We start from the raw sequence: 288,358 nt of genomic DNA, 5'->3' as shown, positions 1-288,358 counted from the left end.
GAACCAGTGGGTGGTTAGAAAATTTTACTACTAACGGAGATACAAAAGTGGGCGGTAGGTTTAAAAAGGTTGACTACCCCTGATTTATAGGATGTTACCAAGACTCAAAGTATGAAGATAGAATTCTACAGTAGCAACAATAACTGTAGTTGACATTTAGTTACGTTTACTGGACTCCATCAGGAAAGTACTATTCTGGTTTTTTTGTACTATTCTGTTATTATTCTAATTTTATAGTCAAGGACACTGAGGCCCAAGTTATACAGTCAATAACAGATAGAGTAGTTGACAGTAGTTCTAGAGCTGGACTTCTAAAACCCTGGAGAAAGGGTCTTTACAGAGGTAATTAAGTTAAAGGATGTCATTGGGCTTGGTCCTAATCCAATATGACTGGTGTCATTGTAAAAGGGGAAATTTGGCCTGATCTGTGGTGGCACAGCAGAAAAACTGTCAACCTGGAATGCTGAGGTTGCTGGTTCAAAACTCCAGGCTTGCCTGGTCAAGACACATATGAGAAGCAACTACTATGAATTGATGCTTCCTGTTCCACCCCTACCACCTTTCTCTCTCTCTTTCTCTCTAAAAATCAATAAGTAAAATCTTTTTAAAAAATCTAGTTTGGGTGCAAAAAGAAATTTGGAGACACACACACAAACACACACACACATGCACGCACAAGGAGAATGTAAGGAAAGTGTGAAGATGGCTATCTACAAGCCAAGGAGTCAGGCCTGAAACAAATCCTTCCCTCACAGCCCTCAGAAGGAACCAACCTTGACAACACCTCAAAATTCTTTGGTAGCCCAAATTGACTGAATCTATGTGGATGTAGTTTTGGTCTTAATTGATTAGCTGGAGTACTCATAAAGCAGAGACGTTACTATGCCTGATTTTGGGGGCTGTTCCAGAAGCTCATGGTGGGGTGATATATGTGTAAAGCTAAAATTCACAGTTTCTTATTAGGGAAAAACCCGGTTCTTCCGGAGTTGATGTGTTTCTCATGCGAGGCTCTTTTACCACCCACACAAAGCATTTTGTTTCTAACAATTCTGGATTACCAGATATGTCAACATTTTCCCCCACACCGACGAAAAATTCTTAGACACCAAGTGGGTGTCCAAGAATTCAACTAATCCTGTCACTATTTACCTGGTGATAGCATCAGATTAAGGGCTCGATCTGGTAAGACTGCTCCCCCTGCCTCACCTTCCTCAGAAGTCAGTTCAATTAATTTGCTGGAGCAGCTGACAGAACTCAGGAAAAACACTGACTTACACTTAACTAGTGTAGCAAAAGGTATGAGAAAGAGGCCCAATGAAGAGGTCTGGGAGGGTCCCGAGTGCCAGAGCTTCTGTTCTTCTGGAGTTGGGGAGCATTATCTTCCCTGTGTGGATGTGTTTGCCAACCTGGAATCTCTCCACATCCCTCACTATCAGTATTTATGGATAGTAAGGCTTCTTCACATAGGCATGATTAACACTTAACTTCGTTTCCGGCTCTCTCCCTCTCTGGAGGGTGGGGGTTGGAAACTGGAAACTCCCAGCTTCTAATGATGGCTTAGTCTTTCTGGTGACAACCCCATCCAGGAGCCACTCAGGAGCCCACCCAGAGATGTCTCATTAGACCAAATGATGCTTCTTGTGTCTTTGTTACTGAAGAATTTATGGGGATTTAGGAGCCTTGTGTCAGGAACCAGGGACAGAGATCAATAGGTATATTCTGTCTCACAACATGCTACATATATCATATTACTGATGTAGATTCTGGGCTCTAAAATATGTCTGGCTTCTAAGGTTTGGGATCAAGGATTGTAGAATTATATGAGGCATTGGGGTGTGAATCAAGACACAGCTTCCCATGGGAGTATGTGTATATTGGCAGCAGTCCAATGAAGAAGGAGTGGAGATAAGTCTTCCGAGGATGCTTTAAAAAAAATAGTGTTAAGAACTCTCAATGTGAGATTTACCTCAACAAAGATTTCAGTGTACAGTACACTATTGTTAATTATAGCTACAACGTTGTATAACAGATCTCTAGAACTTACTCATCTTGCCTAACTGACTGTACATTGAATAACTCTCCCAACTGTCTTTTCTCGGCCTTTGGCAACCACCATTCTAGTTTCTGTTCTGTGAACTTGGCACTTTAGAAAGCTCATGTAAGTGGGATCCTACAGTGTTTGTCCTTCTGTGACTGGCTTATTTCACTGAGCATAATGTCTTCAAGATTTGTCCGTGTTATTGGAGAGAAGGGAGAGGAACGGAGAAGGGAGAGAGAGAGAGAGACAGAGAGACAGACAGACAGACAGACAGACAGACAGACAGGCATCAACTTGTTCCATTTAGTTGTGCACTTACTGATTGCTTCTCCAAGGTGCCCTGACCAGGGATGGAACTTGCGACCTTGGTGTGCCAGGACAACTCTTTAACCATTGATCCTGAGCCACCAGCCAGGTCTGGTTTCCTTCTTTTTTAAAGCTGAATAAAATCATTTCCTTTATTTCTTTATCCATTCATCTGCTGATGGACATGTAAGTTATTTCCATATCTTGGCTATGGTGAATAATGCTTCAATGAACATGAAGTGCAAGTAACTTTTTGGGACCCTGATTTCAATGCTTTTGGATATATTCCCAGAAATGAAATTGTGGCTTATATAGAACAGGAATATTAGAGTCCCACAGGGCCGAGTTCCAACCCTGGTCCTGCCATTGCTAGCTAAGCTGTGCATTCTTGGGCAAGAGCCTTCACATCTCTGGGCTTAATGTCTTCAGTTGTAAAACTGAAACAAACTTTGTAGCTCATGAGCTTTTGGGAGTACTAAGTCAGCTAATGGTTTTAATAGCACAGTGATTCAATATATGGCACTTGATACAATATGTGAAAGATGTTATTATTTTTACATAAATTGGGTCATAGACAGATAGCATTTAAAGTCTGAATTGCATCAGGTAGGGAGAGGATTTGGGAAATGAGTTCCAGGTGTGGAAGGGTGCATGTACAGAGGGCCAGAGGTAGGAGAGTGGCTAGAGTAGGGAGATGGGGATGGGAGGGTCAGATCACTCAAGCTCGTGGATGGCAGCTCTAAGCTTTATTGTGAGGGGCCATAGAGTAAATAGTAAGAAGACAAATGGTCAGATTAGCTTGTTAGAACCATCTCTGGCAGGGGTGTAGCGTTTGCATGGGAGGCAGAATAGAGGTCCGTGGAATCACCCTAGTGAGAGACAGCAAAAGGTCTGGGATAGAGTACTGGCTTTGAAAATGGAGAGGCACTGAATGTGTACAAAAGATAAGTGATAAAAAGAGAAGGACTCTGCAAGGCCTTAAATATGGTTGAGGTGGAGAAGCCAAGACTGCCGGCTCATGCAACTAGACAGGTGGTGGAAGCATTTAAGGATTTGGGGAACCCTAAAGATCACAGGTCACTTTGGGATAGGTGGAGTTTCCATGTGCTTTTGAAGGGACCATGTGGGAATATCGAGTCAATTCTGTGGCTATGCAGAATGGAAATTTGAGAGTTGTTGGTTTGTTTATATAATGGGATATTTTGGGCAAGGATGAGGTCTCTTAGAAGAACAAGAACAGAGGCAGCAGAAAAGAGCATCTAAGGTCAAGCACTGAGGGGTTCCACTAAGTAATGGCTGGGTGAGAGGCTAGGTTGCCAAAAAGCCTGAGCAGGAGCAGCTGGACAGGAATGAGGGAACAGCATCTCAAGGAATCTGTTTCAGAAGAGAAGTGGTGGTCGATGATGTCCGACACTGCTGCGAGTTAAGATGAGAAGTGAAAATGTTTACTGGATGTTGAATCATCTAACTCAGGTAGTTTTATAAAGTACATATTCAGGGGTGTGAATGGATAGTCCCAACAGCATGACCTGAGAAATTAGTGACATTGTTTCTACAGACAGTTTCTTAAAAACAAGTTAGTATTGGGAAATAATTTCTAATTAAAAAAATTTACATGAAAGCCTGACCTGTGGTGGTGGAGTGAATAAAATGTTGACCTGGAACACTGAGGTCACTGGTTTGAAACCCCAGGCTTGCCCAGTCAAAGCACATATGGGAGTTGATGCTTCCTGCTCCCCATTCTCTCTTTCATCTCTCTCTCTCTCTCTTCTCTTTGAATTGAATAAAGTCTTAAAAAATTAAATTAAAAATGTTACATGAATAAGAAAAGTACCAAAACACTGTAATCTTTACCCAGATTCACTGATTGTTACCATTTTACCCAATTTGCTTCATTACTGCTCTCTCCCCCTTTTTCCTTCACCATGTTGTGAATATGTTAGAAGTATTTATTTGAGTCAGACAAGATCAGGATTATTGAGAAATAAAACCAGAGGAAACCGTGAACTCAAAGCTGGGGCAGTTTTAGGAAATTCCCAATGTAGTGTGTGTGGATTCAGAAAATGGGGGGACATTCTGGGGCATTTATCAAGGTGATTTATCAAGAAACATGGGAGCTGGTCAGGTTAAATTTACTCTATTTTCTGCCTCAAATATTAAGCAGATCCAATGGTATAATTTGTCCTGAGGTTAATCAGTAAATAGAAAATATCAAGTTGCCAGCAGACCTTTCTTGAGTCAAATGATAGCAAATAGAATGGGCAAAAGAGCTGGAACTTTCAAACTCAAAGATGAGCCGGCAACTAACAGTCACCAGGAATGTGACTAAAAATCTACACACTGAGAGAGACACAATAACTCCACAGCAGCAGAATAGAATCAACCCTTGAAGAAACAGAGTTAACAGAACAACTCAAGAACAAGTTTAAGTCCTCTTCCTAGGAAGATCTTATATTACATTAAACAATATTTAAATACATACAAATAAGTACATATAAAGTACAGTCAGGGCACGTAAAGGAGTCAACCAATGATGGCACGGATAAGGGGACAACAAATCGATGTCTCTCTCTCTCTCTCTCTTTCCCTTTCTCTTGTTCTCAAATCAATAAAAATTAATCAATTAATAAAAATAAAGTTGAGTGGAACCATTCAATATCAAACTTTGAGAGATATATGAAAATTTAAAGATTAAATATCATTGATCATTAGCATTCAAAGATGTGGAGGTGCAAAAGAATTGACTTACCAGGATGAGATTAGAGAATACGTACTTTTTAAATTCACTTATTTATTCAACAAAGAGTTTTTTTTTAAATTTTTTTTTAACAGAGACAGAGAGAGAGTCAGAGAGAGGGATAGATAGGGACAGACAGACAGGAATGGAGAGATGAGAAGCATCAATCATTAGTTTTTTGTTGCGCATTGCAACACATAGTTGTTCATTGATTGCTTTCTCATATGTGCCTTGACCATGGTCCTTCAGCAGACCGAGTAACCCCTTTCTTAAGCCAGCGACCTTGGGTCCAAGTTGGTGAGCTTTTGCTCAAACTAGATGAGCCCATGTTCAAGCTGGGGTCTCGAACCTGGGTCCTCGTCATCCCAGTTCAACGCTCTATCCACTGCACCACAGCCTGGTCAGGCTGAAGAGTTTTAATGTACCAGCACTTTTCCCCCTCCCTCCAACCTCCATCTCATCTATCAGAAGGAGGAAGAATTGCTTGCTGGCTATTGGAGGAAATGTTCTGGTCAGCATTGTCTACCTAGTAAATATTTTGATTCATAATATAATAAATATTTTCCTTTTTTTGGCTTTATTATTATTTTTTATTTTTTAATTACAGTTGACAGTCAATGTTATTTTATATTAGGTTAACCATAGTGGTTAGACTTTTATATAACTTAGGCAGTGATAACCCTGATAATTCTAGTACCCATCTGGCACCATACATAATTATCACAACATTATTGACTACATTCCTTAAGCTGTACTTTACATCCCTAATACTATTTTCTTTTTACATTTAAAAATTCTATTTATTTTTATTTATTGATTTTTGGAGAACAAAAGGAGGGAAGAACGAGAGAAAGAGAGAAACATTGACTTGTTGCTGCATCCACCCAGGCATTCATTAGTTGACTCTTTTTTGTGCCCTGCCCAGGGAACAAACCTGAAATGGCGGTATATGGAGACTATGTTCCAACCACCTGAGTCACTTGGACAAGGCCTTATGACTATTTTATGACTACCAATTTGTACTTCTTAATTCCTTCACTTATTTTTCATCCAGACCTCCAAACCCCCTCCTCCTGGCAACCATTGTCTGTTCTCTATATCAATGAATCTCTTTCTATTTTGTTTGTTTCTTTTGCTCTTTAAATTCCACATATAAGTGAAATCATGGTATCTGTCTTTCTCTGTCAGATTTATTTCACTTAGCATAGTACCTTCTAGGTCAGGGGTCGGGAACCTTTTTAGCTGAGAGAGCCATGAACACTACATATTTTAAAATGTAATTCCGTGAGAGCCATACAATATGTTTAACACTAAATACAAGTAAACGTGTGCATTTTATGTAAGACCAACACTTTTAAAGTACAATAAGTCTCTGAATTCTTTTTAATAATGTTGTTATGCTATTGCTAACCAATGTTAGCAATAAATTACTTCTTACCATTAATAAACAGTAAAGTACTTTTTACCATTAAAGTAACTTCTGAAAAAGTGAGAGAGTGACGTCACGGAAATGGCGCCGTGAGAAGCGAGTCCGACAGCTCTCCCCTAAATCACAACAAATTTATCAACTAGAAACAGAAAAATTTATCCTCGGAGCATTCCGGAGTTCCACACAAACTGAAAGCAAAAGGACTGTTATCACCTGAATCTGAGAGACGAGGGTGTGGAGGAAACTACCGCAGCGACGCTCATTCAAGCCGCCAGGGAGTGCGCCTGTGGTGAGTCAGCCCATATACTTGGGAACCGCAAGCCGCCGCGAGCCCCCCGTGAGCTGCCGCGAACCCCTGCGAACCGCCACCGCGAACCGCCACCGCGAACCGCCACCGCGAACCGCCACCGCGAACCGCCATCGTGAGCGGCCGCCACGAGCCGCCGCGCGCGCGCCCGGTCCGGTTGAGCACCGCTGACGTTCCCAGCGGCCCGCTCACTGCGAGTGGGGGTCGCCGGCCACCGGAGCCCGGAGCGCCCCATTCGCGCGCGTGCCTTGGGCATTCCACGCGCCCAGGGCACCCTACTGGCCCGCACACCCAGGGGGCTCCATTATCCTGCGCCTGGTGCGGTCCAGCCGCCAGCGGCGGGCGAGCGGGAGAGGCTTGGGAGATTCTCTCCGTGGGCGGGGCACCTCACCCAGCCATTCAAGCTAACAATCAAGCGTTGGGGGAGGGGCGCGCGCAGGCAGCCTAAAATTCCTTCAGAAACACAGCTGCGACCCAATCACTGAAATTAGCTTAACCCATAAAATCTGCGCACCCTCGGTTCTAATTGATAAGATCTCTCTCAGTTCAGCGATCCAAGACAAGAGGCGTGATATTTTTTAGTGCCTCTCGCTAAAGGGACGGGGGCAACTTCTGATTGATAGAGCCTCCATATTCAGGGATAAACGCTAACAAGAAGGACTTGGCAGATAATAAGGTCTATACTACACTAGTCATAAGCAGAGACTAATGCCTCTTCTTCCCTGCAAAAACAGGCTACAAAGTGTGGAAAGCCTGGGTTGAGAGGTCCAACTAAATGATAGGCGCTGAATAGTCACCTTGACAACAATTGACTCCCACCCCCGCCTGATTACACTGGAGGCCCTGACTGTCAGAGCCTTTCCCAAAGCCTTGCACTGAGTGGGGATAGAGTGGGGATTTCCCAGCTCTTTGAGCCTCTTACTCCCCAGACAGAAGCAGTTGCAGCCTTATAGCTGGATCACCAGGCTGCTAATTCAGAAAGGGGGGACTAGGAGAGAGAATCCAGGAAAGCAAACTCTCTCATCGTTGGACCCTGCAAACGCCAACAAGCCTTTACTTCCAGCAAGACTAAAGCCAATTATATGACATTGCCATAGAATCCCATCAACTGCAAATCCCTACCTAAGAGTGACACAGGGGCAGAGCCTGGGGTACAGAGTCACCGACTAGGAAGAGGGAGAGAAAAGAAAAAGGAAGAAGTTAACCTCTCAAAATCAAGAAAAACCCACAGACTTCACAACTTGATCCACTAATTTTTTTTTTTGTTGTTGTTGTTTGTTTCTTCTATCTTTTTGCCTTTATTTCCTCCACCTCGGTCCTTCTATTCTCTGCCCATCTTATGCTTCCCCTTTCTTGAACTACACTACCCATGAGTGTTGCATTTTATTTTTCTTCTTCATCCTCACCCTCCTTTAAGGTTATACTCCAAAACACTTAACTCTCACTCTCTCCTCTTTTGTTTTTTTTGTCTTGCTTTATTTTGTTTTTTTCTCCCCCTATTTTATTTCTTCCTTCGTTTTTCTCTTTTTCTTATTTTTTCCTTTCTATTCGTTTTTTCTTTTCTCATTTTACTTTCCTCCCATATAATCCTCAATCACGAACAAATTAGTTAATTTGGGACTCAAGGCTTTTTTTGGCTTTATTTCTCTTTTTTGCTTTTGTTTTTATTTTTTTTTCTCTTGTTTGTTTATTTTTGTGGCAATTTGGGTCCTCCCAACCCAAGGTCTCCATTGTATTTAGTCTTCGCTCCACTTAATACAACAGATTTTTACTTATTCTTTTTATTTTTTCTTCTTTATTATTCTTTTTTGGTCCTTTTTTCTGATTCCCTCTTATCCCTCTCATTATATCTCTTAGTTGACCATCACATACAAGCAAATCATCTTATGTTTGTCTAAGATTTTCTTCCTTTTTTTTTTTTTTTTTTTTTTTTTTTGCATTTAGTAGGTCCCTACTCCCTTTTTTTGCCCCTTGAACTCTTCACCCCAAATCAGGCCCTCCATTATAGGCACGATATTTCCCTGAGGAGGGGAGAGGAGGGAAAGAGAAGAGAGGAAAAAAGGGGGAAATAATAAATTATTACTGTTTTTTTTTGTGGGGTGTTTTACCCTTTTTTTTTTTTTTTTTCCTTTTACTCTTTATTAATTCTAATTAGTGCTATCAATAAGACCACCCTCAGATGCCGATAAGAAAGAGGAAATCGAATATTATGGATACAAAAGAAAGAAAGGTAACACAAATAGATGTGGAAAAATCTATGGAGAAAAGACTTAACATATTGGAAGCCTTGGAGCTAAATGACAGAGAATTTAAAATAGAAATCTTAAAAATACTCAGAGATATACAAGAAAACACAGAAAGGCAATATAGGGAGATCAGAAAACAACTCAATGAACACAAAGAATATATTACCAAGGAAATTGAAACTATAAAAACAAATCAAACAGAAATGAAAAACTCAATTCACGAGCTGAAAAACGAGGTAACAAGCTTAGCTAACAGAACAGCCCAGATTGAAGATAGGATTAGTGAAATAGAAGACAAACAACTTGAGGCACAACAGAGAGAAGAAGAAAGAGACTCAAAAATAATAAAAAATGAGAAAGCCCTACAGGAATTGTCTGACTCCATCAGAAAGAATAACATAAGAATAATAGGTATATCAGAGGGAGAAGAGAAAGAAAATGGAATGGAGAATATACTCAAACAAATAATAGACGAGAACTTCCCAAGCCTGTGCAAGGAACTAAAGCCTCAAATTCAAGAAGCAAACAGAACACCAAGTTTTCTTAACCCCAAGAAACCCACTCCAAGGCACATCATAATAAAGATGACACAAACCAATGACAAAGAAAAAATTCTCAAGGCAGCCAGGGAAAAGAAGAGTACAACATATAAAGGAAGGCCTATTAGATTATCATCAGATTTCTCAGCAGAAACTCTACAAGCTAGAAGAGAGTGGACCCCAATATTTAAAGCCCTGAAAGAGAGGAACTTTCAGCCAAGAATACTATACCCATCAAAGCTATCCTTCAAGTATGAAGGAGATATAAAAACATTCACAAATACAGAAAAGATGAGAGAATTTATCAACAGAAAGCCCCCACTCCAGGAAATACTAAGGGGGGTTTTCCAACCAGATTCAAAGAACAAAAGAAAACAACACCACAAGTAACAGCTCCACCAAGAACACAATAAAACCAAACTTAAACTGTGACAACAAAGGAAAAAAAGGGGGGAGAGGATGGAGATTAACAGTAGCAAAGGATGATGAAGTGAAAAATACTTATAAGATAGGGTACTACAATGAATATGGTAGGTACCCTTTTCATTACTTAATGGTAACCACCCTTAAAAAAACCACCACAAAAACACTTGACTTAAAAAAGGTAGCAACAGAGGAAAGAAGTATGGAACACAAACAAACAAAAACAAATGATAGAAAAACAAAAGAGAAGAATCAAACTAGATACAAAACTAACAGAAAGCAATTTATAAAATGGCAGTAGGGAACCCACAAGTGTCAATAATTACACTAAATGTAAATGGATTAAACTTACCAATAAAAAGACACAGAGTAGCAGAATGGATTAAAAAAGAAAATCCAACTATATGCTGCCTACAAGAAACACATCTAAGCAACAAGGATAAAAACAAATTCAAAGTGAAAGGCTGGAAAACAATACTCCAAGCAAACAACACCCAAAAAAAAGCAATACTCATATCTAATAATGCTGACTACAAGACAGAAAAAGTACTCAGAGACAAAAATGGTCATTTCATAATGATTAAGGGGAAGTTGAATCAAGAAGACATAACAATCCTTAATATATATGCACCAAACCAAGGAGCACCTAAATATATAAGACAGCTACTTATTGACCTTAAAACAAAAACTAACAAAAATACAATCATACTTGGAGACCTCAATACACCGCTGACGGCTCTAGATCGGTCATCCAAACAGAGAATCAATAAATATATAGTGGCCTTAAACGAAATACTAGAACACCTGGATATGATAGACATCTACAGGACACTTCATCCCAAAGCGACAGAGTATACATTTTTCTCTAGTGTACATGGAACATTCTCAAGAATTGACCATATGTTGGGCCACAAAGACAATATCAGCAAATTTAGAAAAATTGAAATTGTACCAAGCATATTTTCTGATCATAAAGCCTTGAAACTAGAATTCAACTGCAAAAAAGAGGGGGAAAACCCCACAAAAATGTGGAAACTAAACAACATACTTCTAAAAAATGAATGGGTCAAAGAAGAAATAAGTGCAGAAATCAAAAGATATATACAGACTAATGAAAATGAAAATACGACATATCAGAATCTCTGGGATGCAGCAAAAGCAGTAATAAGAGGAAAGTTCATATCACTTCAGGCCTATATGAACAAACAAGAGAGAGCCGAAGTAAACCACTTAACTTCACACCTTAAGGAACTAGAAAAAGAAGAACAAAGACAACCCAAAACCAGCCGAAGAAAGGAGATAATAAAAATCAGAGCAGAAATAAATGAAATAGAGAACAGAAAAACTATAGAAAAAATCAATAAAACAAGGAGCTGGTTCTTTGAAAAGATCAACAAAATTGACAAACCCTTGGCAAGACTCACCAAGGAAAAAAGGCACAGGACTCAAATAAATAAAATCCAAAATGAAAGAGGAGAGATCACCACAGACATCATAGAAATACAAAGAATTATTGTAGAATACTATGAAAAATTATATGCCACCAAATACAACAATCTAGAAGAAATGGATAAATTCCTAGAACAATACAACCTTCCTAGACTGAGTCATGAAGAAGCAGAAAGCCTAAACAGACCAATCAGCAGGGAGGAAATAGAAAAAACTATTAAAAATCTCCCCAAAAATAAAAGTCCAGGCCCAGACGGTTATACTAGTGAATTCTATCAAACATTCAAAGAAGACTTGGTTCCTATTCTACTCAAAGTCTTCCAAAAAATTGAAGAAGAAGCAATACTTCCAAACACATTTTATGAGGCCAACATAACCCTCATACCAAAACCTGGCAAGGATGGCACAAAGAAAGAAAACTACAGACCAATATCTCTAATGAATACAGATGCTAAAATACTAAACAAAATACTGGCAAACCGAATACAACAACATATTAAAAAAATAATACATCATGATCAAGTGGGATTCATCCCAGAATCTCAAGGATGGTTCAACATACGCAAAACGGTTAACGTAATACACCATATCAACAAAACAAAGAACAAAAACCACATGATCTTATCAATAGATGCAGAAAAGGCTTTTGATAAAATACAACACAATTTTATGTTTAAGACTCTCAACAAAATGGGTATAGAAGGAAAATATCTCAACATGATAAAGGCCATATATGATAAACCATCAGCCAACATCCTATTAAACGGCATAAAACTGAGGACTTTCTACCTTAAATCAGGAACAAGACAGGGTTGTCCACTCTCTCCACTCTTATTCAACGTGGTGCTAGAAGTTCTGGCCAGAGCAATCAGACAAGACAAAGAAATAAAAGGCATCCATATCGGAAAAGAAGAAGTAAAGCTATCACTTTTTGCTGATGATATGATCCTATACATCGAAAACCTGAAGGATTCCACAAAAAGATTATTAGAAATAATAAACCAATATAGTAAGGTCGCAGGATACAAAATTAACATACAAAAGTCCATAGCCTTTCTATATGCCAACAATGAAATATTAGAAAACGAACTCAAAAAAATAATCCCCTTCACGATTGCAACAAAAAAAATAAAATACCTAGGAATAAACATAACAAAGAACGTAAAGGACCTATATAATGAAAATTACAAAGCATTGTTAAGGGAAATCGAAAAAGATACAATGACATGGAAAAATATTCCTTGTTCTTGGATAGGAAGAATAAATATAATCAAAATGGCCATATTACCCAAAGCAATATACAAATTTAATGCAATTCCCATCAAAATCCCTATGAGATTTTTTAAAGAAATGGAACAAAAAATCATCAGATTTATATGGAACTATAAAAAACCCCGAATAGCCAAAACAATCCTAAGGAAAAAGAATGAAGCTGGGGGCATTACAATACCTGACTTTAAACTATATTATAGGGCCACGATAATCAAAACAGCATGGTATTGGCAAAAAAATAGACACTCAGACCAATGGAACAGAATAGAAAGCCCAGAAATAAAACCACATATATATGGTCAAATAATCTTTGATAAAGGGGCCAACAACACACAATGGAGAAAAGAAAGCCTCTTCAACAAATGGTGTTGGGAAAACTGGAAAGCCACATGCAAAAGAATGAAACTCGACTACAGCCTGTCCCCGTGTACTAAAATTAATTCAAAATGGATCAAAGACCTAAATATAAGACCTGAAACAATAAAGTACATAGAAGAAGACATAGGTACTAAAATCATGGACCTGGGTTTTAAAGAACATTTTATGAACTTGACTCCAATGGCAAGAGAAGTGAAGGCAAAGATAAATGAATGGGACTACATCAGAATTAAAAGTTTTTGCTCAGCAAGAGAAACTGATATCAAAATAAACAGACAGCCAACTATATGGGAACTGATATTTTCAAACGACAGCTCAGATAAGGGCCTAATATCCAAAATTTACAAAGAACTCATAAAACTCAACAACAAACAAACAAACAATCCAATAAAAAAATGGGAAGAGGACATGAACAGACACTTCTCCCAGTAAGAGATACAAATGGCCAACAGATATATGAAAAGATGCTCAGCTTCATTAGTTATTAGAGAAATGCAAATCAAAACTACAATGAGATACCACCTCACTCATGTTAGATTAGCTATTATCAACAAGACGGGTAATAGCAAATGTTGGAGAGGCTGTGGAGAAAAAGGAACCCTCATTCACTGTTGGTGGGACTGTAAAGTAGTACAACCATTATGGAGGAAAGTATGGTGGTTCCTCAAAAAACTGCAAATAGAACTACCTTATGACCCAGCAATCCCTCTACTGGGTATATACCCCAAAACCTCAGAAACATTGATACGTGAAGACACATGTAGCCCCATGTTCATTGCAGCACTGTTCACAGTGGCCAAGACATGGAAACAACCAAAAAGCCCTTCAATAGAAGACTGGATAAAGAAGATGTGGCACATATACACTATGGAATACTACTCAGCCATAAGAAATGATGACATCAGATCATTTACAGCAAAATGGTGGGATCTTGATAACATTATAAGGAGTGAAATAAGCAAATCAGAAAAAAACAAGAACTACATGATTCCATACATTGGTGGAACATAAAAATGAGACTAAGAGTCATGGACAAGAGTGTGGTGGTTACCAAGGGTGGGGGGGGAGGGAGGACATGGGAGGGAGGGAGGGAGAGAGTTAGGGGGAGGGGGAGGGGCACAGAGAACTAGATGTAGGGTGACGGAGGACAATCTGACTTTGGGCGAGGGGTTTGCAACATAATTTGATGACAAAATAACCTAGACATGTTTTCTTTGAATATATGTACCCTGATTTATTAATGTCATCCCATTACCATTAATAAAAATTTATTAAAAAAAAAAAAATAAAGTAACTTCTGGTGCTGCATGGTTTTGCTGATGGCTTTGTAGTCTGGTTGATAGGTGGTGAGGTTAAGCTTCATGCAGGTGTTGAGACTTTCACCCGTTAAACGTGATCGTAGGGTCTTAACATTCTTTAGATGTGAGAAGGACTGCTCACATGCATATGTAGAGCCACACATAGTCAGTACAGCAATACTCACATACTGCAGTGTGTGGTATGTGATGGGAAGGGCGTTCCAAGTTTTGACAATCAGCTGGTCTGCGGGTTGAAGTTTTAAAATTTCTCCCCACTTGTTTTGCTCGCCAACTCTGCTTGCTGTCATGCAAGTCTTTCCAAATCTTCATTCAGTGACTTGAACTTATTCACCCACATGTCTGAGGCCTTCAGGTCAGCAGCCTGTAGCTCAAAATCTCTGATGGAGACACCAGGGATGTTACTCAGGTCAGCGCTGTCTGCTGCATACTCGTGTGGATGGGTGATGAACTTAAAAAGACGAGTGCGCTCACGAAATTCTCCAAAGCGTGCTTTGAATGACTGCAGGAGATTAGATGTGAACCCTGCTAGCTGCTGGTGATCAAGATTTTGAGCAGGGTCATTTGCTGTGCATGCATCTTTAAACTCTCCCAGTTTTTCAAAGTGTAGTTAACGACCTGTTTCAATGTCGGTGATGAAGAGTTCCAGCTTGTTTTCAAAAGCAAACATTGTTTGTTGAAGGGATAAGACTGTATTTCCAACGCTTTGCATTTTCACATTGAGCTGGTTCAGATGTTCAGTCATGTCCACGAGATAGTAGAACTTCAGGAGCCACTCAGTGTTAACTAACTCAGGATGCTCAATATTTTTCATTTCAAGAAAAGTCTGGATTTTGCTCAGACAAGCCACAAAACAGCTGAGCACCTTCCCTCTTGACAACCAATGCACATTGCTGTGCGGAAGCAGACCAGGATGATTATTCCCAACTTCATCCAGCAGTGTTTTAAACTGGTGATCATTTAAAGCTCGGGCAACAATAAAGTTGACCACCTAAATGACCAGTGACATCACCTCACCAAGCTGCTTGCCACACATCTGAGCACAAAGCGCCTCCTGATGTAGGGTGCAGTGAAAACTTAGGATGGGTCTCTTTTCATGTTCACGAAGAAGTGCTACGAATCCTTTGTTTTTCCCCACTATGCATGGAGCACCATCATAGTGCTCCAGTGCATGAAATAAGTTTATCCATCGGTAGATTTTTTCTTTAGCAAACTCAGTGAAAGACTTGAATAAATACTCCCCTGTTGTTGTCTCTTTCATAGGCAAAACAGCAAGACTTCCCTCATGTAGTGTGTCACCGACAGCATACCTTGCAATCACACTGAACTGGGATAAATGGCTTACGTCTGTTGACTCATCCAAAGCAAGAGAAAGAATGGTGCTGCATTTATGTCCTTCACTTGTGTTGCCTCAATTTGATTTGCCATCATGATGGTATGATTGTGAACAGTTCTTGCCAATAGAGGCATGTCTTTTATTCATTTGATTATCTTGTCTTTATCCAAAAAAGTTGTCAAAAAGTTCATTGGCAACATCAAGCATGAATGTTTTGGCATACTCCCCATCTGTGAATGGCTTTCCATTTCTCACAATTGCTAAAGTACCAGCAAAGCTAGCCAAATTCCAGTCACCTTGTTGGGTCCAAACACAGAGTTGCTGCTGACTAGCTTGCACTCTGCACAGTAGCTCTTGACATGCTTTCTCCCTGCTGTCCCCTGCTGGATATTTCGATGCAAATGTAGTATGGCGTGTGTCAAAGTGCCGCTTTATATTTGACTGTGTCATCGATGCAATTTTATCATTGTATATTAGACACACTGCAGAACCTGCTTTCTCCACAAAGGTAAATTCCTCTGTCCATTCCTGCTGAAAACTATGATACTCCTCATCTTTTTTTCTTTTAGCCATCTTCTTCATCAAAAAGGTTTCTGCAATTAGCTAGCTGACTACTTGATTAAAAGGAGGGAAGTTTACTTCCTGACCTCACAATGACCCATGTACATTATGCATTATCCAATAAAAATTTGGTGTTATCCCGGAGGACAGCTGTGATTGGCTCCAGCCACCCGCAACCATGAACATGAGCGGTAGGAAATGAATGGATTGTAATACATGAGAATGTTTTATATTTTCAACGTTATTATTTTTTATTAAAGATTTGTCTGCGAGCCAGATGCAGCCATCAAAAGAGTCACATCTGGCTCGCGAGCCATAGGTTCCCAACCCCTGACTTATTGGATGATTCTTGTATGTCCCCTGACCAGGGATTGAACACACAACCTTGGCGTATGGGAACAACAGTCTCACCAACTGAGCTACCCAGCTAGGTAATATCTCATTGTGGTTTTTTTTTTTTTTTTTAAATGTTTTTTTTTTTATTTTTATTTATTTACAGGGACAGAGAGAGAGAGTCAGAGAGAGGGATAGATAGGGACAGACAGACAGGAATGGAGAGAGATGAGAAGGATCAATCATCAGTTTTTCGTTGCAACACCTTAATTTGTTCATTGATTGCTTTCTCATATGTGCCTTGACCGCGGGCCTTCAGCAGACCGAGTAACCCCTTGCTTGAGCCAGCAACCTTGGGTCTAAGTTGGTGAGCATTTTTTATTTGCTCAAGCCAGATGAGCCCGCGCTCAAGTTGGCGACCTCGGGGTCTCGAACCTGGGTCCTCGACATCCCAGTCCAACGCTCTATCCACTGCGCCACCGCCTGGTCAGGCTCATTGTGGTTTTAATTTGTATTTCTCTGATAATTAGTGACATCGAGCATCTTTTTATATTTATTGACCATCTGTATGCCATCTCTGGAGAAATGTCAGTTTATGTCCTCTGCCCATTTTTGACTTAGATTTTTTTTATGTGAAGTTGAATAAATTTTTAATAAATGTTGGCTATTAACTTCTTATTGGATGAATTGTTGGCAAATATAATCTCCCATTTAGTAGGTTGTCTTTATGTTTTGTTCATTATTTATTTTTCTGTGCAAAAAATTTTAGTTTGATGTAGTCCCATTTGATTATTTTACTTTTGTTTCCTTGCCTCAGGAGATATATCAGAAAAAAATATTACTAAGAGCAATGTAAGAGAGCTTACTGCTTTTTTTTTTCTTCTAGGAGTTTTATGGTTTCATGTCTTAGATTTAGGTCTTTAATTTTGAGTTTATTCTTGTATATGGTGTAAGAAAGTGGTCTATTTCATTTCCTGTATGTTTAATTTTTTTGAAAAAAATTGTTCAGATTTTTTTTTGAAAAAATCTGTTCAATTTTTTCAAAGTCATTTATGGAATAGACTCTCTTTACCCCATTGTATATTCTTGCCTCCTTGTCATATATTAATTGACCATATAGGTATAGGTTTAGTTCTGGGCTCTCTATTCTGTTCTATTGATCATGTGTCTGTTTTTATGCCAGTACCATGCTGTTTTTATTTATTTTATTATTATTATAATTATTATTTTTAGTGAGAGATAGACAGACAGACAGAGACAGGAAGGGAAAGAGATGAGAAGCATCAACTCATACTTCTGGCACTTTAGTTGTTCATTGATAGCTTCTCATAAATACCATGCTATTTTAATTACAATGGCCTTGTAGTATAGTTTGATATCAGGTAGCATGATTCTTCCAACTTTATTCTTTTTTCTCAAGATTGTTGTGGCTATTCAAGGTCTTCTGTGGTTCCACATAAATTTTAGATTTATTTGTTCTAGTTCTGTGAAAATGCCATTGGTATTTTTATAGCGATTGCATTGACTCTATAGATTGCCTTTTAGTATGGACATTTTAGAAATGTTTTCTTATTAAGATAAATTAATTTGCCTGACCAGATGGGGGCACAGTGGATAGAGCGTCAGACTGGGACATGGAGGACCCAGGTTCAAAACCTTGAGGTCTCCGGCTTGAGCACAGGCTCATCCCGCTTGAGTGGGGACTCACCAGCTTGAGCGCGGGTAATGGGATTATAGACATGACCCCATGGTCACTGGCTTGAGTCCAATGTTGCTGGCTTGAGCTTGGTGTCACTCACTCTGCTGTAGCCCCCTGGTCAAGGCACATATGAAAAAGCAATCAATGAACAACTAAGGAGACTAAGGAGCTGCAATGAAGAATTGATGCTTCTCATCTCTCTCCCTTTTTGCCTGTCTGTTCCTATCTGTCCTTCTCTTGGTCTCTCTCTCTCTGTCTCTGTCACCAAACAACAACAACAAAAAGATAATTTATTTTTTAAGATAAGCTTTCCCCTTTGTGATACTAAAAATACATATATCCAGGCTTGCTTTTTAAAAAAATCTTATTTATTGATTTATGAGAGAGAGGGATGGGGGAATGAGAAGCATCAATTCATAGCTGCTTCACTCTAGTTGTTCATTGCTTGATAGCTTGTCATATGTGCCTTGATTGGGCAAACCCAAGGTTTTGAACCAGTGACCTCAGCATTCCAGGTCAACACTCTATCCACTGCACCATCACAGGCCAGGTATCCAGGCTTGTTTTGGTGGGACAGACCTGGAAGATGTGTCCTGGCCCAGAAATAAGAGCAAGGTTGCTGCCATTCACCCTATTTGTTTAGATGGTGCCTTGAGAACCAATTCAAATCCTATTTTTTTCTTCAGAAGGGCAAGCAAAGTTATAAAAATGGGGGCTCAGTAGCAGCTAAATTGGCTTTTTCTTCCTGGTTCCTAGCTATTGCCCACTGCTGAGCCTACAGTCAGGAACTCTCATCCTTGGTCCCCTGAACCTCTTCTCTCTCTTAGCCAATTCCAACTCCTGTTCACCTTTAATGTTTGCCTTAAATATCACTTACTGGGGTACTGCTTTCATAACCCCTGCCCTAATTAAGCAAGACCTCTTTGTTCTATAATCTTGTAACTCCCTGAGCTGATGCTTTTTAAAATCTTATCACAATTACCTTTAAACCTGTTTATATTTGGTAATAATTTGTTTGCTGCCCTCCCAGAGTCTATCTAGCTATTCATCAAAACTGTTCCCTTTTTGTTTTGGACATGTATAGCTACTAGACTGTGTTTCCTGGCCACCTTTGCTGCAGGTTGACTGAGTTCTAATCAACTAACTCTGAGGGAAGTAATGTGCTCCACTTCATAGCTGGTCTATAAAAACTCCTTTAAAATTATTCTTTATTACCTTTCTTCTTCTGTAAGTGAGTCCACTGATATGTTGAACCATAGTGTGGAATAAGCCTGAATCCCTGAGTCACTGCTTGGAGCACAGCTTCCTGAGAAGCAGAAAACACCTGTTTTATACTTTATACAGGCAAGAAGAAAACTTCTATTGTGTTAAGTCACTGAACTTTGGGGTTTATTTGCTACAACAGCTAGAGTTATCTTAATACACTCTGTCTCTTAAGCTGGTGTTTGGCTCATTGAGTGTTCAGATATTTTGTTTATCTCTTCAGATGAACTGTCAACCCTTCTCCTTCTAAGAGGAAGATCTTTATTGATGGCATGAAGATCCTTTCACAACCCTGGCTTACAGATGGATTTAGCTCAGGGAAGATTCTAAAAAGGGATGTAGAATAGGAGATGATTGATGGCTGGATTTTTACTACCCAAGGTTCCTCGCTGTCAGGCCACCTGATACTAAGAAAAAATTATCTTTAACTTGAGAAGCAGCAGGAAGATGGCCTCATGTCCTTTCAGTATCATTGCTTAATATGTGTGTTACTTGGGTTGTCTAGGAGGAAGCTGATGCTGAGAAGTGTAAGAAAATCATTGAGAGAGAATGACTCACAATTGGAAATGGGAAAGAAGCAGGACTGGGCAGAAAGAACCTCAGGCTACAATCCAGCCAAGCCAACGTGGAAATTGACAGTAAAGCTGACTCATAAAAGAATCCCTCATGGGTCAGAAGCCTTAGTACCCTTGCTGTGATCATTATGGTTGAGCTGCTGGCGGAGAGCTAGATCTGTAGCAGAGCCTGAAGGCAGAGACAACTAGAAGTGCTCAGGGAACGGCATTTCTTATAGCAGAATAGTAGGTTCTTTCTTTAGCGATATCTGAGTGGTGCATCTCATCAGGCTTATTTAAAATTTATTTAATCATCTTGCCCTGACTGGGTAGCTCAGTTGGTTAGAGCATCATCCAGATCTGCCAAGGTTGAGGGTTTGGCCCCCAGTCAGGGCACATACAAAAATCAACCAATGAATGCATGGTTGGGTGAAACAGCAGATTGGTGTTTCTCTCCCTCTTTCTCTCAAATCAATAAAAAAAAGAGTGTCTGGCCAGTTGGCTCAGCTGTAGAGCATCAATCCAGTGTGTGGAAGTCCCAGGTTCAATTCCTGGTCAGGGCACACAGAGGAAGGGCCCATCTGCTTCTCCACCCTTCCCCCTCTCCTTCCTCTCTATCTCTCTCTTCCCCTCCTACAGCCAAGGCCAATCTATTGGAGCAAAGTTGGCCCCAGCACTGAGGATGGCTCTATGGCCTCCACCTTAGGTGTTAGAATGGCTCTAGTTGCAGTGGAGCAACACCCCAGATGAGCAGAGCATCACCCCCTGGTGAGCATGTCAGGTGGATCCCAATCGGTGCATGCGGGAGTCTGTCTAACTGCCTCCCGCTTCTAACTTCGGGGGGGGGGGAGAAATATATAAATAAATAAATAAAAGGAAAAAACCGTTAAACAAAATTTATTTAATTATCTTGAAGAATGTGTCTCTTTAAAAAGTCATGAATTGAGCTTTAATTTACATTCAATACAATTCAGGTATATTAGGTGTACAATTAAAAAAAAAAAACAATTTGGGACCGGAGATTGCCAAAATAGAGCTCAAGAGGTTGAACACGGAGACCTCTTCAAAGAATTTTGGGGAACCTGACCAAATGATCAGAGTCTGTCTTTAATACAAAGATGAGGAAGCTCCTCCCAAGTGACCTGGGCCAATCCCAAGGCTCACCTGTCCTATGTTCCCAAGCAAACCCTGGTGCTTCTGTTCTACAGGAGACCTTTTCTTTCCAGGGAGTCTTTGTGTGAATAAGATGAGCACAGACTCCATGTGGGCATTTTAAGGCTAGGAGTCAAAGCATTTTTCTTCCACAGCAATGGCTATGTGTCTCATGGCCCACCTCTAGTATATTCCTTACTGTGTGTTTGTAGACCTAGGACCACAGACCTTTGTTATGTCATTATCATCACATCTAATGTTCATCCTGATGTATGTTTCAGATTCTGTGCCTGGAAGTAGTGCCTGTATTTAATAATACCTACACATAAAACAACCCACTGTTATAACTGATGTGGTCACAAAACAATGATCTTTTGTAGACCAAGCAAATATTTGTCATGCATCAAATTCACAGCCATCCTGGCCTATGATGGTGCAGTGGATAGAGCATTTACCTGGAAAACAGAGGTGCTCGTTTGAAGCCCTGGGCTTGCCAGGTTAAAGCATATAAGACAAGCAACCAATGAAAAGCTAGAGTGAAGCAACTACTTCTCGTCACTCCATCCTCCTTTTTCTTTAAAATCAATAAATAAAATCTTTAAAAAAATTCCCAGGTAGAATCCCCAAGATAAAAAAAAAATTGTGCAAAAAATAAAAAAGAAAAAAAATTGCTCAAGACATATAATAACAACACACATACACATGCACACACTCACACGGCTTAAAAGAACTGTGCTTGGGAAAACACCACTGAGGGCACATTGTGTAAAGCTGCTGTCCCAGGTGGTTTGTTTAAAAAAATCTATCAAGCAGGGCACAGCTGGTTATTGGATGAGGAAAAAGAAAGACATGCTGTGTCAACCAGAGAGCATTAAGGTTTTTCAGGTTGTATAAATGTTACACTGCTGTAACATTTAAGTTTCATCCTATTCTCAGGATGAAAAGTCGGAGCTGAAATATGATATCAAACTAGATGCAAAAAGTATTCAGCAGCCATCTTGTGAGGTCAAACCTGGTACCCAGATACGCAAGAAAGCTTGTAGATCTTGTCCCATATGTGAATTTCACAAAATATTTCTATTTGCTCTGCTGTTTTGGTATTGATGATTTGCTGATATTCCTCCTGAGTTTTATCTCTACAGTCCTTTACTAGATGCTCATGTCCTCTCCCGACTTGTTGCAGAGTAGGTGAGACCTGGACAAAGGGGCTCTGTAAACGCCTAGGAGTGAGGCTGACTTTCCCAAGTACAATCTTCTTTCTGATTAAGAGCAACTTTTTAAAACATTAAACATATTTTTCAATTACAGTTGATACTCAATATTATATTAGTTTCAGGTGTACAGCATAGTGGTTAGATGTTTATATAATTTAGGAAGTTATCCTCCTAATAAATCTAATACCAACCTGGCATCATATATAAAACATCATATAAGTAGAAAATGTACCTGTGTTTGTATCAGCTATTTTCAATTTTATTAGCATTTAGACATTGTAAAATTATATGTGAACATGTAGAGTCTTTAGATTCCTTCCAGGAGAAAGGACAAAGGCTATGGGGTGGTCTTCTTTTTTAAAAAAAATTTTTTTAATGTGCACTGTATCTTTAAATTCCTTTTTTCTACTTATTGATTTTTAGAGAGAGGAAGAAAGAGAAAGAGAAACATTGATTTGTTGTTCCACTAATTTATACATTCATTGATTGATTCTTGTATGTGTCCTGACTGGGGATTGAACAAACAACCATGGCATAGCAGGACAGTGCTCTAACCAACTGAGCTACTTGGCCAGGGTTTTGGGGTGGTATTTCTTTAAACTAGTATTTTTTGGGGAACATAACAGTTTGAAATATGAGTCACATTCACAAGCCATTTATTTATTTTTTAAATGAATTTATTGGGGTGACACTGGTTAACATAATTATATAGGTTTAAGGTGCCCAATTCTACAACACATCCCTGTACAACATATTAGTTGTTCACCCCCCTCAAGACAAGTCTCTGTCCATCACCATTTATCTCTGTGTACCCTCCTCCACTCCCCCCCATCACTACACTGTGTCCATGAGTTTTTTCTTTTGTCCTTTTTTGCTCAATCCCTCCACTGCCTCTTACCCAGTCCCCCACCCCTGACAGATGAGTGAAATCATATGGTACTTGTATTTCTCTGATTGCTTATTTCACTTAGCATAATGCTTTCCAGGTCCATCCATGCTGTCATAAAAGGTAAGATACCTTCCTTTTTATGGCTATGTAGTATACCGTTGTGTGCATATACCACAGCTTTTGATCCACTGATCTACTGATAGACACTTGGGCTGCTTCCAAATCTTGGCTACTGTAAATAATATTGCATGAACATAGGGGTGCATGTATTCTTTTGAATTAGTGTTTTGAGTTCCTTGGGATAAATTTTCAGAAGTGGAAACACTGAGTTATAAGGCAGTTTCATTTTTAATTTTTGAGTTAACACCATACCACTTTCCACTGTGGCTGTACCAATTTGCACTCCCACCAACAATTCATGAGAGTTCCCTTTTCTCCACATTCTGGCTAACACTTGTTTGTTGATTTATTGATGATAGCCATTCTGACAGGTGTGAGATGATATCTCATTGTCATTTTAATTTGCATTTCTCCGATGATTAGTGACATTGAGCATCTTTTCATATGTCCTTTTTGGAGAAGTGTCTATTCAAAGTTCTTTGTCCATTTTTAAATTGGATTGTTTGGTATTTTTGAGGGTTTTTTTTGGTGTTGAGTTTATAAGTTCTTTTTAAATTTTGGATATTAACCTCTTATGAGATTTATCATTGGCTAATATTTCTGTAATTCAGTGGGTTGTCTTTTTATACCAGTTTTTTTTGGAGGGGGGTAACAGTTTGACTAAGCTATAATTCACATTCATAAGCCATTTAAAGTGTAAAACTCAGTGGCTTTTTTTGTACCCAGAGACTTGTCTTTCTGGATATCTCATTTAAATACAGTCGTACAATATACAGTCTTGTATGTCTAGCTTTTCTCACTGAGCATTGTGCTTTCAGGTTTGTCTGTGTTGTTTGCGCTTCCTTCCTTCTTATGCCTGAATAATATTCTATTGAATGAATATAGCACAGTTTCTTTCTCCATTCATCAGTTAATGGAGATTTGGGTTGCTTCCACTTTTATGAATAATACTGTTATAGATATTCACATGCAAGCAAAGATCAGTTTTGTATCTATTAGCAAATTTATTTTAGGGTTTTTTTGACTGAGTGCATAAATTGTGTCCCTTGAATTTAAACCTGTCTTACCACTTTACCGGTTCCTTCATTAATGAATGAATGAAATAAAATCTTTGACACCACCAGGCCAGGTGGTGGTGCAGTGGATAGAGCATTGAACTGGGACACAAATGACCTAGGTTCAAAACCCTGAGGTTGCCGGCTTGAGCGTGGGCTCATCTGGTTTGAGCAAGGCTCACCATCTTGACCCCAAGGTCCCTGGCTTGAGCAAGGGGTCACTCGGTCTGCTGTAGACCCTGGGTCAAGGCACATATGAGAAAGCAATCAATGAACAACTAAGGTGGTGCAACAAAGAATTGATGCTTCTCATCTCGCTCCTTTCCTGTCTGTCTGTCCCTATCTGTCCCTCTCTCTGTCTCTGTCACACACACACAGACATCTTTGACACGTGTTTATTTTATAATAGTATGACCATAGTGGTTTTCACTTTCAAAAATTGTACTTGAACACTTCACTGAAGGCCATAGGTCTCCTCTTGTAGCCCTCTGCTACCATAAGAGCAAAACACTGGGGTCTGGTAATTGCTTCCTCTCCTAGCCCACACAAGCAGTGGCTAGCCCTAGACCATTCCTGGCAGGCTCCCATAACCTGTCCACACTGTTGAACATGGTCCCTCATTTAAACACAGTGAAGGTGACATTTGTTTCCTGTCTGGATCTGACTGGCATTGACTGACACTACAGGTAACATCAGGGGGTATAGTTCACACAGTGTCTGCCCTAGCAGACACAGTAGTGCATAATAGCACGTTCTCACTAAATATTTGTAGAATGAATAAGCCAAAGGGCACGCAAAGGCATCAATTTGCAGGTTCTTGAAGGATTTTTTTTCTATCTGCTGCTATGAGTTTTCAAGGTTAAATGTACCTAAAGGTTAAGAAATTTCTTTATCGTTTGTGTTAATAGCAAAATGGTTACTGCAAGGAATCGTTCCTTCCATATGACATAGATATGACTCACAGATGTCCCTGTTTATCTGTGACATGGCCAGACTCATGCCCCTCAAATTCCCATTCTCTGCCTCATAACTGATGAGCTGAATTTATTGTCCCCACTGACCAATCAGAACCATAAATACAGAGAACTCTTAGAGACTTATGGTTAGAAGATTCATCTATTCTAATAGTCCCTATTTTTTCAATGTGGCCAAGACATATACTAACAGACCCCAAAATATTTAGTTCAAATAAGAAGCCAAAACAGGTAAACTGAGACTTATGTTTAGCAATTAAGGTTTCAGTATATTTCTTTATTTGGAAGTGATCTAAACAGTCAACATATATCTATTATTTAACTAAGTAAAACTTGAATGTTTCCAGTTACCAAAAGGATTTTAATACCATTTTGTTTTTGTTAGAGTTGATTATATTTTATTCTTTCTTATCACCCAACTCCTTTTGTATCTGGCAACCCTCAGTGTGTTCTCTATATTTATGGATCTGTTTTGTTTTTCATTTCTTTTTGTTTTGTTTTGTTTTTAGATTCCACATGTAAGTGAAATTATTTGGTATTTGTCTTTCTCTTATTTCATTTAGCATAATATCCTCTAGGTTCATCCATGTTATCACAAATGGCAACATTTCATTCATTTTTTATGGCTAAATATTCCATTGTATCTATGTACTACATCTTCTTTACCCAGTCTATTGATGAACATTGCTTTTGTATTTTGGCTAGTGTAAGTAATGCTACAGTGAACACAGGGGTACATGTTTGTTTTTCTTTTTGAACTAGTATTTTTAATTTTCTTCTGATAAAGAAACCAGAAATGGGATTGCTGGATTGTATGGAAGGTCTATTTTTAATTTGAAACCATTTTAAAGTAGATATCTGATAAAATATAATAGCTGTTGAAAAAGTCATTTGCAAACTTTATATCTATTTAATTCACTTGTGCTTAATAATTTTGTTCAGATTTCTTGTGAACATTTCATGTAAAAAATGAATAAGGAGCCCTGGCCGGTTGGCTCAGCGGTAGAGCGTCGGCCTAGTGTGCGGAGGACCCGGGTTCGATTCCCGGCCAGGGCACACAGGAGAAGCGCCCATTTGCTTCTCCACCCCTCCGCCGCGCTTTCCTCTCTGTCTCTCTCTTCCCCTCCCGCAGCCAAGGCTCCATTGGAGCAAAGATGGCCCGGGCGCTGGGGATGGCTCTGTGGCCTCTGCCTCAGGCGCTAGAGTGGCTCTGGTCGCAATATGGCGACGCCCAGGATGGGCAGAGCATCGCCCCTGGTGGGCGTGCCGGGTGGATCCCGGTCGGGTGCATGCGGGAGTCTGTCTGACTGTCTCTCCCTGTTTCCAGCTTCAGAAAAATGGAAAAAAAAAAAAAAATTAAAAAAAAAAAAATGAATAAGGAAACCTGAGTCCAAAGTGTAGTTGGGGAAGCCAGGAAGGGAGCACACTCTCACACATGTCCCACTCACCACAATTTGCATAGTTAGCAGGAAGAAAAAAGATTCCCACATGCATCCATACACCACCTGCAGCCAGTGAAAAGCTACCCCTCTCAACTCTTGTTTTCCTCCAATGACTTTTTGTTCTAAACAATTCTTCCCAATTTTCTCTCCAAACCCAATAAAAACTGACCTTGCCTTTGTCTCTTCAGACTTGCCTTGGGTTCATGATAGTCTGCTTGTCCTGAATTGCAATTCCTCTGCCGTTTCTGAATAAACACACTTTTTTTCTTTAAAAAATTGCTTTGTGATTAAGTTTAAGGTTAACATTACTTGTTGATCACAGGTGGGACCCAAGGAGACCCCCAACTTCTCTGAGCAAACTGGTGCTAGTACCCATAGAGGTAATCGAGCCCAACCAAATATCTCTATCAGTCCACGACAGCAGTGACTCCTTAGTTTGCCCTGTCAGTAATTGTACTGGAATTCCAAATGCCACTGCATTCCTAAACTATTCTACAGGTTCCTCTTATAAGATTAGAAAACGAAATTCTCATACAACTCTCTCTTGACTCAATTTAACCTAACACTAGAATGGGAAATTGAGACCCATCTCAAATATATAAAATGAGCAGCTAACACAAGCCAGTCCATTTGCAGGCTTGCTGTAGTCCTATGTATCTGGGTAGTCTTTCGATATTTAATAACACAGTAGTTGAGCCTTGGATTTATCATATTTCTTTTAATTTAATCTTGCATAATCATTAAAGCATTTTTATGCAAAAAAATGAGTATCTTATTTTGGCAGCACTAAAAGAAAAAAAACAAAACCACTGTATTTTTTTTTTTAAGATTTTATTTATTGATGTTAGAGAAAGGAAAGAGAAGGCGGAGGATGAACAGGAAGCATCCCTCACTAGTGGTTGCTTCTCGTATGTGCCTTGACTGGGCAAGCCCAGGGTTTCCTTTTGGAGACCTCAGCATTCCAGGTCAATGCTTTATCCACTGTGTCACCACAGGTCAGGCAAAACCCACTGTATTTCTACATTAATGTGGAAAGTGTGTTAAAATTTTCTTATCAATCAAATACATTTCAAAAGAAAGTATGTTCCATGAAGGTTCCAAAGCACAGGCAAATCTTAACACAGTAATACAAGAATCTGTAATAGTGAATTTGACTCTGTTCTGACCAGGTGTTTAATAAATATATCTTTTGAATTTTAAAACCAGTGAAGCAATCCATTTTTAGTAACTGTGTAGATAGAGACACTGGGCTTGTTCCATTAATACTCAACAATTTCATTATAATACTTTTTGCTGCTATGACACTTAAATAAACTTGGCTGTGGTTAAAATAAGTTCTAAGAGTGGAAAAGTATAAATGTTCCAGGTAAAAATATTATTAGATGCAATTTAAATAAAATTTCCCCTCTTCTTTTACAGTAATGATTGCCTTCAGCAATCATTTTACAAATACAAACTGAACTTTCAAAACCCAACTCCCAAAATGAAAACTTGTGTTTGAAAGCTTAATCAGGCATAAAAGGAAAAGATTACTATACTTGGGCACTTTTTACAAAAATTTTTTTTATTAAAGCAGAAATCAGTTCCTAAACTCCTTTATTCAATTGTCTGTCTTGTTCAGACAAATATAAAAAATAGAAGACTGTCATTTTCGTTTTTGTCATTGTGATTTTTCACTGCAGTCTTCTATAACTTTTACAGAGTTCATGGTCTTAAATATCTTCCTGCCTTCTGTCTTAAGTAGGTGGGGAAATGGCTGGCATAAACTTCTCACTGATAGAGTTTCTGGAAACATGTACTGTTTGTTACTATTTAAGAGTGGCTCGATTTGGGTAGTCTGAGTGATGGTCTACAGGTTTTCTTGTTGTTGCATACCATGGTCTCTAACATGAAAAATTCTAGGTCCCTGAGGAACCATCATTTCTCAGAATTTGGAAGACAAGATACAGTCAAATATTGAAGGGTCTAGCCCAGCGGTTCTCAACCTGTGGGTCGTGACCCCTGCGGGGTCGCCTAAAGCCATCGGAAAATACATAATGCATATCAGGTATTTACATTCCAAATCATAACTGTAGCAAAATTACAGTTATGAAGTAGCCACCAAAATTATTTTTTGGTTTGGGGTCACCGCAACATGAGGAACTGTATTGCGGGGTCACGGCATTAGTAAGGTTGAGAACCACTGGTCTAGCCCCAGTTATAATCATGTTAAGTACAGAAAGTGTCCGTGTAGTCAATTAGCTTCTAATAACTATCCTGGGTCAAGGCTAGACCCATAATGTGCTCTGTGGATTTCCAAGTTTTCATATCTACTTTGTCAGCAATGCCAGAGAAACTTTGGCAGTGTAGGTTCCCAGGGAGTGAATATCAAACCCAGGACATTCTTGCTGCTTTAATTTCTACATCTTTCTGAAGACCTAGTAAAAGCCTGAGGCTAAGTACTGATCCCCCTCTAGGAAAAGTATGAGGCCAGCATAGTCTCGAAGAACGTTGACCCCTTCCCATACAAAATGCAGCTTCCAGCACCAGTGGTGTTTTGTTTCAGAGAACTGGCTTCTCTATAATGTCCAAATGTATTCCATCTTTATTATTATTATTAATTTTTTTTACAGGGACAGAGAGAGAGTCAGAGAGAGGGATAGATAGGGACAGACAGACAGGAACGGAGAGAGATGAGAAGCATCAATCATCAGTTTTTTGTTGCGACACCTTAGTTGTTCATTGATTGCTTTCTCATATGTGCCTTGACCGCGGGCCCTCAGCAGACTGAGTAACCCCTTGCTGGAGCCAGTGACCTTGGGTCCAAGCTGGTGAGCTTTTTGCTCAAGCCAGATGAGCCTGTGCTCAAGCTGGCAACCTCAGGGTCTTGAACCTGGGTCCTCTGCATCCCAGTCCGATGCTCTATTCACTGCGCCACCGCCTGGTCAGGCTCCATCTTTATTTTTAAGTGCTTTTTTTTTTTTTTTTTTTTTTCTGAAGCTGGAAACAGGGAGAGACAGTCAGACAGACTCCCGCATGCACCCAACCAGGATCCACCCGGCACGCCCACCATGGGGCAACGCTCTGCCCACCAGGGGGCGATGCTCTGCCCATCCTGGGCGTCGCCATGTTGCGACCAGAGCCACTCTAGCGCCTGAGGCAGAGGCCACAGAGCCATCCCCAGCGCCCGGGCCATCTTTGCTCCAATGGAACCTTGGCTGCGGGAGGGGAAGAGAGAGACAGAGAGGAAAGCGCGGCGGAGGGGTGGAGAAGCAAATGGGCGCTTCTCCTGTGTGCCCTGGCCAGGAATCGAACCCGGGTCCTCCGCACGCTAGGCTGACGCTCTACCGCTGAGCCAACCGGCCAGGGCTTAAGTGCTAAATTTAAAAATAAAAATGGGGCCTCGCCTGTGGTGGTGCAGAGGATAACGCATTGACCTGGAATGCTGAGGTTGCAGGTTTGAAACCCTGGGCTCACCTGGTCAAGGTACATATAAGACAAGCAGCCAATGAACAACTAAAGTGAAGCAACTATGAGATGATATTTCTTAATATACCCACCTCTCTTCTCTCTCTGTAAAATTAATAAATAAAATCTTTAAAAATGAAGATGGGATACATTAATCATTTTAAAATTTTGTACTTGTTTCCTGTTGAGTCTCTGAAGACATGATACTAAAATAGAGCAATGATAGCTAATGCTTCAAGATGATTTCTAATGCTTACACGTAGACAAAATGGGATCTCAAAATGTCCAAGAACCCCTTCTTCTACCTTCCTTGTTGTTCGAAAGTGGCCTCTCTGGTTTCCAGTCACCCCTGCCCTCTTTTTTTATTTAAGCAAGAGAAGTGGGAATAGAGAGACAGATTCTCTCATGTACCCCAACCTGGACCCACCTGGTGATGCCTGTCTAGAGCCAATGCTCTGCCCATCTGGGACCATGCTTACAGCCAAGCTATTTTTAGCACCTGAGGTGGAGGCTACATAAAGTCATCCTCAGTGTTCAAGGCCAATGTGCTCAAATCAATAAATCCATGGCTGTGCGAAGAGAACAGAGAGAGAGAGAGAGAGAGAGAGAGAGAGAAAGAAAGAAGGAAGACAGGGAGGGGAAGAAAAGCAGATGGCTATTTCTTCTATGTGCCCTGACTGGGAATCAAACAAGGGACTTCTGCATGCCCAGTTGATGCTCTACCACTGAGTCAACAGGCCAGGGCCACGCCTGCCTTATTTTTGTGGGACATGACTCTCAGGAAAGATCCTTCTTGGCTCTGAGGGACACAGAGAAAGAAAGAAAGAAAGAAAGAAAGAAAGAAAGAAAGAAAGAAAGAAAGAAAGAAAGAAAAGAAAAGAAAAGAAAAACCAGTTGATAAATAAATAGCCAGACACTGATCAGTGATATTTTCAGAGAAATCTCTTGGTAAGAAGGGAGAAATGTGAAACTAACACTTTTCTCAGTTTCTATAGCAGGAAGAAAAATGATTCTCTCATAGCACATTAAAAAACAAAACAAAACTGACTGCCACCTAGTCAATGGAAAGCTGCCATTCTTGTTTTCCTTTAATAAACTTTTGTTCAAAACAACTCTCCCCAATTTCCTCCCAAAAATTGACCTTAGGCAGCCTGACCTGTGGTGGTGCAGTGGATAAAGCGTTGGCCTGGAACGCTGAGGTTGTCGGTTAGAAACCCTGGCTTCCCTGGTCAAAGCACATATAGGAGTTGATGCTTCTTGCTCTTTTTCCCTTCTCTCTCTCTCTTTTCTCTAAAATGAATAAATAAGATCTTAAATAGCACCTGCCCTGACCTCCTTAGGCATGATAAGACTGGGGTCCTCTTAGGGCCTTAGAAATATGTGCATGTGTGCATGGTGGCTGTGTGTGTGTGTGTGTGTGAGGAAGTGTGTGCACGTTTTTTTTTTATTAATAATTTTATTTTTTTAATGGGGCGACATCAATAAATCAGGATACATATATTCAAAGATAACATGTCCAGGTTATCTTATCGTTCAATTATGTTGCATACCCATCACCCAAAGTCAGATTGTCCTCCGTCACCTTCTATCTAGTTTTCTTTGTGCCCCTCTGCCTCCCCCTTTCCCTCTCCCTCTCCCCCCTCCCCCCATAACCACCACACTCTTATCAATGTCTCTTAGTCTCACTTTTATGTCCCACCTACGTATGGAATAATGCAGTTCCTGTTTTTTTCTGATTTACTTATTTCACTTCGTATAATGTTATCAAGATCCCACCATTTTGCTGTAAATGATCGGATGTCATCATTTCTTATGGCTGAGTAAGTGTGTGCACGTTTTGTGTGCCTGTCAGTCTACAGTTGAGCCTGAGAGTCCACGTGACATCTCAATCTAAAGAAAGCCCAGGCATGTCCGGGCTTGTCCTCTGACGGATGTTGCAACCTATTTTCACAATGATAATGAAGAAGCCTTACAGTATAGAGTTAATTCTAAGGAAAGAGCCATGCAACCAAATACATATATACATATTTATTAAAAAGCATATTTACTAGTGTTAAAAAAAATAGCGTTAAAAAACCTTAAAAACAGAAAAAAGAGAGAACAGTATCTCTCAAAAATCTGTGCAACATTTAGGTGTGCACCCACTGAACCCCAAAGAAAGTCTCATCAGCATTCTGGGATGGCAGCAGTGGGACAGTTAAGTTGGTGCAGAGAGTATCTCCGGCCGCCAGGTGTGAGAGACGCTGGGAAGTGACAGTGCAACCGAGTTGGAAGTTGAGACGCAGTAGGGTAATGGTGTGGGTGGCTGGGGAGCAGATGCCCACAGACAGGATGGCCCTGTGGGACGTGGTAGACTTCAGAGGGGAGGAGCAGTTGGCTAGGGTCACCTGGATGTGCAGCCGATAGATGCCGTCACGCTGGATACGCAGCTGCCCGTTGTCCAGCTGTGGTCCGTGCAGGAAGGAGCGACCCAGTGCGGGGCCTCCCTGCCAGTGCAGCCTGGGGTCCTGCTGCAGTCCTGGAGGCAGAGGGTTGGGGGGGGGTAGGAGAATGGAGGTTTAGGGAGATGGAGGGCTATAGATTGAATGTCCAAAATTTTTATGTTGGAATCTAACCCTCAAGGTGATGATTTTAGGAGGTAGGGCCTTTGAGAGGTGATTAGGTCATGAGAATGAAGCCCTCTTGAATGTGATTAGTGCCCTCATAAAAGGGACCCCATGTCTAGTGAGGGATGAGTGGATAAAAACATGGTATATATATGCAATGGAATATTATTCTGCCTTAAAAAGAAGGAAATCTTGCCATTTGTGGCAACATAGATGGAGCTTGAGGGCATTATGCTGAGTAAAATAAGTTAGACAGAGAAAGGCAAACACCCTGTGACCTCACTTATATATGAAGTCTAAAAACAAACAAACAAACAAACAAGCAAACAAACAAACACCTAATGAATTCACAGATACAGAGAACCAATTGGTGGTTGCCAGAGGTGGGGGTTGAGGGTGGAGGTACAAAATTAGTAAAGGTAGTTAAAAGGTACAAGCCTCCAGTTATAAAATAAAAAAGTCCTGGGAATGTAATTACAGCATGGCGACTATGTACATATAATTATATATTAATACTGTATTGCATATTTGAAAGTAGCTAGGAGAGTAGATCTTAAAAGTTCTCATCATAAGAACAACAATGTGTAACTATGTGAGGTGATGGATGTTAACTAGACTTACTGTGGTGATCCTATCACAGTAGATACAAATATTGAATCACTATGTTGTTCACCTGAAACTGATATATTTCATGTCAATTATATCCAATATAGATATGTAGAAAGACCCGAGTCCACCAGGTGAGGGAGGACGCAGTGAATAAAAGAAATGTTCTTCATATGCTGCCTAGCGTGTGGTATGCTGTTACAATAGCCTAAACAAAAAGGAACAGGGGTTCCCACACTACGAAATGGAATGAACATAGCCCCCAAAACTCTGGGGATGCGAGGAAGAGGGTTACAGAGAGGATGGGAGGGGACCATCCTATGACTTACTCCCTCACCTCCCTCACATCTTTGTTCTGATCCCACCTCTTTGGGGATGACCTCACTTTCAAAACCAAGCCTAACCCTGGCATGCTGATCCCCCCTCCACTCTCCACTTCATTTTTCTCTGAAACATGAAATGTGCTTTACTTGGCATGCTACATGATTTTCCTATTCTTTTACTTATTGTCCCTGCAGTAGAAGGAAAGTGCATGTTTGCTCTCATCCCTATTGTGGCACCCAGAACAGTGCCTTGCAAGCTGTAGTGTAGGTGCTCAAATAACATTTGTGGAACGGATGAAGGGAAGTTAGTGATTGCTATTAGTGAGTTTTAGTTGTTTTTGGCTCTCTCAAGGCAGATGGTAAAATGTGAAGGACTGAGGGAAAGAGTAAGGTAGCACTCGCCCAAGAACACACTTCCATTTCTCTCTTTCTCTCACTCTTTATCTTTCTCATATTCTCTTTCTCTAATTTCTCTTTCTTCCTCCCCCTTTCTCTTTCTCTATTTCTACCTCCCCTATTTTTCTATCTCCCTTTCTCTTAGTCTTTCTTTTTCCCTTCCTCCCTTCCTCCCTTCCTCCCTCCCTCCCTTCCTTCCTTCCTTCCTTCCTTCCTTCCTTCCTTCCTTCCTTCCTTCCTTCCTTCCTTCCTTCCTTCCTTCCTTCTTTCCTCCTTCCCTTCCTCCTTCCCTCCCTCTCTTTCTTTTCTTTTCCCTCTTTCTTTCTTTCTTTCTCTCTCTCTCTTTCTCCTCTTCTTTTTCTTTCTCTCTTTATTGCCCTTCCTTCCTTCCCTCCTTCCTTCCTTCCTTCCTTCCTCCCTCCCTCCCTCCCTCCCTCCCTCCCTCCTTCCTTCCTTCCTTCCTTCCTTCCTTCCTTCCTTCCTTCCTTTCTTTTTTTCTTTCTCTTTCTCATTCTCTCCCTTTCTCTCAGCTTCCTCTATTTCTCTTTCTCAAGCACATGTGAACATGCGTGCACACATACACACACGCGCGCGCACCCGCACTTTACCCATTTACCCATGTCACTCGTGTAATTCAGCTGGAGCTCAGCTATGTCATACTGGAAGAAAAGAGAAAACAGGACAATCAGAGCTCCCTTTCCACTGTCCACTCTGTTATGTACCCTTTAGTCCAAGGGGCTGATTTGTGAATTAAAAAGAAGAAAAAAAAAACCCTCTTAAAGATAATGTATGTTTGAATCATTCCTGGAGCATAAGAAAGAACCTTAAAAAACTTAGGACCCTTGCTGGTTGGCTTAGTAGTAGAGTGTCAGCAGGTGTGTGTGTGTGTGTGTGTGTGTGTGTGTGAGAGAGAGAGAGAGAGAGAGAGAGAGAGAGAGATGTCCGGGGTTCTATTCCCAGTCAGGACACAGAGGAGAAGCAATCATCTGCTTCTCCACCCCTCTCCTTCCCACTTCTCTCTCTTGCTTTCTTCCCCACTCCTCAGCTATGGCTCTATTGATTAGATGAGTTGGCCCCAGGCACTGAGGATGGCTTCTGCAGCTTGGAGGCCTCACTTCTGGTGCTAAAAATAGCTCAGATGCACAGAGCATCACCCTGTAGGGGGCTTGCTGGGTGGCTCCCAGTTTTGGTGCATGTGGGAGTCTGTCTCTCGGTCTCTCCTCCTCTCACTTAATAATAAAAAAAAATAACTTAGTTTCCTGGACAGAACGGAGAGGCGGTGAGGTGTGCACCTGCCTCTCTCTACTGCAAAGCCTTCTGCCCAGACCCCAGAGGTGACCCCTGTGGGGGTATTGGGCTCTCGGGTGAACAGGTGCAGTTCCTCTTGTCTTTGCCCTCACCAACCCTCCCTTCCCAGCTTTGTGAAGCCCCCAGCAGCCTCTGAGTCAGCCTGAGCTGGGGGAACACCAAAGCCAAGTCATTGTCTGCACCACGTCCAGTGCACCTTTTCTAGATGCAGCTGCTCACGCAGGGATCCCCACCCGGGATTCACCTTCAGACAGGGCTGTCCCCGAGCTCAGACATCAGGGCAGCCATGCCTCTGCCTTACGTCCCTGCTCTAGTCTCTATCTCTTGCTGTTTCTTCCCTTAAGTGATCTCTCTTCCCGACTGATTTTTAGTCACCATTTTGGTTTTGTCTTTTTGTTGTTGTTAACCTGTCTTTTCCTGTCGGTCTGTGCTCCAGCTGGTCCCCTTTCCTCCAATTCTCTTCCTAGTTGCTCACCTCGCCTCCACACCTACCAGGCCAGGGCCCTCCCAGAGGTCCCCAAGCTCCCCAGCAGGTGACCAGTGTGCGTTCCTTTCATTTTCCTCTTACCTCCGGTAACTCAAGGCCATGCAGCCTTGAGAGGAGCAGGTTGCAGAGGATGCAAACGAAGGCCGGAAACATCAACACAAGGATCAGAATGCGACCCCAGGACAGGCAGTGCCCAGTCCAGGTGGGGCCCTCCTCTGCCATCCTCCTTGTCCTAGGGCACCAACGTTCCATTACTGTATGCTGGCAATGCAGTGCACAAGGGTACACACAGCTTGCTCAGGAAGTGAATTCAGACCAAGATTAATGTACTGTGCCCGCCCCAAACTGCCACACCCACCGTGGGGGTGTCCCTGAGTTTTGACAGTGCAGGGAATTTCCCTCTCGCTTTAGAAGATCCCTTGGGCCAAGGAGTTGTTTGTCCTTCAGTTTTCTCATTTCACTCCCCATGCTCACCTTCTGGTACTCAGTCATTCATTTATTTAACAAACTTTCACTGAAGCATCTATGTACTATAGACCAGATTCTGTGCTGGGCACTGGGGTATAGCAAGCACCCAGGAATGGTAGGGGTTCGGGAGAGGCTTCTCAAACATCCAGATGCTCCTTTCCATCTTCCCAGCCTCCTTGGCACATAGTGGGGCCACACCTGGTAGGACCACATGGTTCACCTGCCCAATAAGAATAGAGTAGAAGCAGACAAACGGTCCCTTCCTGTCCTGATCTTAGAAACATCACACATTGCCCTGCAGTTCTCTCTTCCCCTTGGCCCTTGGAGTCCACCTGTTTTTGATGACTGTAGTGGGTTGTGTCTACCCAGAATTTCGGTGTGTGACCTCATTTGACAATAGGATCTTTGAAGTGTAATTAGGTCAAGATGAGGTCATACTAGATTAGAGTGGGCCCTAAATTCAATGACTGGTGTCTTTATAGGAAAAACGGACACATTGAGACAGAGAAAGGTGGTCATGTGACATCAGAGGAAGAGATTGGAAAGATGAATCTACAAGCTAGGGAATGCCAAGGATTGCATCTGCTAACAGAAACTAAAAGAAAAAAAAAAGCCACTGCCTGCCAAGACTGATTTCCTTAGATATAAATAAATTTGTAGTTAAGCCATTACGAAGTGAAAATACTCTCTAGAAAATAAAATGAATATGGACAGCCAGATTATAAACTGCAATGCAAACACATTGTGACACAGTCTCATTCACATCCAGAGAATTAGAAATAGAATTGGAGACTGGGATTTGAAATGCATCCGAACATTTGGAAGTACAGTTTGGGGAAATCAATCAAGCTGCCAAAATACACATCCCCATCCATCCAGCAGTTTTGCTTTAGAGAGTTTTTTGCATGAGTCAGATGCACTTGCATGTTTCACAAACACAGATGCACACACACATAATTCACAGTGGCATAATCTGTAACAACAAAGAGGGGGGAAAACCCCAAAACTATTTATTAGTGAGGGCTTAGCCTCTAGCTGAAAATCTAGCAGGTGCAGCCTTTTGGGCATATTTGCATTGGCAGAGCCTGGGTTTTCCACTGCTTTGGATTACAGGGTTGGTGTCACTGTGGTGGGGTCTGCGGACTACAGTGATCGATCGTTCTCTAGACTGTGTGGTTGTGTGCAGGGCGGAGGCTATGAAAGCAGAGCTGGCTGTGTCTTCATGCAAGATGCTGAGGAGAAGGGACAGGGCAGGCCTTCCTCCCCCTGCCAGCTAAGTTGTTTCACTACTTCTGAAAAGTCAGTGGAGTCCAGGCACAGTGCAGAGTAGGAAACTGAGAGGACAAGCCCCCTGAAAAGTCAGTGGAGTCCAGGCACAGTGCAGAGTAGGAAACTGAGAGGACAAGCTCCCTGAAAAGTCAGTGGAGTCCAGGCACAGTGCAGAGTAGGAAACTGAGAGGAGAAGCCCCCTGAAAAGTCAGTGGAGTCCAGGCACAGTGCAGAGTAGGAAACTGAGAGGAGAAGCCCCCTGAAAAGTCAGTGGAGTCCAGGCACAGTGCAGAGTAGGAAACTGAGAGGAGAAGCCCCCTGAAAAGTCAGTGGAGTCCAGGCACAGTGCAGAGTAGGAAACTGAGAGGACAAGCCCCCTGAAAAGTCAGTGGAGTCCAGGCACAGTGCAGAGTAGGAAACTGAGAGGAGAAGCCCCCTGAAAAGTCAGTGGAGTCCAGGCACAGTGCAGAGTAGGAAACTGAGAGGAGAAGCCCCCTGAAAAGTCAGTGGAGTCCAGGCACAGTGCAGAGTAGGAAACTGAGAGGAGAAGCCCCCTGAAAAGTCAGTGGAGTCCAGGCACAGTGCAGAGTAGGAAACTGAGAGGAGAAGCCCCCTGAAAAGTCAGTGGAGTCCAGGCACAGTGCAGAGTAGGAAACTGAGAGGAGAAGCCCCCTGAAAAGTCAGTGGAGTCCAGGCACAGTGCAGAGTAGGAAACTGAGAGGAGAAGTCCCCAGAGAGCAATCTAGAAGGGAAATCACCTGTTTAAGGGCAACCTCTAGACACCTGAGGCTTGTTCTTGGCTGCCTTCTGCTTCTTTGCCCAGACAGCACTCAAAAGCAGCCACACCTATTTATGCCCCTGAGCAGTGAGAACAGCTTGAACGTGCGAATTCAGGCATCCTAGTTTTCTAACCTGGCTGCCCCTTTACTGTCCCTTTGCTGTGATGTTCCCAAGTTGCCAGAGGACTATGCCTTGTGGTGTTCTCCTTTGCAGAGTTGTGAACAAGGAGACAAAAACCCCTTGACTACATCCCCTCTCCCTTAACTAATACCATGCTTCCCACTTCTCGGATTTCAACTAGGAGAGGGTGCGTCCAGACACCCCGTCCTAGCAACGATTCCCCCTACTCCATCCCCATCTCCTCTCTAGGACTGGAAGAGTTGGGATTTTCCCATTTCTCCATCCTAAGGGCTTGTATGCCTCAAAGGCTAAAAGATTAGATTCTAAAGCCAGCCAGCCTAGCAGGATGAAGTGAATGAGACACTCAGGTGCAAAAGCAAAGAGGCACCTCAAACTCAGTGATCAAGTTAAATAATATTCTAGTGTCATATTTTTATTTTTGTTTCTTTTTTATTTTTATTTACTTTTTTAGATTTTATTTATTAATTTTTATTAGAGAGATAGGGGAGGGAGAGAGAGAGGGAGAGATAGAGAGAGAACAGGGGGAGGAGCAGGAAGCATCAACTCCCATATGTGTCTTGACCAGGCAAGCCCAGGGTTTTGAACCGGCGACCTCAGCATTTCAGGTCGACGCTTTATCCACTGCGCCACCACAGGTCAGGTTCTAGTGTCATATTTTTAAAAGCCAAATATATTGCCAAAAAATGTGCAGGATAGGTTTCTTTTTCTTTTTTAACAATTGTTTTTCTAGTGAGAGCACATTTAAGATCTGCTCTCCTAGCAACTTTCAAATATACATACAATACAGTGTTATGAACTATAGTCACGATGCTGTACATGACATCCCTTGGTTGATTGATTTTATAGCAGGAAGTTTGTACCTTTTGACCACCTTCATCCCAAATGTTTGAAATAAAGATTGGATCTGACTCTATGCTTCAATGACTCACATCACTTCCCTTACCCTAATCCAGAACCTGGAGCCTAAATTTGATTTCTGTCTCCATCACTTACCAGATGTGTGACTGTGGCAAGTTACTTAACCTCTCTGTGCCTCAGTTCCCTGGAGGTAATAATGTTATCTCATAGACTTGCTATAAAAAGAGTTAATATTCATCAAGTATGTAGCACAGGGTTAGCATTTAATAAGAAATTGGTGGAAGCGCCCTGGCCCATTGGCTCAGTGGTAGAGCATTGGCCCAGTGTGTGGATGTGCCGGATTTGATTCCTGGTCAGGGCACACAATAGAAGAGCCCATCTTCTTCTTCACCCTCCCCCTCTGTTTCTCTCTCTCTCTCTCTCTCTCTCTCTCTCTCTCTCTCTTCCCCTCCTGCAGCCATGACTCAATTAGAGAGAGCTGGCCCTGGATTCTGAGCATGGCTCCATGACCCCTACTTCAGGATTTAAGAGCTCAGTTGCTGAGCAACAGAGCAACGCCCCAGATAGGGAGAGCATCGCCTCCAGTGGCTTGCCAGGTGGATCCCTGGTGGGGCGCATGCAGGCATCTGTCTCTCTGCCTCTCCTCCTCTAATGAATAATAAAAAAAAAAATTGGTGGTAGCTATTATTATTATTATTATTTTACTACTACTACTATTGTTATTATCATTATCATAACCTCAGCTCTCTGACATATACAGTGTGTCTGTAAAGTCATGGTGCACTTTCGACCGGTCACAGGAAAGCAACAAAAGACGATAGAAATGTGAAATCTGCACCAAATAAAAGGAAAACCCTCCCAGTTTCTGTAGGATGATGTGGCAGCATGTGCACATGCGCAGATGATGACATAACACTGTGTATACAGCAGAACAGCCCACAGCCATGCCAGTCGAGATGTGGACGGTACAGGGGAAAGTTCAGCGTGTTCTGTGGCTCGCTAAATTCGAATCCATGACCAAAGTGCAACGTGAATATTGGCATGTTTATAACGAAGTGCCACCACATAGGAATAACATTACTTGGTAGGATAAGCAGTTGAAGGAAACCGGCAGTTTGGTGGAGAAACCCCGTTCTGGTAGGACATCAGTCAGTGACGAGTCTGTAGAGGCTATACAGGATAGCTACCTAAGGAGCCCTAAAAAATCTGTGCATGAGCCCACATTGAACTGCACTGAATAGGTATGAAACTGGGAGAGTTTTCCTTTTATTTGGTGCAGATTTCACATTTCTATCGTCTTTTGTTGCTTTCCTGTGACCGGTCAAAAGTGCACCATGACTTTATGGACACACTCCCTTTTTATTTTATTTTATTTTATTTTATTTTATTTTATTTTATTTTATTTTATTTTATTTTATTTTATTTTATTTTATTTTATTTTATTTTATTTTCTGAAGTGAGAAATGGGGAGACAGAGAGACAGACTCCCACGTGTGTCCGACCGGGATTCACCTGGCATGCCCACTAGGGGGCGATGCTCTGACCATCTGGGCCATTGCTCCATTGCAACTGGAGCCATTCTAGTGCCTGAGGCAGAGGCCATGGAGCCATCCTCAGTGCCCGGGCCAACTTTGCTCCAATGGAGCCTTGGCTGTGGGAGAGGAAGAGAGAGATAGAGAGAAAGGAGAGAAGGAAGGGTGGAGAAGCAGATGGGTGCTCCTCCTGTGTGCCCTGGCCGGGAATTGAACCAGGGACTTCCACACATCAGGCCGTTACTCTACCACTGAGCCAACCTGCCAGGGCTATTTTCTTTTTTTTATATATACTTATTTTTGTTGTGTTGACAGGGTTTCAAGTGCCCCATTCAATATAACACTCTTTACATACTGCATGGTGCTCCCTATGCCCCATGCATAGTCTCTTTCCACACTCCTTTCCCCCTATACTACCTCCCCTTACTTTCATCCTCCCTTTTGCTACCCTATTGTCTGTATGTATGTGTTATGTATATGTGATTTTGGCTATTCTCTTTACCTTCTTGGACCCCATCCCCTCTTCCTCCTTCCCTCTGACAGCTGTCCATCTGTTTCCTGTGACCCTCCCTCTGTTTCTCTTTTGTTTCGCAGTTTATTGTGTTCATTAGATTCCACATATAAGTGAGATCATACGGTATTTGTCTTTCTCTGCTTGGCTTATCTCATTTAGTATAATAACCTCCAGGTCCATCCATGTTATTGCAAAAGGTAAGATTTCCTTCTTTTGTATGGCTGTTTAGTATTCCATTGTGTAAATGTATCACAGCTTTTTAATTCACTTTTCATTGATGGAAACTTGGGCCATTTCCAGATCTTGGCTATTGCAAACAATGCTACTGTGAACATGGGGGTGCATACCTTCTTTTGAATTAATGTTTTGGGATTCTTGGGATATATTTCTAGAAGTGGGATAGCTGGGTTATAAGGCAGTTCCATTTTAAATTTTCTGAGGAAATGCTATACTGTTTTTGACAGTGGCTGTACCAGTCTGCACTCCCACCAGCAGCACAGGAGGGTTCCCTTTTCTCCACACCCTCACCAGCACTTGTTGTTGATTTGTTAATGAAAGCCATTCTAACAGGTGTAAAGTGATATTTCATTTCAGTTTTATTTTGCATTTCTCTGATGAGTAATGTTGAGCCATTTTTTCATATGCCTATTGGCCATCAGTATGTCTTTTTTGGGTAAGTGTCTATTCAGATCCTTTGCTCATTTTAAAACTGAATTGTTAACTTTCTTGGTGTTGAGTTTTATAAGTTCCTTATAAATTTTGGTTGTTAACCCCTTATCAGACATATCAGCAAATATGTTCTCCCATAGAGTGGGTTTTCTTTTTATTTTGTTAATGGTGTCTTTTGCTGTGGAAAAACTTTTAGTTTGATATAGTTTCATTTGTTTATTTTGTTCTTTATTTCATTTGCCTAAGGAGATATATTGGCAAAAATATTGCTTCAAGAGATGTGTGCGAGTCTACTTCCTTTCTTCTAGGACGTTTTTTTTTAAAAAACAGGGATGCACCCAGCAACCTTTGTCTGGGGCTGATGCTCAAATCAACCAAGCTATCTTCAGTGCCTGAGGCCGATTCTCAGACCAACTGAGCCACTGGCTGCAAGAGGGGAAGAGAGAGAGTAGGGGGAGAGGGAAAGGAAGAGAAGCAGATGGTCACCTCCTATGTGTACCCTGACCAGGGATCAAACCCAGGACTTTCACACTCCAGGCCGAAAAACTTTCCAGTTTTTTCTAAGCAGGTGTGGCCTGTAAATGACATCTATGACTCTTCTTCCTGTTCCAATCTGAAGATCACTTCAGGCTTGGTCATGCGACACCCCACAAAATTGAGGTGGCAATAGCTTTTCAACATCATACCTATGTATAGAATCTTCTGAGCAGGATCCAGGTGCTGCCATTCCTCCCATGTGAAGGCCACAGTCCCATCTTTGAATGACACTGATTGATGAACCATGGTTTTGAGACTTGCAAGGGATGACCAGTCTTCCTTTGGGATCCTCTTTGCAAAAGGAGAGGCTCTTGATCTCTAGATGAGGAACCCACGGATGCAGCCTGCCTGGGCTGTCTTGGATCCTTCTGTCCGAGAGGGCTGACTGGAGAGACAACCAGATGCACCAGACCAGATGGACCACTGCATATCCAGAGGAAGTACTGGGGAGGCAGCTGGAGAAGTGGCTGTGCCCGTGAGAAGAAAAGTGTATCTCAGACTACTCTATTTTTTTATTTTTCAATTCAGTTGGCATTCAATATTATATTAGTTTCAAGTGTACAGCATAATGGTTAGACATTTATAAACTCACAAAGTGATTGCCCCAATAAATCTAGTACCCACCCAACACCATACATAGTTATCACAGTATTATTGGCTATGTTCTCTGTGCTATACTCTAAATCCTCATGACTATTTTGTAACTGCCAATTTATACTTCTTAATCCCTTCATCTCCCCAATCCCCAGCTTCCTAACCCCTTTCCTCTCACAACCATCAGTTTGTTCTCTCTGCCTATAAGTTTGTTTGTTTTTATTGTTTATTATGTTCTTTAGATTCCACATATAAGTGATATCGTATGTATTTGTCTTTATTTCACTTAGCATGATACCCTCTAGGTCCATCCATGTTGTTGCAAATGATAGGATTTCATTCTTTTTTATAGACAAGTAATGTTCCTGTGTATGTGTGTGTGTGTGCATATGTGTGTGTACAGGGGGTCCTCGGGTTACGACAGTCTCAACATACAATGTCGAATATACAACATTCACTCCCATAACAAATTGAGATGTGAGTGCTTCGAATATGCCATTAGCATCATATCTATGGACTAGTTTGGCTGAGCGCAGCAGAAGAATATGCAGTAATGTGGCAAATGAATGAGGGAGTTGGCATACCCAGTATGCTTACTTATGCCATTCCGGATTGTTAAAAGCATGAGTGTTCCATTTGTGTTAGGTTAGGTTGTATTTTGACTTATGCCAAAATTCGGATTATGTCACTGTTGTAGGAACAGAACTGTGTCATAACCCAAGGACCCCGTGTGTGTGTGTGTGTGTGTGTGTGTGTATCTTCTTTATCCAATTGTTTATCAGTGAACACTTAAGTTGTTTCCGTATTTTGGCTATTGTATATGAAATGTCCTTCTTTGTGTCTTATTATAGGCTTTTTTTTTTTTAGGTGAAAGGAAGGGTGATAGTGATGCAGACTCCCACATGTGCCCAGATCAGGATCATCCAGCAACCCCCGTCTGGGGCTGATGCTTGAATCAACTGAGCTATCCTCAGCACCTGAGGCCCTTGCTTGGACCAATTGAGCCACTGGCTGTGGGAGGGGAAGAGAGAAAGGGGAGAGGGAGGGTAAGAGAAACAGATGGTTGCTTTTCATGTGTACCCCGACTGGGAATCAAACCTGGGACATCTATATGCTGGGCTGACACTCTGTCCACTGAGCCACAGGCCCAGGGCCTATAGGCTTTGTTTTAAAGTCTATTTTGTCTGATATAAGTTTTGCTAACCCAATTTTTTCTTTCATTTCCATTTGCATGAAATATTTTTTCCTGTCCCTTTACTTTCAATCTATGCATGTCATTTGACCTGAAATGGGTCTCTTGTAGACAGTATATGTATAAAGGTCTTATTTCCTTCTCTGTTCAGTCACATATGTCTTTTAATTGGAGCATTTATCCATTTATATTTGTTTTATATTTTTTAAAGATTTTATTTATTTATTGTATTTTATTTATTTTTTTAATAAGTTTATTTATTTATTTATTCATTCACTTTTTTAGAGAGGAAAGAGGGAGAGGAGGAGTAGGAAGCATCAACTCCCATATGTGCCTTGACCAGGCAAGCCTAGGGTTTCAAACCAGTAACTTCAGTGTTCTAGGTCAATGCTTTATCCACTGCGCCACCACAGGTCAGACCTATCCATTTACATTTAAAGTAATTATTGATAGCCATGTAATTATTGCCATTTTATTACTCATAGTTTTGATATTTTTTCTTTCTTCTTCTTAAAGAAGTCTTTTTAACATTTCTTGTGGTAATCAACTCCTTTAGCCTTTTCTTGTCTGGGATGACAAATAGTGACCATAGAAGTCTTTCATATATGAACGTCAACACATAATTAGAGTTTAAAGAATTTATAAAATACTTTTTTTGTTGTTGTCAAACTTAGGTTTTCAGGACTGTTGCTTTTATAGGAGCTAAAAAATCTCAAATTTCATTGTCAAAGCTGATATTTCATCTGTCAACGTAAAAAAACCAACAAAAAACAAACAAACTTCCAAACCTGTAAGAGTTTTTATAAGTTTATTTGAACCAAACTGTCAATAATTGCCAGGAAGCAAAGTCTCAATGAATTGAGAAAGTGGTCCAGAAAATAGAAGTTTCACCACTTATTTTATACATCAGAATCAAAAGGGAAAGCATAAGGGGGTCACATGAAATTGATTGGTGACAGATTAGGGAGGCAGGAGAAGGCAAAGCTGTTAAATCTCTGGATTGGGTAAAAAGCAAAAGTGTATATGCTGAAACTTCTTTACATAGGTGGGAACAAGACAGTTAGTTAGCCGTTAATGGTTCACATAACAATGACAGTGAGGGGTGTATTGGCTTTGGGCTCGGGTGGGATGTCTGACCTCCTTACATTCCAAAGGCATGTTATCAGGTGCATGATCGTAGATGCAAAAGACAGCAGACAGGTTTGAGTAAAAGCAAGCATTACCTTTGTTTAAAGAAAGTTCTTCTCTAGGACATGACTACCCACCATGAACTGCTTTTAGGTAGAAAGGTTTGATTTAGACCATCCTGTGTTTACCTTAGTTCCCTGAGTTGGCAAGGCCATTGTGTAGGCTTTCCCTGAGTTTGTCAGATTAAGTTAGTGGACACATCTTGATTTATTTAAACAAACAAACATTTTTTCATCCACACCTCCTTCCCCTGAAGCTTGTGTATTGGTCAGGGTAGGTTAGGGTAGGTTATACTGTAATAACAAACATTTCTTTTTTTTTTTTTTAATCTGAAGCTGGAAACGGGGAGAGACAGTCAGACAGACTCCCGCATGCGTCCGACCGGGATCCACCCGGCACGCCCACCAGGGGCTACGCTCTGCCCACCAGGGGGCGATGCTCTGCCCCTCCAGGGCGTTGCTCTGCCGCAACCAGAGCCACTCTAGCGCCTGGGGCAGAGGCCAAGGAGCCATCCCCAGCTCCGGGGCCATCTTTGCTCCGGTGGAGCCTCAGCTGCGGGAGGGGAAGAGAGAGACAGAGAGGAAGGAGGGGGTGGGTGGAGAAGCAATTGGGCACTTCTCCTGTGTGCCCTGGCTGGGAATCGAACCCGGGTCCCCCGCACGCCAGGCCGACATTCTACCGCTGAGCCAACCAGCCAGGGCCAATAACAAACATTTCTTAAAAGGTTTATGCAATAAACCTTTATTACTTGCTCCTGCTATATACAGATCAGTGAGGGGTTCAAACCTGCTTATGGTAGCAGAAATGTCATGAGCCTGAAATAAGAAAAGCTGAAATTATTAGGTGCAAAACACCATTCACTATCAGAATCCAGTCATTAAGTCACCAAAAACTCAGCTCATTCTCCTTCCTATGTGCAAAATACAGTCCCCAGTCCCTGAGAGAGATGGCCTCAAAGTCCTACCTGTTTCAGCATCAAGTCAGTAGACTAGAATGATGTGGAATAGTCTCTGCATCAGGGGGTAAGGAGTGGATCTCAGTAGCAAGCCTCAAATTGCCCCCTTCCTTGCCCAATCTAGTGTGGCTCATCAGGAACTCACAGCACATACTTCCATCTCGGAAGGTAAAGACTAGCAATTCTAATATCCCGCTGGACAGGTATCACCAGGACTCTACCTGGGAATGAGGGTGGACTCTAATTCCAGTGCCTATAACCATGCCTGGCACACAGTCGGTGCTTAATAAATAGTTATTGACTATTGTTATTGGCCAAATGTCCACAAGATGAGATCCATCAGCCATGCTCTGACTCATAGGGACTCTTAACTAGCTGGCTCCGGACTTACCACCATGTACCTTTTTATTCAGATATAAGCTCCTTTGTTTTATCTTAAATATATCTGCAAAGACCCTGTGGGGCAGCTGTGTTAGGCTTGCTCGTGGGGTTACCAGCTGCAAGCACTTTGCCTGGTTGGTGTGTGGGTGCATAGCAGTGCCACGCTTGTATGGCCTATATAAGTCTATGGGTGCTTGCAACTCAAGAGAGATGGGGGACTGCAAATGCATGCAGATTGCCTTCCCGCCACTGTGAGGGGCCATTTTGCCGTTTGTTTGCCTGAGAGGTGGTTTTCCCTGCTGTTGTGAAGTTTTATTAAACGGAAAGGTCCAACGCTTTCCAGCTCCGCAGTTTTTCTACCATCTGCCTGAACCCAGTGTGAACCTGCCTGGCCTTCGCCACCGGCATTGCATCTGGCGCAGTGGGCAGGATTCAAAGCAGATGGGTATGGAGTTGCAGCCACCCTTGAGGAGTGGGTTAGAGGACTGGTCATTGTTATGGCTCCCTGTGGCTGTCCTTTTGAGGACCATGGGCTCTCTGCTTTTACAGGCCTGTGACAGGCGGCCCGAGGTTGGGAGCTCCAGAATGAGCTGCAAACCCAATAGCAGCAATGACTTGAACTGGAGCGAGCTCTGGAGAAGGAAGTCAAACGGGTTTGTGAGTTGCAGTTTGCCCTGGAAGTTGAACATTGGCAGTGGCAGTTGTTGGAGGAACAACTGCAGGTTCAGCTTCAGGCTGAGACCCGGCAGCCGCAGGAGCTGAGGATGGAGCTGTGCCAGTGGAGTGACTCTGAGCCGGCGGGAGCAGTCATTTCCAGCTTCTCTTCTCAGGATGAGGAGTCTCGGGCTGAAGCTGCCTTCCGCACACTCAGAGCTGGGCCAGTGGTTGTCCAGAAATAAAAAACCCAGCAGCAAAGAGTACCTACTAAGCGCCTGGTAGGCTTGCTGCGATTGTGGGACATAGGGGTGGATGGCATCATGCTCTCCGGAGCAGAGATGGAGAGGTTGGCCACTGTTGCCATGTGCTCCTTCTTGGGGCAGCGTCTTCAGAGTTGCTATGATCACAGGGATGAGGGGGAGGCCTGAGGCTCTATGTGAACCTAGTAGCCTGTAATGGACCTTTACCTTGGTGATTTGCACAGACAGCTGGGCTATCATGGACTGACTCTTGGGACTGCAATCAGAGAGGGGGGCACCGGCTCCCTTGTTGGATGGACATGCCGCCTTTGGACAGTATGAGACCCTGATGGGGGGCAGCTCCAGTGGACATCCTCCTGCACCAGGAAGCTGCTCTCACCCAGTTGCAGAGATGCACCAAGGACATTTTTGGTTTCAGTGGACATGGTCCTAGACTGTTCAGGCTCCCCAGCTAAGATGGGTGCTCTTGTTGGCACTGTGGGGTGTGGAGTTGGAGGTGGGTCTCCAGTTAACTCCCTGGGCAGAGTGCTCAGGGAGACATTGTGAAGGGCACTTTTGTAATTGTTATTTTTGGAATGTATGTAGGGTACCTATTGTGAGGCAAGCAACCCTAAAAGGGGTGGAATGTGGGGCAGCTGTGTCAGGCTTGCTCGTGGGGTTACCAGCTGCAAGCACTTTGCTTGATGGGTGTGTGACTGCATAGCAGCGCCACCGCGTGTGTATGGCCTCTATAAGGCTATGGGTGCTTGCGCTTGAGAGAGATGAGGGATTGCAGATGCACGCAGATTGCCTGCCCACCATTGTGAGGGGCCATTTTGCTCTTTGCCTGAGAGGCAGTTTCCCCTGCCTGTGTGCTTGTTCGCTGTTGTGAGACTTGATTAAATAGAATGGCCCAATCCTTTCCAGCTCTGCAGTTTTTCTACCGTCTGCCCGAATCCACTGTGAGCCTGCCTGGCCCTGGTCACGGGCATTACAGCCCTATTTCCAAACAAGGACATATGCACAGGTTTTGTTCTGGTCTCTCCCATCTGCAAGTTTCTGGCCTTCTGTCTACAGAGAATATCAGAGGCCTCTCTGATATTGTGATATAATAAGAAATAACATATTCGGTCTTCATCCCTGGTTCTTGGCACAAGAGCTTCTAAAACCCTTGGAATTTCCTGAATGATGAGGTTAAGAGGAGCATCTTTTATTATTCATAACAATGCCCTTTCAAACATACCTGAGTTTATGCATTGAGGTGACTCTTGGTGGGCACTAAATAGCTTCAGGGTAGGGGCTGGATCCCAGAAAAAACATGTAGTTACAGAGTTGGAACTTTTAGCATTCCCCCTCCACCCTCTAACCTTCAAGAAGGGGAGAGGGGGATGAAGATTAAGTTAATCATCACTGGTCAATAACTTAAATTAATTATACCTATGTCAACCTAAAAATAAAAGGTCTTTCAGAGTGAGAGGCAAACAAGTGTTTATTTGAGATAACAAGAACAGCTATTGGGTGAGCACTGATTCTGGCAGAAGCCCAGTGTTTCAATTAGGAGACAAAGACAAGGGGTATTTATAGGAAGGGAATGGAAACAGTTACATCACTAGAAGGAAGGCATTTCTATTGGTGTAAGCTGACATAATATAGTGATACTAATTCTAAAGAATGTTTTTAATTTTCGGTCTGGTAGTCATCATATCTGCTTTCTTGTTATCATTGCAAACAGTTGTTTGAGACACAAGGTTGCTTTAGTTTCAGTCCAAAGGCTATTTTGCCTAGTTAAACATTCCAAAGATTTGAAGCATAAGATGTGCAAAGCCTCTGGGATGGCAGCTCCAGCTCCATTTGAAAGTGGCTTCATATATATTACTCTGATGAAATAAAACCTTAATAAATACTCCCATCCCCAGATCCTGACAGCCACTGACTTATTCTGTCTCTGTGGGTTTACCTATTCTAGACATTTTATACAAATAGAATTATGCAATATGTGGCGTTTGGTGTCTGGCTTATTTCAGTGAACATCATGTTTTCAAGGCTCATCACATTATAGTGAGTGTCAGTGATTTCCCCATTTTCATATATATAGGTCAGGAGTCATTATCAGGCCTCTTTATGAAAAGGCCTCCAGCCTGACCAGGTGGTGGCACAGTGGATAGAGCGTCGGACTGGAGGACCCAGGTTCAAAACCCTGAGGTTGCCGGCATGAGCGCAGGCTCATCTGGTTTGAACAAGGCTCACCAGCTTGAGCCCAAGTACCTGGCTTGAGCAAAGGGTCACCCAGTCTGCTGAAGCCCCCAGGTCAAAGCACATATAAGAAAGCAATCAGTGAACAACTAAAGTTTCACAACAAAGAATTGATGCTTCTCATCTCTCTCCTTCCTATCTGTCTGTCCCTATCTGTCTCTCTCTCTGTCTCTGTCACAAAAAAGAAAAAAAAAAGAAAAAAAGAAAAGGCCTTCAACCTGAGGTATGAATGCAGCGAGGCACAAAAGCATGGCCAGTCAGAAGCGTCTCCACTGCAACACCTTTGAACACCTGCAGTGCATGCATCAACTGTGCATCGAGTGTCCTGTGAAGAAGGCAACTTTCCCCCATTAAGCTACTTATGCTCAGTTGTTTCTTTGACATCTATTCAATGGTGTGGATGGTTAGCTTGACTCCTTTGCATGCCGTGTAGGTCAAGATTACTTCATTTCCCTGTAGCTTCAGTTTCCTTCCAAATTTACTATAAGCCAAAAATAACCAAACCACAGCATCTTAGACACAGATAACCTCCCTAAATAGCTAGTTGTTGGGCAAACAAGTGTGTTAGTCTTGCTGGCTTATATTTTGCCTGATTGGTGCATGAGCACGGGGCACACCATGTGTGTATAGTTTATGTAAGGTTGCAGGTGCTTGCCCTCAGGGTGGCAGATTGTAGATTGAGGATTGCCTGCCAACATTGGGAGGGGCCATTTTTTGCTATTGTTTGTGGGAGAAGGGGTTTTTTCCCCCTGGCCTGTTTGCTTATCAGCCTTGTGAGAGAGGAGCGGTTTTCCCTACCTTCTTGCTAGTCCGCTGTTGAGAGACTCTAACAAACAAAATGGCCCACCATTTTCCGGCTTTACAGTTTCTCTACCATCTGCTTGAACCAGTGTGAGCCTGCATGGCCATGACCACTGGCATTATTACACTAGTTCAATGAGAATTTAGAAAGAATTTTCTAAAACTTTAATTGCCCTGGTCCAGTTGCTGAGTTGGTTAGTTAAAGCATTGTCCCGATACACCAAGGTTGTGGGTTTGATCCCCAATCAGGGCACATACAAGAATCAACCAATGAATACATAAATAAATGAAACAACAAATTGACGGTTTTCTCTCTCTCTCTCAAGTTAATAAATTTTTAAAAATTTAACTTATTTTAAAAAACCAGTTCGCCTGTTATTTCCACCCCCACACCCCTGCTTCTTGCAACTACCAATCTCTTTTCTGTATCTATAAACTTGCTGTTTTTAGATTTCACATATAGGAGAGATCAGATGGTTTTTGTCTTTCTCTTTCTACCTTATCTCATTTAGCATGAGAATGTAAAGTTTTGAATTTTGTCAAGAGCTCTTTCTGAACCAGGGGTCCCCAAACTTTTTATACAGAGGGCCAGTTCACTATCCCTTAGACTGTTGGAGGGCCGGACTATAAAAAAACAAACAAACTATGACACACTGCACATATCTTATTTTAAAGTAAAAAAAAAAAAAGAGAACAAATACAATATTTAAAATAAAGAACAAGTAAATTTAAATCAACAAACTGACCAGTATTTCAATGGGAACTATGGACCTGCTTTTGGCTAATGAGATGGTCAATGTGCTCCTCTCACTGACCACCAATGAAAGAGGTGCCCCTTCCAGAAGTGAGGCGGGGGCAGATTAATGGCGTCAGGGGGTCGCATGTGGCCCGCTGGGCCGTAGTTTGGGGACCCCTGTTCTGAACCAATTGGAATGATAATGTGTTTTATCTCTTCATTTTCTTAATGTGGTGTATTACATTGATTGACTTTTGTGTTATGAATCATCTTTGCATTCTGGAAATAAGTCCCACGTGGTGTATGTCTCTTTTAACATGCTGCCGGACTGGATTTCCTAGTATTTTGTTGGCAGATTTCTGCGTCTATATTCATAGGGGATGTTGATCTGTAATTTTCTTTTCTTGTAATGCCATTGTCTTGCTTTGGTGACAAAGTAATGCTGTCCTCAGAATGAGTTAGAAGTGTTCCTTCATCTTTAGTATTTTTTGGCAGTGGGGGGCGGGGGAGTTTGAGAGAGATTGATGTTAATTCTTCATTAAATGTTTGGTGGAATTTACCACTGAGGCCATTTGTTCTTTTTTTATTTTTCTTGGGAGATTTTTGATTAGTGATTGTTTACTCTTCTTCCTTGTACTAGGTCCATTCAGATTTTTTATTTCATCTCGAGTTAGTATTAGTAGATATTGTATTTTTAAAAATCTGTCCCTTTTAGCTAGGTTATCTAAATTGTTGGCATAAAACAATATCTTGCCCTGGCCGGTTGGCTCAGCGGTAGAGCGTCGGCCTAGCGTGCGGAGGACCCGGGTTCGATTCCCGGCCAGGGCACACAGGAGAAGCGCCCATTTGCTTCTCCACCCCTCCGCCGCGCTTTCCTCTCTGTCTCTCTCTTCCCCTCCCGCAGCCAAGGCTCCATTGGAGCAAAGATGGCCCGGGCGCTGGGGATGGCTCTGTGGCCTCTACCTCAGGCGCTAGAGTGGCTCTGGTCGCAACATGGCGACGCCCAGGATGGGCAGAGCATCGCCCCCTGGGGGGCAGAGCACCGCCCCTGGTGGGCGTGCCGGGTGGATCCCGGTCGGGCGCATGCGGGAGTCTGTCTGACTGTCTCTCCCCGTTTCCAGCTTCAGAAAAATGAAAAAAAAAAAAAAAAAAACGAAAAAAAAAACCCAATATCTTATTTATATTATATAAAGGGTACTTAATAGTATTCTCTATTATATTATAATCCTTTTTTATTTTTGAAAATCAGTAATGTACTAATTTTCATTTCTGATTATGATAATTTGAGTTCTCTCTCTCTTTATTAGATAATATCAGGTTTCCATAGCAGTTGGCATTATCTCTTGGTGTGGTTAGTCTTAAATTTAGCTGTTCTATGATGAGATCCTTATGTGACTATTTATTCATTTTAAGTGAGAGGAGGGAAAATAGACAGACTTGTCTGGGATCCACTTGCAACCCTCCTCTGGGAACGATGCTTGAATTAGCTGAGCTATCTTCAGTGCCTGGGGCTGACGCTTGAACCAATCAATTGAGCTGCTGGCTGTGAGAGGGGAAGAGAGACAGAAGGTGGGGAGATAGTTGCTTCTCATGTGTGCCCTTAATGTTTATTGAAGCATTATTTACAAAAGCAAAGATATCGTAGCAATCTACATGTCCATTAACAAATGAATAAATAAACAAAAGTGATATATCCAGACACTGGAATATTTTTTAGCTGTACATAGGAAAGAAATTCTGACACACTGCATCGTGGATGAACCTTGAGGATGTTACACTGAGTGAAGTAAGCCAGACACAAAAGGACAAACACTGTGTGGTTCCACCTATATGAGGTCCCTAGAGGAGTCAGATCCATAGGGACAGAAAGCTGGTGGTGGGAGCCAGGGCCTGGGGGAGGGGTATGGGTGATTTAGTGTTTAATGGGGACAGAGTTTCATTTTGGGAAAAGAAATGAGTTCTAGAGATCTAGTAAACAGTTGAATGCATACAGTTAACAAAACTGTATTGTGCACTTAAATTTTTAGAATAGGGCTGACCTTAGGTTAAATGTTATCACACAAAAAAAGGAACGAAGAAAATTTTAGAGGTAATGGTTAAACTTATAGCATTGATTACGGTGACAGCTTTATAGGTGTTTGTCTTCAAACTCACTGAGCTATATCCATTAAGTTTGTTCAGTTTTTAAAGAATTTAAAATTATAGTTGACAATCAATCTTAGTTTTATTGATTATAGATGTACAGCATAGTGATTAGACACATAATTTACAAAGGGATCCCCCAATAATCCTTGTATTCCCTTGGCACCAAATACGGCTATTACAACATTATTGACTATATTCCTTATGCTGTCATGAAAAGCTTTTTTTTTTTTTGTATATCAGTCACATACCTCAATATAATAAGAAATGTAAGATATTTCAACCACTAAAAATAAAAAATGAATTTACAGTCCTTTCAAACTTTTTGCTTTTCATGATACTTGAGTTGTTTTTGTTCCTTTATACGAGTAATTCTCATTTCATTTCAAAGACTGTGAAAAGATATTTTAGTCTAACGTTTTCTGCTCGTTGGTGGGTGCCTTCTTCGGGGAGGGGCGAACAGTTCCCCTTGCCGGGCCCGCGGGGAACACGAGGTGCCAGCCCACTCCTCACTGTCTCGGGTCGGAAGACCTGGAAAAGGGCAGAGACAGGTTGCCAAGGGGTTTTTCGCGGGTTTAAGGGCGGACGGCGTCTTTATTGTCTGGAACAGAGGTCCCCGGCAGAGTCACCTCTACGGGCCTTCGGGACGTGCGGACCTGTCGCCCGCGGGACGCGAGGTAGGGGCGGCGTCGGCGGGGTCCGGCGGGCGGGAGGGCTGGACGCGCGCGGCTGGCGAGCCCCGCAGCGCCCACCGCCCCTGGGCCGCCGATTCGGGCCGATAGACTCCCCCTGGGCTGACAGTGCCGACCCGCGTGTGGCTGACTGATGATCAAGGTCTTGTAAAATTAAAAAAACAAACAAACACGTTTTCTTTGGTCAAACATATATCTGCGTAAGATTATGTATGATTTAAAATAAATAGGACGTTAAAAAAAATGTGTAACCGAAATCTTGCTTTGATCATTGTGCGGAGAACGGCCTGTAGGGGGCGACAGTAGATGCAAGAAGACCGGCCCGGGGGCTTTGGAAACGAAAAAGACTGAATAACGTTAGGCTTTGAGAGATAAAATGGATAAATTCAAGGGTCTCCAGAAGTGTCTGAAAGGATAGGAATAAAGCGAAGTCATTTCTGAACTAAGTCAACAAAGAAACTGTAATAATAATAATTTAAAAAAATCTGAAACAAGGCAAGGCAGGAGAGGAAAAGCAATATGAAAAAGAGAAACAATCAGAAAGCACAAAATAAATCCATACATATCAGTAATTGGAATTAATGTAGAAGTTCCACGCAGTGGCCCCAAAGCCTGTGTTGCCACAGTGTATCTGAAATTGAATGGTCTGAATCAAAACATGCTGTTAATGTGAAATGCAACCCAGAATTTGAAGACCTGAAATAAAAAAGAAAGTAAAATACCTTTTTTCATTTTTAATTGAGAGAAAGGAAAGGAGAGCATCACTTGTGGTGGAGCAGTGGATAAAGAGTCGACCTAGAATGTTGAGATCACTGGTTCACATCTCAGGGCTTGCCTGAGGCATACAGGAGAAGCAACTACAAGTTGATGCTTTCGTCTCCTCCTCTCCCTCCTTTCTCTCAATCTCTCCTCTCTCTAAAATCCAATAAGTAAAATATTTTAAAGAAAGGAAGGGAGAGAGACAGGGCAAGAGAGGAAGAGAGAGTGAGAAGCATCAACTAGTTGCTCCTCCTAGCTGTGCATTGATTGCTTCTTGTACATGCCTTGCCGGGCTTAGATCCATGATCTCTGGCTCAAGGCAAGCCAGCAACCCCTTGCTCAAACTGGGGACCTTGGGTTTTGAACCAGCAACCTCAGTGTTCAGGGTTGACACTATCCACTGTGCAACTACCAGTCAGGCAAGAAGGTAAAAATATCTTATTAAAATTTTTATATTGATTGAATTCTGAAGAGATAAAATTTTGGATATGTTGTTTAAAACATATTATTAGCCTTACCAGGCAGTGACACAGTGGATAGAGCATCAGACTGGGACATAGAGGACCCAAGTTCAAATCCCTGAGGTTGCTGGCTTGAGTGCGGGCTTATCCAGCTTGAGCATGGGGTTGCTGGACATGACCTCATGGTTGCTGGCTTGAGCCAAGGTCACTGGTATGAGCAAGTGGTCATTTGCTCTGCTGTAGCCCCTCAGTCAAGGCACATATGAGAAAGCAATCAATGAACAACTAAGGTGCTGCAACGAAGAATTGATGCTTCTCATCTCCGTCTGTCTCTCTGTCTCATCCCTCTCTTGCTAAAAAACAAACAAAAAACATATATTATTAAAATTAATTTCAACATTTTTTAAAATCTTATTTTTATTAATTTTAATGCAGTGACATTGATAAATCAGGGTACATATGTTCCGAGAAAACATCTCCAGATTATTTTGACCTTTGATTATGCTGCATACCCCTCACTCAAAATCAAATCGTCCTCCGTCACCTTCTATCTGGTTTTCTTTGTGCCCCTACCCTCCCCCCACTCCCTCCCTCTCCTTCCTGGCCCCTTCCCCACCCCTCCACCCCACTCCCTGTTACCATCACATTCTTGTCCATGTCTCTGAGTCTCATTTTTATGTCCTATCTATGCATTGGTTCATATAGTTCTTAGTTTTTTTCTGATTTACTTATTTCACTCCGTATAATGTTATCAAGGTCCATCCATGTTATTGTAAATGATCCGATGTCATCATTTCTTATGGCTGAGTAGTATTCCATAGTATATATGTACCAAAGCTTTTTAATCCACTCGTCCTCTGACGGACACTTGGGCTGTTTCCAGATCTTCGCTATTGTGAACAATGCTGCGTTTTTGCACAGCCAAAGACAATAAGAACAGAATAAAAAGACAAACTACACAATGGGAGAACATATTTGACAATATGTCTGATAAGGGGTTAATAACCAAAATTTATAAAGAACTTGTAAATCTCAACACCAGAAAGACAAAAATCCAATCAAAAAATGGGCAAAAGAAATGAATCGACACTTCTCCAAAGAGGACGTACAGATGGCCAATAGGCATATGAAAAAATGCTCAACATCATTAATCGTTAGAGAAATGCAAATTAAAACCACAATGAGATATCACCTCACACCGGTTAGAATGGCGCTCATCAACAAAACAACACAGAATAAGTGCTGGGGAGGATGTGGAGAAAAGGGAACCCTCCTGCATTGCTGGTGGGAATGCAGACTGGTGCAGCCTCTGTGGAAAACAGTATGGAGATTCCTCAAAAAATTGAAAATCGATCTGCCTTTTGACCCAGCCATCCCACTTTTAGGAATATACTCCAAGGACACCATAGAACATTTTTTTAAGTGGGAGGAGGGGAGATAGAGAAATAGACTCCTATCTGTTATGAATGTGCCCCGACCAGGATCCACCTAGCAACCCTAGTCTGGGGTTGATACTCTCCACTGGAGGGAAAGAGAGAGAGAGAAGGGGGAAAGGGAGGGGAAGAGAAGCTGGTGGTAGCTTCTCTTGTGTGCTCTGACCGAGAATCAAACCCCAGGACCAAATTATACCATTTTTTAAAACCTTTTGATTGTGGCTGCTAGAAAAATTTAAATTACAGAGATGCTTCATATTATATTTCTTTTTATTTTTTATTTTTTATTTTTCTGAAGTTGGAAACGAGGAGGCAGTCAGACCGACTCCCGCATGCGCCTGACCAGGATCCACCCGGCATGCCTGCCCATCTGGGCATTGCTCTGTTGCAACCAGAGCCATTCTAGCACCTGAGGCAGAGGCCATAGAGCCACCCCCAGCGCCTGGGCCACGTTTGCTCCAGTGGAGCCCTGGCTGCGGGAGGGGAAGAGAGAGACAGAGAGGAAGAAGAGGGGGAGGGGTGAAGAAGCAGATAGGCACTTCTCCTGTGTGCCCTGACCGGGAATCGAACCCGGGACTCCTGCACGCCAGGCCAACACTCTACCACTGAGCCAACCTGCCAGGGTCACATTATATTTCTATTGGACTGCATTGGTCTAAATACTCAAATGAAAAGACAAATATTGTTAAGCTTGATAAGAAAAAGCAAAATCCAGCAACATGTTTACGTTTAAATATAAACAATATAACAAGTTGCCAAGTGAAGGATACAAATAGCAAGAAAGAAAGTTGGTTTAACTCTGTTGTTATTACACATAGACTTTAATGTAGAAAGCATTGCTAGAGATAACTAAGACTTGTAATGAAAATATAACAATTCTAAATGTGTATGTGCTTAATAATATAGTCTCACAATCAATGAAGCAAGAAAATGACAGAACTACTCAAACATGCAGATACTAAGATTTGAGATGTGCTATTGTAAAACGTTGTGCAGAATTTGAAGACCTGGAATGAAAAAAAAAACACCTTACATTAGATAATTGCTCCACCAAAGAGGGAAAATTTAAAAGCATCCCTCTTGAACTTGATAGCTTAAGAAGACACAAATTAAAGATTTTAACAACATAATGAGCAAACTTGGTATCATGGCACATATATGGGACATGCACAGAGCCACTATAAAATATAGAATAAAGGCTTGGGAAGCTGTTAAGAATGTAAAATGGTGCAGCCACAATGGAAAACAGCATGGTAATTCCGAGAAAATTAGAAGTAGAATTATCATACGGGCCCTGGTTGGTTAGCTCAGCAGTAGAGTGTTGGCCTGGTGTTTGGAAGTCCTGGGTTTGATTCCTGGTCAGGGCACACAGGAGAAGTGACCATCTACTTCTCTTCCTTGACCCCCCTTCTTTCTCTCTCTTTCCCCCTCCCATAGTCATAGCTCGAATGGTTCGAGCAAAGTTGGCCCTGGGTGCTGAGGATGGCTCCATGACCTTGGCCTCAGGTGCTAAAATAGCTTGGTTGCAGAGTAACGGAGTTGTGACCCAGCCAGGCAGAGCATTGCCTGCTAGGGGCTTGCCAGGTGGATCCTGGTTGGGCACATGCAGGAGTCTGTCTCTGCCTCCCCGCTTCTTATTTAAAAAACAAAAAAGAAAAAAATTATTATTTGATCCAGAAATTCCACTTCTGGATTTATACTGAAAAGAATTGAAAGCAGGGCCTCAAAAAGTGATATTTGTATCCCCATGTCAGAAGAGCAGGGTGATTCATGACAGCCTGAAGGTAGAAACAACCCAAGTGTTCATTGACAGATGAATGGACAAGTAAAACATAGCATATACCTACAATGGAATACTACTCATCCTTAAAAAGGAAGGAACTTTTCTGAGACCAGTTACAACACGGATGAACCTTAAAGACATTATATTCAGTGAAATAAGCCAGACAAAAGGATAGATGCCATATGGTTCCACTCACATGAGGTCCCTAGAGGAGTCAGAGTCATAGAGACAGAAAGTAGATGTTGGGAGCCAAGAGCTGGGGGATGCGAAGGGAGATGGGGAGTTAGTGTTTAATAGGGATGGAGTTTCAGTCTGAGAGAATGAGAAAGTTTTGGATATAGATGGTGGTGATGGTTGCACAACAATATGCATGTACCTAATGCCCTTGAACTGTGCCTTTAAAAATGGTTGAAATAGTAAATTTGGTTATGTATGTCTTACCACAATTAATAAAAAATATTTTATTTATTGATTTTAGAGAGCAGAGAGAGACAGAGAGAGAGAGAGGGAGCGAGAAAGGAGGTGGGAGGAGCTGGAAGCATCAACTGGTAGAGTTGCTTCTCGTATGGGACTTGTCTGAGAAAACCTGGGGTTTTGAAGCGGCGACCTCAGCATTCCAGGTCAAAGCTTCATCCACTGCACCACCACAGGTTGGGCAATTTTTTTTTTTACCACAATTTTAAAAAAATTCTTTAATATTAAAAATGCTTGAAGAAATTTTCCTTCCTTCCTTCCTTCCTTCCTTCCTTCCTTCCTTCCTTCCTTCCTTCCTTCCTTCCTTCCTTCCTTCCCTCCCTCTCCCCTCCCTTCCCCTCCCCTCCCCTCCCCTCCCCTCCCCTCCCTTCCCCTCCTCTTTCTTTCTTTCTTTCTTTCTTTCTTTCTTTCTTTCTTTCTTTCTTTCTTTCTTTCTTTCTTTCTTTCTTTCTTTCTCCTACCTCCCTTTTCCTCTTTGTTTAAAAGCAGTCATTAGGAAGCCTTGTAGTTTTTAAGGGTAAGTGTGGCCATTTTGTTAGTTGCCATCAAGAGGTAATCAAGAGACACAAGAAACTCCAAACTTATGATATGGAAAAGAAAAAAGGCAGATAAAATTCATTAACAAAACAGGACACAGGAATACGATGTTTTTATCTTCAGCACTGAAAATCATGACATATCAAACTTCTGACCAGTATCCAGAGTAACACTCAAAGGAAAATTTATAGCTTTAAATGAAAGTCAGTGAGCTAGGTGTTGAATTTTAGTGCTAGAAAAGACTAACAGAATAAAGCCATAGGAAATACAAGGAAGGAGAGTCAAACAAGGGCAAAAAATTTAGAAAACAAACACATAATAAGAAGGCCAAGTCCAGTTTTTTGAAAAGAAGAAAAAAAATAAACTTCTGGTGATATTGATCAAGAAAAAAAAAGAGCCTGACCAGGCGGTGGCGCAGTGGATAGAGCGTCGGACTGGGATGCAGAGGACCCGGGTTCGAGACCCCGAGGTCGCCAGCTTGAGTGCGGGCTCATCTGGTTTGAGGGAAAAAAGCCAGCAAGGGGTTACTCGGTCTGCTGAAGGCCCGTGGTCAAGGCACATATGAGAAAGCAATCAATGAACAACTAAGGTGTTGCAACGCGCAATGAAAAACTAATGATTGATGCTTCTCATCTCTCTCCATTCCTGTCTGTCTATCCTTCTCTCTGACTCACTCTCTGTCTCTGTAAAAAAAAAAAAAGAAAAAAAAAGAAAAGGTACAAATCAGAACTATTAATGATAAAAAAAGGGGACGTAATTATGGAGCCTGCAGAGGTTGAAATAAGAATACCTGAGTAGGGATGGAAGGAGGGAGGGGGGTGGGGGAAGGGCACAAAGAAGACTAGATAGAAGGTGACGGAGGACAATCTGACTTTGAGTGATGGGTATGCAACAGAATTGAATGACAAGATAACCTGAACATGTTTTCTTTGAATATATGTACCCTGATTTATTGATGTCACCCCATTAAAATAAAAATTTATTTATAAAAAAGAAAAAAAAAAGAATACCTGAGTAAGTGATGTCAGAGAAATGGCACTGTAAGGAGTGATACCGATAAATCTACCCCAAAATTCAACAAGATCTTCAACCAGAGACAGAAAAATCTATCCTTGGAGCCTCCAGCAGGTCCACACTAAAAGAAAAGGCAGAGGCAGCAGGAACCCCATAGCTGGATCATCAGGCTGCTAATTCAGGAAGGAAAGACTAGGAGAGAGGCTCTGGGAACACAGACTCTCTCATTGGCGGAGCCTGCAAATGCTAATGAGCTTCGACTGCCAACGAGACTGAAGCCCAATATATGACATTGCCATAGAGACTTATCAACTGCAAACCTCTACCTAAATGTGCCACAGGGGCAGAACCCGGGGTACAGAGTCACTGACCAGGAAGAGGGAGAGAAAAGAAAGAGCAAGAAGATAACCTCTCAAAATCAAGAATAATCCACAGACTTTATAACCTATCCCATTTTATTATATTTGTTTGTTTGTTTCTGTTATCTTCTTGTCTTGATTATTGTCTTCCATTTCCAATTTGGTCATTTAATTCTCTGCTGGTCTTACTCTCTCCTCTCCTTAAACTACACTACCCATAAGTGTTACATCTCTCATTATCTTTCCTTTCCTCTTCCTTTCTCTCTATGAGAGTTGCACTCCAAAACCCTTAACTCTCTCTCTCTCCTTTTTTTCTTTTTTCTTTTTTCTTCTTTTTGTGTTTTCCTCTTTCTTTTTTTCTCCCTCTACATTAGTTTCTTCTTTTCTCCTTTACTTTTCCTCTCATTCAGTCCTCAATCACAAACAAATTATTTTATTTGGGACTCAAATTTTTCTTTGTGGCACTTTGGGGGTTTTTTACTTCGCTTTTTTAACCCACTAGCAGTGCTCCCAACCCTGGCTCTCCATTTTATCTAGTTTTTGCTTCACTAAATACAATAGTAATTTTTAAATTTTTTTTCCAATTTTCCTGTTTCCCCCTTATTCTTCTCATTATATCTCTTAGTTAACCATCACCAAAAAGCAAATCATTTTATTCTTGACCCAAATTTTTTCCTTTTTTGCATTTTATGGGCCCATACCCCCTTTTTTTACCCCTTTATCACTTCTCCCCAATGCAGGCCCTCCATTATAGGTAGTTTTTGTTCTATTTAGCACAATATAATTTACAGTTCACCACAAGATTTTCTCAAGAAGGACGGGAGAGGAGAGGAGTGAAAAAAAAGGGAAATAATAATTTATTTTTATTTTTTAAAACTTTTTATTCTTTATTAATTCTCATTAGTACTATCAACAAAACCACCCTCAGATGCCATTAAGGAAAAGGAAATCGAATATCATGGATACAAAAGACAGAGTGGTAGCACAGATAGATGAGAAAAAATCAATGGAGAAAAAATTTAATATATTGGAAACCTAGGAGCTAAATGACAGAGAATTTAAAATAGAAATCCTAAAGATACTCAGAGATATACAAAAAAACACAAAAAGGCAATTTAGGGAGCTCAGAAAACAACTCAACAAACACAAAGAGTATATTACCAAGAAAATTGAAACTATAAAAGCAAATCAAACAGACATGATATACTCAATTCATGAGATGAAAAATGAGGTAACAATCTTAGGTAATAGAACAGGCCAGATAGAAGGTAGGATTAGTGAAATAGAAGATAAGCAACTTGCACAACAGAGAGAAGAAGAAAGAGACTAAAGAATTAAAAAAAATGAGAAAGCCCTACAGGAATTGTCTGACTCCATCAAAAAGAATAACATAAGAATAATAGGTATATCAGAGGGAGAAGAGAGAGAAAATGGAATGGAGAACATATTCAAACAAATAATAGATGAGAACTTCCCAAGCCTGTGGAAAGAACTAAAGCCTCAAATTCAAGAAGCAGATAGAACTCCGAGTTTTCTTAACCCCAACAAACCTACTCCAAGGCACATCATAATGAAACTGGCACAAACCAAGGACAAAGAAAAAATTCTCAAGGCAGCCAGGGAAAAGAAGAATACAACATATAAAGGAAGGCCCATTAGATTATCATTGGATTTCTCAACAGAAACTCTACAAGCTAGAAGAGAGTGTACCCCAATATTTAAAGTCCTGAAAGAGAGAACCTTTCAGCCACGAATACTATACCCATCAAAGCTATCTTTCAAATACGAAGAAGAAATAAAAACAATCACAAATACAGAAAAGATGGGGGAATTTATCATCAGAAAACCCCCACTCCAGGAATTACTAAAGGGGGTTTTCCAACCAGATACAAAGAACAAAACAAAACAAAACCACCAGTAAAAGCTCCACCAAGAAAACAATAAAACCAAATTTAAACTGTGACAACAAAAACAAACAAACAGGGGAGAGGACGGAAACTAACAGTAAGAAAGGACGATGGAGTACAGAAGAACTCTCAAGATAGTGCATTACAATGAACAGGGTAGGAACCCTTTTCATTACTTAATGGTAACCACCCTTGAAAAAACCACCACAGAAGCACATGATTTAAAAAAGATAGCAACAGAGGAAAGAAGTATGGAATACAACCAAACAAAAACAAAGGATAGAAAAACAAAAGAGAAGAATCAAACAAGACACAAAACTGACCAGAAAGCAATGTATAAAATGTCAATAGGGAACCCACAAGTATCAATAATTATACTAAATGTAAATGGATTAAACTCGCCAATAAAAAGACACAGAGTAGCAAAATGGATTAAAAAAGAAAATCCAACTGTATGCTGCCTACAAGAAACTCATCTAAGCAACAAGGATAAAAACAAATTCAAAGTGAAAGGCTGGAAAACAATACTCCAAGCAAATAACATCCAAAAATAGCAGGCGTAGCAATACTCATATCTGATAATGCTGACTACAAGACAGCAAAAGTACTCAGAGACAAAAATGGTCATTTCATAATGATTAAGGAGACAGTGAATCAAGAAGACATAACAATTCTTAATATATATGCACCAAACCAAGGAGCACCAAAATATGTAAGACAGCTACTTATTGACCTTAAAACAAAAACTGACAAAAATACAATCATACTTGGAGACCTCAATATACCGCTGATGGCGCTAGATCGGTCATCCAAACAGAGAATCAATAAAGATATATAGGCCTTAAACAAAACACTAGAGCACCTGGATATAATAGATATATATCTACAGGACATTTTATCCCAAAGTGACAGAGTATACATTTTTCTCCAGTGTACATGGATCATTCTCAAGAATTGACCATATGTTGGGCCACAAAAACAACATCAGCAAATTCAGAAACACTGAAGTTGTACCAAGCATATTTTCTGATCATAAAGCCTGGAAACTAGAATTCAACTGCAAAAAAGAGGAAAAAACCCCCACAAAAATGTAGAAACTAAACAACATACTTTTAAAAAATGAATGGGTCAAAGAAGAAATAAGCGCAGAGATTAAAAGATATATACAGGCAAATGAAAATGACAATACGACATATCAGAATCTATGGGATGCAGCAAAAGCAGTGATAAAAGGGAAGTTCATATCACTTCAGGCCTTTATGAATAAACAAGAGAGAGCCCAAGTGAACCACTTAACTTCACACTTTAAGGAACTGAAAAAAGAAGAACAAAGACAACCCAAAATCAGCTGAAGAAAGGAGATAATAAAAATCAGAGCAGAAATAAATTAAATAGAGAACAGAAAAAGTATAGAAAAAATTAATAGAACAAGGAGCTGGTTCTTTGAAAAGATCAACAAAATTGACAAACCCTTGGCAACACTTACCAAGGAAAAAAGAGAAAGGATTCATATAAACAAAATCCAAAATGAAAGAGGAGAAATCACCACAGATATCATAGATATACAAAGAATTATTGTAGAATACTATAAAAAACTTTATGCCACTACATTCAACAATCTAGAAGAAATGGATAAATTCCTAGAACAATACAACCTTCCTAGACTGAGTCAAGAAGAAGCAGAAAGCCTAAACAGACTAATTAGTAGGGAAGAAATAGAAAAAACTATTAAAAATCTCTCCAAAAATAAAAGTCCAGGCCCTGACGGCTATGCCAGCGAATTTTATCAAACATTCAAAGAAGACTTGGTTTTTATTCTACTCAAAGTCTTCCAAAAAACTGAAGAAGAAGCAATACTTCCAAACACATTTTATGAGGCCAACATAACCCTCATACCGAAACCGGGCAAGGACAGCACAAAAAAAGAAAACTACAGACCAATATCTCTAATGCATACAGATGCTAAAATACTAAACAAAATACTAGCAAATCGAATACAACAACATATTAAAAAAATAATACATCATGATCAAGTGGGATTCATCCCAGAATCTCAAGGATGGTTCAACATACGTAAAATGGTTAACGTTATACACCATATCAACAAAACAAAGAACAAAAACCACATGATCTTATCAATAGATGCAGAAAAGGCATTTGATAAAATACAACACAATTTTATGTTTAAGACTCTCAACAAAATGGGTATGGAAGGAAAATATCTCAACATGATAAAGGCCATATATGATAAACTATCAGCTAACATCATATTAAATGGCACAAAACTGAAGGTTTTCCCCCTTAAATCAGGAACAAGACAGGGTTGTCCACTTTCTCCACTTTTATTTAATGTGGTGCTAGAGGTTCTAGCCAGAACAATCAGACAAGACAAAGAAATAAAAGGCATCCATATCGGAAAAGAAGAAGTAGAGGTATCACTTTTTGCAGATGACATGATCCTATACGTCGAAAACCCCAAAAAATCTACAAAAAGACTACTAGAAACAATAAGACAATATAGTAAGGTCGCAGGATACAAAATTAACATACAAAAGTCCATAGCCATTCTACATGCCAACAATGAAACATTTGAGAACGAACTCAAAAAAATAATCCCCTTCACGATTGCAACAAAAAATAAAAATAAAATACCTAGGAATAAACATAACAAAGAATGTGTTGTGAAGGACCTATAATGAAAACTACAAAGCATTGTTAAGGGAAATCGAAAAAGATACAATGAGATGGAAGAATATTCCTTGTTCTTGGATAGGAAGAATAAATATAATTAAGATGGCCATATTACCCAAAGCAATATACAAATTTAATGCAATTCCCATCAAAATTCCAATGACATTTTTTAAAGAAATGGAACAAAAAATCATCAGATTTATATGGAACTATAAAAAACCCTGAATAGCTAAAGCAATCCTAAAGAAAAAGAATGAAGCTGGGGGCATTACAATACCTGACTTCAAACTATATTATAGAGCCACAACAATCTAAACAGCATGGTATTGGCAGAAAAATAGACACTCAGACCAATGGAACAGAATAGAAAGTCCAGAAATAAAACCACATATATATGGTCAAATAATTTTTGATAAAGGGGCCAACAACACACAATGGAGAAAAGAAAGCCTATTCAACAAATGGTGCTGGGAAAACTGGAAAGCTACATGCAAAAGAATGAAACGACTACAGCTTGTCCCCTTGTACTAAAATTAATTCAAAATGGATCAAAGACCTAAATATAAGACCTGAAACAATAAAGTATATAGAAGAAGACATAGGTTCTAAACTCATGGACCTTGGTTTTAAAGAGCATTTTATGAATTTGACTCCAAAGGCAAGGGAAATGGAGGCAAAAATAAATGAATGGGACTACATCAGACTAAGAAGTTTTTGCTTAGCAAGAGAAACTGACAACAAAATAAAGAGACAGCCAACTAAATGGGAAATGATATTTCAAACAACAGCTCAGATAAGAGCATAATATCCAAAATATACAAAGAACTCATAAAACTCAACAACAAACAAACAAACAATCCAATAAAAAAATGGGAAGAGGACATGAACAGACACTTCTCCCAGGAAGAAATACAAATGACCAACAGATATATGAAAAGATGCTCATCTTCTTTAGTTATTAGAGAAATGCAAATCAAAACTGCAATGAGATACCACCTCATACCTGTTAGATTAGCTATTATTAACAAGACAGGTAATAGCAAATGTTGGAAAGGCTGTGGAGAAAAAGGAACCCTCATACACTGTTGGTGGGAATGTAAAATAGTACAACCATTATGGAAGAAAGTATGGTGATTCCTCAAAAAATTGAAAATAGAACTACCTTATGACCCAGCAATCCCTCTACTGGGTATATACCCCCAAAACTCAGAAACATTGATACGTAAAGACACATGCAGCCCCATGTTCATTGCAGCATTGTTCACAGTGGCCAGGACATGGAAACAACCAAAAAGCCCGTCAATAGATGACTGGATAAAGAAGATATGGCACATATACACTATGGAATACTACTCAGCTATAAGAAATGCATCATATTTTCATCTCTTGCCCCATAGAGTCTACTTTTGGGATTAAACATCCTTGCAACAACAGCTTGGCTTTAACTTCTTTCTTCCTTTTCGCATCTAGAAACTTTTCTTTCTTTCTTGCAAGCTCATCTATATGTTCCAGTATTTTATTATACTTTACTCAGCACATCTGCATGTTTGTAGTAGAAATTGGATCTGTCTGTGTCAGCTGAGGTTCTTCTAAATAAGTTAGGTTTTGAGGAAACAGCTTCTGAAATGGAAATGTTGGAGGTTCAACCTGGCTTCCTATTGGGAATTGTTAATTGCAAAATGCTGTCAGGTTCAACACTGGAAGGGAGCTGGACCAGGCAGAGGAAGAACTTGGATAGGAAACAGGAACAACACAGCCCTCAGTGGATCTCACGGGGGCTCTGAAGCTGGGGTGGTTCTTCAGAATTATCTTTTCTTATCCCCCTAGTTTTGGCCAAACCCCAAATCTCTTTATCACTTTAAACTTTCAGAGATTGATGCCAGGAAGAGACTCATAGGCTATTCTTGCTTTCTACTTGGGAAGATGTGAACATGCAAAGTCAACCACTGCTTGAATGGGAAAAAGACAAGAGGAATAAACAGTGATACCATCAACAATGGTGGTCACTTTTCGTGAGCACCTCGTCTATGCCACGATCTGCTCAACTAAGCATTTGGCATGTCTTACTTATGCCCAGGTAGTGATGGTTGTATTATAAATTATAAAGTAGTGCGGATATTATTATCTCTATTTTACAGACAAAGAAACAGGCACAGAAAGGTTAAGTCAGCTGCTTCAGGTCACTCAACCAGTAACTGACAGATTGAAGATTTAGATAAGTAGAAGGGAAAGAGAAAGATTAATTATTGCTTCAGGTTTTTATCCCTCAACAACAGCAAAAAATATTTATCCCTCCATTGATGATATTTTTGAATCTTCCCAATGACTTGGTAAGGGATGAGTTATTTTTTCCTGTATTGTACAGCTAGGAAACATAGGCTCAGTGAGGTGAAGGGACTTGACCAGAGTGACATACAAGAACCCCAAGGAGAGTGGCAAGCTAGTTCTTTGAGCCAGGTTTGGTGAGAGTGTCCTGAAGTAAGAGGTGGGACAAGCATGGAGAAAGGGGAGAGGTATATAAGAGAACTGGTTGAAAATCGTGGATTTGAAGTCATTGAGGTCCCAGAATGGAGGTCAACACATATTGGCTCAGAACCCTTCTCCCAACTCTCATCTGAGGGCAACTAGTACCTGTGAGAAGAGGACCCCCTGCCCCAAAAGTCACACAAGGATGTTCATCACAGCATTGTGTACAATACTATGAAACACACTTTGTGTTCATTAGTAGGGGAGTGGATAATAAGATGGGTCAATGCATAGGCTGGAGTACTACAAGATAGATTTAAGAGTGTGGTTTAGGATGAGGTTCTCTGGGGCCAGAAGCCCCCACCACTTCCCAGACGAAGAACCTTCAGTTATTTCACCTCCCCACACTTCAGTTCTGCAGTGAGGGGACAATAATTGTATAGACATCATATGGTGGTTGTGAGGATTTAGAAATGATGCCTGTTAAGCCCTTGGCACTTGGAAACCACCAAGCACAGGAGATGTTGATAAACCTTCTCTGTTGATAAGGACAAGCAGGAGCCTCCCAAATTGTTCCCCTTCATACCCCCTGCCCACCAAAGTTGTCCATCAAATGCAATATGGCATCACAGTGGGATGGCAGAAATCATGCCACTCTTGAAGATCTAAAAGCATGGTGATCAGAGTGGCAGATACATCAGGGATGAGGAACTGGGTCACCCTGCTGGGTAAACTGTGTGGACCAGCAGAAGCAGCAGCCGAGGGCGGGGGTTTAGAATGGATAGTGAGGGAGGACTGGGAAGGCGCGGCTGAGATTCCTAGCTTTGGCCACAGCAGCAGCCGCTGTCGCTCACCCCATTCATTTCCATTTTCTGGTTGGAATAGAGATGAACAGGACTCCTGCGATAGCTGTCCCCAGATGCAGCGCACCTCTTCACAAAGCACGTGGATCCCAGTGCCACGAGGGGTGGACTGTCATGGATGCTGTGGTGTGCCACCCAGTACCCGCTGTATGAGTCTGCTGACTCTTGTGAAACAACATGAATCTGTTATCTTCTGGTCCTAGAGGTCAGAGTGCAAGTCAGTGTCACCAAATCAAGGTCAGCAGGGCCGTATTTTTTCTGGATGTTCTAAGGCTGAGTCTGTTTCCTTGCCTTTTCCAACTTCCACAGGGTGCCTGCATTTCTGGCTTGTGGACTCCTCTCCCCTGGCAACCAAATTTATTACGCCCATCTTCACTTCCACTTCCACTGCACACCTCCTTCTCTCACTCTGCCTCTCTTATTCACTTAAAAAAACATTTTTTACTTATTGATTTTAGAGAGAGAGAAAGGTGGTGAAGGGAGAGAGACAGAAACATTGATCTGTTCCTATATGTGCCCTGACCCAGGATTGAACCAGCAACCTCTGCATACTGGGACAGCAATCTAACCATCTGAGCTATCTGGCCAGGGCCTCTTATTCATTTATCAGGATCCTACTTTTTTTTTTTTTTTTTTTTTTTTTACAGAGAGAGAGAGAGTCAGAGAGAGGGATAGATAGAAACAGATAGGAACGGAGAGAGATGAGAAGCATCAATCATTAGTTTTTCGTTGCCCGTTGCAACACCTTAGTTGTTCATTGATTGCTTTCTCATATGTGCCTTGACCGTGGGCCTTCAGCAGACCGAGTAACCCGACCTTGGGTCCAAGCTGGTGAGCTTTTTGCTCAAGCCAGATGAGCCTGCGCTCAAGCTAGCGACCTTTGGGGTCTCGAACCTGGGTCCTCCGCATCCCAGTTTGACGCTCTATTCACTGCGCCACCGCCTGGTCAGGCAGGATCCTACCTCTTAAAGCCTCTCCTTACTCTTAGTCAAGAACAAGATTGCCTAGGATTGGTAGAAAGAACAAGATTGCCTAGGATTGGTAGAAAGAGGAGAAGTCTTGTACTAGTTTACTAGGGCTGCCATAGCTAAGTACCACAAACTGGAGGGTGTAAAGAACAGAACTGTAGTTTCTCCCAGTTCTGGAGGCTGGAAGGCTGAGATCAAGGTGCCAGCAGGGTTGATTCCTTCTAAGGCCTTAGCTTGTTGATACTGTCTTCTCCCTGTGTCTTCACATGGTCTTCCCTCTGTGTGTGTCTGTGACCTAATCTTTTTTGGTAAATATATCAGTCATATTAGATTAGGGCCAACTTCAATGACCTCAGTTTACCTTAGTTTTCCCATTTAAGGCATCATTTCCAAATACAGTCACATTCTGAGATATTGGGGCTTAAAGTTTCAAAATATGAATTTTAGGAGGGGCACAATTTAGCACCCAAGACAGGAAGTTTCTGTACCCTGCTTTTTGGAAAGAAGAACCCTGGAAATGTAGAAAGTTCCCCAGAGAAGTGCTAGAGGGGCTCTCCATTGCAGAGCCCAGAGGTGCTGCAGGTCTTCAAGGAGGAAATGACTCAATGGTGTCTCTGGGCGGCTGAAGCCACAGACAGCCTCAAAGAGTTTCCTGGCCAAAAATCAGCCTCATCACCAAAAATCATCAGGCTCAGGAGTAGAGAGAATGCACCGTTCTTGACAGGTCACAAGTACAAAAATGGAAGGTTGATGGATCGGAAGCAGATCGCTGCTGGGCACAGGTGTGGATGTGTGGTTGGGGGTTCAGATTGACTGCTTCCTCACCCTTAATGCTTTGGCATTTCCTGAGCTCCCTGGAATTTTGACAGTCATGGGAAAAGACTATGTCAAGAGGGCTGGTTCCCAGTAGACTGATATTAACTTCTCAGCATCCTGGTACAAAGGGATCTTTGCATGTATTAAGCTGCATTAGGAGGAAAAAGGAAGTTAAGTTATTTGTATTCCTGGTGAGTTGAGATTCATGTGTCTTACACGTGTTGTTTTGGGCTTCCACAGAGGATGAACCAGGAAAAGGATTTGGGGATAAATCCTTCCTGCAGAAACTTTGATGTTAGTCCCATGAGACTCATGTCTGACTTCTGACTTCCAGAACCGAAACATATATAATTATACATTAGTATTGTTTTAAGTTACTAAGTTGGTAGGACTTTGTTACAGCAGCAATAGGAAACTAATACAACCAGGAACTCTCATTTTTCTTGAAACTCATGGTCATCTCAGGTTGTCATAGATTTTCTGACCTTTGATGGAGCAGTGACTAGTGCCGAGACTTCCACCTCTGTAAAATGGTTATTATAACAGGGTCACTGTGAGAATAAAATGAGTTACTGTGAATTAATGCACTTAGCACAGTGCCTGGGACCTGGTGAGAATATTATAAGCATGACCTATAGTTAACGATCATTATTAATTTAAGCAAAAACAATTGCATAGCATGGTGAGAAAAGGCAACTGACATTCAGCTTCCATGTAGGAGACAAATGGGAGTGGTGGAGACTACGGTAAACTGGTGAGTTCATGTCATCTCCAAAGGGGACAGCCATTACTCACCCCACCCTGGGTTGTTGTCACAGCTTCCAACTCTCTAAGAAAATCCAGAAATCTAGATAAGTTTCATAATGTTTAAATATTGGCTACTAATTCCCCTTTTAAAAATACACTCGGTAACTAACTGCGGCCTGTGGATGATGGGTCACCTTTGATGCAATAGCTGAAAGGAATCCAAACTTTAGAGGCCACTATTTATCCTGTTTTACAAATGAGAAAACTGAGGCCCAGAGAAACCAAGAATAGATGGTTTCAAAATCACCCAGCTGGGAAATGGAAGAGAAGAGATTTGAACCCATGTGGTCTGGCTTTGGTGTAAAAACTATTCTGTTTCTTTGAGAGGATGCATCTCAGTGTTTAAATATAGTGACATGTAGCAGAAGAATCATAGCATCATAATAGGAAAGTAAGAAATGACTTTATCATCCTTATTTTCACTTCTACCACCTCTAAGTCTTGACAAGAGATGAAAAGAAAGGGGGAGGGCTTCCTGCCCAGGGACTGAGTGGAGGATGAGGCTAGCAAAATTCAGGTCTTGAGGAAGAGTTGATTGGGGTGAAGGGGAGGGTGAAATCCGTGAAGACGCTGAAGCCCAGGAGGTAAAAGCGGAAATCAAGAAGATAAAGTTCTCAGAAGTTGAAAAGTAGGTTAGTGGCCTGAGATAGGGGCTTCCTGCCCCCGCATATGATCTGAAACCGGGGCTGGTGTCCTGCTGCAGCAGGCTGTGCATCTGCAGGGCTCTCTGGGCTCTCCTTCCGTCCTCCCGTCCTTCTCTACCCTCCCTCTTTTTCCATACCCCGTCTACTCCTGCCCATGCTTCTTACTCACCTTCCCTCTTCTTCTCTTTCCTTTGCCTCAAGGCTGGGAGGCCCCTCCCAGGAATGATCTTTGGAGGCTAAACTTAGTGAGAGATTCCATCCCCAGGCGGAAGTTGGTGGTTACAATAACTACATTGGCCCCACACCTTGGCCTCCTCATGAAAGCCACAGAAACAGAAAGCCTGTGATGAGAGTAAAGGAAACTCCAGCGGGGGCTGCGACCAGGCATTTGGGGCTGTCCCACCTCCCACCTCCCACCAGCCCAGTAAGGGCAGAGATGTATGAAGCCCTGTGTCCTTGCTGGAGGCAGCGGGGGTGGGAGTGGAGGCAGCATCCCGGCTTCTGTCTCTACCTCAGGAACATGGGGACAGCAGTAGCTCCTGCCCAGTTATCTATATAAAGATGTGACACGAGGTGTCTGGCATAGGGAAAGTGCCTGAGACATGCTCTTCTTCGCATTTCTAAATCACATACGTCCCTCATGTACACAGCTCTGACTGTGTACCAGGCGTAAACCAAATGGCTTTTTCCATACCTGATCTGGTTTAACCATTACAACAGACCTTGGAGGCAAGGATTGTTGTGATCTTTCATTTTACAGTTAAGGAAACTGAGGCACTGAGAGGTGAGAGGACTTGCTCAAAGCCACACAGCCAGGAAATAGAGAGTGGAATTAAAACTCAGGATCATCAGATTGCAAAGCCTGTTTCCTGTAGCCCAGTACTGGGCAACAATGACAACAACAATATCAACAATAACAATAATAATTTATTCAGCTCTAGGGTCTGAGCCCTCCTTGGAAGTAAAACTTCCCTCCAGCCACACCAAAGTATGCGTACATTTCCACAGACCATCTGTGCGCATGTCATTACTGCCCCTTCCCATGCGCCCAGTCACTCCAAGCTTCCAGGTTGACCCTCTGTACCAGATGTCTGCAGTAAGGGTGCTGTGCAGGAGGTAGCCTCCACTTCCTCAGGAATTGTGGGTTTGAAGGGAGGGCAGACCCAGGCATGAGGTCTCTGCTTTTCTTCAAGCTTCTTGCATGGAGTTGGGCCAGCTGGGTTCAGGTTTCTTATTCATAAGGTGACCTGTCTCTACTAGTCACCCTTGCCCTAAGACTAGACAGACCCAGGTGCAATGTTTGCCATTTATTCCAAAACCAGTGGTCAGGGGCTCAGTGTTGTGGATAAAGTCTGGTCCTTACACCAGGACATGTTCATCTGGGCTTAGAGAACCTCAGGCTGTGTGTCCGCACGCATGTGTGCATGCGTGAGTGTGTGTGTGGTTGTCATCGTGATGTTGTATAAATGTGATGAGTCTGACTGTGGTGTGGCATGTGGAAGTCTGATGTGATCATCACGTGTGTGACTATATGGCTCATGTGGGTGCCTAAAGTTGTGATGATGACTTGTGTCATATGTGGTCATCATGAAGTGTAGTGACCAAGTGTTTGCGATGCTGTCTATGACTTGTATGTGGTTGTATAAGAATCTAATGCTTTGTGTGCTTGAGTCTGTGGTTGTGAAAAAGTGAGATTGTGGAGCTGTGTGAATCCTTGTGATGCTGTAGGTTCTCTCTCTCTCTCTCTCTCTCTCTCTCTCTCTCTCTCTCTCCTCTCTCCCTCCCTTCCTTCTTCAAATATTTTCTGAGTGCCCAGTGTGTGCCAGGCCCTGGCCTGGGTGCTGAAGCACAGCTGTGGTGTCCTAGTGGGATGTGCCTGTCAGCAGTGCTGGGATACAGCCAGTATTGATAATATAATATATCGGTAGCCAGAAACCAGCCATGGTGGGAGCATTTATACCACAGAAATGGGCAAATGCTGGGAAGCCTCTCCTGTCCTGGGAGAGCTGGTTGTTAAACACTTACTAGTACATCCCTGTGCCTGTGTCTCTGAGTATAAAACTTTGCATGACCAGGCCGAGGTATGGCCACAAGCCTGTGGGTGGAACTTGAATGTGACTGTGACCATGGGTGGGGCTGGGCACTCCACATGGATGAGTCTGGATGATAAATTCTAACCCCCTCCACCCACACTTGTGAGAGTGGGGAGAGTGATGTTTCCTGTTCTCAGCCAAGTCCCTGGATACCCCAAGTCCTACTTTTCTGGGAATCAGAAGCATAAATACCCACTCTACCCCTCCTTCCTGAATACCAGGAAGATAGCTTTACCCCATCTGGAGGCTCACAGACCCCAAGTCTCTGGGTCTCTGTTTCCAGTGTTGTCTGTGACAGAGTCTGCAGTTTGTCTGGGTCCTCTCCGGAGGTGCCTGCTGAGTCACTACCTTCTAAGGGTGGCTGGATTCTTGGATCCTGGTGGTGTCTTCTGACTCCCCAATTGCTGAGTTTTGGGGTCCCCATGACACCCTCCAAGGTCTCTGTTTGTTGGGTTTTCTGCCTCCTGTGGCACCTCTGTGGTCAGCCCCCCATCTAATCCACCCTTGCTCCTTCCCTCACACCATGAAAGCCCCGAAGTAGGACCGGGTGCCGTCGCGAAGCCGGACCAGGCGCTCCTCTGGCACGCGGACGACCACCTCCTCCCCAGCATCCAGGTGCACCACGCCACCCAGGAAGCTGCTATCCCACCAGATGCGGGTGCTGGCCCCTCGCGCACATGGTGACCGCCGGCTGACCAGCAGCTCCAGCTCCTCAGGGTAACGAGGTGTGCGCTTGTAGAGGCCATGGGTAACGGGCAGGCCAGTGGTCAGCCCGTGTGGGCAGCCCACGCCCCCCAGCTGCACCTTGGAGTAGATGTAATAGTAGCCAGCTCGGGCAATCACCAGGGCGCCATCGCGGTAGCGCAGGTTCCTCAGAAAGGCCAGGCCCAGCTTGGTCTCCCACAGCAGTGGGCCTCTGCTGCCTGTCAAGCTGGAGTTGGCCCCTGGGGAGGGAGACAAAGGAGACTGGTTAGCACATGCCTTACACTTGCTGTGTGATTGTAGGCTAGCCACTACTCGTCTCTGAGCCTCCCCCTCTGTGCTGGGCTGTTTGAGAACTTTGTATGTATAAATTCACTTTATCCTCTCTTGCAGGATGGGAAACTGAGGCACAGAGCAATTAAGTGACTTGACAAAAACACCAAAACTTGTAAGTGGCAGAATTGAAGAATGGAGGCAGAACCCAGCCTGGTCTAGCAACCTTATAACCTCTGTTGCCTCAGTTTCCCTCACAATAAAAGAGATATGGGTAGCACCTGTTTAGGAGTCAATGAATAAATATGTATAAAGCATCTTATGGTATATGACCTATTTACAGGTCATATACCATATGAGCCCTATTTACAGGTTTAGTCGATGAATAAAATTAGAACTACATGGACCTAGGCAGTGCCTGTGCTGTGGGTGACTCTGAGGATAAATACTGATTGAATGAATGAATGAATACTTCGATGTGTGTGTGTCTGTGTGGTCTCCCCAGCACCCTGATCCCCACCCTGTACCAGGACCTGGGGTCCCTCTCACCTGTGAGATGTGCTGCCGGGTTGGCTTGGTGGGACTTCCGCTCTGGAGAGAGAGTCAGAGGTCAGAGGTGAAGGCAGTGTGTGGGGTAAAGTCCAGCCTATCAAAGGTCATCAAGCCCACCTCTTGGTGACAATACCACCCTTTCCGGAGTGACCAAAACTTCTGCTTTTCAGGCTTGGGGGAGGGGCACCTGTAGGGCTTTGGGTCTGTTGTGCAAATCCCATTGGGCAATGGGGGCGGGGGCAGTGTGGGAACCATTCCATGCTCCTCTCTGGACCAGGACCCTGACTCACCTTGCATCAGCTGCTCCCAGGATCCTGCATCCTTCTCCTGAAAATGCAGAGGAGCCCAGAGTGAGGATCTGTGGGCCCATGCCCTGGCGTCACTCAGACTCACATGCAGACCATGGGTACAACAGCATCCTCAGGTGCACAGCCAGGAACACATGCACACCTACCCCCCGCCCCCCATGCTAACCCCCTAACCATGTGGTGCCTTCTATAAATGGACACACAAAGAGTGCCTGCTTAGGAATCAATGAGTTCACATGTGTAAAGCGTATCACAGTGCCCGGCATGCAGTGAGCACTCTGTAAGGGTTTACTCAATAAATAATATTCAGGATACATAGACATGTAGACATAAACACCAACGCGTGGATAAGGACACGTGGCCCTGGACACTTAGGTGATGCTGACAAGACACATGCGGACACAGACATGTGGATGCGTGGTTTATGGATCCAGGTGGGTCTGTGACACACAGAGACCCAGTATCAAAGGCATCAGCTAATAGATATGGACAGGCAAGTTCGTGGACACATGGGTGTGTGTACACAGGATAGCAGTTCAGTCCATGTGGGCACATGGGCACGTACGTATGGCCACCAGATCCAGACACAAAGAAAAATGACCTGGAGACACAGGACACAAAGTCTTGTCCAAATGGGCATGACATGGGACACACAGACCCATAGACGTGGCCATCAGACAAACAGTCACATCAGTGACCAACTGGAAACTGATGGAGAAAGATTCTCAGGGACTCGGACAAAGCGGATTAGCCGCAATACCAATAATAGTGATCAAGAATGGTTAATAAAAATGCACAATGTCAGGTCCATTCCAGGGGCTACAGTCAACAGAACTGTTTTATAAACATTAAACTTGGTAAGAGACTAGGTCTTAATTGCTCCCAAACTAGAAGAAATAATAATTATGTGATACCATAGAGATGTTAGCTAATGCTACAATAGCAATATCATATTGTAATATAAATGTATCAAATCAATATGTTGTACACCTTAATTTTCCACAATGTTGTATGTCAGTTATACCTTAATTTTTTAAAAAGGAATTTTGGTTCCCATTGTTCAAACATTTGTCATGTGCCAGCCACTGCGGGCACAACACATGCAATACTGTATTTTATTCCCTTTGAGGTGGACGCTCTTATTTTCACCCTTATTTGACAGATGAAAAAACTGAGGTTCAGAGAGGTGAAGGAACTTGCCCCAGGCTGCTCTGAATCTGTCCCCAGCCCACACATCCATGCACAGAGAAACACAGCACGGGAGATGCCCCTGCCTCAAGCCCCCAGGCCCCACTCACCGGCAGTGAGGTGACTATTTGCCCCAGGCGCCAGTGCAGTTGCAGCAGAAACCAGCCCTGAGCAGCCAGCCCGGCCACAAGCAGCAGCAGCAAGAGGCCCAGGCTCAGCTGGGCAGCACTGCAGGGCTGTTTCCGGCGGCTGTGCCCCAGCCTCGTGAATGGGATGTCCGTCTGTCCGTCCACCACGAAGACTGAGGGTCGCACCACGGTATCCTCCATGTTTGCGTGGATGAGGCCCCAGACTCCCGGGCTAGGCTGACACGACTGGGTCCTGTGGGCTGGGAGGAAAACCACAATTGCCCAACGCTCCTGGGCTTCGCACACTGCAGACAGGCACCCGTGGATCTTAGCGCTGCCTTTAGAGCTGGGGTTCAGCCCCTCCCCTTTCCCCTCGCCCTCTTCTTCCTGTCCCCCGTTCAGCCATCTCACTCTCACTCCTACAGCCTCTCATACTTTCCAAAGGCAGCTGAAGACGTGACTCAGGTGGGGATTGGGGGGCGGAGGCCCAGCTTTCCCTTCTGTCTGCTTCATTCACTCCGTTGCCAAATATTGAGCATCTCCTGTGTGCCAGGCACTGTTCAAGGTGTGGGGACACAGCAGAGGCGTATTACAGTCTGTTGAGGCCCCAGGTGCAGAATAAAATATTGAGCCCCTTAAAAAAAAAGAGATAGAAAATAAAAATACATATTAACCACATTTTTAAATAAGTAAAAAATATTATGTACTATTAATGTTAAAATTGCACATATGAAACCAAACTTGGTGTCATTAGAAAAAGGTGTAAAGTTGGGGTTTTGCGGGTCCCTTCAGAAGTCAGGGCCCAGGGTGCCTGCACCTACCATTAAATCCGCCTCTGGAACACAGCCATGAACAAGAGAGGCAAAAGTCCCTGACCTTACAGAATTTCTATTCTAGTTGGATGAGAACAACAATGAGCTCAATAAATAAGAAAATAATATATAGTGTTTTAGACTGTGAGAGAGTAATGAAAAATGCAAGAGATTTGTATGTGTGTATGTGTAGGTTCATGTGTGTGCATGCATGTGTTGTGTGCATGGAAGTATGTGCAGGTGCAATCATGCACATTTACATACATTAACACATGTGAGTGTGTGCATGCGTGGGTGTGTGCAAATGCAAGCATGCATGTATGTGCATGTTCACACATATGGTTGTGCACAGGTGTGTGCATATATATGCATGAAGGTATGGTGTGTCATGTGTGTGCATGCAGGCACATGTAGGTACAGCATGTATGTGCCTGCATATATTCATGTGTGTGTGCATGTGTGCATTTTAAGTTTTAATTGGAACTCAAAGTTGTGTGGTGGAACCACTGTCTATCCAGTTAAATATGTCCAGAGCCTGGGAGTCATTCTGGACCCTCCCTTCGTCTTGTCCCCGCCATCCCACACTTCAGCAAGCCCTGACAATTCAACCTCCAAATCAGGTCTCAAAGTCAGCCACCTGTTTCGTTCCCTACTGCTACCACCTTAGCTAAGTGCCAAGGACTGAATGTGTCCCTCAAAATTCGTATGTTGAAGCTTTGATCTCCAGTGTGATGGTATTTGGAAGTGGAACTTTTGGGAGATAATTAGGTCACAAGGATGGAGCCCTAGTGATGAAATTAGTGCCCTTATAAGATGTCACATGAAAGAGATACTCTATCCATACGAGCACCATCTGCAAACAAGGAGGAGAGTTCTCTCCAGAAGCTAACCGAGCTGGTACCCTGATCTTGGCTCCCAGAACTGAGAGATAAATGTCTGCTGTTTAAGCCATTCAGTCTTTCTTGTTATAGTAGCCCAAATGGACTAACATATTAAAGCACCCATTACTGCTTGGACTGTTGCAGTGGCTGGACATCCTGCTTTACCTTTTGCCACCCTAAAATTCATTCTATGGCCCTGGCTGGTTGGCTCAGTGGTAGCGTGTTGGCCTGGCATGTGGATGTCCTGTTTCATTCCCAGTCAGGGCACACAGGAGAAGCAAACATCTGCTCTCCACCCTTCCCCTATCCCTTTCTCTCTCTCTAATTCTCTCTCTTCCTCTCTTTTTTCCTCCTGCAGCCACGGCCCAATTGGTTTGATCACATCAGCCCCAGGTGCTGAGAATGGCTCCATGGAGCCTCCATCTCGGGCACTAAAAATCTCAGTTGTGAGCATGGCCCCAGAGAGGGGTTGCTGGGCCAATCCCAGTTGGGGTGCATGTGGGAATCTGTCTATCTCCCCTTCTCTCACTGGGAAAAGAAGAAAAAAAATCATTCTATATCCTCTAGTTAGTGTGACCTTACTTATTTTACTTATATTTGATTTTATTGAGGTGAAAGTCATATATCATAAAACTAAACATCTCAAAATGAGCTGCGTGGTGGCATTTAATACATTTACAATGTTGGGCAACTCTAGTTTCAAAACATTTTCAATGCCCCTGAAGGAAACCCCACTGCCATTAAGGAGTCACTTCCCATTCCCCAATCTTCCCAGCCCCTGGCAAACAATAATCTGTGTTCTTGCTCTATCGAATTACCTGTTCTGGATATTTTATAAAAATAGAAACATGCAACGTATGGTCTTTTGTGATTGGCTTCTTTCACTAAGTATAATGTTTCAAGGTTCATCCATATCATAGTGGGTGTCAGGGCCTCACTCCTTTATTATGGCTGAGTAATATTCCAGTGTGAGGACGGATCACAGTTTGTGTATCCAATTTATCTGTTGATGTGCCTTTAGGTTGGCTACCATGGATCATGCTGCTGTAAACCTGCATGCACGTATGTCTGTCTAGGTTTCAGTTCTTGTGGGTACATAACTAGGAATGCAATGGCTGGCATTAGCTTTTTAAATACTTAAGGCAACTCTTACCTGACCCGTGTTTAACATCTTCCAGTGACCTTCCATTGAGCTTATTAGCAAATTGTGGCCTGTGGGCCAAATCTGGCTGGCCTAATGTTTCAGTATGGCTGCAGCATGGCTGTCAGGGGTGAAACTTTAGTGAGCTGCACAGGCACAGCTGGGAGGTCCTCCTCTGCCTCCGACCCCTACTCTGCCTCCCTGACCGGCAGCCAAAACCTCACCGCTGTCTAAGCTCTGAGCTGGTCAGCCATGCTGGCCACCACCTACATGTTGAAATGTCCTCTGTTGGTGACTGTCAGGCACTAAGTGGATGAATCTCATTCTGGGGGTGGGTGACTCAACATGTGGCCTTGCCTCTGGCAGCTAATGCAGAGGAGACAGCTGGGCCTTGGGAGAGACAGGCTGGCTGTGATCTGGAGCAGAGAGAGGAATTGGCCATCACCACCTCCCCCCCGCCCCTGCTCTGACTGCCCATCTCAGGCTGATCATGCTTCACATAGAGAACGTCTCCAGCAGTGTGGTGCAGAACACGCCCATCACCCCGTGGCCGATCCCAAGCAACCAGGGTGTGAAGCAGTGGCCATACCTTCATATTTTCGATTTTATCTCTCAACCCTCAAAGCCTAAACTATTTACTACCTTGCTCTTTAGAGAAAGAGTGTGTTGTCCCCTGAGCTTAGAGTGGACACTAAGTGGTTATGGCTGTCCTGAAGCCCTTGTACCCTTGCTCATGTTGCAACAGGTATCTCAGGGCCTCCGCATTGGCAGTCTTTCCCAGAGCCCCCTGTCATTTACATCTTGACTCAGGAACCCTCTCTAAACAGACTTCCCTGACCACCTATATAAGCCAGGGTTTTCCAGAGAAACAGAACCCATAATATATTTACATCTCTATATCTCTATCCATACCTATAGTTAATTTATATCTATATCATCTACTTATATGTGAAGAGACAGATTTGTTTTGAGAAATTGGCTCCTGTGACTATGACTTGGCTAGTCCAAAATCCACAGGACAAGCCAGCAGGCTGGAGAGTCAGTTGAGTTGAAATTACAGCCTTTAGTCTGAAGCCTAGAAACTCAGGCAGAATTTCTACACTGCTATCTTTTTCTTTTTTCTTTTTTTTGTATTTTTCTGAAGCTGGAAACGGGGAGAGACAGTCAGACAGACTCCCGCATGCGCCCGACCGGGATCCATCTGGCATGCCCACCAGGGGCGAGGCTCTGCCCACCAGGGGGCGATGCTCTGCCCCTCCAGGGCGTCACTCTGCCGCGACCAGAGCCACTCTAGCGCCTGGGGCAGAGGCCAAGGAGCCATCCCCAGCGCCCAGGCCATCTTTGCTCCAATGGAGCCTTGGCTGCGGGAGGGCAAGAGAGACAGAGAGGAAGGAGGGGGGGTGGAGAAGCAAATGGGCGCTTCTCCTATGTGCCCTGGCTGGGAATCGAACCCGGGTCCCCCGCACGCCAGGCCGACGCTCTACCGCTGAGCCAACCGGCCAGGGCCTCTACACTGCTATCTTGAATTACTTTTTTCTACAAGAAATCTGTTTCTTTTCTCTTCGTCTCTTCCATTGGTTGGTTGAGGTACACCCACATTATTATGGGTCCACCCCTATTTAAAAGCAGATAAACTGCTTTTAAAGTCAACCTACTGTAGGTGTGAATCCCATTTTTTAAAAGGACATTCATAGTTACATTGAGACGGGTGGTTTCACAGCCTTGCTAAGTTCACACAGGAAGTGAGCCCTCCCTCCATCTAAATGCCCTGTGTTGGTGGCCCGGCACAGGCAGGCCTCTTCATGCGGCCTGTTCCCCTTTCCTCTGACTGAAGTAAACTCCATGCTGTCTGAGAAGATCCTGTTTGTGCTGTTCACAGCCTAGAACTGAAGGTGCTCAAACAAAGCAAAATCCCATGCATTAAAGAACTCATGAGGAAATAGACCCTGGGACAGGGGAAAGGAGAAATAAATAAATGAGAAGATGGACATAAAGGGGGGAGGCAGGCAGATGGCAGCTGGGACACCTAGTGAGTGATGAGGGTCTCTGAGTCTCCTCTCCACAGAAGTCTCTGGCAATTGAGGGCTGGAGGGAGCAAGAGTGGGCTGTGAATATGTTCCCTTATAGTCCTGCAAGTGGGAGATGAAGGTGGCTAGGACCTGGGGGTATTAGTAAAAGGGGAGCTGTGTTTGGCTGACTTCCAGGCTGAAGGTTTTTTTCCATGACAGTCTGAGCTTAAATCCCGCCCTCCACAGTCTTCGAGGGTCTAGAGGTTAGAGACAGACTCTGGAGCCCCAGTTCTATTTCGCAACCTGTGGTTCCACTCAACCTGGCGGTTGCCATCTCCACCCCGCCACCCCACACAGTTCTGGTGACGCTGTGACCGCCATGGCCTCTGCACTCTCTCCTCAGATGCTGACTCATGCCTTCTCCTCACTCACTCAGGGCTCCCTCGGAAATATTACCCTGCCTGCCACTTACCGCCCCCTGCTGGGCACCACCACTTCATTGGGTTTTACAGAAGCATTAAGGAGTCTGCTCAGGCCCATCTATCTAGAAGGTGGTGACTGGGAGGATGGGGTGAGCCTAGAGGACAAAAGGGAATGCAGGTGAGATAGCAAATGGAGACAGTGGGCTGTGGATGAGGAATAAGCAGGATGACGACGACAACAGGTGAGGATTCAGGTGAGAAGGGAGAGGAGGACTGCGGGGTTATGAGGCTGATGGGGACAAGGGTAAAGATGCAGCAGAAGGTGCAGGAGAGAAGGCAGGTAACTGTGCAGCTGAGAACGTAGGTTAAGATGCTGGTGAGAAGACAGGAAGTGATCCAGAAAAGGATGTAGCTAACGATGCAGGTGAGAACCCAGGTGAGGATACAAAGAAAATACACCTGTAGAAGAAGGTGCAGATAGAAAATCTAGGTAAGAATGCTGTTAACCCAAAGATAAACATATATTTCCAGAAAAGAAATGTTGATGGGAGCCAGGTGATGAGGCAAAATAAAAAGGTCGGTGGACACAGGTGAGGATGTAGCCAAGGATGCTGGAAAGGAGACAGGAAGAGAGCCAGAGAAGACAGTAGGTAAGATGCAGGTGAGGGCCCAGATGAGGACACAGAGAAAATACAGATGAAGATGCAGGTAGAAAGACAAGGTGAAATTATAAGTAAAGATACAGGTAAGTTTACAGATAAAGACGCAGGTGGGGGACCAGGTGAGGACGCAAAAAAAAAAAAAAGATGCAGGTGGATATAGTTGAGGATGCAGGTAAGAGAAGAGGTTAAGATTCAAATGAGAAGGTGGTAAGAATTTAGGTGAAGTTGCCTTAAGGAGGCAAGTAAGCAAGTAGGTGAGAACTCAGGTGAAGGGGCTGGGGGCTGCAGGGGAGTGTGTAGGGCACAAAGGCACAGGCAAGAATGCAAATGAGCTTCCTGGGAAGTTTCAGGTAAGGACAGAGCTGAGGTGCAGAAGCCACAGCTAGGGATCATAGCTGCCTCTTTCCCTCTCGCAAAGACTTCCAGACTTTGGGAGATCATGTAGACTACAAAGATAGTTTTATTGGATGACTGTGATGGGGGGGTCAGTTGGGACAGCCAAAGACGACCATGTTCTCTGTGAAGCTGGCCAGGTCCCTGCACAGTTTCTGGTTCTCCTCGTCTTGGCATTCATCAGCATCAGGCCACAGCTCCACCCAGGTGTCCTTCCCAATGATGTAGCTGATGCTGGGGGAGAAACAGATGGCAGGTCAGGAGGGGGCCCGGGAAGACAGGGTGGAAAGAGCATTTGCATGCGCAGGGCCGGCACTCACTTGGGTTTCTCTCCCCACAGGTCCAACGAGAGGCCCCACATGAGGTAGTGTTTCCCTTCCTGCAACTTCAGGGCTTCTCTGCACTTGATGTGACTGATGAACTTGCGCTCCTGTCCAGCCAGCACCTCGTCGGTGCCTGGAGGGGAGAGAAGGAAGCTGAGCGAAGGTGGAGGGGGGGAGGTGAGGCAGACAGACAGAAGGCAGCACAGGACTGACCTGATTTGATGGTCTGCTCGATGACCATTGTGTACTCATCAAAATCATCCGAGAGCGTCTTCTTAAGCAGCCTGGTCTTGTACACTGTGGGAGTGGGAGCAGGGCCAGCAGGGGTCATGGGCAGGGTTGACGGCGGGGCACCCTACCTACAAGCGCTTCTGGCATGTGGCTTCCCCAAACAGATGCATGCAGGATTACAGTCCATTGTGCTACAGTCCCTGCCTCCCCAGGGGCACATGCAACCACATAGGGTCATACAACCATTGTCTCACATAGTCACCACAGCCATCTGCAAATACAGCTACCTACAACTCATCACAAGGACAGCTACTCCTGTCCTCTGTCACTTGCAACCACCATCTCTCACACAGCCACATGTGATCCAGTCACTCACAATTACCATCTCACACAGAGTCACCGACAGCCATGCACACAGTTACAGCCGCCCACAGCTCATCATATACACAAAGACTGCTACTCCTGTTCACTGTCACCATTGCACACAATCATGGCTACCCACAACCACAACCTCACAGACACATATAACCACATCTACTTGCAACCACCTTTTTTCACATTGTTGCACATACCCAGCCCAATTGTAATCATGGTTCCCCACACAATCATGGCCCCTCACAACACACACACACACACACACACACACACACACACACACCACCCACAACCACAGCCTGAAACACAGCCACAGGCAACACACCAGCCAGTGACACACACCAGCTGTCACAGGCTTACAAACACAACCACAGACACACACATTGTCACTCACCCACAGTCACACATGCACATGCCTCTCTGACCCCTCCTCACCATAGTCCACTCCAGGCTCGCAGGCCTTGTCCAGCCGGTCATCGGGGGTGACCTTATCCTCACCCTGGTGCATGAAGCAGCTCTCTGTTGGTGGTGGGGAGGGAACATGATCTAAGTCCCACTTTTCACCCCAGGCCCCTCACCCATGTGTGTGGCCAGCCCCAGGCCCATGACTCTTGGTGTACACTGGGTATGGGCTTTGGGGCCCCTTGCATCCCCATGAAGTGAGGGATATGGTGGGCATGGCCCGCCTGTCCTTGTCCCTATGCACCCACCCTCGGCACAGCGGCACAGTTCATTGTGGCAGAGTTTGCTCAGCATTCCCTGTTCCTTCTCCGGGTGGTAGAACTGGGTGCAAGTCTCATCTGCAGGCAGAGGGGGTAGGAGGTGTCAGAGAGCTAGGGCCTCTACCCAAGAACAAGCCTGTGGGGCTCATATTCCCAACTCCAGTCCCTCAGACCTGAAGATGCTAGGTCCTGAACCCTGGGAGCCCTTAGACCCCCAACTCACCGAGTCCTGGGACTCCCAGACCCCCAAGTCCCAGAGCCCTGGGACCCCCAGACCTCCACTCGTAGAGACCCTCAGACTCCAGGCCCTAGGTTGGTTGCTCACCTAGGTTGTAATAAGAATACACCTTGACTGCCCCAGGCTGGATAAGCCCCACATTAAAGAACTGGTGAACTCTGAAGGTTATGCAGTCCTCCTGGGTATGTGAGATCTGGGGGAAGGAGGAGGTGAATCAGTGGGGTGGGTGACGTGGGAAGAGTCTAGCACAGGGTACCAGGGGTTGGAGCAGTGGTGGAGAAATGGAATCAAGGAGGGCTCTAGGTGAAGAGGATGTGGGCAGGGAGTGGCAAAGATTAATGAGCAGTTCAGTAAATCTATTTTCTCTTTCTCCAAAGTCTCATAGCTAGATTACCCTTTACTCAGCTTACCTTTTCATTTAGTGTGGACATGAAATTGAATTCTGGCCAACGGATTCTTTCTGTGCCCATAACAACACCCCGCAGTTACCAATACTGCGTTGTATATTTGAAAGTTGCTAATGTAGCAAATCTTAAAAGTTCTCACCAAACACACATGCGCATGCACAAACACACACATTATAACTATGTGAGGTGATGCATATGCTAACTAACCTTATTGTGGTAATCATTTCCATATATAAATATATATATATATACTCATCATTACATTGTATACCTTAAACTTACACAATGTAATATGCCAATTATATCTCAATAAACCTGGAAAAAAATAAATAAGGATAAAAAGGAAAGAAGGCAGACAGATGTGTGTGTATATGTGATAGACATGTATATGTGATAAACATGTGTATATGTGAAAGACGTAAATTTGGAGGAAAATGCTAACAATGAATTGGTATAAAGGGTATTTGGAACTTTTTATACTGCTCTATAATTTCTCTGTAAGGTTGAAATTACATAAAAAATTAAAATATAAAAAAATTTTAAAACCATCTCATGCACAATCTTTTCTTCTAGAAAGAATGGATCAAGCAGAGGACTCCAAGACAAAGATTAATAGAGAAGGAAAAGGCCAGCCACGTGCAAGTCAAGATCCCAGTGGAAGCCTTACCTTGTCCAAGTAGATGATGAGTGTGTTTTTGTTGGAGAAAGCCTTGTCCATCTCGTACTTAGAGATGTACCTGTCAGTGCCACTGCTCAGCTGAAGAAGGTAAAGGCTTGTGAAAACCCCTCCTGGATCTTCTTCCCTCCCTCAGCCTCCTCCCGACCCCAGGATCTTTTCCATTGATCCCAGCCCCTGAGCCCAGGACTTCCATACCTGCTTGAGATCATCATAGTCAGGAGCAAAGCCAGTCATCATAGATATATCCAGGATGGACATAGCAGCATCCTCCTTTCCCAGGTACCTGGATGGGGCAAGGAGAGCGGGGGTGAGTCCTAGGTGGGTCAGCCCTAGGGGTCAGTACCTGGAGAAGGGGGTCTGATCAGAAACAGAAGAATCTGGTTCTCACACAGCCATGCAGAAGGAGGTTAGATCTTAGGAAACATTCCCCCAAGAGGAATAAAGAAAAGTGTGTAATGGCCAAGGTGACTAACTTGCTCAGCTCCTGGGTTCAACTATATGGGTTTAAATCCCAGCTCTATGTGACATTTGATGAGTCACTTGACTTCTCTATGCCTCAGTTCTTCTAGAAAACGAAGACAAGAATACAAGCAGGTGTCACTTTCCATGATTCCGTTATCATGGTCTAGTTCAGGGGCCCCCAAACTTTTTATACAGGGGGCCAGTTCACTGTCCCTCAGACCATTGGAGGGCCGGACTATAAAAAAACTATGAACAAATCCCTATGCACACTACACATATCTTATTTTAAAGTAAAAAACAAAATGGGAACGAATACAATATTTAAAATAGAGAACAAGTAAATTTAAATCAACAAACTGACCAGTATTTCAATGGGAACTATGCTCCTCTCACTGACCACCAATGAAAGAGGTGCCCCTTCTGGGTGTGTGGCGGGGGCTCGATAAATGGCCTCAGGGGGCCGCATGCGGCCCGCGGGCCATAGTTTGGGGACCCCTGGTCTAGTTCAATAAAACCACTCCCTCAGCAACATGGTTCTAATTCCAATACCATGGTATATTATTTATTTATTTTTTTTACAGAGACAGAGAGTGAGTCAGAGAGAGGGATAGACAGAAACAGACAGACAGGAACAGAGAGAGAGATGAGAAGCATCAATCATTAGATTTTCATTGCGTGTTGCAACACCTTAGTTGTTCATTGATTGCTTTCTCATATGTGCCTTGACCGTGGGCCTTCAGCAGACCAAGTAACCCCTTGCTGGAGCCAGCAACCTTGGGTTCAAGCTGGTGGGCTTTTGCTCAAACCAGATGAGCCCGCACTCAAGCTGACGATCTCAGGGTCTCGAACCTGGGTCCTCTGCATCCCAGTCCGATGCTCTATCCACTGCGCCACTGCCTGGTCAGGCATACCATGGTATATTAATCATGAGTAATTGCCTAAAGGACAAATCTAGTTGCTAGCTCTTTAGTCCACCAATCACCATGCCAATAAATGTACATCACAATCAATGGCCAATCACGTCACTTCTTTCAAAGTCTGTTAGTGATGGGTCACTGAACACCCGTCATTTAGGTCAGACATGTCATTGTGTTATTTTCTTCTCTCCCAGTAAAAATCCCATGTGAGATTTCACCAAAAGGAATCATCGAAAGGGAATTGACCAACAAAGAGGAAAGTGCCGCAAAGAAATGAAGAGTGGTAACTAACTCTGGGAGTGTAATTTCAACAGTACATACATGAAGTCAGAGAAGAAATAGCAGATTGTGGGAATGTGGACTCGCTGCCACTGGCGAGAACATCATGCAGCTAGGGGAACTTAGTGAGCGCAAGGGCATCAACATCAATGAAGAAAGTGATGTGAGGATGACGTCAGAGTAATGGCGCTGTAGGGATCGATACCGATAAATCTCCCCAAAAACTCAACAAGATCTTCAACCAGAAACAGAAAAATCTATCCTTGGAGCCTCCAGATGTTCCACAATACACCCGAAGGTATGGCCGAGTGAAAAATTGGCTAAATATATAATCAAACCACGAAGGAAATAAGGAGTAAGAAATACTCCGCCTTCCTCACTAACCTAAATAGGGTTGCTTTCACTGGGAGCTGAGAGTATAGAAACTAAAGAGGGCAAAGGGGGTGAATAGATCCAGGCTGCGGCACAAATGGCTGAACCAAGCTGTGGCACAGAGATCCAAGCCAAGGAAAAACTGTGCCTGTGGCAACCCAGCCAATACAAGCTAGCACTCGCGCCAAACCCACACAAAGAAAGACAAGTGGGGCAGCCATTCGCCCCTATCTCCTGGTTGGCACACGCAGATAGTGGGTGAGAGATTCCTCCTAGAGCCCCAGGAATGGGCACCTGTGTTACCCCACAGAGAGGCAGAGTCAGAGGCCTTTGTGTGGGCCGAAAGCAGAATCTCGGGACCACCCCAGCGCCCTGAAAAAGCCGCGCATGGGGAGGGAGCGAGATCTAATTCCAACGCTGGAACTTCTCCGTGCAGGCGTGGGTCTCACTCGGAGTGAGAGACAGCCGGCCTGATATCCTGGTTAGTGCACATGGAGAGTGAGCAAGAGATTCCTCCTAGAGCCCCAGGAGTGGGCACCACAGAGAGGCAGAGTCAGAGGCCTTTGTGTGGGCTGAAAGCAGAATCTCAGGACCGCCCCAGCACCCTGAAAAAGCCGCGCATGGGGAGGGAGCAAGAGCTAATTCCAATGCTGGAACTTTTCCGTGTGGGCGGGGGTCTCATTCAGAGTAAGAGACGGCCTGCTCCATATCCCGGTCTGCACACAGATAGTGAGCAAGAGATTCCTCCAAGTGCCCCGGGAGTGGGAGCCTGCCCGTGTTACCGGACAGAGTGGCAGAGTCAGAGGTCTTTGTGTGGGTGGAAGCCCCACCTGATTATGCTAGCATCTCTGACTGATTGAGCCTTACCCAGAGCCCTGTGCTGAGTGGAAATAGAGTGGAGATTTGCCAGCTCTTTGAACCTCTTACTATCCAGGCAGAGGCAACAGCAACCCCATAGCTGGATTATCAGGCTACTAATTCAGGAAGGAAAGACTAGGAGAGAGGCTCCGGAAACATGGACTCTCTCACTGTCGGAGCCTATAAATGCTAATGAGCCTTGGCTAATAGAATAGGCCAGATAGAAGGTAGGACTAGTGACACAGAATACAAGCAACTTGAGGCACAACAGAGAGAAGAAAGAGACTCAAAAATTAAGACTGCCAACGAGACTGAAGACCAATATATGACATTGCCATAGAGACTTATCAACTGCAAACCTCTACCTGAGCATGCCACAGGGGCAGAACCCGGGGTACAGAGTAACCGACAAGGAAGAGGGAGAGAAAAGAAAAAGCAAGAAGATAACCTCTCAAAATCAAGAATAATCCACAGACTTTATAACCTATCCCATTTTATTATATTTGTTCATTTGTTTCTCTTATCTTCATGTCTTGATTATTTTTTCCCTCTTCCAATTAGGTCGTTTAATTCTCTGCCGGTCTTACTCTCTCCTCTCCTTGAACTACACTACCCATAAGTGTTACATCTCCCATTATCTTTTCTTTCCTCTTCCTTTCTCTCTATGAGGGTTGCACTCCAAAACCCTTAAATCTCTCTCCCTCCTTCCTTTTTTTCTTTTTTCTTCTTTTAGTGGTTCCCTCTTTTTTTCTCTCTCTTTCTTTTCTCCCTCTACATTAGTTTCTTCCTTTCTCCTTTACGTCTTCTCTCATTCAATCCTCAATAACGAACAAATTATCTTATCTGGGACTCAAACTTATGTTTGTGGCATTTTGGGGGGTTTTTACTTCACTTTTTTAACTCACTAGCAGTGCTCCCAACCCTGGCTCTCCATTTTATCTAGTTCTTGTTCCACTAAATACAATAGTAATTTTTTAATTTTTTCTCCCATTTTCCTGTTTCCCTCTTATTCCTCTCATCATATCTCTTAGTCAACCAACACCTAAAAGCAAATCATTTTATTCTTGACCCAAATTTTTTCCTTACTTGCATTTTGTGGATCCATACCCCCTTCTTTTGCCCCTTTATTACTTCTCCCCAACTCAGGCCCTCCATTATAGGCATTGTTTGTTCTATTTAGCACAATATAATTCACAGTTCACCACAAGATTTTCTCAAGAAAGAGGGGAGAGGAGAGGAGAGGGGAAAAGGGGGGGGAATAATTTTTTTTAATTTTTAATGTTTAAAAAAAATTCTTTTCTATTTTTAATTTTTATTTTTTTAACTTTTTATTCTTTATTAAATCTCATTAATACTATCAACAAAACCACCCTCATATGCCATTAAGGAAGAGAAAATCAAATATCATGGATACAAAAGAAAGAGAGGTAACACAGATAGATGAGGAAAATTCTATGGAGAAAAAATTTAATATATTGGAAACCTTAGAGCTAAATGACAGGAATTTAAAATAGAAATCCTAAAAATACTCAGAGATATACAAAAAAAACACAGAAAGGCAATTTAGAGAACTCAGAAAACTCAATGAACACAAAGAATAATTACCAAGGAAATTGAAACTACAAAAAACAAATCAAACAGACATGAAAAACTCAATTCACAAGCTGAAAAATGAGGTATCAAGCTTAGCTAATAGAATAGGCCAGATAGAAGGTAGGATTAGTGACACAGAATACAAGCAACTTGAGGCACAACAGAGAGAAGAAAGAGACTCAAAAATTAAAAAAAAATGAGAAAGCCCTACAGGAATTGTCTGACTCCATCAAAAAGAATAACATAAGAATAATAGGTATATCAGAGGGAGAAGAGAGAGAAAATGGAATGGAGAACATATTCAAACAAATAATAGATGAGAACTTCCCAAGCCTGTGGAAAGAATTAAAGCCTCAAATTCAAGAAGCAAACAGAATTCCGGGTTTTCTTAACCCCAACAAACCTACTCCAAGGCACATCATAATGAAATTGGCACAAACCAAGGACAAAGAAAAAATTCTCAAGGCAGCCAGGGAAAAGAAGAATACAACATATAAAGGAAGGCCCATTAGATTATCATCAGATTTCTCAACAGAAATTCTACAAGCTAGAAGAGAGTGTACCCCAATATTTAAAGTCCTGAAAGAGAGAAACTTTCAGCCACGAATACTATACCCATCAAAGCTATCCTTCAAATATGAAGGAGAAATAAAAACATTCACAGATACAGAAAAGATGAGGGAATTTATCATTAGAAAACCCCCACTGCAGGAATTACTAAAGGTGGTTCTCCAATCAGATACAAAGAACAACAAAAAAACAAAGCCACAAGTAAAAGCTCCAAGAAGAACACAATAAAACCAAATTTAAACTGTGACAAGAACAAAAATAAAGGGGGGGGGGAGAGGATGGAGATTAACAGTAGCAAAGGACGATGGAGTGCAAAAGTATTCACAAGATAGTGCACTACAATGAACAGGGTAGGAACCCTTTACATTACTTAATGGTAACCACCCTTGAAAAAACCACCACAGAAGCACATGATTTAAAAAAGATAGCAACAGAGGAAAGATGTATGAAATACAACCAAATAAAAACAAAAGAGAAGGATAAAACAAGACACAAAACTAACAGAAAGCAATCTATAAAATGGCAATAGGGAACTCACAAGTGTCAATAATTACACTAAATGTAAACGGATTAAACTCACCAATAAAAAGGCACAGAGTAGCAGAATGGATTAAAAAAGAAAATCCAACTGTATGCTGCCTACAAGAAACTCATCTAAGCAACAAGAATAAAAACAAATTCAAAGTGAAAGGCTGGAGAACAATACTCCAAGCAAATAACATCCAAAAAAAAGCAGGCATAGCAATACTCATATCTGATAATGCTGACTACAAGACAGCAAAAGTACTCAGAAACAAAAATGGCCATTTCATAATGGTTAAGGGGACACTGAATCAAGAAGACATAACAATTCTTAATATATATGCACCAAACCAAGGAGCACCAAAATATATAAGACAGCTACTTATTGATCTTAAAACAAAAACTGACAAAAATACAGTCATACTTGGAGACCTCAATATACCGCTGATGGCGCTAGATCGGTCATCCAAACAGAGGATCAATAAAGATATATTGGCCTTAAATAAAACACTAGAGCACCTGGATATGATAGATATCTACAGGACATTTCATCCCAAAGTGACAGAGTATACATTTTTCTCCAGTGTACATGGATCATTCTCAAGAATTGACCATATGTTGGGCCACAAAAACAACATCAGCAAATTCAGAAACACTGAAGTTGTACCAAGCATATTTTCTGATCATAAAGCCTTGAAACTAGAATTCAACTGCAAAAAAGAGGAAAAAAATCCCACAGAAATGTGGAAAATAAACAACATACTCTTAAAAAATGAATGGGTCAAAGACGAAATAAGCGCAGAGATCAAAAGATATATACAGACAAATGAAAATGACAATACGACATATCAGAATCTATGGGATGCAGCAAAAGCAGTGATAAGAGGGAAGTTCATATCACTTCAGGCCTTTATGAATAAACAAGAGAGAGCCCAAGTGAACCACTTAACTTCACACCTTAAGGAACTGGAAAAAGAAGAACAAAGACAACCCAAAACCAGACGAAGAAAGGAGACAATAAAAATCAGAGCAGAAATAAATGAAATAGAGAACAGAAAAAGTATAGAAAAAATTAATAGAACAAGGAGCTGGTTCTTTGAAAAGTTCAACAAAATTGACAAACCCCTGGCAAGACTTACCAAGAAAAAAAGAGAAAGAACTCATATAAACAAAATCCAAAATGAAAGAGGAGAAATCACCACGGACATCATAGATATACAAAGAATTATTGTAGAATACTATGAAAAAATTTATGCCACTACATTCAACAACCTAGAAGAAATGGATAAATTCCTAGAACAATACAACCTTCCTAGACTGAGTCAAGAAGAAGCAGAAAGCCTAAACAGACTAATTAGTAGGGAAGAAATAGAAAAAACTATTAAAAACCTCTCCAAAAATAAAAGCCCAGGCCCAGATGGCTATACCATCGAATTTTATCAAACATTCAAAAAAGACTTGGTTCCTATTCTACTGAAAGTCTTCCAAAAAATTGAAGAAGCAATACTTCCAAACACATTTTATGAGGCCAACATAACCCTCATACCGAAACCGGGCAAGGACAGCACAAAAAAAGAAAACTACAGACCAATATCTCTAATGCATACAGATGCTAAAATACTAAACAAAATACTAGCAAATCAAATACAACAACATATTAAAAAAATAATACATCATGATCAAGTGGGATTCATCCCAGAATCTCAAGGATGGTTCAACAAACGTAAAACGGTTAACGTAATACACCATATCAACAAAACAAAGAACAAAAACCACATGATCTTACCAATAGATGCAGAAAAGGCATTCGATAAAATACAACACAATTTTATGTTTAAGACTCTCAACAAAATGGGTATGGAAGGAAAATATCTCAACATGATAAAGGCCATATATGATAAACCATCAGCTGACATCATATTAAATGGCACAAAGCTGAAGGCTTTCCTCTTTAAATCAGGAACAAGACAGGGTTGTCCACTTTCTCCACTCTTATTTAATGTGGTACTAGAGGTTCTAGCCAGAGCAATCAGACAAGACAAAGAAATAAAAGGTATCCATATTGGAAAAGAAGAAGTAAAGGTATCACTTTTTGCAGGTGATATGATCCTATACATCAAAAACCCCAAAGAATCCCCCAAAAGACTACTAGAAACAATAAGCCAATACAGTAAGGTCGCAGGATACAAAATTAACATACAAAAGTCCATAGCCTTTCTATATGCCAACAATGAAACATTTGCGAATAAACTCAGAAAAATAATCCCCTTCACAATTGCAACAACAACAACAAAAATACCTAGGAATAAACATAACAAAGAATGTAAAGGACTTATATAATGGAAACTACAAACCATTGTTAAGGGAAATCAAAAAAGATATAATGAGATGGAAGAATATTCCTTGTTCTTGGTTAGGAAGAATAAATATAATCAAGATGGCCATATTACCCAAAGCAATATACAAATTTAATGCAATTCCCATCAAAATTACAATGACATTTTTTAAAGAAATGGAACAAAAAATCATCAGATTTATATGGAACTATAAAAAAACCTGAATAGCCAAAGCAATCCTAAAGAAAAAGAATGAAGCTGGGGCATTACAATACCTGACTTCAAACTATATTATAGGGCCACGACAATCAAAACAGCATGGTATTGGCAGAAAAATAGACACTCAGACCAATGGAACAGAATAGAAAGCCCAGAAATAAAACCACATATATATGGTCAAATAATTTTTGATAAAGGGGCCAACAACACACAATGGAGAAAAGATAGCCTCTTCAACAAATGGTGCTGGGAATACTGGAAAGCCACATGCAAAAGAATGAAACCGGACTACAGTTTGTCCCCTTGTACTAAAATTAATTCAAAATGGATCAAAGATCTAAATATAAAACATGAACAATAAAGTACATAGAAGACATAGGTTCTAAACTCATGGACCTTGGTTTTAAAGAGCATTTTATGAATTTGACTCCAAAGGCAAGAGAAGTGAAGGCAAAAATTAATGAATGGGACTACATCAGACTAAGAAGTTTTTGCTCAGCAAGAGAAACTGACAACAAAATAAAGAGACAGCCAACTAAATGGGAAATGATATTTTCAAACAACAGCTCAGATAAGAGCATAATATCCAAAATATACAAAGAACTCATAAAACTCAACAACAAACAAACAAACAATCCAATAAAAAAATGGGAAGAGGACATGAACAGACACTTCTCCCAAGAAGAAATACAAATGACCAACAGATATATGAAAAGATGCTCATCTTTCATTTGCATTAGAGAAATGCAAATCAAAACTGCAATGAGATACCACCTCACACCTCTTAGATTAGCTATTATTAACAAGACAGGTAATAGCAAATGTTGGAGAGGCTGTGGAGAAAAAGGAACCCTCATTCACTGTTGGTGGGAATGTAAAGTAGTACAACCGTTATGGAAGAAAGTATGGTGGTTCCTCAAAAAACTGAAAATAGAACTACCTTATGACCCAGCAATCCCTCTACTGGGTATATACCCCCAAAACTCAGAAACATTGATACGTAAAGACACATGCAGCCCCATGTTCATTGCAGCATTGTTCACAGTGGCCAGGATATGGAAACAACCAAAAAGCCCATCAATAGATGACTGGATAAAGAAGATGTGGCACATATACACTATGGAATACTACTCAGCCATAAGAAATGATGACATCGGATCATTTACAGCAAAATGGTGGGATCTTGATAACATTATATGAAGTGAAATAAGTAAATCAGAAAAAACCAGGAACTGCATTATTCCATACGTAGGTGGGATATAAAAGCGAGACTAAGAGACATTGATAAAAGTGTGGTGGTTATGGGGGGTGGGGGGAGAGGGAGAGGGAAAGGGGAAGGGGGTGGGGCACAAAGAAAACTAGATAGAAGGTGACAGAGGACAATCTGACTTTGAGTGAGGGGTAAGCAACATGATTGATTGATAAGATAACCGGAACATGTTTTCTTTGAACATATGTACCCTGATTTATTGATCTCACCCTAGTAAAATTAATAATAATAAAAAAAGTGATGTGACAAAAAAAAAGATGTCCCAGAGGAAGTGACACTAGCAAAACAAAAACAAAAAGCCCTCTCAGATACATCTTGACATTATAAGCTCAAAAGATTAAATGTTGAAAGTTGACTCAAACTGAGAAGTCAGCATGACGCTTCACAACATCATATAAAAGATGCTTGTTCCACATCATAAATTATACAGAGAAGAAAGGAGGCATCATTCAAACTACCAGGCTCTGGAAAGTGATTTACAAAACAAGCAAAAACCAACTTTTATCTCAATGTTCTAATGTTTTAAATTAGTGCACTAAACAAATACTCGTCTTACTTTTCATTACTCTATACTTTGATAACTGGCAGTATGAGTTTTTGATGTTGTGATAAAAAATAACATAAACTTCCTAGAACAATTGTAATCTCCCTCATTGATTATTAACATCATTTTGCACGGTCTCAGCTTATGTGGCCATGGCTAAACTCACAATATCATGCAAAGCGAGGACTGCTGTGCTATCTACCTCCTAGGGGGTACTGAGCATAGTACTTCAAGATGAACCCCAGTGACCCATCTCTTACCTGGCACAGATGTTAAGAAACATGGTGTTCTTGGCATCCTGAGGCTTCTTGACTAGAAACATAGAAGACAGAAGGAAGGGGTTTGGGTCCTGATTCCGGAGTGGGGCAGACACTAGAATGGCAGTGGGGGAAGGGTGACAGGTAAGATCTTTATTCTACCTGTTGCAGGGGCTTGCCGTATGTTAACTCTGAGGTCGAACTTCCTGCAGGTGATTTTGCCGCTGACCTTGGCGTGGTACATTGTCACCACCTGGAGAGATGGGAGGAGAAATGAGGTATCATCCTACTTGGCTTGAGAAGGAGAGGGTCCCCTGGGGCAGAGGGGCTGAGGGAAGGTGGTGAGCCAAGCAGGTGTGGGTTCCGTTCCTTACCGACAAAGTGCCTTGTCCTTTCCCTTTGGCTGTTAATGTGAAATTCTCATTTTGCTTGGTCTAGAGGGAGTAGAGAGCGAGAAGGTGTTGTGAACCAAGCCTGCCCTCGGCTGCAGTGCATCTTCCCTCTCTCCTGCCTCCTGGCAGACTCTGACTGGCATGGAGGACGAAAGCAATGGGGGTGTGGCCAGGCAGCTGTACCTCTGCCGACCGCAGGAGGCTAGCAGATTCCCAGAAGATGCGGTGTGTGATGGCAGAGCTGCGGCTGGGCAGGTTAATGGACACATCCAGATTCAGATCTTCGTGGTCAGGGACGTCCCTCTGGTATTGGGCCAAGGCTTGGAACACCATGAAAGTGGCCTAAAACCCATGAGAGGAAAAGTGAGTGATCTGGGAGACTGAGGAAGCACTTAGAATCTATTGGGGGATAAAGAGGCTCAGCTCTAAGCTGAGCCACTCTTGAGACTGTGGCTTAAAACTGACCAGAAGGTGAAGATAAGACTGGGGGTTAGTAGAACTCTCTGAGTGAGAGAGGATCAGGTTAGGGCTTGGTGACACTAAGACTGTGTCCTAGAACCCCAAACTGACCAGAGAGCACAAGGGTAACATTGAGAATCATTAGACATTGAGGACATGTTCTAGAATTCTCCGAAGGACAGAGGCTTACACCAGAGCTTGGAGATACTGAACATGTCTAGAATACACCAAAAAGTGCAGGCATAAGACTGAAAGTCTAACAACACTGACAATGTGGTCTAGAGCCATCCAGAGAGAGTCTAAGACAAGAGTTTGGAGGCACTGAGACTGTATCTAGAACCCACTTGTGAAAAAAGAATAAAGTTGGAGCTTAGGAACACTGAGCATATGACCTAGAATCTAAAAGTGACACTGAGAACACTACCAGAGAGAAAGGGGATCAAACTGGAGCCTGAAGTTGTTAGAGCTTGTGGTTGCTGAAACCATGATCTAGAACCCACCAGGGAAAGTAGTGGGCTTTGATAATGCTCCAGAAAAACAGAACATGGTCTAGAACATACCAGTGAGATAAAGTAACACGGGGAGCCTAGTGGAACTGAGCACATGGTCTAGAACCCTTCAGAGGAAGAGATGATTCCCTACAGGAATTGAGAACTTGATCTAGAACCCACCAGTGATACAGGATAAGATAGGAAGCCTGGTGGAACTAGGAACATGATCTAGAACCCATCAGAGAGAGGCTCACACCTGAACCTGGGCCCTGAGAACATGATCTAGACATAAGGAGAGAAAGGGAGGCTCAAAATGCAGTTTAGGGCATCCTGAATTTAGTCTAGAACCCATAGATAGATTTGCAACTAAAAAAAAATAACTTGACTTCTCAACTTCACTCTAATCAAATGCCTCTCTTGGTCTCAGCATCTTATCTAGGAGGCCAGTGGGAGACCAGAGGAGATAAGGATACCGTTGCCTGGGGGATATGGGACCACTTGCCTGGGTGGAGCCATAGCCACCTCCGTAGTATCTTTGCTCATTGAGCCAACGCACAACAGGAGGCACAGTGTCAAAGTCTTTAAGGAGCAGCAGGGCCAACAGGGCATAGGATGTGGCCTCCACGTTGTAGAGCTTCTGGCCAGGCTCCTCCCAGCGATTCTTCTCTGCAGAAAGAATACCAGTTCCCATGCTCACTGCTTTGTCTAGCCTGGAGATGGCTCAGAGAAAGCTCAGAGAAAAGATTCATACTAGACCTCTTGGTGTTCAGGTGTCCTGGGCCACATTTGTGGCTTTCAATCTGCTGGTTCCTGCCTCACTCTCTTCCCTTATCAACCTTTACTCTTCCACCTGAATTCTGAACTGCAGCCCCACTTATCTATGGGAGGAGATTCCTCAAACTTGCCATGCTCATTCTAACCTGAGTCTTTGTATATTTTGTTCTCCCTATTAGGAGCACATATTTATCTATCTACCTCTGGTTAATTCTCACCCACCTGCACAATTCAGCTTTAATGGCACCCCAAGACAGAGTGAGGCCCTTTCCTCAGTCTCTCAAAGCATCCTGCACTTCTTCCATCCCAGCACTGTGATGCTCTCCAGAAATCTATTAACTCATGTCTTTCCTCAACTGAAGTGTGAGGTCATGATGGCAGGAGCTGTGCCATATTCACTGTGATATCTCAAGTACCTAAGAAAGTACTTATGACAGAGACTATCACCAAGAACCATTCTCTCCTCTTCCCGGGAATTCAGTTAAACTACATCTTCCAGATGCCTTTGCAGGTAGTAGTGACCACATGATGGAGTTCTGGCCAGTGGAGTGCGCATGAAATGGATGGGGCCCCTTCCAGACCAGGTTTACCTCCCTTGCACAGTCTTCCAGACTGTTTCCCTTTCTGCTTGGATAGAATGGATTCCAAGGCCCTGGGCTGGCAGAGCCATGAAAAAATAGAACCTGGATCTCCGATCACTTTATAAAAGAGAGCTGTCCACAAACTTGGAACACCCACAATGTGCTTTTACACAGCAAGAAACCAACTAAACCACTTCAGTATACGTTCAGATACGTTACATGAGTGAGCATAAACTTGCTAAGATGTCATCACTGGAACCAATGATTAAGTGCTCACTATGTGCTACCCATTGTGCTAAAATCCTTATGTCATTATCTTATCTAATCCCAATCACCCTTGAAATAATGATGTTATTAACAATACTGAAGGCAATAACAACATCAGTGCTAGATCTCTTACTGTGTGCTAGACCTTCTTCTATCTGCTCACTCATTTGATCTTCACAACTATTCTTTGATGTAGGGATCATTTTATACACAACATCTAGGGAGGTTAAATGAATTGTGTGCAAGGTCACACAATAATAATGTGGCAGAGTGGGATTTGAACTTGAATCTGTCTGATGTCAGAGCCCATGTCCTTGCTCCTGTGTCATAGCAAGTACTCAACAAATACTTGTTGAGTGATACAATGAACATTCTTGTGTCACTTATAATGAGGACTTTACACACCTACAGCTGCCCACCCCAGCTCAGCTTAGCATTATCCATCCCAGCTCAGCTTGGAGTCACGAAGCCCAGTTTACAATGGCCACTCTCAAATCCCAGTCATGTATCACACTTGCCCTGCCAGGCTGCCTCTTACCTGTGGCTGTGTTCAGAAATTTGTCGAGGAGGGGGCCATCCAGCTTGCCCAACTGGGCCAGGGCATAGCCAGCAATGGCCACAGTATATGGTCTCCGCAAGTCCTTGTAGTGGGCTTCAAGGAAGTCCCCAGCCTTAGTGATGCTGCCCCCTAGGCTCTATGAAAAAGAAGTACTCTGGTCAGGTGGGCACTATTGCCACAGAGATCTGGCAAGGATCACATCATCACCACTTCCTGGGTTTCTGTCCTTGTGACATACCTGTTTTGGATCTATTTTGGGGGGGGAGGGTTCAGAGACATTTTAGCCTCCACGAACTGCTTTATTGCTGAGTACTTATCATGTGCAGTCTCTATACCCAGTGGTGTGTTGGTTAGTGTTTAATAACCAGCTCTCTAGTCAGGGCAGGGGGAGGCTGGTTTATAGATTGCCAATTACTGTGGTGTAAATACTTCCACTATGGCCAATTTCAGTCTACCAGTGTGACATACCTTAACATGGAGTGGGAAAGATATGTCCCAAAATAGGTATTCATGAGCTAGAATGAGCCAGGGTTAGCACACCACTGGGTCCACCTATTGTCTAATCATCATCATCATCATAGCTAACACATACTATGTACCAGTCACATATCCACTCATTTAACCTCAAAATCCTATGAGTTGGTTTTATTTTTATTATCTTCCCTACAGCACAGATGAGAACACTGAGACCCAGAGAGATGAGGGGTAGAGGCAGATGTGATTTGTAGTGTTTGCTGATTTCCATAGTGTAAATACTACCACAGTCAATTGCAACCTACCAACATGAAATCACACTGACTGTAGAGTTCCCAACTCTCTCTATATAAAATAGTATGTCTACCATATAAGTATGGCAGACATAAATAACCTCAATAACATCATTAATAATAAAAAGTAGTAAAATAATTAAGAAATAATAAATTTTGAGTGTTTACTACTTTTGTTAGTCTAATTTATTTAAATGTAAGTTTATATGATATAATTTAATTTTAAATAATGGTTGCATTCTAAAACCAATTTGAAAAATTTCTGGAATATTAATAATTGGTTTTTTTTCAAGCTAATTCCAGCAAGTTCTTTATTTGAACTCCAGCAGTCTGCCCTATGTATATGCTATACTCCATTAAAAGGTTACTATGTTGTAGTAGAAACTAAACTTTTGGCCTGCCCTCTGTTTTTTCTATATCTACCATTGACATTTTTTTAAAAAATTTATTCATTTTAGAGAGGAGGGGGGGGAGAGAGAGAGAGAGAGAAAGAAAGGGGGAGGAGCAGGAAGCATCAACTCCCATATGTGCCTTGACCAGGCAAGCCCAGGGTTTCGAACCGGAGACCTCAGCATTTCCAGGCCAACACTTTATCCACTGCGCCACCACAGGTCAGGCCTACCATTGACTTTTGTAGGGACTTCTCCTCCTTTCTTTCATTCACATGGCCATAGAGAAAATAGTCATCTATGCCCAGAAAGACTTACCTCCTGGTCTCAGATGATTTATCCAGAAGTGATCACTTAGCCTAGGCTGAGCCAATCAGAATCCTTCCCTGGGAATTTGGACACTCTAACCTTGGTCTGGCTATTTACCCAAAGAAGAAAGCTATATTCTATCAGGCAGGCTGGGTGGCAGGAAAGATGAATTATTGGGCAAGATGGGAATGAACAACACAGGAGAGAGGAGCAAAGCATCTTGGCAGAGTCCCCAAGGCCACTTTCATTTTTGCACTTGATAAGTTCTTGGATTCTTAAAATAACTCCCCCATCTACAGGGTGGGACAAAAGTAGGTTTACGGTTGTTCATATGGAAAATAATACAATAGTTAATAAATAATAATACAAAAATAAACTCTGTGTTTCATGTACCTGCAACTGTAAACCTACTTTTGCCCCACCCTATATTTTTGCATAATGTAGGTCAGACATGTGTTAGTTGTTACATTTAGAACAAGTCAGAGAGTCCTAAAAAATACAAAGATTATATGCATTTTGCAAATGCACACTCTGAGCCCCAGTAACAGCAAGTGCCTGAGAGCTATCTCTTTTCTACCATAATTTCATTCAAATCTGCAAGGTTTGAATCAGAAAGGCCTGGGTTCCTCTTGGCCATTAAAGGTAAAGCCTTCTCCCCTCTATCTCTTTTCTGGAGTCCTCAGGAGGGAAAAGGAGCTGGTGAAGCTGGAATCCTGGGGTTCTCCACTTGAAAAGCTAAAGGTCAAACAACCCACTCTCAAAATCTCAGGACAAAGCAGATACAGTGATGATGACAGAGCCTCCAAGGTGGCTGTGCCTGGGTGGGTGGCAGGGGGCACACTTACGTTGACCTGGCCCTCGCAGATATCTTTAGCTTCCTGCAGTGCGATGAGAACGAAGGCTGTGAGGGACATATCTTTCTCCTCAGCATTCCTGAAGCCACCCTAAGGTGTGGAGCAGGAAGCAAGGATGGGATCAGCAGTATGTCCTCAGGTGCCAACCAACCCCCTTGTAGGACCAGCGGGTCAGGGCAGAGCTGGGTCTCTCCCCAGGGTCTCACAGGTGGACCACACTCTAGTATTCATTTGTTTAGTCACTCATTCTGCAAGTGTTGCTGGTGCTGTGGATAAGATGGTGGGTGAAAACCAGACACTGGCCCCAGCCCTCGTGGAGCTCCCCATCTAGCAGGGGAGACAGACATGAACCATCCAGCTCATCAACAAGGAGATCATTATAAATTTATGAGTGCTGTGCAGAGTGGATGTGGTAATGAGAATGGATAGTGGGAATGTGACTCAGTCAGGGATGTTGGGAAAGGTGTCCTTAAGGGATGACAGGTGGAGCCAGAATCTGAAGAATGAGTAGGATTCAACTCTCAAAGAGGGTAGTGGTAGCATGCCAGGCAGTGGGAACAGCATGTGAAAAGGCCCTGTGCCTGGAGAGAGCACATGAACTCCAAGTAGTATAGATGAAGTGTGCAGAGAGGCTGTGAGACTGGAAGCCCAGAAGGTCAGGCTGAGACAGTGGTTATTCAACTTGAGGAAACATCAGCTGGGGTGGAGGGTTCATTAAAACTCCAGTTCTTAGGCTCCACTCCTAACGTATCTGATTCAATGACTCTAACTCCAGCCCAAGAATGTGCATTTCTAACAAGCTTGCAACTGATGCTGATGTTGGCCTGGGGATCACACTTTGAGAACCACAACTCTAAGGAGTTCTCAGTTTATTTTCAAAGCAATAAGGAGCCAGGGAACTTTCATTTTGCATTGGACTCAGGTCTCTAGCTCTTCAAGGGAGGAGTGACATCTTGGCTCCTTTATTTCTCTGTCTGCCCCTACACAGGGAATTGGGCAAATGGCAGATGGAATCTTTCTCCTGTCCATGCTGTGACACTCAGACTTTCCTCTCCCCTAGCCTACCCTGAATCTCTCCCTGCCTCTTACAATCATTTCTTGGTGTATCACGGGTCCATCCTCCTGGAAGACTCCATCGGGCCTCTGCTTCTCCAGGATCAGCCACTTGACCGCCCCACAGAGGACTTCGGAGTCGATGGCGATGAGGTTGGAGGCCAGAGAGAAGACCTTGACCACATAGGCTGTCAGCCTGGGGATGGGAATAGAGCATGAGCCAATTGGCTCTGGGACCTAGAGATAGCCATCCCAGCCAGAAAATGAGCAGAGGAGGGCAGGGTCTGCCCAGGTGTGCACAGTTTCCCATGCCAGGGCTCAGGACTCAATGTTGCCTGCAGGCAGTGCTCGATGATGATAGGTCACTCAGCTAGTGGGTACTTTGACTCTGCAGGTGGAGGGGTCCCACAGCACCAGGCTGTGTGGGAAGGCCTAGACTACTCCAGGCCAGGACCCAGGCCCTGCTCAGGGTAGTACAGACCAAAGATGGGCAGGCTCACCAGGTGCTAGACGGCCGGTTCAGGAAGGCCGCAAAGGCCTTGTTGGGCTGTCTGAAGGCCAGCTGCTGGGTGTACCCTGCGGGAGAGAGAGAAGTGTCACCAGAATAGTGGGGGCTGAGTGGACGTAATGTCTGGTGTGGGCATGCCAGGGAGGGGAGAGGCTTACAGAGGGTCAGGGATCCTATGAAGGATGGGAGAGGGGTTCAGCGAAGAAAGAGGGGGCTCAGGGCTGGACGGATGTCAGGAGGGGGGAGCTTAAACAGGGGAGGTGCAGGGATCAGAGTGAGGAGGAATAAGGAGTTCTCAGAGGAGAGGGGGTTCAGAGAGGAGACGGTTCTCAAGGGGTTCAGAGCAATGGGGCTTCAACGAGGGAGGGAGCTCAGAGGAACCAGGGTCAGAGGGGATGGGGCCTCAAGAGAGGGTGGAATCTCAGAGGAGGAGAGAGCTCAGAGAGAGGCCTCAGAGTGGAGGTCTCCAAGAGGGGCGAGAGACACACCCTTCTTTTTTTTTTTTTTTTCATTTTTTCTGAAGCTGGAAATGGGGAGAGACAGTCAGACAGACTCCCGCATGCGCCCGACCGGGATCCACCCAGCACGCCCACCAGGGGGCGATGCTCTACCCATCCTGGGCGCCGCCATGTTGCGACCAGAGCCACTCTAGCATCTGAGGCAGAGGCCACAGAGCCATCCCCAGCGCCCGGGCCATCTTTGCTCCAATGGAGCCTTGGCTGCGGGAGGGGACGAGAGAGACAGAGAGGAAAGCGCGGCGGAGGGGTGGAGAAGCAAATGGGCGCTTCTCCTGTGTGCCCTGGCCGGGAATCGAACCCGGGTCCTCCGCACGCTAGGCCGACGCTCTACCGCTGAGCCAACCGGCCAGGGCCGACACACCCTTCTTGATGAGTTCCAGGGCCTGCTGTCGCTTGTCGAGGCCGAACTTGTTCCACTGCTCGGTGTTGTCCAGGTAATGCACTGCGATGACCGTGGGCGTCATGCCGATCATGTTCTGCTCCCCGCACCCCGAGGGGGTCACAATGAGGTGCGTCAGCCGATCCCCATCAATGGCATCCTCTGCCATCTGGGCCACTGGAGTTCCTGCAGCCAGGAGGAAGGATGGTGTTCAAGCAATGAGACCCAATGGGGTGAGGAGGGTTGGGGCTGACCCCCCAGCTTTCCCAGGCTCCCACCAACCAGGGTCAGAAGGTCAGGGACAGCTGGGGACTGGGAGCATGTGACTGAAGGGAGGTGCTGTTTCTGGATACCCAGTGGTAAAATAATTCCAGGAACAACTGTCATGAATACTTACATAATGCTTAATGCTATTTTCCAAGAGAACACTAAATAATATCTCATTTAATCCTCTCAACACCCCTTAGATATGGATGTCACTATTTTCTTCCATTATAGATGAGAAAACCAAGAGTCTCTCCCCCCAAACCTAACACAGGTTGCAAGTTGTCTTTCTAGCTCATTCCTATCCCTTCTCATCCCATTTATCTGTCCTGGGCAATTAGTTCCAGAATTTCTGCTCTTGAACTCTGTTGCTTCTCATTTAAATGTCTATCAGCAGAAGCTATTTGCTGAACTAAATACTGCCTGAAGCCTTCCATGAACACATCAAGGAGAGGCTGTTTTAGCTGAAGTGGAGGAGAGAGGCTCCATGGTTAAATATTCCCGGAAGTAGATGAAACTGGGTTCCCTCCTCAGGGGCATGACCTTCACTTCTTCCTGGACCTCATGGGGTTGAACCAAGGGTATCTCACCCTGCAGGAGAATCCTGGTTTCCAACTCTGTGTCTGGGACTTGGTCGCTGAGGTCTGCAGCATGGATTTCCTCACGCTGCACACCGTCTGTCAGGTGACAAGGAGATACCCATGACACCAGCTTCCTTCACCACCCCCTGCATCACCACCCAGGCCTTACCCCGTCTCCTGTGGCTGACTCACTTTGGCCCAGGTGTTCTGGATCCAGTGTGCGAATGGCCACAGTTTTGTTCATTCTGATTCCTTCCGGCTAGACAGTGTTGAAGGAATGGGAAGTTGGTGAATAAAAGAACAGAAAGACCAACAGCTGGTCAGCAGAGCACTGTTCCAGGGATTACTGTGGCATAGGCATGATAACGTCTTCCCGTCTTAACTGGGTGACTGGTAGCCAGTTACTTAACCTCTCTGTGCCTTAGCTTCCTTCCTTATAAGAAGGAGGCAATATAAACATCTACCTCATACTGTTGTGCAATTTAATAACAAAATTATAATTTAATAGTAATAAAATAACAAAGCTTTTAGAAATCTTCTTATGTGCCTAGAAACTTTCTTTATTCAGATCAACTCATTTAATCTTTATAACAACTCAGTGGGGTAGGTACAGCTATTATCAACCCTATTTTAAAAATGGGAAAGCTGAAGAACAGAGAGGTGAAGTAACTTGCCCAAAGTCACACAGCTAGTAAATAGAACTGGGGTTTAAACCTGGTAGTCTGGCTCCAGAGTCCGTTTTCACCCAGTGCCACTCAATGGATTAAACAAAATTAAAGTAAATTTTAAAAATAAAATAGGCCCTGGCCGGTTGGCTCAGTGGTAGAGCATCAACCCAGCATGTGGATGTCCCAAGTTTGATTCCAGGTCAGGGCACACAGGAGAGGTGCCCATCTGCTTCTTCACCCTTTCCCCTTTCCTTTCTCTCTATTTCTCTCTTCCCCTTCCTCAGCCAAGGCTCCATTGGAGCAAAGTTGGCCCCGGGCACTGAGGATGGCTCCAGTTGCAACTGAGCAACGCCCCAGATGGGCAGAGCATCGCCCCCTGGTGGGCATGCCGGGTGGATCCTGACGGGGTGCATGAGGGAGTCTGTCTCTCTGTCTCCTTGTTTCTCATTTCAGAAAAATACAAAAAAAATTAATTAATAATAACAAATGAAAATAAACAGAAAATACATAAAAATAAAAAATTAATTATTAAAACAAATGATTAAAATAAAAAATCAAGAAATAATAGACTAGGTCCTGGCTGGGTTGCTCGGTGGCTAAAGCATCATCCCAGCATGCCAAGGTCGCAGGTTCAATCTCCAGTCAGAGCACATATGAGAAGCAACCAATGAATGCACAACTAATGGTACAACTAAGTGGAGCAACAAGTTGATGTTTCTCTCTTTTACTCCCTTTTTTCCTTTCTCTCTCTCACTCTCTCTCCCTCAAATCAATAGAAAAATATTTTTAAGAAAAGAATAAAATAAATAAAAATGAAAGACTTCACATTTAGCACGGTGTTAAGGGCCATATTAATTAGTATCAAAGACCCAGCTCAAGTCCTCATATGTCTTCAGATAAGCCTTTATTGTGGATACTGGATGTTTTTGCCTTCCCAGAACCTAGTCTCCTTTCACCTGATAATAATGCCCAGATTTTCCTTTGCAGACTGAGCTTCCTCCCATGATGTGCTAGTAAATACTTAACATCCAGCTCTCCAGGGAGAAAATAAATCCTGCTTTAGAGGCTGCCAATTTCCTTGGTGTAAATATCTCCAGTGTGATGGATCTCAAGCTACCAGTAGTCAGTGAGTACAGAATTGGGAAGAGCTGGCCACCCAGGTTGAGGCATTACTAGGTCTTCTTTCCCACCAGTGCCTACTCTGGGTCATATTGGGGTCAAAGGCAAAAGAAAATATGTGTGTTCCTAATCTATTTAATATATGTTTAATAGTAATATTATTCTAGAACTTTAAAGTAATTGAAAAAATTTGAGTTTGCTTCCCTTAAAGTGAGGAAAGAAAAATTATAACAAATTCTGATTTGAGTACGAATAAAGTATTTCAACATAAAATCACACTGTCAGTTTTAACACATTTGATTTTCAATGATTCAAATTTTTTCTCAACTGCTTTAACAGTTTGAGGGAAAATTAACCATAAAAAAATCCCCACAGGCGCAGTACCTTTTATTCAGGCTCCAATATGGCTTGGCTAGACACTGTCAGGTTCTGTCTCTACTTCAAATTTTTTTATTTTTGTAAGTGATAGTAGGGGAGATACACAGACAGACTCCCGCATGTGCCCTGACCGGATCTACCTGGCAACCCCCATCTGGGGTCAATGCTCGGCCCATCTGGGGCTGCTGGCAACAAGCTATTTTTAGTGCCTGAGGTGGAGGCTCCACGGAGCCATCCTCAGCACCCAGGGCTGATGGGCTCGGATTGAGCCATGGCTGTGGAAGGGGAAAAGAGAGAGAGAGGGAGAGAGAGAGAATGGGAGAAGGAGGGGGGAAAAGCAGATGGTCATTTCTCCCGTGTGCCCTAACCAGGAATTGAACCTGAGACATCCACACTCTGGGCTGACGCTCTACTGCTGAGCCAACTGGCCACAGCTCTACTTGAAATGTTGAGCACAGAGATTTTTGGCATTAATTTTGATTTCTTAAACTACTGCATTAAAATATTAGTGATCTTGTTTATAATCTCATTTTGCTTAAAAATATTAATAAAAGATGATAAAAAAGCCTTTATTGGTGATTTTATCTCATTAGATTTGAAAGCATCCCATGCTATGGGAAGGAGTAGAAACATAACTGTTAATATATATTTTAAGGCTAAAAACTCACAGGTAACAATAGGGCTTTTCTATGTTTTTGCATCATTATTTATTGCTTTATAAAATATGGTCTGTGAAATGTTTCCCCAAAGTTGTAAAAGTCAGAACAAAACTCCTATACTGAAACGTGTAGAAAATATCATTTATCTTTATTGCTGAGGTTTTTGGCACTCCCTTAAAAAATTCCATGCCCAAGAGGAATGTCTCACTTGCCTCACTCTAACTGTGGCCTTGCTTTTAAACTTCTAGCACTCCTAACTTCCCTAACCTGGACATTGGGCATTACCAGTTCTCAGAGCCTGCAGCTCCAAACTGAGTTGGCAGCACAAGGAGAGCAGGAGTTTCTCCTGAAGGACAAGAGGCAGCAGGTACCCCAGGGACTCACCACGACCTTCAGGGTCTTCCTCACACCATCGCTGAAGAAGTGCCGGTAGACGGTGGCCTTGACCTCCACCTCCTGCAAGCCGACCTTCAGGGGCACAATGACATAAGGCACGGCCAGAGAGGACTTGGGAGGGATGTTCACAGTCTGCTGGTGACGCTTCTTGGCAGTGGCCATGCTGCAGAAGGCTGGATTGTAGAGCAGTTCTACTCTGACCTGCCAGGGAGAGAGTATCAGGTCAGGGCCATGTTTCGTGGCTGCCACCTCCAAACTTACCTTCATGCCTCTTCTGCTCCAAGGACCCACCTTGAGTTCGTCCTCCTCCCGGTAGTTGTAGAGGACAGCACGGATCTCCACCTGCTCGTTACGCACAACAGAGTAGGGCAGCCGCAAGTCGATGAAGAAATCTTGTGCCACTGTCACCTCATAGGGGTCAGCCACACAGATCCCTGCCCAGGGGAACAGAACATGAGCGTCAGGGGTAAGGGGTGAGCAGGGTGCACAGGGTCCAAGTTCAGCTCCAAGTTCCTGCTCCTCAGGGTCTCAAAACTTACCCCTGACCATGGGAGCTATCCCAAGCTCAGCCTGTCTTTGCAGAAGCCCATAGGCTAAACGATGTTAATGGTGATGAGTTACAGATGATGATGGTAGCAGCAGGGTTCTGCCCTGACTTAGTGACTTCTTTGTAATTTTACTCATAGATAGATGTAGACAGGGAGAACGAGCCAGCCTAACTGAAGGGCCCATATCTGTGTTCCCCCAAATGATATCTCAGACCCCATGAGGTTGGGGACTCAAAATGTGGCTAGCTCAAGTGGAAACTGGATTTCTACTTTCATTTCATTTTAGTTAACTTCGACTTAAACCTCAAAACTGGTGCTTGTGAATATATAAAAATCACTTAAATATGCTTTCCAAGAGTGACTGTTATGGTATGTAAATTATATCTCGATTTAAAAACGATGCTTGATTCAGTGATTAAAAAACCTTTTAAAATATATTTGGAACAATGAGGGTATGCCAATCTGCTTTTTCAACTGCAAGTTGTATGAATCCTAAAATACAGATTATAGTATTTCCAACAAAAAGTTTGTGTCCCGGCCCTGGCCGGTTGGCTCAGTGGTAGAGCATTGGCCTGGCGTGCAGGAGTCCCGGGTTCGATTCCCAGCCAGGGCACACAGGAGAGGCACCTATCTGCTTCTCCACTCCTCCCCCTCTCCTTCCTCTCTGTCTCTCTCTTCCCCTCCCGCAGCCAAGGCTCCACTGGAGCAAAGTTGGCCCGGGCGCTGAGGATGGCTCCATGGCCTCTGCCTCAGGTGCTAGAATGGCTCTGGTTGCAACAGAGCAGTGCCCCAGATGGGCAGAGCATTGCCTCCTGGTGGGCATGCCGGGTGGATCCCGGTCAGGCACATGCAGGAGTCTGTCTGATTGCCTCCCCATTTCCAACTTCAGAAAAAAGAAGAAAAAAAAAAAGTTTTGTCCCAATTGAGATGCACTTTAAGTATAAAATGCATACCAAATTTCAAAGGTTTAGGACAAATAGCAGTAAAGTAAATCATTAAACATTTTGACATTTTTAACAGGCTATTCTTAAATGTTAATGGATTTATTATTGTAACATTATTTTAATATGATAGTGGTTTTGCAAACTTTTATGAAATGTGGAAACGACAATATTTTGAACAAATTCGAAAAAAATAAAATGTATTCTGAAATTAATTTTACCTACACCTTTTTCATGAGGCTATTAGAAAATGTAAAATGACACCCACAGCCCACATTACATTTTTCTTTCTTTTTTTTTTTTTTTTTTTTTTTTTGTGAGAGAGACAGAGAGAGGGATAGATAGGGACAGACAGACAGGAAAGGAGAGAGATGAGAAGCATCAATTCTTCGTTGTGGTACCTTAGTTGTTCATTGATTGCTTTCTTATATGTTTCTTGACCAGGGGGCTCCAGCAGAACAACTGACCCCTTGCTCAAGCCAGTGACCTTAGGCTTCAAGCCAGTGACCATAGGGTCATGTTTATGATCCTATGCTCGAGCCAGCTACCCCACACTCAAGCTGGTGAGGTCATGCTCAAGCTGGCGAGCTTGGGGTTTTGAACCTGGGTCCTCTGCATCCCAGGCTGATGCTCTATCCACTGTGCCACCCACTGGTCAGGCCCACATTACATTTTCAGTGGGCATTGCCACTCTACATTGAGTAGAAAATGACGCTAAACACAATGGTTACTTGTGATACAACAATAACTGTTACCAGATCAAAGACCAGCAAAGTATTCATGCAAGCAAAATTTGCAAAGACACTATCACATTAAAAATAATGTTACACTAAAAATTCATTAGGATTTAAAAAAAATTAAAAAAATTCATTAGGATTTAATAATTTTTTTTTCTCATTCTTCAATGGCAAAAAAAGAAAATTCAGAAGCTTAAACAAAATCCTTATTTCCCAACATATAGTGATTTACTCATCACCCTTGTGTTATCTGCTATTGTTACTGGGGATTTTTTTTAAATCTACTATTTGCTCTTATATTTTTTAAAGTTCAAATTTAATTTGGTATCACTATGGTATTTTAGAAAGAAGCTTCTTGTGCGATAAGTAGGAGGTTACCTCCAGGAAGTCAAAACATTTTATTAAACACTGGTGAGTCTGTGTTGCCTGCAGATAGCTTGACCTCTTGCTCTGTGCTATAAAAAGGAGTTGAACAAGAACTGGAGAGGAAGTGAAGTCTTTGCACCGGACTTAGCTTTTCTCCTTGAATGAGATGGAAGGATGGAAAGAGAACTTTTAAGAAAGACTTCTGACACACAATTCATGTCATTTTTTAGGATGTAAACAATTATTTTGTGTGATACTGTAACAGCGAATATATGTCATTATGTATTTGTCCAGAGTCATAGAATATACCATACCAAGTATTGATCCTATTATCAATATGGACTTCAGTTAATAAGATTGCATCAATATTGGCCCATTGATTGTAACAAATGTACTATTCTAAATGCAAGATGTTAAAAAGGGGAGGTTGGGGGAGCAAGACAACTCTCTATACTTTTTGCTCAATTGTTTCTGTAAACCAAAAACTATTTTCAAAATCTGTTAATAAAAATAAACAACTTTTGTCGCATGATTTGTGTTATTTAAGGAAGTATTATTTATGCATTGCCGAAGGCATTTACTCTTTGATAGCTAAAATATGTTCAACACCAATAATAATAATAATACCTCAGACTCATTGAACATTTATAATGTGCCAGGCAGTATTAAAGGGGCTTTTTATGTATTAACTCTTAGCAATCCTGCCAACAATGCTTTGAGTAGGTACTATTTTATCATGCCCATTTTATGGAGGAGCACAGAGAGGTTGAGTAACTTGATTAAAGCCACATGACAGTCCATGCTGGGTTGTCCTGGAGTTTTGGGCAAAAGGAAAACTATGTGCCCCTGTGTAAATGGTTTCATTTGAGATCACCATTTGTTCAAAAGAAATTGCTGGAAAATATCAATTCCTTCAATTAAAAACAAAATAAGCAAAGAAGCAGATTTTTTAAATCTTGAGGCCAGGAAAGTAAAATGATACTAAACTATAATTTATTATATATTATAACTAAGCAAAATGATAATACAGTATAATAAATTCTGGCTCTGGCATAAATAAAATATTAACTCTTATTATTGTGCATTTTAATATATCCACTTTTTAATGTTCTGATTTTTTTTTACAAATTTAATAGTCTGGAAAAAATTGACCTTTAAAATATATGTAGAACAAGCATATGGGTCACACATTTTTCCTCTTGCCTCAAACTCCAATATGGCTTAATATGGCTCTGGTTTCTGTTTAAAATTTGGATATTTTTTGCATTATTTTATTTTAAAAAAATTACTGCAGTGAAATGTTATTTATCTTGATGGCTGACATTTTGGGCACCCACTTTTATTTTGCACTAAAAATCAGTGCCTTACTTTCTTCACCCAACTCCTGGCCCTGCTATCAACCATCCATATTTAGCACTCCTCCAGGTCTTACTCCAGCTGTTTGTGGCCAGGGAATAAGTACACCTTTTTCTCCTGTTTCACAGTTTCATATTTCAAGTCCCCATTTCATCCAGCTTCCTTTTCTCTTAATCGCTTTACCTACTACTATGTCAACATCACCTCCTTAAAAATTTTGAGGTTGCAAATTATTCTATGTGATACTACAATGGTGGACTCACATCATGATGCATTCGACCACACTCATAGAATATACAACACCAAGAATGAATCCTAATGTCAGCTGTGAATTTTGGGTGATCATGCTCAATTATAACAAAAGCACCACTCTGGTAAGGGATGTCGACAGTGGAAGAGGCTGTGCATAGGGTGGGAAATATATGGGAAATCTCTGTACTTTCTATTTAATTTTGCTGGGAAACTAAAACTGCTCTAAAAAAATAATATCAATTAAAAAAATAAAAAGCATTGGCTCACAGTCTAGATCAGGGGTCGTCAACCTTTTTATACCTACCACCTACTTTTGTATCTCTGTTAGTAGTAAAATTTTCTAACCACCCACCGGTTCCACAGTAATGGTGATTTATAAAGTAGGGAAGTAACTTTACTTTATAAATTAATAAAGCAGAGTTACAGTAAGTTAAAGCATATAATAATAATAATAATTACTTACCAAGTACTTTATGTCAGATTTTCGCTGTTTGGCAGAATAATCTTTATAAAACAACTTACTATAGTTAAATCTATCTTTTTTATTTATTCTTTGGTTGCTCTGCTACCACCCACCATGAAAGCTGAATGCCCACTAGTGGGCGGTAGAGATGAGGTTGACTACCACTGGTCTAGACTCTGATGCACCAGGGCACAGAGTGTCAGCCACAAGAAGTAGAGGGTCTGGGATGGGATGAGAAAAAGAAAATGCACAGGGGTCCTGGAGGCCTGCCTCCTGAGAGCGAAGCCACCATCTCTCACCTTTCTTATCGGACAAGCTCACAGCCAAAATATCCCAGGTGGTGATGGAGTCTTTCAAAAACACCTTTATTATCTTTGTGGAAACTCTAGATGGAGGAGAGACAGGGGCATTAGAAGAGGTGGTGGAGGGGAGAGAGGGTATGGAGGGCCCCTAGGGGCAGGTTGGAGGGGAGCAGGGGTGGGCACATGGACGAAGCCTGACTCTTGGTTTTTCTAGGTTGAGTTGTGGGGTCCCACTGTGATTCCAGAAAAAGGAGGGGCTTGGGGTACATGCAAATTAAATGGTCTAGTTTAAGGTGTTGGTAGGAACTGGCCAGGAGGTGTAATGATGTGTAACCATAACTAAAAAGGAACAAAGAGGAACTTTACAATGGAGAAACATGGCAGACCACCTTAATCAAGCCTTACCCATTCTTCTCTGGTGCAGTTAATTCCTCTAAGTTCCACAGCCAGCTTTCAGGAAACTGGCTCCGGGAAACAATGTCTTCTTCCGGAATGATATCCTCATCCAGGTCACCTGGGAAGGTGGGAGCAATCTGGGTTTAGAACAGACCCACGTCCCCTTAGACACTCATCTTGACAGCTTTGGAGGGGTTCTTAGCAGCAAACCAGACCCCCAGCCATATGATGACTTTTAGGGGGGGGCAGGCACATCTTTGCCCCTCCTAAAGTCTCCTGCCTTCATAAAAATATTAAAAATCATAGTTTTACAACCATGTTGGTAGAAAGGCAAAAATAACCCAGGCTAGGTTATATTTATTTCCCCTGATTTTCAAAGAAACGAAAGCATTTGGCTAAGTTTCTGAAGGCATCATGATGGCAGGCACCATGCCTGCTGCTGCCTCCTGACAGCAACCAGATGAGTAGAGAGATTCCTGACTTGATGGCGACCCTGAAGAAGTAGTGGCCGCTATAGCCAGCTGGACACCATCAGCAAGTAAACAAACCCCTGGCTGGGCTGTCCTCAAAAATGATGGACAGATTTTAATTTGGCTCTGGGTCTGTCTAACCACAAAGTAGGGGGAACTCCATAGATGCCTAGATCCACTCATGCTCTGGAATAACCCATCAAGGTACCTTTAGGGGTACTAACATTCAAGTAATGCTGTCTCACCCCCAATTGCCTAAAGAACATACACAATACTGAAAAATGAATCCCCATGTGTGCGTAAGCTATATCCCAGTAGATCAGAGTTTTGTCTAGCTTCCTCAGTAGCCTTATCTTTTCTTTGCAAAAGAAGGGCTCTATGTCACTGATGTAGAAAGCAGCATGCCTAGTTATTATAATTTGCAAAGAGATTGAAAGTAGAGTCCTTTGCTCATGTGTGTTAGGAATCTTTATGTCTTTTTGGGGTGGAGGGGTAAAGGGGGTGCTAGCTTTCCAGCTAAAAGAATTTAGAAATATTTGTTCACTTTGGCAAAAGTTGCTTTTGAGAGATGGCTGCTAATTTCTAAGTCTCACCCTCTGAAAGTGCAGATGCACACAAAAATCATGTGTTACCATATAAGGCATCCATCGTATCTGTTATCTTTAAGGCTAAGTGAAAACTGATCTTTGGGAAAATCTCTCTTGACTTAAATTTTAAAAGCAGTTAAAAAGGAAACCATAACTAAAAAGGAATAAAGAGGAACTTTACAATGAAAAAACATGGCAGACCACCTTAATCAAATGATCAAGGTTCACATCACCAATAATGGGACAGATCAATGTCACATGCCTCCTGATATTTCACCAAGGAGGGCACAATATCTTTTCTGTGACTGTCCTGCCAAAAATGCAAAACCTGACTGTGATCCTGAAGAAACATCAGATAGACCCGGATTGCTGGGCAATCCTCTAGTTATCTAGACTGTATACTTCATATATGGGGAGATCGTGAAAGTCACAGAAAGACTGAAACAGCTGTGGGGGGTTGAACAGACATAAGGAGGCTAAAGAGACACAACCAGACACACAAAGGCAATGTGTGATTCTGAACTGGAATCCTTTTCCTACAGAGGACTAAAAAATAAAAAATAAAATAGGCAGAATTAGAGTAGGATCTATGAATTAGATGGTGGAAATGAAACAACATTAATGTCCTAATTTTGATCATTGTGCTGTGGTTTGTTTGTCTGAAAGTTAAAGGCTGTTTAAAGAAAAAAGAGATAATAATTTTTGCATTCATCTACCAGCTTGTCACTGTGAAAATTTCCTAACCTTCCTTGGTTTTAAGCAAAAGCATTCTTTTTTGTTACTTTTCATCCTGTAATTGGTAACGTAATTTCCCTCAATTTCACAAGCCACTCACACTTGCCTTTGCTCTTGGAACTCAATTTGATTAACGCAATTTCCAGTCGCCAACGACAGACACCTCCGCCCCCCTCAGACAGGGCGCCTGCCATGCCCAGGACTCACTCCTGGCCAGCCCCAGATTGTCGTCCCGGCTGTGCTGGAGCTGCAGCTCGGTGATGTGGTTGCAGCAGTCCAGGAAGGCGTCCACACAGGCCTTGTCCTGGAGGATGTACTGGGCCCTGCGCTGGCACGAGTACTTCATGAGGTTCTCCCGCATGCCATCCTCACAGCACTTGCGCAGCTCCTTGCTCTTGTACTGACCCGCTGTGGGAGAGACACCCCAGTCATGCCCTCCGTGGGGCCTCTGCAGGGAGAGCTTCCCTGTGCCCAGGCCCTCCCCTCCTCCGGCTTTGCTGGGATCCCAATGGACAAGGTGCAAGGATGGGAGAGACAGGCTAGGGCTCCCACCTTTGTCCATCCTCTTCTCCATGAGCTGCACTGAGCGCCGTCGCCGGGCGGCTGGTTTTGGGCACTTGGCATCTGAGGGGCAGGTGGACCAGAACAAGATGGATTAAACACCGACTTCGTGTCTTTGGTTTACTCCTCACAGTAGCTGTGAGGTAAGCGTGTTCCTGCTCCCACTTAACAGATGAAGAAACTAAGGCTCAGAGAGGAGAGCGATTTGTTAGTTGGTGGTGGGGGCAGGACTTGAACCCAGTGGCCCCTGATCCCATCTGGGAGGTAGAAGTGCTGCCCCTTCCTGGATGACCGTGGGCCACTTCCTCACCTGACCTCTGCTCGGTCTCCAGGCCTTTGTTGGTGTGGAAGGACAGCCCTGCGTCCATGAAGACACCCGCATAGTTCTTTCCACTGCCCGGTGTGCAGCCAATGTCCGCCTTCTCCACTGTGTCCCAAATCTGTGCGGTGTGGAGGGGTCAAGGGCAGGTTGAGGCCAGGCCAGCAGTGCCTGCATTAATTTGCCAAGACAACCACCCCATCTCACTTTCATCCTCATCCTGGTCCCCAGAGGCATGACTGTGGGTGATCCAGAGTGCTCTGCTTCTGGACTCAGAGCTCATTGTGCCACATGCCATGACCACCTCCAGCTTAGACCCTTGTCCATCAACATTTCTATCTGCAACTTGAACTTCAACCCATCCCCTTGTCTGTGTCCACTGTGACCTCTACACTCAACTCCAACCCCACTGGGTGTCATTGGTTCTCCTCAAAGCCATTCCCACCTCAGCCAAGCCATCTCTTTGCCTCTGCCATCTTCTACTCAACCTCAGTGACGTGGGGACATACCTTACTCTGAGTCAACCTGTTCTTCTTATTCAACACAAACACGCCCTTGTCCACGGCCACCAGCCACACTCGGGCCCCCTGGTTACCCTCGAGCTTGAGTGATATCTGTTGTCCAGGTAGATACTGCTGCTTTTCTTCCTTCATGGCATGTTTCACCACAAGCTGTGAGGAGGTTGGAGGGACAGGAGGGAGAAATCAGCCTAGCAAGGCCCCAGCCTTGGCGGGGGAAGGGCAGTGGGGGTCCTGGTGTGGACTGGAATGAGAGAAAGGTGGAGACAGAGAGAAGGGAGATGTGCAGAACCAGCATCAGGCAGAAATAAAGAAAAGAGAAAGTTGGGAGCAAGAGAGATACTGAGACTAAAACAGGCAGGGAAGAAAACAAGATGGAAAAGGAGAAGAAAGAGGCAGGAGCTCTATAAACAGGGGGGAGAAATGAATTCAGAAGGATGGCGAGAGGCAGAGACAGAGGAATAAATGACCAGGCAGAGAGCCCCAAGATGGGCACAGAGAGACTCAGGGACACTTACTGTGCCCACACATGAGTCCTTGACATCCACCCACACGGAATCAGCCACCACCTCTCTCTGGCCATTGGCGCCGATCAGCGTGTAATAGGCCACCAGGCGGAAGGAAGGAATAAAGTCTGTTGTGATGGTCAGAGGCAGCACCACCAGGTCCTGGCCAGGCTCTCGCACTTGGCGTCCCACCTTCAACAGCTTCCCCTTGTTCATGACCTGGGGAAACAGGCTGGAATAAAGATAGGGAAGGCGAGAGGGAGGATGGGGGATCCGGGATGGGGAAGGGCTCCAGATGTGCTGGAGAAGTGAGGAGGAGGAGGAGACCTGGGGGTTCTAGGAAGCCACGGACCAGGTAAGTGTAGTATCGGATCTTGGCTTCCAGGCCAGGGCTTGCCCGCAGGTTAAACTGGATATTCAGTGTTTCCCCTGGCTTGATCTCCTCGTGGGGCACAGAGAGGTGCAGGTAGTTGTTGGATCCGGCCATGGTAGCGTAGGGTAGGGCCTGCATTGTATTGGTGGCCTGTCGTTCCTTCAGGATGCCCTCCTTCTCTGTGCTTACCTGAGCAGGGAGAGAAGGATGCATGCTGGCCTACCCAAGATGTCCACGTCCTAATCCCTGGGACCCGGGAATATAGTTCCTTACATGATGAGAGGGACTTTGCAGATGGGATTGAGTTAAGTATCTGGACATGGGAGACTGTTTGAGGTTATCCACATGGGCCCAGTATCATCACAATGGTTCTTATAAAACATTTATGCAAATGATAGGAGGGCCCTATGCAAATGGCAGGACCCTATATCCAGATGGCACGACCCCACAGTGCAGACGAGAATCCCTCTATGCAAAGGAAACATCTCTATGTGAATGGCAAGACCCGTTTATGTAAAGAAAAGGACCTTGTTAGGCCTTGGCCGGTTAGCTCAGTCAGTTAGGGCATCATCCCAAAACAACAAGATTGCAGGTTTGATCCCTAGTCAGAGCACACACAGGAGACAACCAATGAATGCTTCCCTTCACCCTCCCCTCTTTCTCTCTTTCTCTATCTAAAAAAAAAAAAAAAAAAAAAGCCCTGGCTGGATAGCTGCATTGGTTGGAGTGATGTCCAGAAGCACAGAAGTTGTCAGTTCGATCCCCATTTGGGGCACATACAGGAACAGCTAGCTCTATGTTCCTGTCTCTCTGTCTTTCTCTTCTTGCCTCTCTCTAGAAAAAAAAATAAAAAAGACCCTGAGGTTGGTGCAGACTCACAGTGATGGACAGGGGCTGTGCCCTGTTGGGCGTGTTGATGGTTAGCTTGGCCAGGCCATCATCCTTGGTTAGAGCTCGCACGATGTTGGGGCCCTGAGTCATCACGGGGATGCGGCGGGCTGGGGAGCCATCAGGGTTCGTCACAAACACCTGTGGGTGCAGGGGTGGGGGGGTTCAGCAGACCCAGAGGCATGGCCAGTGCTTAGGAGAGGGGTGGGTGTGCAACCCTGCCCTAGGTCTCACCATGAGGTCAAAGGGCATGGCAGGTTTGAAGAACCTGGGCGTCTTAGTGAAGTGGATCTGGTAGGGAGAAGTCACGATGGGGATCCCGCTGAGTTCCGCCTCCACCATGTCGCTGCCTGAGGGGGCCAGCTGTAAGGATGGGCTCCTGGGCTCCCCCTCAGGACCAGGCCACCCCTCCCAGACTGGATGCTGCCTATCAGGACCTGGACCTACCTCCTCAGAGTGGGCCTCATTGTCAGACTGATCCCACTTTCATGCTAGGTTTCCTCCCTCAGACAGAGTATTGTGCCTCCATTGAGGGCCTTCTCCCTCTCATTGCTCCCCCCCCCATCAGATGGTTCTTTTTTTTTTTGTATTTTTCTGAAGTTGGAAATGGGAGGCAGTCAGACAGACTCCCGCATGTGCCCGACCAGGATCCACCCGGCATGCCCACCAGGGGGCGATGCTCTGCCCATCTGGGGCATTGCTCTGTTGCAACCAGAGCCATTCTAGCATCTGAGGCAGAGGCCATGGAGCCGTCCTCAGTGCCTGGGCCAACTTTGCTCCAATGGAGCCTTGGCTGCGGGAGGGGAAGAGAGACAGAGGGGAAGGAGAGGGGGAGGGGTGGAGAAGCAGATGAGCACTTCTCCTGTGTGCCCTGGCCGGGAATTGAATCCGGGACTCCTGCATGCCAGGCCGATGCTCTATCACTGAGCCAACCGGCCAGGGCCTGCTTTTTCTTTTAAATTTATTGTGTTTACATAGATTCTAGCATTCCCCGATTGCATCCCCCCTCCAGACTGGGTTTTGTACCTCAGACTGGACCCCCCCTTCATTCTGGGCCCTCCTCCCTCAGGTGGGCCTTCCCTCTCAGACTGGACTGCATAGTGGTACTAAGCCTCTGCCCTCAGCCCAGGCCTCACCTGAATGCAGGATGACAGTGACAGACACGTACAATGACTTTCCGACGAGGGCATCCTCTCGGGAGGGCTGTACCCCACCCAGCAGGACCTCTCGTTTCAGCACAGCCTCCCCAGAGCCATCTTCAATCTGGGGGAGGAAGCTAGAGCTCAGAGAGGGGGAGTGGCTCAGGTGAGAAGGGGACTCAAAGAGGGAGAAGGAAGGGCTCAGAGTGGAGAAAGCTCAGGGGGCCTCTGGCAGGTACCACAACACGGGTGAGTGACTGGGCCAGTGAAATCCTCTGGTCACCATCCTGGACCCCAAAGATGACGAAAGCTGTTCCATCCACATTCTTCCCATATAAGAACCTGTGCAGTGAGGAGAATCAGATTCTCCCTTCCAGAAAAGCTGACTTTCTCCCCAAATTTCCACTGGTCATAGTGAGGACCAAGAGTCCCTAGCCCCCCACATCACTCTCACTTGGCCCTCACCTAGTCATTGACCTAATCCTCACCCAGCCTCTCACCTGGTCCCCACCTGACCCCTTCATCTGGCCCCTCACCCAGCCTCTCACCTGGTCCTCACCTGACCCCTCACCCAGTTCCCACCTGACCCCTCACCTGGCCGTAATGGTGACTTCCAGGCCTTTTGGGTCATCAATATAGTAGAATTTCTCTGCAGGTTCCACTTGGACCTCGAAACTTGGTAGCACTGGGGGGTGGGGAGGGAAGGGATGACATTGGTGGGGGCCAGAGCTGGGCTCCGCATTCCAGGGCCCCACGCCCAGGCTCCCTCCTCCTCTTACCATACTCCTTCACCTCAAACTCAGTGGAGAAGACCTGCTGTGGCGAATCTTCATAGTGGGCTCGTATCTTCCACTGTCCCATGCTGTGGGGAGGACAGGTGAGTGATCTGGTCTGACCTGGCAGCCCCTCGCCCTTTCTTGTTGGATAGAGGAGCCCCAAACCCCCTCCTGTAGGTCCTAACATACTTGACCAGCTCCGGGATATCCCAAGATAAAGACAAGATGCCCAACTGGTTGTGAGACGAAAGAGGATCTCGCTTGACAGGAACGCCGTCGGGGGTCTGTAGATAGACAGGGAGAGGGTGTGGCTCTTCAGAGACACAGGCTAAGCCCCTTGGCTCTCCTCTCCCTCTTTGTGTCATGTCTACAAAAGCAGCAGTTAAGAACATGGACCTGTGTCGGTCAGCCTGGGTTCAAATCCCGCTGTACCACTTACAAGCTGTGTGACCTTGGCCAAGTTAATTAACTTCTCTGTGTTCAATGTGCACATTTAAAAACAGGAGATAAATATAGCCCCCACATCACTGGTTCGGGACATAGTTTGTGTAAGCAGGAGCTCATTATTATGAGTGCCCCCTTAAATGTTAAGAATCACTAGAATGTATTACCTACTTTTGTGCAGAACCCCAGACTAAGCATTTGATTTGTGCTAAGCCACACATAATTGCCCACGTTCAACTTTTGACCTACAAGAATAGCAATTTCATGTACACATATTATTTTATTTCTTGCCAACATTAAACATCAGGAGACATCACATAATCTGGTTTTCTGGCTTCTCTTAGAAACTCGAGTAACTATGGATGATTAGCTCCTGTTGGCACAGGTGATATTTCCTTCCTTCCTTCCTTCCTTCCTTCCTTCCTTCCTTCCTTCCTTCCTCCCTCCCTCCCTCCCTCCCTCCCTCCCTCCCTCCCTCTTTTCCTCTAGTCAGTTTTTATTAAGCTCCACTATATGCCAAGCACTTTGTTGAATTCAGGAAACAAGGCATGGAACAAACAGATTAAAAAAATCCTTCCTGTAGGAAATTTAAGTTCTACAGAGGTTTGTGGAGGGAGCAATTAATAAATGAATAAATCCAATTTACATGATGCCAAAAGGGATGTCAGGAAGGGAGGGGAGTGAAGTGCATGTGTAAATGGGAGATGGGGGGTAGGAGGCTTCTGCAATTTTACAAGGTGCTCAGAAAGACCTCATTGTAAAATTGGGACATTGGTGACATGTGATCAAAGTCTTTAAGAAGATGAGGGACAAGTGGTGTAAATATTTGGGGGAAGAGAGTTTTCTGGGCAGAAAGAACAACTAGTGCAAAGGCCCTGGGGCAGGACAATGCCTTATGTATCAGAGGAACAGTCAGGAGACTCATGTGGCTGGAATAGAGTGAGTGAGGGGGAGAGGCGCAGAAGGTAAGGGTGGGAAGGAGATGAGGGCAGGTCATACAGGGCCTTGTAGGCCAGAGGGAAGACTTGGCTTTTACCTGAAAGGAGGTAGGAGCCCTGGAAGGCTGTGGGCAAAAGAGGGGCTGGATTGACTCAGGTGCTCACAGATGCCTTCTGGCTGCAGTAGGTGGAATGGACTACTACATAAAATTATGTCATGATCCCAGCCTTCAGGTGAGAAAACTGAGGCTCAGGAAGGTGAATTACCTGACCTGAGTCACAAGGACCAGGGGTTTATCTGGAGCTGAAATCCATGGATGCAAGTACTGTTCCATGCTGTCTCCCTAGGATCCCACCTATCTCTAGGCCTCCGTGTTTCAGCCTCTATATACTGCCTTTGGGTCTTTGCTGCTGTGACTTTTCCAGTGTTAGGTCTTTCTCTGTCTCAAACTTTCACTTTGTCTCTCTCTCCCTGACTTTCTGCCCCATGAGCATCTGGGGCCCCGGCTGGCTGGTACCTCAATGCTGACGATAACTGTCCGGCCCACGGGCAGCAGCTTTTGGTCAACCGTGAAGATCCTATAGAGAACTGGGAGGCGGTGGGAGAGAAAGCAAGCTCAGCGGGGCCCCGCCCCTCCCCCTCCCCCTCCCCCTCCCAGTGAGCCAGCCCTGGCCCTCTGAGCCATGTACCAGCCCTTACCAGTGGAGCCTGGGGTGTAGATGGTCTTGTCCGTCTGGATGAAGAGGTACCCGCTCTGAAGGCTGACTAGCACCACCTTCTCCACCAGAACTTTGTCGAAGGCTGCCTGGACAATCACAAACTTGTGCCCCTTCAGTGATTTTAACTCCTTTGAGGCCGGGATCTAGGCATGGATCACAGTAGTATAAGTAAGAGTCTGCTTCAGGAGAGGGTCAAGGGCAAGAGAAGGGCTAGGGGTCAGAGAGAGGTATGAAAATGGGGATTAGATAAGGGGTTCAGTGGTGGAGGGGTGCTCAGAAAGGGAGGAGACTCAGAGAGAAGAGGAGCTCTGATGGAAGAGAGGGCTTAAAGAGTCAAGGGCTCAGAAAGGTGGCGGCGCAGAGAAGGAAGGAGCTCAGAGAGGGGAAGGGGCTCAGAGAGGAAAAGGGGCTCAGAAGGGGCAGGGTCAACAAAAGGAGGGGCCCAAGTGGGGAGAACACTCAAAGAGCTGAAAGGCTGAGAAAGAGGTGAGGCTCCTAAGGGAAGGGTCCCAATGGAGAGGAGATCCTGGGAGGGGCGGGGCATCGGCCCGGACGGGGTCCTGTGTGCACCCACCTTGACGGTGACGGTGTTCAGGTAGCCCTCCGCGCTGGTTAGCGTGGTTTTCTCACTGAACAGCACCACCTTCTTGGCGGGATAGTCGTGTATGGAGACCGTAACAGGAATGTTATTTTGCACATCGTGGGCCTCTAACACCACTGTCTCCTCGTTTTCCAGCCGCAGGATATTGGGGGTGATCATGGAGAACCTGCCGGAAGAGTGCACAGGGTCATCCCAGTCCTCACCAGAGTCAGCATTCTGCCCCAGTCCCCGGTCCTGGAGGGGATCCAGTGATCAGCAATGACTTAGGGACTACAGGCTCCAACAGCCCCTGTACCTCAAAACCAGAACCAGCAAATCTCCCAATTCTCTAGACTGCCAAACTCACAATTGGGGAACCCACATATATATTCCTGAAGCCCTAACAGCTAAATCTTTAAACAAATACAAATACAAGTCTCTAAACACCCAGAACCCTCAGGCACCCCAAACTATACATACCCAAACTCACATGTACCAAACCTTTAAGCCCCAAATCCTTGGACACCCCAAGCATCTACCTAAACCTCTAGCACCCCAGGCCTATAAATACAACCATATCCACCCTCTCCCCAGCTGATATAAACCCATAGCACATCTCTACAAATGCTGAAACCCATAAACCCAAAACTGTAATCTCCCAAATTCTGTCAGGTCCAAACCACCCCCTCCACAGAATCTTGGAACAGCACATGTACCCCAAACCTACAGACCTATAAACATCAGCCTGAATTCCACAATGCCTGAAGTCACAGGCAGCCCTCATTTACCAACATTCCAACCCCTAACTCCTCCTGCACAAACATACAAATGCACCCTGAATTCTGCAAGGACCTGAACCCACGAATGCCCACTCCCACCTCAGAAGTCACCTTGTTTGGGGTAGGGTCATGACTACTCACATGGGGTCCCCCAGGGCCAGGGGAAGACTGGTCAGTAGCAACACCAGCAGGCTGGGACCTGAGGCAGGCCCCATGGTATAGGGACGGCAGAGGGACAGAGGGACAGAGGGACTGAGGGACGCAGGGAGAGGACGGGGAGGAGTGAACAGAGGCTTCTGGAGGCCTCCTTTTATCTGGTTCCTGCCCCCCCCCGCCCCGCCCCAGCCCAGCCCTCTGCTCCCTGTGGCCTCTCCCCTTCTTGGGGCTGCCCCAGATTTCTCAATACTGTTTCCTAAGTTTTTCAATTTCCTGGGCCAGCACGTCCTGGGGTAAGTAACCCGAGGATATATTCTCTCTAACATGAACACAATTGCCCCCTGCCTCGGCTTTCCTCAGAAGCAAGGCCAGCCAGTGAACAGGGAGGGATCTTTCCCTGTTAATACCTGCTTTATAGTGAAGGAACACTGAGAGCCAGAGACCCCACCTCCCACCCTGTAACCTCAGATATCTGTGCCTGGTCCTCAGTCCAGTTTTACTCATGTATTTATTAATCAAACCTTTCCTATGAAGCTATCTCCATGCTGGTGGCTCCAGTCCCACTCCCTGGGTCTTCCATGCTGGGGTAGGGGTGGAGGACGGAGTCCAGCACAGACACTCCTAACCCTGTGGAGCATCGTCTCAAGTGGGTGGAGGTCAGAGAGGGTTTCTTGGAAGAAGAGACAATTCGGTTGGGCTTTGAAGTATGTTTAGGAGTTCACTGTTCAGGTGAGCATGTTCTAGGGCCAGAGGAGCCTGGAGCTCCCTTCACCAACCCTTGTCAGGATGCCTGGATGGCTATGGTGGTTTAAAAAGTCATCTTTGAGGAAAGTCCCCATTGCTATCCTTTATATCTGTCTTATATCAGCATCCCCTTAGAATATCATTATTAAAAACTATATTTAATATTTTTGTGTAAATAGGTAATATGTGCATATGATTTTGTGTGTGTGCATATGATTTAACATTTAAAAGGTCCAAGCAGATATATAGGAATAAGGTAACTTTCCTCTTGGGCCTGTTACCAGCCTTCCAGGTCCCAGACATGACCATGTAAGGGGATATCGTGCTTTTTTTCCCCCCAGAAATGTTGTTTGCATTTACAAAGCTATCATTCACAAGTTGTAAAAAAATATATATATATATATTAGTATGCTTTATATAGGTCTCCCTGAGTCACACCTTGCTTCTTCATAGCCAATTAGAGACTGCAGATTACCAATGCACAGAGAACTTCCTTGTTCTTAAAAAGACGATCTTGTATTACATTGTGTAAAAATTGCCAGCCTCCAATGGATGGACAGACCTCCATGGTTACAAACCATGCTCCTGCTAGCTAGTTAAGAACATGCATTTTCCAGCTCTGACACTGATTAGTGGCATCAGGCTCCTGAGAAGCACTCTGAGCCTCAGCACTCTGAGCCCAATGTGAAATAGGGTTATCACATTGCCCACTTTACAGGGCTGTTGTTATAAGGAAAGGAGATAACCCAGATCAAAGTCTGTAAGTACTGGTAATCTTTCTAGATAGCGCTGAATTCCCCTCCATGATTGTATATTTACATACTTGCTTGCCCTACAGGAAACTGTCAGTTTCCCTACTGTGCCCCCCCCCATGATGTCATGTTGGTAAAGCTTTGAGTTTTTGCCTCAGTGTCATTTTATCGTGCATCTCTCTGATTCCCAGCAAGATTGGCCATCTGGGGTAGGGGGTATGGAAAGTCTGGGCTTAGTGGGTGGGGGACCCCGATTCCCTGGAGGGCTGGTTTCAAAAACCTTGTTGAAGGGGTTAACGGGGACTGGTTCTAAGTTCCTGTAAACCACGCGCTCGCTCGCTATCTCTCTTTTCCCAGCCGTGCCCCAATGCCCTGAGAGGGGGGAGGCATGGAGAAACAGAACAAACCTGGCCTCTGTCTGCTGTTGATTGCGACACTTTTTCTTTAGAAGAGGAGGCAGTGTACAAACACCTGCTTATTCTCCAGGACTGGGCTTGACCTTCTGACACTGGGGTGGAGATGCCTGCTAGGATTTCCCAGCCCCCTGGTACTGCCCTTATTTTCCTCCCCTGATCCTCCCAAACCCCAACTTCATTTTCTGGTTTCATTATGGCTTTAAGCATTCAGGTCCTGGGATTTCATAACCTTGAGGACTTCCTAGTCTGGCCTCTGTCTCCCTGCAAGACTTGGTTCCTCCTTCCTCAGAGCCTCAGTGAATCTCTTCAGACTGATGATAGTTTCTGCTATTTGGACAATTAAAGGAGCTAAGATGCCTTGAAGCCCCTAGACCAGAAGGAGGGAGGGGAAAGTGCAGCAAGGCACCCCTTGGGAGGGACAAAAGTGACAGGAATGCTTCTTGACTTTTGTGTGTGAAGTTTGGGAGGGGAAAGGTGGGCAAGAGAAGCCAGAAAGGATGGGGGAGGGAAGGTGACTTTAGGGGGACTTCCAGTTAGCAGGTCCACCTGGCCCAGCACTGGGGCATGGAGGAGAGGAGAGCGAGGCTGCCTGCGTGGACACTGAGTGGGCCATCTGAGACATACTTGTACTAACAAAGTACCTATTATTTATCTCAAACTGGGTGCCCTGTATTTTGCCTGGCAACACTCACTGGGGTGCATGAGGAAGGAAGTGGCTATGAATCCTGGGGCGAAGGGATCTGTGTACACCTCCCCTATCCCCACCTGCCTGGGGGCAGTTGTCTCCCTGCTGCAGCCCCCACCCTTTCCCCACAGAGGCACTGCCAGGCCTGGAAACAGCAAGAAGCCCCCCTCTCCCAGCTCCACCGTTTCAGGATAGGGTCCTTGTTACACGGCTTTCCCTCCATGAGAGTTCCCCTCCATGACCCACAGCCAGGTTTCCCGCCCCATCATGCAGCCGGGGCTCCCTGCACTGCTCCACTTATTACTCATTAACTCGTAGGTAACCTTGACCTGGTTGAATTAATCCATCTGCCCTATGGCTCCTTGACTCTGTGCCTTTATGCATACTCAGCAGAGGCCTGGACACCAGGGAACCCCATCCTGGGAGGACACAGTGGGCAGGTTTTGATTCTAGCTTTGACTTCTCTCAGCTCATTCCTTATCTGTACACTGGACATTTACAGTCATGGTACCTCCTTCTACATTTTGGGGTGACAAGCAGGTGGCATCAGGCAAGCAGAATGCTTAGCGTGGCACCCAGTACATAGTGAACACTGTACGTGCTTGAAACATGTATTTATTTTTGCTAACACATGCTCCTCTTTCCTCTTGCCTGACTTTGTTGATTGTCTCAACAGGTTTCCCAGCCAGAGTCCTCCCTTACTCTCTCTCCCTCACCCTCCGTGTCCAGCCCTCACCAACTCCTGGACTGTCTCTTCGAGCCCATCCTTTCTCTTCACCCCTGCGCTCCCTGGCTTCCCTGCCGGAGACTCACCCTTTCAGTACATCTATAACACAGCAACTGGGGATTTTTCTCCCTAAAACACACCTTTATATTCCTTCTACAAAGTTATGATGTATAACATGAGCACGAACAACTGACAGCAAATGTCTCCATGAGGTTCAGCTGGCAGCAATTGTCTATTTCATGTATCTGAACTGGTTTATTTCACATGCCATAGGTGCTGTTACTATCCCTACCTTACAAATGAAGACACTGAGGGATTTGGCCACTTGCCCAAGATCCTCTAGCTGATAAGAGCTGAGATTTGAACACAGGCAGCTGTACTCCAGAGCTCAGATTACAGCAGTTTCTGATGGCTGTGTAATAAATGTCCACAATTGTGGTGGCTTAAAACAATACCTATTTATTACCTTACAGTTCTGGAGGGCAAAAGTCTGAAATCAAGGCATCAGCAGGGCTAGTTCCATCTGGAGGCTAGGGGAAAACCCGTTCCCTGCCTTTTCCGGCTTCTAGAAGCTGCTTGTATTCCTTGGCTCCTAGCTCCTTCCCCCATCTTCAAAACACATCACTCCAGCCTGTTTCCATTATCACATCTCATTCTCTGGCTCTGCCTAATCATATATATATTTTGCAAGAGAGAGAGAGAAGGAGACAGAAGGAGACAGAAAGATAGATAGATAGATAGATAGATAGATAGATAGATAGATAGATAGGAAGGGAGAGAGATGAGAAGCATCGACTCGTAGTTGTGGCACTTCAGTTGTTCATTGATTGCTTCTCATATGAGCCTTGATCTGGGAGCTCCAGCTGAGCCAGTGACATCTTGCATAAGCTAGTGACCTTGAGATCAAGCCAGCAACCTTGGGCTTCAAGCCAGAAACCATGGGGTCATGTCTATGATCCCATGCTCAAGCCGGCGACCCCATGCTCAAACTGGTGAGCCTGAGCTCAAGTTGAATGAGACTGCACTCAAGCTGACAACCTCAAGGTTTCAAATCTGGGACCTCAGTGTCCTAGATTGACGCTCTATTCACTGCACCAGCACCTGGTCAGGTATTTTCTCCCTTATAAGGACCCTTGTGATAATATTAGGCTCACCCGAATAATCCTGAATAAGTCCCCATTATAAGATCATTAACTTAATCACGCCTGCAGAGTATCTTTTGTCATGCCATGTAACATATTCACAAATTCTGGTGTATAGGATGTGAACATCTTTGGGGAGCTATGACTCTGCTTACCCCCGCATGCATGTGGATAAAACATCCACCCTGTATGGCCATGTCCCTCCCTGCTTTAAACTCTTCCTTGGCACCTATGGGCCCCAGCACAAAGTCCAGGTGTGCCTGCTGGTCTTTAAGTTTCCCTCAGCTGCTCTTGCCCTCCCACTGGCCCTAGCCAACCCCATGGTAGGACTTGCAAGCTACTCTTGGCTTCTCCACTTTGCTCACACAACTTCCTCACTCTGCAATACCATCCCATTTCCTTCTTTGTCTGCCTGGGCTATTTATTCCTCTTGGCCCCAGTTACATTTGTTTCCACCTGCAGGAAGCCTTGACCCCAGGCTGTCTCTCCATGTCATGTCCCATACCTGTGGCCCCCACTGAAGAATGTTTCTTAAAGCTTCAAAAGAGTTCCTAGGTGCTCTAGTTAAAGGGCAAAGTGGGGAGCAGGGGAGACAAAATGCATTTTGGAAGTCTGTCCACAGGTGTGTCTCCAACCTGAAGTCACACTTCAAGGTTTGGGCAGTCCATGGAAGGTGAGGCTGTGTTGCTGGGCACTGTGTTAAGCCAGGCAGACACTCATATGTGATACTCAATGACCCCTATTTTAGAAACAGAGATTAAACCGCTTATCCAGGGCCACACAGCAAATAGGGGCAAGAATGAGGTGTGGTCACCAGTGTTTTGAGTCCTGAGTCTCCCACAACTCCTTAGCTTTGTGATCGTGGGCAAGTTACTCAGCTTGTCTGTGCCTCACAAGCTTCTTAATGAGTTAAGGTCCACGGATAGCTACTACTACTTATACTTTTTGCCTGAGCCATTATGGGTCTTTCAATCACTATTTTTTTCTCACCTTCAGCCTTTGTACATGCTGTTTCCTTATCTAAGCCTGCATCCTTCCCACTGCTTCTCTATTCACTCTTCCTGACTTTCCAGGCTGGGGGAGGGCCATGAGAGGAAAATGACGGTTTGTCTCTCTCCCTGTTCCCCACCCTACTCCCAGGACTGTGAACCCCTTGAGTGTAGGGATTGGGTGGGTTTGGTCACTGCTCTGTACTCAGCACTCGGCATAGGACCTACTCACAGTAGTTGATCAAGTCATATTAATTGCATGTGTAAAGCATATTGCAAACCTGCCTGTGCCCCCATCCCTGGTGAATAGAGGTTTCTAAATTGTAAACACAACCCCTGTATTAGACCTCAACCCCCAGAAAGGCAAGAAACCAAGGGAGCAAAATGGATTGGGCATTATTGTACAGCTGCAAGTGGGTGGGAGTAGCGTTGGCCCAGGCTTGGGGGAGGTTGTCCATCTTGTTCTGAATGGGTTCTGGAACATGGCTTCCAGGGAGTTGGGGAGTACCTTATGTGTACAGCACCCCCTTCCTACTCACCTCCCACACTTTGGGAGAGAAGCTGAAGTGCAGAAAGTGTGGGAGCAAAGGAGGAAGGAGGAGAGTGGAAAAGCATGGCTTGAGATGGTAATGATCACAACAGCTCCTGCCCACTGGCTGTTTTGTTGACTTTGGACAGGCCTTCAGGAACTCAGAATCTGTCATTCCAGAGGCACAGAGCAAGGTACTCTCGGAGCTGAGGTGCTAAGCTCCGCTCCCATGACCAAATCTAACCGGAATCTTCTGGCTCCTCTCCCAGAACTACCCAACTTCCGCCTCACTCCAACCCCAGAACCTTCAGGCCCCACCCACCCCACCTCCAGCAATCTATCTCCAGAGCCTCTGGTCCTGCCTCAGCCACGAAGCCTCTCCCACCTCACCCAGAGCCTTGGCCCCGCCCATCAGAGCTCCACCCATTCCAGCCTGGGGCTCACACTTGCTTGGGGTTGTTGCCTGCCTGCTGGAACTTGTAGCCTGTGGTAAGCAAGAAGAAAGCGAGAGTGGAACCTTCCATCCAGCAAGAGCTCGAGACAGGGTGGAGGAGCACACACTCAACTCTCCCACCTCCGTGTCTGGCCTACCTTTTGCCCCGCCTGAGGCCTCTGTACTCACCTGGTATAGCCACTGCCATTGGAAGGGCATGGCCACCCGCAGCAGGATAGCAATGATTCCCATGAAGTAGATGTTACAGAAGACCTGTAGGGACCCGGGTGGGCATGGGGCCTAGTGAGATCAGAAGGACCACTGGAGATGCCTGTGGTGGGGCCCAGGACAGAAGGCTGAGCAGGGGGGCTCAGAGGTATAGCAAAAGTAGGGTTTTGGGAGAGTATGCCAATGGGCTGGTTGTCCTCCCCCTCCAAACTCCCTTTATTAGTGGGAATGAGATTCGTACCATGACATAGTAATGCTGAAACAGTTTCAGCTTGGCTAGGTTCACTGCCACTGAATGGTGGGTACAGAAAGCAGGTGTCAGGGGACCAAAGCTGGGGGGCAGGACCAAGGGGAGAGGGGTAGAGGTGGGCAGGGGACAGGGAGGATATGGGACAGAAAGTCTAGAGGGGTGTGTACAGGAGACAGTGAAGGGGATAGAGAAGCAGGAGGGAGCAGTTAGAGCAGAGGGAAGGGACATCTGGCAGTCAGCAGAAAGGGCCTGGAGTAGAATGGGGACTGGGGCCACAGCAGATCCTTGAAAGCAGGGCCTCACCCATTCCATTGGTGCTGTTGGTTCTGAAGATGCCGGACAGATCTGGGATGGAGTGAAAGACATGGGGAACAGTCACCACTTCCTCTACCCATGTCCATGGGAAGCAGGATCTGGGCCTGGGGGAGGGCAGGGGCAGTCCTCACCAAACCATGGGAAAGAGGACGGCATCGCAGCAGATAAGATACCCCAGGAAGAGGAATCCATTGTTGCTGTTGCCCTCCTCACAGGACTCAGTGACAGTGTAGGCCACAATGGCCATGTGGGGCAGGGATGAGGTAGGTGGGCATGCCGCACATGTGCAGGCACACTGACCTGCTGCCCAGTTAGGGCCCCAGATGCACTGTATTGGGATCATGATCCCAAAGGTCTTCTCCTTGTCAGACAGGATGTACTTGATAAGCCCTAGCCAGAGCTGATCAAGGCAATGGTGATGTAGAAGAGGGCAGCCTTCAGCCTAGAGGTCGGGATGGGGATGTGGGACAGGGCACCAAGCCCTCCACTGCCTTCTGTCTGCCACTTTCCTGGCAGAGAAGGTCACTCACAGGTGTGTAATGTAGTGCATAATAGTGAGGCCTTCGATGCGGTGGTCCTGGCTGTTGATAAAGTAGTAGTTGGTCTGGAAATGGACAGATAGATGGACAGTCAGATGGTTGGAAGGCCGTTACAAGTGGGTAGATAGTGGTGGTTTAGGAACATGAACATAGACTCATGGTCAAATGGGTGGCCAGAAAGTCAAGTAAAATTATGGTTATGATTAAGATGGAGAGTGGACTCAGAAATGAACATTCATAGCCTGACAGATGCTTGGACTGAGCAACGGACAGTCATGGCCACAGCAATGGAAGAAAGGTCATAGTTAGATGGGTAGTGAGGCAATTGGTCAGCTACACAATCATGGCTGGACAGACAGGGGTCCCCAAACTTTTTACACAGAGGGCCAGTTCACTGTCCCTCAGACCGTTGGAGGGCTGCCACATACAGTGCTCCTCTCACTGACCACCAATGAAAGAGGTAGCCCTTCCGGAAGTGCGGTGGGGGGCTGGATAAATGGCCTCAGGGGGCTGCATGCGGTCCGCGGGCTGTAGTTTGGGGACGCCTGATAGACAGATGAAGTAGATGGACAGTTGGCCACAATGGTAAAATAGATGGACACACAGATGGAGATATGGAACTGCCAAGCCCAGGGTTCTGCAGAGATTTGGGAAGTGGCCTGTTTTACAGTTTTGTTTTTTTAAAAAAATTCATTTTGGAGATGAAAAAGAGAGAGAGGGAGAGAGAGAGAGAGAAATGGGGGGAGAAGCAGGAAGCATTAATTCCCATATGTGCCTTGACTCAGCAAGCCCAGGGTTTTGAACCTGTGACCTCAGTGTTCCAGGGTAATACTTTACCCACTGCGCCACCACAGGTCAGGCAAGGAAATGACCTGTTAAGACTGCTTCTTGAACCCAGAAAGTCCAGCCCACCTTCTGCTCCCAGCCCAGGCTCTCATACTGGGGAAAAGGAGCAAGATACTCTTGGTGAAAGCCAGGGCTGGCATGAACCAGTGGATCTTGGAGATATACCTGGCAAAGGGGTCAGAAAAGGGTACGGGGCATCCATCAGGGGCAGGGATGGGAGGGAATGGTGAAAGGGAGTGAGGTACCCCCAGGGGCAAGGGCATTATGTGTTCTTGCAGAGGATGGATACTCAGAAGATTCAGGTAGCCAGGAAGCAGGTAGACAGGACCATTTAGAACAGGGGTAGTCAACCTTTTTATATCTACCGCCCACTTTTGTATCTCTGTTAGTAGTAAAATTTTCTAACCACCCACCAGTTCCACAGTAATGGTGATTTATAAAGTAGGGAAATAACTTTACTTTATAAAATTTATAAAGCAGAGTTACAGCAAGTTAAAGCATATAATAGTAATTACTTACCAAGTACTTTATGTCGGATTTTCACTAAATTTGGCAGAATAAATCTTTATAAAACAACTTACTATAGTTAAATCTATCTTTTAATTTATACTTTGGTTGCTTTACTACTGCCCACCATGAAAGCTGGAACGCCCACCAGTGGGCGGTAGAGACCAGGCTGACTACCACTGGTTGAGAGCTTGGAAAGAATTTCTGCCGCCAACAGGAAGCCCTCAGGGTCTTCTCCTGGATCACTGCCTGGGGAGAGGGCAGTGGGAGAAAGTGGAGGTTGCATACTAACCCTGGACTTGAAGAACCACAAGCGGGTGTCTCCAGCTCTCTCACTTTCTAGATGGCCAACTCCCCACTATGTGCTTCAGTCTTCCCATCTCCCAAATGGGTATGTCAGCTTTCATTTCATAACACAACTAGCTGCTGGGGGGGGGGGGGGGGATATGATGAAGCTAAACGCAATGTGGCCTATAGTTAGGGCTCCATGAGCTTGCTACCCTGTCGTCCACTTACTGTGATGTCAAATGGCCGCTTCTGTCCCTGCATCAGCTTGTAGCAGTTGTGGAAATTGAGACTATAGTGGCCCTCCTTGGCCCTCAAGCCAATCACCATGTGGAACTGGGTGGTGGTGGTGGTGGACAGAGGGGAGAAGAGACCTCAGCTTGGGGTGAGGGGGTGTTGCAGGCACTCACACACACTGAAGTTGTAGGAATTGTTGCAATGCCCAGGCCCAACATAGTCCTTGTCCTTCTCACTAAGGTCCTGAGGGGACAGAGAGCACCTCCACTGAATATTAGGTGGCCCCATGTCCTCATTCTCCACTCCGCCCCCAAGCCTTTCTCCCTCTTGCCTTGGCTTCCCTGATCTGTGCTAGGCAGTTCGACAGACATGAGCAGAGCAAAGATGGGCCAGGTACATCTTTTCCATAAGGTCACCAATATGGAAGACCTGGGTCCTAGCAACAGGTAAAACTTGGAAAATAAGGACCTCTCCCCCCAGGCTCAGGTAGATCAAGGGACTTGTCCAAGATCATATGGGTGAGACGCAGAGCTAGGATGTGAATCCAGGTGGACTTGGATACCTCCTCCAGCAAACTTCTCAAAGCCCCTCACAAAAGAGGAGTCTTCTCTTTTGTATCCGGAAAACCCAACTGCAGGAGGCTCAAGTTCACCTCCTGAGAGCCCTTGGCGTAGAAACCAAAGCAGCTCAGCTGGATGTCTGGTCGCTTCTCCCCCTAGCGGACACCAAGAGCGGGCAGAGGCAGTTCGGAGTTCTTCCCACTGGCTCAGCCCTAGGGCTCTGGCGGAGTGGCCCCCAAGGACCTCGGCATCCTTCTGGCTTCCCTTTATTTAGGACAGCTCCAAAGGGGTGACAGAACAGGCTGCGAGTGTCTCCCTGGAGGCTGTGTCCCCAGACCAACACCAGGCAGGGGCCAAGTGGCTCCGGGTCCCCCGGACACTATTTTTGAGACTCCAGGAAGAAAGTCTGGAGCACCTGGAAGCCACCCCCACCCCACACCGGGTGAGTGCCACCCTGAAGCAGAGTTATGCATTCTAGTGTCTGGCCTTCAACTCCCGGACTTCTGAATCCCAAACTGAGCCCCCAGCGTGATTTCAACTTAGCCCCCAAGATCCCAATGAGTGCCCAGAGGACTCCATTCTAGAACTCCCGGGGACTCTCCTGGATGGCGTCAAGGGTCCTTAGCACCACCAATACGACACCCAAAATTTAGAGGGCTAAGAGTCTGGGGGTCCCGGAAAATGAAGCTCCGCCCCGGATGGGCGGGGCATGACACCAGGGTAGTGGACCAGGCAACTCCATCCGGAAGAATAGAGTGTCCTCCCGGGCGAGGACACTCCAGTCCTGCGAGCAGGGGGTGCTCGACCACTCCATCCCGCGTAAGCAGGGGGGTGGGATAAAGGACGAGAGCGCTCCAAACCAGAGGCTTCCCTGTCCCCGACCGCGGCTCGGTGGCACTCAATGTCAGCGCCAGTCGGCGGATGCGCCCAGAGCAGCAGCCCAACAGCAGCAGCAGCAGCAGCCGCAGCCGAAATAGCAGCTGCACCCACTCCGCAGGGTCCTGCCGGCGAGCTCCATCTCGCTCACTGCCATCTCTGAAGCCACCGCCTTCCCTGACACCGCCGAGCCAATTGCTACACGATGGGGGCCGACTTTACGTCTTTTCTAGCCCACTCAACCAATCAGCGGTTGCCTCTTTGCAAACTCGCCCCTGCACGATTCTAAATGGACTGCACTGGCTCCGGAATAGGAGTTCTGGTATCCCTTAAACCCGCCTCAATTTTCACCAATCACTAGAAAAATTGTCCCAGATGTAATTTGATAACCCACCTAACCAATTGTAATAGTTCTGATACCCGATTCTTAAGCGTTTCTCCACCAACTCGACTGACAGACCGGCCCAAGATTACTATACCCAGAATGCAGAGGGAGGGGACAGCTCAACAAGGCGTTAAGTAAACTACTTTTCCCAGGATTCCCAAGGACTGGCTTCCACTTTCCTACCCTGGGATGTGGATCCCAGCCAGGGTGTAGGCTTTTGGTAAACATTCGCATGGGCTGAGGCCTGTTCTGTTCTAATCTTGATCAACTCAAAGACCTAAACCAGGCCCTAGGCTAAATCTTGACCCTACGATGACCTATGACCCCAGGTCGAGTCCCAGCCCTATGTGAAGCCTCTGATCCCGGAGTGAGGCAACTGGAGGCCCACCTCCTGATCCCAGGCTGGACTTAGATATGGGCAGAACCCAGACCCCAAGCTGAGTCCTCCTCCTGCAGCTAAGCCCCTACCTCAGCCTGAAACCCTATCCCCATGTCCTTCTGACCCTAGACCTACACTGAGCTTTTATCTGTGGTTGGGCCCCTCACCTGAACTGAGTCCTGACCCCAGATAAGGCCTCACCGCTGGACCCCCATTTGAGTTTTAGACTCCCAACTGAGTTGCTGACCCTTCTGCTAAGTCTCTGACCCATCTGAGGTCCCATCCCAATTTCATTCCCAACCTGGCCTAAGTCCAATCTAAGTATGAGACCAGAGTTGAGACCCTTAACCTAGGCTGAAGCTATAGACTCCCCCAGCCTCCCCCAAACTCTGGAACACAGCGCCACCCTTTGCAACTTGATGTTGTTTTTTAAGCTCATAAGCTACCAGCAGGTGGGGCCAGGTCCCTGCAGAGCCATCTCTCTCCAAGTATGAGCTCCTGGAGCTATCTTTCAGGGCTCCCTGGTATGTGTACTGGGTTTCTGGGAGCGCAGAGCCTGACTTGTCCCTTTGACCAGAGCTCCCAGCCCCAGCAGAGCATCTGTCACCTCTGTAGTCACAGAGAAAGCACCAAAGGAGGGAGAGGATAAGGGTGGGAACTGCTGGGATCTCTCCTCTTTCATCCCAGTGCCTCAAAAGGATGAACAAAGTGTGAAACTTTTATGAGGGAGCTGAAAGACTCCCCAGCCCCAAGCAGGAGTGTCTGGAGGGAGGGTTGGAGTCGGAATCCCAGGGTCAGTAAAGACAATTAAACCTAATTGGGCCTTGATTGATGCCACTGAAAAATAGGCAGGTGCAAGTGCGAACTGCCGAGGAAAGGCCTGGGCCCAGTGCCCCAAGGACAGCTCGTCCTCAGTTTCCTGGTGCAGACTTTAGAGGAGGGAAGGAAGGATGCGGTGGGAGAGCTAATGGACCCGGCCTTGGCGGAGACACGTCCTGGGCAGGATCGAAGTCCTATCCGCCCTGTGGTCGGAGGAACTAGGCCATTAGTGGGACAAGCATAGACGTATAGAGCATAGATGTCTGGAGCCTGGCCGGCCTGCAAGAGCTGGGTGACCTCAGGTTCTCCCTGAGAAAGTGTGGGGGAAGGACCTACTGGATGGGGTTTTAGTGTTTTGACCCTTTAAGGAATGGCTGGAGGGAAAGAGTTAAGTTATAACAGTCCGGAACAGGGCAGGAGTGTGGAGAGAGAGTAAGAGGAGCCCGGGGATTTGTAAAATGGGTGGGGGTTCTTTAAGGAGCCTGTCCAGTGCCATCTGGTGGCAACGTAACTTCAAGAAGGGGCGGGATGTCCGTTGAGCACGCCTCCTTGGGGCCCCGCCTTTAGTCTCTGCTAGGGACCAACACGCGGGCCGGGGCGTGGCAGAGCCTGGAGGGGTGTGGCAAATCCGGGAGTGGGCGGGGCCTGGAGGGGTGAACCTTAGAGGGCGTGGCCAGGCGCACAGCCTTAGGCTGAGTGTCCCGGCGGCGGGCGACTGGCGGCGGGCGGCGGGGACCGGGCGCGGCGGCCTCGGTGGCGTCCTCGGCGGGAGCAGCATGGATTGGGGCACTGAGCTGTGGGTGAGTCCAATCGGCCTGGTTCTAAGTTTCTCTCTTACTAGGGTTCAGACGCCCCCCTTTGCCCCGCAATACCTTAGCCGAGGTTGCACAATTTCCCTTTCACTGATCCCTGGAGTCCCTGCTCCGCCCTCTCTTGGAGTTTCTCGGGGCGTCTCAGAACGCCCGGGGACGAAGGGCGACCTTGCAGGTGCGGCGTAGGGAAACTGAGGCACAGGGTTCAGAGTGAGGAGGAAGAAATCCTAGGACTAGGCCCGGGCGGCCGAGCGAGGTCACCTATTTTCAGCGCCCTGGCTGGGCGGGCGGCTTATCTTACGGCCCCTGGGTTCCTGCCCGCCGCCCGCCTGTCCGGCTGGTGGGGGGAGGGGACCCTCTGGCCGCTTTATACCCCACGTGGGACCTAGAAGTCCTGACCGCCCTTTCTGTTGCCTCCAATCAACACTTAGGGGCTTGGGAAGCTCTAGTTGAGGGAAGGGGCTGTGAGGCTCGGCCTGCTCCCCCAGCCCGCTCCAGGCGCCCGCCCCGAGGCAGCCTCTAACCTCAGCTCTGGAAGCCCCAGGAATTTCCCCCTATCCAAGCCGAGACCTCCGATCTCTCCTGTTTCTGGGAGCGGTGGCCCGTCTGGGTTTCTAGGTGCAGCGAGGTAACTAGATCATCAACTTTGGAATTTCTTTTGGAGATTCAGTGGAGTCAGTGGGGGAAACTGAGTACATAAGGGTACCCGGGAGCCTGGCGATCCGGGAAAGTTGGTGCCGGCCCCTTGGCCATTCAACCCCCCCCCCCCCCAAAGCTGCGGGGAATCCTGCCCCTTTAGCCCTGAGTCACGCCGGGCCGGCCGGATTTTCCGGAATCTGGGGGGATTAGGGGAGTCGGAGCAAGGGGAGTGGCCCTGCCCGTTCCACACTCCTCTTGGCCGTTCGGAGACAGGGACCTTGTCGTCCTGCTGGGGCCCCGCCCCTGTTCCCTGGCTCTTCCTGGGAAGGGGAGGGGGTTCCCGCCGATTTCCTGCCTCTCCCCCACTCCGGCCACGCCGGGGCGGGTTTGGGAAGTCGTTTCTCGGAGCTTGCTGCCGGTTATCCGGCTGCGGGATCTTGACCCGGTCCTCCCCATCCCCATCTCCAATCCATCAGGATCAATTTGAGGTGATAGAGCGTCACACGCAGTGGGGGTTAGACCTGTTGGACAAATATGTGAAGTTCGTGAAAGAGCGGATCGAGGTGGAGCAGGCTTATGCGAAGCAGCTGCGGTGAGACCCTAGGAGGATGGACATACCCAGGGGCTAGAGGGTGCAGTTTGGTGCCTGGGGGCTCAGCCTTCCTGCCTCTCTCCCCTTAGGAGCCTAGTGAAGAAATATTTGCCCAAGAGACCTGCCAAAGATGACCCTGAATCCAAGTAAGGATAGAGAGGGTATGTGCGGCTAGATTTGGGGGTCTGCAGGGGGCATTGGTCCCACTTTCTCTCTCCCTTAGCTGGGCCGTTATCCCAGTACAGCCAGAGCACTACAGGGATCAGGCATCCCTGATACGACTTCCCTGCACAGTGGGACACTCCCGCTTAACAGCAGGGTTGGCAGCTTCTATGAGGCAGCTATGAGGATGCTACTTATCAGTGCCAACACTAACTGCACCAGAGGAAAGACACAACTGACACACAAGTTAGTTGCAAGGATCACACAGTTAGTTTCTTACTCATAAATCCTTTTGATGTGCCTGGGTACAGCTTAAGGCGTACTCCTCTAAGCTGTCTTTGGTCAGAGTGGTGTGGAAACAGTCCACGTCAACGTGGGAGTCAACGTCAGAGTCTAGGCGACTACCGCAGCAGGGGAGCCCCTTAGCTTTAGTACCTTTTCTAGCCTACACCTTCTAACAGGTGTCAACTACAGGATTATCACCTCAAACCACCTTTTTTGGAGTTCCTCCAAGGGAGCCTTTTTTATGTTAATCTACTGAAATGTCATATCAAGCCACTTTTAAGGTGTTCCTAGGGAAGCTTCTTGTTTATGTTAACCTACAGAGTTATGACATCAAGCCACTTCTTATCTATATATAACTTCACACACACACTAACTGGGCCCTGTGCGAAAGGCAGAGTCTGTTTATCATATCTGTGCACACTATATTAATTCCTATCCAGAAGGCATAACTTTTACCTTAATTGCTCTTAATATTATATTCCAATTATTTTTATATATCTTCCATATTTTTCTATATTTAATTACTATAACATTATATTACTGCAACAGTCATTCAGTCAGGTCCCTCACCTCTCACCTCAATTCCCACCTAGAGGTAAGAGCATAGGTATAGGCTTCAGAGTGCAGGAATTTGAACCTAAATCCACTACTTTCTAGCTGACTGCTTTGGGCAGTTGACTTAAGTTCTCTGCATCCATTTTTCTTCTACCTATTAAATGAGGGATGCTCCAGCAGTTAACTAAATGAATGACTTTGGGCAAGTGACTTGTTTTGTGTTTTCTTCATCTGTGAAATGGGCATGATGACCATGACCTTGTGTGGCTCATGTGAAGATTAACTGAATTAATGTGTTAAAACAGTGCCTAGTCCATAGTAAGTAGGAACATTTCACTTTATTCTAGGTCTACTGTTCAGAATCCAAAAAGTTCTAGAAATAAAGTTTTTTAACTAATATTTGGAGGCCACCTCTGATCTGAACTCACTTGATGAGGGTCAGGTTAATTATGGGCATGGTTTTTATCCACTCAGTACGAATATAATATTTCTCACTGCAAAAATATTTATAGTGTTTGATTACAGCATGTTGCCCCCAACCCTAACTGGAGTGATGCACAAAAGATGATATAAGCATTTTATCTCCTTTCTAAAATCCAAAAAATTTTGAGTTCCAAAATGCATCCCACTCAAGAGCTAGGGATAAGTGATAGGGGCAGAATTTGTCATTGCTTCAGGGGCGAATGTCTTGGGTCTTGTCCTTTCTCATGTGGAGGTGGGTCCTGGGGTTTGACATCTGGCTCCCTGTCCACTCTGTCCCTGAGGTTCAGTCAGCAGCAGTCCTTTGCGCAGATTCTTCAGGAGGTAAATGACTTTGCTGGCCAGCGGGAGCTGGTGGCTGAGAACCTCAGCGTCCGCGTGTGTCTTGAGCTGGCGAAGTATTCACAGGAGATAAAACAGGAGAGAAAGATGGTGAGTGGTCTCCTCCCTGGGTCTTCCTGAACGGCTTCTGACAGGACCTGGGTGAGCCTATTGCTTCTCTTTCCACAGCACTTCCAAGAAGGCCGTCGGGCCCAGCAGCAGCTAGAAAGTGGCTTCAAACAGCTGGAGAATGTGAGTTTGTGGGTGTGGAGGTGGCTCTGGTCCCAGGGAGCATGGTGAGGGTTACTGACCCACAGAGCTGCCTCGTTTGTCTGGCCAGGACACCCCCCTCCCTGAGAGTTTCCAAAATGCCCACTGTCCCCCATTTGCTGGATGACTTCCTGCTAGTCCCTGAAATCTTGGTTTCCCATAACCCATTGCCATCAGGGATGGCAGTACCTTCATTTCTGGCTCTGCCGCCCATGCAGAGTAAGCGTAAATTTGAACGGGACTGCCGGGAGGCTGAGAAGGCAGCTCAGACTGCAGAGCGGCTAGACCAGGATATCAACGCCACCAAGGCTGATGTGGAGAAGGTGCTTGTGGGGTCTGGGACAGGCTTAGGGGTCAGGGTGGGATGGGGCTAGAACCTGCCAGTGATCCCCACCTTAATATTTCTTAGGCCAAGCAACAAGCCCACCTTCGTAGTCATATGGCAGAAGAAAGCAAAAATGAGTACGCAGCCCAACTACAACGTTTCAACCGAGATCAGGCCCACTTCTATTTTTCCCAGATGCCCCAGATATTTGATGTGAGTGTTCCAAGCCCCCAGCCCCACCTTCCTGAAAAAAACTCCACTGTTAATCATCTCCTGCACATTTGCCAAAACCACAGCTGCAATGTCCCAATCTCTAGATTGAAAGAAATTTAGAAACAAATAGTGCTCTGGCCAGGTAGCTCAGTTGGTTAGAGTGTCATCTGGATACACCAAGTTTGTGGGTTCAATCCCCAGTCAGGGCACATACAAGAACCAACCAATGAATGCATAAATAAGTGGAACAGCAAATCACTGTTCCTGTCTCTCTCTTCCTTCCTCTTTCTCTCTAAAATCAATCAATCAATAATAATAATTTAGAAAGAAACAAATAGTAATATAGTGAGCTCTTTATTTAGCTCAAACTGTTCCTTCTGCCAGGGATGTCTTTCCTTTTGAAAATCTCAGTCATTCTTCTAAGCCCCAGCTCTAACAACCCCTCTGGAAGCTCTTGAATTTTCCCTCTTTTTCAGCCTTATATTCCACTCTCTGTCCTAATCCTGAGATTGGCAGTATCTGTGCTGGGTCTACTTTTTCTTCAAAACCCTGTCTCATTGTCACCTCCTCTGAGAGGCCTTTTTTGATTCCCCAGACAAAGGGGTGGGGGATTCCTTAAAGTTTCTTCTGAAACCACCCTGGCCCCTTGTCTCTCTCTTGACCACCCTGGGTTGGAAGTGTCTATGCTCTGGCCCCTCCATTAGTACCCCTGCCCTGTCCCTGTAGAAGCTACAGGACATGGACGAGCGCCGGGCCACCCACCTGGCTGCTGGGTACGGGCTGCTGTCAGAGGCTGAGCTGCAGGTGGTGCCCATCATTGCCAAGTGTTTGGAGGGCATGAAGGTGGCTGCAGCTGCTGTGGACACCAAGAATGTGGGTGCCTAGTCCTGGGCCAGTGGGTTTCAGGGTGGGCAGGAGGACCCCAAAGGTTAGGTAGCTAGTCTTGCCTCTGACCGCCCTCTCCCCCTCCCCATACCCTTTCTCCAGGACTCCCAGGTCCTAATTGAACTGCATAAGTCAGGCTTTGCCCGCCCTGGTGACGTGGAATTCGAAGACTTCAGCCAGCGCATGAACCGTGCACCCTCAGACAGCAGCCTGGGCACCCCTTCAGATGGTCGGCCTGAGCTGCGAGGCCCGGGCCGTAGCCGTGCCAAACGCTGGCCCTTTGGCAAGAAGAACAAGGTGGGGGCCGGGGCTCTTGAGGAGGGGATGTGAGTGAGTGGGGACAGCAAGGAGGGGGGCCCACTGAGTCAGCCCCAGCTGTTGGAACGCTGAGTCCTGGGCAGGAATTTTCCTCTTGGCTTCCAGCCCAGGCTAGAGGGAAGGAAGATGGTGATTGGCCTGGGAGTCCCCTGAGGCTGATGGGGGCCAGGAGGTGGGCGGGGGGGCGCTGTGGCGTCTGTCTGCTGCTTCTCAGGATGCTAGGAGAAGACCTGCTTGTGGGATTCAGGGCTGGGTGAGGGTTCAGCTGCTGGCCTTAGGGACTCGCCCTGGGTCATTCTCCATCCCACCCATGAGGCTGGGTCCTGATGTCCAAGCTGTTTATTTCTTGGGATTTTTGGTTTTCAATGTCAAGCACATACCTAGACTACATTCCCCTCCCTAGTTTATATCTTTGGCCCTTGATACCCTGCTTCAATTGATATACTATAGCACCCCCCTACCCAGCTGAAACCCACCTGTAATCCTCTGATATTTCATGCTTTTGACCGTTCTCTCAGCTTGCCCTTGACTTCTGTGGCCCTGTACTTGTATAAGACCTTGATTTTTGCACGCATCTCCCTCTGCGTTCTAGACTGTGAGTCCAGAAAGCTGTGCAGGGGGCAGAAGACAGAAACATGGACTTCCCTATGCCCCCAAACCACAGTATAGATACTGGATATTGGATACATGGGATGTGGGATATATTAGGGGAGGGAGGGGCATTGCCTTCTGGCTCACAGTCTAATACCCTTCCTGCCACCTCTCGGATTTTTGTGTTCTTTGCATGCATTTTCTGTGTGTGATTGTGCATCTTGAGTTGTGATTTTCTTACCGTTTTTTTTTCTTTTCTCCATTTCATTTTTTCCTTTATGCATCCCTTGGTCCGTCCATATTTGTACTTGTTCTTTATATTCTCCCACCCCTCCTGACCCACCCACTTCATGGTCCCTACCGGTAGCCGCGTCCCCTACCCCTCTCCCCCCTGGGGGGCCCCCTGCCCTCGGCATTGCCTAATGGACCCCCGTCCCCCCGCTCCGGCCTCGACCCCTTGGCCATACTGAGTGAGATCAGTAAGTCGGTCAAACCGCGGCTAGCATCCTTCCGCAGCCTTCGAGGCAGCCGTGGGGTAAGTGAGGCCTCCAGGGGAGGAGGAGGGGGCAGCCCCAGCCTGCCCAGCAGGTGGGTGGCGGGACCCTGGGCTCGCTTCCTGCTGCTGGCTGGGCCCCTCCTCCCATAGCATGACTCGGACCTGCTTTGCTCTGTGCATGGCCTTGCTCCCTAAGAACCTTGGGTGGGGAGGAAGGTAGACTTGGTGTGTCTTATGAGTATCTTAGAGCCTGGAAGCTCAGACTTCATGATCCCAAACTCAGTTCTCTTTCTATCTTGCAGACAGTAGTGACTGAGGATTTTAGCCACTTGCCCCCAGAACAGCAGAGGAAGCGGCTTCAACAGCAGCTGGAGGAACGTAATCGTGAACTACAGAAGGAGGTTGACCAGAGGTAAGGTGAGAGGGAGGCAAGCAAAGAAGAAAATAAAATAATACAGAATTACAGATGCTCTTCAATTTAACCATGGGATTACGTCCAGTAAACCCATTGTAAATCGAAAATGCTGAAAGTCAAACTGCATTTAATACTACACTGCATAGTGTCAGTTGTTTACCTTCATGCTCGTGGCTGACTGGGAACTGTGGCTCTGCCACAACCACCATCACGACAGAGTACCATACTGCATATAGCTACCCCTAAGAAAAGAGCAAAATTTGAATGGTTTCTACTGAATGTGTATAGTTTTCACACTATTGTGAAGTCAAAAATTTTAAGTCAAACCATGGTAAGCCAGGGACCATCTATACATTGTATGGTACTCAAATTTATCCCAATAAGCTCCAGGCCCCAGTGGTCATACAGGTGATTCCTACTTATAAGAAACATTTACTTCCTGGCCCTGGCCAGTTGGCTCAGTGATAGAACGTCTATCCGGTGTTTGGAAGTCCTGGGTTCGATTCCTGGTCAGGGTACACAGAAGTGACCATCTGCTTCTCTTCCCCTCCCCCTCTCTTCTCTCTCTGTTCCCGTCTGGCAGCCATGGATTGATTTGAGTGCATGGCTGGGCACACTGAGGATGGCTCCATGGAACCTCCTCTTCAGGTGCTAAAAAAAATAGCTTAATTGTGAGCATGGCCCTAGATGGGCAGAGCATTGTTCCCAAGCACGGATTGCCTGGTGGATCCCAGTGACGGGGGGCATGTGGGAATCTGTCTCTGTCACCCCTCCTCTCACTTAAATTAAAAAAAAAAGGTTACTTCCTATCTTATATAGTTCATTCTAACTCATTCCAGCACACCAGAAAATGAGTGAATGCCACCAGCTCAGTTTGGAGGCTGGCGGAATCTTGATTTCAAAATCAGTTTCTTGAATTTTTATTCAAGAAAATAAAATTATGGGCTCATTTTACTTCACTTATGATCTTAGATGCGAAATCCTAGCCAAGCAACTTGATTCAATGGTGTATTTTAAAACCAATACATCATGCAGTTGTGATGGTTGCACAATGTGAATGTACTTTGTGCCATAGTACTGTATATTTGGCATAAAAACCCCAAAATGACTCAAACAGGAAGTTTTATTTTATAATAAAATATTTTTTTAAAAAAGACTAAAAAATCATGAGCGGGTGGCTCTTACCCCAGTAATGCAAAGATGGTTCAACATAAAAAAATCTATCAAGTCTCATTCGCCATATTAATTGGCTTAAAAAACAACATATGGTTATCTATTTACTAACACACAAACACTTAAAAAGATTAACAATAAAAAATCTGCCAGATTAAAAAGAAAATTTTTACTCATTCTTTCCAAGCAACAAGATCCTCTTCCCAGTCTTCTTACATAATAGAAATGACGTTTGCCACTTGCAGACAGGCAGACAAATTATATTCTGCCATCGTTTACAAAACAGCTTTTATTGCTGTTAAATTACATTAGGAATGCTGTGGTTCCCAAGTTTTTATGGAGTAGGGGTTAAGTGTGCAGCATGCTCCGGAGTCAAGACTGTCCTTGAATTCCAGCTATTTTGTCTCTTTGCCTCAGTTTCTGCATCTGTAACATGGGTCTTATTAGGACTGGAAAGAAGCTGAACCCAGGTTTGATATTTTCCAGAAATCTATGCTCATAACAATTATTGCTTGTATATATAGTCATGGAGGAAGTAGGGACCAGGGACTGAGAATAACAATGCCTAGCATTTATAGAGCACTTACTGTATGCCAGGCACTATTCCAAACCCTTTACATCAATTCACTGAAGTTCCGGAGTTTTCCTGAGAGACTGTGTGTGAGCAGAGATGGGATCCTGATGGTCTTCGTTACTGTTGTATTTTCTGATGCCTAGAACAGGGCTTGCTATGAGGTACTCAATGTGTATATGAATACATAAAGGCGCTGTTCTCATCTTCACAGTCATTCACATGAGATACATGTTTTGTTATCCTCATTTTCAAGGTTAGCATACTGAGACAGGTTCACTAACGACCCGAACTGACACCACTAGAAAGTGCCCAGACTGGAATTACGAGCCCAGGCAGTAGAGCACTAGTGTGTGAGCTTTGAGCACTGTCTCTGGCTCTTTGCTCTGTGAAGCAAAACCCCTATTTTTTGCTTGTTAAGTCACATGGGCTGTTCTTCCACATCTGTCTGTCTGGTCCTAGGGAAGCCCTGAAGAAAATGAAGGATGTGTATGAGAAGACACCCCAGATGGGGGACCCTGCCAGTTTGGAGCCCCAGATTGCAGAAACCCTGAACAACATTGAACGGCTGAAATTGGAAGTCCAGAAGTATGAGGTCAGGGAAGACCCTGGGGAGGGGCGGGGGCTGGGGACCGGCCAGCTTGGGTGAGTCACTGCCTGGGGGACAGGGAGGTGTTGAGGGGAGGCTCCAGATGTTTCTCATCACAGCTTTGGGTGTGCATGGGTGATCTCAGGAAACATATGAGCCCAGAGTGGGCTGACCCCGAAGCGCTGCCCTGGAACTGACCACATGGTCCCTTCCTCTCAGGCTTGGCTGGCAGAAGCCGAGAGCCGGGTCCTGAGCAACCGGGGGGACAGCCTGAGCCGGCACACCCAGCCTCCAGACCCCCCAGCTAGTGCCCCACCCGACAGCAGCAGCAGTAGCAACAGCGGATCACAGGACAACAAGGAGAGGTGAGTAGGGTGGCCACAGTGGGTCTGCCCTCTGGGACATGGGAAGCCTATCTTCACCACCTGCTTTGCTCTCTCCTACCAGCTCTGAAGAGCCCCCCTTGGAGGAAGGCCAGGACACCCCCATCTACACAGAATTTGATGAGGATTTTGAGGAGGAACCTGCATCCCCTATAGGTCACTGTGTGGCCATCTACCACTTTGAAGGTGAGCATCAGTTGCTTGGGTGGGGGTGGGAGGTATCTGGCTAAGTTCTATTTAAATTTGCCTAAAGCAGACCTGAGCCAACCACCACCCCAATGACAGGGTCCAGCGAGGGCACCATCTCCATGGCTGAGGGTGAAGACCTGAGTCTCATGGAAGAGGATAAAGGTGATGGCTGGACTCGGGTCAGGCGGAAACAGGGAGGTGAAGGCTACGTGCCCACCTCATACCTTCGAGTCACACTCAACTGAACCCTGCCAGAGGTGGGAAGAGGGGGGCTGTTGGCTGCTGCTTCTGGGCCACGGGGGGCCCCAGGACCTACGCACTTTATTTCTGCCCCTGTGGCTTCAGCTGAGACCTGTGTAACCTGCTGCCCCCACCTCCACGCCACTTCACCTCAGATGGACCCGCTGTGCCTTCTACCATTGATGTACATATTCATGTTTTAAATCTTCTTGCCACTTGGCTAGGGCTGTTTTGTTTTATATATATACATATATATATATATATAAAAAATTAGGTAATGTTCTTGGAGTCCATGCTTTATTAGATTTAGATACTGGGGCTGGATATTCAAATGCCACCCTCCTTACAGGCCACACAGGGAATGAGGAAGGGGAGGTGAATTTGGACATATCCTTTCCCTTCCTGAGAATTGGGTCCTTGTCTGTGACCAGTGCGGAGAGAAGGGTGCCAAACATTATCCCTTTCATGTGCATGCCAACTTACTGAGAACAGGTAGTGTTTATTGAGCACCTACCGTGTGCCTGGCATTCTCTACCCATTATCTCATTTAAACATTGAACTTGAATTCACATGATAACCCCTAGAAAGTTAGTCTTCCTTTTATGTTGAAGACGGGCACAGAGAGGGCAAGCAATCCGCTGGAAGTTACACAACTTTTAAATGGCATTTGAACTCTGGCCTCTTTTGAGCTGCAAGTTCTCTTATTAATTATTAGAAGCTGTATGTTCATGATTTGTGGAATGTGTGTGGGGATGAGGGTGGGAGAGGGTGGTCAGGGCCCCCAGAAACCTGGGTTTTCTAGTGTGGGGGAGGAGGCGGCCCCTTACTCAGGATCCCTGTATACTTTTAGGGGGCACAGTGGGTTCTTGCAAACCTGGCCACCCTCCCTTCTGCAAGTCAGGGTGTGGGTTCTCACCCTGTTTGACTGTGTGAGCAAACTGGGATGACTTCCTTGGTCTCCTGCTGGGGTTCCCAGAAGTCTGGGTGTCCCTGGATGAAGGAGCAAGTCTGTGCTCTCAACACTCGGCTCCAGGTGCTGTGAAAGGGCACTGAGGATGTGCTGAAACTTCAGATGAGCAGCCAGTGGTGCCCACTCACCCGGGCTCCCCCAGGGCAGCCTGGCACAGTCAGTGGTCAGGGCTTCCTGCAGGTCAAGTTCGGGCCAGAATTCTGGGGGCAGGGCTAGGTGTGCTGGGGGCGGAGCTCAGGTGCCTACATTGCCCCTCTCCACATCTGCATTTTCCCCTGGGTACTTTGACCCAGCAGGGGCCTGGAGAGACTCTGCCCCAAGTACTCTGGACAGTTAGGTGGGGTTGGTGGAGAGCCGGAGCTCATAGGTCTTTGCAGGTGTGGGGAAGGGTGTGGCTGAGGGGCAGATGAGTTCTGCCAGGGTGCAAGGGGGCGCTCTGTCTCTGGTTTGAGCTGCTTAGGAGCCCCACCTTAGAGGTTGTGCCGGGAGAGGAAGGTGCCCCCGCGTCAGGATTTGGGGTTCTGGGCCACCCTGTGCAACAAACTTGGAAGGAAGTTGGGGTTGGTGGGAGTGGGATCCATAGGATAAGCATGGTTCTGGGGGCGGGGCCACCCCCTTTGGGTGTAGGACACTTCCTGTCACCACTGTTGGTTGCCCAGTCCCAGTTCCCAGTTTGGGTGGGACTCTGGGAGGTGTGACAGGAGGCTTTGGTCCCTGGCACGGTTTGGAGGCACCCGGTTGGAGCATGCGGGTTGCTCCTAAGGGGGCGCAGAGGGGGCACTCACCTTGCAGGTGCGGGGCAGCGGCCTTGTGGAATTTGGACACATTCTGGGCTGTCTGATGCGCCCCCTGCAGGATGCGCAGCAGTTGCTCACAGCTCTCCTCCAGTGGCCCCGGGAGTTCCTCGCCCTCAAGCAGGCGCACCACGGGTCCCACGTGAGGCAGCGCCACCTCGCTGGGGTTGCAGGGTCTCGTAGGGGAAGGCTCTGGGGTGCGTTTTGGGCAGGGGCCGAGGCCTAGAGTGAGGATGGTGGGACATTAGGCCAGGCACGCTACAACTAAAGTAACTGGAGGGATTTAGGTCTAACAAGCTCAAGCCTAGTAATGCTAGATAGTTAAGGGCATGGGATAGGGCAGGGGCGGGGGCTAGGGATTGGGGATAGATAGGACCAGGCCTAGTGCATAGGGTGGGGCCTAGGATAAGGAAGGCGGAGCCTGTAGTGTAGCGGTGGGGCCTAAGGCAAGGGAGGCAGAGCCTAGGGTGAAGGGGCGGGGCTCAAACCAAGTGGGGATTAGGCCTAGGACTGGATTAGGATTCTGAGTTGAGTAGGTTCCAGCCTCAAATGATGCCACCCACTGGCACCCTCATTCAGAACTTGCATCAGTGGTTTCAACTCCTGCTTGAAGGCCAATGTGGCTTCAGTGTGGCTCCTTCGGTTCTGGCGCCACATGTGTTCTAGCCGGGATACCTGGGGTAAGAGCCCTGAGCATGCCTCCTCTTTCCCATCACCTGCATTTAGGTTTCCTCCCCATTCCTGCACCCTATGTACCTGGGGCATGAGCAGGGCGCCCAAGACTGCGGCCAGTCTGGGCAGGTCCCTCACCGCCCTGGCTGCAGCGCCAGTGCCGGCTCCATCAGGCCCCTCAGGGCCGCTGTACGCTCCTCCAGCAGCTCCACGCAGCCCAGCACCACCAGCGCACCGGCCTGCACCAGAACCTTGTGCCTGTGGAGGCGGAGGGGAAGGGTCAAGGGGTAGTGAGGAGGTTTATATTTTGCGGTGAGAAAGGACAGGAGGTGGCATTGCCCATCACCCTCCCTGAGTGGGGAGACTTGGGAGATTCTGGGAATTCCAGGTGGCTGGTTTACCTTTCCTGCAGTTCTGACCTCAAGGGATGGCTTTGGGGAAGTGTGAGCAGCTCCAGGCCAGAGGCAACCCCCATGGCATCCTGCTGAGCCTTGGTTCCTCCCAGTAGGTTTGCAACCTGGGGGCAGGGAAGTTGAGGGGTGAGTGATTAGATTGAGTATATGGGTATGAGGTGTGTTTGGACCTTGTCCCTGCCTGGGGAGAAGGGACCTGGTAATGACTCACCTGGCAGTCTGCCAATAGCAGGTAGAGGGCCGTGTACCCAGGATGGTGCTCCAGAAACAGGCCTGGAGAGTACACAGGACTTTGGGTCTTAAGGGCTAATTCTGGGGGCCCAGCAGGCCAGAGAGGTTGTCAGGGGGCAGAAAAAGATCTCTCCCTGTGGTCTTGTAAGACATCTCTCCTCCTCCTCCTGGGCCTCTCACCATGGGGCCTCTGGCTCTGGGCAGCTGTGGCCAAGGGGTATTCCCTGGGCACTAGACTCTTGGAACACCAGCTCACAGTCCATTGGGGGTTGTCCAGAGGCACCAGGCAGCACCAGTGAGGGTGGTTGAGGTGGCTTGGTTGGTGTCTTGGTGTAAGGCCAGTATCCACGTCCACTATCACAACCACCCGGCCCATGCAGGTTCGCATTGGATTCGGACAGACGGTAATGAAACAACGGAGCCACCAACTGGTGAGCCATTATCTTTAATCCTAGCTTGCACCCGGCAGGCAAATAAAAAACACACACTGGCCTTCAAAACCCACTCATTCAGTGCTCACAAAGCTACTGACTTATCCAAGTTTCCTAGAATCAAAGGTTTCTAGCTCACTAGCCTTATTCACCTCTGTTCCCCATGTTGTTCTCTCTGCACAAACTGGCTTCTCCTTCAGCTCTCCACCATCTTGGCTGCTTCTCCTTTCTTCCATGTGGTCTTTCTCTGCTCTCTGCTCTAATGATAGTCTCAGGAACCAAGAGAGAGCAAGCTGGTCCCGGTCTGCCCCACTTTATAGTGTAGAAATCCAAACCTTTAATCCAATACACAAACAAGGAAGTCTCTGATACAAAGTCACTTATCTGAGGCATAATGGGATTCCTCATGAGAGTGCACCAACCTACATCAAAAAGGGTGGAAAAGGCTTAGTCTTAAAACTAAGCCTTAGGCTATAAGAATCCTGCCTGCTCACAGCCTGTTCCCCCACATCCAATGCAAACTAGAAGCGAGCAAACATATATATCATATTTACAAACTTATTTGACCAACACTTGGCATAAAGCTGCCCATCCGAGGCCCTGAGGCTGTCAGTAATGGATCCCAGGGCAGCCAGGGTCTTCAGCAACACAGGGTCACTATCCATGCAAGACAGGGCAAATGCGGGCATGGCAGAGGCTCCTGGGAGTCATACAAAATGGAGTGCAGGAGGTACACAGAGAAGATGGGTAGGTGGGTCCTGGTTCACCCATTCATTCAGTCAATACCTGGGTATCCCCATCTATCTTGGTGTGGCTTTGAACTTTAACAACTTCCTCAGTATAAGTGCTACACACTTAGCAATGGCTTAAAAATAAACTGACACTTGGCCTGACCTGTGGTGGCGCAGTGGGATAAAGCGTCGACCTGGAACACTGAGGTCGCCGGTTCGAAACCTTGGGCTTGCCTGGTCAAGGCACATATGGGAGTTGATGCTTCCTGCTCCTCTCACTTCTCTCTCTCTCTCTCTCTCTCTCTCTCTGTCTCTCTCTCTCACTCCTCTCTCTCTAAAAAATCAATAAATAAAATATTTACAAAATTAAAATAAAATAAATAAATAAATAAACTGACACTTTAGTAGTTTTGTAAATTCTGAATACCACAATTTAAATTTGAATTCTCTGCTTTTGTCCCTCTGATTAAAGATGGTAAAGCAGTGACAGTACAAAATTAAATGTATATTAATCAGTTCACAAAACTACATAAACATCAAAGCAATTGAATTTATTAAACCTTCAAATGATATTTTTTATTAAGTTTGTGGCATGTTTACTTCCAAGGTTATTAGAACTTAGAAACCTACCCAGACTTTTGGGAGATTCAATACTTACAAAGTATTTAAATAGGCCCTGTTAGAGGGGCTTAACAACTTCCCATGGCTCCCAGCTTACTCTGAGTAAGGGCCAAAGAGTAGCCAAAAACACTCTCAAAATCTAAGTCCCAGATCTCTCTCTGACTTCCCCTTCTTTCCCAGTGCTTCAGCTACACTCACCATTTTTTGGTTAAATGAGTAGTTAAAACTCTTGTTCTGGCCCTAGGACCTTTGTACTTGTTGTTCCTTCTGCCTGGCCACACTCACCCCCCAGTTATCTACATCCTTTCCTACCTTACCTTCTTGAAATCTTTCTCCATAGGGCCTTTCCTGACTACTACTTAAAATCTCCCCTACTCTGTTGTACTTTTAATTTTTACCCCAAATTATACATAATTGACTTCTTTTTGTTGTTCTTGGTGCATCTTCCTCTAACAGGATGTTAGCTCCACTTGGGAAGAAATTTTGTCTTTCTTGTTCACTGATGTATCTCAGCACTTAGTATCTCTGCCTGGCATGCAAAGAGAGCTCATGCTGAATGGAGTGGAGGATGTATAGGGCAGACAAGGCAGACCAGGCATGGGGGAGGGGGAGACCTTTAGGTAGCATGACTGGGTAAGCTGGTTTGTTTTTGTTAAGGTTTTTTTTTAAATTGACTTGAGAGAGAGGAAGGGAGGGAGGGAGGGAGGGGGAGAGAGAGAGAGAGAGAGAGAGAGAAAGAGAGAGAGAGAGAAACTGACTTACCTATGCATTCATTGGTTGACTGTTGTATGTGCCCTGACTGGAGATTGAACCTGCAACTTTGGCATATTGGGACAACACTGTAACCAACTGAGCTACCCAGCGAGGGCCTAGTGTAAGTTCTTTTGAGGAACTCATTTTGGGTGAGAAGGAGTCAGAAAAAGATTAGGGGAGTGGGCTTTCCAATGGCAAGAACAATCAGTTCAAAGGGCCTGAGGCAGGAACAAATTTGAAAGGTTCTAGCAACTGAAAGGAAGACTGTGTGACTGAGTGAGGGCATATGGCAGACATTATTAGGGAAGTCATGTAGGGCTTCATAGAATAATTGTAAATGCGCCTGACCTGTGGTAGCGCAGTGGATAAAGCATCGACCTGGAAATGCTGAGGTCGCCGGTTCGAAACCCTGGGCTTGCCTGGTCAAGGCACATATGGGAGTTGATGCTTCCAGCTCCTCCCCACCTTCTCTCTCTCTCTCTCTCTCTCTCTCTCTCTCTCTCCTCTCTCTCTCCCTCTCTCTCTCTCCTCTCTAAAATGAATAAATAAAATTTAAAGAATAATTGTAAATGCACATTTCAAGAACCTACAAAGTTTCTATATGTTTTTAAATCACCATGACAACTTAGCATCATCATCCCCATTTCCAAGTGGTTAAGTCCTTTCCCAAGATCAATCAGGGAATGAGGGGCAAAGAAACCTCTGAGCCATGGCTGTCCTGGCACTCTCACCTGGTTCAGAGTGGCTTTCTCTTGACCACCTACATGCTCCAAATCTGTAGGATGATTGTCACTCCACTTCCTAGCCCTGGGCGACAGAGATGGGGTAGATGTGAAGGCTTAGCCTGAGCAGGGCACCCCCACCAATGCTCAGAAACTCCTACCTGCAGTCACTCAGGACTATTGAATCTTAACCAGGGAGCTTCATCCCCAGGGGATTTGGCAAGGTCAGGAGATATTTTTTGTTTGTTACAGCTAGGGAGTGTGGTGAGGAAAATTCTACTGTCATCTAGTAGACAGAGGTCAGGTGGGGATGATGTTCAACATCCTACAATGCACAGAACAGCACCCCTCAAAAAGAATGATCTGGGCCCTGGCCGGTTGGCTCAGCGGTAGAGCGTCGGCCTGGCGTGCGGGGGACCCGGGTTCGATTCCTGGCCAGGGCACATAGGAGAAGCGCCCATTTGCTTCTCCACCCCCCCTCTCCTTCCTCTCTGTCTCTTTCTTCCCCTCCCCAGCCAAGGCTCCATTGGAGCAAAGAAGACCCGGGCTGGCTCCTTGGCCTCTGCCCCAGGCGCTAGAGTGGCTCTGGTCTCCGCAGAGCAACGCCCCAAAGGGGCAGAGCATCGCCCCCTGGTGGGCAGAGCGACGCCCCTGGTGGGCGTGCTGGGTGGATCCCGGTCGGGCGCATGCGGGAGTCTGACTGTCTCTTCCCCGTTTCCAGCTTCAGAAAAAAAAAAAAAAAAAAAAAAAAGAATGATCTGGCTCTAAGTGTCAATAATGCCAAGGTGAAGAAACCCAGCAGTTTTAGGTGTTGCGAGGAAGGTCAGTAACCTGTGAGTACCTGAGTAGCCCTACCCCATTCAGGCTGTCTAGGAGGGTGTTCTCACTAAAGCTGTGTTGAATAGCTCTTGCTGCTTCACTGGCCTGGAGGCCACAGCCCCTGTAGCCCAGGTCAGTGGACACTGGCCAGTCACATGGCTGTGAACCAGGGCGGGCAGGCTTGGGACATACTCGTCCTCCAGCTGAAAGAGGGCTGTGGGCAGAGGCGGATTTAATGGCGGGCGCACTCGGCCCCGACTTCTGAAGGGCCCTGCAAAACCCCAACTTTATATACTTTTTCTAATGACACCAAGTTTCATATATGCAATTTTAACATTAGTAGTACATAATATTTTTTATTTACTTAAAAATATGGTTAACGTGTATTTTTATTTTCCCTGTCTCTCTTTTTTTAAGGGGCCCAATATTTTCTTCTGCACCTGGGGCCTAAACCGACCTTAATCTGCCTCTGGCTGTGGGCCGTCCTGGCTGGCGATGCAAGGCCACATTGAGTACCTGGAAGTGTAGGGCCAAGCCACACCAGTGGCAGGAGATCACAGGGTGGCCCCCATGGGACCCAGATGCGTGAACCAAGAAGTCACTATCTTGCTGAAGAAGAGCCTCTGCCTCCTGAGGGTAGAGGACATGGGTCAGGAAATTTAGGCATGAGCCCAGATCAGTAATTAATGGTACCTCACCACCCTCACCCAATAAAAGCCATCCTAGAGACTGGGTAGTTTTGTGCCAAATCATTTACCCTTTTCTCATGGGCAAGCCTCTGGACTATATTTCCCACACTCCCTTGCAGTTAGAGCTGTCATGTGACTAGATCTGGCCAAAGGGATGAGGGCAGAAGTGCATTTGGAACTGTTCACACCTGGCCCATAAAAACCCTTCTGCAAAATCCTAGTTTCTGACCTCTATTTGTCAGCTGATATCACCAAAACTCTGGGATAATGCTGAGCCACAAGATGGAAAGGGCTTGGGTCCTGAGTGATTTATGGAGCTCCACATTCTCATTCTTCAACCACCTTGGACTGTGACATAAACAAGCCCTAAAATGTATATTGTGTCTAGCCTAAAGACATCTTGGAATTATTTGTTACAGTTTCTAGCTGACACTGACTGATACAACTTAAAAGTCTGAATAAATGCACTGGCTTTTTTTCTTGTGCAAATGTGGCTTCAATATAAGCCATTAGTTTGATTTTTCCAGTGTAACCCATAAATCATTCTTTATAAAATTTTTAAGCTGTCTTATGACAGCTGTGATGGCTAGTGTGAAAACGGGCTGAGAGCTCTGATACCAGAGAAGCAATGCAGAGCTGGTGACAGTGGCTGGGGGCTGAACAATATATGCAGTGGACACATGTAGGCCTACATAATTCCAGCTGCTTTAGGTGTAAAACGTGAACTCATTTAATTCTTCACCAAAGTTAAATGGTAGGAACTATTGTCCCCATTTATACAGATGGGAAAACAGACCCAGAGAGGTTAAATATATTAGCCTAGGTCACACAATTTAAATTGTAGGACTGGGATTTAATCCTACTATGTCTGACTCTAGGGCAGGGGTCCCCAAACTATGGCCCGAGGGCCACATGCGGCCCCCTGAGGTCATTTATCCGGCCCTGCCACACTTCCGGAAGGGGTACCTCTTTCATTGGTGGTCAGTGTGAGGAGCACATTGACCATCTCATTAGCCAAAAGCAGGCCCATAGTTCCCATTGAAATACTGGTCAGTTTGTTGATTTAAATTTACTTGTTCTTTATTTTAAATATTGTATTTGTTCCCGTTTTGTTTTTTTACTTTAAAATAATATATGTGCAGTGTGCATAGGGATTTGTTCATAGTTTTTTTTATAGTCTGGCCCTCCAATGGTCTGAGGGATAGTGAACTGGCCCCTGTGTAAAAAGTTTGGGGACCCTTGCTCTAGGGCATGGGATTTTAACCACTAAGCATACTGCTTCATGATTTCATTGGATGCCAAGGGTCCCAGGACTCCTGTGGGTAACACCTAAGTTGAGGATGGGGGTGGGAAGCCTTGAATTGAGAGGGAGATGGGGCCCTGGTGGCCACAGGGGCCTGGAACCCAAAGAGAGAGAGACAAGCAGAAACAAAGGGTGCTTTGAGGGAGTTAGGACATTCTTCAATCTCTATTACCATCCTCAACACCATCCCAAAGAGAGTGATAATTTAAATATAAGGGTGATGTGCCACACCAACCAAGGTTCAAGATAGTCCCCAGACCCCCAGCCACCCCTTCCAATAGATCTTGACCCTATATCCCTTATCTAGGACCCAAGAGTCCCCAGTAGATCAAGGGCAGGAGAGGTTCCCCATTGTAGGTGTTGAGGCCCTGCAGGAGGCAGTACCTGGAGGGATAAAGGGCTGTGGTGCCAGGGTTGGCTGGCAAAGTCCTCTTCATCCTGTGGTGCCTGTACGGAGCTTTTGGGAGCAGTGGACACTAGGGCTGAGCTTTTCACTTACACAGGCCTCAGTCTTCCACTTCTGTAAAATGGGAATAATTATTTCTGCTTCCTGAGTAGCTGAGTTGATCCTTCCATGTTCCTCTTTTTTTTTTTTTCTTTTAATTTTTTTGTGCGCTCCTTTTAGTTTTGGAGACAGCAGCTCATATCCTTTCAAACCTTAAAACGCATCTCTTAGCCCTGGTCAAGTAGCTCAGTTGGATAGAGCATCATCCTAATATACCAAGGTTGCAGGTTCGATCCCCTGGTGGGGCATATACAAGAACCAACGAATGAATACATAAATAAGTGGAATAACAAATTGATGTTTCTTTCTCTCTCCCTTCCACTCTCTAAAATCAATTAAAAAATGCATTTCTCTGTATATGTATAGATTATATATTCTAAATTAAACAAGTTACTCATAGGTTATCTATCTATCTATCTATCTATCTGCCAGACATATAGATATATGCCAGATTAGAGTTGACCCTTGAACAATGCAGGGGTTAGGGGTACTGAACCCTGCAGAATCAAAAATCTGTGAATAAATCCCTCCATACTCAACTACTAATACCCTATGGTTGACCAGAAGCCTCACCGAGAACATAAACAGTTGATTAACACATATTTTGTATATGTATCATATACTGTATTCTTACAATAAAACTAGAGAAAATAAAATGTAATTAAGACAATCATAAGAAAATACATTTACAGCATTTATTGAAAAAAATCTGCATATAAGTGGACCCATGCTGTTTAAACCCAGGTTGTTTAAGAGTCAACTATATACATAAACAGTTCTCTCTTTCTCTATCTCTCCCTTCCTCTCAAAACTTAATAATAAAAAAGAAATATGTATAAAATCAGACTATGAGTAACTATAATTTAGAATTGGCTGTAATTTCATTGAAACAGCCAGGCATTTACTGGGATCCTTGCAAATAGAGATCCATGCACTGCTTTAAAACTAATGACATTTTATGCAGATGACATAATGCTCCATGTTGTAGAAGTTTAATTAACTACTTCACTAAGACTAATATTTATGTGGCACCTACTATGTGCCAGGTGCTCTTCTAGGTGAGACTTAACAGTAAACAACAACAAAAAAACCGGAGACCACTGCCATTCTAGTGAGCGAGCCGGCAATTCAGCTTGGTTGGTCGTCCTGATATGCAAGTTACTGGTTCCATCCCTGGTCAGGGCACATACAGGAACAGATCGATGTATCTGTCTCTGTCTCTGTCTTCCTCTCTCTGAATAAATAAAAATTAAATAAAAGAAATAAGTTGAATGTGTAGTTAGGACAGAGAGAGCTAGGCAGAAAGATGTAACTAGGGATGGGATATGAAGATCCAGGTGGTGGAGTTAAGATTTTCCATTAGGCGGCCTGAGGAAAGGTCTCAGTATAACTGGGAAGATTTTTGAGAAAGCAAGCCCGCTGGTTCTCAGGGTGAAAGAACATTCCAGGCCAGAGGTAATTTAATTTACTAATGTCCATATCTTCTAAACAATCTATGTGCCTACATCAGGATTCTTAGGAGGTAAGAAAATCAAACCTTGCCTGACCAGGCGGTGGCGCAGTAGATAGAGCATCAGACTGGGATGCTGAGGACCCAGGTTTGAGACCCCGAGGTCGCCAGCTTGAGCATGGGCTCATCTGGTTTGAGCAAAAGCTCACCAGCTTGGACCCAAGGTCGCTGGCTCCAGCAAGGGGTTACTCAGTCTGTTGAAGGCCCACGGTCAAGGCACATATGAGAAAGCAATCAATGAACAACTAAGGTGTCGCAATGCGCAACGAAAAAACTAATGATTAATGCTTCTCATCTCACCGTTATGTCTCTCTGTCCCTGTCTATCCCTCTCTCTGACTCTCTCTCTGTCTCTGTAAAAAAAAGAAAATCAAACCTATAAACGGCTTTCGGATGTAACACCACATTTAAGGATGTTGAAAGGTCACATTTTTGTAGAAATGTCAGCAAATGCAGTTTTGGAGCCATACATCTCATTATTATCATGGTCAAATTTAGGTCTCAGACACTCCTGGGCTTCCTTGATCAAGGGAGTCTCAGGTATCTGGTGGAGAAAACCCACCCTGGATAGGAGGGAAGCAAGGGGTCTACTTCGCACTTTTCCCACCCTACAAGGTCTTCAGGGCTGGCCAGGGTCTGCAGGAAAATAGCACCAGGATTCTTACATCCTGAGTCAGACTGCTGGAAGGCCTGACAGGCACAGGAAGTTCCATGGCCAGCCCTAGGTGACTTAAAGGGGCGGGGAGCTGGGCCTGGAGCTGGGCCCAGAGCTGGCTGCAGGCTATGCATACTTGAACTCCAGGTATGTCTCCTGGATGCCTGTTCACTTCCTGTTTGTCACCTGGCCAGGACCAGCCTGTCTTAAGAGTCTCCCAACTCCAGGTTCTTCTGTCTCATGTCTCCCTTAGTGGGCATTGTGGTGGGTTACTGACAAAACTCTGATTAGTTGAGGGTGGGGGAAGCTCTGAGTGGGCACAGGTCACCACAGGCTAAGTCATCCTCCTGCCCTGTGTCCTGGAATAATTTCTGGATACTCGGGTAGGAGAGCGAGGAAGAGGACAGAATCAGGAGAGGGGGTGAAGAAGGGGCAAACACAGGGAAATGAGGGAGGGGGTATTCATGCCATATAGACCATATATATGGATATAAATAGCAGGGGACAGCCACTAGCAGATGGACACATGGACAAAGACTTGACACCACCAATCGGTTGAGCACTATGTGCTGTTCTAGACTTTGGAAATAGTGATGATCGAGACCTGTCTTCGCCCATCACAGTCTGGTGGACAGGCACACAACAAAACAAGAATACATTCTAAGGTGGTAAAACAGGGAGATGTGATAAGATGGCTGGAGGAGGCAGAGTGCTTTAAATAGCACAGAGTCTGTCCCAGAAGGTGACATTGGAGCTGAGACCTCAGAAAAGGGAAGGAGATACTGGCAGTTATGCAAAGATTTTGAGAAACAGCAGTTCAGGTTGGGGGGTAAGGCAAATGCAAGAGCTTGCCTTTAAAAAAATTTTTTTTATGGAGCTTGTTTGACATCATCAAGGAGGCCAGTGTGGCTGGAATGCAGTGAAGAAAAAGCTAAGTGGAGAGCAGTAGGTAGGCAGCGGTGAGACCATGCAGGAACTGGTGGACCCCAAAATTTTCATCTCAGTGGTATGGGATAGGAGCCATGGAAAGGTTTTAAGTGAGGGAGGGGCACAATCTGGTTTGTGGATTAAAAAGATTTGTCAGGTAAAAATGGAAGCAGGGAGGATCTCCATGTTGCAAAGGAAACCCTCTTACAGGAGCAAGCCCAGGTACACAGACCTGTGTGAGGCACAGCGACCCAAGCAGACCCTTCGCGACCCTTTCTACGTCCGCGGACGCCCTTGGACAGACACCCAGATCCTACTCGCGTGCTAGTAGCCCCACCTAGAAAACAGAGGACTCCCCACTCAGATAATCCCCTGGTCCTGTATCCACCCGGGGCTCCTTACTCACCTGGGACAGGACGCGAGAAGCTCTGAAGGGCTTGGGGCGGAACCTAAGCAGGAGGTCTGCGCCTCCGAGCCCCTCCCACCCGGCCGCAGGTGGAAACCAAGCCTAATCAGGTTCCCGCCCTTGAGACCCCGCCCCTTAAGACCACGCCTCTTTTGGGCCCCACCTCCAACTGTAGACTCCCAGGCTTTCACCCGCCCCTTCGTTCTCACTCCGCCCCTATAGGACCTTTCATTGCACTAACCACATTCCCTTTGGATAATATACGTCCTTCTGTATAAACCACACTACCCTGGGAAACTCCGGTTGTCTTTTAAAACGGACAGTCCCCATACAACATCTCCCCGCCCTCCTCCAACTGATCACGCCCACTTACCTCCCAGTCCCCTCCTAGTCCCAGTTCTTAGAATTCGGCTCCACCATTACTAGCATCTGGCCTTAAGTACCCATGGACCCTCGGGTCGCGGAAGGAGGGTGTCTCTCTCTTCGCCTCTCAGGGTCCCGGGAAGGGGCATAGCGGCCCCTATGGGTTCTCTTTCTTGGCAGGGGTGTGGCGACAGCTGTGACAAGAAGCGGTGCGCTTTCTCGAGACCGCCCCCTTGGGTTTCCCGGAGTGGAACCCCAGATGAAGGGTTTTGTGGACAGATGCGGGAAAACACGACAGACTCCCCCAGTGACAACACGGTGGAGTTGAGCTGGATTCTGTGGAGACGGGGAGGTTGGGGCGGGGAACCATTCAGGTGGTTTTCCAGGTGGGAGGAAGGAAGCGGTGGGCTTCCATCATGATGCCTGGAAACAAGCATGAGAAAGGTTAAGGGATCAAGAACAAGAGAAAGAACGCCCTGGCCACGTTTATGGAGGTGGGGCTGGGGGAGAGGGAGGGAGGAAAAAAGAGAGGGAGGTAAAAGGAAGGGATGAAGGAAGAATAGAAAGAAAGCAGTGGTTTCAGCTAACGTTATTTTTGTGAGAGGCAGGGAGACAGAGAAACAGTAACATCGAGCTGTTTCTGTATGTTCCCTGACTCAGCTAACATTTATTGAGGACTGTACTGCTTGTATGACTGCCTCAACGCATTTAATTTTTACTTAGGCCACTCAGTGAGGTAGGTACTATTTTCATCACCCCCCCCCCCATTTTCCAGATGAAGAAACTGAGGCGCCAGACAGCTAAGCCATATGTCCAAACTGAGCTGGTTTGTGAGGGGTCGATTCAAACGTGGAGCCCCGGAGGGCCATCCTGTTTTATTTGCTTTCATCTTCCTACCTCCACCATCTTTGATCTCGACCATGATTTTAAACGGCCTCCCATTTTATGGATGAGAAAATTGACGCATAGTAAGCCAAAGATACTTGGGGATGAACACTTCTGGTACTGGTAGTATCACAAATCTGGGAATTTCCAGGCCGGGCTGCCCTCCCCACCCTCATGTGGAAGAGGGGCTCAAGAGGAGAGGAGGGGAGTATCTTCCTTGACCGCCCTCATGCCTAATTTTGGTTAGTCAAGAGCAGGGGTCCCCAAACTTTTTAGACAGGGGGCCAGTTCACTGTCCCTCAGACCGTTGGAGGGCCGGACTATAAAAAAAACTATGAACAAATCCCTATGCACACTGCACATATCTTATTTTAAAGTAAAAAAACCAAAGCGGAAACAAATACAATATTTAAAATAAAGAACAAGTAAATTTAAACCAACAAACTGACCAGTATTTCAATGGGAACTATGGGCCTGCTTTTGGCTAGTGAAATGGTCAATGTGCTTCTCTCACTGACCACCAATGAAAGAGGTGCCCCTTCCGGAAGTGCGGCGGGGGCCCTGATAAATGGCCTCAGGGGGCCGTAGTTTGGGGACCTCTGGTCAAGAGGGTAGAGGGTATGTCCAGTAAAGGGGTCTAACGCCCCCTAGTGGTTACAAGAATTAGAAAATGCAAGGGATGTCTAATAAGATTGAGGGGGGAGGGGAGGCCACTCACAACCTAGTGGGGTGAGAGACCGCATAGACAAAATGATTTCAGGTGGTAGTAACAGCTACGAATACAGTAAATATTTGCTAAACGAATCAATTAACAAACGACACTAGCAAAGTGTATAAGGAGAGAGATGATAATGACCAAGACCAGCGGGATAAATGGATGGATTTGGGATAAATGCCAGAGGTAATGCCAATAGAGCTTTCAACCACTTATTTGTTTCTTTATTCATTCACTCAAGAAATATTGATGGAGTGTGTATATGTGCCAAGTGCAGCAGTAATAAGGGACAAATTTCTAAATAGACAATAAATAAATAAGTATAATAAAATACCAGGTTTGACATGATCGGGACTTAAAGTAGAGATAGTTTGTGATGAGGTGGAATAAAAGGCTGTGATTTGTAATAGGGAGGTTTGGGACGACTTCCTGAGGAGACATTGAGCAAAGACCTGTAGATGGTGAGGGAGCTAGCCCATGAAGTTGCCTAAGGCAGAGAAGGAGCACTTTCGAAAAAAGGCCCTGGGACAGGACGAGTCCAAGCTTGTTGGAGGAACAACAGGAGGCCTGTGTGGCAAGTAAGTAAGGGGGGAGTGGAGGAGGTGAGGGCGGGGAGGGGCGGGAGATCCTATAGGACCTTGTGGAATGCAAGAAGGACTTTTACCCCCCCAAAAAAGGTATGTGACAAGAAGAGGGACATCCTGACTTGACTCAGATGCTCCCAAGCGCCCTCTGGCTGTTGTGGGGAGTATAGCCTGGAGGGAGAGGGCAGGAGCGCAGGGACCGGGAAGGAGGACACAGCCTGGTCCAGGCTAGCGATGATGGGGCTATACCAGGGTGGTGGCAGAGAGGAAGGGGTGGGCAGAGGGCGGATTTTGAGTACTTTCAGGAGTTACGATTCAAAGGTTGGATATGAAGAAAGGCACCTCACTCTAGTTAGCTTGACCACCGGCGGCCGCTCCCCATTGCCAGGTGACCAGGTGTTGTGTTGGTGGGGAAAGAGATGTCTCGCGTGGAAGGGGCTCGGTTAGGCGGGGCTGGATATAGGTGCTCCCCCCGCCCCCAACCCCACGGCTCCTCCTCCTCCACCCCCTCTCCGGGCGACAGTTACAGGCAAAGAAGAGGAAGTGGTAGCTAGTAGCACAGGCAGGCGGGCGGGCGGGCGGGTGGCGGAGGCTGCGAGGGTGCGCGGGCCGGCCCGGGAAGGCAGCGGCCATGGAGCTGTGGCGACAGTGTACCCACTGGCTGATCCAGTGCCGAGTGCTGCCACCCAGCCACCGCGTAACTTGGGACGGGGCCCAGGTGTGCGAGCTAGCTCAGGCCCTTCGGGATGGGGTCCTTCTCTGCCAGCTGCTCAACAACCTACTGCCCCATGCCATCAACTTACGCGAGGTCAACCTTCGCCCTCAGATGTCTCAGGTGAGCCCACCACGGGCTGTCGGGCTGAGGGGTGGAAGTGGGACATTCCAGGCTGGGTTAGTGCAATGTACCTCTGTGTCGGCAATGTAGACTGGTATATGCCAACTCTGCGGCTGGCTTAGGAGACGGGAGATGTGTGGACAGTAACAATGAGATTCTGGGATGACCCACGTCAGGGTAACAGAAATGTGTTCATAGGCATGAGTGAGCCCAAATCTAGGCTGAGAACTGACAAGCTGGGGGTTAGCTGCTCCCTAAGCCCCAGGTAGACTTCACTGGGACTCAAGGCTCCAGGTTCCATTCTCTGGAAGTCTTGAGGGGGTGCCTAGGAACCCCCTGGATGGCCGACAGGGTGCCTGAGGTTTTCTTTAAGCCCTTACCCCCAGATTCTGGCAATGGGGGAGGGGCCTCCTCTCCTCCTTCCCCACATGTGTCTCCTCCTTCAGGCCCTGGGCCCCTTCCTTCCCCTCACATCTTCTTCCCCTTGGCTTCCTGCCTGGGTCTGGGGCAGCTTGTGGCAGGTGGCAGCTCTGCTCTTTCCAGCTCTCTCTATCCTCTGGGGAACATCGAGGCAGGGCCGGTCCTGAGCCCCAAAGAGTGGGTTCGGGGTTTGGGAGCCTAGAAATAGCTGCTCTTTCTCAGTAACAATTTCTGTAAGGGTGGAGGGTCCGGGAGGAGGTAGATTTGACTGTGACCACCCTGACTCAGGAAATACATTCAAGTCCCTATTTGAATGTGGTTTGGGTGAGGGAGGTAACTGGACTGGATGCTCTCTCCATAGCACTATCTCTGGTTCCCTATGGCTGCCTGGGTTCTGGGTGAAAATGGTGTATATGCTACTGGATGGGGGTTGGGGGTACCCTACCTGACATGGGGGTCCAAGGGGACCCACAGCCCAGACCTTAGGCTCTATAAGATGAAAGCCTTGTCCAGAAGAGCTGTAGGCTGGTGGGAAGGGCAGTTGGGGCATCTACAGGCTCCTCTCTGATCTGAGGTGCCATGTGCATATGGGGGAGGGGAAGTGCTCCGGGATAGGGCCCATGGGGTTCCCTGGGGGTGTTTCTTTGGACAGGGCCATGGGTGGAGAGATGGTGCTCCCCCCTTCCTAGCCCAGGCAGGTTTTCTTGATGGACTGAGGGAGCTCTAGAAACTCCCCTCCCCCATTGCCAGCCCTTCTGGCCAAAAGCCATCCTGAATTTGCCTACATTTGCTTGTGTCTTTCTGGCTCCCAGCACATGAGGAAGTAGCTGTGGGACCTGTCAGGGCCCAGATCTGTAGGCTGGCAAGTCCCACAGTGAGGCTGTAAAAGCAGTTAATGGAAAAGTGAACAGGCCCTGGCCGGTTGGCTCAGTGGTAGAGTGTCGGCCTGGCGTGCAGGAGTCCTGGGTTTGATTCCCGGCCAGGGCACACAGGAGAAGCGCCCATCTGCTTCCCCACCCCTCCCCCTCTCCTTCCTCTCTGTCTCTCTCTTCCCCTCCCGCAGCCAAGGCTCCATTGGAGCAAAGTTGGCCCGGGCACTGGGGATGGCTCTGTGGCCTCTGCCTCAGGCGCTAGAATGGCTCTGGATGCAACAGAGCAACGCCCCAGATGGGCAGAGCATGGCCCCCTGGTGGGCATGCCGGGTGGATCCCGGTCAGGCGCATGCGAGAGTCTGTCTGACTGCCTCCCGTTTCCAACTTCAGAAAAATAAAAAATAAAAAAAAATTAAAAAAAAAGAAAGAAAAGTGAACAGATTTAAGGATGAACTTGAAACCTGGTGTGCATCTTGCCTAAAGCTGGTTCTGTGATAAAAAGCAAGGAGTTGTGGCATTAATGTCTAGAAGGGCAGCTGCAGGGACCATCTTAATTCTATGTTCTGGGCAATGCCTAGGACCCAGGCCCAGGGCTGGCCCTCAAGGTGCTCCCAAACTGGGGGAGACAGAACCAGATACCTTTAGCCCATTGTTGTCAGGATTGTGGTAGAGGGACAAATTTCTGGGATGGGGGGTATTGGAGCCAAGACAAGACATTGGCCTTTCTGCAAGAGGGGACATTTGTACTGGGTTTTGAAGAGTGAGTAGGAGCTTTCTCATTGCTCTGGCTTCTTGCACCCAGTTGTGTAAGGCCCCAGGCTGTGCAGGTATATTCCCTGATCCTTCCTGCCTGGGACCTCTGCACCCTCCTGCCCCTGCCATTTTGTCTCCCTTCTAAGCTTAGCCCCATACCCTGTTCACAGTGGGGATGTGTGGGGAAGCTAAAACATTAAGCCAGAGAGAGGTGCCACAAAAACAGCCTCCCTAGGTTTGCAAATCCCTATGTGTCAACAGATGTAAGCCAGGGCCACGGGATGTTGAAGGGCAGAGAGAGAAAAGGGAGGGTGCTTCTGAAGGGTGTGGGAGGGGGTAGGGAAGTAATGGCATAAATAAAGGTGTGGAGGCTGGGATTAGGATGCTTCTCAGTTTGTCTCATTTCCTTTTCATAGTTCTTCTGTTATGGTTTAGTTGATTTCAGGAAAGAGGGTGAGAAGAACATATTTAAACATTCATACGTGGCCCTGCTGGTTGGCTCAGTGGATAGAGCATTGGCCCAGCGTGCGAATATCCTGGGTTTGATCCCAGGTCAGAACACATGAGAAGTGACCATCTGCTTCTCTTCCCTCTCCTTCTTCTCTCTCTTCCCCTCTTGCTGCCAGTGGCTTGATTGGTTTGAGCATTGGCCCGGGGCACTGAGGATAGCTCGGTTTGTCCCAGTGTCAGCCTCAGGTGCTGAGAATGGCTTGGCTAATTAACCCAGATGGGGGTTGCTGGGTGGAGCACATGCGGGAATCTGTCTCTCTATCTCCCCTCCTCTCACTTAAAAAAATAAAAAATAAATAAACATTCATTTATTCATCAACAATTATGATGTATGCTAGACGCCCTTCACGGTGCCAGGAACCATGAAGACACACACAAACCAGGAACAAGACACACACAAACCCCTGTTGTTGTGGAGCCTGCGTTCTAGTGGGAGAGACTGACAATGAGCAAATAAGGAATGAAACATAAATTGTTAGGAGGTGTGCTCTGGAGAAAGCAAGCAGGAAAGGGGGACTCAGGAGTGTGGGGGCCACAGGGGCCTGAGAAGCCTCACTGATAAAGTGACATTTGAGCAAAGACCTGAGGAGAGTGAAGGAATGAACCATATGGATCTGGTAAAACAGTGCTCCAGATAGGGGGTACTATCAGTGCAAAGGCCCTGGGGTCAGAACAGGCGAGTGCTCACATAGGCTGTGCTATATTGCAGGGCAGTGAGTGGCCTGGCTGGTGGAAATGGTTCATGCGTGAGGTCAGATTGGAGGGTGTCTTCCAGCTGAAAGGTCCCTCAGATCTGAGGCCCAGAGAGAGTGAAAAATACTATCATAAATGGCTGCAGTGACAACCAGGCACCCCAACTCTCTTCCACTGTTCTCCGAGGCTCCAAATTCTGGGTCACAGAGATGAAACTTTACGGCTAAGGGTGTGAAAAGGAAGGGACAAATATGATAGTCATTGTGGGAAAGATCCACCAGGACAGGGGAGCTGATTAAACTTGGAGTGGGTACAGGCGCTGGGGCCAAGATGATGTCAAGGTTCCCAGCTCAGTTAATGCTGATGCCACTGGCAGAGGCAGGGAAGGGAGAGGGCAGGAGAGTTAGAACAGGAGGGTGGGCTAGGGAGCAGTGGCTAGGGAGAGCCAGATCTGGGTTCAAATGCTGATACCACCATTTCCTGGCTTTATTTCCTTGAGCCTCAGTTTCCCCATCTGTGAAATAAAAACAGCACCTTTTTTTGGGTAGATACTTGTGATATTTCAGTACTGCTTAGCACAGTGTGTGATACCTGATAAAATCCTCACTAAAAAAGTCTTTTTAGAAAGGATGTGGGGTAGCAGGAGCGGTGCTGCATAACACAGCAGGTAGGAACTAGGTTAGGATAGTAGTTCTAAACCAGCAATTTTGACCCCTTGGGGACATTTGGGAAAATATGAAGACATTTCTGGTTGTCACTTCTAGGAGATCTTACTGGCATCTTAGTGGGTCGCGGCCGTGGATGCTGCTTACCAGACTACAAACACTACACACAACAGAGAATTATCCTACCCTAAATGTCAGCAGTGCTGAGGTTTAGAACCCTGTGCTAGGGGACAGAGAGCCCAGTAGAATCTTTAAATTATTTAACCATTTGGTTAAGTAATACATTTATATCATTCAAATATTAAAATGTATAAAAACGCATGCATGGAAAATTTTAACTTCTAGTCCAGTTCCATAGACACCCAGTTTCTACCTTCCCCCATAAGTGACTACATTTTTTTAAAGTTGACTGTATGTTATTCCAGAATTTCTTTATGCAAACATAAACAAATAAGAATTTCTATTCTTGCCTGACCAGGCAGTGGCGCAGTAGATAGAGCATCGGACTGGGATGCGGAAGGACCCAGGTTCGAGACCCCAGGATAGCCAGCTTGAGCATGGGCTCATCTGGCTTGAGCAAAAAAAGCTCACTAGCTTGGACACAAGGTCACTGGCTCGAGCGGGGGGTTACTCAGTCTGCTGAAGGCCTGTGGTCATGACATGTGTGAGAAAGCAATCAATGAACAACTATGGTGTCGCAACGAAAAGCTGATGATTGATGCTTCTCATCTCTCTCCGTTCCTGTCTGTCTGTCCCTATCTATCCCTCTATCTGACTCTCTCTGTCCCTGTAAAAAAAAAAAAAAAAAAAAAAAAAAGAATTTCTATTCTTGCCTGACCAGGTGGTGGCGCAGTGGATAAAGTGTTGGACTGGGATGTGGAGGACCCAGGTTCAAGACCCCGAGGTCGCCAGCTTGAGCGCAGGCTTATCTGGTTTGATCAATGCTCAGAAGCTTGAGCCCAAGGTCACTGACTTGAGCAAGCGGTCACTCGGTTTGCTGTAGCCCCCTGGTCAAGGCACATATGAGAAATCAATCAATGAACAACTAAGAAGCTGCAACGAAGAATTGATGTTTCTCATCTCTCTCCCTACCTGTCTGTCTGTTCCTATCTGTCCCTCTCTCTGACTCTGTCTCTGCCAAAAAGTAAATTAATTAATTAATTAATTAAAAAAGAAAGAATTTCTGGCCCTGGTCGATTGGCTCAGTGGTAGAGTGTCGGCCTGGCGTGCGGGAGTCCCGGGTTCGATTCCCAGCCAGGGCACACAGGAGAAGCACCCATCTGCTTCTCCACCCCTCCCCATCTCCTTCCTCTCTGTCTCTCTCTTCCCCTCCCGCAGCCAAGGCTCCATTGGAGCAAAGTTGGCCTGGGCACTGAAGATGGCTCCATGGCCTCTGCCTCAGGCGCTAGAATGGCTCTGGTTGTGGCAGAGCGATGCCGCAGATGGGCAGAGCATCGCCCCCTGGTGGGCATGCCGGGTGGATCCCGGTCGGGTGCATGTGGGAGTCTATCTGCCTCCCCATTTCCAACTTCAGAAAAATACAAAAAAATTTTTTAAAAAAAGGAAAGAATTTCTATTTTTACTTTCTGCACTCTTTCTTTAACGCCGACTGCTTTATACCTTGCTTTCTTTATTTTAATAATTGTCTTGGGAATTTTACCAAATCAATACATAGAGATTGTCCGCATTCCCTTCTGAAAGTGACTATATGATGTTCTAGATAGTTCACTTCTTTAACAAACCACTTATATTGTCCTGTGTGTCAAGCTTTAGTCTAAACCACAGGACAGCAAACTATAGAGGGCCAGATCTGTCCACAACATGTTTTTACAAATAAAGTTTTATTGGCACACAGCCATGCATATACATTTATGTGCTGTCTATGTCTGATTTCCAGCCACAACTATAAAATTGAATAGTTACAACAGAAACTATTGGCCTGAGGAGATGAAGGTATTTACTTGTTAGATCTTTATAGAAAAAGTTCACTGATTCCTGGCCTAAATGCTTCCTATAACTTCCTATTAACTCATTTAATTCCTACACCAAGCTATGAGGTCAATAGTATTATTATTTTAATTTTTCATATGGGAAAACTGAGGCACATGGTGTTAAGTAACTTTCTCTAGGGGGTACTCATCTTGAAAGTGGCATAGTCAGGGATTTGAACTCACTCAGCCTGGCCCCAGGATCTGTTACTCTAAGCTGCCTCTATTTCATTGCATGGCTGGGGGATCATTTATTTTACTACCCCCCACAACCACAGACACCTGGTTTTCGTTCTGACAAGCTTACTGCCATCAATTACCTTGTTCATGAGTCATTTTTTGGCTCCTGTACTGTGTAACTCTGGGCATGTGACTTAACCTATCTATGCTTCAATTTGATCATCTGTAAAAGGGAGATAATACATCCCTATCTTAAAGCATTGTTGTGAGAGATAAATGAGTTACTATAAAGGACCCAGAGAAGTACCTGGCTACATGTAAATATTACTATTGCTGCTTTACTTATGGGCAAGTATATCCATGGAATAAATTCTCAATAGGGTTTGCTGACTCAAAGTGAGTGAGTGTGTGTTTTGGAAATGGGGAAATTGTTCTCTATATGAGATTGTTCCCATATGGATTGTACCAATTACATTACCACTAGCAATGTATGAAAGTGCTTGTTCTCCATTGCCTTGCCAACAGACTATTCTGTTGTCAAGTTTTTTGGGTTGCCAACGTGGGGAATAAATGAAGCTCATTATGGCTCAATTTATATTTCTCTTTTTTTAAATGAAGTTGATCCTTTTTTTCTTGTGTTTAAGAGCTGTTTTTATTTTCTCTCTCTCAGTGAAATACTTCTTTATATCACTTGCCCATTATTTTTATTCTTCTAGTACTGTTGGCCTTTTTTTTCTTATTGATTTCCCAGAGCTCTTTATATATTAGGCTGGTTTGAATTTCAAGTCAAGTACTTATTAGCTTTGTGATCTTGGAGAAGAACATTACTTAACCTATTTGAGCCCTGATTGCATTATCTACAAAATGGGGATGTAGGCCCTGGCTATGTGGCTCAGTAGATAAAGCGTCATCCTGGCACACCAAAGTCATGAGTTTGATCCCTGGTCAGGGTACATACAAGAAGCAACCAGTGAGTGCACAACTAAATGAAACAACTGAGTGGAACAAAGAGTAGATGCTCCCCCTCCCCATTGCCTTTTTCTCTCTCTCTTCAATCAATGGAAAACTCTATAAAAATGAGGATATGTGGCCTGACCAGGAGGTGGCACAATGGGAAGAGTGTCAGACTGGGACACAGAGAACCCAGGTTAAAAACCCTGAGGTCACTGGCTTGAGCATGGGCTCCTCCAGCTTGAGTATGGGTTCACCAGCTTGAGCTTGGGGTCGCTGGCTTGAGCATGGGATCATAGACATGACCCCATGGTCTCTGGCTTGAAGCCCAAGGTCACTCACTGGATTTAGCCCAAGGTCACTGGCTTGAGCAAGGGGTCTGCTGTAGTCCCCCGGTCAAAGCATATATGAGAAAGCAATCAATGAACAACTAAGGAGCCACAACAAACAATTGATGCTTCTCATCTCTCTCCCTTCTGGTCTGTCTCTATCTGTCCCTCTCTCTGTCTTTCTCTCTGTCTCTGTCACAAACAAAACAAAACAAAACAAAACAAAAACAGTTAAAAAGAATGGGGATGTGGGTAACACCTTTATCTTGGGGTTATGTGAGGATTGAATGTGATAAGGTAAGTTAAAATCCTATCGTAGTGATTGACATATATTAAAGTGCTAAATTCATGGAGTCACTCTTGCTAATTTAATTATTGGCTGTAGGATGTGATATAGTCAAGGTATATGATATTAGCTCTTGTGACAAATTACATCACTTCAGTGACAATAAGAATTACTTATTGCACACATAGCAATCCAGTTTGGGTCAATTGGGGGGTTGAGGGGATGGCCTTTCTTTATAGTTTCTCTATGACCCTGGCTTCGTCCGTCTCATGGCCCCACTCTCCCTAAAGCCGTTGGAGTCCTCTCTATTTATCCAGAGGACATGGAAGGAGTGTGAGGAAGGAAACTATGGGAGGCTTCTATGGAACAGTCCCAGAAGTGGCGCCATTACCTTCATTCTTGTTCCATTGGCTAGAACTTGGTCACACAATCCCATCCAACTGTAAGAGAGGCTGGGAATGTAATTTAGCTGGAAGTCAGGAAGAACAAGGAAATGGGTTGGGTGGATATAGAGAAGTTAATGCCACAGAACCCTAGAGTGAGACCCAACTGGCTTCAGAGATGCAGGCCTGAAGGGAGCTGGTTTGGAGGAACCTTGGTGAGGTGAGGAATGAAGAGGACCTGAACTAAAGCGATTCAGTTAGGGACAGAGGGCCTGGATGCAAGCAAATCAAAGTGGGTTGTACTGTGTTGGCTGGAAGACTTCATCTCAACATGTCTACTAGGACTGATGGGGATGGAAGCCTGGGAGGGTCGATATTTGACGCTGTTCCTTCTTTTCCATTCCATTCTGTTCTGTTCACTGATCTCCTCCTGGGCTCAGTACTGGGAAATGCTACCTTTCAGGGCTTTCAAAGGGGGTGCTAGAAAACCCTGTCCTTCCTCTGCTCCCTCCCATGGCTCCCCATTGCTCTTGGAGCAAAATACAAAGTCCTCATGATGGCTCAGAATACTTGGCTTCTGTTTACCTCTCAGCTCTCATTTCTTCCCTCTCTTCCCTTTACTCATTCTACTGCAGACATACAGGCCCATCACTGTTTCTAAAACCCACCAGGTGCAATCTTGCCTCAGGGCCTTTGCATGTGCTGTTCTTGTTCCATGGATCCCTTTTCCTCCAGATATGCACAGTGATTGTTCTCTATCTCCTTCAGGTTTCTTATCAGAGAGACCCCTGTTTCCATATTAAAATTGCACCCCTTTTTCCTCCCTGCACACATACAGTTTTCATTCTCTCCCTTGTTTAATTTTTCCCCATAGCATTTAACACCCTCTGACCTACCACAGTTTTTATTTATTTGTTTATTATCTGCTTTCCTCTGGAAATGTCAGGGCAAAGCTTTTTTTTTGTCTGGCTCACAAACTGTATCTCCAGTGCCCAGCATATAAGTAGGTACTCAAGGAGTATTTATTAAATGTTCACCTCATTCACTCATCATTCATTTAATACAAGAGTCAGCACACTATAACTTGTGGGCTGGCTGCCAAATTTTGTAAACACAATTTAGTTGATACACAGTCACCCCCATCCACTGACATATTGTCCATGACTGCTTTCACTATCTGAATAGTCATAACAGAGACCTATGACTTGCAAGCCAAAAAAAAAAAAAAAAAAAAAAGACTGACTCTTTACAGAAAGAGTTTGCTGCTGATTGAGGCCTAATGTAATAGGCATTTACTGAGTGCTCACTGATTATTGGTTAGTGATAGTTAGCAATGGTTGAGTATGGATTGCCTGGAATTAATCCTACCTCTACAAGTTCCTAGTTATGTGACTTTGGACAAGAGTCTAGGTTTTCTTATCTGTAAAATGGGTAAAATGATGGTGATAATAATAATAATAACTAATAATAATAATGATAATACTACCCACCTCATAGACATTTCTTTTAAAAATATTTTAAATGTTTATTTTATTAATTTTAGAGGGAGAAGGAGAGAGAGAGAGAGAGAAAGAGGGAGAGAGAGAGAAAGAGGGAGAGAGAGAGAGAGAGAGAGAGAGAGATAGGAACATTGATCTGTTCCTGTATGTGCCCTGACGGGGGATCGAATCGACAACCTCTATGCTTCGGGACAGTGCTCTAACCAACCGAGTTATCCTGCCATGGCATACACATTTCTTTGTATTGGCCATGTGCTGGGTGATGGAGAAGTCCATGATAAATCAGATACAGATTCTCCTGCAGCTCATGAAAATAGATAAAAAAAAAAAAATAGGCTGTTACAACACATTCAGTGATGGGTTTGGGAGTCCAGGGCATTGTGGGAGAAGAAATCAGGAAGGCTTCCTGGAGGAGGTGACACGCTAATTGAATATGGGAAGTTGAGGTATATTTAGAGAGCCAAAAGCAGTTCTTTTTGTCTCCCTTGCTTATACTAATGGTGCCAGCAAGCAGATAGAACCTGAGTATGTGATAGATGAGTGCAGCTGACCTTCTAAAGATCTTACCACATTGCAGAGACAGACTGTTTTTCTTAGATATCAGGGATGGTGTTTTGTGACCTGAACTTTAGGAGGAACATAGGAGTCAGGTCACTTGGGCAATAGTGGAAGAAATAAAGGATGTTCAGTTGGAGAAGTTTAAGGCTTGAGGAAATTCTGAGCTTAGTCTGCAGAAGTGCTTTTTTTTTTAAGGTTTTATTTATTCACTTTAGAGGGAGGAGAGAGAGAGAAAGAGAGAGAGAGAGAGAGAGAGAGAGAGAGAGAGAGAGAGAAGGAGGGGAGGAGCAGGAAGCATCAACTCCTATATGTGCCTTGACCCCTATGGTTTTGAACTGGCGACCTCAGTGTTCCAGGTTGATGCTTTATCCACTGTGCCACCATAGGTCAGGCTAGAAGGTTTTTTCCCCCTCCTTTTTAGAGAGAGAGGAAGGGAGAGAGAGAGAGAGAGAGGAAGAAGCATTCATTTGTTGTTCCACTTAGTTGTGCATTCATTGGTCACTTCCTGTATGTGCCCTGACCTGAGATCCAGTCCGCAACCTGATGTTTCTGGGTGATGCTCTAACCAACTGAGCTAACTGGCCAGGGCCAGTGTGCAGAAGTTTAACCAAGTATCTTAGATTGTGTGACAAGAATACCCAATTGAAACCGGCTTAGTAAAAAAAATATATATTTATTAGTTCACATAACTGAAAATATTGGGAGGAAAAATACCTTCAGGTCTGGCTGGATCCAGGAGGCTCAGACATTATTATATCAGGGAAATCATCCCCTACCCCTTCCCCACTCTTCATCTCTTAACTTTGCTCTTTTGCATGTTTTTCTCTATTCTCAGTCATTCTTTTCCCTAATGGAGGCCCAGCTGCTCCAGATTTGTGTTCCCACAATTCTCTGTCTAATAAAAAATGGGAGGGTCAATATAAAGGCCTTTTGAGCCAAAGTCTATGTTTCACTGGATGTGATTTTTTTTTTTTTTTGTGGAGTCACACATCCATTCCTGAACCAATTGCTGTGTTTAGAAAAATCTGATGCTCTGATTGGTCAGGCTGAGGTCACCTGTTCATCCTGGAGTTGGGGGCTGACTGGACTCTACCCAAAGGAATTAGACTGAGAGAGGGGGAGGGGCAGGTACAAGGGGGAAACTGAGGGACTGTCGGCAGAAGAAGGGGGAATAGGTATTAGGAGGCAATTGATATTTTATTGGTGTTAAGTACTACATTTAGTCTGGAGTTTCTCCGTGTCAGCTCTGCTGAAGTTCGGGGCCAACTTGTTCTCTGTCCTGGGGACTGTCCTGTGCTTTGTAGGGCGCTGAGCAGCATCCCTGGCCCCCACTCACTTGATGCAATGGCGCTCTTCCCTTTTGAGTTGTGACAACAAAATGTTCCCAGACATGGCCAAATGTCCCCCTGGGGAGCAGGATCACCACTGGATTAGAGAAACTCTCTTTTGGAGGGAGTAAACTTCCTATCTTAGGGGAACCCAAAGAAATATAAACACTTACTGACTGGTGACAGTAAAGAAGAGTTTGAGAGTTTCTCGGAGTTAGAATATTCATTTCTATTATTAGTTTTAAACTTTTTCCATTGATTTGAGAGAAAGAGAGGGAGGAAGGGAGAAAGAAAGAAAGAGAGAAGCATCAGCTCGTTTCACTTAGTTGTTCCTTTTAGTTGTGCACTCACTGATTGCTTCTTATACATTCCCTGACCGGGTGTTGAACTTGCAGTCTCTGGTATGCCAGGTTGACGCTTTATCCATTGAGCTGCCTGGCCAGACACATTTATATTATTATCAGCAGCAGGCACCATGCTGATTGCTAGGCCTTGGGAAAGAACACAGCAGATGAACTCTCTGCTCTCCTGAGTTCATGGCCTTGTGGGGGAGGAGGAAAGGGGAGTGCATTTGTTTCTCTGGGTGGCTGTAACAAAGTACTACAAACTGGGAGGCTGAAAACCTGGAAATGTATCCCGTCACTGTGCTGGCGCCAGAGCTCTGAAGTCAAAATGTGGGCAGGGCTGTTCTCCATCAGGAGGCTCTAGGGGAGAATAGATTCTTTGCCTCTTCCAGCTCCTGGTGTCTCTAGGCGTCCCCTAGCTGTGGCTGTGTCACTGAAACCTCTGTCTATGTCTTCACATGGTCGTCTCCTCTGTGTCTGTCGGTGCGTCACTTATAAAAACACTTGTCAGTGAGTTTAGGGCCCACTGGGTAATCCAGAATGATCTCCTCATCTTGAGATCCTTAATTTACTAATTTCATCTTGCAAAATCCTTTTATTTCAAATAACAATCATATTCACAAGTTCCAGGTATTTGATGTGGACATATTTTTATAGGGGCAACCATTTAACCCATGAGAGACAGTAAACAGGTGAATCAATGAAACATTGTAATAAATGCTGCAGACAAAAACCAGGGGTCAAGATGAAGAAAAACAAGGGGCATGCTTTTCTTGAGGGTGGTTAAGGAAGTCTGAAGAACTGAAGGAGGAGGAGCTATCTCTGAGAAGAATGGAGCAAGGAAGGCAAAGGCATGAAAAGGCCCTGTGGTAGGGAGGATCTGAATGAAGGATCTGCTGATGGAAAGTGAGTGAGTGAAGGAAGAGTCATAGGAAATGAGTTTTGGGAGTAGCTGTGGGATGCGTGCTGTATTCAGCGAAAGAGAAAGAGAGAGACAGAAAGGAAGAGAGATGAGAAACATCAACTTGTAGTTGTATCACTTTAGTTGTTCATTGATTACTTCTCATACATGCCTTGACCAGAGGGCTCAAGCAAAGCCAGTGACCCTTTCCTCAAGCCAAGTGTTCAGAATTTAAATGTAATGGGAAGTTGTTGGCAGGTTTAAGCATATTGGTGGTTTAAAGATGTTCCCTCTAGCTGCTCTGTGGGGACTAGACTTTAAGGGCAATGGAGGTGGCAGCGAAGAGATCAGGGAGGAGGAAGTTGATGAAGATGTCTGGGCAAAAAGTGATGGTGGTCTGGACCAGGAGTTGGATACAATGTATCTGGTCTTGTTGAGCTGACCAGACTTGCTGAAGGATTAGATGAGGGAGAAGAGGGGCGGTGAATGAAAGGAGACAAAATGATGTCTAAATTTGTAGATTAAGGACCTGTACGATTAAGGTATCATTTGTTAAGAGGGAAGCCTGGACATAGAACAATTTTGGGAAGTTATGATTGAGCCATGTTATATTGGAGATGGAAGGAATCTCAGAATAGTGGTTAACCCAATGGTTCCCAGGATGGGAGAGAGACATTGCTCTCCCGGGGGTCATTTGGCAATGCCTGGAGACATTTTGGTTGTCACCATTGGAGGGAAAGATGTCCCACTGGCATCTAGTGGATAGAGACCAGGGATGCTGCCACATATAATGTTCTGGACAGCCCTATAAATATCAGCAGTGCTGAGGCCAAGAAATCCTATATAAGGGACATGGAATCCAGTGGCGTGAGCATCTGGGCTCCAGTTCTGACTGCAGGATCTTCAATGAGTTACTGAACCTCTCTGTAACTCAGTTTCCTCATCTTTCAAATGGGGGAAAGGATAGTCCCTCCCTTATAAGGATGTCATATGTATTTAATGAGTTAATAGTTGTAAAGTTATAAAGCACTGTAGTGAGTACCTGTTAGTTATTGGAAAATAAATCCTTGGGAGCCAATGAGATCACCAGATCTGAGGGTTGAGCCCTAGGGAGCAGCAGCATTGAAGGGTGAGAGAGAGTAGGAAGAAGCAACAAGAAGCCAGAAGAGGAGAATTCAGTATTTTTGGAGTAAAACCCAAAGAGTCTAGTGTCAAGAGGCCTAAAGAGGAAAGCGTATCCACACTGACATCTTGGTACGGTTTTAATAAAGTGGACAAGAGTTGACTCAAAGTATAAATGAATAGTAACAACAGAAACAGGTCCACTGCACGGGGGTAGAGGGTAGGATGTATTCGGTGGGACACATGAATCTATGTAAACACAATAAATGAAAGTCAATTAAAAAAAAAGAAACAGCTTCCACTGATTGAGCACTTACTATGTGCAAGTTTTTAAGATCTTAATACTTATTAACTCAAAAAGTTTTTTAAAAAATTATAAAATAAAAAAATTATAAAAAAATTATAAAATACTTATTAACTCATTTTCACAACAAACTCATGGAGTAGGTGCCACTACGTCTCAGTTATCTATTATAGTTGGCCCCCCTTATCTGCGGATATATGTTCCAAGACCCCCAGTGGATGCCTGAAACTGTGGAGAGTACTGAATTCTGTATATACTGTTTTTTTCCTATGCGTACATACCTGTGATAAAATTTAATTAATAAATTAGGCATAATAAGAGATTAACAACAATAACTAATAATAAAATAAAACAATTGTAAGAGTATACTGTAATAAAAGGTGGTCTCTCTGTCTTTCAAAGTCTCCTTTGTACTCTGTGTACAGTGTGGATATGCTGGACAAAGGGGTGATTTCTGTCCTCGATGGAATGGAGCAGTACAGCGTGAGATTTCATCACACAATACAAAATGGCATGTAATTGGCCCTGGCCGATTGGCTCAGCAGTGGAGCATCGGCCTGGCGTGCGGGGGTCCCGGGTTTGATTCCCAGCCAGGGCACTTAGGAGAAGCGCCTATTTGCTTCTCCACCCCCCCTCCTTCCTCTCTGTCTCTCTCTTCCCCTCCTGCAGCCAGGGCTCCATTGGAGCGAGGATGGCTCGGGTGCTGGGGATGGCTCCTTGGCCTCTGCCCCAGGCGCTAGAGTGGCTCTGGTCGCAGCGGAGCGATGCCCCGGAGGGGCAGAGCATCGCCCCCTGGTGGGCGTGCCGGGTGGATCCCGGTCGGGCGCATGCGGGAGTCTGTCTGACTGTCTCTACCCGTTTCCAGCTTCAGAAAGATACAAAAAAAAAAAAAAAAAGAATGGCATGTAATTTATAACTTATGAATTATATACCTCTGGAATTTTCCATTTAATATTTTCAGACTGCAGTTGACCACAGGTAACTGAAACCACAGAAAATGGAACCATGGATAAGGAGGCCTTCTGTGCTGTGAAACAAACAACCCCAAACATAGTGTTGTAAGACAACAACTATTTTATAATTCTCGCAGATTCTGTCAGGGGTTCAGATGGGGCGCAGCACTGATGGTTTGTCAGCTCCATAATGAGGAACCTTGAAATGTCTGAGTGCTGGGATCACCTGGTGAATCCTTCACTGGAATGGTGGCTGCCTGGGCTGGGCTGTTGACTGGAGCATTGGCCTTGACTTCCTCACAATATGGTGACTAGGTTTTGAGGAGGAGCAAGAAGAGAGAGCAATTGTTCCTCAAAGACCAAGACAGAACCTTCAAGTCTTCTTTTGACCTACTTGGAGTGTCCTGCAGCGTCACTTTGTTGCATTCTTGGTGACAAGTAAGTCACTAGTTATGCAGATGAGGAAACCAAAACATGGAAAGTTTAAATTGCCTGAGTGAATAAATAGCTATGCTGGGATTTGAACCCAATGGCCCAGGCCCTCAAAACTTGTGACCATGCATGCTACATGACTATTGCCTCTTTGAGGGGACATAGGAGCCTTTCAGGTGGTTATGAAGATGGTCTTGGATTGAGATTTCTGGTTCTCAGAGTTCACTCAGGGTGGCGGACATAATCATAGGTCTTTCAGATGGAGAGAATTTATTGCACAGAAAAAATTAGGGGATATTTTATAGCTTCATATTCAATTTGAAATATCCCCTAATTTTTTTGAGCAATATAATTCAGAGAATTTGCTAATGGGTGAAGGGGAAGCTGAGAAGACAGTTGGGGTATACTAAGAAAGGAGGGACAAGGCTGATGGAACAATAGAAGGAAGTGGTGTGACCAGGATCCAGGGCTGTTCAGTGAGAGCTAGAACATGGGACCATAGCTATCTTCGGGGAACCAAGATCATGGAATAGACAAATTTTCTGCTAGAAGAAGTAGAGAAAGACAGGGAGAAATACACTGGCTTCTCTTCCTCAGGCCGACTGGTCTCCTGACGGGGCTTCCCATTGGCTAAATCTATCTGGAAGTCAAGGTGCCTTTGCACCTTGGAAATGTAGCCTGGGAAATGTAGTTCCCTTCATTACAGAGCAAAGCAGAAGAAGGTTGCAGAATGGATTTGAGTGCAAGCAAGCTTTAGAGACCTTTAGAGACCTTGAAGGAGTGGTTGCCTCTTGGCCCTGGCTGGTTGGCTCAGTGGTAGGGCTTTGGCCTGGCTTGTGGAAATCCCAGGTTCAATTTCTGGTCGGCACAAGGAGAAGCAATAATTTCATTCCCCACTCCTCCCCCTTCTCTTTCTCTCTCTCTCTCTTCTCCTCCTGCAGCCATGGCTCAAATGGTTTGAGCAAGTTGGCCCCGGGCTCTGAGGATGGCTCTGTGGCCTCACCTCAGGCACTAAAATGGCTTGATTGTGGAGCAACAGAGCAGTGGCCCCAGATCGGCAGAGCATTGACCAGTAAGGGGCTTGCCGGGTGACTCCCAGTCAGGGCGCATGTGGAAGTCCGTCTCTGCCTCCTCATCTCTCATTTAATTAAAAAAAAAAAGTGACTGCCTCTTTGAGCTCAGTTGATTATTTCAACTAAGGGGCACTGCTGTTAACTATTTGCTTGAAAATTGATGTCATACAATGGTTTTATTTCCTGTGGCAAGGTTCTCCTTAACTGGCTCTGTTACGGTTGAAGTTTAGCTCACTTTTACATCAAACCCAGATCTTCTTTCTTAGTACTTTTCTTGTCACGGGCCAGCAGCACACAGCTAATCAGCCTTCCTCCATACAGCCTATCAGAGATCTGCCTACCATGATTATGTCTCCAGCTTCCCCCAAGTTGCCTAGAGCTGGCAGAATACCCACAGCCCGTTCATGGTTCCTCAGTGGACAGTGTTTCCAGAACTCCACCTTGGGCTGGCTGTCTTGTGCCTGTCTGTTCAGGGGACCTAGAACGATGCCCAGGCAGGCAGAAATTAGGAGCACCCCAAGAGATGTGGGGCTGTTGCTTTCAGTCTGATCTGTGATTAAGCATGGGGCCAGGAGGCATTGGAGAAAATGCTTCAAAAGGCACCAACTATTTGTGTTTCCCTTGCGGGGATTCTGGTAGATATGGCAGAATGGTGGGATGTTTATGGTGTAACCGCTTGTCCTTTTGATCACATGGCTTGTTTTTATAAACAAGCACCTGAAACCACCCTTGATTCACTCCCTCCCACTCCCCTTTTTTATCACTCTGGCCTCCAATCTCTTTCTTGACCTCCAGACGAGGCAGGGTCCAGGTAGTGTCCAGCCTCAGGACCTTTGCACTTGCTGTTCCCTCTGCCTGGAATCCTGTTCCTCCAGACATAGACTTGAATCATTTCGTTCTTTAATTAGTCAATGTCACTTTTTCACCAAGGCTTCTTGGACCTGCTTATTTAGAATGGCACCGCCTCCTGACACTCCCCACCCCTTCTTCCTACTCATTTTTGTCCCGAACACCACCTTCTAATACACTATATTCATTTTCATGTAACACATTGTTTGCCTCCTGCTGCTGGAATGTCACCCTCACAGGACAAGGATCTGTACCTCTTTTGTTCACAGCCCTCCCTGCAGCACTTGGACGAGTGCCTGGAGCACAACGGACGATCAGCGCCCCCTCATGTGCTATTCCCTCTGCCTGGAATACACCCCATTCTGTTGATGGACATTTGGGTTGCTCCCACTTCTTGGCTCTCACAGACAAAGCTGCAGGACATCTGAGTATAAGTCTCCACATGAACGTTTGCTTTCACTTCTCTTGGGCCAATGCCTGGGGATGGACCAGGTTGCATGGTAGTGCGTGTTTGACTTTTTATTTATTTATTTTAATAATGACAGCACCATAATGTGGGGAATCTTTTTAAAAAAATGTATGTAGGCCCTGGCTAGTTGGCTCAGTGATAAAGTGTTGGCCCAGTGTGTGGACGTCCCAGTTTGATTCCCTGGCAGTGCACACAGGAGAAGTGACCATCTGCTTCTCCCTCCCCTTCTCCTGGAATCTCTCTCTCTCTCTCTCTCTCTCTCTCATTCCCCCTTCTACAGCCATGGCTTCATTGGCTCTGAGCAAGTTGGCTTAGGGCACTGAGGATGGCTCCGTGGCCTCTACCTCAGGCAGTAGAATAATGGCTGAGTTGCTGAGCAGCAGAGCAGTGGCCCCACATAGGCAGAGCATTGACCAGTAGTGGGCTTGCTGGGTGGATCCAAGTCCGGGCGCACGTAGGAGTCTGTCTCTCTGCCGCCTCTCCTCTCACTAAAAAAATAATGATAAAATGATAATGATAATAAGAAATGTATTTATCAATTTTAGAGAAAGGAAAGGAGAGACAGAGAGAGACATTGATTTGTTGTTCCATTTATTTATGCATTCATTGGTTGATTCTTGTATGTGCCCTGACTAGGGTTTGAACCTGCAACCTTGGTGTATGGGAATGTTTTTGTTGTTTTTTTTGCATTTTTTTTTGCATTTTTCCAAAGCTGGAAACGGGGAGGCAGTCAGACAGACTCCCGCATGAGCCCGACTGGGATCGACCCGGCATGCCCACCAAGGGGCGATGCTCTGCCCCTCTGGGGCGTCGCTCTGTTGCATCCAGAGCCATTCTAGTGCCTGAGGCAGAGGCCACAGAGCCATCCTCAGAGCCTGGGCCATCTTTGCTCCAATGGAGCCTTGGCTGCAGGAGGGGAAGAGAGAGACAGAGAGGAAGGAGAGGGGGAGGGGTGGAGAAGCAGATGGGCGCTTCTCCTGTGTGCCCTGGCCGGGACTCGAACCCAGGACTCCTGCACACCAGGCCGACGCTCTCCCACTGAGCCAACCGGCCAGAGGCTGGGGATGTTGTTCTAACCAATTAAGCTACCCAGAAAGGGCATATTTAACTTTTTAAGAAACCATCAACCCATTTTTCCAAAGCACTTGTACCATCTGGTACCCCACCAGCAGTGTGCGAGATCTGCCTGGAACGCTTCTCCTCTTTGCTTCACCATCTCTTAATCCTTGGCTTTATCAGATGCGTCTCCTATTTAACCAGATCCCATGGCTCTCTGTGCTTTTATGCACACTCACTCATCACTGTGCTAATATCTGCTTAGTGTCTTTCTCTCCACTAAACTCTATAAGCTCTGTGAGGACAGGGTTCTGTCTTGGCCACCACCAGGTCCAGGGTGAGGCACATACTAGGTACTCAATACTGCTTGCTGAATGAATGTATAACCTTGCCTAGTGGGCTAGGTGCTAGACTGGAGATTCATTTGGTTGGTATTTTCATTCTCAATGTGAAGATGAGGAAACTGGGGCCCAGAAGGTACAGAGACCCATCCAAGTCCCTCAGCTTGCAGTGGCTGGGCTGGGACTCTGTCAGGACCCCTTGACAGATGCTGAGATGTTGAATGTGTGCTGGGGTGGGAGAGCGGAGAGAAGAGAGACAGACTGGCACGTGGAGGGTTCTGAAGACCAGGATGAGGAGTTTATGTGTTGAAAAGGGTGCACAGCACACCCACCCTCTGTTGTTTGCAAGATGAAGTCTTGTAGCCTGAAGATTAAGGGGCTGCAAGGGCTGAAGGCAGGGGGCCCTCTTTCTCTGTCTCCCCAGCAAGCCCTGGTAACAGACATTTCCTGTTTCCGGCCACTCCCTGGGGCTGGGGTGGGGGTGGGGAGTTGATTGTAGTAATGTGCTCAGCTCTGGGTCCTCTCTAGGGCTCTGCTATCCTTGGAGGCCAACAAAATGGGTCTGTCCCTGCCCACTGGTTCCCTGAAGAAGGGCAGCGAACTAGCCACCCTTCTTGCTCTATCTTTGTGCTGGTGGGGGACCTGCAGGCAAAGGGGAAGTGCCAGGGTGTGGATTTGCATGTGGGTTAGATGCCAGCTGAACCCTGTTACTCTGGTGGAAGGAGAAGGGGAGCTGAAGTGGTTGCTCCCCAACAAGGAAGAAATGTCCTCATACACTCTGCCTATGTTTTGTTTAAAGGGTATTCTGTCCTTTGCCACCTTCTCCCATGCCACAGGCTACTGGGAAGTTTTTCTGGTGGTCTAACCTCAGTGGCTCCTGCTGTCTGAGGTAGCCCCTTTTTTCAGCTGGCCTCGCTCCAGCCCAGAGGGCTGATGAGTCATAATCCCTTTCCCCCTTTGAGGTGTCACATGACTGGGGGAGGGAGTCTCAAGGCTCAGCTGATCTCCCTGAGGTCTGGAAGGAACTTCCTCCCCCAAGCCAGATGAGGCCATCTGTTCTGTTGCTCTTGGTGACCTGTAAGCCATGTCAAGTATCAGCCCACAAACTCCACAAAGGCTGCTGGGCTAGAGGGTGGTACATGTGGTTCTTGTCACATACTGAACCCCCCAATATGGTCCCGCATTGCACCAGAGGGAGGCCTGGTGTGGTTCAAAGAGAGTGTGGTGCAGTGGTTAAGGGCATTGCCTCTAAGCCCAGAAAGCTGGTGTGTACTCCTCATTCCTGTCTCTGTGGCCTTAGGCGTATGTCTTCTCTGTGAACCTCAGCTGTCTCATCTGTCAAGTGGGGATTCATTCATCTATGCACCAACTTTCATTGAGCAACTTCTGTGTGCTAGTCATTGTACTAAGTGCTGAGGTCACAGCTATCAACAAAATACAGGGAGAATCCTGCCCCTGTGGAGCTGATGTTCTAGTGTGGAGAGGTGGGTGGATAGAGGACAGACAGGAAATAATAAAATAATTTAAGTGACATATACAGTGCTCCAGACAATATATGGGGAAAAAAATAAAGCAGAAAAGAAGTATGGGGAATACTGTGTGTGTGCATATGTGGTTGGGAAGGTCTCACTGAGAAGTGGTATTTCATCAAAGGTGGGAAAGAGACAAGGAAGGGAAGCCCCAGGTTAATTATGGGACTTACAGTCTAGGCAGAAAGGAACAGCTAGTACAAAGGTCCTGGGGCTCAATCATGCCTGACATGTTCTAGGAACAGCAAGGAGACCCATGTAGCCAGAGGAGAGTAAGCAAAGTGGAGAGAGGGAAGTGACAGGGACAGGTTGGGCAGTACTGTTGGCTGTGGGGAGAACTTGGGGTTGCATCTTGGTAGAATGAGAGTCCTGGGAGGGTTTTGACAATATCGCGCTGGCCGCTGTATTGAAAAGAAATTATATAAATCACAGGAGCCAGTGGCTCAGTGGATAGAGCATCCTCTTGGCTTATGGATATCATAGGTTCAATTCCTGGTCAGGGTACACAGGGAAATCAACCATATGCTTCTTTCCTCCTCTCCCTCCCTCTTCTCTCCCTCTTCCCCTCCCACAGGCAATGGCTCCCAGTGGCTCCTAGTGGCTCGATTCATTCTAGCGTTGGCCCAGGCACTGAGGATAGCTCATTGAGCATCAGCCTCTGGGGCTAAAAATAGCTCGGTTGATTCAAGCATAGGCCCCAGATGGGGCTTGCTGGGTGAATCCCTGTCTGGGCGCATGCGGGAGTCTGTCTTACTATCTTCCTTATTCTCACGTAAAAAAGAAAAAGGAAAAGAAAATAAATTATAGGGGTTTAGGGTTGGGAGCAAGGAGTCCAGGGAGGAGATTATTGCTGTAATCCAGGTGAGTGATAAGGGTGGCTCGAACCAGGGAGATGGCAATGGAGGTGGAGAGAAGGTGGAACCAACAGGATTTGCTCATGGATTGGTAATGAAGTGAGAGAAATAGAGGAGTCAAGTCGACTCTGGTGTTTTGGGTCCAAATGACTGAAAGGACAGATATTATTAGAGCCTTCCTCCTAGGTCTTGGTAACAACTCTGTTGGGAGAATTAAACAAAACCTCCACATCAGACTCTTTGTATAATATTTGGAAAAAGCTAAGTTCTCAATAAATGGTGCCTGCCCCCAACAAGGGCTGGGGGTTGTGATCATGATGGTGATACTGCAGATAATGATTATACTGATGATGGAAATGATAGTAACAATGATGATGTGATAATCATGATTGTGGTGATGATGGTGATAATTGTGGTCTGCTGATAATGATCATTTTCAGATATTGAGGGCTCACACCATACCAGGCCCTGTACCTGTATTATTATTCTAAATGATAACAGCCAGACACAGCAGGCTTTATGATGGTCCCCATTTAGTAGGCAAGAAAACAAGTTGAGAGAGAGGAGCTGACTTGCGCCAAGACACACAGAAGGTAGGAGGGTCTTCCCGTTTCCTTTTGGATCAGGAGCCCGTTGGGGGTATGTTCTCTGTCCTGTTTCTTATCTTACCATCCCCAGCACCTCCCTCCTGACTCCGAGAAGAGTAGGTAGGAGAGAAAGCACTGAAGGTTAGTGATGTTCACAGCGAAGATGCTGTGACCCTGGTCAGGAGTGAATCTGCTGATGGGAGAGATGTGTTGGGACCTCCTCCCACCTACAGCGCCTTGCTGTCCTATCCCAGCACCTCTGGGAAGTTCTTCTTGCTCCCTTATTTCTCACCTGGACTCTTTGTGAAATCTCAGTTTCTTCGAGCATTTGCGTGTCAGTCATTCTTGCAGTGACTATACTATGAAGCTCTGGAAGATAAGAGAGTAGGGGCAGACCAAGGAGAATTGCTCAGGGCATTAGCAGATGCTGCGGGTGCCCCACCTGTAAGTTCTTAGCTCACTCTGGGGTCACGTCCAGAGGGTTCTTGATGCCCCCTGAATCTCTCTGACTGAGAATGTTCTCTGGCTGTGGGAAGAGTCTCAGCCCGCCCAGGGCAGCCTAGAAGTGCTGGGGAGTTACCCTGAGCGGTGCCCACAGTTAGTGCTGGTGGAGAGTTGAGGGATCAATATCATGGTGTTCTTATTTCTGATATGGGATGATACTGGGCAAGCGCCTACCTTATCTACCAGAGGATCGAGTGCCACTTGACGTCAGCAGGCACCTGCTGGGTGGGAGTCCTTCTCTGCCCTGTCCCACTTCCCTGCTGCCCCAAGTCCTTCTTGGATCACCTCTCAGATATACTACATGTACCCAGGGGTGGGATTCAAATAATCTAACGACTGGTTCTCTGCCCTATGACCATTTTAAGTATAAAAATACTGATATACCAAAAGGTAGTTTATTATTTCATGCATTTAATATTTAAATAAGAACAATAAAAGAGGTACACAAAACTAGATTATGTTATCAGAAAAAGTTTTAAAATATTAATGAAAAAATATTAAATAATACCTGACAAAAAACAATAAAGCTGTTATTTAAGATATTTCCATATTGCTTCATAATTGGCACCCTCACTTGCAATTTTCTTTGCTTTTATCTGAGCATCATCAGCTGTGTGATTTATCCTTAACCATCTTCTCACTGTAGATTCCTTTACCTGTGGATGGAATGAACATCACTATGGGCGCTTAGAATACGCTATTGAGCAGATGAACATTAAAAAAGAGTAAGGAATGTAAATCTGTGATTTCCACATTGGGCGGCTGCCCAGGCGCCGACCTTAGAGAGCACCCTGATTACAAGTGCCATTTTAACAACCAGTTCGCTGAACTCGACAAAAAATTAGGTGTTGGTTCTGCCAAACCGGTGCGAACTGGCTGAATCCCACCTCTGCGTGTACCATAAATCCATCTGTCATGGGCTTCTTCCAGGGGTCCAAACTAGAATAGGGATGCAATCTCAGCACACCACTCGATTTGTAATGTAAGTGATACCCCAGACAACTGTGCTGTATTGTACAAAGAGTAAACACAAGGGTAATGTCTGTAATTTAATCACCATGGCGGCACACAGAGAGCATCGCTCAGAGTGGTGGAGGCCCTTCTCCCCTTGGTTCACCAGGGGAGTCTCAGCTCCGCTCTGTTCTCATCTGTTCTTCCTCGTGTGAAATCTACCACATATGAACGAGGTGGGGGAAGGCATATAGGAAATGTTTAAAGAGTAATAAAATGAGCAATGCACCCATCCCTCCGGTGAAAAATTAGAACATTACCATTTCTTGGGAATCCTTAAAACAGTGCCTCTCAAGCTTTTTTGACTAACTATAGCAAGAAATGCATTTTTTCCCATGACTCCCACACCCACTGCCTCAAGAGCATGCGTGATTGAAATGAGAGCTTTGCATCCCCATCTTTTTGACACTGAAAACATCGCAACGTGTTTTATTCCATTTTAGTGGGATCTGCTCGGCTCATTCTGTGACCTGCTAATAGTTCATGGCCCACAGTTTGGGAAACAGCCTTAGAAACCCCTGTTCGCCCTTCCTTGATTACATACCCCGTCTCCTTTCCCTACTCCCAAAAAACAGCCCACATGCTAAGGAACTGAGGCCTCCTGCTCCAAGGAGAATAAGCCATTTTGGAAGCTGATCTTCCATCTCTGACTTGATGATGAAAGCCTGGACCTACATCTAAGATTTTTTTAAATTGAATTTATTGGGGTGACACTGGTTAATATAGTTATACAGGTTTCAGGTGCCCAATTCTAAAACACATGTCTGTAATCATATCGTGGGTTCATTCCCCAAGTCGAGTCTTTGTCCACTTATTGCCGTTGCCCTTTCCTACCCTCCACAATCACCACACTGTTGTCCATGAGTTTAATTTTTTTTTGAATTTATTGATTTGAGAGAGAGAGAGAGAGAAACATTAATTTGTTGCTCCACTTAATTATGCATTCATTGGTTGATTCTTGTGTGTGCCCTGACTGAGGATTGAACCTGCAACCTGGGTGTATCAGGGTGATGCTTTAACTAACTGAGCTCCCTGGCCAGTGCAAGACTGACACCTTGACAAACACCATGAGATAACCTGAGCCAGAACCACCCAGCAAAGCTGTTTCCAGATTCTTTTCTTTTTTTAGTACTATCTCCTGACCTCAAAATGTTTACACGTAGAATGAAGAATACTAATTATATACTTGATATAGAAGCATGGGGAATAATTCCAGTTCTTAGTGCCAGAGAGCTTTCCAAATGTAGAGATATTTTTAAATTTAATAGAAATAAAAAAACAAACAAAAAACCCCCAGACGTGTTGAAGAATGGGAGGCAGGAAAGGAAGGGAAAGCAACCAGGGGTCCAAGCTTACCGCTAGAATATTTCTATCTGGGAAACCCCCACATCAAAGGGCCAGGAGGGCAGCGAGGGGTAGGTACCAGTGCCAGCAGGTAGGTGCAGGGAGGCAAGGAAAGTCTTCAAACCTAGGAAGAACTTAGTAAAACAGGTAAGAAGGGTTACAAATTCTGAGCTGAAAAATGACTCCAAGTTTTCTGTCCTTTGTGTTTTTTGTGTGTGGGCAGGTGAGCATTTAAGGGCTATGCTCCTGGTGCATTCTAGCTACTACACAGGGCAGGGCAGAGGCTGGGCTAGCCAGCCCCAAAGTTTCCTGTGCACAGAATCACCTGGAGGCATTTGTTTAAAATGCAGACTCCTGGATTCCAAACCCTGGAGATTCTGACTTTGTTGGAGTGGTGCAGAAGCCAGGAGTCTACATTTTAACTGGTACCCCCACATGATTCTGATGTATGTTTGGCTGTGGGGGGAAAATGGGCTAGAACTTCTAGAAGATTCTCAAATTAAGATCTGATTTTTTTCTTTCTTTTTTTTTTTGTGGCAGAGTCAGAGAGAGGGACAGATAGGGACAGACAGGAAGGGAGAGAGATGAGAAACATCAATTCTTCGTTGCGGTTTCTTAGTTGTTTATTGATTGATTTCTCATATGTGCCTTGACCCAGGGGCTACAGCAGACTGAGTGACCCCTTGCTTGAGCCAGTGACCTTAGGCTCAAACCAGTGAGCCTTGCTCAAACCAGATGAGCCTGTGCTCAAGCTGGCGACCTCGGGGTCTCGAACCTGGGTCCTCCACATCCCAGTCCAACGCACGCTCTATCCACTGTGCCACCACCTGGTCAGGCAAGATCTGAAATTTTAATACTTAAATTCTTTTGAGGCTTCTGGTCAAGATGTCAGAGTAGGTAGATGGTGTACTATTCACCTCTTCCCATGGCTACTTGAAAATTACAACTAAATTGCAGAACAACCATCGTTCAGAGTTGCTGAATAGAAGTCCTATCACTAAGGACTTACAGAAGAAGCCATGTCCAGACTGGTAGGAGGGACGAAGACACAGAACGGGTTGGTTCCACACCCACTGGTGGTGGATAAAAATCGGGAGAATATCTTAGCTATAGAGGTCTCCCCTGAGGAATGAGGGGTCTCAGCCCCACCAGGCTTCACAACATGGCAGCCAGTGAGCAACTCAAGAGGCCAAAGTGGAAGCTACACTGTCTTTTATTCCTTAGCCTCGAATAGTAGTCCCATATTGTTATTTGCACCGTGCTCTGTTAGTCACACAGGACCAATCTTGGTTCAGTGAGAGAGGATTACAAACAGGGCATGAATACTGTGGTTCGTGGACCACTGGGGGCCATCTTGGAGGTATTACTGTAATTACATTGTTTTAATTACTGTAGATTTATGATTAGTTGATATCTGGTAGGACTAGTACTCCTGCTTTTTTTTTTTTTTTTTTTTTTTTTTAATAAAATTGTCTTGGCTCTTTGTGACTCTGCTTTTCCATACAAATTTTAACATTCATGTGTCAAGTTCAGCAAAAAACCCAGTAAACTTAATAACAAAAATGAAACAAACACAATCCTTAAACTTCAAAATGAACAAATATGGTCTGGCTTAGAATAAATCTTATTAAAAGTTGAGATTTTAATAGAAATTGCATTAAATCTATAGCTCATTTATGGAAAGGGTAAAAATTTTAAAATATTGGGTCTTCTAGATATGAATTAGTACATATTTCACTCTATTTATTTAGATCTCCTTATATGTCTTTTGATAGCATTTTATAATTTTTTCTGTAAAGTGTCTGTACTTCTTTCCATTAGATTTGTTAGAGATTACCAGCATTTTTATTTGTTTGTTTGTTTTACATTTTTTAGGCTATGGTAAATGGTATTCTTTTAAAATCAAAGTCCAGTTTTCACATAGCGAAATGCTCAAGCCTTCAGCTTACTGCTCAATCAGTTCTAGCACATGCCTACTCTTGTGCAACCTATACCCTTATCGAGACACAGAACATTTCCATTACTTGTGGGGTTTCTGAGTCAATCTCTGCCACCCTCTCCACCCCAGAAGTAACCACTGATCTGATTTCTATCACTGTAGGTTGGTTTTGCTTATTCTAGGATTTTGCAAATGTTATCTTAAAACAAAACAAAACACCATTTTCTGATTGATTGTTGCTGATGTACCAACACATAATAAACTTCATATATTGATACTGTATGCAGTCACATTGCAAAATTATTTTTTAAAATAATTTTTTATTTTTTAATTACAGTTGGTATACAATATTATATGTTTTTAAAATATTTTTATATATTGATCTTAGAGAAAAAGGAAGGGAGAGAGAAAGAGAGAGAAATAGAGAAAAACATTGATTTGTTATTTCACTTATTTATGCATTTATTGGTTGATTCTTGTGTGTGAATCAAACCTTGGCATATTGGGATGATGCCCTAACCAACTGAACTACCTGGCCAGGGCCAGTATACAATATTATATTAGTTTCAGGTGTACAGCATAGTGGTTAGACATTTATATAACTTATGAAGTGATCACCATAAAAAGTCTTGCACCCACCTGCACCATACATATACTGACTACATTCCCTATGCTGTACTTTTTCCCCTCTATGCTGTACTTTTATATCCCCATAACTATTTTGTAACTGCCAATTTGTATTTCTTAATCCCTCATTGTTTTCACTCAGTTAGTCCCTCTAACTCTCTTCCCCGTGGCAACCATCAATCAGTCTGTTCTTTGTATCTATGAGTTTGTTCTGTTTTGTTTTTTAGATTCCACATATAAGTGAAATCATGTGGTATTTGTCTTTCTCCGACTTAACCGCACTTAGGGTAATAGCTAAATTATCTTATTAATGCTGGTTATCTAGCTGTACATTCTTTGGGGCTTTCAATGTTGTCAATCGTATCATCTGCAGAAATGACCATTGTAATTCTTTCTCTTCCTCCTGTCCTGTCCTGCAGTGCAGGTGAAAGTCTTTAGCACGCTCGTGAACAGAATTGGTAATCACAGGCAGCCTTGACTTGGCTCTGATTTCTCAGGGAATCCTTTTAACATTTCACTATGACATATAATGTTTTGCTTTTTATTTATAACAAAGGTTTAAGGTTTTTTGAAGATGCTTTTTATCAGGTTACAGAAGTTCCTTCCCATTTCTTTACCAAGAGTGGTTCTTTTGAAAGTTGCATTGCTGCTGTGTCTCTTGTGTGTGTCTCACTGTGGCTAACCTCTTGTTGACAGTGGGAGAGCAGGATCCAGTTAGAATGTAACACTCCCATTGATATATTTATTTTACACTGGCTTTGGTTTACAACAAATGATCCTAGTTTCCTCTTATAGTAGGATGCAACGTTCTCTTCTTAAATACATCTGTTTAAGTTAAAGTTAAGTCAGAATCCGTGTTTCCATAGAGAATGGGTTAGGATGTGGCACTAACTGAGCAGACGCAGTCTGCGGAGGGAAGTGTGAGGTACACGACACAAGGAACACTGTGTGTTGAGCTGATTCATATGTGCCGTTAAAGCCCAGTGCTCGAAGTCATGCTGCCGGGGCTTGCATCCTGACTGTCTGGTTCTGCCTCAGTTTCCTTACCTGCAAAATGAGGATAGTAATAGTCCTTATCCTGCAGGATGGTTGGGAAGATTCCATGTCATCTAGCCATCAATAAATAGATATATGGAGACAGAGACAGAGAGAAATCACAGAAGCAGAGAGTAGAATGGTGGTTGCCAGGGGCAGAGTGGTGGGGGACTGCGGAGAAGTCAAGGGGTCTAAACTTACAATGATGGAGGATGAATCAGTCTAGAGGTGTAATGTCCAGGTGTGATGACTGTCCTTCATAACATTATTGATAACACTGGATATATGTTGAGAGAGTAGGTTTCAGGGGCATTTATTACACACAAAAACACGGTGGCTGTGAGATATGTCAGCGTGACCGTAGTCATTTCACTGTGTATATCCAATCATCCTGTTGTGCACCTTAAATATATACATTTTTAATATTAAAGGATATAAAATTTAAAACTATATAGACAGAATGCTGGGGATTGAGTACATACATGATGGTCACTCGTGCAGGGCAGTGAGGGTCTGTGGTCCAGAAAGCCATCTCTGGATTCCAGCATCCTGGAGTTTAATTACAGCTTTTCCATGGATTTCCTCCTGCTGTGGATAATCTTGGGCTCTCTGAATTTCTTTCCCTTTCTGAAATGGCTTCCTTGTAGGGAACAGGGTTGCCATGAGAACAGAATAAATCTGAGTGCCCACCCACTGGTAGCAGTCATCTAAGAATGTAAGTGTTGTAACTGCAGAATGACAGAGTGGGGTTAGGAGGGACCCAGGAATCACCTGGAGAGCTTGTTAAAAGGAAGGTTTGCAGGCCTCATCACTATCCATCTATTCAACAAATATTTATTGTGGGTCTACTACAGTATTCCAGGTAATGGACATACCCAAGGAGCAGAACAGGGGCCCTGCCCTCCTAAAATTGACATTTTATTGGGGGTGAGGGCTGAAAAATAAAGCACAGTAGAGGATAGACAATGTCAGAATGGGAGGTTTTGCAGTTTTATTTATTTTTCTTTGTTGTCTATATATTTTTTCCTTTTTTATTGAATGTATTGGGGTGACACTGGTTATTATAGGTTCACAATTCCATAACACATCATCGGTACCCTGTATTGTGTGTTCACCACCCTGAGTCAGTCTTCTTCCATCACCATTCATCCCCTCTATACTGTCCTCCACCCCCCCTCCACTCCCCGCTCCTCTCCCCGGTAAATTCCCACACTGTTAACCTGGCCATGTGTTTTTTCTATTTTGTGCTCAATGTCTCCACTTCCCTCACATAGCCTTCCAACAGCTGTCAGCATGCTCTCTATGAGTCTGTCTCTATTTTGTTTGTTAGTTCATTTTGTTCATTAGATTTCAGTTAGCATAGTGCTCTCTGGGTCCATCCATGCTGCAGCAAAAGGTAAGATTTCCTTCTTTTTTATGGCTGACTAGTATTTCATTGTGTAAATTTACCACAGCTTTTTTTTTATCCACTCATCTACTGATGGACACTTGGGCTGCTTCCAAATCTTGGCTATTGAAAATAACACTGCAGCGAACATAGGGGTGCATGTATTCTTTCAAATCAGTGTTTTGGGTTTCTTTGGATAAATCCCCCAAATTGGAACCATTGGGTTATAAGGCAGTTCCATTTAAAATTTTTTGAGGTAACTCCATACTGCTTTCCACTGAGGCTGCATTTTCACCAACAGTGCACACGAGTTCCCTTTTCTCCACACCCTCACCAATGCTTGTTTGTTGATTTGATGGTAGCCATTCTAAGAGGTGTGAGGTGAATCTCATTGTGGTTTTAATTTGCATTTCTCTGATGATTAGTGATGTTGAGCATCTTTTCATGTTTCTATTGGCCATCTGTATGTCCTCTTTGGAGAAGTGTCTATTCAGGACCTTTGCCCATTTTTTAATTGGATTGTTTGTTTTTTGGGTGTTGAGTTTTATAAGTTCCGTATAAATTTAGGATACTAACCTCTTATCAGATGTATCATTAATGAATATGTTCTTCCATTTGGTGGATTGTCTTTTCATTTTGTTAACAGTTTCCTTTGCTGTGCAAAAAATTTTAGTTTGATGTAGTTCTATTTGTTTGTTTATTTATTTGCTTGTTGTTTCCCTTGGTGAGGAGATATATCAGACAACATATTGCTGCGAGAAATGTTGGAGATTTTACTGCCTATGATTTCTTCTAGAATTTTTATGGTTTGAGTCTAACATTTAAGCCTTACTTGAATCTGTTTTAAGGTTATTATTGTATATGGTGTAAGAAGGTGGTCTAGTTAATTTATTTGTTTACTTATTTTGCACATATCTGTCCAATTTTCCCAACACCATTTATTGAATAGACTGTCTTTACCCCATGTATGTTCTTGCTTTCTTTGTCAAATCTGCTCACAAAAATTAGGGGATGTTTTATTGCTTCATATTCATTTTGAAATATCCTCTAATTCTGCTCACAAAATAGGGGATATTTTATCACTTTATATTAATTTTGAAATATCCCCTAATTTTTGTGAGCAGTATATTAATTGACTATAAAGGTGTGGGTTGATTCTTGGGCTCTCTATTCTGTCCCATTGATCTACGTGTCTGGTGTTTTTTTTTTGTTTTTTTGAGAACGCCACACTCTACATGTCTGCTTTTATGCCAGTACCATGATTTTTAAAAAATCTTTATTTTAGTGAGAGGAGGGGAGGCAGAGAGACAGACTCCCACATGCACCCCGACCAGAATCCACTCAGCAATCCCACTAGGGGGTGATGCTCTGCCCATCTGGGGTGTTGCTCCTTTGCAACCAGAGCCATTTTTTTAGTGTCTGAGGTGGAGGCCTGTGGAGCCATCCTCAGTGCCCTAGGCCAACTTGCTGGATCCAATCCAGCCATCGCTGTGGGAGGGGAAAAGCACATGCGCAAGAGCAAGCAAGTGAGAGAGAGAGAAAGAGAGAAGGGGGTGGGGTAGAGAAGCAGATGGGCGCTTCTCCTGTGTGTCCTCACCAGGAATCGAATCCAGGACATCCACATGCTGGGCTGACGCTCTACCACTGAGCCAACTAGCCAGTGCCCATGATTTTCTTTAAGCGTGAGAGACAGAGAGAGACAGAAAGAAAGAAAGACAGACAAACAGACAGGAAGGAAGAGATGAGGAGCATAAGCTCATAGTTGCGTCACATTAGTTGTTCATTGATTACTTCTCATACATGCCTTGACTGGGCTGGACCAGTAACCTCTTTCTCAAGCCAGTGACCTTGGGCTCAAGTTAGCAACCTTGGGGTCCAAGCTAACAACCATGGGGTCATGGCTATGATCCCATGCTCCAGCTGGCAACCCTGCACTCAAGCTGATGAGCCTGCACTCTGGCTGGCAACCTTGGGGTTTTAAACTTGGGTCCTCAGTGTCCGAGGTTGATACTCTATTCATTGTGCCACTGCCTGGTCAGGCAGTACCATGATGTTTTGATTACTATGGCCTTGTAGTATAGTTTGACATCAAATAGTGAGACTCCTCCAATTTTTTTCTTCTTTCTCAAGATTGCTGTGGCTATTTTAGGTCTTTTGTGGTTCCACATAAATTTTTGAAATATTTGTTCTAGTTCTGTGTAATATGCCATTGGTATCTTGATAGGAATTGCATTGGATCTATAGATTGCTTTGGGTAGTATGGACATTTAAGTGATATTAAATCTTCCTATCCATGAACATGATATGTACTACTTCCACTTGTTTGTACTTTCTTCAATTTCTTATAATTTTCCAAGTATAGGTCTTTTTTATATTTTTTTTGCAAAAGAGGGGGAGAGAGACGGGAAGGGAGAGATATGAGAAACACCAAGTCATAGCTGCAGCACCTTAGTTATTTGATTGCTTTTTGTATATGCCTTTTTGGGGGACTCCAGCTGAGCCAGTTACCCTTTGCGCAAGCCAGCAAGCTTGGACTCAAGCCAGCGACCTTTGGACTCAAGCCAGTGACTTGGAATCAAGCTAGCAACCATGGACTCAAACCAGTGACTTTTGGGCTCAAGCCAGTGACCACAGGATCATGTCAGTTATCCAACACTCAAGCCAGTGACCCCACGCTCAAGCCAGATGGGCCTGCACTCAAGCCAGTGACATCAGGGTTTTGAACCTGGGACTTTCACATCCCAGGTTGACACTCTATCCATTGCAGCACCACTGTCAGGCCTGAGTATAGGTCCTTTACATCCTTGGTTAAATTTCTTCCTAGGTTTTTGTTTTTTTCTAAGCAGTTGTAAATGGGATTTTTTTTTTTTTTTTTTTTTTTTTAGCAAGAGACAGAGATGGAAACAGAGACAGACAGACAGGAAAGGAGAGAGATGAGAAGCATCAACTCATAGTTGTGGCACCTTAGTTGTTCATTGATTGCTTTCTCCTATGTGCATGGATCGGGGAGTGCCAGCTGAGCTAGTAACCCTTTGCTCAAGCCAGCGACCTTGGGCTTCAAGGCAGCAACTATGGGGTCATGTCTGTGGATCCCATGCTCAAGCTGGTGTGCCTGCTCTCAAGCGATGACCTTGGGGTTTTGAGCCTGGATCCTCAGCATCCCAGGCTAATGCTCTGTCCACTGGGCCACTGCCTGGTTAGGCAGGATTGTTTTCTTAGTTTCCCTTTCTGATAGTTCATTATTGGTATATAAAAATGCAACTGACTTCTGGATATTTATTTTGTATCTTGCTACTTACTGAATTCATTTATCAGTTCTAGTTGTTTTTTGGTGGAATTTTTAGGGTTACCTATATACAAAATCATGTCATCTACAAAAAATGACATTTTTATTTGTTTCCAATTTTTTTTTCTTTTCTTCCTTTCCAATTGGGATGCCTTTTATTTCTTCTTCTTACTTGATTGTTGTGGCTAGGACTTCTGGTACAATGTTGAATAAGAGTGGTGAAAGTGGACCTCCCTGCCTTGTTCCTGATCTTAAGGGAAATGCTTGTAGTTTTTGCCCATTGAGTATGATGATGTTGGCTGTGTTTGTCATAGATGGCCTTGATTACTTGAGGTATGTTTCCTCTATTTCTGCTTTGCTGAGAGTTTTTTTTTTATTATAAATGGGTGCTGGATTTTATCAAATGCTTCTTCTGCATCTATTGATATGATCATGTAGTTTTTATCTTTTATTTTGTTTATATGGTGTATCATGTTAATTGATTTGTGGATATTATTCCAACCTTGCATCCCCAGGAGAAATCCCACTTGATCATGCAGTATGATCTTTTTAATGTATCACTGGGTCCAGTTTGATACTATTTTGTTGAAGATTTTAGCGTCTATGTTCATCAGGGATATTGGCCTAAAAGTTTCTTTCTTTGTAGTGTCTTTATCCGGTTTTGGAATTAGAATAATGCTGGATCTGTAACATGAGTTTATGAGTCTTCCCTCTTCTTGGATTTTTTGGAATAGTTTGAGAAGGACATGTGTTAGTTCCTTGAATATTTGGTAAAATTCACCTGTGAATCCATTTGGTCCAGGACTTTTGTTTGTTACGAGTTTTTTTTATTATGCTTCAGTTTCACTGGTTGTAATCTGTTTATTCAGATTCTCCGATTCTTTCTGATTCAATTTTGGAAGATTGTAGGTTTTTAGGTATTTATCCATTTCTTCCAGATTGTCCAATTTCTTTTTTGAGAGAGAGAGAGAGAAAGAAAGAGAGAGAGAGAGAAAGAGAGACACAGGAAGGGAAAGAGATGAGAAGCTTGAATTTGTGGTTGATGTACCTTAGTTGTTAATTGATTGCTTTCTCATATGTGCCTTGACCCCTTGCTCAGCCAGTGGCCACTTGCTCAAGCAGTGCTCTTGGGCTCAAGCCAGCAACCATGGGGTCATGTCTATGATCCCATGCTCAAGTCGGTGACCCTGTGCTCAAGCCGGATGAGCCTGTACACAAGCTGGTGACGTAGGAGTTTTGAATCTGGGACCTCAGCATCCCAAGTTGATGCTGTATCTACTGCACCACCACCTGGTTAGGCAGATTGTCCAATTTGTTGGCATATAGTTTTTCATAATATTTTCTTTTAATTTTTTGTATTTTTTATGTCAATTTTCACCTCTCTTCTTTTGTTTCTGATTTTATTTATTTGTGTCCTTTCTCTTTTTTCTGGATGAGTCTGATTAAAGTTGTTGATCTTATTTATCTTTTCAAAGTACTAGCTCTTGATTTCACTGATCTTCTGTGTTGTTATTTTTAGACTCTATTTCATTTTTTTCTGCTCTGATCTTTATTATTTCCTTCCTTTTACTCACTTTGGGCCTTTTTGTTGTTGTTCTTTTTCCAAGTTCCTTTAAGCATAAAGTTAGATTGTTTATTTGAAAATTTTCTTGTTTCATTAGATAGGACTGTAATGCTATGAATTGCTCTCTTAGGATTGCTTTTGCTGTGTCCTATAGATTTTGAGTATGTAGTTGTGTTTTGATTTTCATTTGTTTCAAGGTATTTTTTGATTTGTTCACTAATTTCATTGTTAACCATTCATTGTTTAATGACATATTATTATTATTATTATTATTATTATTTATTTATTTTTTTTTTGGTATTTTTATGAAGTTGGAAATGGGTAGGCAGTCAGACAGACTCCCGCAGGCGCCTGACTGGGATCCACTTGGCATGCCCACCAGGGGGCAATGCTCTGCCCATCTGGGGCATCGCTCTGTTGCAACCAGAGCCATTCTAGCACCTGAGGCAGAGGCCATAGAGCCATCCTCAACCCCCCCCCAACTTTGCTCCATGGAGCTTTGGCTGCGGGAGGGGAAGAGAGAGACAGAGAGGAAGGAGAGGGGGAGGGGTGGAGAAGCAAATGGGCGCTTCTCCTGTGTGCCCTGGCTGGGAATCAAACCCAGGACTCCTGCACACCAGGCCGACACTCTACCACTGAGCCAAACCAGCCAGAGCCTAATGACATATTATTTAGCCTCCATGTCTTTGTGTGATTTTCAGTTTTGTGGTTGATTTCTAGTTTTATACCATTATGGTCAGAGAAAATGCTTGATATAATATCAATCTTAATTTTACTAAGACTTGTTTTGTGTCCTAACATGTGGTCTGTCCTAGAAAATGTTCCATGGGCACTAAAAGAATGTATATACTGCTGCTTTAAGGTGAAATGCTGTGAAGATATTAATTAAACCCAACTAGTGTGTCTTTTAAGGCCACTGTTTCCTTACTGATTTTCTGTGTGGGATATCTATCCACTAATTTCGATGTGGTGTTGAAATCCCCTACTATGACTGTATTGCTGTCGATCACTCCCTTTGTATGCATCAAGATTTGCTTTACATATTTAGGAGATTCTATGTTAGGTACATATACGTTTACAAGGGTTATATCCTCTTGTTGGATTGCTCCCTTTATTATTATGTATTGTCCTTCTTTGTCCCTTACTATAACCTTTGTTTTAAAGTCTTTTGTCAGATATAACTATGTCTACCCCAGCTTTTTTCCCCCCATTTCCATTTGCATGAAATATCTTTTTCCGTCCCTTTACTTTAGTCTGTATGTATCTTTTATTCTGAGGTGGGTCTCTGTAGACAGCGTATCTATGGGTCTTGTTTTATTATTCATTCAGCTACTCTATGTCTTTTTTTGTGTGTGACAGAGACAGAGAGAGGGACAGGTAGGGACAGACAGGCAGGAAGAGAGAGAGATGAGAAGCATCAATTCTTCATTGCCACTCCTTCGTTGTTCATTAAATATTCTCTCATATATGCCTTGACGGGGGGAGGCTATATTGGAGTGAGTGACCCCTTGTGACCTTGGTCTTCAAGCCAGCAACCTTTGGGCTCAAGCCAGAGACCATGGGGTCATGTCTATGATCCCATGCTCAAGCCAGCAACCTCGTGCTCAAGCTGGTAAACCTGTGCTCAAGCCGAAGACCTTGGGGTTTCAAACCTGGATCTTCCACATCCCAGTCTGACTCTCTACCCACTGCACCACTCCTAGTCAGAGTACTCTATATCTTTTGATTGGAGCATTTAATCCATTTACATTTAAAGTGATTATTGATAGGTATGCCATTTTATTCTTTTAACTATGTTCCTCTGGTGGTCTTCTTCCTCCTCCTTTTTCTTCAAGGTAACCTGTAGACAAAAACCTGAAGCAATTGGCAAGGAACCTTGTGGACATCAGGGTGGATGAGTTTGCCAGGGCTGTGGCAAGGGTGGGAGGGCTTCAACAACAGAAATTTATTTCTTAAGTTCTGAAGGCTGGAAGTCCAAATCAAGGTATAAGTGGGTTTGGTTTCTTCTGAGGCCTCTTTCCTTGGCTTGCAGATGGATACCTTCTCCCTGTGCCTCACATGATTTTCCTTTTGTACATATCTGTACACTAACTTCTTCTTATAAGGACACCAATTGTATTGGATTAGAGCCTACTTTGTGACCTTATTATACCTCAACTACCTCCTTAGAGGCCCTATCTCCAAATATAGTCCCATTATGACATCCTGGGATTAGGACTTCAACATACGAATTTGGAGGGGGGTACACAATTCAGTCCACAACACAGGGAAAAGTATATTCCAAGAAGTGGGCATAACTAGTACAAAGGCCCTGGGGCAGAACTGTGCCTGTACTGTTGTAGGAATAGTGTGGAGGCCAGTGTGGCTGGAGAAGAGTGAGTGAGAAGGAGAGAGGGAGTAGGTAGAGCAGAGAGGTGACGGAAACAGGTTGTGAAGGGTCTTGTGGGCTTCACGGAGAACTTAGTCTTTTATCCTGAGGGAGATGGCAGCCCTGAAGAGCTGTGTGTAGAGGAAGGACAGGACCTAATGCAGATGTTCACAAACTGAGTAGGTAGGAAGAGGAATTACCTGGAAGATACCTTTTTTATTGAGATAGAATTCATATACCATAAAATTCACCCTTTAAAAAAATTTTTTTACAGAGACAGAGAGACAAAGGGAGGGACAGATAGGGACAGACAGACAGAAAGGGAGAGAGATGAGAAGCATAAATCCTTCATTGTGGCACCTTAGTTGTTCATTGATTGCTTTCTCATTTGTGCCTTGACTGAGGGGCTACTGCAGACCGAGTGACCTCTTGTTCAAGCCAGTGACCTTGGCCTCAAGCTGGTGAGCTTTGCTCAAACCAGATGAACCCGCACTCAAGCTGGCGACCTCGAGGTCTCGAACCTGGGTCTTCTGCATCCCAGTCCGACACTCTAGCCACTGTGCCACCGCCTTATTAGGCTAAAATTTACCATTTTAAAGTGCATAATTCAGTGGGATTTTTTTGTTTTGTTTTGTATGTTTGTTTGTTTTCTTAAGTGAGGGAAGAGGAGATAGTGAGACAGACTCCTGCATGCACCCTGACCGGGATTCACCCAGCAACCCCCATCTAGGGCCGATGCTCCAATCAACTGAGCTATTTTTAGTTCCTGAGGTTGACACACTTGGACCAACCAAGCTATCCTCAGTGTCCTGGCCGATGCTTAAAACAATCAAGCCACTGGCTGTGAGGGGAAAGAGAATGAGAAGGGGGAGAGGGATGGGAAAAGAAGCAAATGGTCACTTCTCCTGTGTGCCCTGACTGGGAATTGAACCCAGGACATCTATATGCTGGGCCAATACTCTATCCACTGAGCCAACTAGCCAGGGCTCAGTAGTTTTTAATATAGTTACAAAATTGTATAACTATTACTTCTATATAATTCCACAGCATCACACCTCCCCCCAAAGAAACCTCATCCCCATCAACAGCCATCTCCAATTCTCCCTTCCCTGGCCCCTGGCAAACACTAACCTACTTCCTGTCTCTATGGATGTGCCTGTTTTGGACATTTCACATAAATGGAACAATTTTTTCTGGCTTCTCTCATTAAGCATTATATTTTTAAGGTTCAACCACTTAGTGAGTGTCAGTACTGTATTCCTTTTCTTGGCTGAGAAATATTCCAGTGTGTGAATTTGCCTATACTGGACATTTGTATGACTGTAATTACACAATATGTGGCTTTGGGTGATGCATTTTAACCAGATCAAATAGTTCCAGAAATCTTGGTCAACATCAACTTCATTGAGTGTGCTGGGGGTCATGGGAGAGGCCAGCTCTGTGTGCTGGGGGAGGCTGTTGGTCTGGAGGTTGGTTAGAATTCTTTAGGATCTGAGGACACTTTGAGAGAGCTGAGCCCACTGGGATATTTGAATGAGCTGATATTGGGCAAATGCAAGGCATGAGGGCGTATGTATATCAGAGCCAAATACCCCCCAAACCAGCATAATGTCCTGTATGTCTGACAGTTGATGTTTTTTGGTCTCCAGTCACAATAACCCAACCCAAACTGTTTCAATCACAAAAGGAATGTGTTGACTCATGAAATAGAAAAGTTCAGGGGCTTTTCAATAAATGGAAACACACAATATATGACCATTTGTGTCTGGCTTCTTTCACTCAGCATCATGTTTTGTTGTTGTTGTTTTAAACAATTTTTTTTTCCTTTTACAGAGACAGAGAGAGAGAGTCAGAGAGAGGGATAGACAGGGACAGACAGACAGAAACGGAGAGATGAGAAGCATCAATCATTAGTTTTTCATTGTGCATTGCAATTTGCAACACCTTAGTTGTTCATTGATTGCTTTCTCATATGTGCCTTGACCGCGGGCCTTCAGCAGACCGAGTAACCCCTTGCTTGAGCCAGCCACCTTGGGCTCAAGCTGGTGCTTTTTGCTCAAACCAGATGAACCCGCACTCAAGCTGGCGACCTCGTAGTCTCGAACCTGGGTCTTCCGCATCCCAGTCCGACGCTTTACCCACTGCGCCACCGCCTGGTCAGGCAGCATCACGTTTTTGAAGGTTTCACTTTGTGTATCACGTTTGAGGGTGCCCCCTTTTTATGGCTGAATAACATTCCATTGTATGGCTATTTTGTTAAGGCATTTATCAGTAGTGAATGGACGTAGGGAAATTTGTAAAGACAGAAAGCAAACCTGTGGTTGCCAGGGGGAAGGAGAAGAGCGGAGAGTAGAAAGTCACTGCTTTACTGGGCACTGGGTTTCTTTTTTGAGGGGATAAAAGTGTTTTGGAACTAGATGAAGTGATAGTTATAGAACGTTGTGAATGTATAGGGTACACTCCACAATGGTTAATGGTTCAATCTTTTCATTGTGGTAAAATATATATATATAATACTTATTTTATATATGTATGAATAAAATAATATAAATGTTTTATAAATATAAGTAAAGATTATATCAAAATATATTAATAACATATAAATAAAATTTTCATATTTATTATTTTAACCCTTTGTAAGTGTACAGTTCAGTGACATTAAATACATTCACACTGTTGTGTAACTGTCACCTCTATCTCCAAAACCTTTCATCCTCTGAAATTGAAATGCTGTTCCCATTAAATGCTAACTCCCATCCCCCTCCCCCAGCCCCTGGCACCCACCATCTACTTTCTGTCTCTGTGGATCTGACTCCTCTAGGGACTTCATATAAGTAGAATTATACAGTATTTGTCCTTGTGTATTTGGCTTTATTCACTGAGCACAATGTTTTCAAGGTTCATTCATGCTGTAGCATAAATAAAAATTGTGTTCCTTTTTAATAGCTGAATAATTTTCCATTGTATGTATTGTGGTACATTTGGTTACTGATCAATGGTTAACTTTATGTTGTATGAATTTTACTTCAATAAAAACTTGAGGGGTAGATCTGGTTCTTGGTAAAGCTGTATGTTCATCAGAAGCAGGTGTGGTTTATAGAGAAGCTGCCCGATAGTTTCCCCTTCCGTTCCCATCCCCAGGTCAGGCTGTTGGGGCTGAGATTCTCCCCGACCCCGTTATGTTTCCCACCTTCATTTCTGTTCTGTTCACAGTTCCTGTGCCTTAAGAACATCCGGACCTTCCTGTCTACCTGCTGTGAGAAGTTTGGCCTCAAGCGGAGCGAGCTCTTTGAAGCCTTTGACCTCTTCGATGTGCAGGATTTCGGGAAGGTGAGCTGAGCACACTGAGCCCAAAGACTGGACTTTAATTTATTTCCATGAACATCTGCACTAGGCGGGCTAAGAGCTGTTAAGGGAAGGACTGATGTGCCATGCCAGGCCATCACCAAATGCAAAGAGCCTGGCTTAGGACATGTGGAATTATGTTAGAGTCCCTGCTTCACCACCTGCTGTGTGACCTCAGATATGTGGCCATGCCTCTGAGTCCTAGGGAATAATATCAGTCCATCCTCTTTGAGTGGTTATGAGGATTAAATAGTCAACAGGACCAAGTGGTGCGTACTCAGTTAAGGGAACACTGGCATGCTGATATGGGGGAATGGGAAGGTGAGAAAATCCTGAATTCGGTTCCCAGAGGCATGGGGTCTAACTCAAGGTGCAGCCTCAGCAGCTTCAAGTCCAAGACCGTGTTGTGGCATGTGAGTGAGCAAGGAGCTTGCTGAGCAAAACACTGCCCTTGTCACAGGTCATCTACACCCTGTCCGCTCTGTCCTGGACACCGATTGCCCAGAACAAGGGGATCATGTGAGTAACCACTGAGGCAATAGATGCTTGAGCTGACCCCATCCTCCCTGTCCTTGAAACCCCCCTCCCTACCTGGCCATCAGGCCTCTGGCTCATACTGTCCTGACCCCCCAGGCCCTTCCCCACTGATGAGGAGAGTGTGGGGGATGAAGACATCTATAGTGGCCTGTCCGACCAGATTGAGTGAGTGTCTGGGGTTAGGCCCTGCCCCGAGGGCCTGGGGGGAACCGAGGGGACACAACTTAATCTGGGAGAGGTCTGAGGAGCCCCTGGCCTGGGTGTTCCTGTGGTCCTGCCTGACTCCACATCCTGCAGTGACACAGTGGAGGAGGATGAGGACCTGTATGACTGTGTAGAGAACGAGGAGGCTGAGGGCGATGAGATCTACGAGGACCTCATGCGCACGGAGCCAGTGCCCATGCCGGTGTGTGGGGGCGAAGGGCCGGGCCTGGGTGGGTACATGGGTGGCAGGCAGTTCAGGTCCCCCAACACCTGCCTCCCCTCCCCCTCTCAGCCCAAGATGACAGAGTATGACAAGCGGTGCTGCTGCCTTCGGGAGATCCAGCAGACGGAAGAGAAGTACACGGACACGCTAGGCTCCATCCAACAGGTGCGGTTCTCCCAACCAGCCCCTGCCAGGCGCATGGTGGGGCCAGCAGGCGTGTGATCACCTGTCCTGCACACGGGGAGGCCCCACTGTCCCCTTGCTTTGTGTTTCTTTGTCTCTCTCTCTGGTTTTCTGTGTCTTTCACCCTTTCTTGTTTCTCTCTCTATCTGTCTCCTTTTCCTTCTGTATTTCCTCATCCTCATCTGTCTCTATTATTGTCTTTGGCTTTCTATTTTCTCTATTTACTTTGGACATTGCTTTTTTAATAGCTTCATTGAGATTTAATTACTGTACCATACAATTCACCCATTTAACATACACAATTCACTGGCTTTACGTATATACACAAGGTTGTGCAATCATCGCCACTATTTAATTTTAGAACATTTTCATCACCCCCACAATACCCCATACCCCTTATCCATCACCCTCTAACTCCTTATCCTCCCCAGCCCCTGGAAACCACTAAATCTACTTTCTGTCTCTTTGAATTTGCCTATTTTGTATATTTCACATAAATGGGATCATACAACATGTGGGCTTTTGTCCCTGGCTTTTCCCACTGAGCATCATGTTGTCAAGGTCCATTCATGTAGTAGTGAGTGTCGGAGCTTCACTCCTTTTTTTTTCACTTTAATTTTTTTATTAAGTGAGAAGTGGGGAGGCAGAGAGACAGACTCCCACATGCACCTGGACCAGGATTCACCTGGCAAACCCCCTCCCCAGTGATGCTCAGCCCATCCTGGGCACCGCTCCGTTGTTCAGCAACTGAGCTACCTTAGTGCCTACGGTGAGGCCATGGAGCCATCCTCAGTGCCCGGGGCCAACTTGCTTGAACAATTTCAGCCATGGCTACTGGAGGGGAAGAGAGAGAGAGAGAGAGAGAGAGAGAGAGGGAGGGAGAAAGAATGAGAGAGAGAGAGTGAGAAGGAAGACTGGGGGGAGGGTAGAGAAGCAGATGGTCACTTCTCCTGTGTGCCCTGGCTGGGAATCGAACCTGGGACTCCTGCACACCAGGCCAACGCTCTACCACTGAGCAAACTGGCCAGGGCCAGAGCTCCTTTTTTTAAATTTTATTTTATTGATTTTAGAGAGAGAATGGAAGAGGGAGAGAAAACACAGATTTTTTTCTTCCACTTTTTTATGCATTCATTGGTTGATTCTTGTATGTGTCCTGACCAGGGATCAAATGCATAACCTTGATGTATCAGGATGACACTCTAAACCAACTGAGTTACCCCACCAGGGCAGAGCTTCAGTTCTTTTCATGACTGAGTAATATTCCATTATATGGATGGACCACATTTTGTTATCCATTGATGGACATTTGTGTTGCTTCCACTTTTGGGCTATTTTGAATTTTTTTGCAATGAACAGTCCTGTACAGGTTTGCCTGTGGACGTTCTCTTCTGTCTCTGTCTCTCTCTATCTGCCTGTCTGGGTTTCCTTGTTTGTTTTTCTCTTTTCTCTCTCCATACCTCTGTTTCTTTTTTTCTCGATTTCTGTTTGTTTGCCTCTCTCTCCTTGTCTCCCTGTCCTTGCCTCTCTGGGACTGGGCTTGAGGAAGGCATCTCATCTTCCTCCATCCTTTGCTCCCCTCCCTGCAGCACTTCCTGAAGCCTCTGCAACGGTTCCTCAAACCCGAGGACATAGAGATCATCTTTATCAACATTGAGGTGAGCCAGCCCCTTCCCAGTCTTCCAGCTCATCCTGCTTACCTGGTCTCTGATTTTTCCCTCCTGGGCTGCCATCAACTGGGGACCATCTCCTGGCCCCAACTGTCCCTGGATTGTGGGAGTTGGGAGTTGGGCAACATAAGGCGAGTGGATTACCCTTCTCCTGAGCCCCAGGCTTCCGCCCAACCCTCACTCCTCCCTCTGACTAGGACCTGCTTCGTGTGCACACTCACTTTCTAAAGGAGATGAAGGAAGCCCTGGCTACCACTGGATCACCCAGCCTCCACCAGGTCTTTATCCGATACAAGGAGAGGTGAGACCCAGCTGGCCAGCCTGGACCCCTGAAGGTTACCCGGCCCTGCTCATGCCGGGCATTGGAGAGACCTTGTCCTTAGAAACCACTGGACAGGGAGGGTTTTACCTTCTTGGCTCACGGGCAAGGGGCTACCCATCTCTGGTTCAATCCCTAGCTTTGGTTTTTGTGAACTGGACATGGCTCTGGGAAGCCACTTAACCTCTCTTTACTTCGGCTTCCATATTAATAAAGTCAGTGTGGGACAGGAACATACCTTCTAGGGTTGTGATGAGGACCAAATAAATTGATGCCTAATGTTCTTAGTACAGGGCCTGGCACACAGTATGTGCTCAGTAAGTTTGTAAATAAATACACAGTGAGCAGAGATGATATGCCACGTGCTAAGAATCTCTTGTGTCCTGACCTGTGGTGGCGCAGTGGATAAAGCACTGACCTGGGAACACTGAGGTCGCCGGTTCAAAACCCTGCACTCGTCTGGTCAAGACACATATAGGAGTTGATGCTTCCTGCTCCTCCCCCCTTTCTCTCTCGCTCTCTCTCTCTCTCTCTCTCAACTAAATAAATAAATAAAAATAAAAGAACCTCTTGTGCATTATCTCATTTAATGTTACAGTAACCCCATACGGGAAATGCTATTGTTATGCCCATTTTAGAGATCGAGAGATGGAGGTTCAGCATTACCCAGCTGGGAAGAGGTGGGCCAGGACTGATGCCCAGAGCTGCCTGACCTTAGTGCTAGCCACTATTACCTGTCCGGCCATTGCTTCCCGCAGGTTCCTCGTCTATGGTCGCTACTGCAGCCAGGTGGAGTCGGCCAGCAAGCACTTGGACCGCGTGGCCAGCGCCCGGGAGGATGTGCAAATGAAGCTAGAGGTTGGGTGGGGCCACATCTGGGGGGCTTTCCCCCACCACAGGCCTGGGAGAGGGCATCAGGGAGGACACTGAGTTGGAGATAGCATCACTTTCTGTGTCAGCCCAGCTAGGGGTCTGCCCATCGGAGGTTGGGGAGGGTGGTACTGGAGCAGGAGGAAATGGACCAACGCATGGAGCCCTAGCCCCAACTGAATCCCAGTTCTAGCTGAGCCCTGACACCCCAGCCTGAGCTCGTGACCCTGAACTGAACTCTGACTCCAAACTGAGCTCCAGGCTGGGCGGAGCTCCAAATTCACATTGAGCCCTGATCCTGGACCGAGCCCCAACCTGGACTCATGTGTCTAGTGGAAGCAAGGATAGGGCAGGGGCAGAGGCGGATTAAGGTCGGTTGAGGCCCCGGGCACAGAAGAAAATATTGAGCCCCTTACATTAGAAAAAAGTGTAAAGTTGGGGTTTTGCGGGGCCCTTTAGTAGTTGGGGCCCAGGGCACGTGCCTGGTGTGCCTGCTGTTAAATCTGCCTCTGGGCAGGGGTGATGAGGAATCACCTGTGTGCTCCGCACCTCCAGCCTCTTTGTCTGCATGCGGGGGACCCTCCAGCCTATCCCTTTCCTCTCTTCAACCCCACTCACCTAACAGGTCCTGGACCTCCACCCCAGGCTGTCTTCCAGCTGGGACTAACTGCCCCTCACCTCATGGCATCCTTCCTCCCTTATTTCCTCAGGGGAGATAGGATGCTTCCAGCTCTAGAAAATCCACTCCTGCCTCTGCCTTATCTGCTTACCTGGTTCTCTGATCCTCCAGGAATGTTCTCAGCGAGCAAACAATGGGAGGTTCACCTTGCGGGACCTGCTGATGGTGCCAATGCAGCGAGTCCTCAAGTACCACCTCCTTCTCCAGGTGCACAGTGGGAGCCTCCTAGGTCCAGTGATGATGCGCTTGGATATCTACCTCCCTGTGTCATAGGAGTGGGGGTGGGCTGGCTTCTGGAGGCTGGGCTGTAGGACCCTCTGGGAGGGGTCTCTGGGGCCATGCACCTGCCTCCTGGCAAGCAGGAGGAGGAAGGAGGAGCTGGTGGGTCAGGTTTGTTTGGAAGGCCACCCAGGTGGAGAGGACAGGCCCCGGTGATGTCTGTCTCTGTGTCATTCAGGAGCTGGTGAAACACACGCAGGACGCAGTGGAGAAGGAGAACCTGCGGCTGGCCCTGGATGCGATGAGAGTGAGTGGTCACACACAGGGCGACAGTCACACACTTTCAGGGTAGTGCCATTCAGACACAAAGTCACACCACGGGCAACACCTTCCTCCACCACAGGGCCACACACCTTATGACAAGTTATTGACAGCATTCCCCCTTGAGGCTAGTGACATGCTATGGACACTGTCTTTACCACTCTGGCTGTCCCTAGCGAGGGCTGACCCCTATCCTCGGCCGGGTAAGGGATTGTGCTGGGTGGGGGAGCCCAGGCTCACATCTGGCTAACCCCCAGGACCTGGCGCAGTGTGTGAATGAGGTCAAGCGAGACAATGAGACCCTGCGGCAGATCACCAACTTCCAGCTGTCTATTGAGAACCTGGTGAGGGGGTATGGCTGGGAGGGCCATGTGGGAAGGATGTTTAGTTTCCTCCTTGGTGGCCCCATGCCAGAACCCTTACCTGCTGCCTAGGACCAGTCTCTGGCTCACTATGGCCGGCCCAAGATCGATGGGGAGCTCAAGATCACCACTGTGGAGCGCCGCTCCAAGATGGACAGGTAGGTGGGGCCTGGGCAAGGGTGGATCCAGGTTCAAAGGCAAGGCTCAGAGCCAACACAATCTGGGTGGAGTGTTGGCATGAGCAGAGCCATGTTTCAAAATAGATGTGTGGGTGGAGCCACTTGAACCGGGGTGGAGTCTGGATGGACAGGGCAAGGCCACCTTGTATATGTGAGTGGAGCCAAGACCACCAGGTGTCAGGACCAGCATAGAACATTTAGGTGAGGTCAAGATGGGAAGGTGAGTATTGCCAAGCTGACTTCGGAGGAGGAGAAGGGTAGGAGTCCTACATGGACAGCAAGGTAGACTGGGAAGGTAGAAGGAATCAGGCAAAGAGCTAGAAGAGACTGTTGGGAGGAGCCAGACAGAGGCACCTGACCTAGCTGCTCCCAGGTACGCGTTCCTGCTTGACAAAGCTCTGCTCATCTGTAAGCGCCGAGGGGACTCCTATGACCTCAAGGAATTTGTGAACCTGCACAACTTCCAAGTTCGGGATGACTCTTCGGGAGAGCGTGACAATAAGAAGGTAGGGTTCTAAGGCCAGAATTGGGGACCCCATTGCTGGGAAACCCCCATGCTTGAGACACTCCACTTGGCCTTTGGAATTCTTGTGTGCACGCGTCTCAGATGTGAGTGTGTGTGTGATTTTGGATTTTGGCTGTGTGTTTGGTTCTCCTGGGGTCAGAGAGGCTGTTACTGTCCCCACTCTTTTCTCCTTACAAGAGTAAGGGTTGGAGGGCATATGGCTCCACCCTCTGTGGGGCGGGTACCTTCAATCTGAATCCTGCTTCCCTGCAGTGGACTCACATGTTTCTCCTGATCGAGGACCAAGGTGCTCAGGGCTATGAGCTGTTCTTCAAGACACGAGAACTGAAGAAGAAGTGGATGGAACAGTTCGAGATGGCCATGTAAGCCCCTTTCCTCCTCCATAGTTCTATCCTCAGAGGACTCCGTCGTGCATGTGCAGGGGCTGAGGCAATTCTGTGCTCTCGTCTCACATCTGCTTTGACATTCTGTGGCACCACTCTGAACCTTTTTCATTATCTGAGAAACGGGAGGGATAGGCTTAAGACTTTCAGCATCTCCCAGATGCTCAAGGTTCTGTGCAAGTTTGGTTATCAGCCTAGAATATTTTCCTCCTCTTCCTCCTCCCCCGCCCCCCCGAAGTGAAATTCACATACCAAAAACCTAGCCAAGGCCCTGGCTGGTTAACTCAGTCAGTTAGAGCATAATACAGAGACACCAAGGTTGTGGGTTTGATCCCCGATCAGGGCGCATATGAGAAGTGACCAATGAATGTACAATGAAGTGGAACAACAAATGAATACTTCTCTCTCGCTTGCTCTAAAATCAATCAATAAAAAAGACCTTAGCCAATATAAAGTATACTATTCAGCAGCATTTAGTATATCACATTATTGTGCAACCATGACCTCTGGTTTCAAAAAATTTTCATCTCCCCCAAAAGAAGACCTTGTACCCTTGAAGCGGTTACTCCCAGCCCCTGGCAACCACTAATCTGCTTTCTGTCTCCTCCCATGTTCATAGCAGCTTTGGCCAAAAGTATTCACAGTGGCCAGAAGATGGCAACAACCCAAATGCCCATCAGTAGATGAATGGATACACACAATTTGGTGTATCCATGCAGTGGAACGGTATTCAGCCACACAAAGGAAGAAAGAACTGCTACATCCAAGTTACAGCATTTATGAGCACGTTATTCTTTTCATGACTGAATACTATTTCATTGCATGGAATTATCTTACCTCTCCAGCTCCAACATCTATCCTGAGAACGCCACAGCCAATGGGCATGACTTCCAGATGTTCTCTTTCGAGGAGACCACATCCTGCAAGGCCTGCCAGATGCTGCTGAGGTGGGAGTCTGGAAGGATGGGCCTGGGGCCTGGGCTTAGTCAGCAATTCCTCTTTAAAGAGGCTCCTCCAGCCATCAGTCCTCTGAGTTGGGAGGTGGGAGGTTCTCCGTCGATCTTAAGCTTCTCCATCTCTCTACTGCTCTAGAGAGAGCTCAGCCCTTCACGCTGTTGGTAAAATGGTTGGCTGTGTCCATCAACATCACTGACTCTCCTTTATTTCACTCCCTGAATGCCAGAGGCACCTTCTACCAGGGCTATCGTTGTCATCGGTGTCGGGCACCTGCACACAAAGAATGTCTGGGGAGGGTCCCTCCCTGCGGCCGCCATGGGCAAGGTACCAGTGGGAGAGAGGGAGGACGTGGGCTTGGTTCTGCACGTGGCATTTCCCATCCTAATCTTCCTTTTCCCTCCCATAGATTTTTCTGGAACTATGAGGAAGGTAAGACTCCATATTTCTTTCTGTGCCTGGAAATCATGGGGGGGTGATGACAGGAGGCCCCGGGAGACCCCAGCAGTGGGAATGGCCCTTTGCTAGGTATTCAGAAAGGGGCTGAGGAATCCCCAGGCTAAGCACAGGTGGCCATGCTGGCTTTCTTGGTGTCTCTCTCCAGGATAAGACACATCGCCGGGCTCAGGACAAAAAGAGGAATGAGCTGGGTGAGTCAGCAGGGGGTGCTGTGTGGGGCAGGAGGAAATCTGGTCTTTGTCTCAGTGATGCTGGCCCAGGGACAGATCTCAACAATTCTGTCAGTGACCACTTAATGTCTTGCTTTACATTAAAGCATTTGCTTCCATCCTAGAAACCTGAAAGGACTTAAAAATAACTAACTCAAATTCTTTACCTGCTTTGCTCAAAAACCGTGAAGGGAATGTATGGAATGGAGTGATCCTTGTAAGATCCTCTTCCACTACTGTCCACCTTTCTTATTCACTACCTCTTGTTTTTTTCTGGCTGACAAATTCTTGGAGTCTTAGCCAACGAGGTATATCTCTGCAGTTCTTCTTATCCCCTGTTTTATTGATTCTGCACCACAAAATCTTGTTGTAATACAGTGATGCCAGCAAAGCAGCCTCCATCTGGAGGATGGGGGATGGGAAACAGTTTGGCCAAGCCAGAATTCCATTTTAGTCCAATGGCAGGTGGAACAGGCTGGAATCCTTGTAAGTCAATGGTTTTTGTGGAATCACTGCAATGATGGGTTACTTATTCAGCATCTATTGGATCATTTGGGGAAAATAATAACTAAACATTTGTGCTTCTTGCCTGGTAGCTGGAGACAGACTGGTTAAGTCCGTTATGGTTGTGGTAGGTAAATTATAGGGTTTTCTTGAGCATAAAATTAGGGGACCTAACAAATCTGAGCCTTCTGGAAAGGCTTCTCAGAGTTGGAGACATTTAAGTGGACATGTGGGATGAGGAGGAGTTAGGTGAGGAGGAGGGTAGGAGTGTTCCAGGCAGAGGGAACAGCATGTGCAAAGGCCAGGCGTCAGGAGGGCAAAGCATTATGAAAGAAGTAAAAACAGAGTGGCTGAGAGAAATAAACTCTTTGCTAGTATCATACTGAGTTAGTGTAAAGACTCAGATTTCTTGTCTATTTACCTATTTATATCGACATGTCTACATATATACATATTTCAGCTTTATTTGCAATACTCAAAAATTAGAAACAACCCAAATGTCCTCCATAGGAGGAAATATATGAGTGTGTGTATGTGTGTATATATCCATTATATACAAATACCCTATATACATGTTCACACATATCATATGTGTGTATGTGTATATGCACTTACACATACCCATCATATATATACTTTTTATTGAGATAGAATATATATATATTGTAAAGTACACAAAGTGATTACCGTAAATCTTAATTATATGGATCGGTTCAATTAATTTCTACCCATGTGCACAATACTCATATCAAGGTCTAGAACATTACTATCACTCTAGACCTGCACTGCCCAATATAAATAGAAATTAATTTAAATAACATTAAAAATCCTTTCATTCAGTCACACTAGCTACCTTTCCAGTGCTCAGTGGCCAAAGACCACTGAACAGATTACTGAACATCTCCATAATCACAGAAAGTTTTATGGGACAGTGCTGGAACTCATATACTCAGCTAGTCAGTACCCACCTCCTAGAGGGACTCACTATCTGACTCTATCACCATATATTAGTTTTGCCTGTCCTTGGAATTGATGCAAGTGAAATCATCCAGTATATATACTCTTACTGCATTTAGCTTCTTTTATTCGACACAATGTTGGTGAGATTCATTGATGTGGTTGCTTGTTGCAGTAGCGTGTTCTTTTTCATTGCTGTATAATATTCCATTGCATGACTGTATCACACTCTGTTTATCCATGTTATTGAGGAAATTTTGTTTGTTGCCAGTTTGGGGCTATTGTGGACCAAGCTGCTGTGAGCATTTTGTCTATGCCTTTTGGTGGACATGTGTTTTCATGTCTCCTGGGAAATTGCTGGATCACTAGGTAGACATCTGTTTAGTTTTAGTAGATACTGTCAAATAGTTTTCCAAAGTGGATTCCCACCAGCAATGTAGGAGAGTTCTAGGTGCTTCCCATCCTGGCCATCACTTGCTATTGTCTTTTTAAGTTTTGCTATCCTGGTGGGTGGCGAAACTCAGGTTTGAAAATTCCCGAGTGCCAAGCACGTTGTGGAAAACAGATGGCAGTTTTCTTCCTCCCCTTCAGGGCTACCCAAGATGGAGGTTTTCCAGGAGTACTATGGGCTTCCTCCACCCCCGGGAGCCATTGGACCTTTTCTACGGCTCAACCTTGGAGACATTGTGGAGCTCACTAAGGCTGAGGCTGAACAGAACTGGTGGCAGGTACAGGCTGGGCTACGGGAGTGGTGGAGAAGGACCCGAGTGTGGGGTCACAGGTATACATGACCCTAGGAAGTGGGGTTATGGCCCTACTGGACTCTGGCAAGGGGAGGCTGGTCTGGAGGAAGCACCTGGGGAGAGTGGTGTAGGTAGAGATTTCTGGGGCTGGACTGGTCCCTCAGGGATGGTTGTCTTCCCAGGAAGTTGAAACTGGTTGGCATATCTTTGGGTGATCCAGGCCACAGATAAAGACATGGCCAGGCAAAGTGGCCATTAGACAGGAAAATGGATACACACACGCAAGCAGATGCCTATAACCTTTCTCTTCCTGATTTTCCTTCCTGGATTTTTAGGGCAGGAATACAGCTACCAATGAAGTTGGCTGGTTTCCCTGTAACAGGGTCAAGCCCTTCGTGCACGTAAGTACCTCAAGTCTGGTTGGAGCAAGGGCAAGGAAGTCCAGAGGGGGTTCTGAGAGGGCATGTGGGCTTGGGGAGAACTCAGATATGGAGGGGCTGCCCATCATGCAGGTCATTCTTAAAGCCAAGGTTCTGCCGACCTCTATCCCCATTAAGCACGAACTCCCCAGCCCCCTCCCTCAGCCCCTGGCTCCCACCATTTACTCTGTCTCTGTGGATCTGAGTCCTCTAAGGACCTCCTGTGACTGGAATCACACAGTAGCTATCCTTTTATGTCTGGTATCTTTCACTTAGTATGATATTTTTAAGGTTCATCCGTGGTATAGCATATGTCAGAATTTCCTTCCTTTTAATGCTAAATAATATTCCATTGTCTGATGGACCACATTTTGTTTATACAGTCCTTCGTGGATAGATACTTGAGTTGCTTCCACCTTTTGTCTACTGTGAATAGTGCTTTTGTGAACGTGGGTGTACAAGTACCTATCTGAGTCTCTGTTTCCAATTCTTTTGGGTATGAACCCAGAAGAGGAATTGCTGTGTCATATGGGCATTTTATTTTATTTTATTTTGAGGAACTGTCATCTGTTTTCTATAGAGGCCATATCATTTTCTTCCTTGAGTAATGCAGTTAGACTTCCAATTTCTTCATATCCTCATCAACATGTATTTTTTCTTTCTTTCTTTCTTTCTTTCTTTCTTTCTTTCTTTCTTTCTTTCTTTCTTTCTTCTTTCTTCCTTCCTTCCTTCCTTCCTTCCTTCCTTCCTTCCTTCCTTCCTCTCTCTCTTTCTTTCTTTTCTTTCTTCTCCTTCTATCCATCATTCCTTCCTTTCTTCTTTTCTTCTTTCTCTTTGTCCCCTCTCTCTCATTCTCTTTCCTTCTTACTGTCTCTCTTCCTCTCTTTCCCCCTTCTCTCATGGTCTCTCTCTTGGGGGTAGCCCTCCTCATGGGTCTGAGGTGGTAGAAATGCACCCTTTTACATTTATTTAGATCAAGGATTGACAAACTTCCTGTAAATAGATAGTAAACATTTTCAGCTTCACAATTGATATACTCCCTTTTGTGACTGGTCAACTCCTCCACAGTCGTGCCAAAGCAGCCAAAGATGGTCTGCACATGAGGGATATGACCATGTTCCAATCAGACTGAATTTATGGATCCTGACCTATGAGTTTCATATTATCTTTATGTGCCAGGAAATATTAGTCTTTAAAAATGTTTTGTCAATCACTAAAAAAATGTTAAAACCTTTCTTAGCTTGAAGGTCATGCTAAAACAAGTGTCTAGACAATCCCTGATTTATCTGATAGGGGACCAGACTCTCCCACTTGATTCCAGGACTGTCTCCCCAGTACTTGGCACACGATTGGAATGAATGAATGAATGAATGAATGAATGAATGAATGAACGAACGAACGAAGTGTGCTGCAGTCTGTTGCCCAACTGGGCTCTTTGCCCTAAGTCTTGGTCTTTGTGTCCCTAGGGTCCCCCTCAGGACCTGTCTGTTTATCTCTGGTGAGTAGAACCACCTTTCTTACTTTCAAGTTGGGGTCTGTCTGGGGTGGGTGCCTGGGCTGGGCATGGGAGGAGTCTCCAAACCAATCAGTTATCCATTCTTTGAACCCTGGGCATTGACAGCTGGGTCCAACCCCACACTGGAAGCTGCTGAAGAGAGAGCAGACAAAAGAGGCTCCTAAATTTAGGAGATTATGGTCTCACTGGGAGGAAAATGATGGTGGTGATGGTAAAGGTGGTTCATTTTTTTTATGAATACTTACTGCATATAGAGCAGTGAGGGGTGGAGGTTTTCAGTGTTGCTTCTGGAGCCCACTTGTCTGGGTTCAAATCTGGACTCCAACACTACCCAGCTGTGTATCCTTGGGCTAGTAAGTCAGCTTCTCTATGCTTCAACTTTCCTCTCTGGAAAACGGATTAATACCAATATTTACTTCATAACACTGTCATGAGGCTTCATAACTAGCACAGTTATGAGCAGATAATAATAAGCACTTAATATCCGTTTTTCTTACCATTAGTTATTCTGATCGCATTTCGTCAATCCTGAGGTGTTCATCCTCCCCTGCCCGATATTTTAACATTTTTTTTACAGTCAATGGAGTCTTTGACTAATAATGGATAGTGATTTTTATTTTGTAACAGCCCATGAAAGAACGGTGCATTTTATACTTGTTAGCGTCTTAGCCTTGATGTAACACAGTATTGTTTTATGACCATGTGTCAGCACATTTAATTTTCATAATAGCCCTTAGAAGTAGGTGCTATTCTTAACTCCCGTTTTGCGGAGGAGGAAATGGAGGCTCAGAGAGGAGTGATCTGTTCAGTGTCACACAATGAGGAAATGACAGAGATGGCATTTTGGCCCAAGCTGGCCTGATTCCACAGCCTAACTTCACTGCCTCTTGAAAGTCAGAGGAACACAATGGGCACATAACAACCTGGTCTTCACCGGTGAGGCACTTCAACTGCATTATCGCCCTTTGTCAAAACTGTTTCTCTCTGGTGGGTAGGCTTTTTAGAAGAGGAAATTGGGGCTCAGTGTGAAAAAATCAGTTGCTGAGGTCACAGAGCAGCGAAGTGGCAAAGCCAGGATTCACACTGTAGCCTCTACAGGCTGTACGGCCAGTGCCCTCCCTGCTGGGAAGCGGTCTGCAGGGCTGAAAGTGGAGGGAACAGAGTGAGGCACTCTGTGGGTACAACATCTAACAGGGTTCCAAAGCCTCAAATCCACACACTTTAATGCAATATTTTTTAAAAATAAAAAGCAAGGCAAAAAATATCCATGATGAGCAAAAAAAACTATAAATAAAGGCAGGGCAGGGAATATAAAAAGGTGAATTGTTTTGAATCAGGTAAGCATAGAATCAGACCTTGTCTTTATTTCAAATTTTGGCATTTTGTTCATCACAGATTTATTTTGCATTCATTTTTTAAATTGAGGTGAAATTCACATAACACAAAATTAACCATTTTAAGCATAATTTATATTAACATTTACATTTATATTACATATTTATACCTATATATCATTATAATTATATGTTCTCTATAATTAATACATATTTTTATATATTTAGTTATAGCATATATTTATATTCACATTTATATTGTCCATAATTATATATCAGCATATTTTCATTTATAACATAAATATTTATATTCTCATTTATATAACATCTAATTATGTATTATCTACAATTAACATATTGAATATTCACATTTATAACATAAGTATATTCATATTCACATTTAAATATTTATAATTATATAATGTATAATTAACATGTTTGTTATATATTTACATTTATAACATAAATATATTAATACTGACAATTATATTTAGTGACATTTATTACATTTGCAGTGATGTGCACCATTACCTCTGTCTTGCTTGCAAACATCTTCATCACCCCCAAAAATAAACCCCATCCCTATTAGCAGTCACCATCATCCCTTCCCCCAGCCCTGGGCAACCATGAAATCACTTCCTGTCTCTGGATGTGCCTGTCCTGGACATTTCTCATAGATGGAGTCACACTGTGTGGCCTTTGGTGTCGGTTTCTCTCACTGAGCATCATGTGTATGAGGGTCATCCGCATTGTAGCGAGTGTCAGAGCTTTGCTCCTTTTCATGGCTGCTTTTGTAAGTCATCTTGATTTTTGAAAGCATTACATTAAACTACTACTTTTAAAAATTAAATGTATTGGAATGACCTTGGTTAATAACATTACCTAAGTTTGAAGTATACATTTCTATAATACAGTATCTGTGTATTGCATTGTATGCTCACTACCCAAAGTCTAGTCTCCTCTGTCACCATATGTTTTATTCCCTTTAACCCCCCCACCTCCCTTCCCACCCTTCTCCCTCTTCTCCCCCTCTCATAACCACCATGCTGTTGTCTGTGTCTATGGGTTGGCTTTGTTTGTTGCTTTCTGTATCATATCCCAGCTATGAGAGAAATCATATGGTTTCTGTCCTTTTCCATCTGACTTACTTCACTTAGCATGATATTCTCAAGATCTATCTGTGTTGTTGCAAATGGCAGTGTTTCATCTTTTCTTATGGCTGAGTAGTACAAGGAGGGTCCTCGAGTTAGGACAGTCTCGACCTATGACGTTTCGAGTTTATGATGCTCACTCCCATAAAAACTTTAAAAAATTGAGACGTGAGTGTTTTGACTTACACTGTTAGCGTCATACTTACGGACTACATGGGTGAACTAGTTTGGTTGTGTGTCAGAAGAACACAGTAATGCAGCATATGAGTTAGGGAGTTGGCATCCCCCAGTGTGCTTACCTATGCCATTTTGGACTGTTAAAAGTGAAGAGTTCTGTTTGTGTTGCTTTGTTTGGTGACTTTTGGCCCTTATCCTGGTTCCTAAATGAAAGTCAGCGTCTTCAGATGGTAGTGCTTCGAAGAAGAAGAAAGCGTCATGATGGAAGTGAAAGTAGACATTGTAAAGAGATCAGAAAAAGGAGAATCAGCAACAAACATTGGCCACATACAAGGCCTTAGCAGCTTTACTGTAGCAACAGTTATCAAGGATAAAGGCCGTATCCTAGAGCATGTAAAGCAGGGGTCCCCAAACTACGGCCCGCAGGCCACATGTGGCCCCCTGAGGCCATTTATCCGGTCCCCGCTGCACTTCCAGAAGGGGCATCTCTATCATTGGTGGTCAGTGAAAAGCGCAGCGTTGCTCACATACAGTACTACTTTCGATGACTCGGGACGCACGCGTCACAGCTCCAGAAGCGTGTCGTATCACTTGTTATGGTTAGCAGTGACAAATATGGAACCGGACATTGACCATCTCATTAGCCAAAAGCAGGCCCATAGTTCCTATTGAAATACTGGTCAGTTTGTTGATTTAAATTTACTTGTTCTTTATTTTAAATATTGTATTTGTTCCCATTTTGTTTTTTTACTTTAAAATAAGATATGTGCAGTGTGCTTAGGGATTTGTTCATAGTTTTTTTTAAAGTCCGGCCCTCCAACGGTCTGAGGGATAGTGAACTGGCCCCCTGTGTAAAAAGTTTGGGGATCCCTGATGTAAAGGGATCAGCCCCTATGAAATCGACTCTGATTACTAAACAGCAAAGTGGCATAAGGATCGAGATGGAAAGGTTGCTAGTTTTGTGGCTGGAAGACCAGCATCAGTGGCATATCCCAGTTAGGATAGATAAGTTACTTAGGCTAGGGTGTGTTTTTACTTATACCAAAATTTGGGTTACGTCACTATTGTAGGAACGGATCTATGTTGTAACCCGAGGACCCCTGTATTCCATGTATATTTGTGCTACATCTTTATTCAATCATCCACTGAAGGGTACTTTGGTTGTTTCTATGTCTAGATCAGTGTGAATAAGACTTCAATGAACGTAAGGGTACATATATCTTTACGAATAAATGTTTACAAAATTTTCAGATAAATACCAGAAGAGGGATTGCTAAGTCATATGGTAATGCTATTCTTTCTCTTTTCTTTTTTTCTTTCTTTCTCTCTTTTTTTTTTTTTTAGCAAGAAAGAGGGACAGAAGGGACAGACAGGCAGGAAGGGAGAGCATCAATTCCTTGTTGTCGCACCTTAGTTGTTCATTGATGACTTTCTCATATGTGCTTTGACTTGGGGGCTCCAGCTGAGCCAGTGACCCCTTGCTCAAGCCAGCAACCTTGGGCTTCAAGCCAATGACCTTTGGGCTCAAGCCAGCAACCATGGGGGTCATGCCTATGATCCCATGCTCAAGCTGGCAACCCCACGCTTAAGCTGGTGAGCCTGTGCTCAAGCCTGTGACCTCAGGGTTTTGAACCTGGGTCCTCTGTGCCCCAGGCCAATGCTCTATCCAGTGCACCACCTCCTGGTCAGGCAGTAGCACTATTCTTAAATTTTTAAGGAACCTCCATACTGTTTTCCATAGTGGCTGCACCAATTTACATTTCTACCAACAGTGCACAAGGGTTCTCTTTTTCTCTACATCCTCTACTTGTCATTTGTCTTATTGATAATAGCCATTCTGACAGGTGTGAGGTGATATCTCATTGTGTTTTGATTTTCATTTCCCTTATAGCTAGTGAAGCTGAGCATCCTTTCATATATCTGATGGACATCTGTGTGACTTCTGGGGAAAATGTTCAGGTCCTCTGCCCATTTTAAAAATAGGATTGTTTTTTGTGTTGTTGAGTTGTATAATTTTTAAAATATATTTAAAAATTACCCTCATATCAGGGGTATCATTTGCAAAAATCTTCCATTCAATTGGTTGCTCTTTTGTTGATAGTTTCTTTTGCTGTGCAGAAACTTTTAGATTTGATGTAGTGCCATTCATTTATTTTTGCTTTTACTTCCCTTGCCTTTACGGTCAATTTCATAAAAATCCTCTCTGAGACCAAGGTCCATTAAATTTAGTACCTATGTTTTCTTCTTTGTGTTTTATTGTTTTAAGTCTTATATTTAAGTCTTTATTACATTTTGAGTTATCTTTTGTGTTAGGTGTCAAACAACCATCTAGTTTCATTCTTTTGCCTGTGATTTTCCAATTTTCCCAACACTGGTATTGAAGTACATTTCTTTTCTCTGTTATATGTTTTTGGCTCCTTTGTTGAAAATTAGTTGCCCATATACACGTGGGTTTATTTCTGGGCTCTCAATTTTGTTCCATTGGTCTGTGTATCTCTTTTATTGCAGCACCATACTGTTTTGATTATTGTAGCTTTGTAGTATACTTTGAAGTCAGGAAGCTGAAACCTCTGGCTTTGTCCTTTTTTTCTCAAGATTGCTTTGGCTATTTCAGGTCTTTTGTGGTTCCATAAAATCTTACAATTTTTTTGTTCCAGTTCTTTGAAAAATGCCAGTGGGATTTTGATGAGAATTGCATTAACTCTGTATACTGCTTTAAGTAATATGGCCATATTAACTATGTTGATTCTTCCAATCCATGAACACAGAGTATCTTTCCATTTCTTTGTGGCTTCTTCCATTTTTTTCAACAGTGTGAAATAATACTTATTTGTTATTATTTACCTTGATGGCTGAATCTTTTAGCCCCTCACTTAAATTGTCCTCTTCTGGACTCTTGCTTCTGTTGGTGTTTACGGGCTGTTGGATCCAGCCTGTCACCAACTATAAAATATCACAAGGATTAGGAGAAAAAGTGGCCTCCATGTAGCTATATAGGAACCCAGGCCTGGGGGCTGTGCAGACCTCTCTCCTTGGTGTCTTGGCAGGTATGCTGGCCCCATGGAGCGTGCTGGAGCAGAAGGCATCCTCACCAACCGCTCAGATGGGACGTTCTTGGTGCGGCAGAGGGTGAAGGATGCAGCGGAATTTGCCATCAGCATTAAGTAATTACACCCTCCCTGACCTGGGTGATGCAGGTGTCTGGGAGGAAGGGAATGTAGTCACGATAGCCACCTTGTATTCAATCACTGGTGTCCTGGGTGCTTAAAATTTTTTTTATTTCCTTTAATTAACTGACAATCCATATGCTTCCTAGGAGGCTCCAAAGGGCATTTAGCTTCCTTTAGGAAGAGGCAAAATGCCACCTGAACCCGAGGCTCACAGACAGTGTCTCTCATGCGTCTCTGTTTGCTGACTGCAGCTTCTCCCTCGTGGTGACTCATTTCCTTATAGGTTTTGTAATCTTGTCTGGCGATCTTAAATGAGGCTTCCTCTGTGGGAATCTTGCTGCCTGTGTCTCCAGAGATTTCACATTTGTTTCTGTGGGATTCACCAACAAGTTAATTTCTTTTTTAGGTCAAAAATATGTTTAGGTTAATTCCTTAGTTTCCCAGACTACACAGGTGGGTTTAAGTTCAAACCCCTGAGAATGGAAAGAATAAAATGGAATAAGCATTGCCTAGATACTCAATATAGAGCAGGAGGCTGTGAGGGGAGTGGGGCCTCTGCACATCTTGTGCCTCAGTTCTCAGAGCTGTTATTAAGTTGCTAACCTGTTGCTAAACTCAGCTCGAGGCTGAGCCATAAACATCCTAGGACAACTGCTGCCTGGACACATTTGGACCTATCCTCTTTCTCACTCCCTACCCCCCTTGCATATTTAAACTAACAGAGTCCAGTTAACATAGCCAGCGGTCCTTCATTTGCAGGAAAGAAAGAATTATACTTTGGGAGTTTTGCCTTTATAAACGCTGCCTTTCTGTTGTTGCCTGGAACCCAATTTTGGTTCATAACTGAATAACCTGTGTCTCAAAATAAATGCCTTTTGTTCTTTATTACAGCCTGGACCTCTCTTTGGTTGACACACCAAACCTACATGAGAGCAGGCTGAGGCTATGAATTTGCAAGGGTCACTTTTTGTTTTGGGGCTGAAACAGACAAGCTTCTTATTGTCCATACTGCCTGATGGGTGGTGTTCTCTCACCCACCTCTTTTCCTGAAGGCATAGCTTCGTAACAGTCCAGCCTGACGGGGTATGGGCAGGTCTCAGGCCCACTCTCCACCCTATAGGGGCCCAGCAGCTCTTCTGTCTCTGTGATAATTGAGACATAAACTTCTTGGTTCCCAAGATCATCAAATTCCTTAGGGTAGCAGTTCATGCTTACTGCTTAGTTTTTAGTTTTGTTTTCATTTTTGGCATCTGGGCATTTTCCTTACTTTTTTGAGAACTCGGCACTTTAATCCTCAGCATTTCTAGGGGTTTTCTGTAGTGGGAAGAAGCATGGTTTTCTAGTTCTCCATACTGGCGGAAGTGACTACCTTTTCTATGTCCTTACTGCCCTGTGGTACAACATGATGGTGACAGTATAGGTCTTGTCCCATCTCGTCTACAACAGTGAGTTTCAACCCTTTTCATATCATGGCACAAACCAGTGGTGGGATTCAACCAGTTTGCACTGGTTTAGCAGAACCAATACCTAATTTTTTGTTGAGTTTGGCAAACCAGTTAAAATGGCACTTGTAATCAGGTTTCTCTCTAAGGTGGGTGCCTGGGCAACTGCCCAATGTGGAAATCACAAATTCACATTCCTTACTCTTTTTTAACATTCAACTTTGCAACAGCATATCCTAAGCACCTGCAGTAATGTTCATTCTGTCCATAGGTGAAAAAAATTTGACATAACTATGCTTATAATTTTTATTTATTCATTTCATAAAACTCATTATACCTTTGATGAAATACTACATTTTAATTCCCTCGTGTTTGTTAGTTCAGTAAATGAACATATAATGTAAAGAGAAAAAGTGCCAAACAACCAGGGGTGACAAGCTGTCATTTGTTTCAGCTTTGTGTTAGGCCCAAAATTCTCCCGAGATATTATGAGTGTGCTGGTGTTGCCCCCACCCCCAATAGTGAAACCAATAGGAAGCTAGGACACAATGAACCAATAGAAATGTAGATTTCAAAGGTTATCTTATCACTCATTTCGGAAGCCATGGAAGTTTTAAATGCATGAAATAATAAACTACCTTAAGGTATATCTTTTTTTATACTGAAAATGGTCGTTAGGGCAGAGAACTCGTTATTAAATTATTTGAATCCCACCACTGACATAAACTATAATTACTAAAATTCTGCAGCACACCCAAAATAAATCTTTTGCCAATCTCACAAAAAGATAGGTATAATTTTGATTTCTTCCCACTGGATGGATGGCTATTGTGTTTACTGTTGTTACTTTTTATTTGACATTCTAAGGGAAAAGAGGTCAGTGCTACTGACTAAATAGTCAGGTATTGCATGTTTTAAAAATTCTTGCAGCACACCGGCGGAAAATTGCTGTTTTAGAACACCCCTTTCTTTACAAGGTCTCTGACTTGTCAACAACCCTGAGTGTAGGAAGAGGATTCCTGTTCTTTTGGAAAGAGCTGAAGCCTTAGAGGAAGAAATGAAGAAACGAAGGCTTAGAGCAGAGAAGGCCCCAGAGAAGGAATCCCATTGGGACTGCAGGAGGCAGCTTCAGTCCTTGGGCTCCAGTGGTCACCCTGTCCCTGAAGTAGCCAAGATTGCCTTTTCCATAGTTGGGGGTGTAACATGGGGCTGAAGCTTGGCTGAGGATGGGACTGGGTCCCCAGCCTTAGTGTTCAATGACCATCTGGTCCTCTCACTCTTTCCAGGTATAATGTTGAGGTCAAGCACATTAAAATCATGACGGCAGAAGGACTGTATCGGATTACAGAAAAGAAGGCTTTCCGAGGGCTGACGGTAAGGGCCAGTCTTCCCTAGTCACCAGACTCCTAGAATCCAGGCAGGACCTGCCCTGAAGCTCCATCTTGGGACTCCCTTCCTCTTCCCCATATTCACACTGGCTCCTCCAAGATTATTTTAGATCAATTGGTCTTAAGTTCAATCCCCTAATGAGCAATAATGATGGTGATGATGGTAATAATAATGATGACAATAACAAGTAACAGTAGCAGGTATTTACAGAGTACTTAGTGCCAGACATGGTATAGGTGGGACTCTAGTTAATCCCCTCAATTCACTCTCTGAAACTGAAGTTTATATCTTATCTAGTATCACAGAAGAGCGGAATCCCTGTTTCTGTCAGACTTCAAGATTTAGCTCTGCCTAATCTGTGTCATGATCATCTGAGAATTCAAATGCCTTTCAAGTGCCTATTGATCTAAGGCACATGGATCTTTCCCATGGTCTGTGGATCCTTAAAATCAAGAATCTTGCACATGCCCACTTTTTTTTGGAGGGGGCGTTATTTCAGATTTCACCTGATCTCACAGGGAGCTAGTCTTCAGTGTTTCAGCTCAGCCCGGGAAAAGCAGTCTTCAGTCTTTGCAGAAAGGGAAACTGTGCTCCCAGAGCCAGAGGGGAACAGGCTTATATAGACAGAAGTCCTCCATCCCTGGTCCCTGATTAGTCTGCCCTCATGTAAATGAGGACTCTTACTAATCTTTGTAGTGCAATTGATCCAAAAGCCAGTGTCCTGATTGGTTAGAATAGAGTTGCTCTGGTTGGTTGGAGCTGCACAGCTCTGATTGGATGGGGAAAGCCTCAGTCCTATTGGTTGAGGTAGGATTCTAGGAAGTCCTTTATAAGGGCTGGCTCAGATGGCAGAAACAGTGCAGGCTGGCAGTTCAGTGCAGAGGCAGGTAGTTTAGTGGAGGCTTCTTCCTGAAGTGCAATTTACCCAAGAGGACCCTGTGTGGAAATGGCTGCTAGGCTCTGTATTTCGTATAAAACTTGAGCCCATTTAGCCACCAGGAGCCTGTCTTAGTGGGTATTTTTTTTCTCAGGGTTCACTTTGGCAACTTTGGAGTCTAGAACTCTAAAACTCAAACATCTTGTTTTACAGAATGTATTAGTTATGACTTGCTTGATTGTTTACTTATTAGAATCAGCTTGAACATTTTTGTAATAAATATTCCTAAGTGTAATAAGTCTGGGACTTGAATTTAGATCAGTCATATTTCAGAAGCCAGCTCTTAGCCACTATACCCCACTGTTTCTCCTGAGGCTGAATTCTGGATCCCTCTTTTTCCAGCTAGAGGACCCTGTACAGGAACATGGCTTCTCTGTGACTCAGTTTCTGCATTTATGAGATGGGATACTATGAACTTATTCACTTATTAGGATTATTAGGAGATATTGATGACATTTGCTTTCTGGCCAGCATATATTATTATAATAATTAATTGATTTTGGTGAGCTGGTCATTAGGCAAGTTGATTATTGTGTAAATTTATCATGAAGCAAATTGGTTATTAAAGGAATTGGCTTTAGGCAATGTGGTCTCTTCCCTATAAAATGATCCTGGCTGTGCAGAAAAGGAATGAGCTTCCCATCATGGGGAGTATTCAAGGAATCATCTGCCAGGGAGACCAGAAGGGGAGCCTGTTTCACATGAGAAGTTGGATGTGTCTCCTTCTAGGCCTCTTCCCTCACGGGTTGGCCTGCTGGTATAGCTCTGTCCTGCTGTCCTGCTTCCAGGAGCTGGTGGAGTTTTACCAGCAGAACTCCCTAAAGGATTGCTTCAAGTCACTGGATACCACCCTGCAGTTCCCCTTCAAGGAACCTGAGAGGAGAGCCATCAGCAAACCAGCAGGTAGAATGCCTCAGGCTGAGGACCTGCAGCCCCAGCTTCTTCCTATATCACGGAGGGAAAGTTTGGAAATACCATGAACATTGCTTCCAGTGGGGATGCAGAGGTCATATCTGTGAGTCAGCAGGGACGCTTCCTAGTCCTGTTTGTTCCTTTGCTTTTGAGTGGTTTGCATACTCATTTGCTTGTATGGAAGGTGGGTCAGGGATTATTACTTTATATTGAGAAAGATGAGGACACTAGGACCAGAAGGGTCCTCACCTGCACCTTTTAAGCCTATATTTATGTAACAATATCAAGGATTAATTAGTATCCACATCCACAGCCTTCTCCTACAAAAAGGCAAGTCTTTTAGTGCACTTTAACTTCCCTTTTCCTTTGTATCTCTCACCCGCTAGATTTGTTGAAATAATCTGAAATGTTGGATATTGTTTGCTATGAATTAAACTAATTATGGCATATATTTTAGGAATCCTTTCATTACAATTGAACTTAACTTGAAAATACAGAATTAAGAATTATTTAGACTATATTTCTTGTTCTCCATTTTCTTTATTTTTAAAATTCCTTATTTTGATTCTAATTTTATTTTTCTGGAGTGTATTCTGAAGTACATTTTCCTGAAAAGCCACACGGGTTTTGTAGTGTCTGAATTTTTTATATTCAAAATTTTTTTTAAAGAGATATTTAAAAAATTAATTATTATTAAACTGTTTTATTACTGAAAGGCAAAACCTACATAACATCAGAACTCCAAGACAAAAACTGTCTCTATTCACATCACCAAATCAAATAAATGTTTCTATCTGCCTGCACATTACTAATTTGTCCTGGCATAGATATGAATGTTTAATCTTAGCATATTTGCAGAAATACTACAAATTAATTACAGTATCACATATTGTACTATGAAAAGTTTTCTGAGTCTTTTGCCCCTTGCTTATCTTTCTCTCATTCCCTCTCTTTTTCAACCTTTGGCTCTTCTTAAAATAATATTTAACAGCTTAGAATGAATTTTCCCACACCATTTCTCTGTCCGTAAAGTCATGGTGCACTTTTGACCGGTCACAAGAAAGCAATAAAAGATGATAGAAATGTGAAATCTACACCAAATAAAAGGAAAACTCTCCCAGTTTCATACCTATTCAGTGCAGTTTGATGTGGGCTCATGCACAGATTTTTTTTTTTTTTATAAATTTTTATTAATGGTAATGGGATGACATTAATAAATCAGGGTACATATATTCAAAGAAAACATGTCTAGGTTATTTTGTCATCAAATTATGTTGCAAACCCCTCGCCCAAAGTCAGATTGTCCTCCGTCACCCTCTATCTAGTTCTCTGTGCCCCTCCCCCTCCCCCTAACTCTCTCCCTCCCTCCCTCCCATGTCCTCCCTCCCCCCCCACCCTTGGTAACCACCACACTCTTGTCCATGTCTCTTAGTCTCATTTTTATGTTCCACCAATGTATGGAATCATGTAGTTCTTGTTTTTTTCTGATTTACTTATTTCACTCCTTATAATGTTATCAAGATCCCACCATTTTGCTGTAAATGATCTGATGTCATCATTTCTTATGGCTGAGTAGTATTCCATAGTGTATATGTGCCACATCTTCTTTATCCAGTCTTCTATTGAAGGGCTTTTTGGTTGTTTCCATGTCTTGGCCACTGTGAACAGTGCTGCAATGAACATGGGGCTACATGTGTCTTCACGTATCAATGTTTCTGAGGTTTTGGGGTATATACCCAGTAGAGGGATTGCTGGGTCATAAGGTAGTTCTATTTGCAGTTTTTTGAGGAACCACCATACTTTCCTCCATAATGGTTGTACTACTTTACAGTCCCACCAACAGTGAATGAGGGTTCCTTTTTCTCCACAGCCTCTCCAACATTTGCTATTACCCGTCTTGTTGATAATAGCTAATCTAACAGGAGTGAGGTGGTATCTCATTGTAGTTTTGATTTGCATTTCTCTAATAACTAATGAAGCTGAGCATCTTTTCATATATCTGTTGGCCATTTGTATCTCTTCCTGGGAGAAGTGTCTGTTCATGTCCTCTTCCCATTTTTTTATGGGATTGTTTGTTTGTTTGTTGTTGAGTTTTATGAGTTCTTTGTAAATTTTGGATATTAGGCCCTTATCTGAGCTGTTGTTTGAAAATATCAGTTCCCATATAGTTGGCTGTCTGTTTATTTTGATATCAGTTTCTCTTGCTGAGCAAAAACTTTTAATTCTGATGTAGTCCCATTCATTTATCTTTGCCTTCACTTCTCTTGCCATTGGAGTCAAGTTCATAAAATGTTCTTTAAAACCCAGGTCCATGATTTTAGTACCTATGTCTTCTTCTATGTACTTTATTGTTTCAGGTCTTATATTTAGGTCTTTGATCCATTTTGAATTAATTTTAGTACACGGGGACAGGCTGTAGTCGAGTTTCATTCTTTTGCATGTGGCTTTCCAGTTTTCCCAACACCATTTGTTGAAGAGGCTTTCTTTTCTCCATTGTGTGTTGTTGGCCCCTTTATCAAAGATTATTTGACCATATATATGTGGTTTTATTTCTGGGCTTTCTATTCTGTTCCATTGGTCTGAGTGTCTATTTTTCTGCCAATACCATGCTGTTTTGATTATCGTGGCCCTATAATATAGTTTAAAGTCAGGTATTGTAATGCCCCCAGCTTCATTCTTTTTCCTTAGGATTGTTTTGGCTATTCGGGGTTTTTTATAGTTCCATATAAATCTGATGATTTTTTGTTCCATTTCTTTAAAAAATCTCATAGGGATTTTGATGGGAATTGCATTAAATTTGTATATTGCTTTGGGTAATATGGCCATTTTGATTATATTTATTCTTCCTATCCAAGAACAAGGAATATTTTTCCATCTCATTGTATCTTTTTCGATTCCCCTTAACAATGCTTTGTAATTTTCATTATATAGGTCCTTTACGTTCTTTGTTATGTTTATTCCTAGGTATTTTATTTTTTTTGTTGCAATCGTGAAGGGGATTATTTTTTTGAGTTCGTTTTCTAATATTTCATTGTTGGCATATAGAAAGGCTATGGACTTTTGTATGTTAATTTTGTATCCTGCGACCTTACTGTATTGGTTTATTGTTTCTAATAATCTTTTGGTGGAGTCCTTCGGGTTTTCGATGTATAGGATCATATCATCAGCAAAAAGTGATACCTTTACTTCTTCTTTTCCGATATGGATGCCTTTTATTTCTTTGTCTTGTCTGATTGCTCTGGCCAGAACTTCTAGCACCACGTTGAATAAGAGTGGAGAGAGTGGACAACCCTGTCTTGTTCCTGATTTAAGGTAGAAAGTCCTCGGTTTTATGCCGTTTAATAGGATGTTGGCTGATGGTTTATCATATATGGCCTTTATCATGTTGAGATATTTTCCTTCTATACCCATTTTGTTGAGAGTCTTAAACATAAAATTGTGTTGTATTTTATCAAAAGCCTTTTCTGCATCTATTGATAAGATCATGTGGTTTTTGTTCTTTGTTTTGTTGATATGGTGTATTACGTTAACCGTTTTGCGTATGTTGAACCATCCTTGAGATTCTGGGATGAATCCCACTTGATCATGATGTATTATTTTTTTAATATGTTGTTGTATTCGGTTTGCCAGTATTTTGTTTAGTATTTTAGCATCTGTATTCATTAGAGATATTGGTCTGTAGTTTTCTTTCTTTGTGCCATCCTTGCCAGGTTTTGGTATGAGGGTTATGTTGGCCTCATAAAATGTGTTTGGAAGTATTGCTTCTTCTTCAATTTTTTGGAAGACTTTGAGTAGAATAGGAACCAAGTCTTCTTTGAATGTTTGATAGAATTCACTAGTATAACCGTCTGGGCCTGGACTTTTATTTTTGGGGAGATTTTTAATAGTTTTTTCTATTTCCTCCCTGCTGATTGGTCTGTTTAGGCTTTCTGCTTCTTCATGACTCAGTCTAGGAAGGTTGTATTGTTCTAGGAATTTATCCATTTCTTCTAGATTGTTGTATTTGGTGGCATATAATTTTTCATAGTATTCTACAATAATTCTTTGTATTTCTATGATGTCTGTGGTGATCTCTCCTCTTTCATTTTGGATTTTATTTATTTGAGTCCTGTGTCTTTTTTCCTTGGTGAGTCTTGCCAAGGGTTTGTCAATTTTGTTGATCTTTTCAAAGAACCAGCTCCTTGTTTTATTGATTTTTTCTATAGTTTTTCTGTTCTCTATTTCATTTATTTCTGCTCTGATTTTTATTATCTCCTTTCTTCGGCTGGTTTTGGGTTGTCTTTGTTCTTCTTTTTCTAGTTCCTTAAGGTGTGAAGTTAAGTGGTTTACTTCGGCTCTCTCTTGTTTGTTCATATAGGCCTGAAGTGATATGAACTTTCCTCTTATTACTGCTTTTGCTGCATCCCAGAGATTCTGATATGTCGTATTTTCATTTTCATTTGTCTGTATATATCTTTTGATTTCTGCGCTTATTTCTTCTTTGACCCATTCATTTTTTAGAAGTATGTTGTTTAGTTTCCACATTTTTGTGGGTTTTTTCCCCTCTTTTTATGCACAGATTTTTTAGGGCTCCTTAAGTAGCTATCCCATATAGCCTCTACAGACTCGTCACTGACTGATGTCCTACCAGAACGGGGTTTCTCCACCAAACTGCCGGTTTCCTTCAACTGCTTATCTCACTGAGTAATGTTATTCCTATGTGGTGGTGCTTCGTTATAAACATGCCAATATTCACGTTGCACTTTGGTCACGGATTCGAATTTAGCGAGCCACAGAACACAGAACACACTGAACTTTCCTCTGTACTGTCCACATCTCGACTGGCATGGCCGTGGGCTGCTCCGCTGTATATATGGTGTTACATCATCATCTGCACATGTGCACATGCTGCCACATCATCCTACAGAAACTGGGAGGGTTTTCCTTTTATTTGGTGCAGATTTCACATTTCTATCTTCTTTTGTTGCTTTCCTGTGACCAGTCAAAAGTGCACCATGACTTTATGGACACACTGTATACTTAAGTCATTTAAAAAATTATAAATGGGCCCTGGCCGGTTGGCTCAGTGGTAGAGCGTCGGCCTGGCGTGTGGAAGTTCCGGGTTCGATTCCCGGCCAGGGCACACAGACGAAGCGCCCATCTGCTTCTCCACCCCTCCCCCTCTCCTTCCTCTCTGTCTCTTTCTTCCCCTCCCGCAGCCAAGGCTCCATTGGAGCAAAAGATGGCCCAGGCGCTGGGGATGGCTCCTTGGCCTCTGCCCCAGGCGCTAGAGTGGCTCTGGTCGCGACAGAGCGACGCCCCAGATGGGCAGAGCATCGCCCCTGGTGGGTGTGCCGGGTGGATCCCGGTCGGGAGCATGCGGGAGTCTGTCTGATTGCCTCCCCATTTCCAGCTTCAGAAAAATACAAAAAAAAAAAATTATAAATGGTATTATTTTTCTAAATTTGAATGCTGGTTGGGTTGCAAGGATGATTTCGGCAGTAGAACTGTGTCCCCTAATAGCATGGGGCACCGACACTCTGCATGAAGAAGCATTGAAAGAGCCTTCATCCTGGTGTTACCCTCCTGAAACCATTATTCTCCCACTGCCTGTGCATGCTGGGCCGGTGTCTGCCACAGGCCTGTTTACCAACTCTGCTCTCCCCTATACAGTAGGAAGCACCAAGTATTTTGGCACAGCCAAAGTCCGCTATGACTTCTGTGCCAGGGACCGATCGGAGCTGAACCTTAAGGAGGGTGACATTGTCAAGATCCTTAACAAGAAGGGGCAACAAGGCTGGTGGCGAGGGGAGATCTATGGCCGGGTGAGTCGGGCGGAGCTGGGATTCCAAGCATCCTTGCCATAGTAAAGCTCTGTTGGAACTGTGGGCTGGAGAAGGTGGGGAGTGGCTCATGTGAAGGTCTTCCCTGGTTAAGGGGAGGGAGGAACACAGAAATTTTATTCATTAATGCAACTTGCATTTATTTACTGAGCACCTACTATGTGTTAGCTATTCCACTGGGTGCCAAGGAGATAAAAATGAGCACAGTACAATCACCGCCCTGAGACTCATAGTCTGGTGAAGAGGACAAACCAGTAATTAAGCAGTTACAATGCTGAGTGGTCAGAATTGCAATGGGGAATCACAGGGACGCATGAGAGCCCCAGTGTGACCCCTGACACACCCTCGGAGCAGGTCAGCACAACTTCTAGGAGGCCGAGCTGATCAGTGAAGGTTTTGTGTCTATCATGTTCACTGTAGTATCATCAGCGGCTGGAGTAGTGTCTGGCACATGGTAGGTGCTCAATAAATATTGAATGCATGAAGAGACCCAGTTGGGATTAACCACTTTTTCCTTACCTTTTTTCTTCCTTTTTTGCTTACCTAAATTCAGACTGTGAGGGACCTCAAGATTTCTCAAAAATGTTTGTTTCTGCCTGGTTTTTATTTTGTCTTACAAAGGCAGAGAGTCTTCGTTATTTCATCTATTGATGAATCCTTAGCCTTGAGAGTACTGCCTCACTCGTAATGGCTTCTCAGAAATAATTGTTAAATAAAGACAAAGAAATGGGTTAGGAGCTTACATTCTGAGGGGAAATATATATGAAAAAGTGACCTGGACAATTGCTTGTGTGAAGAGTTTTGTTAAGAACCATGGAAAGTATGGTTAGTGTGCAGAAGACAGTTAGGGTTTGAGAGAGCCTTTCGGATTGTTTAGGAAGGTCTGAGCTGTAAAGCATTCATCTCTCCATGCATCCACCCACCCACCCACCCTCCCACCCACCCATCCATCTGTGCATTCATCTGTCCATGCAACCATCTATGCATCCATCCATCCATGCATCCATCCACGCATCCATGCATCCACACATCATCCACCCACCTATCTATCCACCCACCTTACTATCCATCCATTTATCCATCCATCCATCCATCCATCCACCCACCCACCCACCCATCCATCTGTGCATTCATCTGTCCATGCAACCATCTATGCATCCATCCATCCATGCATCCATCCACGCATCCACACATCATCCACCCACCTATATATCCACCCACCTATCTATCCACCCACCTCTCCATCCATTTATCCATCCACCCATCCATCCATCCACCCATCCATCCGCCCACCCACTCATCCATCCACCCACCCACTCATCCACCCACCCATCCATCCATCCATGCACCCGTCCACCCTTCCATCCATGCATCCATTCATCCATACATTCATTTTCCATCCATGCATCAATCTATCCACGTACTGATCCAACTCTCTCTCTTTCCTTCCCTCCTTCCTTCCCTTCCTTCCTTCCTTCCTTCCTTCCTTCCTTCCTTCCTTCCTTCCTTCCAACAAATATTCTTTAAGCATCTACTGTGTGCCAGGAACTAGGCTAGGCTCTTGGCACTTAGTGGTGAATAATACACAAAAATCCCTGCCTTGTGGAGCTAACGTTGCAGTGTGCTTTTATGTGTTTATGGGGCAACCAACAACAAACCCATAAATAATAACATATAATCAATTAGATGGCAATTAGTGCTGTGGAGAAATTAAAGTAGAAAGGGGGCTAAAGAGTGTTGGGGTGGGCAGGGTTTGCAATTTAAAATAGAATGGTTAGGAAACCCTTGCTTATAAGGTGATATGTGAGTAGAGAGCAGTAGAAGGTGGGAGGGGGTCAGCTGTGTGTACATCTGAAAGGTGGATTTTCTGGGGTGGGAGGTATGGCACATGCAAAGGCCCTGCCGTGGGAGGAAACCTGCCTGGTATGTTGAGGAACAGTGGGAAGAACAGTGTAGAAGCTGCTCTGACCCCCTCCCCATCTCTTTCTAGGTTGGCTGGTTCCCCTCTAACTATGTGGAGGAGGATTATTCTGAATACTGCTGAGCTCTGGCACACTGGTAGAGACAAGAAACTGCAGGCTGTGGGCCCAGGATGAGCAGGCTGCACGGCCAGGGGCTGTGACAGGCCCCAGTCGGCTGAGAATCCGAGATGGACTGTGGAGGGCCTGCACCCAGTCGACAGGGCTCCTGGGGTGATGCCCTGCCATGGTTAATTTATAACACACTGATTTCCCCTTGGGGCTCCTTGAGAAGGTGAGGCTCAAGGCAATTGCTTTGAATAAAATGATGAATGGAGGGACTGGTATTGTTCAGAGTCCCTGCGAGGGGAACCGGGGCACAGGCAAACCCACCTTCCAAACCCTGACTTCACCTTCCTCTGCATTTGAAATAAGACCTGAAGAAGGAAAGGGAGCAAGAAAGAAGTTTACACTCACGGGTTCTGGGTCACAAAAACATAACTCTCATTTGCTTTTCCTAGAGTAGAACTTAATCACTATCTGGAGTCCCTCTTATTTTGCTTCATGGCAGAAACTTCATCTCAGTTGAGTCTGGGTCTCTCTAGTCAGTTCTCCCCAAGATCATGTTGTCATTCTAGGGGCTCTGGCTGCTGGGGAGACCGCTGGGCCTGGCGGTCATCTTCATCACCCTGCTGCTGGCTGAGATGTCATTGCTTCTGCCTCACTGTGGTTCCTCAGTGCCTTCCACATCCCTCTTTGCATATTCAAGACATCTGGCTGTTTTCCTTAAATGCTGGGTGGAGACTCTGTGTCCTGGATTACCTGGACAGGCCTGGCTATTGCCCTGGTGTGGTTATTACCTTTGAATTCTCCAAAGCATCCTGGGTGGGATGATAAATGAAATGGTTACTGTCTCAGGTTGGACTTTCCAAAGCAGAGCTTGAGACAAGGATTTGGGTTGGGGGGTGGTGGTAAAATTTACATGCGAGGTCATCATTCCAGGAAGCTTCCAGAAGGGAGTAAAGCAGATAAGGAGGTGAAGGAGCCAAGACAAGGTGCACTGATGAGCAGGTGACAGCTGTGGCAGTGGAGCCTCACTCTTGTTGAGGACTCCTGGGAGTTGAGGGACAAAGGAGCTGGGGCATTTGTTCATCAGCTTCCATCAGTTACTGCTTAAGGGATACTGGTAGGTAGGCAGTGCCTGCCTTGGTGGTCAGAGGGCCACAGGCATTTTTGGAGACATTGACCTGTATGGACGTCATCAGAGCTGGGGAGCTATGAGTATGGTGCCAACAGGGTCTGCTGCCCTCTCCCTGAGAACAGAGGAACTGCAGGCATCACCCCCCTTGGCAGCCATCTTTACACAGTGGACGCCACCATAGGCAAGGTGTGGGGAAACCCTGTAGAGCTTGCTGGGGGTGGGTTGGTAGAACACACCCATCTCTCAGCTTAATGTTTTTCTTTCCCACCCAACCCTTTCTTTCTGTTGGTTGCCACATACAGATAAAATGTATCACCTCAACCAGCTCTCCGTGTACAGTCTAGGGGTGTGACATAGATCACACTTGTGCCACCAATCTCCAGCGGGCACAGAAACACGCCCGAAACAATGCTGCCTCCACGCACAACAAACACCTCAAAATAGATGGACAGAGAAACACACCTGTCCCTTGACTGAAGACTTACATACTCAGATGATAATATCCACATGTAAAATCAATGGGCAGACTTCACACACAGGCAAACAGACACCCATTGGAACAGAAATATTTATGAACGTTTTAAAGACACACAGCAGATATTCCAAAGCAGGTAGCCCCAAATTAAAGCCAAAGCAGGCACTGTATGCCTAACGGTAGCACTACTGCCCCAGCCTCCTAGGCTGATACCTGGGTCCCTGCTTGGGGAAGGGAGGAGGAACAGAGAAGAAAAAGGAGTGTGTGCTTTGGAGTTGTTCACAGCCTATCTATAATATACGATCTGAGGTTTGGCCACCAGAAAGCGGTCCTGATGCTTTTAACTTTACTGTTGACACATTATGCTGCCCAATGACACCTCCTTTATTCACCCATAACCACAGGGAAGGACCACTCAGAGGGAGCCACAGAGGCCTCATTCCAGAGTCTTGCTGTATACAAACACTTGTGTCCTCATGAGGCCAGGATGGGGAAAGAGGGAGAAAGAGTTGGAGGAGCCTAGAGCAACAACCTTCAATTCGTGTGCCACAAGAACTTTTAAAACGTGTAACATCTGACTATTTAGGCAAGGGTACTGACCTCTTTTTCCTTAGATTGTCAAATAAAAAAATGACAACAGCCAACACAATAGCTGTCTGGTGTGAATGAAACAAAATTAGACCTGTTTTTTGTTTTTGTTTTGTTAGATCGGCAAGGAATATATATTTTTTGGTGTGCCACAGAATTTTAGTAATTAGTTTATGTGTACATGAGGTGAAAAAGGTAGAAAATCATTAGTCTAAGGGCCTACTTTATTCTTTGCAATGGTTGCTGAGATTTCCATTGTGTAGCAGCCACATGAATTATTATTCGATCCCCTATGGATGGACAGACAGCTGTTTTGTGGTGATAAACAATGATTCACAGAACGTGTCCCAGCTCTAGTCTGTAGCCTCGTCTAGGGCAGGATCAGACCCAGCGGGCTGGGGGCGGGGCATGCAGACTTGACCAGGCCCCTCTCTGTGTACTCTGAGTGCCTAGCACAGTACTGCACTGTAGGGCTTGTTTGGGAGTTGGGAGGAGAGGAAGGGCAGAGCAGAATGTGGCCCCAGGATGGGCCTGGGGGACCGGCAGCCTGACTCATGCTGTACCACCTCCTACCTGCAGGACTGTGGGCGGCTCGCCTAGCCTCAAATTCCTCTGTGGAATGGGTACAGTCATAGTCCCCACCTCATGGCACTGTGAAGATTAAGTGACTGATGCCTGCAAGTGTAAAGGGCTGTGCACACAATAGGTTCTCAGGAAGTGGTGGGTAACAGAATTCCTGTCAGTGTTATTTCCATCAGTGTTGCTACTTCACCTCTATGAGTATCTAGAGAGAAGTCCAAAGTTCCCATTTTACAAGTGAAGAAGTTGAAGGAAAAGGCCACCAGCAGGGTCACATAATCCATAACTCTCGTTCAGTGATGCACCTCGTCCCCGGCTACCCACCTCAGTTTTCCTGCGGCGTCCTCCCTTGCCTCGAGGGGGTACCGCGATGTTCAGGATGGGAATGCCCAGCTTTTTCAGGGAGCTGGCATTCCAGTATCCAAAGAACAGATTCAGACAGACTCTGCCCAAAGAAGGCTGGCGGCTGTAGGCACCATTTGACCATATCTACTCGGGGTAGTCATGCGCCACCAGCTGGAGGCATGAAGAAACAACAGAAAACAGTGAAGCGGGAGTTCAGTGCCTTGAAAGGCAGAACAAGGGATGGTGACTGAGATTTGGGTGTCCAGGAACTCGGTTTTCTTCATTTGTGGCAGATCATGGAGGACTTGAGGAGGGTCCGGGAGTGAGCTGTATGGTGGGGAGTGGGATCCAGGACCCTCCTCCAAAGACACCCCGAGGCTAGGCGACTCTGACCAAGGCGTAGTCAGCATCTGCCAAGACCTCAGCCTGTGTCTCATGGTGTGCTTTGAGATGCTCAGATAAAAACAGCCATGGGATTCACAGCGGCGTCTTCAGTCTCCAGCCCTGTCTGTACTTCATTGTAGTTGTGAAAACAGCCCTTTCTAACATTTTCTGACAGAAGTAATATGTGCTCATAGCTCTCCCCAAAAGTTAGAAAATGTTGATAATTTTAAAAAGGAAAAATTATCTAAGTTCCCCTACCCAGAAATGAGTATGATTAACATTTTCTCTAGACTTCTAGACACATGCACTCCCCACCCCTGTGCTACAACATACTGCTTCTTGTTCTGCATTTTTATACTGAAAATATGTCATGGTTACCCGTGTGTCAGTAAATATAACAGAATGTCATCCTTTTTAAAAGTTGCACAGTCCACAAAGTAACCAGCATTTATTACAGACTCCCTCTTCATGGACCTCTAGGTTGATTTAGATTTTTGTCTGATGATAAGCCATTCTCTATTGCTATTCTTGTATCTTATCTGACTACTTCTTTGAGTTAATTGCTAGCGTGCAATTGTGGGATAATGGCACTTTTTAAAGAGATCTGATGCATAGAACGAAACTGCCTTTTAGAAAGGTGCTAATTCACACACTAACCAGCTGTATATAATGTTACCCCACACGCTCACTAACACTGATTACTTGAGAGATTGACTATATTCCCAAAGTGCTCTCTAACCATTTCTGTTTCTCCTCCTTCTCTTCATCCTCATTCTCACATTTTATTGCATGTCTGTCATTTTCCCATGGAAAAAAGAACTGGCAATGTATGTTATTTTCCCAACTATATTGCAAGTGTTTTTCCAGTTTTCCACTTATCGTTAACTTATTACATTTTTATTGTGGATATATATATATATATATATATATATTAAAATTCACAATTGTAACCATTGTTAAGTGCACAGCTCAGTAGCATTCAGCACATTCACACTGTTGTACAGCCGTCACCACCATCCATTCCAGAACTTTTGTGTCTTTCCAAACTGAAACTTTGTCCCCAATAAACACTAACTCCCAACATCTCCTCTCCCCCAGCCCCTGGTAACCTCTGTTCCTCTTTCTGTCTCTATGAATTTGAATCCTCTGGGAACCTTATATAAGTGGAGTAATACAATATTCGTCCTTTTCTGACTCGGGTATTTCACTTAGCATTCATATTGCCTTTGTGGTCCGTTCACATTGTAACATGTGACAGAATTTTCTTTCTTGTTAAGGCTGGATCATACTCCGTTGTATGGTTAGACCACATTTATCCATCAATGAACATTTACAGTATTTCCACCTTTTAACTATAGTGAATAATGTTGCTATGAACAAGAGTATATAAATATGTTTGAGTCTTTATTTTCTATTATTTTGTGTATATTTCCAGAAGTGAATGTCCTTTAGTTTTAACTTTACCTTTTAACTCTTTTTCACATGCAAAAGTTTTACAATTGAAAATATTTATCAATATTTTTTTGTTTCTTTGCTCTGGGATAATTTCTGTATTATTTAAAAATATCTCTATGTAAGGGTTCTGTTTATTCATTCCTGTGAAACAAACCACTCCATGACTTACTGGCTTGAAAAATATGATAATCATTTGTTTAGCGCATGCATCAGCAATTTGGACAGGCCTCACTGGGGTCTGCTTGTCTCTCCTCCATGGGGCTTCAGCTGAGGCAGCTCAACTGGAGGTGAGAAGATCCACTTCTAAGACTGATGGCTGGCGTCCTGGTGCTAAGTGTTGGCTAGGAGCTCAGCGGGAGCACTAACCTGAGGACTTTGGTTTCTCTCCATGTGAACTTCTCTAAGGGCTGCTTGGGCTTTCTCATAGCATAGTGACTGAGTTCTAAGAGTGAACATCCCAAGAGATCAAGGCTAGTGTAAGTGGTATTTTTACAACTTAACCTCAGAAATCACACAGCCTCAGAAGTTACACTTTTGCTGTATTTAGTAAGGTCCAGACAGTCATAAAGGCCAACCAAAGTTCAAGGGGATGGGACATAGATTCCACTTTCTTTTTTTAAATGAGAGGAGGGGAGATAGAGAGACAGACTCCTACATGCATCCTGACCAGGATCCACCTGGCAACTCCCATCTGGGGCTGGGGCTTGAATCAACCAAGCTATCCTCAGCACCACCAGGCCGATGCTTGGACCAACCGAGCTATCCTCAGTGCCTAGGGCTGACACTCAAACCAATTGAGCCACTGGCTGCAGGAGGGGAAGATGGAGAAAAGAGTGAGAGGAAGGGTGAGAGAAGCAAATGGTTGCTTCTTATGTGTACCCTGACTGGGGATTGAACCCAGGATGTCCGCATGCCAGGCCGACACTATCCACTGAGCAACTGACCAGGGCTGAATCCACTTCTTGACGGAGAAATTACAAAGTTCTAGAAGAGCAAATGGAATGGGAAATATTATTGCAGCTATTTTTTTTGGGGGGGGGAATATAATCTTTCAAATCTGCTCTTTGGCCACAATAATTTATGTCTCTCCCATAAGCAAAATACACCCTTTCAAATCTCCCAAAAGTCTTACTCCATTACAGGATCAGGCTCAGTATTAAAACTCAAGATGTTACATAATCAGGTCCATATACAAATGAGGATTCTCAGGTACAATGCCTTGGGTACAGGTCCTTGAATGCCTTTCTTCTTGACCTGAATGAAGACTTGTGATCTAAAGAACAAGTTGTCTGCCTCTTACACCCAATGTACAATGGGGAGACAGGCATAGGACAATTGATATAGACATTCCTCATATGAAGAGGGTGAATATGGGAAGTAGAGCAATCACTGGTCCATAGCAATTCTGGAACCAGCTGAACAAATGTTGGTAAGTATTGTAAATTTCTTGATTAGGACCTAGTATTGCTCTGTAGATATGATTCTGAGCCATCCTTCTTTTCCCAGAAAACATAGCCTGTTAGAGTGAGTGATTTTCTCAGCTTGCTTCCTACCCTCAGAAGTTTGGGGACTCAAAGGCCTCATTTTATTTTGTAATGTCTTTGATCCTTTTAGTTTCAGCTGGCACTGCTTTTACCAGAACAGTTCTGTTAAAACTTTGTGGGTTTTCTATGAATCTTATTAAGGTTCACACCATTAAATAAAAGTCAAGATAAAAAAGTCTCTTCAAGATAAGCTGTTCTCTATCTTGGGCTCCTATTCAGGCCACAGTGGAACAATGCCTTTAAGGTTCTTGGAAGTCTTATTATATAATGGAAAGTGTGAGGCATGACCTTTAGATCCTTAGAGGGAACCTTGCTTTAACTAATCAACATCTGCAAAGACCTTATTTCCAGATATGATCACATTCTGAGGTTTCACTAGACATGAACTTTTGAGGGACACATTCAACCCAGTACAGTCAGTCTTTTTCATTTAGTCATTTTAACAGGTGTGTAGTGATGTCTCACTATGGTTTTAATTTGCATTTCCTTTACAACTAGTGACATGGGGCATCTGCTCACATGCTTACTTTTCATCTGGGTCTTATTTGGTAAAATGTCTGTTAAAATCTATTGTCCCGTTTTACAAATTGAGTTGTTTCTTTTCTTATTACTGAGTTTTGAGAGTTCCTTATATATTGTGGATACAAGTTATTTATCAGATATATGATTTGCAAATATTTTCTTGCAATCTGTAGCTTGTGTTTTTATTCTCTTAACAGTGTTACTCAAAGAGCAGACTTTTGAAATTTTGAACAATTTTACCAATTTTTTTATGGCTCATGGTTTTTGTGTTATATATGAATAATATTCGCTTAACCTTAGACCACAATATTTTTTTCTCTCCTCAGGAAGTTTTATATTTTTACTTTTTGGTCTATAAGTCATTTTGAGTTAGTTTTTGTATGTGGGACAAGGTGTAGGTTGTCTGCTCTCACCATTTATGTTCAACACTGTATTAAAGGTTATGGCCACTTTGATAAGGCAAGGAAAAGAAATAAAAAGCATTAATATTAGAAAAGAAGTAAAATTTGCAGATAACATGATCATCTGATGAAACCTATGAAAATGCTACCAGAATTAGTGAGCTTAGCAAAGTTGCAGGATACAAGATGACGATACAAAAATCAATTGCATTTCTATATATAGAGGTAATGAACAATTGGAATTTTAAAAAACAATGCTGTTTACAATAGATCAAATATAATAAATATTTAACAATAGTCTGACAAAAGATGTGTAAGACTTATCGACTGAAAACTGCAAAGCTGAGAGAGGTTAAAGAAGACCTAAAGAAATAAAGAAGTATCTTGTTCATGGGTCAGAAGACTTAATATTGTTGAGGTGTCAGTTCTTCTCAAATTGAACTATAGATTGAATGTGATTCTGAAAAATCCCAGCAGGCTATTTTATACAAATTTTCAAGCTGATTCTAAAATTTATATGAGAATGCAGAGGATTTAGAATAGGGAAAACAATGTTGAACAATAATAACAAAGTTGGAGAACTAACACTACTTGATTTCTTTTCTTTTATTTATTTTTTATTCAGTGAGAGGAGGGGAAGCAGAGACAGATTCCCTCATGCTCCCCACCTGGGAACCACCCAGAAAACCAACTAGGGGATGATGCTCTGCCCATCTGGGGTGTTGCTCCATTGCTCAGCAACCAAGCTCTTCTTAGTGCCTGAGGCAAAGCCCATGGAGCCATTGCCAGTGCCTGGGGCCAACTCACTCCAATTGATCCATGACTGTAGAATGGGGGGGGGTAGAAGTAAGAAGGAGAGGGGTGGAGAAGCATATGGGTGCTTTTCTTGTGTGCCCTGACTAAGAATCTAGTTCAAGATAGCCACACTCTGGGCTGATGCTTTACCACTGAGCCAAATGACCAGGGTCAACTCTACATGATTTCAAGCCATTATAAAATGACAATATTCAAGACAGTGAGCTGTTGGTATAAAGACAGACAAATAGATCAATGAAGCAGAACAGAGTCCAGAAATAGATCCAAATATAAAAGAACAACAGTGAAGAAAAGATAGTCCTCGCCCATTCTAAATTGGGTTATTTGTTTTATAATAACAGTTTTTTTAAAAAATTGAGGTTTGAGAGTTTGTATCTACTTACCTTGGATACAAACATTCATAAGACATGTGCTTTGCAAATATTTTCTTCAAATATGTAGCTTCTGGGCTTTTCTTTTTCCTTAACAGTGTCTTTGAAAGAGCAGAAGTCTTAGATCTTGTTGAAGTCCAATGTCTCCGTTTTTCCTTTATGATTTGGTTTTGTGTCCTATATAAGAAATCTTTGCTTAACTCCAGTCACAAAGACCTTCTCCAAAGTCATCTGGAAGTTTTATATTTTTAGGTTTTACATTTAGGTCTGTTGTACATTTTAAGTAAATTTTTGTTTAGAGGGTTAGACATGGGTTGAGGCTTTTTTGTTTTACATAAGGATGTCCAGTTGTTTTAGCACCATTCGTTGAAAAGGACAATCCTCACTCATTGCATTGCCTTTTTACCTTGGTTGAAAATCAATTGACCATATATGAGTGGGTCTATTTCTGGATTCTCTGTTCTGTTCCATTGATCTATGTATCTGTCCTTTTACTGATACCACACTGTCTTGATTACTGTAGCTTTATAATAAGTCTTGAAATCTGGTAATAAAAGCCTGAGATATTTTCTTAGTTGGAGAATTTACTGACGTCTAGAGCAGTGGTCTCCAACCTTTTTTGGGCCACAGAACAGGACCAGTTTAATGTCAGAAAATATTTTCACGGACCAGCCTTTAGGGTGGGACAAATAAATGCATCACGTGACTGAGACAAGCTTCAAGAGTGAGTCTTAGGCCCTGGCCGGTTGGCTCAGTGGTAGAGCGTCGGCCTGGTGTGCAGAAGTCCCCGGTTCGATTCCCGGCCAGGGCACACAGGAGAAGCGCCCATCTGCTTCTCCACCCCTCCCCCTCTCCTTCCTCTCTGTCTCTCTCTTCCCCTCCCGCAGCGAGGCTCCATTGGAGCAAAGATGGCCCGGGTGCTGGGGATGGCTCCTTGGCCTCTGCCCCAGGCGCTGAAGTGGCTCTGGTCTCAAAAGAGTGACGCCCGAGAGGGGCAGAGCATCACCCCCTGGTGGGCAGAGCGTCGCCCCCTGGTGGGCATGCCGGGTGGATCCCGGTCAGGCGCATGTGGGAGTCTGTCTATCTCTCCCCGTTTCCAGCTTCAGAAAAATACAAAAAAAAAAAAAAAAAAAAAAAGAGTCTTAGATGGATGTAACAGAGGGAATCTGGTCATTAAAAAAAAATAAAACATAGTTCAGACTTAAATATAAATAAAATGGAAATAATGTAAGTTATTTATTCTTTTTCTATGGACCGGTACCAAATGGCCCACGGACTGGTACCGGTCTGCGGCCCGGGAGTTGGGGACCACTGGTCTAGAGAGGCTAGGAATGAGAAGCAGTTTTGTTTGTGAGCCCAGCAGGTCTTAGCTCCTTGATATTTAATAGTTTATTGTTTAGTCATCTCCTTTTGCATTTTTATCATAGGTAGCAAGAAAAAGCCAGAAGATACTTTTAATATTCTGCTCTACCATTAAGTTCAGTACATATATTTCTTCTTTTCCAGGTTACTGCAGGTGACAGACCTTCTGCCACCACATAGCAAGGTTTCCCTTTCTTCCAACAACATTTTTCTTAAGACCTCATTGGCATCCCCCTGAAAGCTCCATAGGTTTTTTTCTTTTAGTTTTATTTTACTTTTATTCAGTGAGAAGATGGAAGGCAGACACAGCTTCCACATGCGCCCCAACCGGGATCCACCCAGCAAGCCCACTAGGGGGCGATGCTCTGCCCATATAGGGTGTTGCTCCATTGCTCAACAATCTAGCTCTTCTTAGTACCTGAGGCAGAGGCCATGGAATCATCCCCAGTGCCTGAGGTCAACTCACTTTAATCAAGCCATGGCTGCAGGAGGAGGACAAGGAGGAGGAGTAGGAGGAGGAGGAGAGAGAGAGAGAGAGAAAGAAGTGAGAGGGGAGGGATGGAGAAGCAGATGGATGCTTCTCCTGTGTGCCCTGACCGGGAATGAAACCCATGACATCCACACTGGGCCGAACCTCTATCACTGAGCCATCTGCCCAGGGCCTCCATAGGTTTTTAGTTACTCCAAGGCCCCGGGAAGGTCTCAGATGTGTGGCTGGAGCTTAGTCTCTTGTACAGTAGTAGTCAAGTGGAGAATCTGAATCTGGAGCAGGAGAAAGCTGGAGGCTGACCTGCACTTGTCCTCTCATCATGGAGTCCTGAGGCCTCTGCATGTGGTCTCTGCATACGCTAGTTGGGGGTTCCTCACAGCACGTTGTTCTTAGGGAAACCAGGCTGCTTGCATGGAAGCTGAAGGTTTCCAGGGTGTTCCAGCTCACAAGGAAGAAGCTGCACCATCTTTTATGACCTAGACTTGGAAGTGACATAGGGATGGAAGCCACTTCCACCATATTGTATTGAACCAGGCAAACACAAATTCACCCGAGTTTAAGCGGAGGGCACTTGACTCCACCTCTTTTTTAAAAATAGATTTTTAGAGAAAGAAGAAGAGAGAGAGACAGACAGACAGACACAGACACACGCGCGCGCACAGAGAGAGAGAGAGAGAGAGAGAGAAACATCAGTTTGTTGTTCCGCTTATTTACGCCATCATTGGTTGATTCTTGTATGTGCTCTGACAAGGGATCGAACTGGCAACCTTGGCATGTTGAGATGATGCTCTAATCAACTGAACTACCTCACCAAGGCCTGATTCCACCTTTTGATAGGGAAATGGCAAGGTTCTAGAAGATCACTTGGCAATAAGAGATATTTTTATGGCTATCTTCAAAAAATACAATTTAACATAGTATGAAAATCCCCCATTTATGAAAAATATTTTCCTTTACACTAAATAAGAAACTCTCATGTCCAATAGTTATTTAATGCATTTTCTCATTTTGTCTTTCATGAGACTTCCTCTGGAGATTTAGGTATCAAAATCAGTAGGATGCTGGAGAGAGCCCACAGTAGTTATGAAAGCTGATCATAAAATTTTCAGGAATTTTACATACTGGTTGTTAAACACAGCAATTATTTAAAATTACATTATATAATCTCACACTTGAATATATTAAATTAAAAACAGGCAATAAAGCCTTAGCAGGCAGTGGTGCATTGGACTGGTATTCTGAGGACCCAGGTTCAAAACCCCAAGGTCATTGGCTTATGTGAGGGCTCATCTGGCTTGAGTGCAGGGTCACAGGCTTGAGTGCAGGGTTGCTGGTTTGAGCATGGGATATCATAGAAGATATGACCCCATGCTTGCTGGTTTGAGCCCAACAGTAACTGGCTTGAAGCTCAAGGTCACTAGCTTGCACACAAGGTCGCTGGCTTGAGCAAGGGGTCACTGGCTCGGCTGATGCCCCCTGGTCAAGGCACATGTGAGAAAGCAATCAATGAACAACTAAGGTGCCGCAACTATGAGTTGATGCTTCTCATCTCTCTCCCTTCCTGTTTTTCTGTCCCTGTCTGTCCTCTCCCTCCGCTTTTTTTCTCTCACTTGCTCACTAAAAAAAGGTAATAAATATATAATGCTCATCACTTTCTAATTATTTTATACATTTTGTGTTTTCTATGCTCATGTGGTTAGTCTATTATAACCGCATGGTAGAATTACTATAAATCCACTGTGCATCTCTTCCCAACTCCACGTTTAGTGACTTTGCATTGGGTGAGTTTGTGATCGTCTGGATCAATACAGTATGGTGGAACGGCTTCCATCCATACATCACTTCCAAGACTAGGTCGTAAAAGATGGTGCAGCTTCTTCTTGGTAACTCGAATTTGGCCACAGTGGAAGTTTTTATACCATGGAAATTGGCAAACACAAATTAGGGCTTTGTGTGCTTAATTATCTAGTCCTGAGACAGAGATGGAGAAAATGTTAATGATGCAGATTAAACTTTAAAGAGTATTGTGTTGTATTCATTTTATTGTGAATAGCACTAAAATTGGGGAAAATATTCTCCTAGTATTCAAGAACTATTATTCAGTTTAGCAAAGGAGTTGCTCACATGACTGGTGGATGAAAGAAGTTCCAACATACATCTTCATTGTTTTACTTTCACCTCACTCATTAATGTGAGTGAAAAATCATACAACATTCATTTTGGAACAAAACTCATGGTTGAGGTGAACCTCCATTCATCAAATCATGTGATTAAAAATGGACAATAAATACAGAGTTTGGCAAAATCAGTAAAATTATATTACTTATTACAAAATTTAATATTTATTATAAATATTAGGAAATTTTGTGCAATGCATCATTTGTATTAGCAAAATTCATGATAAAAATGTATATACATACATATATTTAAAAATTTTGATTTTAGAGAAAGAAGGGAGATAGTGAAAGAGAAACATTGATTTGCTGTTCCCCTTATTTACGAATTCATTGGTTGATTCTTATATGTGCCCTAACAGGTTCAAATCCACAACCTTGGCATATTGGGATGATGTTCTAACCAACTGAGCTACCTGGCCAGTTTAAGGAGAGCCAGTTGTTACCAGCCCACCACTGATTAAATTCCATCATTGAAAGAATGATAGTTTTCATTTACTGAGAAGTTATTGAGTGCCAGAGAATAATAGCTAACATCGATTGAGTGCTAGCCCGTGCCAGGTGCTGTTCTAAGTCCTCTACAATGTCTTATCTCATTTAATCCTCACAACAATCCTGTGAGGGAGTTACTATTGTTATTACCATTTTCTTTCTTTTTTTAATCTTATTTTTATTAATTTTAATGCAGTGACATTGATAAATCAGGGTACATATGTTCTGAGAAAACATCTCCAGATTATTTTGACATTTGATTATGCAGCATAACCCTCACCCAAAGTCAAATTGTCTTCCGTCACCTTCTATCTGGTTTTCTTTGTGCCCCTCCCTTCACCCCACCCACTCCCAACCCCCCCACCCCACCCCCTGTTACCAGCACATTCTTGTCCATGTCTCTCAGTCTCATTTTTATGTCCCATCTATGTATGAGTTCATATAGGTCTTAGTTTTTTCTGATTTACTTACTTCACTCCGTATAATGTTATCAAGGTCCATCCATGTTATTGTAAATGATCCAATATCATCATTTCTTATGGCTGAGTAGTATTCCATATTATATATTAATATGTACCAAAGCTTTTTATTTTATTTTTTCTGTATTTTTCTGAAGTTGGAAATGGGGAGGCAGTCAGACAGACTCCCGCATGCCCCTGACTGGGATCCACCCAGCATGCCCCCCAAGGGGCGATGCTCTGCCCATCTGGGGCGTTGCTCTGTTGCGACCAAAGCCATTCTAGCGCCTGAGGCAGAGGCCACAGAGCCATCCTCAGCGCCCCGGCCAACTTTGCTCCAATGGAGCCTTGGCTGTGGGAGGGGAAGAGAGAGACAGAGAGGAAGGAGGGGAGGAGTGGAGAAGCAGATGGGCACTCCTCCTGTGTGCCCTGGCCGGGAATCGAACCCGGGACTCCTGCACGCCAGGCCGATGCACTACCACTGAGCCAACCGGCCAGGGCCAAAGCTTTTTAATCCACTCACCCTCTGATGGACACTTGGGCTGCTTCCAGATCTTTGCTATTGTGAACAATGCTGCCATAAACATGGGAGTGCATTTCTCCTTCTGGAACAGTTCTATGGTGTTCTTGGGGTATATTCCTAAAAGTGGGATAGCTGGGTCAAAAGGCAGTTCGATTTTGAATTTTTTGAGGAACCTCCATACTGTTTTCCACAGTGGCTGCACCAGTCTGCATTCCCACAAGCAGTGCAGGAGGGTTCCCTTATCTCCACATCCTCGCCAGCACTTATTCTGTGTTGTTTTGTTGATGAGCGCCATTCTGACCGGTGTGAAGTGATATCTCATTGTGGTTTTAATTTGCATTTCTCTAATGATTAATGATGTTGAGCATTTTTTCATCTGCCTATTGGCCATCTGTATGTCCTCTTTCGAGAAGTGTCTATTCATTTCTTTTGCCCATTTTTTGATTGGATTGTTTGTCTTTCTGGTGTTGAGATTTACAAGTTCTTTATAAATTTTGGTTATTAACTCCTTATCAGACGTACTGCCAAATATGTTCTCCCGTTGTGTAGTTTGTCTTTTTATTCTGTTCTTATTGTCTTTGGCTGTGCAAAAGCTTTTTAGTTTGATATAGTCCCATTTGTTTATCCTGTCTTTTATTTCACTTGCCCGTGGAGATAAATCAGCAAATATATCGCTGCGAGAGATGTCGGAGAGCTTACTGCCTATGTTTTCTTCTAAGATGCTTATGGTTTCACGGCTTACATTTAAGTCTTTTATCCATTTTGAATTTATTTTTTTGAATGATGTAAATGGTGGTCTAGTTTCATTTTTTTGCAGGTAACTGTCCAATTTTCCCAACACCATTTATTAAAGAGTCTGTCTTTACTCCATTGTATGCCCTTACCTTCTTTGTCAAATATCAGTTGTCCATATGGCTGTGGGTTTATTTCTGGGTTCTCTGTTCTGTTCCATTTATCTATGTGCCTGTTCTTATGCCAGTACCAGGCTGTTTTGGGTACAATGGCCTTGTAGTATAGCTTGATATCAGGAAGTGTGATACCTCCCCCTTTATTCTTCCTTTTTAAGATTGCTGAGGCTATTCGTGTTCTCTTTTGGTTCCATATAAATTTTTGGAATATGTGATCTATATCTTTAAAGTATGTCATTGGTTTTTTAATTGGTATTGCATTGAATTTATAAATTGCTTTGGGTGATATAGACATTTTATTTATTTATTTTTTATTTTTTGTATTTCTCTGAAGTTGGAAACGAGGAGGCAGTCAGACAGACTCCTGCATGAGCCCGACCGGAATCCACCAGGCATGCCCACCAGGGGGTGTTGCTCTGTTGCAACCAGAGCCATTCTAGCACCTGAGGCAGAGGCCATAGAGCCATTCTCAGCGCCCGGGCCAACTTTGCTCCAATGGAGCCTTGGCTGCAGGAGGGGAAGAGAGAGACAGAGAGGAAGGAGAGAGGGAGGGGTGGAGAAGCAGATGGGCGCTTCTCCTGTGTGCCATGGCCGGGAATTGAACCTGGGGCTCTTGCACGCCAGGCCAATGCTCTACCACTGAGTCAACCAGCCAGGGCTGATATAGACATTTTAATGATGTTTGTTCTTCCTAACGATGAGCATGGTATATGCTTCCATTTGTTTGTATCTTCCTTGGTTTCTTTTATCAATGTTTTATAATTTTCCGAGTACAAGTCTTTAGTCTCCTTGGTTAAATGTACTCCTAGGTACCTTATTTTTTTGGTTGTAATAGTGAAGGGGATTGTTTCCTTAATTTCTCTTTCTGACTGTTCATTGTTGGTGTATAAAAATGCCTCTGATTTCTGAGTATTAATTTTATATCCTGCCACCTTGCTGAATTCATTTATCAGGTCCAGTAGTTTTTTGACTGAGACTTTAGGGTTTTCTATATACAATATCATATCATCTGCAAATAATGATAGCTTTACTTCTTTTCCAACTTGAATGTCTTTTATTTCTTCTTCTTGTCTGATTGCTGTGGCTAGGACTTCCAGTACTACGTTGGATAAAAGTGGTGAAAGGGGGCACCCCTGCCTTGTTCCTGATCTTAAGGGGATTGCTTTTATCAATAATTTTTGCCCATTGAGTATGATGTTGGCTGTGGGTTTGTCATAGATGGCTTTTATCATGTTGAGGTATGTTCCCTGTATTCCCACTTTGTTGAGAGTTTTGATCATGAATGGGTGCTGGATTTTATCAAATGCTTTTTCTGCATCTATTGAAATTATCATGTGGTTTTTCTCCTTCCTTTTGTTTATGTGATGAATCACATTGATTGATTTGCGAATATTATACCAGCCTTGCCTCCCAGAATGAATCCCACTTGATCATGGTGTATGATTTTTTCCATATATTGTTAAATTCTGTTTACTAATATTTTGTTGAGGATTTTAGGATCTAAATTCATCAGGGATATTGGCCTATAATTTTCTTTCTTTGTGTTGTCTTTGCCTGGTTTTGGAATCAGAATTATGCTTGCCTCATAAAAGGAGCTTGGAAGTCTTCCTCTTGAATTTTTTGAAATAGCTTGAGAAGGATAGGCGTTAGTTCTTCTTTGAATATTTAGTAGAATTCATTTGTGAAGCCATCAGGCCCAGGACTTTTTTTTGTTGGGAATTTTTTGATAACTGTTTTGATCTCATTTGGTGTAATTGGTCTGTTTAGGTTTTCTGATTCTTCCAGATTGATTTTTGGAAGATTATATGTTTCCAGGAATTTGTTCATTTCATCTAGGTTGTCTAGTTTTTTGGCATACAGTTCTTCATTGTATTTTCTTACAATATTTTGTATTTCTGTTGTGTCAGTTGTTATTTCTCCACTCTCATTTCTAATTTTATTTATTTGAGTCCTCTCTCTTTTTTTCTTGGTGAGTTTAGTTAAAGGTTCATTGATCTTGTTTACCTTTTCAAAGAACCAGCTCCTGGTTTCATTGATCCTCTGTATTGTTTCTTTAGCCTCTATGTCATTTATTTTTGCTCTGATCTTTATTATTTCCTTCCTTTTACTAGCTCTGGGCTTTATTTGCTGTTCTTTTAGATGCAGGGTTAAGTTGTTTATTTGAGCTTTTTCTAGCTTTTTAAAGTGTGCCTATAGTGCTATGAACTTTCCTCTCAGTACTGCTTTTGCTGTGTCCCATAAATTTTGAGTTGTTGTGTGCTCACTATCATTCATTTTTAGGAATTTTTTTTATTTCTTCTTTGATCTCATTCTTAATCCATTCATTATTTAACAAAGTGCTATTTAGTTTCCATGTGTTTGAGAAGTTTTGAGCTTTTCTGTTGTGGTTGATTTCTAGTTTCATGCCATTGTGATTAGAGAAAGTGCTTGATATGATTTCAATTTTCTTAAATTTGTTGAGACCACTTTTGTGCCCTAACATGTCATCTATCCTAGAGAATGTACCATGAGCACTTGAAAAGAATGTATATTCTGCTGCTTTAGGGTGAAAGGTTCTGAAGATATCTATTAAATCGAGTTGATCTAGTATGTCCTTTAAATCTGCTATTTGTTAATTTTCTTTCTTGAGGATCTGTCTAGTGATGTTAGTGGGGTATTAAAATTCCCTACTATTATAGTAATGCTGTTGATCTCGCCCTTTAAGTCCATCAAAGTCTGCTTTATATATTTAGGTGCTCCTATATTAGGTGTGTAGATATTTATAATAGTTATATCTTCCTGATGGATTGCTCCCTTTATCATTATGTAGTGACTTTCTTTATCTCTTACTATATTCTTTGTTTTAAAGTCCATTTTTTCTGATATAAGTATTGCTACCCCAGCTTTTATTTCATTTCCATTTGCATGAAATGTTTTTTCCATCCTTTTACCTTCAGTCTATGTGTATCTTTTATTTTAAGGTATGTCTCTTGTAGACAGCATATGTACGGGTCCTGTTTTCTTATCCATGCAGCTACCCTATGTCTTTTGATTGGATCATTTAATCCATTTACATTTAAGGTTATTATTGATATGTAGTTGTTTATTGTCATTTTATTCTTTAAAGCTGTATTCCTCTTTTGCTATATTCTTTTCCCACTTTGATCTGTTTACACCATGCCCCTTAACATTTCCTGCAGCATTGGTTTGGTTGTAATGAATTCCTTGAGTTTTTTTTTGTCTGGGAAGCTTTTTATTTCTCCTTCAATTTTAAATGATAGCCTTGCTGGATAAAGTAGTCTTGGTTGTAGGTTCTTGTTCTGCATTACTTTGAATATTTCTTGCCATTCCCTTCTGTCCTCAAGTGTTTCTGTTGAGAAGTCTGATGTCATCCTGATGAGGGCTCCTTTGTAGGTGATAGCCTTTTTTTCTTTAGCAGCTTTTAATATTTTCTCTTTATCATTTAGCTTTGGTATTTTTTTTTAATTTTATTTATTCATTTTTAGAGAGGAGAGAGAGAGATAGATAGATAGGAGGGGGGAGGAGCCAGAAGCATCAACTCCCACATGTGCCTTGACCAGGCAAGCCCAGGGCTTCGAACCGGTGACCTCAGCATTTCCAGGTTGATGCTCCATCCACTGCGCCACCACAGGTCAGGCTAGCTTTGGTATTTTAATTATGATGTGTCTTGGTGTAGGTTTCTTTGGGTTTCTCTTTAATGGAGTTCTCTGTGCTTCTTGAACTTGTGAGAGCTTCTTCTGCATTAATTTAGGGAAGTTTTCAGCTATGATATGATTGAACAAAGTCTCTATCCCTTGTTCTTTCTCTTCTTCTTCAGGAACCCCTATAATGTGGATGTTATTTCTCTTTATGTTGTCACAGAGGTCTCTAAGAGTTTCCTCAGACTTTTTGAGTCTTTTCTTTTTTCTTCTCTGCTTTCATGCCTTCATACCAGTTGTCCTCCAACTTACTGATTCAATCCTCAGCTTTATCCATCCTGTTTTTAATTCCTTCCATTGTGGTCTTCATTTCTGATATTGTATTTGTCATCTCCGACTGATTCCTTTTTAATATTTCAACATTCTTTTTTATACTTGCTATTTCTTTATTTAGGTGTTTGTAATGACCATCCATTGTTGTTCTAAGATCCATAAGCATCCTTACAATCATTATTTTGAACTCCACATCCAGAAGTTTGGTTATTTCCATATCACTCAGTTCATTTCCTGGATGTTTCTCTTGTGGTTCTTTTGGATTGCACTTCTCTGACTTCTCATTATATCTGTGTATTGGGTGTTTTGTTTGTAGAGCTGGTTGAATCTAGGTTTGATGTTGTCTGCCTCCAGTTTTCAATTGTGTTATTTCTAGGTCTTCTTGGGTTGACATCAGCTGTTATTTGTAATCCACTTTCGGATTTGGGCCACTTTGAAGTCTTGATTTGTTTGTTTTCTTAACAGGTGATTGTCTTGTTTGCTGATCTCAGCAGGGGGCTTATTTGAAACTGTATCCTGGAATGCAGTGGGTATAACCTGAAACTCTGAGGTCCTCTTCTGCCAGTTAATCTCTCTGGGGGCGGATTGCTTTATCAACTTCAGAAGGGGGAGGTGTATCTCAGATCTCCATGGAGACCTAAGTTACTGCCCCTCCCCCTCACTTCTTGTTTTCAGCTATGTCTTGTTGCACTTATTGGAGCTGGAGAGATGTCTGGAGATCTGTGACCTGGAAGTACTTTGTATTTTGTTTTGTGGAAGGATAAGCCCCTCCCCCAGCTATGGCCATCTTCAGCACTGAATGAATTAGCTTTTTAGGTCATTTCCTGTTTTCCTCTGCCCCTCACCATCTGTCTCTCTCTCTCACCTTTCTTTTTAGAAGACAAGCTGGCCCTTTCAACACACCTCATTTCCTAGTCACCAGGCAAGTGGCTGTGAGCAGTATTTATTGCTCTTTTCCTTGGAGTGAGATCCCTTCTAGGTCTCAGCCTCACCCCCCCCCCCCAGTTCCTGTAAGCAGGGGAGATTCAAGCACTCCCTACCAGGTTTGTTGTGGCTTCTTCTTTGCTCCTTGGTTTTTGAGGGCTGTTCTTGTAGTCCAGATTTGGTTTTTCATGCTGATTGTTTATAAATTAGTTTATAATCCAGTTTGGTGGTGTGAGCTGGGAGTCTGTGCGTTTGCCTACTTCACTGCCATCTTCAGGTCTCTCTTTTTTTCTTAAGTGAGAGGAGAGGAGAGGAGATAGAGAGACAGACTCTTTCATGCACCCTGACCAGGATCCACCTGGCAACCCCTGTCTGGGGCCCATACTTGAATCAACCACACTATTTTTAGTACCTGAGGCTGATGTGCTCAGACCAACTAAACTATCCATAGCACCTAGGGCCAATGCTTGTACCAATTGAGCCACTGGCTGAGGGAGGAGAAGAGGAAGTGAAGGAGGAGAGGGAGGGGAAGAGAAGCAGATGGTCGCTTCTCTTGTGTGCCCTGACCGGGAATCACACCTGGGACATCCATATGCTGGGCTGACACTTTATCCACTGAGCCAACCAGCCAGAGCCTATTGCCATTTTCAAGATCAAACAACTAAGGCAGGCACAGAGAGGTAGAATGATTTGCCCAAGGTCATGCAGCTGAAAAATGACAGAGCCAGAATTTAAAGTGACAGGTCAGAGCCTGTGTTCTTAGCACCTACTCTTTGCTGCTTTTCCAAAGGCAGTGTGCTAGGTGTCCTGGAGAGTTATAAAATAACTGGTGACGGTTCCCTGTTCTAACCACTGACACAGGCAGCTGGGGCCACATGTCCTGGCATTGCTGCCCACCAGAAGTGGATGTGGCTACCATTGCTGAAGCATCCAGCAAGGATTCTTCTCCATTTTGTTTTTTTGTATCTCAGGTACTACTTTAAAGTCTGGGATAAGAGCACTGACTGGTTGAACCTAGGTTACCTGGCCTATCACATGACACCGTACGTAGCTGCAAGGGAAATGGGAGGAGCAAACATCTGGCTTCCAACTCCAAAAGAGGGACAAAGGTTTCTCCTTACCACCCTCCATGACTGATACCGCAAAGAATCCCCAAAATGTAGAAAGGGACTTCAAATGCCAAGTGACAAAGGAAGTGACAAATTCCTTTTACTGAATTACTTAGAGTAATTCTGTGAAGTAGGCGTTACCACCAGCCCCATCTCATAGCTGAGAAAACTGAGGCTACTTATGGGTAAATCACAACAGTTATAACCAGGATTGCAACCCAGGCAATCCTGTGTTACAACAGTCCATACATTTTCCATGGCATTACCCAGAACTGCAACTCCAGAGCTTCGCTCACTTTGAATGTTGGAGTTATACAACTTGTCAGCCCCAATCCATCTCCCATACCTAGAAATCTGACAGTTTCTGTCCATCAATTTGACATTATGAATCAGAACACCTTGAAACTCAAGCAGGAAGCGTGTCATTTGAGGAAGTGTATTATATACCCACTCACCTTACCACGTTCTTTCTTGGGCTCCACCTCTGTTGTTGGCATGTGGAACCTACTAATAAAAGAACCTGTATACATCATTTTTCCATTGCTCCAGGTATCTCTCACCATGTAAGAAACTATCGCAGATTTTAGTGGCTGAATACAGCAACCATTGTGTTATATCAAATTGCATGATTCTATGGGTCGGCAATATAGGTGATTCTTTTGTTCTACGTGGTGCCGACAAAGATCACTCAGGAGCATTCAGCTACCATGTGTTTTGGTCCAGAGGGTCCATGCTCATGTCTGGTGCCTCGCTGCACATGGCTGAAAGGCTGAGCTTCTCTGAGGTCCCCCAGCGGAAGCTCCAACATGTGACTTCTCCAGCATGGTAACCTCAGGCTACTCAAACTTCTTACGTGGCAGCTCAGGTCTCCAAACATGAGGGTTCCAGCACAGAAGATGAATGCTGATGACGTTTAATGACCCAGCCTTAGAAGTCACAGAATGTCACTTCCTCCAGACTCCACTGGGTGAAGCAGTCCCAGCCCATCCAGATCCGTTCAGATCCAAACGAAAAAAACAGAGATCTCCCCCCACCTCCCATCTCAGTGGCAGAACTAAGAATTCACCGTCTTGCCTTAAACCACTGATTTTCAACTGCTGGTTTCTGGATCAGTGCTGTTCTGCCAGAAATTTCATGCCAGTTCATGAAAGAGTTAACCACGCTGATGTAGGCGGCTGAAAACCACTGTTTTGAACCACCAATCTTCCACCTAGAGAGGCCTGATCTACCACCTGGCCTGTCCCTCTAAGCAAGGAGAAACAATTTCTGATCTCTGTGTTGACAAAGAAAAACAGAGTTGGGTCCTTACTCAGAGAACATACTGCTCTGTGACCTGCTTGTACCCAGACAGCGAGGGCATCCACCGGCACAAGCTGGAGCTGGGAGAGTCCTCAGACCTCAGGTCTTCAAGATGGACATTGTTGCAACTGAATTTTCCCCTCCTGCCCCTTCTCAGACCCTGACCTTTTAACTTGGAGTTACCCATCCTTCCCTGTTCAGCCCAAATCTCCCACTCTCTGTCTCAGGACTGAACAAACTCTCTTACTTGGAGACAATAGAAGACTTTACTATCTTATCCTTCCTCCGGTGGGTCACTGTCTGCATGAGTCTGGATTACCCTAATGTGTTGTTACGGTAAACCCGGTAGGGCTGGGCTTGGCTCAGTTGCAGAAATTATTGCTCTACAATTTTGTAGAGCATGCCAAACTGAAAAAATCCTGGGGATACTCAGCAGTAGAGTGTTGCTGGGTGTGTGGAAATCCTGGGTTTGATTCCCTGTCAGGGCACACAGGAGAAGCGCCCATTTGCTTCTCCATCCCTTCCCTGCCCTTCTCCCCCATTTCTCTCTCTCTTTCCCTCCTGCAGCATGGCTCGAATGGTAGAGCAAGTGGCCCCAGGCATTGAGGATGGCTCCATGGCCTCACCTCAGGCACTAAGAAGAGCTTAGTTGCTGAGCAACAGAGCAGCGGCACCAGATGGGCAGAGCATCACCAGGTAGGGGCTTTCCCAGATGGATCACGATTGGGGCACATGTGGGAGTCTGTCTCTCTGCCTCCCCGCCTCTCATTTAAAAAAAAATCCGCCTGACCAGGTGGTGGTGCAGTGGATGGAGTGTCGGACTGGGATGCAGAGGACCCGGGTTCGAGACCCCGAGGTCGCCAGCTTGAGTGCGGGCTCATCTGGTTTGAAGAAAGGCCCACCAGCTTGAACCCAGGGTCGCTGACTCCAGCAAGGGGTTTACTCGGTCTGCTGAGGGCCCGTGGTCGAGGCACATATGAGAAAGCAATCAATGAACAACTAAGGTGTTGCAATGTGCAATGAAAAACTAATGATTGATACTTCTCATCTCTCTCCGTTCCTGTCTGTCTGTCCCTGTCTATCCCTCTCTCTGACTCACTCTCTGTCTCTGTAAAAAATAAATTAAAAAAAAAAATTACAGTTAAAAAAAAATCCTAGGTTAATCAATTTCTTTTCTCCTCTGTTTTTTGTTGAATTCAAGAGGGGTTGGCATATTAATTAGCAAGGCTTTCAGGTAAAACATGGGCACGTTAGAGGTAAGGAAGGCAGGCCCTGGACTCTGCAGTCACAATGACGTAACAGCTATTTCATTACAAGGCACCACATTTGCCACCAGCCCATGGACACAGCGTGGACCTCCCATTGCTCTCATGGGAAAATGCTTAAATTCAGAAAGTTTCCCCACCAGCAGACAAGGGCAAGGCTTTCTTTTTCTGAAGTCAGGATGCCCTGAAGACCTCAAGTTTCTCTATAGCACTAACAGAAGAATTGAGTCTGTGTTGTTCAATTACAGTAGCCATTTGCCTCATGTGGCTACTTAAATTAAAAGTAGTTAAAAATTTACCATTTAGTTTCTTGGCCCCATTAGACACTTTTCCAGGGCTCAGTAGCAACACTGTGGCTAGTGGCTCCTGTCCTGGCCAGCACAGAGAGTGAATATTCCATTGTGACAGAAAGTCCCATTGTGGAGTGCTGCTATCAACAAGCTAACAAAACCTCCTATTTTTCCTTTGGGAGCAATAGGAAGAGAAGTCAGGATGGCTCAACATGATCTATTGCTTCTACTGGGAAGAAAAGCCCAACTTTGTTTCTGTGGTGACGCTGCCGGTGCTCCCTGCCCAGCACCCATCATTTTCCTTCTGTAAGGCAACCCTCTCCTCACTACACACGGTCACATGCTCAGGTGGGGCTGATCCTTCTGCCCAGCCCCATGGCCTGGCCCAGCACTGTTGTGGACCGTTAATGTCAAAAAGCCATTATAGATTCGAGGCTTGGCAGGGGGCTAAGTTCTACCCCCTCCATCTCCATATTTGGCTTTGATGCTGAGTGTTTGCACCCACTCCACTTCCTTCCTTGGGTTGCAGGAAGCAATATACATACCCTTCCTCTGACTCTGTTTGTTTCAGATGTTTGTAGATTTCACTAATGTATCCTGTTTTTGCCTTGGGAGAGTTCCTGTCTTAGCCTTTGATGTGCAACTTTGTATCAGGGTCCTTGATTTGCATAGGTCCATATAATAAAGCGAACTGGGGCTGTGAGGCACTCAGATGCTGCCAGGCAGTTTGAGGAGTCCTCCCGATCCCACCGGTTTTGTTCTGACAAAGTGTGTTTCCTTAATTCCGCACCGTTATTTGGAAGCTGCGCTGGTCCGCGGCAAGTGGCGCCCGAACAGACGACTTGAGTACGAGGAAACTAAAACTGAAGGAAGGTGACGGAACTCCCCAAAGTGAAGTGCGCACAGTGAGTAAAGAAAGTTTTTGGGGAAAGTGTAGTTGGGAGTAAAAGAATATGGGACAGATAGGGTAAAAAATAAGGGACTTTTTTGTAAAAATGTTTCCATATGAAGACAAATCATTGTCTGAAGAGTATCAGGGTAAGCCGGAAACAGAGGGATGTGAATATGAGGATAACTTGAAGTCTGAGGATGACAGGGGGGATGAAAAATCCGTGGCTATGGCTGCCTTAGCCGCGGGGCCTCTGCTGCCCTCAGCTCCTTCCTACATTTAACCCTCTGCTCCTCCGTTCCCTTATCGGGCTGATTCCATAGTCTATAGCTCAAAATCTGGGAAATCTCCTCTCCAACAATCTATAGACCAGGCTTGAAATATAGGGGAAACAATAGATGGCTTTGCCTGTTTTCCTATTGTGGAAAGACAGGATGATACAGGGAGACTAGTGCGAGAACATGAACCTGTACCTTTTAAAACTCTGAAAGAGCTTAAACTTGCTTGTGCTCAGTATGGGCCTACTGCTCCTTTTACACTTGGTTTATTAGATACCATTAGTGCAAAGGCTCTTCCCCCAAATGACTGGAAGGCGATTGCTCATGCTTGTCTCTCTGGGGGTGATTATTTGTTGTGGAAGTCAAACTTTCATGAAAAGGCTATAGAGCTGGATGAGAAAAATCAGCAAGAGGAGGTTGCTGTTACTGTAGATATGTTAACTGGAGAAGGACAGTATGCCCATATGGCAACTCAATTAGAGTATCAACCAGCTATTTATGATATAATTAATCAGCTAGCCACACAGGCATGGAAATGCCTGCCTATTCCAGGGACCAAACCAGAAGAATTTGGTAAAATTAGGCAGGGTGCAGACGAGCGGTTTCAAGACTTTGTCTCACGGCTAATTCAAGCAGTTGAAAGAATAGTAGGGGATAAAAATGTGGGAAAGGTTTTAATAAAACAACTAGCCTATGAAAATGCTAATTCTGCTTGTCAGGCTGCACTTCGGCCTCACCGCAAGAAGGGAGATATAGAGGATTATATTAGAATATGCGCCGATGTTGGGCCTTCATACATGCAAGGTCTTGCCTTTACCACAGGTAATAAGGCAAGATTTCCAGGACAAAACTTTGATAAAGGACAGAACAAGTGAAGGAAGGAAGGTCAGGGAAGTACTTTTGCCCATGGAAACTGTTTTCAATGCAGGGGTTCGAGGCATTTTGCTAAAAATTGCCCTGCTTTCCCCGGATATTGGTCTTGGCCTCTCCCTCAAGGACAGCCAGCCCTTAAGGCTCCGGACCTCTGCCCACTTTGTAGACAAGGGAAACATTGGAAGAATAAGGGGAGGCCTAAATGTACTACTGCAGGGCAGGGAAACGAACAATGGGGCCCTCCCCGGCCCCATCAAACAATAGGGGCAATGTCAGTGTTTCCTCAGCAAATTCAGATTCCAGTAGGCCAAACATTGCCCAACTATCCCAGGCAACAACAGGCAGTACAGGACTGGACCTCAGTCCCACCTCCCAATTCGTATTGACTCCAGAGATGGAACCTCAAGCCATACCCACTGGAATTTTTGGGCCACTTCCCAGTAACACAGTAGGAATCTTGTTAGGGAAAAGTAGTTTAACTATGAGGGAATTGTTTGTTCTTCCTGGAGTGATAGACTCTGATTATGCAGGGGAAATTAAAGTAATGGCTCACACTTTGAGGAATATAGTCACTATCTCCCCTGATATGAAAATTGCTCAATTAATCCTTTTACCTCTTTTAAAACAAGGCCAAACCCCACTAAAGGGACCCCAAGAGAATCAAAGATTTGGTTCCACTGATACTGCCTATTGGATTCAAAAAATAGGTCAGGAACACCCTGACATGGAACTAACAATACAAGGGCATAAATTTAAAGGGCTTTTAGATACTGGGGCTGATGTATCTGTTATTGCTAAGCTACATTGGCCTCCTTCCTGGCCCACTCATGCAGCAGCCACAGAATTACAAGGTATAGGGCAGAGTAAATCCCCTCAACAAAGTTCTAGTTTTTTACAATGGGAAGATAAAGAAGGTCATTCTGGATTTTTTCAGCCTTATGTGCTCCCTGGATTGCCAGTTAATTTGTGGCGTAGAGATGTTTTGAAAAATATGGGGGCATTGCTTGTCAGTCCTAATAGTTTAGTAAGCACTCAAATGTTTGATCAGGGATTTTTGCCCACTAAGGGTCTAGGGAAAGAACAGGGAGGAATTCTCACCCCCATAGAAGTGGCACCCAATACCAGAAGGCATGGATTAGGATATCAAAATTTTGCATAGGGGCCTTGGTAGCTCCTGCTACCCCAATAATGCACTGTGCAGACCCAATTACTTGGAAATCAGATAATCCTATATGGGTAGACCAATGGCCCCTTTCTCAGGAGAAACTTAGGGCAGCTGCTCAATTGGTACAGGAACAGCTACAGCTTGGGCACACTGAACCATCTAATAGTCCATGGAACATGCCTATATTTGTCATTAAAAAGAAATCAGGAAACTGGAGGCTATTACAAGATTTGAGAGCAATAAATAAGACTATGGAAATTATGGGTCCTCTCCAGCTAGGACTTCCTTCTCCTACTGCCAGTCCATGGAACTATCACCTTATAGTTGTTGATTTGAAGGATTGCTTTTTTACTATTCCTTTAAGCCCTCATGATTGCAAGCGTTTTGCATTCAGTGTTCCTTCACTTAATTTTCAGGCTCCCATGGAGCGATACCAGTGGAGAGTTTTGCCTCAAGGTATGGCTAATAGTCCTACCTTGTGCCAAAAATATGTTGCTCAAGCCATCTCTCCAGTAGGAAGGCAACACCCTAAGGCATACATAATTCATTATATGGATGATATTCTTATTGCTCATCCAGATAAAGACACTGTGTTGACCATTTTGCAACAACTAGAATATTCTCTGAAAAAATCAGGACTTTATATAGCTCCTGAAAAGGTACAGCAATCTTTACCTTTTTCTTATTTAGGACAAATTATTGAGGGACAACAAATTCGCCCACAGAAAATAGAAATCAGGACAGATCATTTGCAAACTTTAAACGATTTCCAGAAACTGTTAGGAGACATTAATTGGCTTAGACCTTCCTTGAAATTAACTACTGGAGAACTGAAGCCACTTTTTGATATTCTTAGAGGCTCAGCTGAACCAGCTTCTCCTCGGCTACTTACACCTGTGGGACAACAAGCTTTAAAGCTTGTAGAAAAGGCCTTGCAGCAAGCACAACTAAAACGCATAAATCCTGAGGAATCAATTGCCCTACTAATATGTCCCTCAAGTTACACTCCAACAGGACTATTGTGGCAAGCTTCAGGTCCTATTGAATGGATTCATTTAGCTGTTACTCCTAAGAAAGTTTTATCTCCATATTTTGATCTTGTTGCCTCCTTGATTATCAAGGGGCGTAGGCGACTCTTGCAGCTTATAGGTTTTGAGCCACAGACTATTGTTGTTCCTTTTTCAAAGGATCAACAACAATGGCTCTGGGAAACTTCCACAAAATGGCAAATCGCTTTTGCAAATTTTACAGGCCAAATTGATTCTCACTACCCAGCTGATAAAATAGTTCAATTTTCATTAATTACTACCTTTATATTTCCTAAGACAATTGTTAATGAGCCCATTCCTGAAGCACCTACAATCTTTACTGACAGATCCAGCTCAGGAATAGCAGGCTGAGCTGCTATTAATAATCAATGGACAGCTTTATACTGAAACAGTCACCTTAAAATCAGCCCAAAGAGTAGAATTACATGCCATTATCATGGCTTTTCAGCATTTGCCATACTCCTCCTTTAATTTATATACAGACAGCAGATATTTACTTATGGTTGTTTCCACTATAAAGACTGCTGTCTTAGGGACAACTGCTGATGAGGAACTATTTCAGCAGTTCCTCCTTCTTCAAAGACTTGTACGTCAACATACAGCTCCATGTTTTATAGGACATATTTGAGCTCACTCCATGCTCCCTGGAGCTTTAGCGCAAGGGAATGCCCTTGTTGATCAAGCTACCCAAAAGAAAATTATTGGAGCAACCATGACAGATCAAGCAATTCAGTCTTATACTATCCATCACCAGAATGCTGCAGCCCTGCGTAAACAGTTTCAACTTTCTCGGGAAGCAGCACGGCAGATTGTTAAATCTTGTCCAAGGTGCCCTATATTACAATCTGTCCCTTCGTTTGGAATTAACCCTCGAGGACTCCTACCGGGACAACTTTGGCAAATGGATGTTACTCATATACCTTCATTTGGCAAACAATCCTTTGTCCACATTACAGTAGATACTTATTCTGGATTTATAGTAGCCTCTGCCAGAACAGGAGAGGCTGCTAAACATGTTATAGCTCATTGCTTGTATGCATTTTCTATTATTGGACTTCCTAAACTGATTAAAACTGACAACGCTCCTGCATATGTAGGAAAAGCATTTACCACATTTTGTCAGACTTTTGGACTTGACCTAAGGACGGGAATTCCTTACAATCCCCAGGGTCAAGGCATTGTAGAGCGTGCACATCAAACACTTAAAAACCAATTGGAAAAAATTGAAAAAGGGGAATTATACCCTCAAACTCCTGCAAATCTTCTTTGTCATGCTCTTTTCACTTTAAATTTTTTGAATACTGATGTACAGGGTCATTCAGCAGCAGAGAGACTCTGGAACCCTGCAAGGAAAGCCTTCCCTGAAGTGCGATGGAGGGACCCACTCACAGGAATCTGGCAAGGGCCAGACCCTGTTCTCTTATGGGGCCGAGGATATGTGTGTGTTTTTCCTAGGTCTGCTGAAGCTCCTCGGTGGATCCCTGAATGACTGGTGAGACACCATGATTCTAGATGAGAGACTCACTTCACAAGAGCAATTGCATAAGACTTACTATGCTCTCTTCCCTTTCTCAATTATTATCTAATTTTTTTAATGTTTTAGATCATTTTATTTTCCTGATCCATTGCTTGAAAAGAGGGCGAAAAGGGGGCCTGATTTGGGTATTGCTGAATAGAAATCTCATACAGCCATCTTGAGATTTTTCAAGAGAGATCTCTGTTTAGTATATATCCTTATTACGTTCCTATTAAGGTAGCCCTACTTAAGATCAAGCAGGCCATAGTTTAATCTCTAAAACCCCGGGTTTCACTCTTGATTTGTGTGATTGTATGTGAAGTCTTTGTTTAATGTCTAAGTGTTTTTGTTTATAAGGCCTGAATAAGTCCTTACATGAAAAGTAATGATAATAATAGTTTTGGAAGTGCCGGCTGTAGTATTGAAAACAAAACGGGAATAATTTCATTTCCCTATATAAATATAATTTTGTTTGGAATAAGTAGAGCACGCTCATTTTGGATCCAAAAGACTTGCTGGTTTGGCCAGGCTGCTCCAGGCCGCAAGTGAAAGGCTTGAAGCAGCATAGATTTACATAATAAAAGTGTAAAGATTTTTTTTTTTGCTGTAGAAGAATAATGAAGATCACAATGGGATTTTTCAGTTTTGATATGTACTCTCTAAAGTGCCTGTTAATTAATGTTAAGGGGGTGTTTTGATAAGTGTGGGAATGTTGTTTGGAGGTGCTTTTACTCTATTTTTGTTAAAAGTTAACAAAGTCAAGAATTTCTTGCAATATTTGAAGTCAAAATATTGTAAAGTGTGATTCAATTGTAAATAATATAAAAAGAAAGGGGGGGGGGGAGTCATGTCCTGGAGCTCCTGCAGGTCTACCCTGTTACGCTTTTTACTTCAAACAGTTTATCTTGAATGCTGATGTACAAGAGATGCCCAAATTTTTGTCCTGCAAACTACTACCCTTTTTTTTTACTTTTATTTGATTCCAGCTAATGACACTGTTTTGTTCTTTTCTGAATAGCTCCAGATATATAGGCAGATAGGGACTCTCAAGCCCCTCAGCGAGATCTTCTGAGCATGGCTTTTAAGGTACCAAGAGGCCGAAAAAGCCCAAAGGAGATCAGGTAAAATACTAGCTCTTGGCATACGCCCTCAGAGGCTCCAACGCTCCAACTGGAACTTCATCAGGGCCCTGCTTCAATAGTGGAAAGGATGGTCATTTAAGCCAAAGCCTTCCAGGCTTACATGCCTTTGCTGTGAGGAAGAAGGGACACACTGGAAGGTAGGCTTCCCCCTCACTCCTCCAAGGGAGGGTTCAGTCTCTTCCAGCCCTGCTCCAGCCACCTGTGACCTAACCTTGCCCAGAATACTGGGATTTGCCACTGAAGGCTAAAAGGTGCCCAGGGCCATCGGCCCCATCTTCGACACTGTGGATGAGCCTGGGGTATTTCTTCCAAGTAGCTGGTAGACTGGTCTCATTTACACAAGGGTCATTTAACTAGGTCTTGCCTGAATATTCAGGTTTTTTATTCTTCCCTCGAAGATCTCTGTTGTGGGTATTGATAGTCCTGTTTTCTGCTGCTTTGATTAATATATAGTCTTTCTTTTATTCCTCCTGCCTCAATGCCCCACTCATAGTTTAGGCTAGGACCTACTCCTAATTCAGAGCTCCTTTTTTCCTTTTTTTGCCAACTTACAAATTTACCTCTGCCACCCAGCTTAGTGTATCCCAAGGTTCTCCTCACCACCCCATGGCTGTAAAACTCCAGTATAGGACCCCTGGGTTCATCTTTCCAGTTTAAAGAAAATGAAAGCTCCGTCTTCATGCGTGGTGCAGATGGCTTTTCCAGTCTACCTGAGTCATTGCCAGCTGGGAAGCAGCGGTCATTGGGACTTTGACGCTAACTGCAGAGTGTGGAAGTGTGACAGCAATTCCAGTGCCATGTGGACTTCTCCTGAAAGTGGACTTTTCCTGGACTCCTGCTCCTGTGACAGTTTTTGATGGACTGAACTGGGGTTGGGTTGCATTTGCAGAGATTTGGAATGGTTTTGGTGCCAACTTGGACTTGGTGAACACTTTAAGGATATTACTCTTTTATAGATTCTTATTGTATTATTAGCTTAAAGAGTTTGCTTAAAGGCTTTAATCACTGTGATGTATTAGTATACTTGTTTTGGGTATCTGTTAGCATTGGCTATACTAATTTTGTGTTTGTTTTGTATTTTTTCCATCTGCCTCCAAATTAGAAAATCAGATGCGTGCAAATCTCAGCACAAATTAAAAAGAAAAGGGGGATATGTTGTGGACCGTTAATGGCAAAAAGCCATTATAGATTCGAGGCTTGGCAGGGGGCTAAGTTCTACCCCCTCCATCTCCATATTTGGCTTTGATGCTGAGTGTTTGCACCCACTCCACTTCCTTCCTTGGGTTGCAGGAAGCAATATACATACCCTTCCTCTGACTCTGTTTGTTTCAGATGTTTGTAGATTTCACTAATGTATCCTGTTTTTGCCTTGGGAGAGTTCCTGTCTTAGCCTTTGATGTGCAACTTTGTATCAGGGTCCTTGATTTGCATAGGTCCATATAATAAAGCGAACTGGGGCTGTGAGGCACTCAGATGCTGCCAGGCAGTTTGAGGGGTCCTCCCGGTCCCATCGGTTTTGTTCTGACAAAGTGTGTTTCCTTAATTCTGCACCGTTATTTGGAAGCTGCGCTGGTCCGCGGCACAGCACTAAGCCTGACCAATAACAACATTCCTTTCGCTTGGCCATGATAATCGGTTCAGTCATGTTGGTCCAACAGGAGTAAACTCTTGGACTTTGGCTGGGATTGGTTGGGGTTGCCAAGGAGGTAGGATATAGGAAAGGAGCTGCTGGTAGCCATCATATGTGATCCTGGAGAGTTAGCCTGAGAATAACTCCTTTGCAGAAGAAAGCAGAGCAGAGAGTCCTGGTAACAATTTGACTTTTTGGGTCCAGCTGTGTTTGTTGACTGACCAAACCTGAACGTTCCAGTCTCATGAAGCTATTACCTTAAACACTAGCACCTTGTGGTGCTAATGATTCTTCCACACTCTTGCTTAGGCTTGTTTGAACTTGAACGGGTTTATGTCACTCACCACCACAAGAATTCTGATTAATGATTATGTTTTGAGAATGGCAACCCATGTACAAAAGAAAAGGAGGTTATTTTTTCTCTACCAACACATGTCTGTTCTCAAACTATTACTAAGATCCACTTCATGTGATAAAAAGGTATCAATTCCAGATGGGTCTCCTTGCTCCTGCCTGGCTCCAGATAGCTCTACCTGGCTCATGCAGCTCCCTGAGCCTGGGGAGCCAGTTCACTGGACTTAGACTACACCAAGCAGATTCTGTATCTTGAGAACTGGGATAAAGTTGAAACAAAGACTGACTGAGTTGCTGATGGAGCCATGTCAATGGGAGCACTAGACTGACAGGCCAAAGGACCCTGAAGTTGCTCCACCCTCACCTGGTCTGAGGCCTGTGACCTTTAAATAAACCACCTATATTTTATGTATGTATGTATGTATGTATGTATATATGTATGTATGTATGTATGTATTTTTAAAAGAGAGGAGGGGAGATAGAGAGACAGATTCCCACATGTGTCCCGACCAGGCTCCACCTAGCATCCCCTGTCTGGGGCCGATGCTTGAATCAACTGAGCTATCCTCAGTGCCTGAGGCTGATGCACTTAGATCAAATGAGCTATCCTCAGTGTCCAGGGTGATGCTTGAACCAACCAAGCCACTGGCTACTGGAGGAGAAGAGAGAGAGAAGGGAGAGAGGAAGGGAGAGAGCAGATGGTAGCTTCTCTTGTGATCCTTGACTGGGAGTAGAACCTGGGATGTCCATATGCCTGACTGAAACTGAGCCAACTGGCCAGGGCCAATAAACCACCTTTAATTTGAGCTTGTTCAAGTTCAAGTAGGTGTCTATTCCTGACAATCATATATGCCTAGTTAAGAGAGTATCAAAAGTTTGCAAGGTGTTTTATTTGGATCAGGAAATTCTCTCTCCAAGAATTTATTCCCAGAAAATAATCAAAGTTTATAAATAAAGATTTTGAAGATTTTTTCTTTGTGCTTGTTTGCTTTGTTTTATTTTTTTTTTAAATAAATTTTTATTAATGGTAATGGGATGACATTAATAAATCAGGGTACATATATTCAAAGAAAACATGTCTAGGTTATTTTGTCATTAAATTATGTTGCGTACCCCTCGCCCAAAGTCAGATTGTCCTCCGCCACCCTCTATCTAGTTCTCTGTGCCCCTCCCCCTCCCCCTAACTCTCTCCCTCCCTCCCTCCCATGTCCTCCCTCCCCCCACCCCTGGTAACCACCACACTCTTGTCCATGTCTCTTAGTCTCATTTTTATGTTCCACCAATGTATGGAATCATGTAGTTCTTGTTTTTTTCTGATTTACTTATTTCACTCCTTATAATGTTATCAAGATCCCACCATTTTGCTGTAAATGATCTGATGTCATCAATTTTTATGGCTGAGAAGTATTCCATAGTGTATATGTGCCACATCTTCTTTATCCAGTCTTCTATTGAAGGGCTTTTTGGTTGTTTCCATGTCTTGGCCACTGTGAACAGTGCTGCAATGAACATGGGGCTACATGTGTCTTCACGTATCAATGTTTCTGAGGTTTTGGGGTATATACCCAGTAGAGGGATTGCTGGGTCATAAGGTAGTTCTATTTGCAGTTTTTTGAGGAACCACCATACTTTCTTCCATAATGGTTGTACTACTTTACAGTCCCACCAACAGTGAATGAGGGTTCCTTTTTCTCCACAGCCTCTCCAACATTTGCTATTAACCGTCTTGTTGATAATAGCTAATCTAACAGGGGTGAGGTGGTATCTCATTGTAGTTTTGATTTGCATTTCTCTAATAACTAATGAAGCTGAGCATCTTTTCATATATCTGTTGGCCATTTGTATCTCTTCCTGGGAGAAGTGTCTGTTCATGTCCTCTTCCCATTTTTTTATGGGATTGTTTGTTTGTTTGTTGTTGAGTTTTATGAGTTCTTTGTAAATTTTGGATATTAGGCCCTTATCTGAGCTGTTGTTTTAAAATATCATTTCCCATTTAGTTGGCTGTCTGTTTATTTTTATATCCGTTTCTCTTGCTGAGCAAAAACTTTTTATTCTGATGTAGTCCCATTCATTTATCTTTGCCTTCACTTCTCTTGCCATTGGAGTCAAGTTCATAAAATGTTCTTTAAAACCCAGGTCCATGATTTTAGTACCTATGTCTTCTTCTATGTACTTTATTGTTTCAGGTCTTATATTTAGGTCTTTGATCCATTTTGAATTAATTTTAGTACACGGGGACAGGCTGTAGTCGAGTTTCATTCTTTTGCATGTGGCTTTCCAGTTTTCCCAATACCATTTGTTGAAGAGGCTTTCTTTTCTCCATTGTATGTTGTTGGCCCCTTTATCAAAGATTATTTGACCATATATATGTGGTTTTATTTCTGGGCTTTCTATTCTGTTCCATTGGTCTGAGTGTCTATTTTTCTGCCAATACCATGTTGTTTTGATTATCGTGGCCCTATAATATAGTTTAAAGTCAGGTATTGTAATGCCCCCAGCTTCATTCTTTTTCCTTAGGATTGTTTTGGCTATTTGGGGTTTTTTATAGTTCCATATAAATCTGATGATTTTTTGTTCTATTTCTTTAAAAAATCTCATAGGGATTTTGATGGGAATTGCATTAAATTTGTATATTGCTTTGGGTAATATGGCCATTTTGATTATATTTATTCTTCCTATCCAAGAACAAGGAATATTTTTCCATCTCATTGTATCTTTTTCGATTTCCCTTAACAATGCTTTGTAATTTTCATTATATAGGTCCTTTATGTTCTTTGTTATGTTTATTCCTAGGTATTTTATTTTTTTTGTTGCAATCATGAAGGGGATTATTTTTTTGAGTTCGTTTTCTAATATTTCATTGTTGGCATATAGAAAGGCTATGGACTTTTGTATGTTAATTTTGTATCCTGCGACCTTACTGTATTGGTTTATTGTTTCTAATAATCTTTTGGTGGAGTCCTTCGGGTTTTCGATGTATAGGATCATATCATCAGCAAAAAGTGATACCTTTACTTCTTCTTTTCCGATATGGATGCCTTTTATTTCTTTGTCTTGTCTGATTGCTCTGGCCAGAACTTCTAGCACCACGTTGAATAAGAGTGGAGAGAGTGGACAACCCTGTCTTGTTCCTGATTTAAGGTAGAAAGTCCTCAGTTTTATGCCGTTTAATAGGATGTTGGCTGATGGTTTATCATATATGGCCTTTATCATGTTGAGATATTTTCCTTCTATACCCATTTTGTTGAGTCTTAAACATAAAATTGTGTTGTATTTTATCAAAAGCCTTTTCTGCATCTATTGATAAGATCATGTGGTTTTTGTTCTTTGTTTTGTTGATATGGTGTATTACGTTAACCGTTTTGCGTATGTTGAACCATCCTTGAGATTCTGGGATGAATCCCACTTGATCATGATGTATTATTTTTTTAATATGTTGTTGTATTCGGTTTGCCAGTATTTTGTTTAGTATTTTAGCATCTGTATTCATTAGAGATATTGGTCTGTAGTTTTCTTTCTTTGTGCCATCCTTGCCAGGTTTTGGTATGAGGGTTATGTTGGCCTCATAAAATGTGTTTGGAAGTATTGCTTCTTCTTCAATTTTTTGGAAGACTTTGAGTAGAATAGGAACCAAGTCTTCTTTGAATGTTTGATAGAATTCACTAGTATAACCGTCTGGGCCTGGACTTTTATTTTTGGGGAGATTTTTAATAGTTTTTTCTATTTCCTCCCTGCTGATTGGTCTGTTTAGGCTTTCTGCTTCTTCATGACTCAGTCTAGGAAGGTTGTATTGTTCTAGGAATTTATCCATTTCTTCTAGATTGTTGTATTTGGTGGCATATAATTTTTCATAGTATTCTACAATAATTCTTTGTATATCTATGATGTCTGTGGTGATCTCTCCTCTTTCATTTTGGATTTTATTTATTTGAGTCCTGTGTCTTTTTTCCTTGGTGAGTCTTTCCAAGGGTTTGTCAATTTTGTTGATCTTTTCAAAGAACCAGCTCCTTGTTTTATTGATTTTTTCTATAGTTTTTCTGTTCTCTATTTCATTTATTTCTGCTCTGATTTTTATTATCTCCTTTCTTCGGCTGGTTTTGGGTTGTCTTTGTTCTTCTTTTTCCAGTTCCTTAAGGTGTGAAGTTAAGTGGTTTACTTCGGCGCTCTCTTGTTTGTTCATATAGGCCTGAAGTGATATGAACTTTCCTCTTATTACTGCTTTTGCTGCATCCCAGAGATTCTGATATGTCGTATTTTCATTTTCATTTGTCTGTATATATCTTTTGATCTCTGCGCTTATTTCTTCTTTGACCCATTCATTTTTTAGAAGTATGTTGTTTAGTTTCCACATTTTTGTGGGTTTTTCCCCCCTCTTTTTTGCAGTTGAATTCTAGTTTCAAGGCTTTATGATCAGAAAATATGCTTGGTACAATTTCAATTTTTCTAAATTTGCTGATATTGTCTTTGTGGCCCAACATATGGTCAATTCTTGAGAATGTTCCATGTACACTAGAGAAAAATGTATACTCTGTCGCTTTGGGATGAAGTGTCCTGTAGATGTCTATCATATCCAGGTGTTCTAGTATTTCGTTTAAGGCCACTATATCTTTATTGATTCTCTGTTTGGATGACCGATCTAGAGCCGTCAGCGGTGTATTGAGGTCTCCAAGTATGATTGTATTTTTGTTAGTTTTTGTTTTAAGGTCAATAAGTAGCTGTCTTATATATTTTGGTGCTCCTTGGTTTGGTGCATATATATTAAGGATTATTATGTCTTCTTGATTCAACTTCCCCTTAATCATTATGAAATGACCATTTTTGTCTCTGAGTACTTTTTCTGTCTTGTAGTCAGCATTATTAGATATGAGTATTGCTACGCCTGCTTTTTTTTTGGGTGTTGTTTGCTTGGAGTATTGTTTTCCAGCCTTTCACTTTGAATTTGTTTTTATCCTTGTTGCTTAGATGTGTTTCTTGTAGGCAGCATATAGTTGGATTTTCTTTTTTAATCCATTCTGCTACTCTGTGTCTTTTTATTGGTAAGTTTAATCCATTTACATTTAGTGTAATTATTGACACTTGTGGGTTCCCTACTGCCATTTTATAAATTGCTTTCTGTTAGTTTTGTATCTAGTTTGATTCTTCTCTTTTGTTTTTCTATCATTTGTTTTTGTTTGTTTGTGTTCCATACTTCTTTCCTCTGTTGCTACCTTTTTTAAGTCAAGTGTTTTTGTGGTGGTTTTTTCAAGGGTGGTTACCATTAAGTAATGAAAAGGGTACCTACCATATTCATTGTAGTACCCTATCTTATAAGTATTTCTGCACTTCATCGTCCTTTGCTACTGTTAATCTCCATCCTCTCCCCCCTTTTTTTCCTTTGTTGTCACAGTTTAAGTTTGGTTTTATTGTGTTCTTGGTGGAGCTGTTACTTGTGGTGTTGTTTTCTTTTGTTCTTTGAATCTGGTTGGAAAACCCCCCTTTAGTATTTCCTGGAGTGGGGGCTTTCTGTTGATAAATTCTCTCATCTTTTCTGTATTTGTGAATGTTTTTATATCTCCTTCATACTTGAAGGATAGCTTTGATGGGTATAGTATTCTTGGCTGAAAGTTCCTCTCTTTCAGGGCTTTAAATATTGGGGTCCACTCTCTTCTAGCTTGTAGAGTTTCTGCTGAGAAATCTGATGATAATCTAATAGGCCTTCCTTTATATGTTGTACTCTTCTTTTCCCTGGCTGCCTTGAGAATTTTTTCTTTGTCATTGGTTTGTGTCATCTTTATTATGATGTGCCTTGGAGTGGGTTTGTTGGGGTTAAGAAAACTCGGTGTTCTGTTTGCTTCTTGAATTTGAGGCTTTAGTTCTTTCCACAGGCTTGGGAAGTTCTCGTCTATTATTTGTTTGAGTATATTCTCCATTCCATTTTCTTTCTCTTCTCCCTCTGATATACCTATTATTCTTATGTTATTCTTTCTGATGGAGTCAGACAATTCCTGTAGGGCTTTCTCGTTTTTTATTATTTTTGAGTCTCTTTCTTCTTCTCTCTGTTGTGCCTCAAGTTGTTTGTCTTCTATTTCACTAATCCTATCCTCAATCTGGGCTGTTCTATTAGCTAAGCTTGTTACCTCATTTTTCAGCTCGTGAATTGAGTTTTTCATTTCTGTTTGATTTGTTTTTATAGTTTCAATTTCCTTGGTAATATATTCTTTGTGTTCCTTGAGTTGTTTTCTGATCTCACTATATTGCCTTTCTGTGTTTTCTTGTATATCTCTGAGTATTTTTAAGATTTCTATTTTAAATTCTCTGTCATTTAGCTCCAAGGCTTCCAATATGTTAAGTCTTTTCTCCATAGATTTTTCCACATCTATTTGTGTTACCTCTCTTTCTTTTGTATCCATAATATTCTATTTCCTCTTTCTTATTGGCATCTGAGGGTGGTCTTGTTGATAGCACTAATTAGAATTAATAAAGAGTAAAAAGTAAAAAAAAAAATGGTAAAACACCCCACAAAAAAAAAACAGTAATAATTTATTATTTCCCCCTTTTTTTCTTTCTTCTCTTTCCCTCCTCTCCCCTCCTCAGGGAAATATCGTGCCTATAATGGAGGGCCTGATTTGGGGTGAAGAGTTCAAGGGGCAAAAAAAAGGGAGTAGGGACCTACTAAATGCAAAAAAAAAAAAAAAGGAAGAAAATCTTAGACAAGCATAAGATGATTTGCTTGTAAGTGATGGTCAACTAAGAGATATAATGAGAGGGATAAGAGGGAACCAGAAAAAAGGACCAAAAAAAGAATAATAAAGAAGAAAAAAATAAAAATAATAAGTAAAAATCTGTTGTATTAAGTGGAGCGAAGACTAAATACAATGGAGACCTTGGGTTGGGAGGACCCAAAATGCCACAAAAATAAACAAACAAGAAAAAAACAAAAACAAAAGCAAAAAAGAAAAATAAAGCCAAAAAAAGCCTTGAGTCCCAAATTAACTAATTTGTTCGTGATTGAGGATTAAATGGGAGGAAAGTAAAATGAGAAAAGAAAAAACGAATAGAAAGGAAAAAATAAGAAAAAGAGAAAAACGAAGGAAGAAATAAAAAAGGAAGAGAAAAAACCAAAATAAAGCAAATAAAAAAAAAAACAAAAGAAGAGAGAGTGAGAGTTAAGTGTTTTGGAGTATAACCTTAAAGGAGGGTGAGGATGAAGAAGAGAAATAAAATGTAACACTTATGGGTAGTGTAGTTCAAGAAAAGGGAAGCATAAGATGGGCAGAGAATAGAAGGACCGAGGTGGAGGAAATAAAGGCAAAAAGATAGAAGAAACAAACAACAACAACAAAAAAATTAGTGGAACAAGCTGTAAAGTCTGTGGATTTTTCTTGATTTTGAGAGGTTAACTTCTTCCTTTTTCTTTTCTCTCCCTCTTCCTGGTCGGTGACTCTGTACCCCAGGCTCTGCCCCTGTGTCACACTTAGGTAGGGATTTGCAGTTGATGGGATTCTATGGCAATGTCATATAATTGGCTTTAGTCTTGCTGGTAGTCAAGGCTTGTTGGTGTTTGCAGGGTCCAACGATGAGAGAGTTTGCTTTCCTGGATTCTCTCTCCTAGTCCCCCCTTCCTGAATTAGCAGCCTGGTGATCCAGCTATAAGGCTGCAACTGCTTCTGCCTGGGGAGTAAGAGGCTCAAAGAGCTGGGAAATCCCCACTCTATCCCCACTCAGTGCAAGGCTTTGGGAAAGGCTCTGGCAGTCAGGGCCTCCAGTGTAATCAGGCGGGGGTGGGAGTCAATTGTTGTCAAGGTGACTGTTCAGCGCCTATCATTTAGTTGGACCTCTCAACCCAGGCTTTCCACACTTTGTAGCCTGTTTTGGCTGGGAAGAAGAGGCACTAGTCTCTGCTTGCGACTAGTGTAGTATAGATCTTATTATCTGCCAAGTCCCTCTTGTTAGCGTTTATCCCTGAATATGGAGGCTCTATCAATCAGAAGTTGCCCCCGCCCCTTTAGCGAGAGGCACTAAAAAATATCACGCCTCTTGTCTTGGGTCGCTGAACTGAGAGAGATCTTATCAATTAGAACCGAGGGTGCGCAGATTTTATGGGTTAAGCTAATTTCAGTGATTGGGTCGCAGCTGTGCTCCCGAAGGTATTTTAGTCTGCCTGCGTGTGCCCCTCCCCCAACACTTGATTGTTAGCTTGAATGGCTGGGTGAGGTGCCCCGCCCACGGAGAGAATCTGCCAAGTGGAAGACCACCCTGGTGCCTCTCCCGCTCGCCCTGCCGCTGGTGGCTGGATCGCACCAGGCGCAGGATAATGGGACACCCTGGGTGTGCGGGCCAGTAGGGCGCTCTGGGCGCGTGGAATGCCCAGGGCACGCGCGCGAATGGGGTGCTCCGGGCACCGGTGGCTGGCGACTCTCACTCGCAGTGCACAGGCCGCTGTGAACGTTAGCGGTGCTCGCTCTGCAACCTTACCGGGTGCACGCCAGCGGCTGCTTGCCGCTCCGGAGTGTGGGCGGTGCTCGCTCTGCAACCGGACCGGGCACGCCGGTGGCTGCTCGCCGCTCCGGAGTGTGGGCGGTGCTCACTCTGCAACCGTACCAGGCGCGCGCCCGCGGCTGCTCGCGGCTCCCGAGTGTGGGCTGACTCACCACAGGCGCACTCCCTGGCGGCTTGAATGAACGTCGCTGCGGTAGCTTCCTCCACACCCTCGTCTCTCAGATTCAAGTGATAACAGTCCTTTCGCTTTCAGTTTGTGTGGAACTCTGGAATGCTCCGAGGATAAATTTTTCTGTTTTTAGTTGATAAATTTGTTGTGATTTAGGGGAGATCTGTTGGACGCGCTGCTCACGGTGCCATTTCCGTGACGTCACTCTGTTTGCTTTGTTTTAATTCTGATATTTGGTGATAGACATTGCTCTTACTGTGTGACACTACAGCTTTCTCCTCTCCCATATAAAATAGTCAAGTGATGATGTCATATTAGAACAGTATTAAACCTTCAATTGAATTTAAATTCTGGGACTACCAAGCAAGGAATCTCACTCTTAAAATAATTGGATGAACAGCACTCTTGGAAGGAGGGTCTTCCCCACCTCCCTTCCGTGCCCATTCCTATCACACCATGTGACTTGGGAGGAAGGTTGCCTGCAGCAGAGACTCTAAAGTTCAAATCCCTGCTCCACAACTCACTAAGTGTGTAATTTGGGGGAAAGTTGCAGGACCTACATAAGCCTCAGTTTCTCCACCTGGAAAATGATGGTAATAAATGCATGTACAGCAGGAGTTACTAGAGGCTTTGATGAGTTGATGCAGATGAAAGTCCCAGCACCGTGTTGGCATAAGCCAGGGCTCCACAAACAGCATTATTGCCACTGAAAATAGGGGGATGATTAAGAAAATGGAATTCTCATATGATCCAGTAATTCTACTGCTACATACATACCCAAAAGAATTAAAAACAGGGACTCAGATACTTGTATGACAATGTACATTGCAACATTATTTACAATGGCCAAAAAGTGGAACCAACCCAAATGTCCATTAACTGATGATGGATAAACAAAATGTGGCATATTCTTTCAGTGAGATATTAGTCTGTCCTAGAAAGGAAAGAAGTACTGACGCCTGCTACAATGTGGATGAATCATGAAAACATGAGCTCAGTGAGGGAAGCAGGACACAAAGGTCATGTATAATATGATTCCATTTATGTGAAATGTCTAGAATTGGCAAATTCAGAGACAGAAAGATTAGAAGTTATTAGGGACTTGGGGGAGGGGGAATGGAGGGAAGTATTGCTTAATGTAGTGATTTTCAAATGGCATGCCACAAGAAATTTTAAAATAGGTAATACCTGACTATTGTGGACCGTTAATGGCAAAAAGCCACTGTAGATTCGAGGCTTAGCAAAAGGCTAAGTTCTCCCCCCTCCATCTCCATATTTGGCTTTGATGCTGAGTATTTGCTCCCACTCACTTGCTTTCTTGGGTTGCTGGAAGCAATATACATGCCCTTCCTCTGACTCTTTGTTTGTTTCAGATGTTTGTAAATTTCACTAATGTATCCTGTTTTTGCCTTGGGAGAGTTCCTGTCTTAGCCTTGGATGTGCAACTTTGTATCAGGGTCCTTGATTTGCATAGGTCTATATAATAAAGCGAACTGGGGCTATGAGGCACTCAGATACTGCCAGGCAGTTTAAGGAGTCCTCTCGGTCCCATCGGTTTTGTGTTGACAAAGTGTGTTTCCTTAATTCCGCACCATTATTTGGAGCCGCGCTGGTCCACGGCACCTGACTATTTAGTCACAGGCACTGACCTTTTCCCCCTTAGCTTGTCAAATTAAAAAAATGACAACACAAAAATAGCCATCCAGTGTGAATGCCCTGTCTTGAATCATAAATATAATGTCATATAATAGAGTTGCATCTTATTGACCATGTCCCATAATAAAGTTGCATCTGATTGGTTAATTCTTGGTACCAGAAATCCTTATATACAAGTATAGGCACCTGAACTTTTAGAAAGTCACTTTGGAGCAAAAAGGGTAGGTAACTATTATTATTATTTGTAAATCAATCAAAATTTTATCTATTCTTTTGGTCAGATTGGCAAAAGCTATAATGTAGATATTTTTGGGGGTGCACTGTAGAATTTTATTAGTTAATTTTTGTGTGCCATGAGATGAAAAAGGTTGAAAATCACTGGCCTAGAAAGAAGTGAGTTTTCCTGGGACAGAAGGTTGGATCTGAACCTTTGAGGGATAAGTTCATATTTACACTGTTGGGAAAGCAGGGAAACATGCTGTAGGTGGAGGGGGCTCTAGCCAGCGGGTTTCGCTGTGCTCTGAAGGCTCTTCCACTTCTTTAATCCCTTCCAGGGGCCTCCGTGTGGGCTGTTGAGTCAGTACCCTGTATCTTCTGGAAGGGAAATATTTAATCCAAAAGAATGACTCTCTAATGGTGGCATTTCAATGATGTCAAACATGGGACAGATTTTTTTTTTTTTAAACACCAGTTTATTGAGGTATAACGGACATATAGAACACTATGCCTATTGAATGTACACATCGCAATGAGTTTGGGGATATGTACCATATTTCCCTGTGTATAAGATGATCTTATTAATAAGACACACCTTAATTTTGGGGCCCAAAATTTGAAAAAAAAGTATTACATAAAGTTATTGAACTCAAGTTTTATTCATCATAAAATTCATACAACTCCTCATCACTATCAAAATTCCCTTCCATTAACTTGTCCTCATCGGTGTCTGATGATGAATCATTGTCAACAATGAGCATGAAAACAAGCACCAAAAAACCCACGGAAAATGCAAGTAAAAAAACTATAACCACTGTATAAGATGCACCCAGTTTTTACACCCCAAATTTTTTGAAAAAATGTGCACTTTATACATGAGGAAATAAGGTATTTACTTGTGAAACCATCACTACCATCAAGGCCATAGTATATGCATCAGCTCCCAAAGTTTTATCCTGTGGTGGGTTTTCATGTAGGGCCACATCATACTTTATGGGGACTAGTGACGCCGTTTCCCCTCTGTCTTGAGACTTAGGGGCTCAGGCTCCCTGAGATCTTTCCCCGTGGTGTCTCCGTAGCACCCATCTGAAGCTGTATGCTGCCCTCTAGTGGCCATCGCTGATTTGGCTTCAGCACCAGAGCATTTTGTTGAGAATGTTCCTGAAAAGACCAGAATGTAAGTGGGCGCTTGAAGTCAAGCTTACAAGTTTGAGCTTTAAGGTGAAGGAGACTGGGAATCATGAAATCAGTGGATGTTGGCGCAGCATTCGGCACCTTTCATGGTGTAAATATACCCACCGTGGCTGATTTCAAGTCATTGGTATCATCGCCACCCCTGTCTCCAGTCTCCCTCATTTCCACCTTACTTGGGAAAAGCACAGCCAACATCAGATCGCCCAGCACCAGCTGAATCCTTAGGATGGCCCACAGTGCCTTATACAATTTGTATCTCCCTTCCTGTCTTGTACCCCCCACCCTGCCCCGCCTCAAAGCAGGAAGGGGCAGGAGAAAAAACTGAGTCAAGATGTGGCCCCAGCTTCAGTTGACTTCGAGATGAGCTCTATGGAGAAAAACAATGCGGAGTCGCAGGCTAGGGGGTGTCTTGGTGGCGGTAGGTGGTCATTATTGACACAGGGCCCAGGGAAGACCTCTCCGACATGAGTGAACAGAGAATGTACCAGGGAAAAACTGGGAGGAAAAAAGGTGCGTTTTAGGCAGAGGGAACAGCAAGCAATCGTTCAATCAGTATGCTATATTTTCTAGAAAAGAAAGGCATTTATTCAACGGAATGACTCTCTAATATTGGAATTGTAGGCAATGAAGTCAGACATCGGACTGATTTCCTTTTTAATTTTAATTTTTTTTTATAGTTATGATGACAGTTTTATTATCTTAGGTAGTTAGACAGGTGCGGGGACAGGCAAAGGAGGGAGAGGGGTGAATTGCCCGCATGCGGTCCAGGTATGCAGGATCCACCTCGCCACACCCAGACTGCTGGTCTCCGGTTCCCTGATATGGTATCAGCCACAGAGCAATACAATGAAGACAGATAAACAACAAGAAGCTCAAACCTTAGGTCTCTGAGCTCCGACTCGGCACTCCCAAATACTTGATGGCACGAGCCCCATGCTGAACAAGGCCTGCACGGTGGCCTTGCAGACTCAGAGACCTAAACTTAATGGAGCCTGTCTGTTGTCTTTTGCACCTACAATGATGTACCTGATAACATGCCTTTGAAATGTAAGAGTCTAATTTTATTTTTGAAAGAGACAAGGAGAGAGAGACAGGAACATCAAGCTGCTCCTGTATGTGTCCTGACCAGGGATGGAACTGGCAGCCTCTGAGCTCTGGGGTGATGCTCCAACCAACTGAACTACCCAGCCAAGGCTTAATTTTTTTTTTTTTCCAGAGACAGGGAGGGGCAAGGAGAAAGAAGATAGGGGGAAGGGAAGCATTCATTTGTTGTTCCATTTAGTCGTGCATTCATTGGGGGCTTCCCAGATGTGCCCTGACCAGTGATGGAACCCACAAACCTGTCGCTTTGGGACAACACTCTTAACCAACTTAGCTAACTGGCTGGGGCCCTTTTTTACTTTTTAAAACCCCTTTATTGAGGTAGAGGAATGAGCTTGGTGAGATCAAGAAACAGTAATAAGGTCAGAGTGGCCCGGAGTGGAGTGAGCGAGGAGAGAAGCAGGAAGTAGGATCAGCAGGAACGGGCCATGGTGAAAACCCTCGTGCTCTAACTGTAATGGGAAGCCAGTGTTTGTGGGTACAGCTGTGTCCTGTGCACAGGTGCCTGACTGAGGCGATAAGTGAGGGCTGAAACTCATTCCGAGCTAAGCCAGACACTTTGGGATGGGGCTGCATCTGTCAGGGTGGGGAGGGCCCATTTTCTAATTCTCACAAAGGCTGTGTAGTTCAACAGTGGCTACCATGGGAAGTTAGAGTTAATAACTTCATTATTTTTCTGCTGTGGTAAAATACACACAACATAAACTTTACCTTTTTACTTTTATTTCTTGTGTGTGTGAGAGAGACAGACACAGAGAGAGGCAGAGAGAAGGAGGGAGAGACAGGAAAGGAGAGAGATGAGAAGCATCAACTTGTAGTTGTGGCACTTTAGTTATTCATTTATTGCTTTTCATACGTGCCTTGACCAGGGGGCTCAAGCCAAGCCAGTGACCTCTTGCTCAAGCCAGCGGCCTTGGGTTTCAAGGCAGAGACCTTTGGGCTCAAGCTGGCAACCCTGCAGTCAAACCAGGGACCACAGGGTCAAACTGGGGACCTCGGGGTTTGAAACCTGATAACTCAGCGTCTCATGTTGATGCTCTATCCACTGTGCTACCCCCATCAGGCACTTTTTACTACTTTTAAGTCTACAGTTCAGTAACATTAAGTACACTTATGTTACTTGCTATTTTCTAGTTGTTGTTGTTTTAATAATCGCCATCCTAATTGGTGTGAAGTTGTACCTCATTGCAACCATCCCCACCGTCCATCTCCAGAACTTTCTCATCTTCCCAAACTGAGAAACCTCTGTCCCTATTAAAAACCAACTCCCCTTCCCTCTGCCCCAGCCCCTGGCTCCCACAGTCTTTCTGTCTCTATGGATCTGACTCCTCTAGGGACCTCATATAGGGACTCGCACAGTATTTGTCCTCTCAGGTCTCATTTATTTCACTGAGCGTCATGTCCTCCAGGCTCACTCACGCTGCAGCAGATGTCAGAATTTCCTCCGTTTTTAAGGCAGATAGTATTCCACTGCACGGATGGACCACATTTTGTTTATCTCTTCATGGACACTTAACTTGGGTTGTTTCTACTTTTCGGTTATTGTGAAAAATGCTGTTTTGAATGTGGGTGTGCAGATTACTGTTTGAGTTCCTGTTTTCAATTCTTTGGGGTATGTACCCAGAAGTGGAATTTCTAGGTCATATGATAGCTCTGTCTTGAGGAACTGTCATATTGTTTTCCACAGTGGCTCTACCACTTTACATTCCCATCAGCAATGCACAGGGGTTCTGATTTCTCCACATCCTTGCCAACACTTGTTATTTTCTAGTTGTTGTTTTAATAATCGCCATCCTAATAGGTGTGAAGTTGTATCTCATTGTGGCCTTGATTTGCATTTTCCTAAATGATTAGTAATGTTTAGCACCTTTTCATGGATTGGAGGGTTTTGTGAGAGGACTCAGATTCAAAAGTGAAAGTGGTTGAAGTGGCATTAGAGTCAGGTGTCTGATCTATGGTTTCCAGGTGTGACCTTTGAAGACTGGGTGCAGAGTGTTTATACTTATGGATTCCTGCCCCTTCTCCGTCCTCCCATGATGTTCCCTGTGTCTTGTATTTGGGAGCTTTAATTCACCTTGGGTCTCACTCCCTTGTGGCCCTTTCTCTGCAGTAGAGATAAAAAGTAACAAACAGAACTGGGAAACTTTTGCTTTCTTAACTGTCTGTAACTTGGACCACAGCATCTCCCAGTGATGGGGCTGCCTTCTTCTGCTTCTTGCACTCAGAGTTTAGAAAAGGCTCTTGTTTTCTCCATCATTTCTTGTTGGCCCAGCTTGCTGTAGGCTGTGGTCATTCTGAAGCCTCCTCTGGGTTCTTGTCACCCTGATGTCTTGGTCCTAGGTATCTTCATTGTCCTGCTTGGTTTTCTCTCTACCTCCTGGCCAGTCTTTTAAAAATCTATTTTGTGACTCTCACTCTGATCCTGTCTTCATCTTTCAATGCTCTGCTTTAGAATTTCCTCTTTCCGCAAACACTCTGGGTGTTTTAGTTGGGATGGGTAGTGCTGGCTGCTGTTATAATCAATGCTCCAACCCCAAAGGCTTAAATGTCAGGCATTTATTTCTTATTCACTCAGTCATCTAATGTGGGTATTCTTGGTTGGGTGGGTCTCCTGGTAGCTTTCCCCCATTTCATGCCCTTGTCATCCCCGGACCTCCCCAGATGTTCTCTGTGCAGAGAGAAAGTGGAGGTTTGGAAATGGCCAGCATGTTTCACGGGAGGTGCTGGACACGGGCCCACCACTTCCGCTTGGTCCCTATTGGCTGGCTCTCAGCCACGTGGCCACACTGCTGTACAGGGGGCTGGGGAGTGGACTACGCTGCAGTCCTCCAAGGAAGAGGGAACGTCTGTGAACAGCCATGGGTCTCTGGCCCACTGAGAGATCAGAGCCACATCACAGCTGCCATGTCTCTATGTGTGCCCTTCCCATTTTCTCTCTCTGGCACATTTCTGAGTCTAGATCTGAGGTGGGTTAAGGGTGACTGTCTGCTGGCTGGGGAGAGGGGGCCTGAGTCCAGGAGCCAGGGGAGGAGAGAAGCTTAACCAGCATTCTGTTAACAATCAATGTCGATCCCATTGGACAGTGGTGACAAGCATTTCAGCCAATCACTTAGGCAAAGAATGGGAATTTGGGGTGTGTCTTGGCCTTGTTGTAGGTACACAAGGGGACATCTGTGAGTCTTAGATATATGGGAAACAGAATTTGCCTTTTAACGATTTTAAAACACAGTTCAGTGGCATTTAGTACATTCACCATGCTGTGCAACCACCACCTCTGTCTTTTAGTTCCAGGACATTTCCATCACCCCAAAGGAAACTTCATGCCAATTAACAGTTGCTCCCCATTTCTTTCCTTCACCCAGTCTCTGAAAACCACTTTTCCTTATAGATTTACTTATTCTGGATATTTTATATAAGTTGAATCATAATATGTGAACTTTTGTGTTTGGCTTCTCTCACTGAGCATCATGTGTTTAGGTTCATCCATGTTGTAGTGAGTGTCAGAGCTTCACTCCTCTTCATGGCTGAGTAATATTCCACCGGGGGGGGCACACTGTGTGTATCCATTCTTCCATTGATGGACATTTGGGTTCTCCCTACTTTTTAGTTATTGAGAATAATGCTTCTATGAATGGTTTTTACATTTTTAAATGGTGGAAGAAAATCAGAAAAAGAATAATATTTCATGACATGTGAAAAATTTATGAAATTCAAATTTTGGTGTCCACAGATCAAGTTTTAATGACACTCAGCCACTCCCAGTTGTATCATCTGCGGCTGTTTTACACTACTGTATAATGACAGAATTGCCACAAAGACTCTATGACTTGTAGGGTCAAAGATATCTGCTCCTGGCCCTTTACAGAAAAAGTGACAGACCTTTGAGCTAAAGGGTCACAAGGCTGGGTTGGCTCTGCTTGGATGATATCATAAAGCTTTATTATTGACTTTTATTGTTATGTTCTCCCAGATTTGGAGGCTGCAACCTAATTGAGAGAACACTATTGTAATATCCTGTAGAAATAACGTATGTTTGTGCATGTAGTGTATCGTAATCAGGACAGTAGCTGACATGTAGTTACTGGGCACTTGTCTGTCTGCTAAGCACTTTCCACACTTTGCATCATGTGGTCCACATAATTATGTAACTATGAAGTTTTTAGTAAGTGAGAAAACTGAGGATCATAGAGGCTCTCACATCCTGAGGTCACATATTACACAGCCAGGCCTGGAATGTGAATGATACAAGCTGAGTTGTGTTTCCCCAAATGCGTATGTTGAAGCCCTCACCCCCAGGACCTCAGAATGGGACTGTATTTGGAGATTGGGTTCTTAAAGAGGTGGTCAGGATAAAATGAGGTCATTAGGGTAGGCCCCCCCCGTCCAGTATGACTGGTGTCTTTAAATGAGGAGATGAGGACACAGACACTCACAGAGGGAGGACCATGTGGGGACACAGGAGAACACAGCTGTCTACATGCCAAGGAGAGAGGCCTCAGCAGAAACCAACCCTGATGGCACCTTGATCTTGGACTCCCAGCTTCCAGAACTGTGAGACAATACATTTCTATTGTTGAAGCCATCGAGATTGTGGTATTTTGCATGACAGCCCCAGCAAAAAAACACAATGACCCTAGTACTCCCTGCTGGACAAGCCAGTTCTCTAAGCTGAGTCGTGTATTGTCCCTTGCTGGTACTGTGTCCTTCTGAGGTCCCTCCCCGTCCAGAACCTCCCTCTTTCTCAGAGGCTGAGGCCTGAAAGCCCATTTCCTTTCTTTTCTAGATTCTGGCGCCTGTTGCGGGCCCTGTGTTTGCATCCTGTGTACCAGCGCCTGGCCGAGGGGAGCAGATGTGATGATGGGTTCTTTTCTTCTTGAAGTTTCTGCACTTGCACATCCTCTTCTGGTTCCACGCTGGAGGCCCAGGGGAACAACCCCTTCTTGTTTCTTTTGCCCCTTGTCAGGTACAGGGATAATTAAAGCCATTCAGGGAACTGCATTTCTACAGCAATGTGCAGAGGGCAAGGATGTGCGGCCCTGCTGCGCATGCTGGGACTCCTTCCGAGAGTCAAAAAGCAAATCATGACATGGCAAGCCATAGAGACTCACAGAGCACGTCCAGGCTCTGATCATCAATGAGAAAGGGTTTCCGAGAAATTGGGAAATTGTACCAGTTTTGTTATTTCGTTTATTATTATTATTATTATTATTATTATTTTGAGGAGAAGAGAGACAGAGAGACACATCAACTTGGTGTTCCACTTAGTTGCTTCTCATGTGTGCTCTGACCAGGGATCAAACCCGTAACCCCCGTGCACCAATGTTGCTCTACCCACTGAACCACCTAGGCAGGGCTTGTAGGGACTCTATATTTTGGAGCCAATCTTATCAACTTTGTCGCAGGGTGGTATTTTTTGTGCAGCACACTGCTTCCTCTCACAGTAAAAACTGATGAGTGTTGACCACCTCTGCCACACTCAGCACACAAAACACTTCCATCATCTCCGTAAATTTTCTCAAGCCCTTCTGTGATCCATCCCTCCCTCACTCCTGGCCTGGGCAGCCGCTGGGACTTGCCTCTTGCTTCCTCTGGACTTCCACCCAGGCAGCTTTTCCCTTTGTTGACTTGCTTTGTACCGTTTCATCGTAATAAATCATAGCCGTGACTTGCGAGGACGACTCAGGTCTGAGTTCTGTGAGTGCTCCTGGTTGTATCCTTGGACCTGGGGGTGGTGCTGGAGCACTGCAGACAAACCACCTCTGTTTACCGAAGTCTCAGGAGGCCGGCTGGGGTAACTAGGAGTCCTCTGAGAAGGAAGTGGCCCTGCTCCTCAGTAACTGCTGCCCTCCCAGGACCCTGCCCTTCTCTCCAATAGGTGGGCCGCTGCTGCTGTCTCCACCTCCTCAAACCCCTGGTCTTC

The 288,358-nt window shown here is 44.3% G+C and overlaps 7 protein-coding genes and 1 pseudogene across 9 annotated transcripts; 2 read left to right on the top strand and 6 right to left on the bottom strand.

The window, feature by feature from the left end:
• Positions 1-28,705: 28,705 nt before the first annotated feature.
• On the bottom strand, positions 28,706-30,952 carry LOC136319388 (alpha-1,6-mannosyl-glycoprotein 2-beta-N-acetylglucosaminyltransferase-like; annotated as a pseudogene).
• Positions 30,953-32,608: 1,656 nt separating this feature from the next.
• On the bottom strand, positions 32,609-36,427 carry CD70 (CD70 molecule). The gene is made up of 3 exons (XM_066252670.1): positions 36,287-36,427; positions 35,036-35,069; positions 32,609-32,997 (listed from the first exon to the last, which is right to left on the bottom strand). Exons 1-3 carry the CDS (start codon positions 36,425-36,427, stop codon positions 32,609-32,611), a joined length of 564 nt encoding a protein of 187 aa, XP_066108767.1.
• A 37,335-nt stretch (positions 36,428-73,762) lies between these two features.
• TNFSF14 (TNF superfamily member 14) lies at positions 73,763-78,317 on the bottom strand. The gene is made up of 4 exons (XM_066253363.1): positions 78,012-78,317; positions 76,696-76,732; positions 76,403-76,444; positions 73,763-75,822 (listed from the first exon to the last, which is right to left on the bottom strand). The coding sequence occupies exons 1-4, from the start codon at positions 78,228-78,230 to the stop codon at positions 75,395-75,397; spliced, it is 726 nt and encodes a 241-aa protein (XP_066109460.1). The 5' UTR covers positions 78,231-78,317; the 3' UTR covers positions 73,763-75,394.
• A 6,081-nt stretch (positions 78,318-84,398) lies between these two features.
• Positions 84,399-125,880, bottom strand: C3 (complement C3). The gene is made up of 41 exons (XM_066274316.1): positions 125,724-125,880; positions 124,798-124,990; positions 124,204-124,366; positions 124,022-124,092; positions 122,311-122,405; positions 122,125-122,207; positions 121,940-122,030; positions 121,585-121,687; positions 121,343-121,469; positions 120,441-120,556; positions 120,198-120,347; positions 119,298-119,507; positions 118,958-119,164; positions 118,431-118,592; positions 117,913-118,042; positions 117,594-117,665; positions 117,249-117,449; positions 115,259-115,367; positions 114,851-114,936; positions 110,180-110,322; positions 109,877-110,089; positions 106,861-106,927; positions 106,678-106,764; positions 105,806-106,009; positions 104,919-104,994; positions 104,455-104,614; positions 103,357-103,455; positions 101,026-101,182; positions 99,368-99,531; positions 98,099-98,257; positions 97,898-97,957; positions 97,686-97,776; positions 97,527-97,578; positions 87,520-87,607; positions 87,313-87,402; positions 86,326-86,431; positions 85,989-86,078; positions 85,714-85,797; positions 84,886-84,969; positions 84,670-84,805; positions 84,399-84,583 (listed from the first exon to the last, which is right to left on the bottom strand). The coding sequence occupies exons 1-41, from the start codon at positions 125,795-125,797 to the stop codon at positions 84,442-84,444; spliced, it is 4,995 nt and encodes a 1,664-aa protein (XP_066130413.1). The 5' UTR covers positions 125,798-125,880; the 3' UTR covers positions 84,399-84,441.
• Positions 125,881-131,826: 5,946 nt separating this feature from the next.
• On the bottom strand, positions 131,827-139,159 carry GPR108 (G protein-coupled receptor 108). Its single transcript, XM_066252667.1, is given in 18 exon segments — positions 131,827-131,879; positions 131,882-131,928; positions 132,167-132,206; positions 132,314-132,428; positions 132,625-132,674; positions 132,937-132,978; positions 133,249-133,341; positions 133,344-133,390; positions 133,479-133,550; positions 134,424-134,499; positions 134,598-134,679; positions 134,968-135,074; positions 135,341-135,461; positions 135,540-135,605; positions 135,732-135,798; positions 135,956-136,077; positions 136,819-136,996; positions 139,065-139,159. Coding segments are annotated over 18 exon segments (1,473 nt in total).
• Positions 139,060-149,167, top strand: TRIP10 (thyroid hormone receptor interactor 10). Of its 2 annotated transcripts, XM_066274290.1 has the most exons (15): positions 139,060-139,181; positions 140,309-140,424; positions 140,514-140,570; positions 142,191-142,338; positions 142,417-142,479; positions 142,716-142,820; positions 142,907-143,035; positions 143,762-143,908; positions 144,023-144,217; positions 145,197-145,364; positions 145,628-145,737; positions 147,947-148,079; positions 148,293-148,438; positions 148,521-148,642; positions 148,742-149,167. In XM_066274290.1, exons 1-15 carry the CDS (start codon positions 139,158-139,160, stop codon positions 148,888-148,890), a joined length of 1,812 nt encoding a protein of 603 aa, XP_066130387.1. In that variant the 5' UTR covers positions 139,060-139,157; the 3' UTR covers positions 148,891-149,167. The 2 variants fall into 2 exon arrangements, with proteins under 2 accessions (XP_066130387.1, XP_066130399.1); XM_066274302.1 differs by lacking the exon at positions 145,197-145,364.
• A 1,594-nt stretch (positions 149,168-150,761) lies between these two features.
• SH2D3A (SH2 domain containing 3A) lies at positions 150,762-165,216 on the bottom strand. The gene is made up of 7 exons (XM_066252666.1): positions 165,111-165,216; positions 158,419-158,528; positions 156,500-156,672; positions 155,233-155,308; positions 151,723-151,838; positions 151,406-151,579; positions 150,762-150,871 (listed from the first exon to the last, which is right to left on the bottom strand). The coding sequence occupies exons 1-6, from the start codon at positions 165,214-165,216 to the stop codon at positions 151,456-151,458; spliced, it is 705 nt and encodes a 234-aa protein (XP_066108763.1). The 3' UTR covers positions 150,762-150,871; positions 151,406-151,455.
• On the top strand, positions 165,129-237,115 carry VAV1 (vav guanine nucleotide exchange factor 1). 2 transcript variants are annotated; one of them, XM_066274277.1, is made up of 27 exons: positions 165,129-165,418; positions 205,926-206,042; positions 206,518-206,576; positions 206,691-206,759; positions 206,892-207,000; positions 207,091-207,186; positions 208,791-208,859; positions 209,069-209,172; positions 209,949-210,048; positions 210,851-210,946; positions 211,197-211,265; positions 211,537-211,623; positions 211,714-211,799; positions 212,194-212,326; positions 212,599-212,708; positions 213,575-213,676; positions 213,913-214,010; positions 214,093-214,115; positions 214,288-214,333; positions 216,404-216,540; positions 216,891-216,956; positions 218,441-218,472; positions 224,200-224,316; positions 227,051-227,138; positions 228,879-228,993; positions 234,658-234,806; positions 236,815-237,115. In XM_066274277.1, the coding sequence occupies exons 1-27, from the start codon at positions 165,215-165,217 to the stop codon at positions 236,866-236,868; spliced, it is 2,535 nt and encodes an 844-aa protein (XP_066130374.1). In that variant the 5' UTR covers positions 165,129-165,214; the 3' UTR covers positions 236,869-237,115. The 2 variants fall into 2 exon arrangements, with proteins under 2 accessions (XP_066130374.1, XP_066130365.1); XM_066274268.1 differs by having other exon boundaries at positions 234,655-234,806.
• Positions 237,116-288,358: the final 51,243 nt, after the last annotated feature.

Source organism: Saccopteryx bilineata, chromosome 1 (genome assembly GCF_036850765.1).
Source record: "Saccopteryx bilineata isolate mSacBil1 chromosome 1, mSacBil1_pri_phased_curated, whole genome shotgun sequence".
In the NCBI taxonomy this organism is placed as follows: Eukaryota; Metazoa; Chordata; class Mammalia; order Chiroptera; family Emballonuridae; genus Saccopteryx; species Saccopteryx bilineata.
This window is presented reverse-complemented; position numbering and strand designations above follow the sequence as displayed.

Coding starts and splice junctions, on each gene's coding strand:
- CD70 (XM_066252670.1), bottom strand. CDS start 36,427: ATGGCAGAGGAGGGCCCCACCTGGACTGGGCACTGCCTGTCCTGGGGT. Junction 35,070..36,286: donor ATGGCCTTGAGTTACCGGAG/GTAAGAGGAAAA, acceptor CTTTTCTTCCAG/TATGACATAGCTGAGCTCCA. Junction 32,998..35,035: donor GCTCCAGCTGAATTACACGA/GTGACATGGGTA, acceptor CTCTGCCTCCAG/GACTGCAGCAGGACCCCAGG.
- TNFSF14 (XM_066253363.1), bottom strand. CDS start 78,230: ATGGAGGATACCGTGGTGCGACCCTCAGTCTTCGTGGTGGACGGACAG. Junction 76,733..78,011: donor AAATAGTCACCTCACTGCCG/GTGAGTGGGGCC, acceptor CTGCATTTTCAG/GAGAAGGATGCAGGATCCTG. Junction 75,823..76,402: donor CCCGGCAGCACATCTCACAG/GTGAGAGGGACC, acceptor CTCCCTCCCCAG/GGGCCAACTCCAGCTTGACA.
- C3 (XM_066274316.1), bottom strand. CDS start 125,797: ATGGGGCCTGCCTCAGGTCCCAGCCTGCTGGTGTTGCTACTGACCAGT. Junction 124,991..125,723: donor CTGGCCCTGGGGGACCCCAT/GTGAGTAGTCAT, acceptor CTCTTCCGGCAG/GTTCTCCATGATCACCCCCA. Junction 122,208..122,310: donor GATATCCCGGAGCTGGTCAA/GTATGTTAGGAC, acceptor TCCTCCCCACAG/CATGGGACAGTGGAAGATAC.
- TRIP10 (XM_066274290.1), top strand. CDS start 139,158: ATGGATTGGGGCACTGAGCTGTGG. Junction 142,480..142,715: donor GCTTCAAACAGCTGGAGAAT/GTGAGTTTGTGG, acceptor CCGCCCATGCAG/AGTAAGCGTAAATTTGAACG. Junction 143,036..143,761: donor AGATGCCCCAGATATTTGAT/GTGAGTGTTCCA, acceptor CTGTCCCTGTAG/AAGCTACAGGACATGGACGA.
- VAV1 (XM_066274268.1), top strand. CDS start 165,215: ATGGAGCTGTGGCGACAGTGTACCCACTGGCTGATCCAGTGCCGAGTG. Junction 207,187..208,790: donor CGCTAGGCTCCATCCAACAG/GTGCGGTTCTCC, acceptor CCCTCCCTGCAG/CACTTCCTGAAGCCTCTGCA. Junction 212,709..213,574: donor GAACAGTTCGAGATGGCCAT/GTAAGCCCCTTT, acceptor TTACCTCTCCAG/CTCCAACATCTATCCTGAGA.
- SH2D3A (XM_066252666.1), bottom strand. CDS start 165,216: ATGGCCGCTGCCTTCCCGGGCCGGCCCGCGCACCCTCGCAGCCTCCGC. Junction 158,529..165,110: donor CCACTTCCTCTTCTTTGCCT/GTAACTGTCGCC, acceptor GGCCTGTGTAAG/TGAAAAGCTCAGCCCTAGTG. Junction 151,839..155,232: donor AGAAAGCCACTCTGAACCAG/GTGAGAGTGCCA, acceptor CCCTGCCCCCAG/GTTGCAAACCTACTGGGAGG.